This window comes from Hypanus sabinus, chromosome 9, assembly GCF_030144855.1.
Source record: "Hypanus sabinus isolate sHypSab1 chromosome 9, sHypSab1.hap1, whole genome shotgun sequence".
In the NCBI taxonomy this organism is placed as follows: domain Eukaryota; kingdom Metazoa; phylum Chordata; class Chondrichthyes; order Myliobatiformes; family Dasyatidae; genus Hypanus; species Hypanus sabinus.
This window is the reverse complement of record NC_082714.1, coordinates 109370869-109636947: the sequence shown is the minus strand read 5'-3', so window position 1 is coordinate 109636947 and position 266079 is coordinate 109370869. Positions and strand designations below refer to the sequence as shown.

The window sequence follows — 266079 nt, the reverse complement described above, 5'->3', positions numbered from 1 at the left end:
GCTGTCTTCACAGAATCATCAGCTTTTCTGTTGGATTTGTGGATTCTGTTTTGAGGTTGTAGTAATGATCCAATTCCAGCATAGTCACAAACCTGGAAAACTCATCTGCAATATATTGTAGATCACTGTCTCAAACTCATACGGAATATAATATTTGGTCAGCCTGAGCCTTCACCTTATGAATGGTGATGGACAGAGGCAAGTCCATTTTGCGGATGTTGGAAAAATAACTAATTGTCACCGTAGTTCTTGCCATCAGTCATTAAGTGAACTGCTGCAATCTATGTCCATGTCTAGCTACTGCTTCATGTTCTAGAACACATTTCCCTTGTTGCTTTGTCTACATAGGTTTGTATGTGTTACAATTTTGTGTCGTCTTTTACTTCTACTTTGCAATAATCCACGAGTTTTCCTGACAAAGTCATTTACTTCCAGACGTACTAGTCTAGCATTTCTCCCTCCATTGATTTGAGCACCGATACTCTTTCACCTCTGAAAACTAGGCTCCTGGATGTGTTGAGCCTATCTTGAACATAGAAGGGGCAAGACTGTGTCATGCTGATAGCCTTTCATAATTGCTATCTGCAGTTCTTGTAGTTGTTTATTAAGTGAAGTACCTTGCTGTGGGTCATTGTCACAAATTTAATCAACGGCTTTGCAATGGCAGACCCTGAAGCCTATTCACTTGACCTAACTGTGTGACTGCAATCTTTCTCTTCTCCAGGTCTAACTGCCTCTTTTGGTTTTTCAATGGCTCACACACCTCCTTCAAAAGTACTCACTTAAAAAGTTGACAGATTAAAGAACCACCGATTCCTAGAAACATTTGTTGGGTTGGGATTGGTATTTCCATTACTCCCATTACCTTTGTTGGATCCAGCTTAAGCTCCTCTGTGGTGACTGGAAAATACATGACAATAATGTCTTTCAATCTAAAACTTAGTTATGCATGTGCACTTTGATCACTTCTCTGCAGTTAACAATTAAGTCTCTGATCTTTCTGTCATAGTTGCCACTGTAATATAGTGGTTAGTGCAACACCATTGCAGCTTGGGGCATTCCAGAGTTCAGAGTTCAATTCCAGCACTGTTCTGTAAGAAGTCTCTGTACATCCTCCCTGTGGAATGCATGGGTTTTCCCTGGGTGCTCCGCTTTCCTCCCACAGTCCAAAGATGTAGACGGTAGGTTAATTGGTCATTGTAAATTGTCCCGTGTTGAGGTTAGGATTAACTGGAGTTGTGAAGTTGATGGGGCCTCATGGCACAAAGGGCTGACTCCACCCTATATTGCTAAATAAATAAACAGACCATTTCTCCCACTGCATTGGTCAGTTCTTCTTCAAAGGCAAGAACATAATGCCAACAAGTCCTCCAAGAATCTGATAAACTTTGTGAAAATTGTGTGTATTGTGTTGCTCTCCAGTTGCATATGCAGCTGTAAATATCTTCAAAAAAGTTGGTAGAAATTAGATCTCACCACATGGCCATTCATGGCATGCTGTCGACTGAAGATATATTCTTTGCTCAGATCTGACTAGGGATATTCAAGTGTCTTCATCCAATGAATATTCTTCGTCACCACTTCATTCACACTATCTGGATCCAAAGAGACTTCCTATTTGTTTGGCTTGTCCACAAAAAGTAACTTCTTTATTCAAAGGATAAGAATATCTACTGGCATGGATATCTCTGTTTCTGTCCTGCTTTCAAGCTTAAATTTTGGATTTTGTTTGACAGCTACTGGAACATATTTTGAAGAATTTCCTGATGATTGCTCACTTTTATTTAGCTCTCAATAGTATTTCCCCACTGACTTTCTGTTCCTTCAAACACAATTGCCAATTCATAAAGATGGTACTACTTGTTGAGTCCATCTGCAATACTGGAACTAAAGCAAGTTTGGTATTTCTGGATAGTTAGCTATACATCCACCTTGAGCTCTCTCTGCGGAATTATAGCTGTGTAGTAAAGAGTTACATACCAGTTGGCATCTTGATGTAGCAGATGAATCCAAATTTGCCTCTTTAAGCCATTACCATATGATCTCTTTGTCTTACAGTGATCATGTAAAGTTTCTTTAAAAGAAGCCAGTGCTCTAAGCAAATCATTTCTAAAGTCAACAGAACACATTCAAGCTGCTGACACCATGTAGCGCTATTTTGTCGCCAATAGTTCGTTCTTCCTTTTAATAAAGTACTCCTTGTCTAATTCTGTGGGTTCTTGGTGAGTCGTGTTATGGATTGACAGTGAGATACTTATAAGCATGTAATGTTATTGTCCTCTTTCTTGAAAACATACTCTGACTGAACTACTTGACACTTACAGTCATTGGCTCTATACCTCTTGTGGTTCAGTGAAGTAATAGAGTTTTTTGTGCTGTCTCAAAATGTCAGCCTAGCTCAGTGGTAAAGTATTCACCTATGATACAGACTGCCATGGTCTGGAACTTGCAATGAGAAATAACATGAAATAATGATTAATAATTGTACCCCCCATTACTGAAGACTTCAATTTAGGAAAACACTTCTCTTAGAAAATTTCCAGAATCCTTTCACAAATCATTTTCTGAAGGCTGCTCCCTTTGCAACAATGTACAATGTGTGGAAATTTGCTGCTCCATGTTGCAAAGTCTGAACATGTTTTAAAGCAAAGCTTGAAAACTTTGGGTTGTAATCTGTGGATGCTAACAGAGTATCTGTGGATTTCCAAGATGGCGGCGCAACGCAGCTTGCAGCAGCCACTCCGGAGCTGATTATTTGTTATTTGTGAAGTGGGGTGCCATGCACAATCATAATCAATTGAAAACGGATGTGGGAGCACGGAGGAACATCTGGAAATCTCCAGGAAGGCCTTCTTCATTGCTACTGCTGCTGTGAGGTCCGGGACTCTGCTGGGAAGAACAGGCCCCCAGTCCTCGGGGTCGCGTTGCCGATGGCCGTTGGCGGGGCCATCTTAATACGCTCGGCAGAGGATGATGCTCAGAGAAGCTGTGCCGGAGGGGATGGTTGTCGGCTCGGAGGTTCGATGGACTCGGAGTCCGCTGTGGTCAGGTCACTTTCGGTGTGTGCTGCGTCTGTGGGGCTGAGTCAGGCGGCGCCTTGGAAGTCCATAGTGGGGGTATTCCCTTCTGCCGCCGGCATGGGATGGCGAGTCTGTCGGGACCCTGGGGACTTGTGGAAACTGTGTGGTGATTTCTTTTGAACTTATAGTCCTTTAACATCTTTGGACTATTTTTTACTGTGCCCATGGTCTGTTTTTTTTATCAATTATGCTATTGTTTGCACTGTTGTAACTGTATGTTGTAACTGTGTGGTTTTGTGCAGGTCTTGTAGCTTTAGTTTTTGGTCTTGTTTTGTCTGGTGGATTTGGAGCTCCTTTCTGGAGTACGCGCTAAGACGGTAGCGCGATATTAATACACAGCAGCCTCTCCAGACTCTGGATTGGGGATTGCCAAACATTATGTGGATTTTCTGGTGTAGTCTGTTTTGTCATATGCTTTTGTGATATCATTCTGGAGGAACATTGTCTCATTTTTTAACTGCATTGCATTTGTGGTTTCTAAATGACAATAAACTGAATCTGAATCTGAGTAAGCAAGCTCCATTGGCTTTAACTAATGTCACAACTGATTGAAGATGAAATCTATAGCACTGGCGTGAAGTTGAACATCAGAAATGGATCTGGCGGTCCAAAAGCATGATAGAGGTGTTCTGGAAGCAAAAATGGAGGGATCAGCAATGAACATGGGAAGGGTTGGTCTGTGAGTGGTGATGCATAATATCCAACACACAGGATAGACCATTTGGGGTGGCAAGGTCAGTAGTAGGTCCAACATTAGGTCAGTAGTGAGCTCAAGGCAACATGCTCCATCTGAGAGGGAACTTATTGATGCTCACTGTACATTGGTGCATGTAAATTGCCCTGCACCCACAATTTGGCTCAGTCAAGCAATTCCGTAAATTGGCACATATACTACATTCAACAGCAATTGGGATGGTCAATGCTTATCATTACACTAAAGAAAACCAACAGCAATTTCTGGATTTTATAAATGCTTGGATAAGCAAGAAAATCCAAAAAAGTTTCTAGAGTTCCCCATTCTTCTACTATTTCGAAACCTCCAGCGTCATCATCTCTAGAAACTGATCAACAGTCAACAAAGGATCTAGGACAGGGGTTCCCCACCCTTTTTATGCCAAGGACTCCCACCATTAACCGAGGGGTCCATGGACCTCAGGTTGGGAGCTTCTGGTCTAGGTGTTGCTGTATTTTCTTTCAATTATTTAACAACGGCATCATGCTGTTTTGTAGAAATCCCATTACAAATCAAGATATTCAACTGAAACCTCTCTCATGTATGCCCATCAACCCTGCCGTCCTTTATTTATTTTGCCACTTATCTACATTGAGGGGTAATTTAGAATGGGCAATCATCATACCAGCAAATATCCGGGGTGTGGACGAAACTGGAACACCCATAGTTACGTGCAAGCTCCACACAGTGTGGACAGGAAGTCAGAAGCAACCTGGGCTTGCGGCTCTGTGAGATGGCAGCACTTACTGGCATGCCACTGCAGTTATAAAAACCTGATGTTTGTTCCCTGCAATGCAACTGAATTTTAATGACATTCTATGCCTTAATTATTATTAAGTGACTTCTCAGGTTCTTAAAAAAACATCTTACAGGTACTCGTCATTTCCCGAGATGGTAATTTCAAGAATTCTGTGCTTTCAAAAAACACGTCAAAATTTTTAATGCTTGTATTTCAGGTTCTGCCTTTGATATTTGTATTCATATTTGGAACAATTCATATTTGGATTCAAAATGACATGAAAGCAAACACAGTTTTAACAATAATAACATGGTTTCATGGTTCGACATTTGAGAATCTGTTCATCATTAGGCTGTACATATGATTGCCTCCAATTACCCCACATTTTCATGTAGATAGAACTGTTAAATGGTATTGGGCCCATTTTTTTACCAGTGGGAGAGGGTTGATATGTGTGCTCATATTTTTTCAGAACTGCAGTACAGAGATAAAATCCTAAATATTAGGATAGGTTGTTCAAATGAAGAACTGTAGCTGAATTGTAGAGTTCAGATAATTGGACTGCACAATTTGGTAGCTACTGCTGCTTGGACTGGAGGGTGGTTATTGATTGTAACAGAAATAGGACGGGGGGAAGTTGTTATACGAGTACGGTAAAAAGATAAAACATTGAAGTGTAACATGAGAATTTGTGTATGATGAGTATGAGTAATAATTTGGTGTGTATGATGCGGAAAGGAAGAAATTAGTGCCAGAAGTGGTGGATGGAACATCTCAGAAACTGCTGATCCTCTAGATTTTCATGCTCAACAGTCTCTCGAGTTTACAGAGAACGTTGTGAGAAACAGAAAACATCCAGTGAGCCGCAATTCTGTGGGCAAAAACATGTTGAGAGAAAGTTTCCAATAGTAGAGGAGTCTAGGACCACAGGGCACAGTCTCTGAAGACAAAGACCATAAGACATAGAAGCAGATTTAGGCCATTTGGCCCATTGTCAGAACAGAGATGGGCAGGAATTTCATTTGCCAGAGGGTGCTGAATGCATAGAATTCAATGCCACAGATGGCGGTGGAGGCTAAGCCATAGGGCATATTTAAAGTGGAGGTTGATAGGTTCTTGGTTAGTAAGGGGAGAATGGGATTGAGTGGGTTAATATATCAGCCATGGTGGAATGATGGAGCAGATTCAATGGGCCAAATGGTCCAATTCTGCTCCTAGTTGTTATGGTTTTATGGTTATCAAATGTCTTTGACAAATACAAATAAAGGGAATCCCAAGCCATTTTATACAGGTCCTCCTCCACTTATGAGTGTTTGACTAATGTATAGTCCATACATATGACAGAGTGTTTGGAAAATTGGTAGGATGGCTTTGCCAGCTGTTGCAGGGCTCTAGGCCCCTATTTTCTGCCATGTGGAACTTGATTCATTGCTACACACAAAAATTTAGCAGCTAGCTGAAGCTTTAAGCACCAGTGACTGGGGCTGAAATCGTGCCATTGTAAGGAGTTCATACGTTCTCCCTGTGGCTGTGTGTGTTTTCTGTGGATGCTTCAGTTTCTTCCCACACTCCAGAGACGTACAGGTTAGTAAGAGGTGGGCATGCTATGATGGTGCCAGAAGCATAGTGATATTTGCAGGCTGCCCCCAGCACATCCTCGTATCATATTGGTAATTGACACAACTGATGTATTTTACGGTATGTTTCAATGTACATATGACAAACAAAGTTAACCTTTAAATCTTTGAGTCATTTCCAACCTGTAAACTCTCTGGGTTATGAGAAAGTTTATTTATTTATTTATTGTAAATATTTTGTATTTGCACAGATTGTCTTTTGTATATTGGTTGTCTATCTTGGTTTGTGTGTAGTTTTCATTGATTCTATTGCTTTTCTTTGTACCTTCTGTGAATGCTTGCGAGAAAATAATATCTATAGCATATAATATAGCATATATTATATAATCTTATAGGCTGTCTATAGTATAGAAAATAGTATATGTTGACATATACGTACTTTGATAATTAATTTACTTTGAACTTTGAAATAGAATGGTGTTATTATCATAGATATGACCTGCATGAAAATGAAAATAGCCTGACTGGTAAGTTTGCAGAGAACGTACAAACTGGAATTGTGGACAGTTAGGAAGGTTGTCAAAGGATTCAACGGTATATAGATCAGTTGGTAATTTTGAGCATTGTAATGACAGATGGGGTTTTATTCAAACGAATGTGAGGTACTGTACTTTGGGAGATTAATGGCACACAGGAGATGTACACGGAGTATGTCCACAACTCCCTGAAGGTGTCAACACAAGTTGATAGAATGACAATGCATATGTCTTCATCGGCCAGACCATAGAAGTTAGGTGGTCATGTTGCACCAGTATACACAAGGTAGCCAAGGGAATAAAGATATTTGGTCTAAATAACAGATCAAGAGGTTCAGTTGTTATTCCAACCAAACAGCAGAATGGGTAAGAAATGTGATCTAAATGATTTTAACTGTGGAATGATTGTTAGTGCCAGACAGGGTGCTTTGAGTATCCCAGAAACTGCTGCTCTCCTGGGAATTTCACTCACAACAGCCTCTGGAGTTTACAGAGGATGGTGCAATAAACAAAAAAAAAGTTCCCGTAAGCAGCAGCTTTGTGGACGAAGCACTTTGGTAATGAGAGAGGTCAGAGGAGAATGGCCAGACTGGTTAAAGTTGACTGGGAAGGCGACAGTAACTGAAGTAACCATGTGCTAAAACAGTGGTGTGTAGAAGAACACCCTTGGACATACAACACGGACAAGAGTTACCTGATAAAATGGCCACTGAGCGCAAAACCTCGGTTAAGCCACATTGTGCTATTGCAGTTGTTACACTACAGAAAGAACGTGTGGAAATCGTGGAGAGAGTGCAGAAGAGGTTACTCCAGTCCTGATGACGGGTCTCTGCCTGAAACATTGACTGTTTATTCCTCTCTGTAGATGCTGTCTGATCTGCTGAGTTGCTCCATTATTTTGTGCGCATGTAACTCTGGACTTCCACCATCTGTAGATCACTGATATTTATGATGGGCAGAATCAACTGGTTTTGTGAAGGGGAAATTTGATAAACTTATTGAAAGTGCTTTAATATTATAACAAGAAGGATGGATAAAAGGGAACCAGTATATATAGTGAATCTGAAATTTCAGAAGGTTTTTTGTATGGATCCATATAATAGGCTACTATAAAAGAGTTCATGGCATTGGGAGGAATACATTGGTGTGGAAGAGGAGCCAAAGAAAAATATCCAAACAAGTTGAATAAATTATTTTTTAGTTGGCAAATGAATTGTGAGAGCCATCAATAGCCTCAACAATTTACAATCTATAGAATTGCTTACAAGAAGGGACCAAATATGTTGTATGCAATTGCTGATAATACAAAGATACATCAGAAAGCCATTTACTTTCTTTTTAATTTTATTTTAGCCATGCAGCATGGAATAGGCCCATCTAGCTGTGCTGCCCCAGCAATCCCAGACAACCCTGATTTAACCCTAACCTAATCATGGGACAATTTGCAATGGCCATTTAACTTAGTCGGTATGCCTTTGGACTGTAGGAGGAAAGTAGAGCCCCTGGGAAAACCCAAAAACATTTTGCAAGGAAGACGTAGAGGCTTCTTACAGAAGATGAGTGAATTGAATTCCCAAGTCCAACACTCCAAGCTGCAATAGTGTCACGCAAACCACCATGACATCCATTTATGGTGAAAGTGAAGAACCTTCAAAAATAGGATACATATCGACAGAGTAATTTGGCAAAAAAAATGTAGGTGGCGTATAATGTGGGGAATTGTAGCAATATCCACAGTTAGGAGAAACAGAAAACTTGAAGAGTGATTATATGAAGAGAGACTACAGAATGCAGTTTCACAGAGGTACCCTCATACGTGAAGCACAAAAGCATGTAAGTTCATCGAGTAATTGGTGAGGAAAATGGAATGGCAGCCTCTATTGCAAAAGCAATGGAGAGTAAAAATGGAAAAACTTGCTTCGAATTTAAAGGGTCTCGCGATTTAAGGAAGAAATTTGTGGCTCCTGATCAATTGAGTGGCTAGGTTGTGTTTCCTGTTTGTGGTGGAATCTACAGCAAGAAGGGAGGGGAGGATAAATATCTTCATAAAGCAGGACTGAGAACCTTTGAAACTTGAATACTTTGATGCTTGAATACTGAATGTATTTGAGACAACTGTGGTCAGATTTCTCGTCTATGAGAGCAAGTCAAAGGTTATGGGAAAAGAATGAGGAAAATGCAGTTGGGAACAAGACAGATCGATCAACTGATGAAGGATGTGAGTTCTTGTTTATCTTTTTGGTATGTTACCTTTCCAACATTTCCCACTTTCATTTCTGATTTCTAGTATCTCCAGGTTTAAAAAAAATTTAATCAGCATGATCTTATTGAATGGCAGAGGAGGCTTAAGATACCATATGGTTTATTTCTCCCCTATTTCATATGACTGTTTTATAAGCTGATTATAACTGTGAGGAGTCCGGCCAGGATGGTATTTCATGAGATGATTCTGATAAAGACGAATGTACAGTAAATGCAAAGCTTTTAGCAGCTTTAGACAACAGTTGAGGAAGTAGATTCATTTAGAAGGTATGATTATTTATTTCAGTATTCCAACACTTCATGTTATTGCTGAGTAACATAAACAAGGGCTTGGGGAAGTGGCTGCCTCACCAGTGTGCAATACAATAGTGTAGGTGAAGATCTGAGTATCAGAATCAGGTTTATTATCACCGGCATGTGATGTGAAATTTGTTAACTTAGCAGCAGCAGTTCAATGCAATACATAATCTAGCAGAGAGAGAGAAAAAATAAAATAAAACATAATAAATAAATGAGTAAATCAATTACGTATATTGAATCGATTATTAAAAATGTGCAAAAACAGAAATACTGTATATTAAAAAAGTGAGGTAGTGTCCAAAGCTTCAATGTCCATTTAGGAATCGGATGGCAGAGGGAAAGAAGCTGTTCCTGAATCACTGAGTGTGTGCCTTCAGGTTTCTGTACCTCCTAACTGATGGTAACAGTGAGAAAAGGGCATGCCCTGGGTGCTGGAGGTCCTTGATAATGGACGCTGCCTTTCTGAGACACCGCTCCCTGAAGGTGTCCTGGGTACTTTGTAGGCTAGTACCCAAGATGGAGCTGACTAAATTTACAATCCTCTGCAGCTTCTTTCGGTCCTGTGAGTGGCCCCTCCATACTGGACAGTGATGCAGCCTGTCAGAATGCTCTCCATGGTACAATTATAGAAGTTTTTCAGCGTATTTGTTGACATGACAAATCGCTTCAAACTCCTAATGAAGTATTAATTGTCAGTAGTAATGAGATTTTCATATATCACCACAATGCCCTCACAATTGTACCTCATTTATAGTGAGCTGCAGCTCCGCTGACAGATGTCCTGTTCTTTCTGCTTGTGTATTCTTTCCATTTATCTTCACTTAGCCAAAATTTCTAACACATTTTGTGGACGCCCTCTCACGTCTCCACCTCCCAATTAGGACAGGCCCATTCTCCTCTTCTACCTCCAGACATCCGAAGTTCCTGGCTCCTGACAGCTTCTAGCCCTAATTTGATTCTAATCTTCTCCTCCAACACTTGCTTCTCCATATTCCTAGCAATCCCTTCCTTCCTATTTCTACCTTCCATCTGCATGCCCCCTCTTTCCCTGAGGCAGTCACTCCATCCACTAATTATCTGCATCCCCTCATTACCCCCTTCCCTCCCCCTCCCCATCACACTACCCCATAACTCCATTCACAAGTTAACTACATAGGCTCCTCATCTCCTCAGCTAGCCCATTATGCAATCAATCACAGCCCTACCTTTGGTACCTTCCTCTCCCCAACACCAACCATCCCAATTCCATTTAGTAATTTACCTCATAATCTACCTCATCCCCTCAAGTAGCCCCTTCTGCGATCACCCCCCCAATAATCTTCAGTTCCTTTCTCTCCCCAACACGAACCACCCTCCCTCGCAGCTCGCAAGTTCCCCCACTCTGACAATCCAAATCCATCTCTGGTCCCTGTTCCATGCTCTGATGCCCCGTGGCTTCCAGTCCTTCACGCTGTTTCTAGTGGCTGTGCTCGACCCACTGGGGCCGCCATCGGTTGGTGTTCATTCCTGGGCTGTCTGCCCAGAATCCCTGTTGTTTGGAGACCAGTTTTATTTCCCTCAGTTCAGTTTTCTTCTCAGTCGAGAACCCACTAGTAAGTTCTGAAAATCCCTCTATCGATCAGTCCAGTCTTCACTTTGATTTGGTGGCACATGAGGTTTCAACGGACCAATCCCAACCCTAATCAATAATTATTCTGACACTGTTATCGTTATGCAGGTCGACTACATGCTTAATGGTGAAAGGCCCACGTTATATCCTGCTCTTCTCAGCCCAATTTGGTGAAGATAACAGTAATCTGCCCCTGATTCAGTAGGTATGCTGTGTTTATATAAATTCTATGCATGTTGCATTTTCAAAACTCTGCAGGCTTATGTCGAAGGATAAGGCAAAATGGACAAGAGGTCAAGACAAAAATACATGTTTATGCAGTAAATCAGAGACTTAAGAGATTCTGCAGATGCTGGAAATCCTGAACAACACACAAAAGCACCTTCTCCCTCACCAAGCCTCACCTATCACCTATCTGCTTGAACACCTTCCTCTCCCCTACTTTGTTATTTTGGCTTTTGCCCCTTTCCTTTCCTTCCTTTCCAGTCCTGGTGAAAGGTCTTGCTCAGAAATATTGACTGTTCATTTCTTTCCATAAAGGCTCTCAGACCTGCTGAGTTCCTCCAGCATTTTTTTGGAGTGTTCCTTTGGTATTACCCTGGATATAGTCAAACATCCTGTGGTAAACTACATATACCTGTCTGGACACGCCCCCCCCCCCCCTGCTGACTGCTCCTGTGGCTCCTCCCACAGACCCCTGTATAAAGGCGATTGGAGGCACTGCTCCTCCCTCAGTCTCCAGGATGTTGCATGGTCGTTTCTTGCAGCTAATAAAAGCCTATCGTTTGCCTCCCATCTCCTAGAGTTATTGATGGTGCTTCACATCCCAAGGCTATTCACAGGAGCATACTCAAACAAAATATATTGCTGTCATGGCAGATGCTTCAAAATCTTGAACAACTGAGTAAATTTTTTCTTACAAGAGGAGAGTAAGGGAATGTATCTAGAAAAGTTACTGGAAGCCTCTGTTTTTTTGTTTTTCTCAATATGTTCTGATGTAATTTCCAAGATAGATGACAATCTCCTTTCTTATGGATATATCTCTGGAGGTCACGTGTACATATATTGTGAAAAATATAAATAAATAATAGAGTTGGCATTTATTTTGAATGTGTCATTGCTAGGTGGTTTCATAACATCTGGCAAACTTATTTCTTTTCCCTTTGGCATGAACTACGGTACTCTTTTTCTACTTCAACATTGGCATGTGGCCAATGATTTTGCTGTCTATATCAATACTGTATTATTCAAACTCGTTGTGGGACACAAAACAGTGGAAAGACATGATCAAGCTTTGGTATGGTGAACTGACACTTTCAATAATATGATACTTTCCGTCGGCATCGACAATCAAAAGCAAATGATTACTAGAAGCAGATTTGCAAAATCAATATTAACATTAATCCATCGCCCTTTTGGTTACTCCAAAATTCCCTTTGGTTCTTGCAGACTGGATACAATGACTATTTATCATGCGAGGCTAATACAACATTCAGCTGCTTGTAACAAATAAGAGCAAATCTGCAGATGCTGGAAATCCAAGCAACACACACAAAATGCTGGAGGAACTCAGCAGGCCAGGCAGCATCTATGAAAATGAGTAAACAGTCGACGTTTCAGGCTGAGACCCTTCATCAGGACTGGGTCAGCATCTTGTATCAGGAAAGTTCATGTGTATAGAGGCTGTTCATGAAATTGTTCCTTAAATTTAATCTGATGATACCACATCTTAGGGCCTAATTTTAGGAAACGTTTGGAACCATTGGCTTTCTGGATAAATGTATCCATTATTGATCTTACATCTTGCCCATATCTCATTGCTTCATTGCTGTGAATTTGGTTTTGGCGTGTTTTGACTCATTAACAGCCCATGTAGATGAACCTCATGGCATTGTTTCATTTCTACCTCCTTCAATGATGTCAAGAGAGACTAGCCATTTGAATTATTTCTCTTTATCTACAACCGTGAAAAAGGAGCATGCAATGTGCTGTATCACTGACTATACTAACTTCAATATGTATTTGCACCCAGCATTTCTCTTAAATATGTCATAGAATGTTGTAGTTATACAGTATATTTTTACATAGCAAATGACTGATTCTGTGAAAGGTGCTGATTCTCAGTAATATCCCAGTCCTCTGAGATGTATAAAGTTACTTTGGAAATATGGTGCTATACTGTACGATAGTGTAAATTTAGAATCAGAATTAGGTTTAATATCAATGGCGTACGAATGTTGTGAGATTTGTTTGCAGCAGCAATACATAATAATAAAAATGACACATTATAATAAATATATAAAAATTAAATTAAATAAGTAGTGCAAACGAAGAGCTAAAAAAACCCACAATAGATAAATAATGTACATGGGTAATTTGTCCATTCAGAAATTTGATGGTGGAGGGGAAGAAGCTGTTCCTAAAATGATGAGTGTGTGAGTCTTCTGGGTCCTGTACATTCTTTTCGTTGGTAGCAAAGAGGAGAGGGCATGCCCTGGGTTACTGATAGATGTAGCATTTTTAAGGCATTGCCATCTGAAGATGTCGTCAGTGCTGGGGAGGCTACTTGCCATGATGAGGGTTGCTGAGTGTGCAGCTTTCTGCATCCTTTTTCTGATCCGTGGTCCCTCCATACCAGACAGTGATGCACTCAGTTAGGATTCTTTCCATGGTACATCTTCTAAAATTTGCAAGAGTCTTTGGTGAATACTTAGTCTCCTCAAACTCCTAATGAAATATACCCGCTATTGTGCCTTCCTTGTAATAGCATTAATAGTATAGATCTTCAGAGATGTTGACGCCTAGGAACTTAAAACTGCTCACCTTTTTCTCTACTGATCTCTTGACAAAGACTGGTGTGTGTTCTCTGACTTCCCCTTCTTGAAGCCCACAATCAATTCCTTGGGTTTGCTGACATTGAGTGCAAGGTTGTTATTGTGACACCACTCAACCAGCTGATCCATCTCCCTCCTGTATGCCTCCACGTTACCATCTGAAATCCTGCCAATAGTTGCGTCTTTGGCAAATTTATAGATGGTGTTTGAGCTGTGCCTTGTTACACAATCATAGGTGTAAGAGAGAAGAGAGCAGTGGGCTGAGACACATCCTCGAGTTGCACTAGTGTTGACTGTCAGAGAGAAGGAAATGTTACTTCTGATCTACATGGATTTAATCTCCTGTTGAGGAGGTCAAGGATCCAGTTGCAGAGGGAGGTACAGAGGCCCAGGATTTGAAGCTTGTTGATTAGTACTGAGGGTATGAGTGTTAAATGCTGAGCTGTAATCAATAAACAGAAGCCTGATGTAAGTATTGCTATTGCCCAGATGATACAATGCCAAGTGAAGGGCCAGTGAGATTGCATCTGCTGTATTCCTGTTGTGGCAATAGGCAAATTGCAGTGGATATGGCAAGTGCAGCTTTTCCTCCTATGTAGCCATTAATTGTATGTAATAATGGTTTATAAAGTATTAAGATTCTTCACTATTGTAGTATAGCAGGGGTGCATTACTTTTTGGATGCCATCCTTGATTACAAATCACGTCACTAATCCTGTCATTCCTAGTGCGATAGGACAGAGAATGGTTTAGGATACATGTGGAATGGCAAGAGGTTAAGCATAGAGCTCCCCATCCTAACGGTATGTGAATGCTTCTTCAGCGTTCAAAATGCACTGAGAGTTGTTGTTTATTTAAATGCATATTTTTGATTTGCATTGATCAGGATTAATCACATTAGTTTGCCTTCTCAGCACTTGCTGGGAGGAAGGGAGCATTCTGACTGAGTGTATCACAGTCTGATATAAAGCCTCCAATGCACAGGATCATGAGAGTGAGTTATAGACTCTGCCAGCTCCATCCTGGGCACAGCCTCCCTTCCTTCGAGGACATCTTCAAGAGACAGTGCTTCGAGAAGATTGCATCCATCACTAAGGACCCTCACCAGCTGGGACTTGCACTTTTCTTGCTACTGTTGTCAGGAGAGCGGTACAGGAGCCTGAAGGCCCGCACTCAGTGATTCAACTTCAGTGTCTTATGCCCTGACATCAGATTTCGGAATAGTCCATGATCAGTGCCTCATTACTTCATTTGATTTTGTACTGTATTCATTTTGTAATTTATAGTAATTTTATGTCTTTGCTCAGTGCTGCAGTTGCAAAACACCAGATCTCACATTATATCAGACTGATAATAAACATGATTGTGATAACTCACTCAGTTTTGGCTTATCTTATATGTTAAATCAAAAATCAACAGGATGAATTCATATTCACACACAAGCTCATAGAATATTCAAACTGATAACTGATGGGTTTCAGAATTTTCATCCTTGCCTTTCCCTGGCACTTATGATTAATTATATAGACTCAGTGCTGGAAATATTGTACACAATGGCAGCATATTGTATTATTACATCCAATAATGAGCATGTTTGGGGCTATGCACCGTCTTAAAATCGATTCTTAAGAAGGAACTTTCTGAATATAGAACAGCATTATAGTGGAGACTAAGGGTAGAGTCTGATTATTACATTTGGAACTTGTTCTATTTCAGGAGGGAAATCACCATATGTAATATGCACATGAGAATTGAGGAAAGGGCCAGGAATATGTCTTTGAAGGGTGCAAGAAATAAAAATGCTGCTGATTCCTCAGCTATGCCTAGATAGGCAGGAAATGAAACAGTGAACCCACCCCAGCCAGGTTATCATAGGAGAATAGTGTGATCAACTGTGTAAATGATTATAGATTCTTCAAGAAGGTTGAGGAAGAGTTTTCCACAGTCACAGTTACATATAATCTTATTTGAGACTTTGGAATGAGACATTTCCCCACTGTGGTATGGTATTTTAATCCCATTTGACGGTATCATACTTTGGGTAATGCTCTTTGGTATACACGTGAATTTAACTTAAATGTGAGGGTACGGTTCATGAGTAGATTTATCAAGATGCAGTGACTTGGGAGTAGGCCCTGACAAGGGATATTCATTATTTCAGTGCACAGTTGGTCTCAAAAATGTCAGTCAGACCAGAACTTTGGCCTTAGTCAGTGTCCTAAGTTGAGGTGGACTCAATTGTCACCTTTTAAAATAAATGAGTGACTATTTGGAGAAAAGATCAAGAAGGGTATATGAAAAGAGCAAAAAAAAAGTCTAAGTCAATTGGTCCTAGAAAGATCTGGCATGGGTCCAGTGGGCGAGATGAGTGTGTTCTATGCTGAACCACTTCACGATCCTCATGAACCACTAACACCAACATGGAGCATTTCTTCAGACCACTTTGTTTCAATTACTTCACAAACCTGAAGTAATTCCATGAATGGTTTAGTGTCATCAGGTCCATGTCTATGGAGTTTTCATTTTCTTAATTTATTTTTTAACTTATTAAATATAACTAAGATAAAATAGAAGCCAAAAGATTATCACCGGCATGTGACGTGAAATTTGCTAACTTAGCAGCAGCAGTTCAATGCAATATATAATCTAGCAGAGAAAAAATGAATTTAAAAAAATTGATAATAAACAAGTAAATCAATAATGCATATTTAAAAAAAAACATGCAAAAACAAAATTTCTGTATATTAAATAAAAGTGAGGTAGTGTCCAAGGGTTCATCGTCTATTTAGGAATTGGATTGCAGAGGGGAAGAAGCTGTTCCTGAATCACTGAGTGTGTGCCTTCAGGCTTCTGTACCTCCTACCTGATGGTAACAGTGAGAAAAGGGCATGCCCTGGGTTCTGCGGGTCCTTACTAATGGACGCTGCCTTTCTGAGACACCGCTCCCAGAAGATGTCCTGGGTACTTTGTAGGCTAGTACCCAAGATAGAACTGACTAGATTTACAATCTTCTTCAGCTTCTTTCGGTCCTGTGCAGTAGCCCCTCGATACCAGACAGTGATGCAGCCTGTCAGAATGCTCATCACAGTACAACTATAGAAGTTTTTGAGTGTACTTGTTGACATGATAAATCACTTCAAACTCTTAATAAAGTATACCCGCTGGCTTGCCTTCTTTATAACTACATTGATATGTTGGGACCAGGTTAGATCCTCAGAGATATTGGCACCCAGGAACTTGAAACTGCTCACTCTCTCCACTTCTGATCCCTCTGAGGATTAGTATGTGTTTCTTTGTCTTACCCTTCCCGAAGTCCACAATCAGCTCTTTCATCTTACTGACGTTGAGTGCCAGGTTGCTGTGGCACCACTCCACTTGTTGGCATATCTCACTCCTGTACATCCTCTCGTCACCACCTGAGATTCTACCAACAATGGTTGTAAAGTCAGCAAATTTATAGATGGCATTTGAGCTATGCCTGGCCACACAGTCATGTGTATACAGAGAGTAGAGCAGTGGGCTAAGCACACATCCCTGAGGTGTACCAGTGTTGATTCAACACATCCTAAATAAACCAATAGTGACATATTTTAATAGTACCTGTCTATCCATTTATTTATTTATTTATTTATTTTTAATAAACTATTTAATTTGAGTCAAAGAAGTTCTCAAAATTGACTTTATTGAGAGATGAAACAGTATTGTGTTTGTACATTCCACCTGAACCTTTTATAATAAATATGGTTTTAAATAAAAGATTTTGTTTTGTCCAAAACTAAAGGCTCCCATGTTGGTATGGATCACAGGGAAGAAATTGAAGTTAGAGGAAATAAATAGATTTTATGTTTTGTGTAAAGCTATTTACATAAATATTGCTTATGTGTATACACACACATGCACATAGGCATGTATGCACACGCAGCTTGGCATGAAGTAAAGGCATCTAGTTTCTGATTCTCTGAATTGTAAACAGAATAACTGTGGAACAGCTAATTCAGGGCACTGAACAATTTGGTGGCTTTAGATGAGAAAGAATTTTTAAAATAAAGATATAGAAGTAAAATAAAAATAGATGAAAGTGGTCAGCTGGACTGCCAGTACTGTATTATCGAAACTAAATTTGTTCCTGTGCTCTTAAGTGAACCTTGAGAAACAGCACATAATCCGCCCTTGCTGTCCTTTTCAATTCTAGCCGTGAATACCAGGCAAAGGACTGCCTATCATTTGTAATTTACCAAACCTGGCTCGGTGCCTCAGGAATGCACACAATGAGAATGTCACTTATCAATGTCTTCATTTGTTCCTCTCTACAAGGCCTTTTTTATACTTAGGACAAACTTAACAAAGCATTGTATTCCTAAAATAGCTTGCCTGCTTATCAATATGTGCATACGTACATCAATTATTCTTGCATGTAGATTCATGAAAACACACAGACCTAGACAGGGACATATGTTGACAACCCATCTGTAGAAAGTTATACGCATGCTTAAAGCACACAGAGGACAAATGTGTTGTAAACCGCCTAAATGCCTGTTTCCATAAGGGATCAAGCCAGCACTTACTGGATAACATTGGGACAATTTAAAACCACTGTAATTTGAGAATAACTCATGATTTTTTCCATTGCTATTTAGAGATATGTTTTAGAGTGGTAAAAACAGAAGCCAAACAATAAGGCCTAATGGCTTATCTGTCATATATGACATATGACATCCACAGGATGGCAGTGAATCATGTGGCTTTGTGATCTGAATAAGTCAAAAATATAAACAGCATTTGGAAAATGTTTGCAAGGTATAATGGGGAATAACAGAAGAGGCTAGACTGAAATTATGTTTATGAAAAATCAATTATTCAGAATGGACATCTATAATAGGAAGAAATGTACAATACAGTACAATTGCACTAATATGATGGGGCTGAGTAATCAGTTGCAAAAATACCAAGATTATCCTTGGTAATTATTGAGAAGAATAGGCTCATTATATTCAGGATTATAAGAGGTAAAAATAGCTTCTATTATCCTGCATAATCAGTGATAAAGAGCAGACTTAGTGGGAACGAGCAAGTTCAGATAAACTTCATGATCAGAAGTGAAGAAAGCTCAGATTATCCTGGAGGATCAGCGGTAATGGCCAATATTAAATTTATACAAATCAGTCAGTGGAAATCTTAAAATTGTCCTCAGCAATTACCAGTTAGAAAATCTGATTTTGATTATCCTGTGTAATCAGTGGGAAAAAAATGCAACAAGTAAATTGCAATGATTCTGAGAAACCCATATGGTAAATAGCAGGTTCAGATGATCCAGGATAATTAGTGGTAAGGAGTGGGTTTAATCAGGAGCAAAGATCAAGTTTCAGGTTATCCTGGGCATTGATGTTCAGATGAATCGGGGGGGGGGGGGGGGGAAGTCATTTAGGTTTATCCTGGATTATCAGTAGTAATGAAGATGTTTAGATGATCATGGCCTTTCAATACTAATGAACAGTTTAAACAGGAAGAGCTTTTTTTTCACCCACAGTTAAAAAACACTGTAGCCACTAAATAATGAATGGTAAAATCTAGTTGCAGATGATCTGTGGTATACAGCAGTAAAGATTCTGTTGATTGTGAATATTCATTGGTTCAGATTTTCCAGAGAAATCAGAGATAAAAGCCGATTATGATTATTTAGCATGATCATTAGTAGCAAATTGGGCTATCCTGGTTATTAAAATTGAAGTGTAGATCCAGATGCAGATTACCTGATAACCAGTGGTAGACGACTAATTCAGAACATCCTGGATAATCAGGGGAAATGAATGGATACAATAAATCTTGGCAAACAGCATTAAACAACAGGCTCACTTTATCCTGTAATCAGTGGCAATAATTATTGTGGGTAATTATCAGAGCAATGTACATTCAGATTATCCTGGCTATTCAGTAGTGTGTAGATTCAGTTGGGCAGTGGTGTGATCTTTTTGATTATCCATGGTAAAAACAGTGGTGAAGAATATTCAGGTTGCTTTGGTAACAAGCAGATTCAGATTATTGAGGGCAATCAGTTTCAAAGAGCAGGTTCCTATTATACTGTGCAATGAGCTGTAATTATATTAAAATATCCCTAATAAACAGATTTTAAACAGTTCAATTTTAGTGTATACTTGCAAATTTGTAGATAAAAAGGTTTGATATTAGTGGTACAGGTATATCAGGCCCCGCTATTACAGAGAGCAGTGGTGTGTGTTTCTGTTGCTGGTGGAGTCCGCAGAGCTTGTGGATGACCCAGTTTTGGTGTGCCAAGTCTGTTCTGAGTCTGTCCCATTTAGCACAATAGTAGCGCACAGAATGCGGTGGGCAATGTCATCAGCTCTGGGTTAGTTCAGGCAATTATTGGTGTAACATGGTTCATTTTATCATGTGTAATTTGCTGTTAAGGAGTAGGTTGCAATTATGGGTAATTAGTGGTGAACATCAGATAAAGATCATTTGGGATAATTGGTAGGAAAGAACATGATTGAATTATTCCTTGTAGTTGAACAGACTCAGAATATTCTGGATAGGCAATGGTATTCAACAGGTTCTGCTTATCCCGAATGTCAGTAATGAACACATTCAGGTTGCTATACTGTTGAGGAATAAGTTCATAACTTGTGCATCAGTGATAACAAGCCTGTTCAGATTATTCTGAATATTCATGAGTAAAGAATAATTTAAGTTTATCCAAACATATTCATCATAAACATTGGTCATAAATTCAGATTGTTCGATGTATCTGGTAAAAAGACAGGGTCCGATTACTCAGGGAAATCAGTGATTTAGAAGGTGGTGCTTACTCTGGGCATTCAGTGGTAAAGATAATCTCATCCTAAAGACGCAAAGTTGTAAAGTTTCAGATTATCTTGAGTAAGCAGGAATAAAAAGTTCATACTATCCTTAGTAAGTGGTGGTTAAATACAGGTTCATCTTATCCTGGGTAAATATTGTTAAAGAGCAGCAGATTTGAACAGTAGATTCAGACTATGCAGATTTAGAGAATCCTGGATAGCTAGCATCAATCTAGTTTGATTGTCAGTAATTTGCAGATTCAATTTATCATGGACGATGAAGAAATGAGCTGCTTCTGATTATCCTGGGTGATTCATGACAAAGAATCTGTTCTGATTACATTGGATAATCTGAAATGAAGGACGTATTTAGATTACGTGGTCATCTTTGGTAAAGAGCAGGTTTAAATTGCTCTGGGTAGTTATGGGGATCTGTAGCAGAAACAAAAGAAAATCTGCAGATGCTGGAAATCCAAAGCAACACACACAAAATGCTGGAGGAACTTAACAAGCCAGGCATCTATGGAAAAGAATAAACAGTAGATGACCCTTCATTAGGACTGGAAAGAAAGAGGTCAGAGTAAGAAGGTGGGGGAAAAGAAGTACAAGGTGGTAGGTGATAGGTGAAACTGGGAGAGGGGGAGGAGGTGAAGTAAAGAGCTGGGATGTTGATTGGGGAAAGAGATAAGGTGCTGGGGAAGTGGGATCTGATAGGAAAGGATAGAAAATATGGAAGGACGGCAAGGAGGAGGAGCACCAGAGAGCAGCGATGGATAGGTAAGGGAATAAGGTGAGAGAGGAAGACAGGAATAGGGAATGGTGAAGGAGAGGAGGGGGCAATTATCAAAAGTTTGAGAAATCAATGTTCATGCCATTAGGTTGGAGGCTCTCCAGATGCAATATAAGGTGTTGCTCCCCCAACTTGAATGTGGCCCATTGCGGCAGCAGAGGAAGCCATGGGCTGGTATGTTGGAATGGGAATGGGAAGTAGAATTGAAATGGTGGCTACTGGGAGATTGCGCTTTGTCTGGTGGATGGAGTGTAGGTGCTTGTCGAAGCAGGCTCCCAATCTACGCTGGGTCTCACCAAATACGAGAAGCACCAGGTACAGTTTATGACTCCAACAGACTCACAGGTGAAGTGTTGCCTCACCCGGAAGGACAGTTTGGGGCCCTGAGTAGTAGTGAGGGAGGAGGTGTAGGGGCAGGTATAGCTTGCAAGGATAAGTGCCAGGAGGAGATCAATGGGGAGGGACGAACGAACAAGGGAGTTGTGTAGGGAGCAATCCCTGTGGAAAACAGAAAGTGTGAGGGAGGGAAAGATGTGTTTGGTAGTGGGATTTTGTCGGAGATGGTGGAAGTTATGGAGAATTATGTGCTGGACGCGGAGTCTGGTGGGGTGGTAAGTGAGGAGGAGAGGAACCCTATCCCAGATGTGGGAATGGGAGGATGGGGTGAGGGGAGACGTGTGTGAAATGCGGGTGAGGGCAGTGTTGATGGTGGAGGAAAGGAACTCTCTTTCTTTTCAGAAGGAGGGCACCTCAGTAGTTGTGGAATGAAAAGCCTCATCCTGAGAGCAGATGTGGTGGAGACAGAGAATCTGTGAGAGGGGGATGGCATTTTTACAAGTGACAAGGTGGGAAGAGGTATAGTTCAGGTAGCTGTGAGAATCAGTGAGTTTATAAAAGATATCAGAAGATAGACTGTCTCCAGAGATGGAGACAGAGAAATTGAGAAAGGGGAGAGAGGTGACAGAAATGGGCCAAGTAAATTTGAGGGCAGGGTGGAAGTTAGTGGCAAAGTTGATAAAGTCGACATATTTAGCATGGGTGCAGGAAGCAGCATCAATGCAGTATTTGACATAGTGTAAGACATTACCAGTTATAAAGAACATATTCAGTTTATGCTGGGTAACACGGGACAACAAAAATTTTGCTTCCTGAATACTTTTGGATTGATCTTATGGATTTTGGGAAAATTCATCACCATGAATTTTCCCTATCATGAACCATTTTCTGAAATTGCCTATATTTGTCATTTCAATTCATAATTCAAGTCAGAATAACTGATGCCAAGATTAAGGAAGGCATTTTTGTTGGTCCACAAATCAAGCACATCATCAAAGACAAGCAATTTGAAGAGCTTCTAGTGGGACCGGAGAAAATCGCATGGAAGGCAATCAAGGATGTTGTTGAAAATTTTCTTGGCAACTACAGAGCACCAAACTATGTGCAGCTGGTTGATAACATGCTTCAAGCATACAAAACCATGAAGTGCAACATGTCACTAACGATTCATTTTCTGTATGCCCATTTAGAATTCTTCCTTGCCAATCTTGGCACTGTTAGTGATGAGCATAGTGAAAGGTTTCACCAGGATATTGTGGTCATGGAGAAATGGTATCAGGGCAACTGGGATTCATCAATACTGGCTGATAATTGTTAACATTTAAGCTAAAAGCCTCAGATAATGAGTACAAATGAAAGTCACAGAAAATTTTTTTTGCTTAGCTGAACTATTGCAAAGCATAAGCACCATTATGCAATTAAATGTATTATATTCAATAGAAGTTCATTTCTTGTTTCTCCAAATTCCTATGTGATACATGTATTCTGAAATTATAATTGTGTTCAACTTCAAGTGGCCTATCATAAACAAAAAAAATTGAGGAAGTAATACTTTTGAAAAAAAATTGTTGTCCAATGTAATCAGCAGATCAGGTTTCTATTATCCTTGGTTATCGATAGCAAAGAGCAGATACCAATTATCTTCGATTTACTTCTGTACAGATATTTCAAGTAAATAGTTAAGTGCTGTTTTAGTTTATCAGAGCAAGTTCAGATAATCCCAGGTGATCTATAGTAAAAAGACTACCCTGTGTAATTAATGGAAAGGAACTTAGTTTTGAGTATTGTTTAAAAATGTCAAGTTACAGTAGTTCTGTGTAATTTTTATCCGCTTTCTCAAAGACACCAATTATGCAACACTGAGCCTGTGTGCTGTAGCTCATTTGGAGGGGTTTGGTAACTAGAAGTCTTGTTCCATTCTTTTACAGTAAATCACAAATGTGAGCTTTATAGCCATGTTTCCAGTTGCTTAAAATTACAGAGCTTGTGCAACAAAAATAGTCTCTTTAGCTCGGTTGGCCTCTGCCACTGTTTGTACTTCATAAGTCTCCTCCCACTTCACTTCATTGATCCAAGTTAACATTACCATCAGTTTCTTTTTCTCTTGTGCCTATCGAACCTGTATATCTCTATACAGTTTGCTGTAACCATTTCTTGTCAAATTGAATTTTAAATAAATTTCTCCTCAATTTCCTCCTGTACTTATGACTGTCTTAATTTTATGACTCACAGTTTTAACTTCTTTTCTCCAGTTGTAAACCATGTCAACCATTGTCAGAGCTATTTTGATCATCCCTTAGCCTGCTCTTTCCTAGAAACAGAGATACAGTCTGTTTACTTCTGTTACCATTCTTTCGGTGTAACTTCTTTGGAGTTCCAATAGCTCCTTTATTATTTGGAGAGCCGGAAATCTGTACAATTCTAAAAATTGGAGTAAAAGTGATCTGCAAATAGTTGTTTCTGATTTCATCTGATGAAATCTCTTATTTCCAATGATGACATTTATCAGTCGGTCTAACCGAAAGCTTTACGGTCATCAGTTTAACTAATTTTCAGCAAAGCTAGTCTATCATTCCTACTGTTTCCATCCAGTATGTGACTTCAGACCCCTTAATGTGGTTCACTCTACACTGTCACTTCAGTTTACGGCAATAAGGGCCGGGTAATGATTGCTGGTAATGAAGTCCATCTCCCATAAACAAATAAATACCTAAATAAAAGCTTACTTTTAATTTTTCCCTTTTTCTTTCCATTGCTCAGCTATTGACGGAGACGTATCTGATGGTCAAGAAGGTGGCTGAGGCAACACAATCTGGAGCCAGAGATGCACTGCCTGCCCTCACCCTGCACTACAAGGACGATAACGAATCTTACCTTCCTCCTGTTTCTCGTCCCGTATAACTGACAAATGACAATTCTTGATAACTTGAGTTAAAACAATAGTCTGCTTGATCATTAGGACGCCATACTAAAATTCTCAAACGATAAACTTATATGCCGCTCAAAAGGTTCATGTGATTGAAATGAGCTGTGTAATACTGCCATTCAGTGCCCTGGCCTCTTCCTCTGTAGAAGCCAACAATTTTATCCCATTACCCCTCTGCTTAAGATCGGTTAGCACTGCACGGACTGAGGTTCAGCTGCATCTTTCTCAATCCCTAAAATTTATGCCTCATAGTTTTCTACAGATCGAACATATATTGCAATTGAAATTCTACTGTAACCTGGCATGAAAAAAAATCTCTCCTTGAATGGAATTAGAGTTTGTGGTTGAGTTTACTCCTGAACATGTCCAGTGATATCAGAGCATGCATTTTTTTATCTGTCTATTTTGATTCACCATCTTGGAGCAATAAATCAATCATTGAGAAATGTCTTCTCCCTACTATAAATTGCAGAATATTGTCTTCAAAAGTGATCAAGTAATCTGACACACGTTTTTAAAATCTGAATTTTCCAACACAGAAAAGTCTATCTGAAATCCTTTGACCTCACATTTGCTCATAATAGAAAAAGAATAGCTATACATACAGTCAGCCTTAAAAATGAAAGTGGTGGGAAAATATATTCTTGTTTTAAGGTTAGGTTTTCCTCAAAGCCACCCCAGTTCAGTAAGTAAGTTGACTTGTCACGGGGGTACTCATGACTGGCAGTGATGCTGGTTCCTCTGTCTTTCAGGAGCTAATGACAGCCACATGCTCTAACGACCATGTTCCTGTATTTTTTAAGGATGACGTTTGAGCTGTCGTCAAAGTACAGCACGGAAATGGCGTTGAGCTGTGTGGGAGCGCAGCATGGCTTCGGAACATTCTCCGGGTTTATTAAATGGACCTGAATGTAAAATTAAGATTTTTTTTAGAATTCACTTCAAAGATACATATAATACAACCAATCACAGTCATATATGTACATGAAACTCATTTGGAGGAAGTATGTTTCGAGATGAGTTAATAGTCTTCCACCTAGAAAAAACGCTCCCTAAATCACACAGGGTTTTTGACCTTCTGAAGCAACTGGCTCACTGAGAAGCAGTTATCTCTCAGCCTCTGAACTCTAATAACTTTCCTGAGAAGGAATCTGGATACTGAGCATTGGAGGCCCATTCATTTCTGTATGTACTGCAACCAATTCCGTTTTATCTTGTATTTATGTGCACAAGCTTTGGATTAGACCTCAATGGAATTGAACAAATTCCTCCCAGGGTTAGTTTCCAACTATTGTGCCGATTTATTAGTTTAGATCAATCAAATCAGCATAAGCTTAACACAGTAATTTTCCTTTCAAACTCAATACTACACTGCAGTAACATATTGCTACACTAGCCTCATGAGAAAAAGTGAGGGGCTGTTTGACAGCTGTACAAAATAAGCCAGCTTCCAGCTCAGTTGTCAGAATCAATCCCAACTCAGCAGTTGAAGGACTCGGCTGAGATGCCATTTCTTGTCTTCTCCGTCAATGCACTTAGATGTGGCTCAGAACACACTATCAGTCTGCTTCCCAATGGGTTTCTGCCACCCAGGAAGACCCAGGACACACCCACTTTCCTGGTGCGTGGGTCCTCATTAAGAAACCACTGGGAGCTGGATGGGAAGGTCCTTATCAGGTGGTAAAAGTGCATGGATATACACTAGTCACTGCGAGTGAGCTAGGGTGATACTCGATAAGGACAAGTGCTGTGGTTAATGTGCTGAGAACCTCTTGCCAGTGTGCCTACACTGCTGGGCTACAGTGAGTAAATCACTGACCAGCCAGAAGACATTAAGCAAATCAACTTATTGACAACTAATGTTAGAAGTTCATTCTAACATTTGTTATTGTTATATTTCTTGCCAATTTTACCTATTTACTATGAATACTAAGACTCATACTAATATGCCTTATCATAATTTACATCTGTTTTGCTTGTTTAAAGACAATCATTAACAGATTATTTTGAGCTTGCATAAGTGCACCTGCTGATCTGCCTAAACATGACATAATCTTATGAATGAGGAATATATACCCTTTGATATTTCATAACTTGTAATTTTTTGATGGTTTTACACACAACATACGAGGGGTGATTGATAAGTTCATGGCCTAAGGTAGAAGGAGTCAATTTTAGAGAACCTATCACATTTATTTTTCAACATAATCCCCTCCTACATTTACACACTTAGTGAGCGGACCGAAAGGTCTCCAGCACTGTGAAGCAGCACCCGTACTAGCTGCACTGCTGTGCCACCTGGTGATATGCTGGACTAGTCAACCTTCCCCACCTGGTGGGTATTTCTGCCTACAGTTTCATTCCACCTTCAACCACACACTTATACTCATCCTACATTCCTACCAACCCCCTCCCCTACCAAATTCCACCATACACCTACACTCCAGGGCAATTTATTTACTACTGATGAATTCTGGTGTTTTAATCCAAGGTTCTTTTAGAAGTCAAGAAAAGGCACAAAACTTGTTGCTTCAAGATCATTTTAAGAGTTGGTAGGAATGTAGGACGAGTATGAGTGTGTGGTTGATGGTCAATATGGACTTGGTGGGCCAAGGAGTCAGCTTTCATGCAGTATCATCAGCTACCCAGTAACAAACTGGCTGCCGTGACCAACTTTGTCCTTGCGGATTTAGATGCCCATCTAAGCTAGTTCCGCCTTTGGGCCTTATCCTTCTAAAGTTTCCCTAGCCATGTATCTACCCAAGTGTGTTAAACATTAATATACCTGCATCAACCGCTTCCTCTGGCAGCTCATTCCATATACCCTCTGGATGAAAAAGTTGCCCCTCAGGTTCCTATTAAATTTCTTAAACCTAAACGCTCCAGCTCTTGATTCCCCACTGATGAGGATAGAAGTCTGTACACATCCACCCTGTTGATGCCCCACATGATTTTGTACACTTGTCTAAGGTCACCCCTCATCCTCCGAGGCTTCAATGAATAAAGCTCTGGTCTATTCATTTCTTCTTTATAATTCAGTCACTCAAGACCCAGCAACTTCCCTGTAGTTCTTTTCTGTATCTTTTCCAGCTTCATGGCGTCTTTCTTAGAGTGGGATGACAGTAACTGACTGTAACTTTTGAAATGCGGTTTTACTATGTCTTATACAACTGCAACTTAACAACATTCCAATTTCTATGGTCAATGTCCTGTCTGATGAAGGCCTGCATGCCAAGAAGTCTTTTCCACAACACTGTTTACTAGCTTCCTACTGCATTCTTAGATATACCTGCTCAGGCCCTGGAGACATTTATGTTTTAAGATGTCCAGCAACTCCTCAATTGTAATATGGACTATCCTGAGAAATCCCCACCATTTCTCTCAAGTTCCAAAATCTTCATGTCTTTCATCTTAGTAAAAACAAAGGACACATAGTCATTGAGGCTCTCACTCAGCTCCTGTGGCATCACACATCGATACACACTTTGAAGGGCCCTAGTCTCTCCCTACTCATTTTTCCCTTAAATACGTAAAACCTCTTTGGATTGTCCATTATATTCTCTTTTACTGCTATCTTTGCCCCTTTACCCCCCCTTCTGATTTTCTTGTTTCCAGCATCTCTTATATTCCTGCAGAATTCCTTTGATCCCAGCTGCCTGTACCTGACCCATGCCTCCTTTGTCCCTGACCAGTCTCAATATCTCTTTCCATCCAGAGATCTTTACTCCTGCTAGCCTTGACCTTCACTCTAGCAGCAATAGGCAGACATTGAAGTCTCATTATCTTACTTTTAAAAACATCCCACGTGCTGGACATTCCGGTGAATGCAAACAACCTATTTCAATCAACTTTTGCAGGTTCTTCTCTAATACTGTGAAAAAGTTGCTCAGTTGTGCCAGTGCTATTATACTTGCAACCTTCTGTGATCTTCCTTCATATCTGTGTTTCTTTTAATATCCATTGACCATTAGGGGCCTATAGACAAGATCAACAGAATCATCATCCCCTTCTTATTTCTCCACTCACCCACAAAGTCTCACTGGACAATCCATCAGAAATTTCGACCCAGAGTACTGCTATGATGTTCGCATTAATCAGAAACGCAACTCGTCCTCCTGTCTTTACTCCACCTCTTTGCTGTCTCTAGTATCTGTACCCTGGCTGGAACATTTATCTGTCAGTCCTGAACCTCTAGAGTAGACTGGCCTCCGAACATATAATTCACAAAAATCTAGCATGAAGCTACACAAGGTGATTGGGAATGCTAGCAAAGTGTGGAATTGAATACAAAAGTAGGGAGGTTGTGATTCAAGTTTGTAGGGCTTTATTGAGATCTTATGCACAGCGTTGGTCTCCTCATGTAAGGAAGGAGATATTGATAAGCTGTTAGCAGTCCAAGGAAAGTTAATACCTGGAATTGCTGAAAAACTCAGGAAAGAGGAACAATTTCTGTTTTAGGCTCGAGACCCTGATCAGAAATAAGAAAGATAAAAATAAGTTTGTTTACACAACAGAGAAGGTTTGAGAGAAGTGAGCAAAAGGGAATTTCATGGATAGGATAAAACTGGATGACTTACGGTGGCAGTTAAGGTCAGATTGGTAATTTGTTGCTGGTATTATACAGTCTGTGTTATGTATTGTCTCTCCTTCCCAGTACTGATAAAGAATCCTAAACCTTGAGAAATTAATTTCTCTTTCCACAGTTGCCTGACCCACTGATCTTTTTTACAGCATTTTTCATTTTTATTTCAGATCTTCAGCACCTGCAGTTTGTTTTTGTTTTCTAATACCCAAAATGGATTGGTTGTCAAATGAGGAAAGGTTGGACGGATAGGCTGCACCCTGCTAGGGTGACTACGGTGAGCATGCTTCCTCTTGTGGGAGAACATAAAACTCTTAGGTCACTGGTTTAAAACAAGGTGTCACAGATGCACCATCAATATCTCTTGGAGATGTGAGGCGAGATATAGGCTTTTATTGGCTGGAAGAAAGAACAAGCAGCAAGTGACCACTACACTGCAACCTGGAGACTGAGGCCGGAACAGTACCTCCAATCACCTTTATACCGGGGCCTGTGGGAGGAGCCACAGGAGCAGTCAGCAGGGGGGGCGTGTCCAGACAGGTATATGTAGTTCACCACACCCTCCACCCATTTAAGATTGAGATGATGTGTGATTATTTTTCTCTTAGAGAGGCATGTGACTTTTGAACTCTTCTTAAATGATAATGAAAGAGAGCCTATCAATGTTTTTAAATCAAGTTAATTATTAGCAAAGAAGTAAAAGACTATTGCTGGCAGATTGGAGTGCAGAACTGAAGTTATAAGCAGATCAACAATGATCTTACTAGGTAGCTGAGCAGGGTTAAGGGGCTGAATGAAGTATGCCTGCTTCTTACTCGTATGTATAAATCCTGATGGACAGCATAATTGAGTGTTTAGAGAGGAAAAATTAATCAATGTAGGATGGATTAGTTAAAGAAAGGTCATGTCAGACTAGATTAAACTTTCTGAGCAGGTAATAGTGGATTGATGGTGCTATTACATTTAATGTTGCCCTCTCGGATTTCGGCAAGACTTTTGGCAAACTGATTAGCAAAATAAAATGAAAAAAATGGGATACAGTGTAAAATGGCAAGTTGAATTAAAATTCTTTCAGTAGGAGATTGCGAAAGGTAAATGGGAGTTTTAGTGACTGGAAAATTGTACACAGTTGGCTTCTGCAGGATACGGTTACAAAAGTTAGTCAACGATGCCAAAACTGGCAGTATGATATATTGTGGGGAAGGAAGTTATGGGCTGTTAGAAGACATTATTTGACTAATTAAGTAGTTGATAACATTGGAGTAATTCATCTGCAAATCTTCAGCGCGACGTTAGTGTAGTGGTTAGCATGAAGCTATTACAGCTCAGGGAGTTCTGGAGTTCAGAGTTCAATTCTGTAAAGAGTCACTTTACTTCCCATCCGTGGAATGTGTGTGTTTTCCCCAGATGCTGTGGTTTCCTCCATGGCCCCATGACACACCGGGCAGGCTACTCGATCCATTGTAAATTGCCCTTTGATTAGGTTAGGGGTAATCAGGTTTGTGGGGCTGCTGGGGCTGCATGGCTGGAAGGGCCAACTCTGCACTGTATTGCTAAATAAATAATAACAAATAAATAAACAAACTGTCATGAAGACAAGGGAATAATGATAATTGGTTTCTTCTGTGAAGACCAAAGAAAAGAGGAATATGAGGAGAATTAGGCCATTCGGCCCATCGAGTTTGCTTCAGCATTTCATCACGGCTGAACCGTTTTCCCTCTCAACTCCACTTTCCTGCCTTTTTCCCATAATCTTTGATGCCCTGAATAATCAAGAACCTTTCAACCTCCACTTTAAATATACTCAATGACTTGGCCTCCACAGCCACCTGTGCCAATGAATTCACAGATTCACCACCCTTTGGCTAAAGAAATTCCTCCTCATCTCTATTCTAAATAGTTGTCCCTCTATTTTGAGGCTGTGCCCTCTTGTCCTAGACTGTCCCACTATAGGAAACATCCTCTCTACATCCATACCTTGCAACATTTGGTCGTTTCAATGAGATTCCCCCTCATGTTTCTAAACTCCAGCAAGTACAGGCACAGAGTCATCAAACTCTCCTTATACATTAGCTCATTCATTCCCGGAGTCATTCTTGTAAACCTCCTCTGAGCTCTCTCCACTGTCAGCACATCATTTCATAGATAAGGCATTCAAAGCTGCATACAATACTCCAACTGAGGCCTCTCTAGTGCCTTATAAAGCCTCAACATTACATCTTTGCTTTTATATTCTAGTCCTCTTGAAATGAATGCTGACATTGCATTTGCCTTCCTCACCACCAATTCAACGTACAAGTTAACCTTTAGGGAATCCTGAATGAGGACTCCTAAATCCCTCTTCACCTCAGAGTTCTGAATTTTCTCCCCATTTAAAAATAGGCTATGCATTTGTTTCTTCCACCAAAGTGCATGACCATTCACTTCCCGACACTGCATTCCATCTGCCGCTTCTTTGCACATCCTCCCAATCTGTCTAGGTTCTTCTGCAGCCTTCCTGTTTCCTCAATACCACCTGCCCCTCCACTTCTCTTCATATTGTCTGCAAACTTGGCCATCAGCTTTGTCATCCAAATCACTGACAGACAGTATAACATAAAAAGAAGCGGTCATAACACCAAAGCCTGCAGAGCGCAGCAGCCAACTGGAAAAATCTCCCTTTATTCTCCTTCTTTGCCTTCTGCCAATCAGCTAATCCTATCATTGCTGATATCTTTCCCGTAGTACCATGAGTTCTTAACTTGCCAAGCAGCTTCGTGGCCTTCTGCATATCCAAACACACAGCATCCATAGATTTTCCTTTGTCTGTCCTTTTTGTTATTCCCTCAAAGAATTCCCAAAATTTCCCCTTAAGGAAACCATGCTGACTTTGGCTGTTTGTCATGTGCCTCTCAGTACCCTGAGACCTCATGCTTAATAACCGGCTCCATCACCTTCCCAGCTGCTGAGGTCAGGCCAACTGCCTACGCTTTCCTTTCTTCTGCTTCTCTCCCCTCTTGAAGACTGGAGTGACATTTACAATTCCCCAGTCCTCCCGAACCACGGTGCACACATCCACAGATCCCTAATGTTAACAGAGATCTTGATAGGAGGGAATTTCAGATACCTTCCTTTATAAGCCCTGGCATAAAATATAGGAGAAAGGAGGTCATGGTGGAACTATACAATGGGCAATTGTGAATATTCTGATGACCATACTATAAATGTAGCGGCACTACAGTGTGTAGAGAGGAGATTTAACAAGGATATATTTGGGTCTGGATGGGGTGCAGTGCTGTCGGAGCTCATCGGAGCACTGCTCTGGCACCTCTGTAAAAAAAAAGCCAAAATAAACAAGCGGGGAATTTAACAACGGTCGCATATTAAACAGAGGGTATTTTACGGAAGCAGGGGTTGGGGAGAGGGGGTGGTGGTTGGTGGGGAAAATGCCACTAATAACATTAGGATATTTGATAGTTTTTGGTGAAATCCTGGAACTGTGACTTCTGTGAAATTCCTCCTTGCTCGATCCGTTATCCCAGCGTACACTGCTGTAGCCTCCCGCCATTTCACAGAGTCTCTCTTCAGCACTTGCTGTCTGAGAATTGGTTGCTGAGAAAATAAAAATCTTAGATCTTTTGAAAAATGGCATGTTGCTTGCCGAAGTGGGCCGTAAGGTCGGTAAGAATGAATTGAGCATTTGCACAATAAAGCAGAAAGAAGCTGAAATTCGTGGAAATGTCAGTGCTACCCCTACAATGGCAAAAATGGTCTCTCTGGTTCGTGATAAAGTGCTTGCAAAGACTGAGGAAGCATTAAGCGTGTGGCTAGAGGACACATCACAGAAGCGTATCCCTGTTGATGGCAAAATTATGCGTGAAAGAGCACTTAGCCTCTATGAGCCTACTGTGAGGGGGCTGAGGAGAGAGAGAGGAAGGAGTTTAAGGCTAGTAAGGGATGGCTGGCTGGCTATGTAGAGTGCTACAGCCTCAAGAACTTAATGACCACGGAAGAATCGGCATGGCAGATATACCAAGTATCCTGTTATGGAGCCGATTGAAGTACACACTTGAAGTCTCTCAGAAAAAAAATTGTTGATCACAAACTACCAAAAGCTCACACTGCTGCTCCAAGTGTTGAACATATAACTAGTGAAGATGCTCTTGGCAAATTATCTGACACCATGGATGCTTCGCACCTAAAGGCAGCTTGTACAATTTTTCGATCTGCATATTATTTAGCTCAGAATGACAGACCATACTCTGATCACTTTGGCTTATTGGAACTTATTGAAGATTGGTTGCGGATTTTTAAGTTGGTCAATTCTTCTTCGATTTGTGCCAATCACTCTTTAATTCAATTTAAAATTGTACAACATTACTATTTGATAAAGGAGAGACTGTCTAAAATGTTTCCTAATGTTGATAGTGTGACAGATGTAAAACCGAGACAGACACATTGACACATATGTTTTGGTCGTGTTCTATATTGAAACATTTTTGGAAGTCTATTTTCTCTACAATTTCTAAAGCTTTAAAAATTAATTTACAACCTAATAAATTGACAGTTTTATTTGGTATAATCCCTCAGTGTATTCATGGTATTTCTCCATCAGATCAACATGTAATTGCATTTGTTACATTATTGACCAGAAGGGCTGTTTTGTTGAAATGGAAAGATGCTCCTGCTCCTACTTTGATACAATGGTTTTCTCAGGTGATATTATGTCTTGGTTTGGAGAAAATCAGAAGTCAAACTTTTGATCCTCGATTCGATTTTCAGAAAAGGTGGGGTTCATTCACCCGCAAATATCATTTGATTTGAGTTCATTAATATGGTTTCCTTCCGATTTTTCTGTAAGTGGATTTGAGTTGGCAGACTGATGTTTTTTTTTGGAAGCTTGTGTGATGTATAGCTCTGGGGTTGTGGTCCCAATGGGTTTCTTTTTCGCTTTTTTTTAGTTAGTAGGGGTTCTTTTTTTCCTTCTTTTCCCTTTAAAAAAATACTCTTAACACTACTTTTTTATTACTATTGATATATTGCTTAGCTTTGTTAATCAGTTATTTGCTAATTTAATTCCTTATTGCACATAATAACATATTGACTTAGTGTATCTTTTTTGTCAATCTTCAATAATAATTAATAAAAAGATTTTAAAATGAAATGGAAGTTCAAAAAATGGTTTTGACATTGGAATTGGACTGAATTCCCGCACTAGTGCTACAGAGGTCATTAATCACGTAGCCATTAATATGAAAAAGAAAATTTGCTGGCATATCAAGCAGATAAGTGGCAAATTTTCTGTTTTCATTGATGAATCAACAAGACTGAGCATTGAGACCACCCTAATAGTTTATTTGAAATGTGAAAGTGATAAGGCAGGTGATCCCCATTTTATGTTTTTAGATCTAATGGAACTGCCTGGTCAGAAAGCTGCAGCTATTGAATTGTCTCAATAACCATGGGTTTGATGACTCTTACTAGAAAGAGAACCTTGCAGCATTTGGGCGAGCGTAATGCTTGGTGTCAAATCTGGTGTTGCTACAATTCTCAAGGAACATTACCCTGATGTGATAATTTGGCACTGTCTTCATCACAGATTAGAACTTGCAGTAGGCGATTCGGTGACAGAAGTTCATGGAATAAATTATTTTCAATCAGTTATGGAGAAATTGTACTCTGTTTACAGTAGATTACTTCGAAATCAAAAGGAACTGTCTAAATGTGCCTCTCGACTAGAACAACAAATTTGCAGAATAGGCCATGTTCTGGGCACCAGGTGGGTAGCTAGCTCATTTCGAACAGTTTCAGCAGTGTGGCAAAATTACGAAGCACTGTGTTTTCATTTTGAAAAAGCAATGAAGAGTGAAACAAGATCTGGGAGTGACTGAGACACTACGAAGGTCTGTTGAAAAGCCTCTCTTCAGAACAGTTTCTATTGGACTGAGCTCTAATGTATGACACACTGCATGAACTTGATTTACTGTCAGAGTGTTTACAGAAACACACTACTACGATTGTTTACGCAGACAAACTGATCCAACAGAGCACAAGATCACCACATGGACTGAAAGAGCAACCTGGTACAAAAACTCTAGAAGCTCAAGAGGCAGTTGAAAAAGGGAAGTTTGGAGAAATTACCTTAACAAGCAACAACAAAATTGTCTCCATTAATTATCTACAGTTTCTTACTAGTCTTATAAACAATTTACAGCACCATATGTTCACAACAACATCCTTGAAAGGTTCTCAAACTTCTAAACCTCAATGTATGTATAAATCCCTGCTGAATAAAATATGTGTCCTTGATAAAGATAATTGGCCTGCTGAAATACCGCCTCATTATGGAGAAGCTGCAATATCATCTCTCTGTAAGAGGTTTAAGCTTTCTTCCTCCTCTGGAATAAATGTCTTCAGAGATTATGTGGAGGATAGTAGACGCCTCATCCCCCAAGCCCATTACTGAGCTGTTCACAAGTTATTCCTATTAGTACTGTTGAGTGTGAGAGAGGATTCAGTCACATGAACTTGATAATAACAACAACATGCTCAAGAATTCTCATAAATCATGTATCATCATTTATGTTTGTTAAACCACATGGACTTCCTCTAGTTCAGTGGAATCCTGAGCCATATGTCACAACATGGATGCGGTACCACAGCTCAGCAGATGACACCAGGACAAGAGTTGCTTTAGACCCCCGAACATGTATTACGCCTGACCCTTTGTGGAAATTATTGTGAAACTTCTCATTGGTGGCATTTGGAAAACAGATAATTACCTTTAAATTGGTAAAATACATGATTACTGTCTTTTTCTTTACTTGCTTGATAATTATATTTTATGATAATTAGTGAGTGCAACCATGTAATACTTTGTCATATTATTAAATTAAGTATTATATGTTTTTTTTGTACCAGTTATACACTGAAATGTAGTGATAGGCTATAATCTTGTTAATGTCTTAACTATCACTATATTTCTGTGGAGCTCTGGAATTCATATACTTCTTTCATCTTGGTTTAGTGCTTGACATGAGAAGCCCTATTCATTTATATATGTCACACCCAGTTTGTGTACCTGCTCATTACATGAATGGGGCAAGGAAGTTGCCCAGTACATGAAATGAGCAGGTACACAAATTGGGTGTGACATATATTGTATATAGAGAGGATATAGGAAATGGCAAGCATTTTGTCAGCTCTGGCACCTAAAAAATTAACACTGCGCCCCTGGGTCTGGAGCATTATAGTTATGAAGATAGACACACTCAGCTAGTGTTGTTTCTTTTTAATAAAGAAATTAAAACAGAAAGTAAAATGATGTGAATAAAATTATGAAAAGCTAGACAGGGATGACGTTGGGAGCAGAGCTGGAGATTATAGGATGTGTGGTTAATTTTTTTTACCTTGTAAATATAAGGAGTGCGGAATCACTTGTTGAAAGGGTGAAGGAGGCAGAATCCCTCCTTACATTGAACAGATGAGCTGTGACTACTTTGGGCCGGGCGTTCTGAGTGATTTAAAGAGCTCACTTTTGATCTGGAACTGTCATGAAGAGCTAAGTAGCCTCCAACATACAGTAACATTATTTACTAGTTTTGTGATGTTACTGAATGTAGAGATTCTGCAGATGCCGGAAATCCAGAGCTACACAAAATGCTGGAGGAACTCAGCAGGTCAGGCAGTTTATGATCCCACATTGCACCCATATCCAGGACTGTAATGCTCTGTGCAGAAGTCTCACAATCAGATTAACATCCCTTTACATTTACCACGGTGCTCTGTAGATTTCAGCATCTTTAAAGGATAATGGACTTGTCTGAAATATTTCACTATTGTCATAACAGCCTAAAGGAATGAGTCCACAATTACCCTGAGCATGGTTGAGGACCCTTAAGCACACAATGTGTTGAGCTGGGTTAGGTTAAATGAGGATGTTAGCTGGAATATTAAACTTCATAATAGCATTGCTAACTTTAAATTAGCATTGTAAGCTGCTTGGCATTATGATCTGCATTCTTCTGACAGTTTCCAGGTTTGCTCGTATAAATCCTCAGCAATTTGGTGCCTGGTGTAACTTGTATTGTAAATGTGGGTACATGTTCATCTGACGTGATTCTGGTTTCGTTACTCCTTATAGCCCACCAAAACATTCTATGGCCAATGTTTTATGCTGGGAGCATGAAAGTTGAATTACTGTGATGGCTATTTGTGGGATATCTCCCCCTTTCCCCTTGCATCCTACAGTGCTTACCAGAGTTTGAACAATAGCATGATTTGTGGCATTCATGTATGAGTTCAGTGGGAATGAGCATTCTCCTTCACAATAGTACGCAGCATATCCCTCGGGAGCGATGATCCAGTCCTTAAGAGAGGAATAGTACATGCATTAAAGAAAAAACTTCCAGGTACGGCTGTTTGAAAAACTTCTGTCCTTTTCAGGGTAACCAACAAACAGCGTTAATGAGAAAAGGTAAAGGAAAAACTTGTTTAGCGTTCACTCAAGGGTTGGGATTAACAAGGCCAGATCAGAGTTCAGGTATGGATCTTGCAATTATGCAACTTTTATACTAACTTTCAGTGGTAAATAATACTGCGGTCTGCAAACAATATACAGATCAAAGTGAATAGAGCTATTACTGGGGAATAAACCACTTCCCATTCCACTGAATCTGCTTTGAGCAACTTTGGATCAGATGCAGAACAAGACTTTCTCAAATTAGTCCTCAGTTTAATGTCAGAGTATGCAGCTGCCCATCAGGACTACATCTGAGTGTTGTTATGAGCAGGAATAGCATTTACATATCGAACCTTCCAACTACTAACACAGTTAATGTGCTAGCACCAGATTTAAGGTGACTGCTCCAGCTGGGCATTGGATTCAGGAATTGGAGACAAGTTCCAGAATTCTAATTCAGTTTATGTCCTATTCTAAGATTAACTTGAAAGTGTACACAACAAAATATATGTCATGCAGCTAAGTTCAAAACTACAGCTGTCTGACATATTCAGGAATAGTATACCTTTACAATTAGTATTCCGCAGCGAAAGATGCATTAATTCCCTGAAGTACAGCTTACAGAATTGTTTTATTAAGAACTCTTATCTCTTCAACCTCCAAATTCGAAGATAAAATAAGTCAATTATTTCCATACAAGATGAAGCTATCAGTGCTAAAATGATTTTGGAGTAGAAAGAAAAATCAGAATCCTTTAATCTCAGGAATTACCTGCCATCCTAGATCACGAAAGCTGACGTAGAGCTCATGTTTCATGCAGGCCTGTTGCTGCTCACTGCTACTGTTTTCTGGTAATAATAAAAAATGGAAGACATTAATCAAGGGATGTAATTATGAAGTCTGTCTGGATTATTTCCCTGATGTTCATGTGTTAGGTAATTGCCAGAACGGGCTTGGTATCTGTCAAGTCTGAAAGGTTAATTCCTTTCTTAATGAGATGATAAGGTAAGAGAGCGATGTATACCGCAAATATTTTATCTATAATAACTAATTAGAATTGCATTTATCTGTAAGTCTGTATATTCTTGAATCTCCCAAATTGGGCTATCTAAATTAACTATACATTAAATTAAGCTATATTTATAGTTAACTATATTAACTATATTGAATTAACATTTTTTAAATAATATCTTTGATAAAAATACATAATTACTGAGGGTTATCTTGTTGCCTTTGCAATGATATTTGTACATTTAGTGGTCTGCATCAAAACCATCTCTTAGAGATGGGGTTGGCTTCACTTAAACACCACATCAAATGTAAAATCTATTTGAGTAATTTTGGGAAAGCCTCAAATCATAACTACTATTTCTGTGACAAAAACTGAAATGGGCTATATTGAAGAGGGCTATAGAAAATCAGAACTTTGGTTTCATCTTGAGATGACAAAACCTGAATAAGCTACATGATATCAGAGTCAGCAGTCTCGCCACCACCTGGAAATATTACATTGACCCCTCTTGGTCTAATGTCACTCCTTTCACCTAGTAATTTAGATCTTCCTTGAAGTATCTGTGCAGTTACATTTTTACTGGCTATGTTATGGCCATTATGTAAATGGTGACTTAGTGGTACATTCATTTGAGACTGTTAGTGTTTCTTACGTTGTTTGTAGCCTTCCAATATACAAGAAGAAATGATGTAAATTCAAAATAATGGTGTCAATCTTTCAGGATTTTAAACATGCTTGAGCCCAAAGTTATGGTATTTATTTCATATTCAGCTCTATCATGAATCCTCTTCAACTATTTTTTTTTACCTGACTTTCTTTTAGGTCAATGTCTGCTTTTTTTCTGTGCATTTCTGTGAAATAATCTTTAACATTTGTTTCACGGAGAGGCACTGGGTAAGTGTGTTGTTTTTGGAAAAAAAAAGCCCTGGCTATATTGACTTCTGGTAGAAGCTGCACTACTGTGTGAATAATTTGTACTTTGCAATGATATTATGGTAACTCTGTGGATAATCAAAGAATGCCTTGCCTTCTGGCTGTTTCTGTTTGTTGATAGATTAGCCAAGGTATCAGCCATAGGAATATAACAATACATGGCAGGGAATATCTTGAAGGTAAATCCGGATGAGAGAACCCATGCCATACTAAGACAATGTGGACTTGTATCAGCTTACGATCAAGTGGAGAGTCATGTTGCTGCAGGTGCAGAAAACGTTGGAGGTCACGTCTTGTGTGGAGATTAGGATTTCAGCAAACCTGGTTTTCTATAATTTGTAATTGCAGCATTTGTTGCCTCTGGGCCTGTATTCACTAGAATTCAGAAGAATGAGGGCTGGCCTGATTGAAACCTATTGACTGGTGAAAGGCAACATACACAGAATGCTGGTGGGACACAGCAGCCAGGCAACATCTATAGGAAGAAGTACAGTCGATGTTTCGGGCCGAGACCCTTCGTCAGGACTAACTGAAAGAAGAGATGGTAAGAGATTTGAAAGTGGGGGGAGGGCAGATCGGAAATGATAGGAGAAGACCGGAGGGGGAGGGGTGAAGCTAAGAGCTGGAAAGGTGATTGGCAAAAGGGATAGACAGCTGCAAAAGGAAGAGGATCATGGGACGGGAGGCCTAGGGAGAAAGAAAGGGGGAGGGGAGCACCAGAGGGAGATGGAGAGCAGGCAAGGAGTGAGAGGGGCAGAGAGAGAACAAAGAGAGAGAGAGAAAAGAGAAAAAAAAGGAATAAGCAAACAAATAAATAAACAAACAAACAAATAAATAAATAAGGGATGGGGAGAAGGGGAAGGGGACATTAATGGAAGTTAGAGAAATCAATGTTCATGCATCAGGTTGGAGGCTACCCAGCCGGTATATAAGGTGTTGTTCCTCCAACCTGAGTGTGGCTTCATCTTGACAGTAGAGGAGGCCATGGATAGACATCAGAATGGGAATGGGATGTGGAATTAAAATGTGTGGCCACTGGGAGATCCTGCTTTCTCTGGCAGACCGAGTGTAGGAGTTCAGTGAAACGGTCTCCCAGTTTGCGTCGGGTCTCACCAATACATAGAAGGCCGCATCGGGAGCACCGGACGCAGTATACCACACCAGCTGACTCACAGGTGAAGTGTTGCCTCACCTGGAAGGACTGTCTGGGGCCCTGAATGGTGGTGAGGGAGGAAGTGTAAGGGCAGGTGTAGCATTTGTTCCGCTTACAAGGATAAGTGCCAGGAGGGAGATCGGTGGGAAGGGATGGGGGGGATGAGTGGACAAGAGAGTCGTGTAGGGAGTGATCCCTGCGGAAAGTAGAAAGGGGGGGGAGGGAAAATGTGCTTGGTAGTGGGATCCCATTGGAGGTGGCGGAAGTTACGGAGAATTATATGTTGGACCCGGAGGCTGGTGGGATGGTAGGTGAGGACAAGGGGAACCCTATCCCGAGTGGGGTGGTGGGAGGATGGGGTGAGGGCAGATGTGCATGAAATAGGAGAGATGCATTTGAGAGCAGATTTGATGGTGGAGGAAGGGAAGCCCTTTTCTTTAAAAAAGGAAGACATCTCCTTCGTCCTGGTGAAAGGCCTTGATGTGGAGAGGATGTTTCCTATGGTGGAAGAGTCTAAAACCAGAGGTCACAGCCTCAGAATAGAGAGGTGTCCTTTTAGAATGGAGGTAAGGAGGAATTTCTTTTGCCAGAGAGTGGTGAATCTGTGAAATTTGTTGCCATAGGCAGCTGAGGAGGTCAATTTTTCATGTATATTTAAGGCAAAGGTTGATAGATTTGGCATGATGGGATACAGGAGGAGGGTGTGGGAGGGGGAAGGCAGGAGATTAGGGCTGAGAGGGAAAATGGATCAGCCATGATGAAATGTCAGAGTAGCCTTGATGGGCCAAATGGCCTAATTCTGCTCCTATATTTTCTTGTGGTCTTGAGGTAATTGACCAATGCATAAACTAAATCCCAAACAAATAAACATCAAAGGGAAACAAGGTATAGATTCCAGTCATTTGCGAAGATCATGATCAGATCTCTCTGTCAACACCTGAAAGTCCAGTCTGAAACAACTTGTCTTTCCATGTGCGGTCTCCAAAGCATTGATAGCTCTTATGCTAACTTGGAATGATTTGGATAAGTTTTTCAAATTTTCAATTTTTGTCTCTTTAGAATATCTTGCCTGAATTTTCATGGCATTTGTCTTATTAATGAAGATGCCAAAAGGAATTTTTTTTCACAGCACAAGTTTCATATCAACTTGTTGGCAAGGCACTCAGCTTTCTAGAACTTTGATACTGGAGTTCACAGATTATTTTTGTCTTCAGGTATATGATTGTCGTGTGCCCTAGTGGGCAAGGCATCAGACTAGTAACCTGAAGGTCACTGGTTCGAGCCTCAGCTGAGGCAGCGTGTTTGTGTCCTTGAGCAAGGCACTTAACAACACATTGCTCAGCGATGTCACCGGCAGCCAAGCTGCATGGGTCCTAGTGCCCTTCCCTTGGACAACATCGGTGGCGTGGAGAGGGGAAGGCCTGCAGCTTGGGCAACTGCTGGTCTCCCATACAACCCTGCGCCCTGGAAACTCCAGGCGCAGATCCATGGTCTCTCGAGACCAACGCATGCCACACACATATGATTTGTGAATGGCATTACTATAATACTTTTTCAACAAACTGAATTAGATGTATGAACATAGTATTTATATACCTGTTAAGCTAGTTGCTCTTAGAGATTCTTGACTCTTGGAAGACTTAGAGCGACTCTGGTTCTTCTGCTTGCCTCCTGCTGATCGTGCGCTTCGGATGTGAATTTCAGTGGCTTTGAAGAAGACCACCATAAAAGGTTGTTTATTCTGAGGCCCAAATCTTCCAATGAGACCTGCTGCCTTGGGATTGACACTCTGTCCTTTAAGAAAGATTACACAAAAATGAATTTATTCTGTTGCGATACCACATATTCCTATTTCTGGTGTTTTCATGCTGTTTCCCCATTAGGGCACCACAGCAGACGATTTGCCAAGTCTAACAAGAATACAAATCAGATGAAAGTAGGTCCTCCCTCATCTAAGACCCAATAGGAATTATGAACTGAAACTCTTTTTGAAACATAGCAAATGGAGGTGGATTAGAATGGTACCAGGAAAGAAACAAATAGGCTCTGAAGATGAGAGAACTTCAAGGGGAGATTTGACAGAGGTGCTCGCAATCATGATGGGTTTGGATGGAGTAATAAGAAAGAAGTGTTTAGATGGCTGTACAGGCAAAAAGAATCAATAAAAATACAACTGAATAGAGGACATTCAATGAAGATCCTTGAAGTATAATTGCAAATGATTTGAGGAAAAACAAAGAATCCAGGAAGAGAGTGGAGAAAGGGACTAACTAGATTACTCTTCAGCAAAGCTGGTACAGACTCAGAGGCTAACTAGATTCCTTCTGTGTCGTACTATGACTGAATTAATTTTTTTGTAGGGCAGATTAGAATGTATCTCTTTAATAGTCTTTTTTAAGAATGACACCTTGAAGGCCTAGGAATTTGTCTGCATGTAAAAACATAACCTACTGACCCAGTGCAAGTATATGCTAGAGTTACTGCTACACAAGTGGAGATTGGGGATCAGATGCCGGTCATTCGGTTTTCCTTTTTCAGTTAAACCTTGTCTCCAAATGAAAAGCCAGCTGTGGTGTTGTTTGAATCTTACCGGTTGTTGTTTGCACGAAGAGTTGAAGGCCCAGGTTGTTTTTTGGATTCACCACCCAGTGATTACTGGTGACTGTTATATCGAATACCAGCCACCCTTCCTCTGCAGCCCAAATAGTTCTAGAATCCAGCGGAAACAGGGCAGACTCACTGAAAGAAAATAAGGAAAGGTTAGCCAAATTCCTAATAATCTCCGGTAAAAAGGGTTATCTCTAATGGTTCTTAATTCCAGATTTCTCCTGATATATGCATATTATTTATAAACATTAGGCAATAAAGTTGCTTATTTCTAACCTGCAATTTCAGACATCAAACAACTGATTAAAATCACAAATGATTGTGCAAATTTATAGCTGGTTGAATGCCACCTATTGTATCGCTATCAGGCGTGACACACAAAGCTGATGTGATAACATGAGTATATGGAAATAACCGAGGATCCCAGTCATGTTAACAACAGTCTATCCCTGGCTGCTGCAGCTCACTGCTTTCAGTGCAGTGTATATATTACATTGCACCCAGCTCTACTGAAACCTTTGGAGTAGTACAGGTATAATATATAAAATCTAAAATGGAAAGAAAACATAACTCATTAGTATAATAAGTACATCACTCATGAATTTGTTTAGGCAGTAATGCAATCAAAGACCAAGTTCGGACAAGCAGGCAGACCCCATGGTGAGACTGCGCCACATGTGAGCCAGCATGGCAGTGTGTATTTTCCAGAAGTTTTTGAAAATGTTTCATGATGTATTGCAAATATATAACTAATAAAGCAAAGCAGATATCCCTCTTGACAAGAATGACTGTAGTTATTCTTGTTACATTCTATAAACAAGATGGGGGGAATGTTCTAGCGGTTGACATGAAGTTGTGCAAATGTGCTTTCTCTGGGAGATTTCACAACACATTTGAAAGTCAAGGATTGATGTGATATGAGAGATTGAAGCTGAAGACACTGAATCTGACTCAGAATCACTGAAAGACACTGAATCAGACAAACCACAGATTATTAGGACTGTTGAGACAAAACCTTGGGGAAATAGACGAGGTCCATCAAAACACAAAACAGCTGTCCTTGATCAGATACATAGAGTATAAGATCCCATTGCTGTCACTCCAGCAGTTTCCTGGCTTTAGCTCTGATCTATCTAGTCCACATTTCTGCCTGACCATTGGTGAAACAATGCAACTGGAAATATGGCCTTTTGGGTCAGAGCTACATGAGTTCCAGAGACAAAAGCACCAATAGAATGGTGACATTTACACAGTTTTTGACTTGATTGGCTACATAAATATGGTCTGGAATGCTTAGTTGCTTTGGTCTTGAGTTTTTGTCAGCCAGAGACCGAAATGCAATAGATTTAGGGTAAAGAAACAATGGCCAATTATTGTTTCCTTTGAATAGTTTCTTTTAAAATGACAAAATATTTTTCATAAGCAGTCCAGCAATTATTGCCATATTGAATATGTTATGTTTGAATATTGAATGTGTTATGGTCCGGTCCGGAGCACGCATTCCGGGTCTTGACCCTGCGGACCCTGGACTCCGGATCTTGTAGATGTCCCTGCTTTTACCCTTAAACCCAAATAGGATCATCTTGGCTTAAGAAAACATCTGATGCCTATCGGCTGGCAGGTGTATATAAGGGGCTCTGGGACTGAGTCTAGTTGGGGGTTGTCCTGTTCTGACCTTGGTTTGCAGTACCTGCTGTTAATCATTGAGTTCTTGTAGTCACCGTGGACTGAGCTCTCCTCTGATCCTTTGCCTCTGTTGGGTAAGCAGGCTGGACTGCTGTTGCCTGGTGGGGGGACTCTGACCCTTTCCTACCCCTCTCCTGATGGGTTGTGCCCTGCAACCTGCCCAGGTGCTCTGTGTCTTGCCCAGGCCCCTGTGTTCCTGCCTGGGAGGCTGGGCCCTGCCCAGGAGCTATGTGGCCTGCCCTGAGGACTCTGACCCTTTCCTACCCCTTACTTCTGATGGGTTGTGCCCTGTGACCTGCCCAGGCTCCTGTTTTCCTGCCTGGGAGGCTGGGCCCTGCCCAGGAGTTATGTGGCCTGCCCAGGGGGCTATCCTCCCAGCATTCTTTGTCCCAAAGACCCATCCTTTAGCCTAGCCAGGGTCCTGCCTTTGTCATGAACTCTCTGAACCCTAGGATCACCTTTGCATGCCATGGTCTCCCCATCTTGTTCTATCCTTTAGTTGTTCCTGTCCTTAGTACTTCAGTGCCTGTGTCCTGCATTTGGGTCCAGCCTCCATGTCCCCATGTGACAGAATGATTGTAATGCTTGTTAATTCACTCATGAAGTGTTAGTCATTTACAGGATTTTGAACCAGTGACAATAAAGTTCTTCTGGGTCAGGATGCTATGCAGCTTAGATACTGAGTTGCTAGATGTAGAGTTTCTATGTGCATGTTCATTATTTATGAAGTGAGTGAAGACATTGTTGTAGAAATCTAGACAGCTCAATCATGCATTTGGCAGATGTGTATTAGTGGTTGCAGAGGGAGGGGTTGTTCAAAGTGGTGCACTAGGTATCAATAAAGTGGTATATTTGTTCCAGATAGTGCTAATTTCATTTTATTTGTACCATTAGATGATGGTAAGCTTGGCAGTAGAACTTTCTTGTAGGAGATGATAACTGACTGTCACTTGTGTAGCATGAGTGATTCTTGCTTTCCACTTAAAATAAATTTCTTCAGGTACTGTTTACAGTAGTGGACTTCATTGATCAGTCACAAATTAGCACAGACTCCTTCTTGTTATGTACTCAGATGATCTGTGTACTAAAGCCTCCATGGAAAAGAGTAAAGAGTCAACATTTCAGGCTTTGTCAGCTCAAAATGCCTACTGTTTGGTACATGCTGCCTGGCCTGCTGAGTTCTTCCAGCATTTTGTGTGTTGCTTTGGATTTCCAGCCTCTGCAGATTTTCCTGTGCTAAACAAAATGGGATTGTAGAGCCCAGTTTCAATGATTCATGAGTCCAGAGCCTGATCATCTGACACTCAGTAAGTAGGTGATAATGTAAACACAGTTGATTCTGATTAATTAGATCATCAGTTAACTGGTTCAGCTGCTTTTTTTGGGACAACTTAGAGAACATGCTCTAATTGAGAAAATAACCAGGATTTCCTTCATTATTTGGGACACCATGTCCCTTAATTGGGACAGGAGACTGTTTCTAACCAGTGTTGATCGTGTGTATTTGTGTGGCTGTGCTTAAGAGTGAAGTTTTTAATTAGAATTGAATTAGAATTTCTAATTGGTGTCAGTTGCTTGTTTTTGTGTTTTGAAAAAAACAGTGATTTTTGTCACATAGTTGGCAAGAAAAAAAGCAGTAAGACAATTCAGAACTGTTTAACTCTGCACTTTCATGCATTCAGGCTTGGGGATGTGAGAAATGGCTGGGAGTGAAAATGAAATGATTTCATTGCAAGTGAGGAACTACAAAGAAATTGAAGGTATTGACAATCACTTTGAATGTCACAATGAAAATGAAGATTTGGAGGATGCAATAATGAAAAGCATTGTATGAAGATTGTCCATAATCTCAGACACTAGACATCTGCACTGGTATTGTTTGATTAGTCTATCAAAAGAACACAGCAATGTACACTGGATGAATTCCTCTGTCAATAGCTATTAGGAACAGATACCAAGTTTTATACTACAGTAGTATTGATAGTGTTCTAATTTGTTCTGTATTTCATTTAATACATAATTTACTACCAAGTTAAAATTAATGAGTTTTTATCTGATTTAAGCTATTTCCAAGAAACTTCAGCTAATTTATTTATTGAAGTACAGCATGGGATAGGACCCAACGGCCATTCAAGCAGTGCCCCCCATCGACTCCTGATTTTAACCCTTGCCTAATCATGGGACAATTAACCTACTAACTGGTATGTCTTTGGACTGTGGAAGAAAACTGGAGCTCCCGGAGAAAACCCATGCACTCCATGGGAGTACATGCAGACCCCTTACAGATGCTGGAATTGAACTCTGGATTCTGATGCCCCTGACTGTAATTGGGGTAGCTGCTTAATTAGGACAAAATGCACCTGTTGTGCTGCAATTAACTCTCTTTGCAACCTCTTTGTTATATAATTGCAAATATATATATATTGATCCTTCTCATCAGCAAAGGATGGTCAAATCTCCCACAGGAAAAATCAGATACCACTGGCAATTTGCTGTCAGTGTGTATAAAAATTACCTGTGCAATTAAATTTGTTTCTGAACCTGGCTCAGGTCACACATCTAGTCCACTCTAGTCTCTTGAGTACCTGCGATGCGCATTTCTGCTCCTAGCCTTCATAAGTAGTTGAATTCATGGATGAAGGTCATCCATGGGTAAACTAACTGTTTCATTTTAGTTACCATGAGTTGATTTTGTCCTTAAGTCAGAAAATACACAAAAAAAACTCTCGATATGGTAACCATGTAACAGTATTTCAAAGAATGGCATCAAAAGCAAGCAAGATGATGAGAAAGAGCTGTTACTAAAAGTGGGAGAGAGAGAGAGGAAACTGGTTCTGTTATTTGTAGCATTATCATTGTATGGCGGAAGATGGGACTGTTGTAAGTGTGAAACTTGTGGTGTAATTCAGGAGTTATGACATTTCAAGATGCAGTTAGTGAACTTGACCACATGAGCTGCCATCAGACTTTATTTGGAAGGGCCTTCTGGACTGGAGTGCTGGCACTGATTTCTGTTTTTCTATTTCATGTTAGCTTTTGTAATGATATCTTGAGTCTTTAGCTTGTGTAGAAACTGGAAGTCATTTTGCTTTATGCATCAAAGTCTCCAGTGCCAGTTCAGAAAATGATAAAATATTCTTTGTCATGTCATTCTATCATTACTTGTGTCTCACTCAGCTTCAAATGCAGGATGTCTGCCAGCATCTATTGCAACTAAATGCTGGCTACAGCTGCTGCTACTGTCTTAAGAAATGCGGACCTCCGCTGCAGCAACAGGCCAGGGATTGATGCCGTTAGCTGAATGCAGAATAGTTACATTAATGAATCGGGCACTGGTGTTGAACAAGTATGAATTAATGCTGCATCGCTGTTTTAGGACACTATCCATTTTAACATAAAGACCTCAGTAAATTATAAATCAATCGTTCCTGGTCAATATTCTGATATCTAAATTGCAGATGTATGCCAGTATCTTTTACTCTATTACTTACCATGCAGTGACCAGGGCTCTGGCACTGAGTCCGGTGCTGTGGCTCAGAAGAGCAGAGAGATGGAGAGGACTGCAGTGGTGATAGGAGATTGCTTAGTCAGAGGAACAGAGACAAGATTAGGGTCTCAATAGAGACACCCGGATGGTATATTGCCTCTCAGGTGCAAGGGTTTGGGTTGTCTCAAGCCGGCTCCATTGTGCTCTAAACGGGGAGGGTGAGGTGCCCAAAGTCGTGGTACAAATTGGCACCAATGACATGGGTAGGAGGTGACGAGATCCTGAAAAGAGATTATAGGGGACTCGGTGGACAGCTGAAAAGCAAGACCACCAGGAGAATAGTCTCTGGATTGCCGCCTGTGCAATGTGCCAGTCACTCCACTGACATCTGACATTGCAAATGACAGCCCACTCATCAAGAAGGGAGAGAGGCAGAAGAAAGGAAACTATAGGCCAGTTAGTCTGACCTTAGTGGTTGGGAAGATGCTGGAGTTGATTATTAAGGATGAGGTCCCAGGGTACTTCGAAGCACATGATAAAATAGGCTGTAGTTAGCATGGTTTCTTGCCTGACAGATCTGTTGGAATTCTTTGAAGAATTAACAAGTAGGATAGACAAAGGAGAATCAGTGGATTGTGTATTTGGATTTTCAGAAGGCCTTTGACAAGGTGCTTCACATGAGGCTGCTTAACAAGCCCATGGTATTACAGGAAAGATTCTAGCATGGATAAAGCAGTGGCTGATTGGCAGGAGGCAAAGAGCAGGAATAAAGGGAGACTTTTCTGGCTGGTTGCTGGTGACTAGTGGTTTTCCACAGGGGTGTGTGTTGGGACCAATTATTTACATTATATATCAATGATTTGATTGATGGAATTGATGACTTTGTTGCAAAGTTTACAGACAGTGAAAATAGGTGAAGGGGTAGGTAGTTTTGAGGAACTAGAGAGGTTACAGAAGGACTTGGATAACAGACATCTTAGGAGGGCGATGGCGCCTAATGGCGACTCCTTTGCTTGTATCTTCAGAAACAGCTTTATTTCTATCTTTAATATCTTTTTTTCCCTTTCAGGATCCTTTTGAAGACCCTGACCTGGAGTTACACACTGACTACAGTTCTTTGCGGGAATGGGACCTGCTGTCACGGTCTCACGACCGGCTGTTATTCGATATAACAAGGATGTGGCCTAGAAGACCAGTGCACCTTCAAGGTTCTGGGATTTTGTGGCTCCGGAGATGGGTGGATATGAGGTTGGTGTCTCCTCAGGAAATTGTTGTGTTATGGGAGTACATGGAAGATTGAAAGCAGTGAGCTGGCTGCTGGCTGTGTGCACAGAGACCTGAGTTCTTTGGGCATAGAACTCAGGAAAAGCGATGCAACAGACTTTTAACATCATAAATCAGTGAGTTGCTTGTTATGTCTCCCCTCTCGTTGTGAAACATGGACATCTCTTCTTCCCTTATTAGGGAGAGAGAGAGCCTATGGTATGTTGAATTAGTGAATAAATAATCTTTAGGGTACTGCAAGTCTGTCTTTATCGATGCTTTGCTGCACGCTAGAGTGCTTGGTGGGGGGGGGTGCTGATGCTATTTTTGCTGGTGGGGAGGGGGGGTTGTTGCTTTGCTGTTGCTCATAGATGGGAGGGGGAGCTGGGGGGCTTTGGGTTTCTAACATTTAACTGTCATTCATTCTTTGCGGGAATGGTTTTTGTGGATGGTTATGAAGAAAAAGAATTTCAGGATGTATATTGTATACATTTCTCTGACATTAAATACACCTTTGAGACAGATTAGGAGAATGGGCACAGAAATGGCAGATGGAATACGATGTAAGGAGATGTTAGATCATGCATTCTGGTAGAAGAAATGAAAGCGTTGACTATTTTCTAAATGGAGAGAAAATGCAAAAAAAAAGGTGTAAAGGGACTTGGGAGTCCTTGTGCAGGATTCCCTAAAGGTTAATTTGCAGGTTGAGTCTGTGGCGAGGAAGGCAAATGCAAAGTTAGCATTCATTTCAAGAGTATAAAAACAAGGATGTAACTTTGAGACTTTGTAAAGCACTGATAAGGCCTCTCTTGGAGTATTGTGAGCAGTTTTGGGCCCCTTATCTTAGAAAGGATGTGCTGAAACTGGAGAGGGTTCAAAGGAGGTTCATGAAAATGATTCCAGGATTGAATGGCTTGTCATATGAAGATTGTTTGAATGCTCTGGGGCTGTATTCACTGGAATTCAGAATTGAATTGAACCCATCAAATGGTCATAGGTCTCGATAGAGTGGATGTGGAGAGAATGCTTCTTTTGGTGGGAGAGTCTAACACCAGAGGACACAACCTCAATAGAGGGGTGTCCTTTTAAAATAGTGATGAGGGGGAATTTCTTTAGCAGAGGGTGGTGATTCTGTGGAATTCATTGCCACAGGCAGCTGTGGAGGCCAAGTCTTTGGGTATATTTAAGGCAGAGATTGATAGATTCTTAATTGGTCAGGGCAGAAGGCAGGAAACTGGGGCTGAGAGGAAAATTGGATCAGCCGTGTTAAAATCATGGAGAGGACTTGATGGGCCAAAAGGACTAATTCTGTTCCTATGTGTTATTGTCTTATGGACATGTTTCTGTTTTAGATCAAGTATCTCAGATGTACCTAGTGGATGCCATGTTGATTAGATCTTGAAACCATTCTTTATTACTGTAGATCAATTTCAAAACTTAGGAAAAAGTTTTTATACTCTTTGAAGATAAACTACAAATGTAGCCATGCAGTGGTTTCCTAGTAGAATTTGTTCATTTAAAGTTAATGAAAAGCATTCTCAAAGTGCCAGCACAGTGCATTTATCCCAATTTTAATAATAATTATGTATCTTTAAAGCATAAACTTATGGAAATGCTTTTTGAGTAAAACAAAGTGTTGTTCATTTTCGTGGCTATAGGAAAGCTTTCTGCCAAATCTTCAGTATTTAACGTCAGTTTGAAACGTAATTGAGGTGAAGCATTATTAAAACAATATGGCAAATAACATAACAGAATTTGCCATAATCACTGTCATATGTATCTGTTTTTATTGAAAGAATTAAATCAACTCCAACATAATTCAAACCTTGACTATACAGTTTGAAAGCTGCCTAATTTATATTACAAGCAATAAAATCAAGGAGGATGAAGAGTTACTTGTTCCGTCAACACTCATCTTATCCCAATCCAGATGTTTACATCCCTCCATGAAGACTGCCAACCATGGCTTTGAGATTCCCTGGCACCTGAGCCAACAGTCTCTCCAGGAGTTAGTGCACAGTTTCCTTTGGGGCTTGAGTCTCAATCTCTCATTCCATCTCATTTCAGTACAATTCAGAGGGGCAGTCTTTCTGACCAAGAGCTGAAATAAAGCAGTCTGCCGCTGGTGCCGAGGAGACGTACGGGAGTTTGATAGAACGGCTGGTAGAGTGCTCTTGCCACAACAACCTTGCACTCAATGGCAGCAAGACTAAGGAATTGATTGTGGACTTCAGGAAGGGGAAGTCAGGAGAGCATACCCCACTCTTGTGATCTCAGTGGGGGAGAGTGGGCAGCTTCAAGTTCCTGGGCGTCAACATTTCAGAGGATCCAGCCCAGGTTTAAGATATTTGAGCAATCATGGAGAAAGCAAGCAGCTATATTTCCTTAGGAGTGTGAGGATCTTTGGTATGCTACCAAAAATCCTGGAATAAAGGGAAGTAGGTGGGAATTGGGGGGTGAAGGGCAGGTTGTGAGGGTGGGAGAGAACAGAAGGTGAGAGGGAAAACAGAGGAGTGATTACCAGAAGTTAGAGAAATTAGTTTTCATGGGGACTACCAAGACAGAATGAGGTGTTGGTCCTCCAACCTGCATCTGGCCTCACTGTAGCAGTAGGGGAGGCTGTGAACAGGCATATCGGTGTGGGAAATAGGTGGTCACTGGGAGATCCTGGCTGTTGCACTGGATGCAGCGAAGGTGCTTGATGAAGTGGTCCCCTAATCTGCACCAGGTCTCAGATGTGTAGAGGAGGCTGCCATAATGACACCGATGGACTTGCAGGGGAAGTGCTGCCTCACCTGGGATGATATTGATTTGGAGGAACCCTTAAAAATAGAATCAGCGTTAGCCCATAAGACATTGTAAAGATAGTGTGAGGCCATTCAATTTGAGAGGCACGAATAAGGAACAGCAACAGTGCTCATAACGATGGATGGCTTAACGTGAAAGCATTAAAAACACACAGCCATCTCAAAATCTCTAACTTTGAATTAGCCATGGAAACTGACAAAAATTAAGCAAAATAACAAAAGGCAGTTAATCTGATCAACCATTCTAGTTGGCCACTCCACCCCTCTATCTATTACCCAGTCACTGTATTGCACAGTGGACACTTCACATCACTTTTTATAATGTTTACATTGTAACTAGACAGGGGCATTTATTCATTTATGCACATTCCATATCCGTACTTTAACCTCTAAGTTTATTTTAAAAATTTTTTTTGTTGCATGTCATGCCTCATACATGTAGATATGCATGGTGAATAAAGTTAGATATTAAAAGAAGAAAATACAGCACTAAAGATTCCCAAATATCCAGGATCTGTTCCAGCGCTTACAGGGAAAAAGGTGATGGTACTGAAGGATAATATTCCTGAATTATAATGTTCCAAAGCTCTACTGATATGAAACCACTCATTCAGATTGAGGAAATGTTCTTGTCACTTTATAGTTTAAGAAACACGAGAGGGAAACAAGAAATTATAGACAACTTGCCTAAAGATCTGTGAGTCTGCAATTAAGGATAAAAGCTGTGAAATTGTAAAATATATTTCCATATTCTTAAGAGTTACACATTTGAATTTCAGTAATTTAGGCTTAACTCACAAGAATGTAATTCATTCCTTGCAAATTACAGCTTTCACAATTCAATAACCTGCTTTCAAGCTGTTTGAGACGAACTTTGTGAACTTCTTGCCTCTGTCACCTCCATAGTGGACACATTGGGTATACTACTCAAATACATGCCCGACATCCCCAAGGACCACGAGGAAGGGAAGAGGCCAGAGTCCCTATCTCCAGAGGTAGAAACCATACTGCATCATGTTCTGAAACTCAGCCTCTAAGGAATAATGCAGCTAATCATAGAAATCTACAGCACTTTATAGGCCCTTTGGCCCACAATTTTGTGCCAAACATGCAACTTACTCTAGAAACTGCCTGGAGTTACCCTACTGATTAGCCCTCTATTTTTCTAATGGTTAAAAATCTCTGCATCCCCGTTAACCAATTTCCATGAGCCACTGCAGTAACAGGTCCTTGGACAAGTTTGCTACAGAGATCAATGTCACGGTCGCCTGGAACTTGCGTGTGTCTGGCTCTGTCCCAGACAGCCGCGTGGCTGATTTACAGTATGTATTGCAAACTTGGTTCCCCTTTTCCTGAGGCACAGAAGGAACCAATTTGTGAGGATTGCATATTCAGGGAATCAAAGACTGCACTTGTAGCAGTTAAAGATCCCTTTGAAATCCAATTTTTAGGTCCATTATCCTCTCCTATCAGTTGCTGCTCGTTCTTCTGCTATCACCTTTTTCACCCATGACCTCTCAGCTTCTCATTTCGTCCCCCTCCCCCACCAACCTACCTTCCCTCCCCTCACCTGGCTTCATCTATCAGTTTCCAGCTTATATTCTTCCTCCTCCCCTACTTTATTGTAACTTCTTCCCTCCCTTTCCAGTCCTGATGAAGGAACTTGGCCTGAAGCAATGACTGTTTATTCCCTTCCATAGATGCTGCCTGACCTGCTGAGTTCCATCAGCAGTTTTGCTCGTGTTACTCTCTATTTTTAAGTACTTTTTTTATTTCTTAAGGTTTAAAAATGCTGTTTGTTTTTAATTTTTATATGCACTTCACCTGTTCTAATTGCCTCCTAGATGTCAAGTCAAATCACTTTTTATTGTCATTTTGACCATAACTGCTGGTACAGTACATAGTAAAAATGAGACAATGTTTTTTAAGACTATGGTGTTACATGACACAGTACAAAAACTAGACTGAACTACATTTTAAAAAAAACATAAAAATCTACACTAGACTACAGACCTACCCAGGACTGCATAAAGTGCACAAAACAGTGCAGGCATTACAATAAATAATAAACAAGACAATAGGGCAAGGTGTCAGTCCAGGCATCGGGTATTGAGGAGTCTGATAGCTTGAGGGAACAAACTGTTACAGAGTCTGGTCGTGAGAGCCCGAATGCTTTGGTGCCTTTTACCAGACAGCAGGAGGGAGAAGAGTTTGTGTGAGGGGTGCGTGGGGTCCTTAAATGCTGTTTGCTTTGCGGATGCAGCATGTAGTGTAAATGTTTGTAATGGTGGGAAGATCATCTCAGCTGACCTCACTATCCGCTGCAGTGTCTTGCGATCCGAGATGGTGCAATTTCCGAACCAGGCAGTGATGCAGCTGCTCAGGATGCTCTCAATACAACCCCTGTAGAATGTGATGAGGATGGGGGGTGGGAGATGGACTTTTGTCAGCCTTCGCGGAGAGTAGAGATGCTGCTGGGCTTTTTCCTGCTATGGAGCTGGTGTTGCTGTTTAAGAAGATATAAAGATCCTTAAGAGCAGTGTGGCCGACTCTGCCTATTGTGTTCAATTCTGGTCACCTCATTATAGGAAGGATGTGGAAGCTATGGAGAGGGTGCAGAGGAGATTTACCAGGATGCTGCCTAGTTTGGAGAACAAGTCCTATGAAGCAAGGTGAGCAGAGCTGGGACTTTTCTCTTTGGAGAGTAGAAAAATGAGGGGACTTGATAGAGGTCTACAAGACTGAGAGGCATAGATAGGGTGGATAGTCAGTACCTATTTCCCAGGGCACCAATAGCAAACACCAGAGGGCATAGGTACAAAATTAAGGGAGGGAAGTTTAGGGGAGACATCAGGGGTAAGTTTTTGCCTGGAATGACTTGCCAGGGATGGTGGTGGAGGCTAAAACATCAGGGGTATTTAAGAGCCTCTCGGACAGGCACATGGATGTATGAAAAATGGAGGGTTATGGGGTAGTGTGGGTTTATTACTTTTTAAAAGGATTATATGGGTCAGCACAACATGGAGGGCTGAAGGGCCTGTACTGTGCTGTAATGTTCTATGCAATGCTTGTGGCAGCTAGACCTCCCAGTCCTACACAAAAATTAAATAAATGGAGGAAATACTGCACTAAGGAACAAAAACAGCCTCTGTTCTTCCCATTTGGCACCAAAATGAATTTTACGTTGAAGTTTAGTATGACAACGGAATCCTCAGCCCCATTTCTGTTGTGGCAATCCTTTGCAGTGATGCAGGTTAAAGGCTGCTGCAGATAATATTTTTTCCAGCATCTGCAGATTTCCTTGTGTTTGCAGATAATGTTCCAGCCTTCATTCTATCATCCTATCGTGGTTGGGGAGATGGTGGAAGCAGGTTAGATTGGCTTGATTAAAGCCTCCAAATTTTGTACTGGGTGGCATTGTTTGTATTTTCAGACATTGTTGCATAAAATGAAATGCTAGTATTATTAAGTGATGAAGTTCAGACTGGTGATAAAAACTCTTTCATTGAAATCCAACTAAACCACTTAACTGCACCAGTAAATGCTGAACTTGCCAATAATCCTGCAAACAGAAACTGAATTAAGGTGACCTGAGTTTTCACTATCCCATCCATAGCTTGCTCTTCTCCCAAAGGAGATGAAGGTAATATTGAAGGTCGACTGTCCTATGTTTACAGCAGTATAGTTACAATGGAATCCATACAGCCTAATCACTCAGGCTGGATGAAACAAGCAGTGACAGAATGTTAGCTGGAAAATGTGACTGAATAACAGCAAGCCGTGGGTTCAGCCTCTAACAATGGGCCTCTGCCTCCACCTCTTATCAGTTGCATAGTGCAGAGAAAGGTGATGCATATGTTTCATAATGTTGTAAATATTGGCTACTTGGAAAGATTATGGAGAGAAGGCAGGAGAATGGGGTTGAGCGGGAGAATAAATCAGCCATGATCAAGTGGTAGAGCAGACATGATGGGCCAAATAGTCTAATTCTGCTCCAATGTCTTATGAAACTCTGCTCAAAAAATATCCAGCTTTTCCTGCTGTTAAATGCTTTTAAAAAATCTCCCACACTTCTAGGCACAATGCACTATCAAACAAAGTTCAGGAACACCGTCTCAAATTGGAATTGAGCTGTCCTTTATTCCAAGATACAGTATACTTGTTTCAGCAAAGTAGAACGTAGGAGCTGGACTGTTACATCACAGCCTTAAAAATGCCTCACCAGGAGTATTGTGTGTGGATCTCATGGGCACACAGTGAGAAGAATGTGCAAGGGAGCTGAGGAGATTCTCCAGGGTTAACAGTAAAATGGAAAGACAGTGGTCTGGGTTTGCTTTCCTTGGAGATAGAATAGATAGGGGTGGATAGCATAGATAGTAAAAATAATTTTCTCATAACGCAGAGGTTTAATAGACAATAGGTGCAGGAGTAGGCCATTATGGCCTTCTAGCCAGCACCTCCTGTAGCAGATACATTGGGTTATTGTAGATACATTTGGGAGGGACAGTGTCCTGCTTCTGTGCTGTATGTTTCTATCCTCTATGATGCATGGTGAAACATTTTACATTCTCTCTAGATCAGCGAGTGAGATGCTGTTGTAGTGAGTCTGCATGAGCACATGGTCAAAGAGCCATTCCATCCATTTTGGGAATTGAATGTCCCACTTCGATAGCATCTTTCTACACATCTGTGATCTCGGCAAGTAACTTTTAAAAGGGTCACCGCAGTGCAGCTAGAACACTTTCAGCTCTGAAAGATTTGGCAAGGAATGAATGTGTGCTACAGTGGTGGAAGTAGGTGGCAGAACCCTCTGAGGAAGTACAGGCTTCTAAGGAATGGTGCACATTGGTGTTGGCCTTTTGTATCTGTGACATTCCTGCATGTTCTGTTATGTGTGTGTGTGTGCTGGTGCTGGGGGGTTAGTCATTGCAATCAGAGTTTGGGCAAGTCTACTTGAGCTTCATTTGGCAGGAAGAGGAGTGGAGAGTTGAAGTGAAGGCAGAAGCTTGGGAGGTGATGGACGATGGAATTTGGTAGGAGAGGGAGGTGGAGCATGGATTAAAGGGAGGGTGTGTTGAGGACAGATGGGAGCCAGAAGAGGTGGATGTGTGGGGGAAGCACCAATGGCAGGAGCATGTGCTCCATGTGATGGGCAGGTGGAGAAGGGGAAAGAAACTGTGATGAGGGCTAGGTTAAGGGTAGGAGGAATGGGGTTAATCAGGAGGAGAGAGAAAAGGAATGGGGGGAACAGATTACTGGAAGTTGGAGGTCAGTATTCATGCCATTGAGTTGTAGACTACCCTGGTGGAATATGAGGCGCTGTTCGTCTAGTCTGTATTTGGGAGTGGAGCAGGCTGGGTGGGAATGAGGAGGGGAATTAAAATGGTGGCGATCGGGAGCTCCAGATGGTCCCAACAGGCAGGGCATTGATATCTGGAGGAGCGGTCACTTAGCTTGCTCACTGATGCGCTGGAGGCCACATTGGCAGCACCAAGTGCAACAAAGGGGCCTCCCTTGCACTATGACAACCGGAACTGAGCATCGTGCTAGCGCTGTTCTCCAGGCAACAGAAACGCAGCTCGTGGTGATGCTTAGCTCTGAGCTTTTTGTTCAGTATTCAGTCAGAAGCGAAACGTGCGGTGAGCTTGCCTTGCCTTGCTGATGACCTTTCTCCTTCACTCACCTTTCCATGTGATCCTCCAGCACCTGGTAGATGGTGATCAGGAAGGTTTCATTTTCAAATTGCTCTCTGGTGTAGTCTTTGTAGATTCGGAACTCTGCTGCAGTCACTGCCTCCCCTTCCGGGATTTTCGCCAGATCAAACTTGAACTCTCTGTGATGTCGTCGCTGGTGAAAAACTTCCATGTCGTACTCCACTAGAAACAGGAAGCATAGGAGGATGTTCAGCGGACAGGTTTATACCAGCTGTAAATCTTCATTACAGAGAATCAAGTACATTTAAAAAGGATTTGCATCCATTCAATTTTCACATGGTGTGACCAAGTTTTGTACTGAATTTTTTAACTATTGCGAACTTGAATTTGTGATTTATGATCTGAGCTTAAGAAATTTTTATTTTTTGTTCTACCTCAAATGAGAAATTCATTCAGGTTCCCACCTATATTCAGAGACTTTTTTCTAAAATACTACAGGTGCTACATAAGAGTAAATTAGGGCAATTAGGTTGCTGACGAACATTGACAAGATCCAAACAGAAAATTTATTCTTTTTGGCCAAGATCCAAACTGGAGTTAATGGTGAGATAGCACAGTGATTATTTCTGGACCAATAACTTGGAAAATATGATATCAGGTACCATCAGGCTCCAGATAAAGGGATTCAAAGTGTTATGAATCTTGGAATTCAGTTGACACTTAAGTGTAGTCAGTCACACCGGGGAGCAAGAGGTGAATGGGTATGAGTCAGTTCATAAGAACTGTTAGATTAGGGTGTAGAATTATTACTTTTTCTTGTATTTTCCTTGTAGTTTAACTTTCCTATGCCTGTCTATAATTTTATATAATTTCCCACAACTGTATGTGGGAAATTGTTCAGTGAATTTTCAGTAACTGTAGTACATATAGCTGATTTCCTAGAAGTTTCTCGGCAGTCTGTGCCATGCTACTGCAATAGGTTTCCTCTTATCACTGAAATGTGCTTTTATCTCTGGAGTGAGCTAGCTTTTCGTACAAGGTGACCACAACTTCTTTGTTCCTTTTCTGGAAGTGAGAGGCTTGATGTATGCACTGTGGTAAGGTTTCAAAAGACAAATGGGTAGCTTCACTCCCTCCACCCAGATTCCCTCATATGGAAAGATTGCTTGTGCGGTTTATACACGATGGATTATAAAACATTACGAGAAGAAATTCACCTCTTTAAAATGCAAGCATACAGGAGACTAAAAGTGTTTCAGTTCGGGAAACCAGAATTTGTCACTATGAATTAAAATTTAACTGAATACTTTGTTTCATCTGAAGATCACTGAGAATACCTCAGTAGTCTTACTGCATGACTTGTATCCCCAGAGGTTCTTCAGCCCAGTCTCATGTATGCCGCCTGCCGTGTGAAATGAAACTGAGCAGATGTGCTTGAAGACAGAGAAGTAACCTGGAATGAGACCAGTAGTGAGAGTGATTTTGGAGTGAACTTGGAGCCAGCTGGCATCTGTGTTTAAATCTGTTCATTATTAACTTAGATTGATTTTAAGGTTTGCAGATATAAATAAGATTCAGAATGAAAGACCTTTTCAATCAAGTACAATATTGGCCATATCTTCACGGAAAGAAAGTACTCTTTCTATAATAAATGTGTTGCAGGAGCCTTATGGAAGGGAGAGAACAACAGCAATCTCTGAAAGTCAGGAGACTAATGTCAAACAGGCAACATGTGGAATAATGCCTACTCTGAAGGCTCTTGAAGTCATGTTAGGACAAGGGAATATGTATGCCAAGCTATCTATAGGGAGATTTGACTGGATAGGATGGACTGCAGTGGACTGATGAACAGGAGGTAGAATATGTTGTATAAGACATTACTGAGGCCCAAATATGGAGTATTGTGTCCAGTTCTGGGCATCTACCTACAGGAAAGCTATTATGAAGCTTGAAAAAGCGCAGAGAAAGTTTACATGGACGTTCCCAGAACTTGTGGATCTGAATTACAAGGATAGGTTGGGACTTTATTCCCTTGGGTGCAGGAGAATGAGGGGAGATCTTATAGGAGTGTATAAAATTATGAGGGGTATAGACAGGCCTATTTCTGTGCTGTAATACTCCTTAACTGTATATTGCTTTTCTCTTTTCACTGAAATGTGTTTATCAAACACTTCTGTACGGTATTTGTTTCTACAGAACTAGTAATATAGAACTGCTCACAATGTTGTGAAAAAAATAAAATACTGTTTCAAAGATGGTTTAATTTTTATCATCATCTTCGTACTAATTTTGCTCATGTTGGCTGATGTGATCAGTGTTGTCATCGGAATTTATTAGGTTGACTGAAATTATTATGCTTGTTCAATTGTACTCTCCAGTCAACAGATCTTAATATTGTGTCAAAAGCTTTTACTGTATTTCATCACCTTAAATAGATCACATCATTAATATGAATGGTGAAAAATGAAAAATTAAAAATTATCTGGATGCTAAGTCAAATTCCACTAGACAGTAAACTTGGCTGCATTGAAATTCTTATGTGATCGACAACATTGGAAAGTTTATAATTATGAATCATTCCTTTTCTCATTGTTGTGGATCATGTTAATGTAATTGCACTTTCCTTTATGGCAAAAAACCCTGCCAGCACATTACAAATTGATAAACGTGCTTGTATTTTATCTTTAGGACTGCTCTGCAGCCAATAAAGTGTGTTTGAAGAATATTCACTATTTTGTAATTGAGCATAAGAGGAATTATGGTATCGGAAACGTGACAGCCAGTTTTCACACAGTAAGATCCCACTAACAGCAATTAAAGGCATGACCAGAAATCTGTTCATTGATGCGGGTTAGCCAGTAGAATGGAAAAATGCTTGTTTTTCAAATTGTACCATGGGAATTTTCACCACCTTTGCTGTGAAAGCCACATTTCACACTGGAAATCCTTCCTGAGAACTGGGAAGATGAGAAAGCCGACATTCTTTAGGCTGTCAAGATGGAGAGATGTGGAGGGTAGAAAGGGAATATCAGTGAAAAGATGGAGATCAAGGTAGTTCTGCTGATAGACTGAAAATAAACACACTTTATGGAATAGGAGTTACATGTAGGCTAGACCAGCCAAGGATGGCAGATTTTTCTCTGCTGATCGATAATAGTGAACCAGATTAGGTTTCATGGCATTCCAGCAGTTTTGAGGTCACTAGTACTCATGCTGGCATTTTATTGCTGATTTATTGAAGTACTTTATATGGTGTTGTGGCCATATGGGTTTCCAACTTATGAATGAATAGTCCTTGCAAACTGAGCTAGTCAAGCTGTGTCTGTAATTTATTTAATATTTCAATAATATTGCAATATATTTGAAGCATTCTTTGCTTGTTTACATAATTCAATGTGTTGTATGTAAGAAGTACAGGTGTTCCCCACTTTACGAATATTCGCTTTACGCTACTTCGCTTTTACAAGAGACCTACATTAGTAACCTGTTTTTGCACTACAAAGAGAATTTTCACTTTTACAAAAAATTTTCCCATATAAATTAATGGTTCTTTGCTTTACGCCATTTCTGCTGAAGAAAGGTTTCATAGGAACGTTCTTCCTTTGTAAAGGGGGGGGCACCTGTATGTGAATGGCATACGCCATCACCCCACCACATTGTATGTGAGCACCACACAAAGAAAATTTAAGAATGAGTGCCCCTGGGCTCCTGTGTTTTTCTTATGTTTTGTTACTCTAGAAACTAATCAAAACAGTGGCAACAAGGTGGTTTTGAACCAAACCTGACACAACTATATACGTGTTGAAGTGCAAACACTGGAATAAAAAAAAGTGCAGCACATTTTTTTTGGAAGGGAGAGAGAGAAGTGTTTTAGTTTATTTAAAAAAGTCAAAAAATGGACAAAATTCACAGGCTCATAAACAGTGAGTAGATGATGATGACAATAACAATAAACTTCAACAAAACAAATGGCTGGCTACATCAGAATGATAAACGAGTTTGATTGCACAACAGATAACCATATGAAATGAAACAGCAAATGAACTAGCCAATGAAAAGCAAGTGCCAGTGTTACTGAGTACATTGGGTGGAAAAGCATACTTAGAACTTTAACTGCTCTGACCAAACCAGCTACAATGAGTTCTGCTGATACCATGAAGGTGATGCAGGAACATTTAGAATCGAGCCATTGTTGATTGCAGAGTGCTTTAGGTTTCATAAACAGAATCAAAAGGAAGGTGAGTCCATTTCAACTTATGTGGCTGAATTGAAGAGATTGTCTGAGCATTGTCAGTTTAGTGATGGGTTTAATAATTACTGAGAGATTGTTCTGTTTGTAGAATTTTCCAAAAAAACATTCAAAAATGGCTTCTAAATGAAACACAACTTACATTTAAAAGAGTAATTGAAATAGCTGTATCAAAGGAAACAGAAGAGAGAGACATACTTGAGCTGCAGGTTAGGAATGAAAGTGAGTGTGACCAACATTTGAGCAGAAACCTGTCTGGCTGAACAAATTGTGTTACTGCTGTGGGATAAGCGCACACACCAGACCAATGCAGGTTTAAGTGTGAAACTTGCAGAAAATGCAATAAAAGTTGACACATACAAAGGGTATGTTGGGCAGACAAAAATAAATGGACTGCACAGGGAAGAGACAAAGGTAGGAAGTCGAGCTGTAGTTTTAAAAAGGGCACTACTCTGTATACTGTTGACAGAAAATCTGATAATGATGACAGTGATGCAGGATTGGGTACTTTTGAGATTTACAATGTCAAATCTAATAATAGATAAATGCTGTGGCTTACACAAGATGAGAATGGCAAATTAATTAAAATGCATTTAGACACTGGCTTGGCTATCTCAGTCATTCCACAAAATGAGTTTGAATGGCATTTCAAAGATATTGAACTGAAGCCTGCAGATATCCAACTAAGAACTTAAACAGTACTGAAGATAAGATAACTCCTGTGGGAGTGACATTTGGAATAGTGACATAAAACATCCAACAAGCCACATTGGCACATTGGGCTTGTATGTGGAGAAAACAGGAGGGCCAGCATTATGGAGCCATGATTGGCTGAGACAACTACAACTTGATTGGAGATCCATTCACCATTTGCATGCCACATACCCTGCAATGGAGTGAACTGAAAGTGAATTAAGAAAGATACTGGATGATGCCACAGCAGTGTTCAAGGATGGCATTGGAAAACTTAAACATATGAAATGTAAAATAGTGAGTGTTGTGGTGAACTACCTATACCTGTCTGGACATGCCCCCCCCCACCCCCCCAACTGACTGCTCCTGTGGCTCTTCCCACAGACCCCGGTATAAAGGTGATTGGAGGCACTGCCCCAACCTCAGTCTCCAGGATGTTGTGTGGTGGTCACTTGCTGCTTGTTCTTTCTTCCAACCAATAAAAGCCTATATCTTGCCTCAAGCTCCAAGAGTTATTGATGGTGTATCAAGTGTTAAATGAAAATGCTACACCCAAATTTTCCAAGTCTGTCTAGTTCCTTATACCATCTGTGATAAAGTAGTCAGGGAGCTAGATGGCATGGAGGCTGAAGGAATTCTTTCCAATGTGGAAAGAGTGGAGACCGTGGGCAAGTCCCAGTAGCCAAGTAGAATGGGTCTGTTCGGATCTGTGCTGATTTTAAGGTCACAATCAACCTAGTACTGGAAGTAGATCAATACCTTCTATCCAGAATAGACAATATCTTTGCAAATCTTTTTGGAGGAAAACACTTCAGTAAAGTGGATTTAGCTGAGGCCTACTTACAGATGAAGATGGAAAAAGAGCCAAAAGTCTCTCACTTACAAAAGAATTTATTGCTAAAGTAGGCTTACTTTTGGAGTAGCATCCGCACCTGCACTCTGGCAGCAAGGTTTGGACCAGGTGCTGCAAGGCTGCCCAGGCACTCAGTGTTACCGAGGTGACGTTGTTAACCATGAAGATGGCAAGGGATATCTCTTAAATCTCAAGATAGTGTTAAAAGGTTAGAAGATTATGGACTCAGAACATGATAATAAAACAAGCATCACATACTGTGGTCACACCATTAATGCACAAGTATTACATAAGTGTGCTGAGAAAGTTCAAGCAGAGCTTGAAGCTAAAGGGCGTGTCAGAATTGTGGTCCTTTTTAGGATTTGTCAATTACTGTAATATGCTCCTGCCTAACCTGGCTGCTGTGCTCCACTCCTTGAATTCATCACTACAGATTGGGAAGAAATAGCAATGGACAAAATAAAGTGAGGTTGCTTTCTATAAGGCAAAGGAAATGGTGGTGTCAGACACTGTACTCACACCTTAGGAAGATGAACCCATAAGAAGCATCCTGTCCACGTGGGGTGTCTGGCCAAGTTCTAAAGACCTGTGCCGATTGACTGAGTGGATTGGACATTGAGATATTTAACAGCTTGCTGTAGCTGTCTGTGGTCCCCACCACCTGCTTCAAGCAGGCTTCAATTATTATCAGCATTATTATGTGCCACGTTATATGATGTAGGCGATCATAGTCTTTGACCATGAGTGTTCTTGGCCAAGTGGTTTGACATTGCTTTCTTCTGGGCAGTGTCTTTGCAAGATGAGTAACCCCAGCCATTATCTACACTCTTCAGAAATTGCCTGCCTGGCATCAATGGTCACATAACCAGGACTTGTGACATCCACCAGCTACTCATACGACCAACCTACCTGCTCCCATGGGTTTATGCGACCCTGACTGGGGGGCTAAGCAGGTGCTACACCTTGCCCAAGGGTGACCTGCAGGCTAGCAGAGGGAAGGAGTGCCTTATACCTCCTTTGGTTGAGATGTATCTCTACCCCACCACTCATAGTTTTAAATCATTCCACAGCCTTAGAAGAACATGGTAACCTGCCTCAATGACTATTGTCCAGTAGCACTTACATCCACTACGATGAAGTGTTTTGAGAGGTTGGTGATAAAATGCATCAACTCCTGCCTGAGGAGTGACTTGGATCCATTTCAGTTTGCCTACATGTCCACAGCAGATGCCATCTCATTGGTTCTTCACTCAACACTGGAACATCTGGACCGCAAAGTTACCAACATCAGGATGCTCTTTACGTATCTGTTACAGCTCAGCATTCAATGCTACCATTCCCTTAAAACTATTCAATAAGCTTCAAGACCTTGGCCTCAATAGCACCTTGTGTAATTAGATCCTCAATTTCCTTACTTGCAGACCCCAGCCAGTTTGGATTGGCAAGAACAACTCCTCCACAATCTCCATCAGCACGGGGGCACCACAGGGCTGTGTGCTTAGCCTCCAGCTCTGCTCACTTTACACTTACGGTATGACTGTGAGGCTAAGCACAATGCCAATGTCATATTCAAGTTTGCTGACAACATCATTGCCATTGGCTGAATCAAAGGTGGTGGTGAATCAGCATTTAGGAGGGAATTGAAAGTCTGGCTGAGTGGTGCCACAACAAGAACCATTTTGCTTGATAGCAGCAAAACCAAGGAGCTGATTATTGACTTCAGGAAGAGGAAACCAGAGCTCACATCAGAAGATCAGAGGTGGAGAGGGTCAGCATCTTTAAATTCCTTGCTGTTATCATTTCGGAGGATCTGTCCTGGATCCAGCATCTAAGTGCAATTACAAGGAAAGCATGGCAGTGCCTCTATTACTTTAGGAGTTTGTGAAAATTTGGCATGACATCTGACTAACTTTTATATTGACTGGTTGCATGACAGTCTGCTATGGAAACACCAATGCCCTTGGATGGAAAAAGAAGTGGATATGGTGCATTCCATCACGGGTACAGCCATCCCCACCACTGAGCATATCTCCACAGTGCAGGAAAACAGAATCCAATATTAGGCACCCACCACCCAGGTCGTGCTCTCTTCTCACTGCTGCCACCAGGAGTCTCAGGACTTACATCTCCAGGTTCAGAAACAGTTATCACAAAGTACACTGCAGATGCTGTGGTCAAATCAACATGTACAAACAAGACGGAGGAACTCAGCAGGTCAGGCAGTATCCGTGGACATGAGCAGTCAACGTTTCAGGTCGAGACCCTTCGTCAGGACTGAAGAGGGAGGGGGCAGGGGCCCTATAAAGAAGGTGGGGGGAGGGGGGGAAGGTCCCAGGTGAAAAACCAACCAGAGGGAAGATCTAGGGGTGGGGGAGGGGAAGCAGGGAGGGGATAGGCAGGAGAGGTGAAGAAGGAACATAAGGGGAAGCACTATGGGTAGTAGAAGAAGACAGAATCATGAGAGAGGTGATAGGCAACTAGAAGAGGAGGCAGAGTGAAAGTGGGATGGGGGGAGGGAGAGGGAGGGAATTACCAGAAGTTGGAGAATTTGATGTTCATACCAAGGGGCTGGAGACTACCCAGACGATATATGAGGTGTTGCTCCTCCAACCTGAGTTTGGCCTCATCATGGCAGTAGAGGAGACCATGTACGGACATATCTGAATGGGAATGTGAAGCAGAGTTGAAGTGGGTGGCAACCGGGAGATCCTGTCTGCTGTGGTGGATGGAGCGGAGCTGCTCGACGAAGCGGTCCCCCAATCTGCGTCGGGTCTCGCCGATGTAGAGGACGCCACACCGGGAGCACCAGATGCAATAGATGACCCCAACAGACTCACAAGTGAAGTGTTGCCTTACCTGGAAGGACTGTTTGGGGCCCTGAATGGTGGTAAGAGAGGAGGTGTAGGGACAGCTGTAGCACTTACTCTTGCAGGGATAAGTACCAGGTGGGAGATCTGTGGGGAGGGACGTGTGGACCGGGCAGTTGCAGAGGGAACGATCCCTGCAAAAAGTGGAGAGGGGTAGAGAGGGAAAGATGTGCTTAGTGGTGGGGTCCTGTTGAAAGTGACGGAAGTTGCGGAGGATAATATGCTGGATTCAGAGGCTGGTTGGGTGATAGGTGAGGACAAGGGGAACACGGTCCCTGTTGTTTACACTCTGTTGTAGTCTCCAGCCCCTTAGTATGAACATCGAATTCTCCAACTCCCAGTAATTCCCTCCCTTTTCCTTCCCCCATCCCACTTTCACTCTGCCTCCTCTTCCAGCTGCCTATCACTTCTCTCATGATTCTGTCTTCTTCCACTACACATAGTTCTTTCTCCTTACATTCCTTCTTCACCTCTCCTGCCTATCCCCTCCCTGCTTCGCCTTCCCAACCCCTTGATCTTTCCTCTGATTGGTTTTTCATTTGGAACCTTCCACCCTCCTCCTACCTTCTTTATAGGGCCCCTGCCCCCTCCTTCTTCAGTCCTGATGAAGGGTCTCGGCCCAAAACGTTGACTACTCATTTCCATGGATGCCGCCCGATCAGAAACAGTTATCCTCAAACATCAGGCTCTTGAAACAGAGGGGATAACGTCACTCAACTTCACTCACCCCAGCACTGAACCATTCCCACAACCCATGGACTCACTTTCAAGGTCTCTTCATCCCATTATGTTTTTGCTTATTTATTTATTATTAATATTTCTTTCTTTTTGTATTTGTACAGTTTATTGTCTTTTGCACACTGGTTGAACACTCAAGTTAGTGTAGCCCTTCATTGATTCTGTTATGGTTATTATTGTATTATGGATTTATTAAGTATGCCTGTAAAAATGAATCTCAGGGTTGATGACATGTATGTACTTTGATAATCAATTTACTTTGAACTTTGGACATTATGATCTACACATCCAGAAGGAAGGTATCTAGAGTTGTGAGAAGTACTTCCTGCGGTCCCAGAGTCAGCCTCTGAGGAGGCCCCAGAACCTGAGATTGTTTCACAGCCACAAGTCTCACCTGCCAAGCAGAGTGACCCCCCACCCCGACAGAAAACTCCCACTCCCACAAGAGTAAGAAATTCTCCACAATCTTTAGGCTTGAATGAGACAATATGTATACAATACATTGACTATTGATATATATATAGATAACTAGAGAGCAATATGTGACATACCTGAGTTGAGATGTATTCTATATTGAGTTGGAGTTTATAGCTAAGCAGGGAAGAGCGTAGTGTATAGAATATTTCAGTAATATTCAGAAAAGTGCCGGGGTTAGGACTGAGCTTAAGTTACCACTCAATGCACTTTAGTAAACTATTTAAGAACTTTTTAAAAGCTATTTATTAATGCTTTTTGGGAGGGTGATTTTAGATGCATATCATATTTATACTGAGTTAAATACTGTATGTAATTAGTTTTGCTACAATAAGTGTATGGGACACTGGAAAAATGTTGAATTTCCCCTTGGGGATGAATAAAGTCTCTATCTATCTATCTATTTGAGTAATATTGTAAATATATTGTTTGATGAAGAATCCTTTATTTGTTTACGTAATATGTAATTTGTATGTGAATGGCAAAGACATCGTACCACCACATCATATGTGAATGCCTCACAAAGAAAACCCAAGTACATGAGCAGCCCTGGGCTCCCATGTCTTCCTTTCGATTAGTTTCTGGAGTTACAGAATTTAACAGTGTCCACTGCAGTTAGATCATAAAACAGTCCAGCAGAGCAACAGGTCTCTTACTCACAGTGCTGTGTCAAACAAATTAAATTTGTAGTCAAATGCTCAGCTCAGCTAATGCTTTCTGCCTACACAAAGTCCATATCCTTTTAAATGCCCCTATGTAAGAGACTTTTGAACACCTTCTATCATATCTGCCACCACTATTGAAGCATTTTCAAGACAGCCAGACAGACAGACCCGATCCCGAGGGAAATTGGGTTTCTTTACAGCCGCGCCAACCAAGAATAGTGTAGAAATATAGCAATATAAAACCATAAATAATTAAATAATAACAAGGTAATTATTCTAAGTGGAAATAAGTCCAGGACCAGCCTATTGGCTCAGGGTGTCTGACACTCCGAGGGAGGAGTTGTAAAGTTTGATGGCCAAGGCAGGAATGACTTCCTATGACGCTCAGTGTTGCATCTCGGTGGAACGAGTCTCTGGCTGAATGTACTCCTGTGCCTAACCAGTACATTATGGAATGGATGGGAGTCATTGTCCAAGATGGCATGCAACTTGGACAGCATCCTCTTTTCAGACACCACCATCAGAGAGTCCAGTTCCACCCCCACAACATCACTGGCCTTACAAATGAGTTTGTTAATTCTGTTGGTGTCTGCTATCCTCAGCCTGCTGCCCCAGCACACAACAGCAAACATGATAGCACTGGCCACCACAGCCTCATAGGACACCCACCATCTTGCAAAAAACAAGCTTGTCCTGCACATGGCCTTTGAATTTACCCCCTCTCAACTTAAATGTAGCCCCTCTGGTGTTAGACATCATGTCTAACTGCTGTATTTGCAAGCACAAAATTTACTGCTAGGGAGATACTGGCAATCTGTTGAACTCCTGACTGCATTTGGTAGGCTGTGGCCCTGTACATTCCATGCCACCTGCATGTGAATCAACTTTCCCTTGTGCTACTGATGAAGTCATTGTTTTGTTTTTTCTTGTGGAAAATTGACAGAAAAATGAGTGGTTTCTTAGCCCAAAAATTGCCATACTGAGATTCCTTGTCCACCATTTGGAAGAATCCAGAAGTTAGAAAAGAAATTAAGAAAAAATATAGAAGTTGTTCTGGGGGAAATTTCTCAGTTCAGAATTAAAGGGATTAGCTTTATTTGTCACATGTACATCACAACATACAGCGAAATGCAGCGTTTTCATCAAATCAGATCAGTGAGGGTTGTACTGGGCAGCCCACAAGTGTTGCCATAGCATAGCAACATAGCCAACATAGCATGCCCACAAGTTACTGTACATCTTTTGGAACGTGGAAGCAAACACAAGTGGTCACAGGGGATGGACAAGCTTCTGAGAGGCAGTGGCAAGAATTGGTCCCCAGCTGGTGATTACTGGTGTGGTAAAGTGATTCACTAACCACAACTCAGTTGTTTCCAAAATATCTCTGACACACTGCCTGGAACTCTGAGCAAACAGTTGTATGGGAGTACACAACATTGACAAACTTCACCACCTTCTATTGCACCCAGTATACCAAGTCAAACCCCATCATAGCCATGAGAATGATTTCGGTCTCAGTCAGCAAGAGGTCTTTGCCACTCGATATTCTAGTTGTGCCGAAGGACTTTGGCAGACCTGCATCACAGTATAGCATCTAATACAAAAACCAGGTGAGGATGGCTCTGGCTGTAGGTGGGCAGTGGAAAGTAGTAGTCTCTGCTGTTGGTAAGCAACTCTGCCAGTTTGTCCATGCTTCATACGGAAGGAGTTAGCAAGCATTGCTTTGGTCTGGCCACCTGAATGGAAACAAATTTACTCATCTTTATAACTGCCAGTTAAGTGAGAGCCAGGAAGGGGAAAGGGGTTAAACAGCGCAGAGTGCCCAGTGGTCAGCCCCCTCAACAACAGGTAAACCACTTTGGATAATATTGAGTGGAGGGGAATGACCTAGCAGAGGAGCGTCACAGCAGTCAGGTCTCTGGCACTGAGTCTGGCTCTGTGACTGAGAAGGGAAGTGGGGAGAAGAGGTGAGCTACAGTGATAGGGGCTCCATTGGTTGAGTGAACAGAAGGGAGACTCTGTGGACAAGAAGGAAATTTCCCGAAGGTATGTTGCCTCCCGGGTGCCAAAGTCCAGGACACCTTGGATTGAATCCTTAGCATTCTTTAATGGGAGGGTGAGCAGCCAGAGGTTGTGGTCCATGATCCATGTAGGTACTAGTGACATACTGTAGGTAGGAAGAGAGACCAAGTTCTGCAAGTCAATGCAGGGAGTTAATTAGTAAGTTAAAGGGCAGGACCTCCAGGGTTGTGAGCTCAGGACTGCTACTTGTGCCACGTGCCAGTGAGGCCAGAAATAGGAAGATCATGCAGTTTAACATGTGGCTAAGGAGTTGGAGTAGGAGGGAGGGCATCTGATTCTTGGACACTGGGCTCTCTTCCAAGAAAGATGGGACTGGAGTGTCAGAACAGATAGTGGAGTGGTTGTGGAGACATATATCGTTACGACCTCAAACCAAATCAGGAATCAAAAGGTTGAGCATGGTGTGACTGATGTCCTGAACTGCGTATGTTTCAATGCAAGAAGTATCATAGGAAAAGCAGATGAGCTCAGGGCCTGGACTGAGCTCATTCAACACATGGAATTATGATATTGTAGCCATTAGTGAGACTTGGTTGCAGGAGGGGCAGGTCTGGAAACTCAGTATTCTGCTGTTCCATTGTTTTAGACACAACAGAGCAGAAGGGATTAAAGGGAGAAGGGTGGTGTTACTAGTCAAGGAAAACGTCACGGGAGTGCTCAGTCAGGATTGGAGAACTCATCTAGTGAGGCTTCATGGGAGTAACTGAGGAATGAGAAATGTATAACCATGTTAATGGGACTAATTTATAGACAACACAATAGTTCACAGGATTCAGAGCAACAAATTTGTAGAGGAATCACAGACATAAGGTTACTATAGTATGTGATTTTAACTTTCCCATATTGGCCGGGACTGCCATACTGTAAAAAGACTATATGGGATAGAACTTCTCAAATATGTTCACGAAAGTTTCCTTAATCAGTACCTAGAAGTCTCAATGAGAGAGTGTGCGATACTGGATCTGCTATTAATACCATAATGTATAGGAGCAGAATTAGGTAATTTGGCCTGTTGAGTTCGCTCTGCCATTTCATCATGGCTAATCCATTTTCCTTCACTGCCCCAATCTCCTGCCTTCTCCCCATAACCCTTAATGGTCTAACTAATCAAGAACCTCTCACTCTCTGCCTTAAATATACCCAAGGACTTGGCCTGCAGAGCTGCCAGTGGCAATAAATTCCACAGATTCATCACATTCTGGCTAAAGAAATTGCTCCTCATCTCCATTGTAAAGGACGCCTCTCTGTTCTGGGGCTGTGTCCTTTAGTCTTAGACTCTCCCACCATAGGAAACATTCTCTTCACATTCATTCTATCAAGGCCTTTCACCATTCAGTAGATTTCAATTAGTCACCCCTCATTCTTCTGAATTCCAGTGAATACAGGCCCAGAGGCATCAAACACTCCTCATATGACAAGCCTTTCAATCCCCGAAACACTTTTGTGAACCTCCTTAAAACCTTGTCCAGTGTCAGCACATCCTTTCTTAGATAAGGGGCCCAAAACTGCTCACAATACTCCAAGTGAGGCCTCACCTGTGTTTTATAGAGCCTTTATATTCTAGTCCTCTTGAAATGAATACTAACATTGCATTTGGCTTCCTCACCAATGATTCAAACTGCAAATTAACCTTTAGGGAATCTTGCACAAAGGCTCCTGAGTCCCTTTGCACCTCAATTGCAAATTCTCTCTCCATTTACAAAATAGTCTAGGCTTTTAGTTTTTCTACCAAGGTACATGACCATACATTTCCCAACATTGTATTCCATCTGCCACTTCTTCGCCCATTCTCCTAATCCGTTTAAGCCTTTCTGTAGCCTCTATACTTCCTCAAAACTACACGCTGCTCCACCTATCTTTGAATCACCTGCAAACTTGACCACGAAGCCATCCATTCCATCATCCAAGTCACTGATATATAATGTAAAAAGAATCAGTCCAAACTCAGACCCCTGTGGAACATCATCAGTCACTGGCAGCCAAATAGAAAAGGCTCCCTTTATTCCAACTCTTTCCCTCCAAGCAGATAGCTGATGTTCTATCCATACTAATATCTTTTCTGCAATATCCTGGGTTTTTAACTTGTTAAACAGCTTTATGTGCGGCACCTCGTCAAACACCTGAAAATCCAAGAACACAACATCAACTGATTCTTCGTTATCTATCCTGCTTGTTATTTCCTCAAAGAATTCCAATATATTTGTCAGGCAAGATTTTTTCTTTAAGGAAACAATGCTGACTACGGCCTATTTTATCAGGTGCCTCCAAGTACCCTGAAACCTCATCATTAACAATTGACTCCAACATCCTCCCAACCACTGAGGTCAGACTAACAGGCCTATAATTTCCTTCTACCACTCTTCCTTCTTGAAGAGTGGAGTGACATTTGCAATTTTCCAGTCCTCCAGAACCATGTGAGAATCTATTGATTCTTAAAAGCTCACTGCTAATACCTCCACAATCTCTTTAGCCACCTCTTTCAGAACCCTGGGGTGTACACCATCTGGTCCAGGTAATTTATCTACCTTCAGATCTTTCAGTTTCCCAATAATCTTCTCCCTAGTAATGGCAATTTTACACACACCTGCCCCCTCAAATGCCTGACATACTGCTAGTGTCTTCCACAGTGAAGACTGATGCAAAATACATATTCAATTCATCCACCATTTCCTTGTCCCCCATTACTGCTTCACCAGCATCATTTTCTAGCAGTCCAACATCTACTCTTGCCCTTCTTTTACACTTTATGTATCTGAAGAAACTTTTGGTAACCTCTTTAATCTTATTGGCTAGCTTCCTTTTGCATTCCATCTTTTTCTTCTTTATGGCTTTTTTTGTTACTTTCTGTTGGTTTTTAAAAGCTTCCCAATTCTCTAATTTTCCACTAATTTGTGCTCTATTACATGCCCTCTCTTTGGCTTTTATGTTGGCTTTGACTTCTCCTGTCAGTCATCCTGCCTTTGTTCTCTTTGGGATGTATATTTCCTGTGCCTTTGGAATTGCTCCAAGAAGTTCCAACCAAGTTCCAACTGTCATTTCTGCTAGTGTTCTTTTCTAATCAATTTTGGCCAGCTCCTGTTTCATGCCTCTGTAATCCCCTTTACTCCACTGTAACACTGACACTTCTGACTTTAGCTCCTCCTTCTCAATTTCCAACATATTATGATCACTGGCCCCTAAGGGTTTCTTTACATTAAGCTCCCTAAACAATTCCAGTTCATTGTAAATACCCAATCCAGAATAGCTGATCCTCTAGTGGGCTCAACCATGGGCTGCATCTAAAAAAAACATCTCGTAGGCATTCTAGAAATTCCTCTCTCGGCATCCAGCACCAACCTAATTTTCCCAGTCTATCTGCAAGTTGAAATCCCGCGTGACTGTTGTAACATTGTCCCTTTGGCATTAGGGAATGAGGCAGGCAGGTGACAGAAGTTTATGTTGGGAAAAACTTTGCTTCTAGTGATCACAATGCCCTTCGTTTCAAAGTAAAATGGAAAAAGATAGGTCAGGTCTGTGGGTTGAGATTCTAAATTGGAGAAAGGCCAATTTTGATGGTATCAGAAAGGATCTGCCAAGTGTGGATTGGGACAGGCTGTTTTTTGGCAAAGCTATACTTGGTAAGTGGGAGGCCTTCAAAAGTAAAATTTTGGGAGTACAAAGCTTGTATGTGCCTGTACATTGTTTTTCAAGAAATATTGAGGCCCTGGTTAAGAAAAAAAAAGGAGGTACATGCAGGTACAGGCAGGTAGGAAAAAAAAGAGGTACTTACAGGGCAACAAATGGGGCAGCATTGTAGTGGAATGGTTAGCACAATGGTTTACAGTACAGGTGGCTTGGGTTCAATTCCCACCTCTGCCTGTAAGGAGTTTATACATTCCCTCGTGACTGAGTGGATTTCCTCCAGTTCCCTTCCACAGTCCAACAGTCAGTTGGTAGGTGAATTGGGATTGGGCATTGTAAGTTGTCCTATGATTACTCTAGGATTAAAATTAGGGGATTGCTGGGCAGTGCAAGGGCCTATTCCACGCTGTATTTCAAAAAAGAAACAATTACGGTCTATCAGAAATGCAAGGGAACATTTAAAGAAAGAAATCAGGAGGGCTAAAAGGAGGCATGAGGTTGCCCTAGCAGACAAGATGAAGGAGAACCCTAAGGGATTCTACAGATATGTTAAGAGCACAAGGATTACAAGAGATGGAACTGATCCTCTGGAAGATCAACACTATGAATGGAGCCAAAACAGACTGGGGAGATCTTAAATGCATTTCTTGAACCTGTATTTACTTGGGAGGCGGACATAGAGTCTGTAGAAGTGAGGCAAAGCCGAGGTGAGGTCATGAACCCTACACAGATTACAGAGGAGGAGCTATTTGCTGTCATAAGGCAAATTAGAGCGAATAAGTCCCCAGAGCCTGAACAAGGACCCTGTGAGAGGCAAGTGCAAAAATTTCAGGGGCCCTAGCAGAGATATTTAAATCATCCTTAGTGACAGGTCAGGTACTGGAGGATTGGAGAATAGTTAATTTTGTTCTGCTGTTTAAGAAAGGCTCTAAAAATAAACCAGGAAATTATAGGCAGGTGAGCCTGATGTCACTAGTGGGAAAGTTATTGGAAGGTGTTCTAAGGAATCAGATATATGTGTATTTGGATAGATGTGGACTAGTCAGAGATAGCCAGCATGGCTTTGTGCGTGGAAGGTCATGTCTAACCAAAGTTATAGAATTTTTCAAAAAAGTTACCAGGAAAGTTGATGAAGGCAAGACAGTGGTTGCTGTCTACATGGACTTTAGCAACGCACTTAATAAAGTCCCGCATGGAAAGTTGGTCACGAAGGTTCAGTCGCTCGGCTTGGATTAGACATTGACTTTGTGGGAGAAGCCAGAGAGTGATAGTAGATGGTTGCCTCTCTGACTGGAGGCCTGTGACTAGTGGAGTGTGACAGGAATCAGGCTGGGTCCATTGTTGATTGTCAGCAATGCTAATAATCTGGATGATAATATGGTTAACTGGATTTGCAAATTTGCAGATGACACCAAGATTGGGGGTGTAGTGGACAGTGAGGAAAACTATCATGGGATCTGGACCAACTGGAAAAATGTGCTGAAATGAGGCAGATGGAATTTAATGAAGGCAAATACAAAATGTTGCACTTTGGTAGGACCAAAGCAGACCAGGGTAGGTCTTACACTGAGAACGGTAGGACACTGAGGAGTGTGGGCCAACAAGGGGATCTGGGAATATAGAGCCATAATTCATTGAAAGTGGCAGCGCAGGTAGATAAGATCATAAAGAAAGCTTTTGGCACATTGGTCTTCATAAATCAATGCACTGAGTACAGGAGATGGGATGTTATGTTGAAGTTGTATAAGACATTGGGGAGGCCTAATTTGGAGTATTGTGTACAGTGTTGCTCACATACCTACAGGAAAGATGTAAATAAAGTTGACAGAGTACAGAGAAAATTTAGAAGGATGTTGCTAGAACTGGAGGACTTGAATAGAAAAATAGGAAAAGTTGAATAAGTTAGGACTTTATTGTTGAAGATTGAGGAGAGATTTGATAGAGGTGGACACAATGATGAGGGTTTGGATAGGGTAAATGCAAGCAGGCTTCTTCCACTGAGGTTGGGTGGAACTACAACTAGAGGTCATGGGTTAAGGGTGAAAGTCAAGTCAAGTTTATTGTCATTTTGACCATAAACTGCTGGAGCAGTGTGCAGTAAAAATGAAACAACGTTCCTCCAGGACCCTGGTGCTACATGAAACAATACAAATCTACACTAAACTATGTGAGACAGCACAAGGCTACACTAGACTACGTAAAACAACATAAAAACTGCACTAGACTACAGACCTGCACAGGACTACATAAAGTGCACAAAACAGAGCAGGGCAGTACAATAATGAATAAACAAGAGAATAGGCACAGTAAAGGACAAATTACAATATAATAATAAATGATGTAGAAAGCAGACTATGATCATCAGAGACACCAATATTCTATTTTTCTTAATTCTGTTGCAGGGCATGGGAATGTATCATTTACTGTTGAAATAACGTTACTATTCTTACAGAAAGCCCACGTTGAAGAGCTGTGCTCTTTTTTCCCATAGGAATTTTTTTCCTGTCTCTTCCTGTTCATCTAAAATGGTTCGTTTCCTCTTCACCTCTCCAACTCCTTTCTGTAACTTACAACTAACTTATTTTCTCTCCTGGCATGAACGTTAATTACTCTAACTTCTGGTAATTTCTCCTTCCTCTCCTTTCTCCTTTTTTCCTTTCCTACCACCTTACTCTTTCTCTTCACTTCACCCTCATCACTTCCTTCTGGTTCCCCTCCTCCTTCCCTCCCCCTGCATTATCAAAGTTCTGTCCTATCAGATTCCTTCTTCTTCAACCCTTTACCTCTTCCACCTATCACCTCCTAGCTTATGACTTCATCTGCTTTTACCCACCCACCCACTTTCCCCCTCACCTGTCTTCACTTATTACCTTGTACTCCTTCTCATTACCTTCTTATTCTCACCTTTTCCCCTTTCCTTCCAGCCCCGATGAAGGTTCTCAGCCCAAAATGTTGACTATTTACTCCTCTCTATAAGTGCTGCCTGACTTGCTGAGTTTCACTTTTGCTTTTCCTTGCTTCCCTTTCTGACTTTTTCTTAGAACACCAGAAAATTGCATGATGGCAAGATTTGAAGATATATGGATGATAGCAGGGCAGGGCCATGATACGGGGGTCAAAATTCCTCTGTATCTGTGGGTGGGGGTCAGAAGTCAGTTGCACCCCTTGGGGAGAAACATCACAAAGTGACAAATAAGAGTGAAATGAAAGGAAATCCGATCTGGCTGGAATCACTTATGCCAGCAAATCTTCTCTATTATTCATATTGGTTGTAACATCTGTATCTTAACTCTAACTAACCCTTTTGCTCCATTCCTTTCCATATCATTGTCTAAGAAAATCTGCTGATCAAAGTTATTAAACTTTCAGCTGAACTCAGCATCAACAACTTTAATGGAGGCTGAGTTCCAGATTTCCACTATATTTGATCCAGCTCTGATAATATTCCACTCTGCGGTTCAGCAGGTGTTCCGGAAGCAGGCAGCAGAGGTAATACTGCCACATTGCCATGAAGTCTTGGTAACACAAAGTGCTGGAAATTCTCTGAAAAAGGGTCATAAAATATCTCAAGATGCTAGTGCACAAACCCTCAACAGTGTACACCCAAATCAGCAAATCAAATAGGTTGGAGGATTGGATTTGCTGACGATAAGTGGTGTGAGGATATGTGTTAAGAATAACATGGATAATATGAGTAGGTTACTTGGTCTGCACAACATTGTGGGCCAAAGGGCCTGTAATGTGCTGTAAATTTCTATGTTCCATGTGACTATTTTTGGACAATTTGAATGAAATTTTTGGGCCCTTACAAGCCACAATAGAAAAAGGAACAGATTTCTCTTATCATGTCTTCGTTAAAATTAGCCAGTGTCGGGGTTACAAGGCAGGCAGTGTACACCCAGTGACCACTTCTTAAAGTACAAACAAGAGAAGATCTGCAGATGCTGGAAATCTGAGCAACGTACACAAAATGCTGGAGGAACTCAGCAGGCCAGGCAGCATCTATGGACAAAGTATAGTCGATCTTTCGGGCCGAGACCATTCGACAGGGAACTGGGTACCTCCTGTACCTAACAAAATGGACACTGAGTGTATGTTTGTGGTCTTCTGGTGCTGTAGCCCATTCACTTCAAGATTTGATGTGCGCACATCATTGTATCGTGTGGTTATTTGAGTTACTGTCAGCTTGAACCAGTCTGACCATTTTCCTCTGACCTCTCTTATTAACAAGGCGTTTTCACCTACAGAACTGCTGCTGACCGGATTTTTTTTGTGTTTTTTGCACAAAAACCCTAGAAACCCTAGAAAGCGTTGTGCCTGAAAATCCTAGGAAATCAGCAACTTCAAGTTATGCAAACAACCCTGTCTGGCAGCAGCAATCATTCCATGGTCAAACTCACTTAGATCATATTTCTTCCTCATTCTGATGTCCGATCTTGACCATGTCTGCATCTTTTCGTACATTGAGTTGTTACCATGTGATTGGCTGCTTAGAGATTTGAATTAACAATCAGATGTATAAATGTATCTAACAAAGAGGCAAATGAGTGTAGTCTTGTGCTTATACAGTACCAAACTTTCTAAAGTGTTTTTATCAGAAGTGACAAAAATTGACGCTGAGTCAAAGATGGAAATTTTGTGAACAGCCGCTAAGGTTCTGTCACAGATTTTAAGGAGGATTTTTATAGATGTAGGGCAATGTTGAGAGAGTAGAGATTTAGAACATTGATCTAGGGGTCAGGTGGGTAAAATCACAGGCTGGCAATGGTGGGAGGGACAATATGACGAAACATAAGTTATCCACAAAGGAAATGCAGAGCCAGGTGATGCGTGTTTTCAGGATTTTGTATCTTCTGCCTGATGGGAGAGGGGAGAGGAGAGACTGTCTCGTCATTGGGTGCAGTCTTTGATTATTCTGGATGGTTTACTGAGTTTGCGAGAAGTGTGGGCAGAGTCTATCGAGAGGAGGCTGTTCTCCATGATGTGCTGGGCTGTGTCCATTACTCTCTGTGTTTCTTGTGTTCACGTGCAGAGCGGTTACCATACCAAGCTGTTATGATGCTTTCTGTGGTGTATCAATAAAAAATTGGTAAGGATTGACAGGGACATGGTAAATTTCTTCCGCCTCCTGAAGAATTAGGGGTATTGTGAGTTTTCTTGGCCGACGCATTGATGTGGTTGTGTGGTGAACTACGTGTGCCTGTCTGGACACGCCCCCTTCTGACTGCTCCTGTGGCTCCTCCCACAGGCCCCTGTATAAAGGCGATCGAGGTCTGATCCTCTGCCTCATTCTCCAGGATGTAATATGATGGTCACTCACTGCTGGTTCCTTCTTCAGTCAATAAAAGCAGATATCTTGCCTTTACATCTCAGAGTGAGTTATTGATGGTGCATCAGGTTGTATCTGGATAGATTATTGCTGACATTTACTCTTAGGAACCTAAAGCTCACAACCCCTTAAATTTCAACACTTCTAATATCAGCAGGAGCCTGTGCACTGACCCCCTTCCTGACGTTGATGGCCAGCTCTTCTGTTTTGCAGACATTGAGAGAAAGATTATTTTATGACATCAGATTACTAGGTTCTCTATCTTCTTCCTCTGCTCTAACTCTTCATTATTTGAGATATGGTCACTGTGGTGGTATCACTTGTAAGCCTGTAGATGGAATTAGAGCAAAATCTGGCCACATAGTCATGAGTCTATAGAAAATAGTGTAGGGGCTGAGGACACAACCTTGTGAAACACCAATGTTGAGAATAAATGTGGGGAGGTATCGCTGCCTATCCTTATGAATGCGGTCTGTTGGTCACAAAGTCCAGGATCCAGTTGCAGAAGGAGGCATTGACTCCCATGGTCTGGAGTTGGTGTTAAATTTGCTTGGATTTATAATAGACAATAGACAGTAGGTGCTGGAGTAGGCCATTCGGCCCTTCTAGCCAGCACCGCCATTCACTGTGATCATGGCTGACCATACACAATCAGTACCCTGTTCCTGCCCTCTCCTCAAATCCCTTGACCCCGCTATCTATAAGAGCTCTATCTAACTCTCTCTTGAATGCATCCAGAGACTTGGCCTCCAAGTTTTAAAGACAGAGCTGCCAGTCAATAAACAATAGTTTGATGTTAGTGTCTTTGCCACCCAGATGTTTCAGAGATGAGTGAAGAGCCAGGGAGGCAGCAGTAAGCAAATTGCAATGGGTTCAGGCTGTCTGGAGGGCTGATCAGCCTCTCAAAGCACTTCATGATGGTGGATTGTGCAGCCACTGGATAGTAGTCATTAAAGCACAATATCTTGTTTTTTTTTTCAGGTACTATGATGGTAGTAGTCTTCTTAAAGCAGTTGGGGAACACAGATTGAAGCAGGGAAAGGTTAAAAATGTCTACAGATACCCCCACTAGCTGATCTGCACAGGATCTAAGGACACGCCTAAGGACACCATCCGGGCCAGACAGTTTCTGCAGGTTGGCTCTTTGGAAGATTGATCTTATATCTGCAATGGTGACTCTGCTTCAGATGGATTGGTCTACCTCAGCAACATTCTCATGCAGTAATTCCACACCTCTGATTCCTTTAATAATCAAAAATAAAGAATTTTGTTTAGAATATTCTTTGTGGCAAAGTTTCAACAACTTTCTCCATTGGACAATTCAAAGAGTTACAGTCACTGAGCGAAAATCTTTTATGGTCTGTGATAGAGATGTTATTGGAAAAATATTCTGAGGGATAGGAGTAATCAGAAATTATAAAGGCAGGGTCTAATTAAAGATAGTCACCATAGCTTCAATAGGAGGAGATCCTTTCTGTTCAATTTGATTGAATTTTTTGAAAAGATAACAAAATGTACTCCTGAGACTAGTGTTGTAGTTGTCTTCTGTATGGACTTCAGCAGGAACATTGACAGGATCCCACATGGAAAACTAATTCATATGTTAGAGCCCAAGGGATCCAGGGTGCACTGGCAAACTAGATCAAAAATTGTCTTGGTAACAGGGGGCAGAGGGCGGTAGTGGATAGTTGCTCTTGTGATTGGAAGCCTAAGACTTATATGGTATCACGGAGATTGGAGGAACATCTCTTACTGATTTTGGTTGTAGGAGGAAGGATAAACAAGTCAGCAGGTGACTCAAAAATTGATAGTTTCATTAGGAGTGTGGAGGGTAGTCTTCAGCTGCAGAATGATATTATTCAGTTGGCAAGATGGGCAGTACAATGACAGATGGAATTTAGTCTTGATATAGTGTGGATTTTGGGAGTACTAACAATAATAGGACATGTAAAGTAAATAGTAGCAGCCTCAAGAGCATTGAGCAACAAGTGAATCTTGGTGCACAAGTCTTGGTAGCATCGATAGATAAATTGGTGAAGAAACCATTTTGGATACTTGTCTTCATTAGCCAGATGCATATACGTGTCGTGAGGTTATGGCATAATTTTTAAAACACTGGTTAGGCCACAGCTGGAAGACTCTGCATTTCTGGTGGCCAAGCTATAGGAGGGACGTTACTACACGGAAGAGTGAAGAGGAGGTTCATCAGGATGTTTCCTGGGATGGAGTGCTTCAGTTTTACAGAGAGACTAGAGACAGCACAGTACAGGCCCGTTGATGTTGCAATGACTTTAAACCTTTTCCAAGACCTATCTAATCTAAGGAGTTTGTACATTTCATTGTGATTGTGTGCGTTTCCTCCAAGTGCTCCAGTTTCCTCTCACACTGCAATGATGTACAGTTTGGCTTTGTGAGTTGTAGGCATGCTGTGCTGCCACAGGAGCAAGTTGCCCAGCACAATCCTCGCAGATTTGATTTGACACAAAATGACACTTTTCACTGTATGTTTTGATGTTTCGATGTACATGTGACAAATAAAGCTTATGTTACTGTTAATCCCTCCCACGTTGCCCTCTGTAAACGGGGCTTGTTTCATTTGCAGCAGAGGAGGCTGCAGGAAAACCCTGTGATGATTACAAAATGATGGAGGTTGATTGTAAGCAACTTCCCTCTTAGCAGAGGTGTCTAAAACTCAAAATTGTGGATTTAGGGGTAAGGTATAAGAGATTTAATAGGGGTCTAAGGAAGAATTTTTTTTATATTAGAGGGCATTTGGAATCTGGATGAGTTAAATGAAAGCTTGGTGGAAGAAGTATTGTCGCTATATTTAATAAGTTTTTAGCTGAGTATTTGAATGGCCAAATGAGAAGGCTATGCATCAAGTGCCAGTAGATGGGATTAATAGCGATGGGCCTGTGTGTACATTATGGGCTGAAGGACATGTTTTCATGCAGTATGACTCTATGACTCCATAACATAGAAAGCTTGCCAGCTGGGATTAGTCCATGTAAAGTTGGACAGGAGAAACTTGTTTAATTAATTTTCCATCAATCTAAGTTCAGGACTATTTCGATGAAGATTCAGATGAATTTATTTATCAGACATACATCAAAATATACTATGAAATATGCTATTTGCATTAACAACCAGAAACAACCTAAAGATGTGTTTGGAGAGGACTTCCTGGGAGGAATTGCAGACTTGCAGACCCAGGGCTGCAGTCATCCAGCCTTGACCTCTGGACTTCCGATCAATCTTCAGTGTCAACCCCTGGACTCACCGATATGGGACCCTTTCATTTTTCCTATGTTCCAAACCTCGTTAATCTTCAGTCCAGCTTTAGACAAAATTTTAACATGTGAGATGAGTGTGATTATTTGACATCAAGGTAATATTTGTCCGTGTGTGGTGCCAAAGTACCCTGGAAAAAGATAATTAAAATCTTCACTGGCTGGGGTCAGGCCTAGAACAAAGAAGATGCTTGTGGTACCATTTCATTTCAGCCTCAAAAGAGTGTTGTGGAGTATTTCAGGGCAGAACCTTTGTCTCAAACAGCTTCAGTGCTTTCACCAGTGATCTCCCACTCCTGAGAGTTTATTCAGTGATTCTCAGTTCAACAGATGACCATTGCTTTGGTCATTCATGGTCAAGAGACTCAAGAGACCAATTTTCAGTTTCCCCTTTCCTTACATTGCAAGTTAATCATTGTATTAGCTTATTCTTGCCACATGTACTGAGGTATGGTGAAAAACTTGTCTTTCATACTGTCATACGCACTAATTCATTACAACAGTGCATTGAGGTATTACAAGGTAAAACACTTGAATAAAGTGTAACAGTTACAGAGAAAGTGCAGTGCAGGCAGACAATAAGATCAAATGAGGTAGATTGGGAGCCCATCTTATCATATCAGACAACCATTCAATAGTTGGTATGCGCTTTCAGGATTTTGTATCTTCTGACTGATAGGAGAAGGAGAGAAGAGGATATCTGGGGAGGTGGGATCTTTGATTATGCTGGCTGCTTTACTGAGGCAGTGAGAATTGTAGACGGAGTCCATGGAGGGGAGGTTGGTTTTCTGTGATGTGCTGACTGTGACCACAACCCTCTGCAGTTTCTTGCAGCCATGGGCAGAGCAGTATCCAGGCCCATCTGGATCTGGATAAGGTACTTTCCATAGCTCATTGATAACAGTTGGTGAGGGCCACATTCCAAATTTCTTTAGCATCTTAAAGAAGAAAGACACCAGTGAGTTTTCTTGGCTGTAGTGACAACGTGGCTGGAGCAGGGAAAGCTAATGGTGATGCTCACCCCTACAAACTTGAAGCTCACAACCCTCTTGAGCTTAGCACCGTTAATGTATACAGGAGCTTGTGCACCAGCTCCCTTCCTGAAGTCAAAGACAACAGCACTTTTGTTTTGATGACACTGAGGGAAGGATTGTTGTTATGACACCATGTGACTAAGCTCTTTTCCTCCTTCCTGTACTCCACCTCATTGCTATTTGAGATCTGGTCTACTGTGGTGGTGCCATCTGCAAACTTGTAGCTGGGGTTAGAGCAGAATCTGGCCATGCTGTCGTGAGTGTACAGGGAGTAAAACGGGACCTGAAGACACAGCCTTGTGCGACACTAGTGTTGAGAATAATCATGGTGGAGGTGTTGCTGCCTATCCTTACTGATTGCAGTCTCTTGGCCAAGAAGCCAAGGATCCAGTTACAAAGGGAGATGCTGATTCCCAGGTCCAGAAGTTTGGAGATGAATTTGCTTTGAATTATGGTACTGAAGAGAAAACTGCAGTTGATTAAGAACAGTCTAATGTAGGAGCTTTTACTGTCCAAACACTCCAGAAATGAGTGTGGAGTTAGGGAGATGGTGCATTGTAAATGTGGTAGAGGCTAGCCAGCTTAGCTGCATGTCTACTGAGGAATACAGTGCCATTCAGTGCAGTCCTTTCGCGTATGAGAAGGAAGCTTCAGCTGGATCTATCACTGCTCTTCAGATGGTGGTCCCAACCTGGGCGAGGAAATGCTTTCATCATCCATCTTTGGATTCCTGGTAAGTACTGATCACTGCTGATTTCAACTGTGTTTGTTGGATCTGTCCTTTTGCTGTTGGCTCCTCCAGGGGTATTCAGGAGAGGGCTTTGCAAGGTATGCACAGTGCTTCATTGTGCTGTGAAATGTTAAGGAGCATAAGAGAGACCAGTTTCAAACTTCAGATTCAGGCTTATTTATCATATGTACATCAGAATGTACAGTGAAATGCTTTGTGAACCAGTACACCCAAGGATGTGCAAGGGCAACCTGCAAGTGTCAGCACATATTCCGAAGCAGATCGTGCCTCGTGCCAGGCTCTCGGTGGAGAGCGAAGCCTGTGCCTCCTAGCAAGGATGCATTGAGTACTGCACGACAACATTGCACTACCAACCGTGACTGATATAGCATTTGATGCCCAGTGTTGCATCAAACTGAAGTTTCATGTTCCATTCTGGTGCAGATGGACATTACCCAAAGATGCTCTGAAAGGTTCAAGTTTATTGTTTAAGGCAAAACTGCTCTAATATCTCTGGATACTTGTCCTCAAAGGATATTTGAGGATATTATGCTCCAGCAGGAAATGGGGCTGCAGCTTAAGAGAATTGCCTGCAAGTCAATAGAGTATAAATTTATTCTTCTGTCACAGGATGTATTATGATCCTACCACTTGGGCAGCTTTTTTATGGTCAGCAACTTGCCCAAACTGGAGGTGAGATGGTGAGTCCAAAGCCAGGACACCCAGGCCCCGAATGGCTATGATTATCTTCCAGGGCAGTTTGCAGCCTCCTTTGCCATGTGACAACCATTTACTAACCATGCAAAAACCACTGCGGGGACGCAGATCAGGGGAAGGGATGCAATTGGAAAATCACCAAGAGTTTTCACAAAGGTAATTAGTTAATATGCTTTTTACATTGATCAGATGTATAGGTATGTTTGTGGGTTTGAAACATAAGAGATACTGGAAACCTGAGCAACACAGAAAATGCTGGAGAAACTCAGCAAGTTAGGCAGCATCGAAGGAGAGCGAATGAACAGTGAATATTTTGGGATGCTTCATTAATCCTGTTATTTCCTTCCATAGATGCTGCCTGACCTTGAGTTCCTCTAGCGTTCTGCAATTACAGGATTAAATTGTCTTGATTTTATAGTAATCAATTGTAGTCAGGCAAAGATTAGTAGCGGGTGTTCTTGGAACTTTGGTGCAGTAAAGAAACTTTTGCCTTTTGTTCACTAGTATTAAGGGTGACCTTGGCTGGGCTATTATTTAACGTTACTTCATACTGCTCTCGAGGAAATGGCAAGCAGTGACTTCTGGAACTGCTACAGTAAATGTACTGATGGTGATCCCATAGAATTGATAGATTAGTATTTTCAGTTTCTGTATCTTATTTCAATGAGAGATATATTTTGAAGTCAGTGGGGATTATTTGTGACGTGGGGATACTGTGTTCCTTGTGTATGGTGCCGTTTGGCAGAGCTTTGTCAGTTTGGGAGGTTTCCCTGCGAGAAGTTTGGTGAGTTGCAGCTATGCATTTTATAATTGATACACAGTGCAGCCATACTGTGCTGGTCATGGAGAAGACGTCCAGAGAGTTGAACGGGACACCAGTCAGCTGCTGTCTGAAATCATGTTGTCGGAACTGCAATGATCCAAGCATGCACCAGCAATTCTACCCTGCTTTTCCCCTGATAATGAGCTGTGCGAGTCAGACCTCTCTATCCGACTTCTGTAGGCAAATACTGTGGCACTTACAGTTAATGGTGACTCCCAGTGTCTGTCTGCACAGTGCACTTTCTCTGTAGCTATAATACTTCATTCTGCATTCCATTATTGTTTTCTCTTCTGCTGCCTGAATGGCCAGTTTACACCTTGGAACATGTGACAATAATAAACCAATTTTTGTTACCCTATTTATGCTTAATCCTATTGCGAAGCAATACCTTGGAGATCATCAGCCTGCTTCCACTCGTGCCTTCTTTCCCTTGCCGTTCATTAATCCCCCAAGCGAATTTCACATTACTGTCTACAGCGTCTATATCACTACCCAGCACTGCACTCGTTCCTTCCTTGCTTAGAGAATCACAGAGCCGCAGAGCATGTGAACAGGACCTTCAGCTCAACTTGTCTATGCTGACAAAGGTGCTTAGCTCATCTACTTTTGGCTCATGTCCCTCCAATCCATGCAAGCTGTCCAAATATACAATATTTTAAAAGCCAAAACTGTGCCCAGCCCTACCATTTCCTGTGGCAGCTTGTTGCATAAACCCACCACTCTGTGTGAAAATCTTGCAATGCAGGTCCTGTTTAAATCTTTCTGCTCTCACCATAAATCTATTTCCTTTAGCTTTAAACACCCTGGCTCTAGGGAAAAAAAGACTATGATCGTCCACCTCATCAATGCCACTCACGATTTGACAAATTTTAGAAGTTCACACAGAAGCCTCCTCTGCTCCAGAGAAAACTGTGCTAGCCTATCCAGTCAGCCCTCCAGGCCCAGCAACATCCTTGAAAAATCTTTTCTGCATGCTCTGTAGCTTAGGCACAGCGTGGCAGCAGTACTGCATACAATGCAGTAAGCGCAGTCGTAGCACGATCTTGTACAGCTGTAGCATGATATCTGTACTTGCTCTCAGTTCCCCGACCAATGAAAGCAAATGCGCCATATGCCTTCTTTGCTCCCTTGTGTCACTTTGTTGCCCCATCTTCTTTCCCTCGTTTGCTTTCTCGATTGCAAACAGGAATATGCCATATCAGAAGCTCTGTGAGCCACAATCCGGTGCAGATCAGGTGAGTATCCTGTGGTATCCCCCTCTTGACTTCCCAATCAAGATTTTTGCCATGCAGGTTGGAATTACAACTGGTTTATTGTCACTGCACGTGCTGTGAGATCTATAGTTTTGTGGCAGCAGTGCAGAACAAGGAATAAACATTGCAATAAGTTACATAAATAAATAAATAAACAAACAAACAAGTAATTTAAATAATGCAAAGGAGGAGTAGCAAGGCTGTGTTGATGGCTTCATGGACCATTCAGAATTCTGATGGTGGAGGGAAAGAAGCTGTTCCTAAAATATTGGGTGTGGGTCTTGAGGTTTCTTTACCTACTCCCTGATGACAGTAACATGATCAATTCCTTGGTCTTGCTGATGTTGAGTGCAAGGTCATTGTTGCAGCACCATTCAATCAGGCAATCTATTTCGCTCCTGTACGCCTCCTCACTTCCACCTGACAGGGGTGGAATGGTAAACCTGGATGAGAGCAACCTGCCGATTGGCCCCCTCTTCATTCATTCCTTCCCCAGTGGCCTCAGTGTCTGCTGTGTGTACCAGGGACTGAATACACTGTGGTCAAGCTGTTCCTTTAGCTGTGACCAGAAAGACAAGGGCAGCAGGTGCTTGGGACCACCACCTACCAGTCCCATGCCTCATCCCACACCATCTTCCACCTTCTCCTCTTTGTCATTTTTCTTTCCAGTCCTGAAGAAGGGTCTCAGCCTGAAATGTCGACTGTTTATTCTTTTCCATAGATGCTGCCTGACCTGCTGAGTTTCTCTAGAATTTTGTGGGTGTTGCTTTGGATTTCCTGCATCTGCAGATTCCCTCATGTTGGTGACACACCATCCATACCTGGAAGTATATTGCTGTTTCTCCATTCTTGCTGGGTCTAAATCTAGTAATTGCTTTTCTGGGAATATTTGAGTACTGCAGTGGTTCAAGATAACCTACCATCACCTTCTCAATAATAAATAGCAATGGCCAATATCAATAAGTGTTATAGACATTGGCATAGATAAGGTTTATGGTAACAGTCATTTCCCCAAGGTAGGTGAGTCCTAAACTAGGGCACGTATATTTAGGGTGAGAGGGGAAAGACTTAAAAGGGACTGTTGGGCAGTAGATGTAGTGTATATAGATTTCAGCAAGGCATTTGATAAGTTACCCCATGCAAGGCTTATTGAGAAAGTAAGGAGGCATGGGATCCAAGGGGGCATTGCTTTGTGGATCCAGAACTGGCTTGCCCACAGAAGACAAAGAGTGGTTGTTTACGGGTCATATTTTGCATGGAGGTCGTCACTAGTTGTGTGCCTCAGGGATCTGTTCTGGGATCCCTACTCTTCATGATTTTTATAGATGACCTGGATGAGGAAGTGGAGGGATGTTTAGTAAATTTGCTGATGACACAAGGTTGGAGGTGTTGTGGACAGTGTGAAGGGCTGTTAGAGGTTACAGCGGGACATTGATAGGATGTAAAACTGGGCTGAGAAGTGCCAGATGAAGTTCAACCCAGATAAGTGTGAGGTGGTTCATTTTGGTAGGTCAAATATGATGGCAGAATGGTAAGACTCTTGGCAGTGTGGAGAATCAGAGGGATCTTGGGGTCCGAGTCCATAGGACATTCAAAGCTGCTGTGTAGGTTGACTCTGTGGTTAAGAAGGCATATGGTGCATTGGCCTTCATCAATCGTGGAATTGAGTTTAGGAGCCGAGAGGTAACGTTGCAGCTATATAGGACCCTGGTCAGACCCCACTTGGAGTACTGTGCTCAATTCTGGTCGCCTCATTACAGGAAGGACGTGGAAACCTTAGAAAGGGTGCAGAGGAGATTTACAAGGATGTTGCCTGGATTGGAATATGAGAATAGGTTGAGTGAACCTGGCTTTTTTTTACTTGGAGTGATGGAGAATGAGAGGTGACCTGCTAGAGATGTATAAGATGATAAGAGGCATTGATTGTGTGGATAATCAGAGGCTTTTTCCCAGGGCTGAAATCATGAGAGGGCATCGTTTTAAGGTGCTTGGAAGTAGGTACAGAGGAGATGTCAAGGGTAAGTTTTTTATGCAGAGAGTAGTGAGTGTGTGGAATCAACTGCTGGACTAAGTGTGTAAATGTAGGACCATGTTGAAAAATAAATGTGCTAGGTTTTCTAAAATTGACTCCTTCTACCTTAGGCCACAAACATATCAATCACCCCTCATAGACTGGCTCCAAAAATTGAATGAGAATCTGCTTTCCACTGAAATGACAACTACCTTGCCACTAACTGAAATCAATTTTCAACCATCCTGACATGTTATGTGTAGCATCGTTCCAGAAAATGGTTAATTTTCTAACTGAGCAATAATCTGTCTGTACTCACAAATAATCAATCTAGTGTATGACAGTCTGTCTCCCTGTTCCAAAGTTGGCAGTTTCTTTACACAAAGTAAGCCTATCTCTACTATATGGCAGTGCCACAATGCTCAGTCACCTGAGCTACAACTGCTCTCTTCCCTCTGAGTGACAGTGCCCAAAGTGACATCACTCACCCCTCTGAATATCCATTTCTCTCTGCAAAATGATGCTCAGTTTTTCTGTTGAGTGACTTTGCCTCTCAATTTTGTACTAATTGAAAGTTGGTTTTACTCATGTGTGATCATCACTCCACTGAATAACAAATTCTCTTTGCTAGTTAACAACCCCTCTCCAATGGCAGGCTCTTCCATTATGTGACAGCTCTCAACTGAATCACAATCTCTGAATCTTCCCCTACTCCAACGATCTGTGCATTAACTATTCCCTTCATTACACTTCCTAAAAAAAGCATTATAAACATGAAATTGTTTATGAACTTAAAAAGAAGATTCAGAATCAGTCAATCAAACTGACCCACTGGAACTGAACTTTGATAAACACAAAGCTACTTTGCCAAGAAATGTATTCAAAATTAGATTGGGATGAAAACGTCTCGGTAATAGGACAGAATTGGGAGTGATTTGGTCTATTGGAATGTGATTCTCTGATCTCTTAAGCTTTAATCTGTCCCCAGAAAAGCATTTGCTATCTCTGTTTACAACCTCATAAAACTGAATGTTGTGATAATCCAGCATCTTTTACAGAAAACACACACATTTTCTTCTTATGAAATAGTGCAGTAGAAAGGATTCTTGTTATTTTTCCAGAAGATTGCCAAGTTATCCAAAGTCAGGAGTAAGCAACCCTGTCTTCCCGCTTTGTGCTGTGCATGCTGCAGTGGACTTTGTGCTGACCGGGGACATTTTTCCAGTCTTCAGTCTCCCTGACCGACCCCCCCAACTGAATTGCACAATCATTAAACATTTACATCTGTTTGGCTCTCCATTGGCATATCCAGCACAAACAGATGTGATGGAGGATAATTAAACATTTTATGTGGGGAAAACAACAAAAAAAAATTAAAAACTCAGAAAAATGCGAAAGGTTAAACATCGTAAACACAGAACAAACTCAGAGTGTAAGCTGAGCAGATTACATTCAGCTAGCCTTCTCCAGGGAAGATATCAACTTCAATTGATCAACTGACATTTCATATCCCTTTTCTTGGAATCTCCTTCAGCATCACTGTGTGTCAGCTTGACCAACTGAAAGCCAGGGGACATCTTAAGTTAAACATGAAATATGAAGGAAGGACTCCTCCTTGACACATTATAGTCATGTAATGTAGCCAAAGAAAACCTATTCATTCTATGTATTTTAATCGAGCCTTAATGTTGACATTGGAAAAAAAAAATAAAGAGTCAAGACTGTAACAGCTTTTGGTCCAGATGGTAAAACAGACTCACTTAGCATCCTTAAAACAAAGACCAGGGCTCTGATTCCCATCTACAGACTGTTCTCCAGGACATGGATCAGAATCAGTGAGTGGTAAGGTACTGAGTGGAGCAGAGGGATCTGGGAGGACAGACCCATAATTCCTTGAAAGTGGCATCACAGGTAGATAGAGTCGTAAGGCCTTCATAAATCAAAGTATTGAGTACAGGAGTTGGAATGTTATGTTGAAGTTGTATAAGATGTTAGTGATGTCCAATTTGGAGAACAGAAGGTCAGTCTACTTACAAGTAGCTGACCTACTTACAAGAAGGAGCTCAATAAGGTTAAAAGAGTGCAGAGAAAGCTTACAAGGATGATACCAGGACTTGAGGATCTGAGTCATAGGAAAAGGTTGAGTAGGTTAGGACTTTGTTCCCTAGAATATAGAAAAATGAGGGGAGATTGGATAAAAGTATACCAGATTATGAGGGGTATAGATAAGGTAAATGCAGGTGGGCTTTTTCTACTGAGGTTTCCCATGTGCTCTTTATGGACCCAGTTTATATCCTTGTGATACCCAGCTGCTTTGCTTCAGATCTCAAAGCCACTTAAAACATAAAGTCTCCCTTCAAGTCTAATGTATTTTCCTTGCGCCCAGCTGCAATATTATTAAGAGAGTGCGTTCTGAAGCAGCTCTGATCTCTGCACAGGGAACATAATGATCAGAGGAAGTGGGCCCTTGTCTTCCGCCATTCACTTCTTGCTTAGTTATGTGGGTAGTATTTACCTGACCTCGACATCTGTCACTGTCTCTGAGAAAAATCAAGTTGCCTTGCAACCTCTCCCCCTCACTTAAACTTTGTGCTGATTGGGGACATTTTTCCAGTCCTCAGTTTCCAGGGAAAATACTCAATCTACCCCAACTATGCCTCTCATCATTTCATATATTTTTATTAGGTTGTACCTTAGCCCCAGATGGAGAAAATAATCCAAATTTGTTCATTGTGTCCATACAGCTAATACTCTCTAATCCAGGCAATATCCTGGTGAATCCCTTCTGCACCCTCTCCAAAGCTTCCACATCCTTCCTGTAATGCGGCTACCAGAATTGCAAGCGATATGCCATATACGGCTTAAATAAACTTTTATACAAATCCAACTTTATATATGACTTGCCAACTTTTCAAATTCCCAGAGTCATTGTTACTTTCACAGACCAATGGACTTGCATCCCAAGATCCCTCTGTATATCAATACTACTAATGCCTCTGCCATTTGCGATTTGCTTTCCTCTTACATTTTACCTCTCAAAGTGCAATACTTCAGACCTGTCTGATTAAACTTCATCCGTCATCACTCTATGATATTTTGAATTGATCTATTTCCTCCTTTATCCCATAACAGCTTTCCTCACTATCTACAACTCCAGTATTTTTTGTCATTTGTGGAGTAACTTTATCCCCATAAACATTAGAGGACCCAGCAGTGATTATTAGTTGGGACACTGAATATGTCCAAACTTTATAAAAACTTTGTCAGACCTTACTGGAGTATTGTGTACAGCTCTGATCATCAGGATGTTGTAGTACTGAAGGGAGCACAGAGGAGATTCACCAGGATGTTGCTGAGGAGGATAATTTCAGTTAGGAGAATTGATTGGAAAGAGAAAGTCAGTCTCCCTCAAGAAAATGATGTTAAGAGGGGACATAACTGAGAAATGTAAAATTATGTTGGTAGAAATAGAGTAAATTGTGGGATGGAATTAGAAGACATACAATGCCTTATCAAAGTACTCAGCCCCCAACCCTTTATTCACATAAATGAATATTCCAACCAGGGACTTTGACCAATTTCAAAGTTCAAAGTCAATTTCATATCCAAGTACATCACCATTTACAAACTTGAGATTCATTTTCTTGTGGACTTACTCAATAACAGAATTGATGAAAGACCGTCTAACCAGGGCATTCAACCAGAGTGCAGAAGACAACAAATTATACAAATACAAAAAGAAGAAATAATACCAATAAGTATGGCTGTCACAACCATGGATTTGGCAATGCGGTAGATATGACAATTGCACTTGTGAATTTGCACGTGTCAGGTAATTATTATTTAATCATGATAGTATTTAACTCCATTCTTGTTGTCGTAGTGCTGGTCGAGACTTGGACAGAGCACAGCAACGCTTCGCTGCTGTTTTGCATTCGGCCTTCCCTGACATATTGGACTTTCAAATCAACTGACTCTGAAGAGTAGCGGTATTTGTTTAACGTTAAGACGTTCTTTTCAGCTGCAGTGTAGGCTTCGTTTTCCTTTGAGAGTTTTAGCTAACGGCCCTGTTTGGCCTAGCATTTATTGTTTTATTTTCCCTTTTTCATATTGAAGTCTGTGAACTATCGACCTGCTTCAGTGCCTCTCACTCTGCACTTGGGCCATATCCGAACCATGGTGACAATGACAATATATATCGAGAACATGAGATGAAAACTCCTTGAAACTGGGAATATTTCAGTGAATGGGGCAAGTGAAGTTACCTCCTTTGGTTCAAGAGCCTTATGGTTGAGGAGTAACAACTGTTCCTGAACCTGGTGGTGTGAGTCCTGAGACTTCTGCACCTCCTTCCTGATGGCAGCAGTGAGAAGAGAGCACGTGGTGGGGGTCCACGATGAAGGATGCTGCTTTCCAGTAGATGTGCTCAATGGTTGAGAGGCCTTTACCTGTGATGGGATGGGTTGTAACTAATATTTTTGTGGGATTTTCCTTTCAAGGGCATTAGTGTTTCCATACCAGGCTGTGACGCAGGCAGTCAATATACTCTCCAACACACGCCTACAGAAGTTTGTCAAAGTTTTAGATATCATGCTGAATCACTGCAAACTCCTAAGGAAGTAGAGGTGCTGCCATACTTTCTTTGTAAGTACACTTACATGCTGAGCCCGGGACAAGTCCTCTGAAATAATAACACTCAGGAATTTAAAGTTGCTAATTCTCTCCACTCAGATGAGGACCAGCTCATGGACCTCTGGTTTTCTTTTCCTAAAGGAAATTAGAGACAAGAGGCCCATTCCTCCTTGCAAAATTGCTCAAGTTGTGCCAGGTTAGTTGGGGAATGGCAATGGACAGCAACATTGAGATCTTGCCAAGATTGGGTTAAGGTCAGAACTCTGATTGGAGCATTCAAGGACATCAATTTTCTTCATTTGAAGCCACTCCATTTGAGCTTTGGGTGAATGATGAACTTCCTCCACAATTTAAGCTTTTCAGCAGAGGCTACTAAATTTTTATCCAGCATCTCTCTGTATTATAGCAGTATTCATCTTCTAATTGATCCTGACCAGATTTCCTGTCCCTGCTGCTGAAAACCATCCCCACAGCATGATGCCACCTCCACCATACTTTACAGTAGGGGTGGCGCGACCTGCCTGATGTGCAGAATTAGATTTATGCCACACATTCTGCTTAGTGTTGAGGCCAAAAAATTCCATTTTAGTCTCATCCAACAACAAGACCTTCATCCACATCTTAACTGTGTCTTCTAAGACACACTTTGCAAAGTCTCTAAGGGTAAGGATATGCTTTTTGTTTAGCCAGGGTTTCTTCCTTGCCACTTTTCCATAAATACCCTTTTTGTGCAAGGTCTTAGAGATTGTGGAGCCATGAACCTCATCTCCAGTTGCAGCCACTGTCTTCTGCAGCTCACTCAGTGGCTGTTGACATCACAGTAGCCTCTCTTACAAGTTTCATTCTTCCCCAGCGACTACGTTTAGAGAAGTGGCCTGACCGAGGCAGTGCGGCTGTGGTTTCATAGTTATTTCTACTTTTTTTTTGCGATGGACTGCACTGAGCTCTGAGGTATGTTCTATGCCTTTGAGGTTGTCTTGTACCCTTCCCCAGATCTGTGCTTCTCTTTTATCATTTCCCTGACTTTGCTTGAATGCTCTTTTGTCTTTGTTTTGGCTTGGTCTGTTGAAAATTCACCACAGTGTTGGACCTTACAGAGAGAGGGATATTTATTCAGGTGATCCTTCAATTTTCTACATCAATAAATTGGATGAGTTGGTAAGGTTATATACAGTATTGCACCTAAGGAAAGTTAGTGTAGTAATTACAAAGGGGATGAATACTTTTTCAGCCTCACAATTTTTGAATTTTAGTAAATTGTTGACAGGTTTTGAATTTTTTCTTTTGATTTGACATGATGCACAATGTTTTGTAGATTAGTTTAGAAATCCTACTCCAATGTATTTTAAATTTAGAAAATAGGACAGTAAAATGTATAATAGTTATGGGGTTTAATACTTCTTCAAGGCACTGTACACTCAGTGGCCACTTTATTAGGCTCCTGCTGGCCTGAGGGAATTGATAGCTTTGTGGCCAAGTCTGTGATGATGTGAAGATAGGCGGAGGGGCAGCTAGTGTTGAGGAAGCTGGGATTCTGCAGAAAGACTTAGTTACATTAACAGAGTCTGGCAAAGAAGCATCAGCTGGAATATAATGCAGGAAGTTTATGGTCATGCACTTTGGCAGAAGGAATAAAGGTGTAGACTATATTCTAAATGGGGAGATAATTCAAAATCAGAGGCGCAAAAGGTCCTTGTGCACGATTTCCTAAAGGTTACCTTGCAGGTGATAAGGAAGGCAAATGAATGTTGGCATTCATTTTGCAAAGACTAGAATATAAATACAATAACGTAATGCTGAGGCTTTGTAGGGCACTGGTCAGATTGCACTTGGAGTATTGTGAGCAGATTTGGATTCCTTATCTACGTTTGTAAGAAAAGATGTGTTGGCATTGGAGAGGGTCCAGAGGAGGTTCACAAGAATGATTCTGGGAATGAAAGGGTTAACGTATGAAGTGTACTAGATGGCTCTGGGCCTGTATTTGCTGGAGTTTAGAAGAATGAGGGGGGAATCTCATTGAAACTTATCAAATATTGTAAGGACTAGACAGAGTGGATGTGGAGAGGAATTTTCCTATACTGAGTGAGTCTAGGATCAGTGGACACGGCCTCAGAATAGAGGAATTCCCATTTAGAACAGAGATGAGGAAGAAGTTCTTTAGCCAGAGGGTGGTGAATCTGTGGAATTCATTGCCACAGAGAGGTGTGGAGGCCAAGTCATCTGTGTATTTAAAGTGGAGTTTGATAGGTTCTTGATTAGTCAGGATATCATAGGCTACAGGAAGAAAGCAAGAGAATGGGGTTGAGAGGCAAAATAAATCAGCTGTTATGGAATAGCAGAGAAGATTCGATGGGCTGAATGACTTCATTCTGCCTTTGTAGTCTGTCCACTTCAAGGTTCGATGTGCTGCAGTTCAGAGACGCTCTTCTGCATGCCACTGTTGTAACGTGTGGTTATTTGAGTTACTGTCACCCTCCTGTCAGTTTGAACCAGTCTGGTCATTCTCCTCTTAACTCTCTCATTAAGAAGGCATTTTCGCCCACAGAACTGCTGCACACTGGATTTTTTTTTGTTTTTCACATCATTCTCTATAAACTGTTGTGTGTGAAAATCCCAGGGAATCAGAGGTTTCTCAAACCATCCCATCTGGCAACAAGAATTATTCCATGGTCAAGGCCACCTCAGTCACATTTCTTCCTCAAACTGATGTTTGGTCTGAACAACAACTGAACCTCTTGACCATGTCGGCATGCTTTTATGTATTGAGATGCTGTGCACGATTGGCTGATTAGATATTTGCATTAAAGAGCAGCTGTACAGGTGTAGCTAATATAGTGCCCACTGCGTGTAGATTTAAGAGGAAGAGATTCAAAAGGGATAAAGTGTTAATCACCTGGAAAACTGCTTAAGTTGTTGAAAATGGGCTGCTGATGTGTTCAGGTGAACAATTGCCAAGGGGTGGACCAAGTGTTATAAACTTGGATTAATATGGAAGATTGCCCACTGGTCAGCATGAACTGGAGCTGCGCTGAATGGCCTGCCCTACACTGTCTGATTCAATAAATCCGATTCTAAGTCAATTTTTAAAAATTTCTCCTCATCTTTCTCACTACTTGAACCAATTAGATGACCTTCCACTTTCCTAAATTCCATTTGTCACTTTTACCCACGAACAAATAGCCTGATTATAATCTTTCTGTGGCAGATTACAAGTGGTGGGCACTTGTATTTGAGAGTTGGAAGTGCGGGAAGAGGGTGAGGAGGGTTTTTATTTGGACCAGTGCCATGTGGGTCTGTACCCACCGAGGCTCGTGTTTCCCTTCACTCACCATGGGTCACCCCATCGAGCATAGGGAAAGCTCATTAGTGGGACTCGCCTGATCGACGGAGTCCTGCAGATGGGACCCTTGGCTCACTGCTACCAGTTACCGTGCTGAGAGAGTCTATTCCAGTCTCTACCGCCACACAGCATCACCCAGGTCTGGGTAGTGGTGTCCTGAGTGTTTGGGTAGGTGTAGGGAACTGAATATGGCTTGTGAGTTAAAGTTCCTTTCAGTTTCATCATGTCGACTTGTAAGTCATTCAACCCCGCTTTGGGTCAGTTCCCACCTTGCCTTTATAGTTTTGTACTCTCAAGACCCACTTGACACAGTGACACCACTGAACTTACACTTGAGGTTCACTATTGAGCGGTTCATGTTGTTGATAAATTATAAGTGAATGACTTCAACTGTTTCCATGCCATAAAGAAAAGAACGCCAGCCATAAATACTTATTGAATCCGATGACTGTAACCTTTAAGGAAAGGTTAATTGTTTCTGGACCTCTGGAGAAGGCACTACCTGCTTCAAGGCCGCCGCAAGCAAGAAACACTGCCTCAGCATTGACAACTGTTCAAACAAATTCAAGTGGACCACACAGCTTATTACATCATGTATTTTTAATGTGTACTTCAATAAAAGCCTCTCACAAATGGAGCTGGGTAGAACATTTTCAAATCCCTACTTCACTATTTCGTCTTGCTGAGAAAGAATGTGGGGCCCAGATGATTTTAATATTCTGGAGCATTGTAGGTCGAGCCTGTGAGTTACCATGACAGCAAGTGTTGTGGGTGACTCAGGACTCAGCTGCTGCTGATGTTAAATGGTGTGCCCAGTCACTCGGGAGTATACTGCTGGGTTATGTTCATGCAGGGGCACTGCAGCGGTTAGAGAGGGAGAGGAGGTGGGGGGGGGGAGTGGGAAATCATGATTAATGTTTTACTGGGAGGCTGGAAGAATCAGATCCATTTGGCAACTTAAATTGTCATTTTCATCAGCAAAACAGCTTGATCTGATTTGCAAAATCAAATAGGCCTCGGCCTTCCCAAACCACAGTGCTCTCGGGTTTGGTTTCCAGATCTTACACTGAAGTTTCCCACTGCACCTGTTCCAATAAAGTGGATCCCCAGGAGAGTCTGACCTGAGGGCACTGCTCCATGATTATTCATCAACATTTCTCAATTCATATGGCAATCATCATCTGAGGTAGGAAAGAGGAATTTCAGTCAAAGCACAGTCACCATTTCTCAGTGTATCTGTGTAAAATTCTGGGAGACACAAACTTAACAGTGAGCTGACACTAATTTCTCCAATCTCTCCCCCAATCCCCTTGCAAGGGTAACACCGACTAAAAGAGAATGCTTTCAGTGTGGGATTAAATGTTTACATTGCTATAGTCTTAAAATAACTCTGAGAAAAATGCAAAGCAATTTGCGCTATATAATTTTAAATGGAGCAAAATGCCACAAGCTGCACCATGTGAGCGTTATCAAGTCGAATGCCACACGGTGTTTTAAGATCCCTAAACAAGTAAACATTATTGTGTTGAGACTGTTCAACTCATTATAAGATGTAGAAACTTTAAAGAAGGTGCAGAGGAGATTTACCAGGACGCTGCCTGGATTGGAGAACACTTATGAAGGAAGGCGGAGAAAGCCAGGGCTTTTCTCTTTGGAGCAAGTGAAAAGGAAAGCTTAGGGGAGATGTCAGAGGTTGGATTTTCACACAGGTGCCTGGAACGTACTGCTGGTGTTAGTGGTAGAAGCCCATACAACAGAGCAATGTAAGATAAATGGAGGGCTCTGTGCTGTGTAGGATGGGAGAGTTAGATTGATTATGGAGTAGTTTAAAAGGTCGGCACTAGATCATGGGCCAAAGGACACGTACTGTGCTGTACTGTTCTATGTTCTACCAAAGGAATGTGGAATTGGATGGGGTTTTCAGAAATGGAATTACAAAGCTCAGGACCTTGTCAGCTGAACGCTTCATTATGTTAGTGGATGATAAAATGTTGGGGTGCTCAAACGGCCAGAATTAGAAAAGTTCTAGTTTCTTAGAGGGCTGCAAGGCTGGGGAAGAGTACAGGGAGTAGGAGGAGTGGATAGAATTGAAAATAGGGATGAGTATTTCAAAACCCATCAGTTTCCTACATGTTTGATGAAGTCATCTCATGGCCATGTCACTCATTATGGGCAAATTGTCAGCCTCCTCATCCAAGAGCAGAACCAATGTCTTCAATCAATGGACATAGCAAATCTGAAGATTAAGAGCATTTAGATTTCAGCAAAGCAGAAAAATAGAACTGATTTTGAGAAGTAAAACAGTGTATGGGATAAATTTGTAGAGGGAGTAAGAGCTTCTCAAAACATAAAAAGTAAAAGGTTAGTGACCAAAGTTTAAAGATGAGCTTTATTGGTCATATGTGCAACAAAACATACAGTGAAATGCATCATTTGCTTCAAATGAGGTCAGTAAGGATTGTGCTGGGCAAGTGTCACTGTGATTCCTGTGCTCACATCTTACTAACCCTAATCCGGATGTCTGGAATCAGGGCAGAAGCCGAAGCTCCCGGATGAAACCCACATGGTCATGGGGAGAATGTACAAGCTCTTTCCAGACAGCAGCGGGATTTGAACCCACATCTTATAGTAAGCGTTGTAAAGCATTGCATTAGTCACTACACCGCCCACTAGTTAGTGATGATATATATGGTACAAGTTATGTGTGGTTTCCCTACAGTAGGAAACAAAGGGCATTCATAATGAGGAACTGTGCAGTTAAGCAAGTGCTTTGGTTCTGTCTTCTTAGACATGCTACAGAACCATAATCTATTGAAACTGAGGACCTAAAAGGAGTTTAAAGTAGTGAGAAGACAGCACTGGAGAAATGAATGGCACTGAATCCTGATACGTCCCCAAAGCATGATGATTTGTATCTTGGAATACTAATGGAGGTAGCTGTGGAAAAAAGGATGCAGTTGTCATCATTCCAGAATTCTATAGATTATGAAATTGTTCCTTCAGATTGAAGGGTGGCAACTGTACTTCCACTATTGAAACAAGAGTAAGAGAGAAAACAAGAAACAAGGCACTTGGAATCATGTTTAACAAAGCTTTGAGGATGTAACCAGTATAATAGGTGAAGGGGAACCAGTACACTTAGTTGTCAAAGTGCTTGATAAAGTCCCACATCAAAGGTTAATGTGTGGAATTATTGGTTTAATATTGTCACATGTACCAAGATACAGTGCAGAGCTTGTCTTACATACTGTTCATGCAAATCAAATCATTATGTAGGTGTTGAGGTAGAGTAAAGTAAAAGAATAACATTGCATGGTAAAGTGTAACATCTACAAAGCCCAGTGCAATTAAACAAAGTGAAAGGTCATTGTTAGGTCAAAAGTCCATCTCATCATACTGGTGGAAAATTCAATACTTTTATAACAGTGGCATAGAAGTCATACTTGAACATGGTGGTACATGTTTCCAGGCTTCTGCCCAAATGGAGAGGAGAGAAAAGAGAAGTCTGGGGTGGGTGGGGTCTTCAGTTCGCAGCAAGAAGTACATGCAGAGTCCATAGAGGGGACACTAGTTTCCGTGATGTGCTGACGACTCCATGGTTTCTTGTGCTCATGGGCAGAGCAGTTGCCACACCAAGCTGATATTCATCCAGACAAGATGCTTTCTGTGATGCATCATGGGTGGAAAAGGAGGGGATTTCAGAAGCAAACTCAGCTCAAAGGTGGCAGGAAGGGAGAAAAGGAAGAAGCTGGAGGTGGAGGTTAATTCATTTGGCTTCATTGTGGAAGAGAGAGGACAGATGGAGATGTTTAAATGAATTACCTCAGTATTAGTGCTCTTGCACATGCTGGGGGGACAAAGCAGAAGTTCTTTATTCTGGTTGCTATCTTTACCTTCTAGGGCTAATGCTAGAATTTATGTGTTTTTGGCAATGGGAGCAGGGCATGATAATGCTTACTGTGGTGCAACTGTATCTAATATAAGTGGTATTTCTACATATATGAGGTGACAATGCTGCCATTGTCGACATCCCCATCCACTCTGAACACTTCCTAGCCAGGCAGTGAACTGGCAGCAGCCTTCTGGAAGGCTTCTCCTTGGTTGCGGAGTTTGGTCAAGGGAGCCACATTCTCTTCCTATGGGGCAAAGCCCATTACTTTCTCAGAAAACTTCACACACAACAGATAACCCAAGAAAATGATCTCATCTCCAATCAGCAAAACATTGTTCATTGCATAATGATACACATAGAAAGTAGTCATTTGGACCACTTCCCTTACATTCTTCAGAATATCTACGTATTAGTCCATTGTTTCTCAAACTTCTGCAAAGTTTACACAAAGTACACTGCAGATGCTGTGGTCAAATAACGTACAAACAAGCTGGGTGAAGTCAGCAGATCAGGCAACATCCGTTGAAAGGAGCAGTCAACGTTTCAGGCCGAGACCCTTCATCAGGACTGCAAAGTTTTCTCTTTCAAGTATTTAACCGAATGCTTTTAAAAAGTTGTTTGCCTTCACCAGTCGTTCATGCAATGTATTCCAAGTTATAACAAATAAATTCACACTGAACAAAACTCTTAGTTCCCCACTGCTTTCATTTGTTGATTACCTTAAAAATTCTTATTTTTTTGTGAAGGTGTCTTTGTGAATGTTTCCTTGTAGAACTGTTGCACATTAGCAGCAGCAACTGGAGAAATAATGAATTGCCTTTAATTCCTAAATTCTGCACTTTAAAATTTCATAATCTTTTTAATAAAGTTTCAGAATTTCTACATCTCACTGGGTTTCAATAAACTGTGGCATCAGAAACTTTGGAATGCTCAGAGTGTGAACGCTTTCCCCAGGATGCATTCGCTCCAAACTGAAAATTGCAAGAGCAATGAAAATGGAATCCAAAAACACCAGCCGTCTGAGAACTTCCAAGTGGCCAAATGACCTGTTTTCAAAGTTTTCTGAATCTTCTTGATATGCTTGAAGGTTTTTCCTCTTTGCAGAAACAGAGTTGTCTTCTGTTCAACATGGATCCTGAACCACTACTTTTGATGATACTTTTGGTATTGGTAAATCAATAGCTCAAAGTACAATTTATGCTGTTGGGTCCAACATAAGTTAATGTAACTGGTAAGAGCTTTGGAGGATGTTAAGAGAATTATTTTGATGCTAATACATATTTTCATCTGGAATGCACTGCCAAAAAGAAGACTGGAAGTAGATTCAGTTCAAACTGTCACAAATAAATGCTTAATTTTTGCAGGATTATGGTGAAAGAGCAAGGTTGTTTAATGCTGGGAAAAATCAGCCACAGCTGATACTGCAACCATTCAAGCTCTTCTTCTTCCCATGAGGAGAAAGAAGGCAAAGCAACAGATACTCAAGAAAAACAATGGCAGTATAAAAATCCCAGGTTAGGTAAAACATATTTACAGAAGACAAAAAACGAAGGCGGGTTAGCATTACCTAATTTCAGATTTTACTATTGGGCAGTTAATATTAGATATTTGTTATGTTGGTTGAAAGATGGGGGTGGATCTTTTGGCCCTTGTTGGGTGAGTTTAGAAACTAAATCGGTATCAGCTTATGCTTTGGGTTCTATTTTAGGGACTTCTCTCCCTTTTGCTCTTTCTAAATTGCCGAAACGAATTGACAACCCGATAGTTAAACATACATTGCGTATATGGTTTCAATTTCGGAGATTTTTTGGGTTGACTCAATTCGTTTTAAATAGTCCTATTGTATCTAATTGTTTTTTTCACCCTTCCATTATAGATCAAGCTTATTCAGCTTGGAAAACTAAGGGATTACTAAGATTTTCTGATTTATTTTTAGATAATTGTTTCATGTCTTTTGAACAATTATCCAACAAATATAACTTGCCGAGATTTCATTTTTTTAGATATTTACAGATTAGACATTTTTTAAGTTCTGTACTCTCTACGTTTCCAAATTTTGTGCCTTCAGATACTTTGGAGAGTTTATTTGAATTAGACCCTTTTCAAAAAGGGCTTATTTCAAAACTTTATAATATAATTATGAAGATACGTTCAGAGCCTCTTTATAAGACTAAACAGGAGTGGGAAAGAGAGCTTAGTTTTAGTATTTCTAGTGAGAATTGGGATAGAATTCTTCAATTAGTTAATACATCATCGTTATGTGCCAAACATTCACTAATACAATTTAAGGTCGTACATAGGGCCCATATGTCCAAGGATAAATTAGCTCATTTTTACTCTCATATAAGTCCTATTTGTGATAGATGTCATTCTGAAATTGCGTCTTTAACTCACATGTTTTGGTCGTGTTCATTTTTGGAGAAATATTGGAAAGATATTTTTGATATTATTTCTGCGGTTTTGAATATTGATTTACAACCTCATCCTATTACCGCAATTGTTGGTTTACCAATGTTAGATTCACTGCATTTATCTTCTTCAGCCCGTCGAATGATTGCATTTCTAACTCTGATGGCTAGAAGATCTATATTGTTGAATTGGAAAGAAATTGATCCTCCCACTGTATTTAATTGGTTCTCTCAAACTATGTTATGTTTAAATTTAGAAAAAATTAGAAGTGGTACTTTTGAGACTTCTATTAAATTTGAAAAGTTATGGAGACCATTTATTCAACATTTTCATATGATGTAATATGACCCTGTGCCAAGTTCATTTGATTTCCCAGTTTTCAGCTTATGTATTTTGAGAGGACCAGAAGTGACAGCATTGATGAATACTTATTTTTGTGAGATATTATAAACAGCCCGTTTTTTTTCCCTTCTTTTTTGTTTTTTTTCTTTTATATTACTTATTAGTTATAGTTATTAGATTAGATTAGCTAGTTCTGCATTATATAAATTTTTTTTTGTTTTTTTTTCTTTCTTTTTTCTTTTTTTTATATTATACATTATGAAATATTTAGATTTACTATGTCCATACATATATCTTATGGCTTATGTCTTGGTAAACTCATTTATATTGTAACTATTATGTATGTTTTTTTCATATGTAATGGAATGTCTATGTTGGTAATTTCTTTATCAATATATCATCTGTATTCTGTCCATATTACTAATATTAATAAAAAGATTTAGAAAGAAAGAAAAACAAGCATTTCAGAATAGACATTCAGAATTATTTTTTTCTGTTGTTTTGCCACAGTATCAAAGGTTCTCACTATAATGATAGTGAGTGGTAATGAGTAATCTACAAAATGTCAGCACTTCAATTTATGTCTAGAATCCACCCTTAGGGCTGCTACATCTGAGAGTCTCTTTGTGTCTACAAGAATGCATGGAATGAGATGAGACCATTTTATTTGCTTGCCATGCTTGTTCAGTTTTGTCGGGTAATATTCTAGGCAGGTGCCAATTGCATTGTACTCCACTGCACTTTCACAGTTTGTGCAAATTTATACTAATTTGTTGAACCTTATTATACCACCTTGCTCCTCCCAAGCATGATAAATCAAAAGTAATGAAGGCCGCTGTACACAGCTCCATCAAATTTTGCTTCCAGCCTTAGGAGGTTTTTACATTTCAACACTTAAAATGTTGGAGATGAAATAAAGCCTAGGCAATTCTAAGGTAAGGACATGTTCGGCCCTACTTTGTGGACTGAAGGAACAGTATTGTGCTGTAGGTTTTCTATGTTTCTATGAAGAAATTTCCAAATGATATAAAGAATAACCATGCAATTGATAGAAAGGAGGAAAGCTTTATATCATTAATCTCCTTAATTGCATGGAAAAGTGATTAATTAAATTTAATTCTGAGAAATCTGAGGTAATACATTCGCGCAAAAGAGGCTGGGAATCCAGTTCAGGTCCAATAGATAGAAGCATGTGGAGGAAGGAAGAGCTGTATATGATCAAAGATTCTTAAATGTGGTATGGTGGCGTACCAGTTGGTGGAATCACTCTATAATGCCAGCAATAAGGGTTCAACTCCTGCCACTGTCTATAAGGAGTTTGTACATTATCCCTGTGACTGCGTGGAGTTTCTCTGGATTCCCCACTTACCTCCCACATTCCAAAGACGTATGGTTAGAGTCAGGGTTTGTGAGTTGTGGGCATGCTACGGCGGTGGCGGAAGTGTGGGCACAATCCCTGGATTGTGTTGGTCAACGGCACAAAAAAAATGCATTGCTTTGTATGTTTTGATGTTTCGATGTACATGTGACAATAAAGCAAATCCTTTAAACCTTTAAAGGTAATGGGACAGATCAATAAGGTGGTTAAGTTGAGTATGGGTATTTCTCTTTATTAACAGAAACATAAATACAAGATCAGTCAGTTTGAGCTAGAACTATATACAGTACAACACTAGTTAGGTAACATGAGTAAAGCGGTAGTCTCTCTGCTAGCAGTACATTACAGGAGGAATATGACTGGACTGAAGAAAGTGCAGAGTGTGAATTGAATTGACTTTATTACTTACATCCTTGATATACATGAGGAGTAAAAATCGTTATGTTATGTCTCTGTCTAAATCTGCAATGTGAAACTTATTGAAATTTATTTGTAATAGATAGTATGTACAACAGGACGGTCAATATAGCATAGAAATACAATTGTATCAGCATGAATTAATCAGTTTGATGGCCTGGTGGAAGAAGCTGTTCCGGAGTCTGTTGGTCCTGGCTTTTATGCTGCTAGTACCGTTTCCCGGATGGTAGCAGCTGGAACGGTTTGTGGTTGGGGTGACCCGGGTCCTCAGTGATCCTTCAGGCCCTTTTTACACACCTGTCTTTGTAAATGTCCTGAATAGAGGGAAGTTCACAACTACAGATGAGGGAAGAACGTTTCCCATACCAGGCAGTGATGCAGCCAGTCAGGATGCTCTCAATTGTGCCCCTGTAGAAAGTTCTTAGGATTTGGGGGGCCATACCAAACTTCTTGAACTGTCTGAGGTGAAAGAGGTGCTGTTGAGCTTTTTCACCACACAGCTGGTGTGCACAGACCATGTGAGATCCTCAGTGATGTTTATGCCAAGGAACTTAAAGCTGTTCACCCTCTCAACCCCAGATCCATTGATGTCAATAGGGGCTAGCCTGTCTCCATTCCTCCTGCCCCATAATGCATTCCCTCCAAAATGAACATTGCAAGGCAATTTTATGATAAAATGGACGGCCTCACAATCCACCTCATTATGAGCTTGTGCTTTATCATTTACCTGCACTGCACTTTTCAGTGGCCTTTATACTTTATTCTGCATTGTTGTTGTTTTACTTCATTCAACCTCAATGAATATTGAAAGGTCATGGAGAGGTTGTTTCCAATATCGGGGGCCTCAGAATACAAGAATGTCCCTTTAGGTAAGAGATGAAGAGAAATCTTTTAAGCCTAAGGTTGGTGAATCTGTGGACTTCAGTGCCACTGACGGCTGTGGTGGCCAAGTCATTGGGTATAATTAAAGAGGAGGTTGGTAGGTTCTTAATTAGTAAGTTGTCAAAGGTTGAAGAGAGAAAGCAGGAAATGGGTTTCAGAGGGATAATAAATCAGCCATGATCAAATGGCAGAGCAGAATCAATGGGCCGAATGGCTCTTATGCTTATGGTCTTATGATCTGATCTTTATGAACAATATTCAAGACAAGCTTTTCATTGTATCTTGCTACATGTGAAAGCAGTAAACCAATACCAATACTAAAACTAATCCATTTATGTGAAATACTTGCCTAATTTTCCAATTATTTGCTAAACCTACATGGGAAATATGTTTTCAGTATTTGTGCCTGAGCATGAATGTGTATGCATGGCAATATATCCATGCAGGAGTCAGTAGCACTGAATATTGCCCTAAAAGATTCCGTGCTCATGAATCTAGTCTTCCAATAATTAGCATCCATTGACATATGTCCTGGCAGGAATGAATTCATGGAACTTTACTCCAAACGATATGTTGGAACTGTAGCCCAGAGATTTTACTGTCTATGGAACTGTATCTCAAAAGGCTGAGTGTCCAGGGACTTTGGTCCTGAAATTTCACTGCCTGTGATATGTTAGTATCATAGAACTGGATGTTGCAGCTCCCTTTAGTTTTCCATCTCCCTCATTTTATTCCATGTCTACTATTCCCTCCTATCAGATTCCTTCTTCTTCTTCTTCTTCTTCTTCAGCTCTTAGCCTCTTCCAACTATCACCTCTCAGTCTCTCACATCATTCCCTCTCATTCCACTTTTTTACCCACCCTTCTTCCCCTTCACCTGGTCTATCTATCATCTGCCTGCTTGTACTCCTCCCCCACCCCCTACCTTATTATCTTGGGTTCTGCCCCCTTCCATTTCCAGTCCTGATAAAGGGTCATGACCTGCCCGTTTTCTCACAGATACTCCCTAACTTGCTGTGCTCCTCCAGCACTTTGTGTGTGTTGCTCATGCACAGCACACGACACCCTTGGAAACCTCCTGGGCAAAGTTTAGCATCCTCTGAACTGTGCCTGAGAAAGGAGTAAACTACTCCAGAATGGATCTGCAAGTAGAAGCCTGTATCAGCAAAACAATATCATGACCCACACCAATGGCCATGAATTTATACTGTTTAGCAATTGACACAATTGACACAAAAGAGCAAAACAAGTTTAACCCAGTAAGATAGTGCCACAAAGGGCAAGAGCTCCCAGTGACGACCCATTTCAATTCTACTCCCTTTTCCATTCTGAAATGTCTGTCTACTGTCACGATGAGGCTAAACTCAGGTTGGAGGAGCAATACCTCATATTCTGTCTGGGTAGCCTCCATCCTGATGGGATGAACATCACTTTCTTCAATTTTCAATAAGCTTTCCCTTTCCCTCCTTCTCTTTTTATCCTTTCCCCATTCCGGTTACCCTCCAATGTCTTCTCTTCACTTTCCTCTAGGTGCCCTCATCCTACCCTTTCTTCCATGGTCCACTGACCTCTCCTATCGGATTTATTCTTCTTTAGTCCTTTACTGCATCCACATATGAGAAGATCATCAGGGTCTCTCTTCCCGCCATTACAGACATTTATACCACACGCTGCACCTGCAAAGCTAACAGTATTGTGAAGGACCCCACGCACCCCTCATACAAACTCTTCTCGCTCCTGCCATCTGGCAAAAGGTACTGAAGCACTCAGTCTCTCACGACCAGACTGTGTACCACTTTCTTCCCCCAAGCCATCAGACTCCTAATACCCAGAGTCTAGACTGACATCTACATCATTTATTATTGTATTGAAATTTGTCCTCTACTGTGCCTATTGTCTTGTTAATGAATAATTAATTAATTAATTATTGTACTGCCCTGCACTTTTTTGTGCACTTTATGTAGTCCTGTGCAGGTCTGTAGTCTAGTGTAGTTTTTATGTTGTTTTATGTAGTCTAGTGTAGCCTTGTGCTGTCTCACATAGTTTAGTGTAGATTTGTATTGTTTCATGTAGCACCAGGGTCTTGGAGGAACGTTGTTTCATTTTTACTGTGTACTGTACCAGCAGTTTATGGTCGAAATGACACTAAAAAGTGACTTGACTTGACTTGATATTCCCTCCCAGCTTCTTACTTTACTTCCTCTCCCCCACCTGCCTACCTTCACCTCACCTGGTTTCACCTGTCACCCACCAGCATATAACTCTTCACATCCCCCAACTTCTCCTTTCTGTCCCTTTCCTTTGAAGTGTTAATGAAAGGTCTTGGCCTAAAATGTCTTCTGTTTCTTCCCCTCCACAGAAGCTGCCTGACTTGCTGAGATTTTAATCTTTATCTTTATATAGATGTGCTGAATGGCCTTCCAGCCAAATGCGCCAGTCTCATCTGAACAATGAACCTACCAGCCTGTACATCTTTGGAAAGTGGGAGGAAACTTAGCACCAAGAGGAAATCCACTTGGCCACCGAGAGAACATACAAATTCCTTACAGGCTGCGGCGGGAATTGAACGCAAGTCGCTGGCACTGTAATAGTGCTGTGCTACTGCGTGAGTTGCTCCAGTGTTTTGTGTGTTTTGCTCGAGGAATAGTGTCCAGTGGTTGTACCCCAGTAACATTCAAGGCCTGATAGAAAGTATGAATGGAAATGTACCCCAGAGAGAACTGGACAGGATACATGACCCAAATGACAGCTAGTGGTACCTGGAGAACAGTACCACAGCAGTGGCAGGTAACCAGGCAACTGCGTCCCTGGGAGTCAATCCGTGCGCAACAGAGGCAGCCTGCTAGCATAGTGGCTAGGACAATGCTTTACAGAACCAGCGACCCAGGTTCATTTCCTGCGGCAGTCTGTAAGGAGTTTATACATCCTCCCACAGTCCAAAGATGTACCGATTGATCATGGTAAATTGTCCCATAATTCGGCAAGGGTTAAATGGGGGTTTCTGGGCTGCACGACTCAAAGGGCTGGAAAGGGTTACTCCACGTTAAACCTCAGTAAGTAAATAAATAGACAAAAAGCACACCAAAGAGAGTCAATGCCTGGGAAACCATACCTCATGAGAAATGGTACTGAACCATAAAGAATACCAGTACCTGGGCTACTGTGCACTGGGAAACTGAACGGCAGGAAGAGTTGCATTATAGAATCTGGGATTAGTATTTAAAAACACAACGTAGATTTCACAGGTAAAATAATCAGTAGATTATCAACAGTAACTCAGGGATATGTATGTGGTACATTTGGAATATTTACACTATTTAATTTTCCAATTGCTGTTTTACTGTGTAAGTGCCTTAGGAACTGAGCTTGAATACCTCCCAAGGATGACTCCTCTCTGGCTGAAGTTAAAGATAAGAGGCACTTTCTGTTTTACTTTGCAGGCTCTTTTTGGCTCTGATACCACCCTGCACCTGCTCTGTTCCTGTGCTGCAATCCTCCTCTATGGCAAAGAGTCAAATGGGATTGAATTTAAGGAAACAGAAGAAGGTTGGCCTTGGCCACACATTTCAAGAACAGCAGGTACAGAGTTTAACTCTCGACATGACATCTGCAGAATTAATGCCAAAATTCCTCAATTGTTGTTTGTGTTACGGGCTTGTTCTCCATCTCAACTGGCTTGACATTTTGCCTCTAGTATTGGCTTATCACTGTACATCTCATTCTATTACTGACAATCCCAGAAGCTTTCTGAATATTCACAAACCTGTCTAGATTACTCACCTTGAGTAAAGAGTTTATGTGTAAGTACATTGGCCTGGGCACACTGATTTTGAAATAGCATTTCAAATGTTACAATAATCGGTGCTAATTTTTGGTGTAAAAGATCTGACTTTGACTTCTTTATCAGTAATGGTGAAGATGTACAGGACTTCGTCATTTTATTTAGTTATCGGTCTCCTTTTCCATTGGCCATTCTGGCTCCCCTCTTACCCCTTCTCTTCTCTTCATCTACCCATTACCTCCATCCCTTTCTCCCATTGTCCACTCTCCTCTCTTATCAGATTCCTTCTTCTTCAGCCTATTACCTTATTCCAGTCAAAAAATTGAATGTTGCTTCAACAAAAAACTGCATGATTAACGGTTGCTTTTCCTGTTGAGCGCTTTCACTTCGTCCACCACAGCAGGTGAGCTTTCCCAGTGGTCGCCCATTTCAAATCTACTTCCCATTCCCATTCTGAGTGTAGGTCCTTGGCCTCAACTGACATGACAAAGCCACTCTGAGATTGGAGGAGCAACACCTTATTTTCTGTTTGCAGAACCTCCTACCTTATGGCATGAACATTGATTTGTATAACTTCTATTAATTTCTGCTCCCTTCCCTTTCTCATTTCTTCCATCCCTCATTCTGGCTCCACTCTTACACCTTCTCTTCTCACCTACCCATCACTTCCTTTCTGGTGCACCTTCTCATTCCCTTTTTCCCATGGTCCACTCCCCTCCCCTGTCATATTCCTCTACTTCAGTCCTTTATCTTTTCTCTCTATCACTTTCCAGGTTCTCACTTCATCCCCTCTTCCCCACTCACTGTCCTTTCCTCTGACCTGGTTTCATCTATCATCAGCCAGCATATACTCCTTCCCAAACTCCCACCTTCATTTTCTGGTTTCTTCTCCCCTTCTTTGCAGTCCTGATGAAAGGTCTGTTTATCCCTTTCCATAGATGCTGCCTGACCAGCTGAGTTCCTCCAGCATTTTATGTATGTTGCTCTGGATTTCCAGCATTTGCAGAATCTCTTGTGTCTATAATAATTGGAACATTCCTCCTCATCATGGTAAGAGGGGAACCAGTAGATACAGTTAGATTAACTGAAGATAATTAATAATCATGGAGTAAGAGATAATATGTTGGCACGGGCTAACAGTAAACAGAAAGTCAGGATAAAATGGTCATGCTTAAATTGGTAATCAGGAAGTATTGGAGGATCAGCACTAACTATTTAGAAATAATATTAATGTCTCAGATGGAGGGTGAACTGTAGCTGCTGATGGAAAAATCAGATGGGTTAGGAAGTTATGAGGCACCTGCAAAGAATTATAAATGAATTAGATGAGTTGGCAAGAAGTTGGCATATGATATATAATGTGGGGAGATATAAGGTTATCCAGAATAACACAGACAAAATACTAAAAGAATTCAGCAAGTCAGACAGCTTCTATTGAGAGGAATAAGCAGTCAACATTTTGGGCCGAGAACCTTCATCAGGACTCAGTCCTGATGAAATGGTCTAATGAAGTGTCCTGGCCTGAAATGTTGACTGTTTATTCCTATACCTAGATGCTGCCTGACCTGCTAAATTCCTCCAGCATTTTTGTGTGCTACTCTGGATTTCCTGCATCTGCAGAATCTCTTGTGGTAATGGAATATTTGCATTTATTGCAAGAAGCTTAAAAGTAGATGTGTTTGATGCAATTCTATAGGGTACTGCATAGTCTGACAGTGGGTCACTGCTTTTACTTTTGGTCTCCTCTGCATTGGAGACAGTGCAAACCATATTCACTGGGATGAAAGGGCTGATACACAGAGAAAGGCTGAGTAGCTTGGTCCTTTCTTCATTGGAGCTTAGGAGGATGAGAGCTGGTTTTTGTGAAACCTCCCAGTTTCTGAGGAGGACTGGCAGGATGGGCACTTGAGGGGATGTTCCCCTAATGGGGCTATGTAGAACCAGCTGGCATATTTTCAAAATAAGGGGTGAGCCAAATAGTGGAGATTAAGAAGGGTTTCTCCTCACACGGGAGTCATGAATGCTCCAGAATTCTTTATCACCGAATGACAATTCTTTGGAATTCTCTATGCCCTAATTAGCATGCAAATGATAAAATAGGCGCAAAGTATATTGTCAGATTATCAGACCTCTGAACTACAAGGAAATTAGAAGGGGACATGGGAGGGCAAAGGAAAGTTTTGTTGAGTACAAGTTTAGTTTCTTTGTTTTGTAGCTGCCTGTTAGGAGACACATCTCAAAGTTGTATTATGTATCGATACTTTGATATAAATGCACTTTGAACTTCTGAACCTTTGAGATAAGCCATGATCTTGTTGAATGGAAAAGCGTAGAACAGTGCAGTACAGAAACGGGCCCTTTGACTCGTGATACCAATGCTGTGTTGCCAGTTTGAAATAATCCCATCTGCCTACATATGATCTACATCCCACCAGCCCCTGCCTGTTCTGCCTGTCTAAATCCCTCTTAAATGCTCTGTCATATCTGCCTCCAGCACCTCCCCTGGTAGAACTTTCCACCTCTCCTCTACTTCCCTCAAGTGAAGCCAAGTGAATTTTGAATCCAATCTGCAGTGTCACCATTGATCCCAAGTGTCTTAATCTTTGGGTCAAGCTACTATGAAGGATCCTGCTTTACTGAAGTCCACTGCTTACCCTTATAGCTCATCTTAGTTGCCTCTTTAGAAAACCCAATCAGGTCTGTAAGACTTGACCTCTCCTGCACAAAGCTATATTAAGTATACTTAGTAGGTCCATGCTTGTCTAGATGTGATTAGATACTGTCCCTAAAAATCTTCTGCAGTAATTTTCCTGCCACTGACGTAAGGAACACTGGCCTGTAATTTACTGGATTACCTCTAACATCCTTCTTAAATGAAGGAACACATTGCGTATTCTCCAGTCTTTTGGGACCTGTTCAATTACGGAAAAATATACAGAAATTTCTGTCATTCTCCTCTTTTTCCTCTGCAGTGTCCTGGGATGGAGCCCGTTGGCCTTGGAGACTTATTCACCTAAATGTTCTCCGAAACGCCTAATGCCTGCTCCTTCTTGATATCAAACATGTGCTAAAGACGGGGTTCCCAACTTTTTTTATGCCACAGACCCCCACGATTAACTGAAGGGTCCCATGGACCTCAGGTTGGGAATTTGTGCAAAGCTATCAGCATAGCCCTGCCTGATCTCTGTATTCTTTATGTCCATCTCCTTGATGAATACCAAGGCATTTATTGTCTTCTTCACTTTCGCTGGCTCCAGGCACAAACTCCCTCTTTTCTCCTTCATTCTCTCAAGTTAACCCCTTGTATCTAATATATGTATAAAATGCTTCGGGATTCTCTTTAATTCGACTCAACAGGGACGCTACGTGACCCTTTTTTGCCCTCAGGATTCCCTGTTTAAGTTCTTGCCTGTTTCCTTTATACCTCTCAAGATCCTGCCTGATTTCAGCTTCCTTTTTCTTATTCTAATTATGTTTTCTTATAAAAATATGTATAATTGATGTCTCACTTATGTTTTTCTTGTAAACGTTGTGTATCAAATGCCGTGCGCTCATGATGTTGTTGCAAGAACATTTTTCATTGCACCTGTTCCTGCATGGACATGCGGCTATGACAATAAATACAAATTTCACTTAGACCAAATTTGCAACACTCTTGTCCTCCAAGGTTCATGAGCCTTGCTGTCCATGTCTTTTTTACTCATAGTAACTTGTTGGTCCTAAATTCATACCAGCCTGCCTTGACACATCTCCCACATATCCCACATATCAGATGTGGACTTATCCAAAAGCAGCTACTCCGGATGTACACTTTCCAGCTCCCAAGGCCCAACAGGATGGTTGACCCACTCCTACCCCCTTTCTCATAGTCTTAAGCCGTTCAGTTTCTAAGCCATTATCAATCTGCTGGAGGAACTCAAGGGAGCTGAGCACCTTCTGTGGGAGGAAAGCAATTGTTGACACTTTGGGTTTAAACACTGCAGGAGTCCTGATGCTTGTTGGCCTCTTTTTGAGTCAACCACATTGCTGTAATGTAAGATACACAGGATAAGAACAGAAGATTTCCTTCCCAGAAGGACGTTAGTAAATCAGTTGAGATTTTCTAATAGTTCCATGGTCACTGTTTGAAACCACTTTATTTTCCTTCTAGTTTTTCTCAATTACTTGTATTTAAGTCTCCCAGCTCTCATGGTCTGATTCAAACAACGTTTCCATGTTAATAATCCAGCCCTCTTAATAGGTTCAGATTCTGAATCATGGAACCACGGAGTCATACAGCACAGAAAAAGACCCTCAGCCCAACTCATACATGCCAACCTGAATTTTTCTTGTTAATCCTCATTAAACTTACAAATGTATTCATCGTGCACTTCCAGCGCTGAATTCTTGTGGGTCCTCTGAAGTTTTTAGATGGCTTTCGGTTTTCCATTCTTAAAATGATATATTGGCTGTTGCTTCTTGTTACACTGCTGTGATAGGGAGCAATAAATCTGATCTCTCTTTTACTTCCTAAAATCCCTAGATCCAACTCCAACCTATTCTCCTCATTCACTAGCAGCTGAGGCCAGCTAATCCATTAACAGTCCAGGGACTACAATCTTCCCAGTGGTTTAACATGTTGTCCATTCATGTGATAAATGCTAGGTCCACTAAACCTAATGAAGTGAAGTCTTTCTTCTCCTGCCAGTACCAACTCACCTCTGTTTGGTCCTGTTCCCTTGACAACACACTCCTACACAACACTTTCCACATCTGTCTGTACACCTGGCCTGGAGACTTCCCGAAGACAGGTGGCTTCAAAAGGCAGCTCTGTCCAAATCTGACAGAAAATTGCGTTTAAAGCATTCTTTTAATATGCTCTCATTACAAAGCATATTTTGTGTTTCCTTTAAATGGAGACTTTTAGCCCACCTGGATTGTTACTCCATACCTCACCATCAGCTAAAGTTGCCAAATCCGGCTGAATCCATTCCTGGGGGTTTTATCCCAGGAATATCTTGTCTCCAGTCGCCTTCAGTTGGTTCCCGGGAAAACGTGCTGCCTCACACTCCCCATCCCATTCCCCGCTGCTGCTTTCTGCAAGTTGAAAAAGTCAATAGAATTTGCATCATCTAGTATTTGTTTTCTTCTGCTTTCAGTATTTTTTGAGGTTGTATGTCACAACAGCCACATATTTTAACTACCACTTTGATTTTTTGAATGCAGCTGTGTCTTGTCAATTAATGGATTAAAGGAGACAGCCGGAGGAAGCTGCAGAGACAGCTACAATTACAATGCTTAGAAGGCATTTATATAGGTACGCAGCTAGAACAGGTCCAGAGGGATATGGACCAAATGTGGATATGCGGGATCAGCTCAGGTAGACACTTGGTTGGCATGGACGAGTTGGGTCAAAGTGTTTGTGTCCATATTGTATAACCTAGTGAACCTTTGGCAATCCTAAGGTGGGGTTTTGACCCAAAAACATTGTCAGTAGCATTCCCCCCCCCCCCCCACAGATGCTGATTGACCTGCTGAGTACCTCCAGCTGATTGTTCTTTTTCAAAGGAGGCTGATTCAGAGATTCACATTACACAATGTGATACATGCTATGAACAGTCAGTGCTTTCAAAGTGTAACACAGTTTGTACTGTGGAGAGCATTCTGACAGACTGCATCACTGTCTGGTATGGGGGGGGGTGCGGTGTTGTGGCTTTTGCACAGGACTGAAAGAAGCTGCATAAAGTTCAGCTCCATCTTGGGTATTAGCCCCCACGGTATCCAAGAGGCAGTGCCTCAAAACTGCGACATCATTATTAAGGAAGCCCCCACCCCTAGGGCATGCCCTCTTCTCACTGTTACCATCAGGTAGGAGGTACAGAAGCTCGAGGCACACACTCAGCGATTCAGGAACAGCTCCTTTCCCTCTGCCATTCGATTCCTAAATGGACATTGAATCCTTGGACACTACCTCACTTTTTTCCCATTTTTGCACTATTTATAATCTAACTATTTAATGTGCATATAGATACTTTAATTGATTTTCTTTTTTTCTATATTATCATGTATTGCATTGTACTGCTGCTGTGAAGTTAACAAATTTCACGACCTATGTCGGTGATATTAAACAGGATTCCGTTTCAGTGAACCCTATCCGGAAGGTACATGAGCCCTTGTTGCCCACAGGCCCCAGAAATCTGCCACAGTACCTCAGTACTGTGTGCTCCTTCTACAAGGATACGAGCATGGGTGTAACCCTGGAAAAGGGGCAGGCAGTCAGCTTGGGCAGAACCCTCGACTGCCCACCAGTTGCACCTGTGAATGGCCACCTTCGCCTGGCCCAAGTCTGAAAATAGCAGATTGTCCGTGCTCCTGATAGTTAAACCTCAATTGATAAAAGACTCCAGGATATTCCTGGAAGGCTAGTGACCCTACCCACATGGCCACCATTTTTAAATATTCAGTAGCTGTGACAGCAAAATCTGCCCTTATTTATTTTTCAGATTGGAGGGGGGTAGGGGGAGGTCCTGCTTATAACCTCAGTAGTGCATAGTTCCTGTGTTAGGCGAGCTATGAATGAATAGGCTTTTCATAAACAGTTGTTTTAGAAAATGAAACTTCTATTTTGAAAGCTGAGAGGGAAGAGATTGGGTTTTCTTTGTACAGTTCTTCAGTCATTCAGGTTCAGATTTATTTGTGAGTCCTTGAACACGGCCCAGTCCATCGACTGGAAGCAATCCTGTAGCCACTTCGATGCCTCCTGCGACCACCTCTTTGTTGTTCCAATCTCTGGAACTTTGGCCTTTAGTCTCTGCCTGTACGCAGGTAAGAGAAGGGCAGCTGAGGCATTAGATTTCCCAAAATGTCGCCTGGGCATGGAATGGGAGGCATTGCTTATCTCAGTATAACAGTGGTCTAGTGTGTTGGGACCGCTGTTGCTGCAGGTTATATGCTGATGGTAATCAGGCAGGGATTTCTTCAAAGGAGCCTGGTTGAAATCTTCGACTATGATTTGAGATGTGACACAGTGGACTGTTTCTCGTTTGGTGACAGCATCGTGCATTATCTCAAGTGCTTGATTATTGTCCTCCACTTGTGGTATGTAAACTGTGGTCAGGATCACGGAGAGAACTCTCTTAGTAAATAGAATGGTTGACATTTGATCGCTAGGTGTTCAAGGTCGGGGGAACAAGAGTACAACAAAACTGCCACATCAGAACACCACAGGAACTTTGTCATGAAACAGACATCTCCACCTTTTACCTTTCCCGAATCAGCAATTTGGTCCATCCTGTGTAATAAGAAGCCTTCGGGTCTGATCACCATATCTGGCAGAATCTGAGTAAGTCACATCTTGGAAAAACACAGAACACAGCAATTCCTTATTTCCCTCTGTTACTGCACCCTTGCCCTTCGGTCCTCAATATTGCTCTCTAGCGACTGTACATTTGCTAACAGAGGGGGGCCTCATCCCTTTGTGTTTCAGCCTGGCTTAGGATCTCCCTGAGAGTTAAGTCCACCAAGTCCTTCGGGAGATTGTGAAACCTAGAGTTCATTAAAACTGGTTCAAAAGTACATTGCTTAAAGAGAAATTACGCATTGCAGATAGCAGTAAGGGTAATTCAAAAGAAGCATATTTAGAAGTTTGGTATGTAGCCTGCAGAATGTCGCCACAGTTCACTGGTACCATCTTGGCTGGTCCCATTGATTTTCTGATCGATGGAGACCACTTCAGAATGTTGCTAACGGGTTTTAACAATCATATTGCATTTTAATAGCAGAAATAGTTAGACACACTCTTGTTGGAGTGATAGTTGCCTGACATTTTTTAGCCTGAGGTTTACTTGTGCCTTAATTAGCCAATGCCTGAATGTTAACTTAGCCTTGTTCATACTGGCATAGACTACAGCATTTGCTGAGGAGCTGGGGATGCCAATGAGCTTCATGCAATCATCAGTGAAGACCCCCATTTCTGACACCACAATAGAAGAAAGGTCACCGAATGAAGCATCTGAAGATCAATATCAAAATCACTGCCCTGAGGAAATCTTTGATTAGGATGTTGGATCTTCAAAACCACAAATACTTACTTTAGTTTGAAGTTTGGTTCTAACCACTCAAGTTTTTCTCAACACACAGGAACTCAAGTGACTGCAGGGAGTTGTGGACATGGCCTGATGTGTCACATGCCATCCTTTTCGCCATTGACAGCATCCATATTACGTGCTGCCTCAAAAAGGTGGTGTTCAGCACCAAGGATCCCCACCATCTGGGTCATGCACTCTTCTCGCTGGTTCCATCAGGGTCAGGAACAGCTACTTTCCTACGGACATCGGCTCTTGAACTGACCAGCTCAACTCTAACCCTACCTCAGCAATGGAACACTACAGGACACCTCCTGCACTACAACCCACTTGTCCTTGACTGTGTCTATCCGTGCACTGTCTGATATAACTTTATTCTATGTGCTCTCTATACCCATGTACATGCCTGTGGTGTTGCTGCAATGCACCTGAACCTCACCATTCTTGCGTGTGTGACCAGAAACTCGCCATGACTTGATTGGGCGCCCGTCTATTACAGTCTTACCAGGACTTCTTGTCCCCACTCCCAGTCAAATGCTGCATTGGTGCCAAGAATCTGGCCCTTTAGTTCATGTTTATGATGAGGTATGGAGCTGAGTGGTCATGGTGAAATGCCAGCAGGGCTTCAATGTGGATCTTATCTGTGAGAACATATAAGGTGATGGTACTGACAATGAACTTCCCATCATTTTGCTGATGATCGAGATCAGAGTTGCTCCCTCTCCCATCACCTTTCTCTGGGTCCCCTCCTTCTCCCATTGTCAACTCTCCTCTCCTATCAGATTCCTCCTTCTTCAGCCTGTTACAAGACCATGGAGAAAGGAAGGAAGAGAATGCTATTTTAAAATGTAGTATATCAGAAACTTATTTAAGGTAACAAGTGCCTGGGCAATGGGGCAACTGCACTTAATGAAGGTTAGGGTACTGGGAGTGGGTTTTGGAAAAGCTTGCTTCTGGTCAAGATGGTGCCGAGCTACCACGTCCATTAAGGTCATGGCTCAGAATTAGTATATTTTTGGTTTGTAGGGTTGGTTTTGGGGACAGTGCAGGGAGTTAGGAGTCGGGTTATGGCTTAGGGACAGAAATGAGGGGGTGTGAGAAGTTAGTCTGGAGTGCTCTGTGGTCAAAAGCCAGTGATCTCCGTGGACTGATGTTGGGTTGGCAAGTGCTGTGGACGAGACCAGCAATCCCCATGGTCAATGGTCCCCACAACAAGGGCTGATGTCCTCCAGATCAGTGAGTCCCCTAGGCTGGAGGGGGGGGCTCCAGGATCAGAGGATTCTGTGGGCAGCAGGAGGCATGAGGGCTGATAACACACCCCCAGGACCAGTACATCTCAGGGTCAGATGTCCATGCAAATCTGGAGTTTGAGACCAAGAGTTTGGGTGCCATCATCTGCTAGTCCTGAGGTTGAAATCGAAGATCAGAATACAAAGGTTGAAGACCAAAGTCAGTGAGTCTAGAGGTTGAGGCCCTTTGTTTGAAGCCCTGGTTATGGATCCAGAAGATGGAGCCCCTATGTTGGTGATTCTACAAATCTGTGAGTCTACTGGAGGCTGGAGGCCTGGAGGTGGCATGTCCTGGGGTTGGAGGCCAGTATGTGTGTGTGAGTGGGAGGGTGGGAGAAGGCTTGTTTTGCTGTTGTTGTTTTGTTGTTGTTTCTTTGTGTTCTGCTGAACAGGATAGGTGTGCTATGTTGGCACTGGAGTGTGTGGCAACACTTGTGTTCTGTCTCCAGCACATCCTTAGGCACACAAATGACACAAGCCACTAACAAGAGAAAATCTGCAGATGCTGGAAATCCAAGCAACACAAACAAAATGGTGGATGAACTCAGCAGGTCAGGCAGCGTCTATGGAAAAGAGTATAGTTGATATTTTGGGCTGAGATCCTTTAGCAGGATTGGAGAATAAAAAGCTGAGGAGTAGACTTAACAGGTGGAGGGAGGGAAGTGAGAAACACAAGGCGATTGGTGAAGCCTGAAGGGGGAGGGATAAAGTAAAGAGCTGGAAAGTTGATTGGTGAAAGGGACAGAAAGCCATGGAAGAAAGAAAAGGGGGGAAGACCACCAGAGGGAGACGGTGATGGGCAAGGAGATAAGGTGAGAGAGGGAAAAGGGGATGGGAAATGGTGAAGGGGGTGGGGGACATTACTGGAAGTTTGAGAAATCGAAGTTCATGCCATCAGGTTGGAGCCTCCCCAAATGGAATATAAAGTTTTGTTTTTCCAATCTGAGTGTGGCCTTATCATGACAGTGGAGGAGGCCAAAGATGGACATATTGGAATGGGAATGAGAAGTGGAATTAAAATGGGTGGCCACTGGGAGATCCTGCTTGCTCCAGTGGACATAGCGTAGGTGCGTGGCTAAGTGGTTAAGGCGTTTGTCTAGTGATCTGAAGGTCGCTAGTTCGAGCCTTGGCTGAGGCAGTGTGTTGTGTCCTTGAACAAGGCACTTAACAACACATTGCTCTGCAATGACACTGGTGCCAAACTGCTTGGGTCCTAGTGCCCTTTCCTTGGACAACATCAGTGATGTGGAGAGGGGAGACTTGCAGCTTGGGCAACTGCCAGTCTTACATACAACCCTGCCCAGGCTTGCGCCCTGGAAACTTTCCAAGGCACAACTCCATGGTCTAACGGAGGATTACTACTGCAGCTCGGCGACTCAAGTCACTGTATGTTTCAATATACACATGATAAATAAATAAATCTAAATGGAATCTGGAGACGTTCCCTTCCTTTTCTATCCACATTACTCCTTTTTAAATTCCTGTGTTTTTTTACCTTAGTTAAATCTCGTGATAGGATTTTCCATATCCCAACACCCTCTAAGTAAAGAAATTTCTTGTGAATACCCAATTGACTTTTTTTTAATGACTGTTTTATATATATATTTAGCAATAGTAGCAATTTTCTGCACTGAAGGAAGTTATTTGCCCAATTATGCCCTGACCAAAGAAACGGCAGATTTTCAGACTAATCAGTTTTCAGTTATCAGATCAAATGCTCATTTAGTTATTTTTTAAAAATACATCCTGTATTTCTGTCTCCATCATGCTTTCAGGCAGTGGGTTTGAGATCCCCATCACTTCTAGGGTGAACTTACTTTGTCTGTCAGCTCCTCTCAAATTCTTCTACTTATGACATTATATCCAGGTCCGGATATTGATTTTTATACCAAAGGAAATAATTCCTTCCTATACCTCCTTTTGAGGCCCCTCATAATTTTATTTGTCTTGATTAAATCTCCTGTCAACTTCCTTTATTTTAAAGAAAGAAAGCTCAGTCTAAGCAATACTTCCTTGAAGGTAAACTCCCTTTCTCGTAAATCTCATCTGTATCCTCTCCAGTGTCAAGCTGGCTTCAGTGCTGAAGCTTCGTCTAGCTGGTATCATACATACAATTCTAGCATGACCACCACCAGCCCCTCACCCCACCTTTCTTTTATTTCTCTCAAAATTTTACACTTTTGTACCATCCTGTGTACTCCATGGCACTGAGGAACATCGAGAATTGGGAGTCACATCCTTTATCTTAATCATAAAGAAATTTGAGCAAGCTGGGGATTTTCCCTTTGGAGTGAGGGAGGATGACTATATAGAGATGTACAAGTTAACAGGAGGCATAAATTGATTGGATAACCAAAGACTTCTTTCCAGGGCAGAATTGACTCTAATACCAGAGGGCATAACTTTAAAGTGATTGCAGGAAAGTCTTGGGGTCATGTCAAAGACAATTATTTTACACATGTAGATATTTTAGAGGCATTTAAAAAACTCTTGAGTAGGCATATGGGTGATAGAAAAATGGAGAGCTATGTAGGAGGGAATAGATGGATTGATTTTTGAGCAGGTTAAAAATTCAACACAACATTGTGGGCCGAAGGACCTGAAATGTACTGCACAGTTCTATGTTCTCTATTTAGACTTTGCTGGCTTGTCAGTACTCTGGCAGTAAGTGATGGTCTCTGAAAAAGCATGAATAAGTTATGAATATCAGAAAAAGCTCCTTTCATTGCTGTAAGCTAGAAATTTGCACTATGTCAAAGTTAAAGAGTAAACTCTGACTCATTAATCCTTCTCATCACTGGGGCTTGCACAGTTCCAGTTGCAAGACTTCGCTAGTATTTTGGTTGAGTTTGATCAAGCTGGGATACATCATGGATCAACGGTTTTTCTCAGAGACTGTTGGTTCAAAAGTAAAACTCCCGATCTTCCAATTTACCTGACCTCGTTGTGAGAGCACGGCCACCATGTAGTCTGCAGTGGCTCAAAAGGATATCCCCTACCACCTTTTTAGGACAGTGAGGCATGGGAAATAAATATGTTGCCAGTAACAGATGCTGAAGTTTAACTTCCAATGCATTTTGATTTTTCTTATTAATCTTTATCATTTACCTGGCTGTCCATTTATCAAAGGCATGAACTCTGTGCGCGAGCATGTTACAGAAATCAGATTGTGAAATACCTTTGTGCTGGAGAAGTACTTTTCACTGTTTCTCTGAGGCTTTTGGGAATAAGTGGGAGCCAGACCCTCTCAAAGCCCCCCCTTGGAGCAACAGGCTCCCTATTTTCAGCCAATAAGTATGAAAAAATGGCTGTATTGTTTGGGATGGTGATTGCTAAGAAGTTAATCCTGCAAATGTGGAAAATGGACTCTGTGCCTACGTACGATGTGTGGCTGAGAGAACTGGCAAATACTTTACATTTGGAGAGACTGAGACTATGTAATGAGGACAGAGGGGACATCTTTGAAAGGATATGGGGCCCTGTATTGGACTTTCTTACAGGGTGAGGACTGAGGATTTTTGGTGCGGTGCACCTCTGCTGTGTATGTTTACTTTTTGCCTTTATATTATTCTCCCTTTTGCTGCTCAATATTTAATTTGATTTTGTTAAGGTCATGGTTTTTGTGGATGTGCTGTATTTTTTTTGTCTGTAGAAAAAAGAATAAAAAAATTAAAAAAAATATATCTTTGTGAATCCTGAATGTACCTCTTGCACGATAAATGGACTCCTGACCTCATAATCTACCTCATTATGATCTTGCACTTTAATGCTTACCTGCTCTGTACTTCCTCTCTAGTTATTACACTTTATTCTATGATGTTATTGTTTTACCCCTTGTTCTAGGTCAATGATCTGATTTGTACGAGAAGTATGCAGAGCAAGATTTCCACTCTTTCTTGGTACATGTGACAATAATAAACCAATTCCAAATCCAGTTTCAATGGAACCCTTTAAGATCCCAGTTTAACATTTCTACCCGAAAATGCATCTCCAGCTGACCAACACTTGGTGTTTCGTCAAGAATCAGAGTCAGAACAGGGTTATTATCACGGGCATGTGTCGTGAAATTTCTTGTTTTAAGGCAGCAGTACAGTGCAAGATAAATAAATAATAACTGAGAAGAGTGAGAAAGGAGTAGTGAGCTAATGTCCATGAGATCATGGACTGTTCAGGAATCTGATGGTGGAAAAGTTGAGTATGTGTCTTCAGGATTCTGTACCTCCTCTGCAATGGCAGTAATGAGAAGAGGACATGTCCCGGATGTTGAGTGTCTGCTGACTTCTTGAGGCGCTCACCTTTATAGGGGTCCTTGATAGTGGGGAGGCTTGCGCCCCTGCTGGAGCTGGCTGACTCCACATCCTTTTACCTAGACCATACTGTGAATGTCATAAGAATACATGGCTTGTCCCTCTGCTATGAAATTCTCGTTTCAAACAACTGCATCTACTTCGAAAGCTAGCATTTGGAACAAATCATAAGCACAAGAGGTTCTACAGGTTGTGGAAATACAGAGCACCACACCCAAAATGCTGGAGGAACTCAGCAGATCAGGCAGCATCTATGGAAATCAATAAACTGTTGATGTTTTAGCCAAGACCCTTCATCAGGGACTAGAGGCCACACTATGAAAGTGGGGGTGGGGGATGTGCTGGGAGAAGAAGCGGAATAAGCTAGAAGGTGATAGGTGAAGCCAGGTGAATGGGGCAGTGCGATGAAGTAAGAAGTTAGGAGGTGATAGGTGGAACAGGAAAAGGGCTGGAGATGAAGGAATCTGATCAGAGAGGAGAGTAAAAGAAAGGGAAGCAAGAAGGGCACCAGGGGGATGTGATAGTCAGGTGAGGAGAAGAGGTAAGGGGGAGTAGGGTGGGGAATTGAAAAAGAGGGGAACTGGAAGGGGGGGAATGTTTCCAGAAGTTGGAGAAATTGATGTTCATGCCATCAGGTTGGAGGCTACTAATACAGAGTATGAAGAGTTGCTCCTCCAACCCTGAGATTGGCCTCATCGTGGCAATACAGGAGGCTGTGGACCAACATGCTGGAATGGGAATGGGGATTGGAATTAAGATGGTTGGAAACTGGGAAATCCTGTGGATAGAACAAAGGTGCTCGACAAAATGGTCCCCCTTTCTATGTCGGGTCTCACCAATGTAGAGGAAGCTACATTGGGAGCACTAGATACAGTAACTAGGAGGGAGATTAGTTCCTCACAGCTTCTGCCATTTTCAATGGAACCCTAGCACCAAACACATCTTTACTGTTATGTTTTGTAACTCCAGAACATAAAAATACTAATTGAAAGGAAAACAAGGGAGCTGGAGATAACTCATGTACATTCATTTTTACTTTAAGCGAAGGACTTGTGTATGACGTGGAGGTGTATTGACTCTGCAATTTACATACTTTTACATATAACCCACAATACATTACATAAACCACAAAGAATGCTTCATCAAACAATATACATATTTACAAAATTACTGAAATATTAAATACTCCTTCTGAGATTGGGTTTGAGGAGATCTAAGTGTGAATGGAGAGCATGACCCAGGAACAGCATAGCTGGTGGATTGATGGTTGTGGAGTGTGCTGCATTGCGATATGCAAGGAGGAAATTGGTGAGCTTCTGATTCAGTGTCAATGTAGTGTATTCTACTTTAGAGTCTAGACAAACCTTTCTGCCAAGCCATTTGTTAGCTGGGTGGCACGGTGCAATAACAGAAACGGTTCCACAACAACCTGTGCTCCATTGTCCCTGACTAAGTGCTTTGGGACACCAGTCTTTGAGAAGCAGCTTCTCAATGCATCAACAGTGTGTGAGGCTGTAGTGGAGGTGATGGGAAACACTTCTGGCCACATTTTATAGCTACATCCATTACTACCAAGAAATTTTTGCCCATGAGTGATCTGGCAAAATCCACATGAATCCTCTGCCAGGGCAAGGCAGGTCATTCCCAGGGATGGAGAGGTGCTGCTCTTGGCATCTTCTGGTTGTTTTGGCATCCCATAAGCTGCTCAACCTGCTGATCTATCCCAGGCCACCAGTCAACGCTTCAAGCCAGTGCTTTCATTTTAACCATACCCAGATGGCCAATATGTAGCTCCTCCAGTACTTGAGCTTTCAGCTTGTTTGATACAGCAACTCTCGATGCCCACATAAGGAAACCTCTGTAAGTTCAGCTCTGTGCTGGTAAATATAGGGAAATGGGCATTTCTGTTGCACATTCCAGCCATTTTGAGCTGCCACATAGACCTCAGACAGTGAGGGGTCTTTTCTGGTTTCCACTTGGATCATCTCTGCTGTAATAGCGAGACTTTCAATTTGTATTAGGGAGAATACGTCAAGAAGAGTGTCCTCTTTTGTAAGTTTTTTAGGTGTTTCCTTTTCCAAGGGTAAACAGAACAATCTATCAGCATTTCCATGATTAGTCATCCTCTTCAATTCAATCTTGTATTTGTGTCCTCCGAGAAACTGAGCCCACCTCTGCATTCATGCTGCTGCTGTGAGTGGATCACTAGTGGCTGATGATCAATAACGAGGGTAAACTCTCTCTCATACAAGTACTGGGTGAAACGTTTTACACCCCAAACCAGACTCAAGGCCTCTCTGTCAATCTGTACGTAATTACTCTCTGCAGCAGTAACAGAATGTGATGCACAGTCTATGGCACATTCACTTCTATCACTCATAAGATGTGACATGACTGCACCTATACCATAAGGCAAAGTGTCCCAGGCAAGCTCCACTGGATGGTATGGATCTTATATAAGAGCACAGAGTCTGATGTCACTATTTCCTTTACCTTTTTGAAAACCATCTAAAAATGTCCATTGCCAGAGCCCAGTAGCTAGGTTTGGCAGGAACCTGTTGTAGTAATGGACAAATCATAAAAAGGACCACAACTGTGACACGGCTTTGGGCTTGGGTTGACTAAGTGTGTGACTAAGTGATTGACTACACCACTGCTTGAATTTTCTCAGCACACTTATGTGCTCCTTGTGTGTTAATGATTTGCCCACAGTAAGTGATGCTTAGTTTAAAGGATTCACACTTTTTGCATCATGCTCTGAGCCCATAATCTTCTAATATTTTTAACACCACCTTGAGGTTTTGGAGATGTCCCTTGTCATCCTCACTGGTAACAATGATGTCATCAACAATGATGTCACTGAGTGCCAGGGACGCCTTGCAGCACCTGGTCCATAGCTTTCTGACAGAGTGCAGGTGTAGATGCTACCCCAAAAATAAGCCTTTTAGAGTGATAAAGCCCTTTGTGAATGTTTATAGTGAGAAACACTTTGGACTCTTCTTCCTTCTCCATCTATAAGTAGGCCTCAGCTAAGTCCACTTAGCAAAAGTGTTTCCTCCAGAAAGGTTTGCAAAGATATCCTCTATCCTGGGCAGAGGGTATTGATCTACTTTCAGTCCTGGGTTGATGGTGACCTTAAAGTCACTACAGATCCTGACAGACCCATCCTTCTTGGCTACTGGGACCACTGACATTGCCCATGGACTCCACTCAACCTTGGAAAGAACTCCATGCAATCTAGCTCACTGGCTACTTTATCACAGGAATCGGACGTGCTTTGTAAAACTTGGATGTGGCATTTTCATTTACCTTTGATTTGTTTGAGTTTTCCGATGTTATTCCTGAACACTGCTGTGGCATTATCCAGTAGCTTTTTTAATTTGCTTTCAGTTGACTTTATTGCAAGGGATGTGTCATGAAAATGGTGGATGGATCTCCAATCAGCCAATCACTCCCCCACAATGCCAGCCTTCCTGTTATTACTACATTCAAGCCCAATGTGGTTTGTTGTATTTCACTGTTACGAACGTCACTTCCACAGGAGTCATCTTTTCTCCAGTATAAGTTTTTAGTTGGATATCCGCAGGCTTCAGTTAGTACCTTTGAAATGCTGATCAAACTCATTTTGTGGAATGACTGAAACAGACGAACCAGTGTCTAATTGCATTTTAATTAGTTTGCTGTTCACTTCTTTTGTAAGCCATGATTCCTTTCGATCGTTAGTTTTCACATTATAAATCTCAAGGCTATCGGTCCTGTGTCACTCTTATCATTATTAGATTTTTCAACAACAGCATGCAGTTTAGTGCTCCTTTTGAAACTGCAGCCTGACTTTTTATCTTTTTCTCTTCCCAGTGCAGTCCATTTATTTTTATCTGCCTGACACACTCTTTGTATGTGTCCTACTTTGTTGCATTTCCTGCACGTTTTGCCCTTCAACCTGCATTGGTCTGGTGCATGGGAGCCCCTGCCACAACAGTAATAGAATTTGTTTGGCCAGGTCGGTTTATTTTTTGACTTTGCAGTTTTGTTCGCATTCGTTTTCATTTCCAGCTGCAAATCAAATGCATCTCGGTCTGCTGTTTCTACTGATACAGCTATTTCAACTGCTTATTTAAAAGTAAATTGTGCTTCAGTTAGGAGCCATTTTTGAAAGCTTTCTTGTAAGATCCCATTAGCTAAATGATCTCTCAATGCATTAAGCCTTTCAGCAAACTGAGAATATTCAGACAATCTCTTCAATTCAGCCAGATACACTGAAGTGGACTTATGATTAAAATTCTTTTGATTCCGCTTATGAAACCTGAATCATTCTGCAATCGACAATTGTTTCATTTCTAAATGTTCCTGTATTATTTTCACGATATCAGGAAAGCTGATTTTGGCTGGTTTGGTTGGAGCAGTCAAGCTTCTAAACAAACTGTAGGCTTTCCCACCCAATACACTCAGCAAAACCGGTGCTTGTTTCTCATTGGCTATTCCATTTGAATTGAAGTACTGCTGAATACGCTCAGTATACGTACAGTATAAAACCATAAGATAGAGGAGCAGAATTAGGCTATTTGGCCCATCGTGTCCATTCTGCTATTTCATCATGGTTGATCCAATTTTTTGTCTCAGCCCCAATCTCCTGCTTCTCCCTGTATCCCCTTTTACCCTGATCAAGCAAGAATCCATCAATCTCTGACTTAAATATACGCAAAGACTTGGCTTCCACAACAGCCTGTGGTAAAAAAATTCCATAGATTTACTACTCTCTGGCTCAATAAATTCCTCCTCCTCTCCATTCTAAAAGGACACCCCTCTATTTTGAGGCTTTGTCCTCCGGTCTTAGACTCTCCCATCATAGCAACCATCCTCCACATCCACTCTATCAAGGCCTTTCACCATTTGATAGGTTTCAATGAAGTCACTCCTCATTCTTCTAAATTGTAATGAGTACAGGCCCAGAGCCATCAGATACTCTTCACATGACAAGCCATTCAATCCTGGAATAATTTCCGTGAACCTCCTTTCTTTGTGCAGGATTTTCTACAGGTTAACTTGCAAGTTGAGTTGGTGGTAAGGGAGGCAAATACAATGTTAGCATTCATTTCATGAGGACTAGAATACAAAAGTAAGGATGTAATGCTAAGGCTTTAATAGGCATTGGTCAGACTGCACTGGGAGTATTGTAAGCAGGTTTGGCCCTCTTATTTATGAAATGATCTTCCAAGCAGTCTTGAATCTAATTAATATTGTAGATTCTGTGACCTGCTCACTTTTGGATCTCCCATATCTCTTGACAAGCCCAGCCCTACAATTCAAACTCAGGTTTATCTTGTGCATTGTACTGCCAATCCCTCAAACATCATTCACAACCATCTAATCGACAAGTGCACTTTAGCAGCTGCTGTCCAGTTCCACCATGACTCCCAATACTCCTACCTTTTTCCGACATATCCGATATCTGACTGTGTCCTCACAGTAAGAGAAGTTTTACAGTGTTGTCCCTCCTAAGCTTGTGTTACTTGTGCTACTCTTTCTGGCTCCTCATCTTTCTCTCCACCCACCCTTACAAGTTGGGATGGACGATGCTCATCCATATCTGCAACTGTACTAATATCTGAATTTTAACCAAAGAACATCCTTAGTGCGTGGGAGTTCTCCTGAGGAGTCTGCAGTGGAAACTTCAAGTTTCCAAACTAGGACCTGATCAACCCTGGCTGGGTCGCCTGGACGAGGGTGTCTGATGTTGAAAGGCCCAAAAAGCCCGATGACCCCAGGTTACATCACTGATGATGTGTTCCAGTGCACCCTAGGGTGTATCTCAGCATCTAAAATAACAAAATAAAATATTGAACTGATTCTGATTCTGATGCCGTACCAGCCGGTGAACTAAAGGACCATTTAGAGGATTTGTCCAGCATCCACTTCTTCATGTGAAAACAGAGAATTCAGCCTTTCCATTGGACAGAGAACTAAGAAATGTGACAAACTAATTGGACGCCATTATCAGAAACCAGTTTGTTTGGGAGATCCTGCATTGCATAAAGTGAACCCTGCGCCTGTAAAGGCACTCAATCCAAATGGCTATTTTGAGTAGCTGTCTCGGCCAGCAAAAAGGAGTGGTCCGATTATATCTAAAAGAAGTCAAAATGAGCTGGAGCTCTCTATTTTGAGCTAGATCACTAAGCATCCGTGACCTGTAAACCTGACTTACTGAGCTCCTCGTTAATCCAATTTCAAGTTCAAGTTTTCAGTTTATTGTCATTCAATCGTACACATGTATACCACCAAACAAAACAACGTTCCTTCATAATGGTAGGAGGGCAGAGATTATTGGATGGATGGGAGGGCTCATTGACAATGCTTAGGGCCCTGTATACACAGCGTTCCTGGTAAATATCTCTGATAGGTGGAGGAGAGACCCTGATGATCCTCTCAACAGTCTTACAGTTCTTTGATGGGACTTACTTTCAGACGCCTTGCAAATCCCGCACTAGAGGGTGATGCAGCTGGTCAGGACACGCTCGATGGTGTTCCTGTAAAAATTGGTTAAAATGGTCGGGGGAGGGGGCAGGAGCCTTACTTGCTTCAATCCCATCAGGAAGTGGAGATGTGCTTTCTTGATTGAAGAGATAGTGTTGAGGGATGAGGTGAGGTGTGCACTCCACTTAGTGCTCATAACTCTCTCCATGCAGGAGCCATGTATGTGCAAAGAGGAGTGCTAACACATACCCATACACAGCTCTGTACATCCAGATGAATACTTGAAATCACTGAGTCTTGTCTTCGTATACACAATGCCTATGTATGTTTAGCATGAACTTCCTACAGTATAAATGGAAATGGCCCCCTTCGGAACAGTGGTGGGCCCTGTTACACAGACACTTTTGCCTGAATAGACTAATTCTGCTATCGTCCCTAGCTCTGATTCACTCCATCTCGATACCATGAATACATACCGGTGCCTCAGGAACCAAAGTAACATGTGACCCTGACAATCTCATCAGCTGAGAACATAAAATCATCTCTAACAAACTCGGTTGGAATTTTCCCTTGAACAAGGGCTGTCATGGCATTTTGCCAGGACGCTGCTTTGAAATGCACTATATTAATGATTCATTTGACTCCCCACATTCACACTTAGGTGTACGTAGGTACTGCAGAGCTTAATAAAGTATCAAGAAGCTGACCAAAGCTTGCAAGGTGGGTGCTGGTTGATCATCAGCTGTTCTGTCTGGCTGGATAACCTTGCATTTCCCACATAATGACACCCCACTCGGCTGATGGAGTTGGCCAGACTCTGCGCAGCACACCCGGTGCATCTGTGCAGCTCTTCCTTTACTCAGGGCTTGACGTTCTGGAAAGCAATTCTTTCCACTCACGCAGAAGTACCATTCCACTACTTCCTACGCATCAAAAACTTGCTGCTCTACTGCCTGTAGGTATTCCTGAGTCAGACCGGTTAGAGAAATAACGTGTCTGAAGCCTCAAACCAGCTATCTTTTACTGAAGACGCATTCACTCAACCGACAAATGTGGTTGACTTATCAATGATACACAGTGGCCACAGTATTGGGTACCTCCTGTACCTAATATAATGGCCATTCAGTGTATGTTCATGGTCTTCTGCTGCCGTAGCCCATCCACGTTAAGGTTTGACATGTTGTATGATCAAAGATGTTCCTATTCACACCACTTCTAATGGTGGTTATTTGACTTATTGCCTCCTTCCTGAAAGTTTGAACCCAGTCTAGCCATTCTCCTCTGAATGCACTCATTAACATTTTTACCCACAGAACTGTCACTAAATGTTTTTCATTTTTTACATCATTCTCTGTAAACTTCAGAGACTGTTGTGTGTGAAAATCCCAGGAAGTTTCAAGATACTCAAATCACCCCATCTAGCACTAGCAATTATTCCATGGTCAAAGTCATTTAGATCCCATTTCTTCCCCGTTCTGATATTTGGTCAGAATAACAAATGAACCCCTTGACCACGTTGCATGCTTTTATGAATCTTATCGCTGCCACGTGATTGGCTGATTAGATATTTGCATTAATGAACAGATGTACAGCTGCACCTAATTAAGTGGCCACTGAGCATATTTATCAACATAATAATTGATATTAATCATTTTTATTATCTATTCCTCTGGCTTTGTTTATTTACTCAACTGGTTTAAATTTAGATCTGAGATATTATCTTCAGAAGACAACTAATCAGTACTGGGCTGTCACTGGTCCAGTAAACATCAGAGGTTGGAAGAAAGGAAGGAGTTGAGGCATAATGTAAGCTGGAGGCATTGAATGTCATAAGCTCCTCAAGTTTCAATTCCATAGAGGTCACATATGATATCTAACCTTTCCAGTTCCTCATAACTGCCTCTTACACAAAAGAATACCAATTGCGTATGAAAGACAATTTTGATTATTGTTCAGTCTGCCTTCCTGCCTCTCCCTCTTTCTCTCTCCCCATTTATCCATCTATATGTCTATTTATCTAACTTTTTATCTATCCATCTGCTTCTATACTATCCCTCTACCCACTTACCCATCCCATCTACCTATAGATGCATTGTTCTAAAACATGGGGTCTTGAGGTCATCAGCAACAAAGCTGCTGTATTATTCTGGCATATTCCCTTAGAGGCCATTGTTCAGATAATTCCAAGGTTAGATGGGTTGTTTCTGATACATGAACATTTCTGCAGTCTATAGACTCTTATCTTCAGTCTTATAACTTTTATATTCTGTGTTTTTTTTGGCTGATCTCTTCATTTTTTTGTGCAGGGAGGATGTTTTGGGAGTCAATGTGCCTGATCCATTGTGTTTGTATTTTTGTGCTGGAAGAGGGTTTTGGGGGTCAACGTGCCTGATACGTTTCATTTTTTTAATGGGAAGAAAGATTTGGGAGTTGCTGTGCCTAATCCATTTTGTTCTTTTTTTTGTGTGGGAGGTGGGATTTGGCAGTCACTGTGTCTGATTGGTTTGCTCGGTTTTTGTGTGGGAGGTGGGATTTGGGAGTCACTGTGCCTCTTCCGTTTTTGTTGTTTTTTTAGTGGGGTCATGGTATTTGGGGGATTGTTGTGCCTGTTCTGTTTTGTTCAGTTTTTGTGTAGGAGGAGGGATTTGGGAGTCACTGTGCCTCTTCTGTTTTTGTTGTTTTTTTAGTGGGGGACATGGGATTTGGGGGATTGTTGTGCCTGTTCTGTTTTGTTCAGTTTTTGTGTAGGAGGAGGGATTTGGGAGTCACTGTGCCTCTTCTGTTTTTGTTGTTTTTTAGTGGGGGACATGGGATTTGGGGGAGTGATGGTCGTGCTGCCTCTGTTTTCTTTCTTGGTTTCATGGCTACCTGGAGAATTGAAGAATTTCAGATAATAAATGAACTTTGATAATAAATGAACCTTTGAACCTTTGAAATTTATCGTTCCTGCAATCCCCTCCCATTATAAGGTCAAGAAAGATAGCTGTAAGGTCTCCCTTTTTCCCTCATATTTGCCTGATAGTCACTCCCTATGATAAGGCATCAGAAAGATCTTATGGAACTACACCAAGGTCAGAGGAGTTGACGGTACAGATAGAGCATTGGCTGATTGGCAGTAGGCACAGGGTGGGAATAAAGAGAGACTTTTCTGATTGGCTGCCAATGACTATTGGTGTTCTGCAGGGGTCAGTACTGGGACCGTTTCTTTTTATGTTATATGTCAATGATTTGGATGATGGAATAGATGGCTTTGTGACCAAGTTTGAGGATGATATGAAGATAGGTGGAGGGGCAGGTAGTGTTGAGGAAGCAGGGAGGCTGCAGAAGGACTGAGACAGATTGGGAGAATAGGTAAAGAAGTGGCAGATGGAATACAGTGTTGGGAAGTGTACAGTTATGCATTTAGTAGAAGGAGTGATGGTGGAGAGTATTTTCTAAATGGAGAAAAAATTTAAAAATCAGAGGTGCAAAGGGATTTGGGAGTCCTCTTGCAGGATTCCCTAAAGGTTAACTTGCAGGTTGAATCGGTGCTGAGGAAGACGAAAGCAATGTTAGCATATTTTTCGAAAGGACTAGAATATATAAGCAAGGATGGAATGTTGAAAGTTTAGAAGGCACTGGTGAAGCTTCACGGGGTATTGTGAGCAGTTTTATGCCCTTATCAAAGAAATGATGTGCTGACATTGGAGAGGGTTCAAAAGAGGTTCATGAAAATAACTTCGGAATTGCAAGGCTTATCATGTGAGGACTGTTTGATGGATCTGGGCCTCTCCTCACTGGATTTTAGAAGAATAGGATGGGTAGAGGGGAGGTCTTATTGAAAACTATCAGAGTGGATATGGAGAAGATGTTTCCTATAGTGGGGGAGTCTAGGATCAGAGGGCACAGCCTCAGAATAGTGGGTTGTCCATTTAGAATGGAGATGATGAGGAATTCCTTTAGCCAGAGGATGGTGAATCTGTGAAATCTGGTATCATAGGTGGCCATGGAGGCCAGGTCATTGAACGTATTTAAAGCGGAGATTGATAGATCCTTGAAGAAAAGTAAACAGCGCTCCCTGATGTCACTCTGGCACTGCAAATTGGCTCTGAGGTCTTCAGTTTTATTTTCCAGGGACTGCATTTGACAGCAGGATAGTTGGGAGTGGTGTCTAGGGCCTCTGCATTTCAACTGTACCCGTAGACTGTCGCGCCTTCCCTGCCTCCACCCTCTTAAAGGGGACTGCACTCGTGGCCTAAGTCTGCAGCCTAAGTTCCATCGATTTTAAATATCGATAGATATTGTTAAACGTCTTAAAATGTTGCTGCTTACTATGAATTTCATCTGTAGTAGTCCTAAACGGGAATATTTGATGATTCCCATCAACACTGCGTGCAAAGATTTGCCACTTATTGGAGCCATCAATGAGATATATAGTACCTCGTTGATCATTAAGGACCCTCACCATTTGGAGCATGCCCTCTTCTCATCACTATCATTGGGGAGGAGGTACATGAGTCTGAAGACCCACACTCAATGTATTAGGAACAGTGTCTTCCCCTCTGTCATCAGATTTCTGACCAATCGATGAACACTACTTCATGATTCCTTTTTTTAGGGCAATTTTGATGTCTTGCTGCCACAAAACAACAAGTTTCACGACATTCGTCAGCGATAATAAACCCGATTCCAATTCTGATTCATTGGTGACACAATTTCTGGAATTCTGCATGCAGTGTTCGTCTCCTTATGGAAGGATGTTGATGTTTTGGAGGTACAGTAGTTGAGAGAAGATTGATGGACTGGTATATGAATAAGCATGTTGTATCATGAGAAAAGAACACCAATTCGAAACAGGGATGCGCAGAGAATGTTTTCTCTTCAATAAGTTCCTAAAAAAGTTCAAAAGTAAATTTATTATCAAAGTATATGTATACGTCACCGTATCCAACCCTGAGATTCAGTTTTTTGCAGGCATACACAATAAATTCATAATAGCATAACAACTGATATAGAATCACTGAAAGACCACACCAACTTGAGTGTTCAACCAGTGTGCATATGGCTATCCCCGGCTATTTCAGATGCAGCAATGCAGTCCGATAGCTTCACATTCTTTGCACTTCACAGCAGCTCAGTCTTTTAAATGCAGAGGAGGTGGAGTATGTTAACTTATCGTGGTGCACAGGCATTTCTGTCTCGGTCCTGCTCACTCAACCTGGGACAACTAGTAGTCAAGTGTCATTCTCTTGCCTGCCGATGGAGTTTTCCACCATCATTCTGGTAGTGGTATACATTCCACGTCCGGCCGACGTCAGACAGGCTGGAGGAGCTGAGCACCGTGATCAGCAGTCACAGAACAGCTCACCCTGTTGCCTTCCCTATCATTGTGGGGGTTTTAAACCAGGCCAACTTGAAGAAGTCCCTGGAACCTGCGGAACCAGAGGAGACAACACACTTGACCACTGTTACACCACCATCAAGAATGCTTACTGTGCCACCCCACACCCACACTTTGGAAAGTCTGAATCCCCAGCTGTACTTCTACCCCCAACATATAGGCAGAGATGAAAAAGTGTGCCCTTGGTGGTAAGGACTAAGAAAGTATGATCAAGGGAGAGAGAGGAGCACTTGCAAGACTGCCTTGATTCAGTGAACTGGACAATATTCAGGGATTCGTCCTCAAAACTGAAAGAATACATCACAGTTGTTACCAACGTCATCAAGACCTGGATGTGCCTTCAAGAACATACCGGACACACCCAAACCAGAAGTTGTGCAAGAACCAAGAAATGCGTAGACTGCTGAGGGTTATATTTGTTGCATTCAGGACTGTTGGTCCATAACTACACAACAAATCCAGCTATGATTTCAGAAGGCTATTTTAAGAGTGAAAAAACTAGTCTAATTGAATTTAGAGATGGGCCAGGTGCATGTTAGCCCTGGCAGGGTTTGTGGGCCATTCTTTCCTACAAAGAGAAACTTTTACGTCCATTTTGAAAGGGAGAATAAAAACTACACCTGTGTGAATCTCTGCAGAATCTGATAAAAAAAAGTCAGCTAGCACCTTCTAGCTATCCTCCTTCCCCTCCCCCCACCTTTTTATTCTGGCGTCTTCCCCTCTCTTTCCAGTCCTGAAGAAGTGTCTCAGCCCGAAACATTGAACGTTTATTTATTTCCACAGATGCTGCCTGACCTGCTGAGTTCCTCCAGCATTTGTGTGCGTTGCTCTGGATCCCACTGTAATTTGCCTATCGCTGCAATAGGTCCTCAGCGGATGCCATTTCACTGGCTCTCTACTTGGCCTTGTATTACCTGGACAACAGTAATACCTACATCGAGATGCTGTTTATTGATTACAGTTCAGCATTCAAGTCGATTGTACCCTCAGATCTAACCAATGAAATCCAAAAACACCCTGGCCCTCTGTACCAACTTCTTCACCAGGAGACCATTGTCTGTGTGGATTGGAAAAATCTCCTTCCCACTGACAATTAACACTGCACGCCTCAAGGATGTGTGCTCAGTCCACTATTCAACTCTCTCTACATCCGTGACTATGTGGTTAGGCATAGCTCAGACACCATCTATAAACTTTCCGACAACACAGCTATTGTTGGCAGAAATTTAGATGTGATGAGGAGGCATACAGGAGTGAGATAGATCATCTGGTTGAGTGGTGTCACAATAACAATCATTGCACTCAGTGTCAGTAAGACCAAGGAATCGATTGTGAACTTCAGGAAGAGGAAGTCAATGGAAGTCTCAGTTTCAGGTTCCTGGGCGTCAGCATCCCTATAGATCTATCCTGGGCTCAACATATTGATGCGATTTCAAAAAGGCACGACAGCAGCTATATTTTATTAGGAGTTTGAAGAGATTTGGTATGCCATCAAAGACTAGCAAATTTCTGAAGATGTACCATGGAAATTATGGAGAAAACGACAGTATCTATTGTTAAGGACCACCAACACCCAGAACATGCCCTCTTCTCATTGCTACCATCAGTGATGGGGTACAGGAGTCTGAAGACACACACTCAACATTTTAGGAACAGCTTTGTCGCCTCCACCATCAAGATGTCAGAACGGGCAATTTATCCATGAACACTATCTCACTAGTTTTTCAATCTTTTTGCACAACTTAATTATTTATACTTATACTTTTTATTGTAATTTATAGTATTTTTATTGTGTATTGAAATGTTCTACTGCCACAAGACAACAAGTTTCATGACTTGCCCGTGACATCAAAGCTGGTTCTGATGGATGCTGCCTTCTTGAAGCAGCACCTCTGGAAGATGTGCTTGATGGTGGGTAGGGTTCAAAGTTCAAAGTAAACTTTATTATCAGAGGTCATCTATGTCACCACACGCAATCCTAAGATTCTTTTTCTGTGGGTGTACTCAGCAAATCGATGGAACGGTAACTGTAAACAATGGACAGCAGACTGTGCAAATTCAGATATAAATAAATAGCTATAAATAATGAGCATTAAATAACAAGATAAACGGGTCCTTAAACAAGTTTAGTTATTCCTTTTTGTTCATGTGCTTGATGGCTGAGGGGTGGTGACTGCTCTTGAAGCTGGTGGTGCGAGTCCTGAGGCACTTGAGCTTCCTATCTGATGGCAGCAGTGAGAGAAGGACATGGCCTGGGTGGTGAGGATCTTTGGTGGTGGATGCTGCTTTTCTACAGCAGTGCTTCATGTAGATGTGCTCAGTGGTTGGGAAGGTTTTACCCATGATGTACTGCGCCAAATCCACTACCATCTGCGGGATTTTCTGCTCAAAGGCATTGGTGTTCCCATACCAGGCTGTATTGCAGCCCAGTCAGCTTTCCACCACACATTTATAGAAGTTTGCCAAGATTTTTGATGACATGCCAAATTTCTGCAGGCTCCTGAGGATGTAGAGGTGCTGTCATGCTTTCTTTGTAACTATAATTATATGATGGGTCCAGGACAGTTCCTCTGAGATAGTGACACCTAGCAATTTAAAGTTACTGACACTCTCCGTCTCTGATCCTCTGATGATTACTGGCTCGTGGGCCTCTGGTTTCCCTCTCCTGGAGTCTACGCTCAGATCTTTGGTCTCATTGACATTGAGTGAGAAGTTGTTATTACACCACTCTGCCAAATTTTCAATCTCACTCCTGCATGCTGATTCATCACCACCTTTGATACGGCCCTCAACAGTGATGTCATCAGCAAACCTGCATATGGTTATGCCCATGATGGAGCTGGCTGAATCGAAACCCTCTGCAGCTCTTTCAGCCCTGCACATTGGAGCCTCTATGCCAGGCAATGATGAATCCAGGCAGAATGCTTCCCATTGTACGTTTGTAGAAATTAACTGGCATCTTTGGTGGAATGGCATACCAAATCTCCCCAACCTCCTAATGAAGTGTAGCCAATAGTGTGGTGATTGCATCAATATGTTGGTTGGGGATAGATGCTCTGTGATGTTGACACTCAGGAAATTGAAGCATAACTTCCTCCTATTCCTCTGACTATTACATTCTAAATATTTGCTGTACCTGCAAGTCAGGTATAATGCCAAGTTCTATTGCATCTCAGTTCTCTGCATCTCTCACATCTATTAAATACACTTCTCTTATTTTTTTCTACAAAATGCGTAATTTCACATTTTCTTACATTATACTGCATTTGCCAAGTCCTTGACCACTCACTGGGCCAACACTCTTCATCATTCCTGATGAAGAACAACCTGAGATGACATTCTGGGTTCTTGGATTAATATATAAGCTATATATAGAAATTAAGTAGATAAAAGTTAGGAGCGGTATCATAGTGCGGCAGCTAGTGAAACACTATTATAGTGCCAGTGACCCATTGCTGTTGTAGGGAGTTTGTATGTCCTCCCTGTGAGTGCGTGAGTTTCCTCCGAGTGCTCCGGTTTTCTCCCACATTTCAAAGACCGATGGATTAGTGGGTTAAATTGGATGGCATGGGCTCGTAGGGCCAGAAAGGCCTGTTACTGTGCTGTATCTCTAAAATAAAATTCAAAAAGGCCTGCAGGAGTCCAGTGTGGGTGAGAAGAAACAGAAGGGGTTCCTGGAGCTTTACCATTCTACCTTGCCCACTAAGTATTGCTGGAGAGTAAGGACGTTAGCATGCTCTAGCTGACATCGGTGATAATTCTGGGTAAATTAATGCCATTCACACCCAAGAGTCTGTTTGTCTTGCCTCCAATGCCCCCAGGAGACTTATGACATGAATAACTAAAGCTGTTCAATCTTGTCCTTTGGCTGGGTGCCCAGCCCTGCTGCCTCTGGCCATTATTGAGATACAATTGTTAATAATTCTGTCTTTGCTGAACTACAAGTCTATTGATTAGATATTCACTCAAGTAATTAGATGAAAATAAAGACAGCACACACAGAGGATCTTCTCATGTTTCTGGGTACTGCTGAATGACACAGACCGGACAGTGGGATTAAAAGATAGCTTCTACCTACTTTAGTTGCTTGCGACAGTTTATACTTGTTTTATGTCAACGGTCATGCAAATCAGCATGAGCAAAAAAAACATCTGTCAAAGCCAGATGTAACATTTACTCAGATGGGTAAATCACATCAAGGAAATTCCAGGCTATTGGCCTTATTTATAATAATATGATATCATATGGTGTGACATAGATACTACACAGATTTTTAACACACTGTAAATTCTTCTTTAACTGTTAAATGGGATTATATTCATGTTAAAACATCTGTACCTCAGTGTCTTTTATGAGATGGAGCCACAGGGAATATGCTCAATGTTTTAGGAACAGCTTCTTGCCCTCCACCATCAGATTTGAACCCATGAACACCAGCTCACTATTTTTGCCCTCTTTTTCTCTACTTATTTCATAATAAGTAGAGTATCTTTTATGTACTTCTCTGTACTGCTGCCACCGAACAAATTTCATGACATTCTGTATTGTCAGTGATTCTGTTTCTGTTTCTGACTACGTCCATCCCATCTCCAGAGCAGGATGGCACTTGGACGCCAGATCGAACCAGCGTTGCCTCATAATAGGGCATGTTTCGTATCCTTCCAAAGCATGGTATGGAGGGGCTGGCCCTCTTGTTTCCAGAACAAGCACATTTCTGTGACTGTATGAATAAAGCAGTACAGCTGGCTGCTTGCTGGGCTCAGCACAACTCGTGCGAGTGTTTCTGGATGTCCATATTGACCCTTTGGCCAGGTTCCAGTGAAAGGCTGCAGCGAGCTGGAACGTGGGGCTGCCTGATCCAAACTCTTAAAACAACACAGGTGCCAGCAGCCTGTGCCTCACTCCATCCCTTGGCCCAGGGCACCTTTCACCCAAACACTGGGGGACTGCAGCCCAGGCACAGCTGTTGCTGGGTATGAGGGGATCCAGATGGACCGGACTGCAAATGAATAGACCTGACAATTTTATCAAGTTCCAACCGAGGTTGTTTTATAGCTTGCATCAGCACTGCCATGTTTGTACTTTAACGTCCTCAAGGGAATTAAAGCTGTCATTCTTACCAGAATGGGCTCTTTCTCACTTAATCCCGTTTGGATTTGGTGCCCTTTTCATTTTGTGTACCAGTTGTATTAAAACATTCTTAGAACAGCTAAGGAAATAAAGTCATTGAAAATAAATTATGGGAAGGCACAGCCCAGAGGGTGGGCTAATTGTCCCATCAAATCTGCACTTACTCTTTAGAAGAGCAGTCTAGTTAGTTCCACCCTTTTAATCTTTCCCCATCCTCCAGATTTCTCCTTCCTCAATTACTTATGCAAAAAAGGATTTTTTTCATATTGTTTAGTTTGTAATTATTAAACGGGAATTAATCCAGTTTCTTTCTGTGAAACTTCTATTGAAATTGTAACCACCTTTGTCACTGGACAAGCCACTTGAAATTCTGATCATCTGGGAGCTAGAAATCTTCTACCTAATATTTTACACAGTGACGCCACAGGTTCTTTTGCCAGTTGATTTCTAGTTACTGACCCTTCATACATTGCAAATTCCTCAAAACAAACATCTGTAGTCTAAGATGAACAGCTTCAGCTTCTCAAGTCCAATCATGCATGGCAATTCCTTATTTCATTGTGTTACAGCTAAAGCTCCAAACTGTATTTAACAAAGAAAGTGCTGCGGAGAATTTTTAAACAATATCTGTCACTGAACTGTGTAAAGACATAATAGGGTAGAAAAAGTAAATGCCTGATCAAAGAGGTAGCTTTTCAGGAGATTCAGGAGTGTTGGAGGGGCAGTGGGGGGGGGGGGGGGAGGTGCTGTGAGGCAAAGGCAAGGCAGTTTAATGTGAGGTTGCTTTGGTAGCTGAAGGAATGGTAGAGGAGTTAAATTAGGAGATCATTTAAGAGGACAGTATTGATAGGGTCTGAATCCAAGTCCAAAATCTGGGTTCATTGAAGGCTGGAGGTCAAAGACTACAGACAGACTTGGGGTTAGAGGACTGTGTATGTGCATGGGTGGGAAGGAGGAATAAGGCTTGTTTTGCTGTTGTTGTTTTGTCAAGTGTTGTGTTGTGCTGAGTAATGTTGGCACTTGAATATGGGCTCTCCCTAGCATAGCATTGGGTATGTTGGTCGTTAATGCAAACAACACATTTTACTGTACGTTCAATGGACACATAACAAATAAACTCGAATCTTAGACAAATATTAGGATAAAGTAGAATACAGCGATGAGAATTTAAGTCAAATGCTGCTTGTCTGGAAGCTGTTGTAGGTTGGGGTGATAGAGAACATTAAGTACGGGTAGCTGACTGAGGGTAAAAGAAGCATATTCATTGGAATATTACAGTATCAAAATGGAGCATCTTAGCAGCAGAGGAAATGAGACGGGGTGAAGTTGGGGTATACGATTGTAGTAGAAGTGACCGTCTTTGTAACGGCATGGGTAAGTTACCTAATGAACATCTTCAGATCCATTATGACACCAAGGCTGTGCAACCCAGTCGTTGAGTTTTACTTGGTTCCAAAGAAGGGACCAATAGATGCTGCAAACCTTGAGCAACACACACAGAGCACTGGAAGAACTCACCAGTCCTGATGAAGGGTCTCAGCCCAAAATGTTGACTATTTATTTCCCTCTATAGATACTGCCAGACCTGCTGGGTTCTTCCAGCATTTTGATGGATTTCAAAGAGGGAATGGGACAGGTATCCTTAAACACTCTTGGAAATAGATTTTCACATCCCAACAAGTCACCATCACATGCTTAGGTAAATACTAATAAATGCTGACCATGTGAAAAAACATTTTAGAATTCTAAATGATACAGTATATTCTTCATACATTCCTTTTTGCCTAAAGTCGTGCTAACGTACAGGTCAGATAGGCTGTAGTCCAGGATGGCCAGCCTTTACAGATTGCCACGATATCTATCAAAACTAAATAAAATGTTCCAGAGACAGCTCAGGAGTTTAAAACCTTTTGCCAGTGTACAAAAGATTATTCACCTTGATATTGCAGACTGAAACACCCCAGCCTGACAGATTTTATCCATATAATCACATCCATTCTATCCTTTCCCCCAGATTGAAGTAAGAGTTGGAGGCAGATCACAGACAAACATACTTTATTGATCCCGAGGGAAATTGGGTTTTGTTACAGTCGCACTAACCAAGAATAGTGTAGAAATATAGCAATACAAAACCATAAATAATTAAATAATAATAAGTAAATTATTCCAAGCGGAAATAAGTCCAGGACCAGCCTATTGGCTCAGGGTGTCACACTCTGAGGGAGGAGCTGTAAAGTTTGATGGCCACAGGCAGGAATGACTTCCTATGACGCTCAGTGTTGCATCTCGGTGGAATGAGTCTCCGGCTGAATGTACTCCTGTGCCTAACCAGTACGTTATGGAGTGGATGGGAGACATTGTCCAAGATGGCATGCAATTTGGACAGCATCCTCTTTTCAGACACCACCGTCAGAGAATTATTAAGAAAACTAATAGTTGAGAGAGTGGTGTAAACCTGAGGGAGAAGATGGCACTAACTACCAACAAAGCCTACAGTCATAGTATGAAGCTGATACTTGATTCAGATTGAAGTGTATATCAAAAGACCCTCCTAACTCAGCCTAGTTTGCTTAGCCTTTGACTGGGGATCAATCTCCAATGTGATTTAATTGCATTTGATGCAAAATGATATCTGATGAAACTCAAATGGAATTGGCTACGTGATCCTGTCCTACTGTATATTGATTTAATTGATCTCTTGTAAAAATTCATTTTTGTGTTGGGGCTCCAAGGTATATGTAACCTTGGTGTCACAGTTCGCATTTTGATCTCTAGTTGGAACATAGAACATAAAGATTACATTGCAGCCTCAATGTTGTGCCAACCTTTTAACTTATTCCAAGATCAATCTAACTCTTCCCTCCCACATAGCCCTCAACTTGTCTATCATCCATGTAAGAGTTTCTGAAATGTCCATAATATATCCGCCTCTACCACCACCTCAGGCATCACATTTCATGCACCCATCGCTCTTTGTGTAAAAAAGGTACATCTGCCAACCCCCTAAACATTTCTCCAATCACCTTAAAATTGTGCCCCCCTCTTGTATTAGCAATTTCCATCCTGGGAAAAAATCTCTGGCCGTCTACTCAATCTATACCTCTTATGACATATGACATATAGACCATATGACATCGGAGACCATGTAACATTTTGTACAGCAAAACACATCTCATCCTGCTCCACTCCAAAGAGAAAAGTTCTAGCTCGCTCATCCCATCCTCATAAGACATGATCTCTAATCCAGGTGGCATTTTGCTAATCTCCTACACACCCATCCGAAACACGCACGCCACTCCCACAATGAGGTGACCAGAGCTGAACAAAGCATTTCAAGTGTGGTTTAACCAGAGTTTTATAGAGTTATAATACTTCCTCGAGGCTCTTGAACTCAATTCCCTGACTAAAGAAGGCAATACTCTATATGCCTCTTAACAACCCTCGCAACTTGCGTGGCAACTTTGACGTATCTATGGACGTGGACCCCAAGATCTCTCAGTTTCTCTACACTGCTAAGAATCCTGCCATTCACCCTTAACTTTGCATTCAAATTCAACTTTCCAAAGTGAATCATGTTACATTTTTCCAGGTTGAATTCTATCTGCCACTTCTCAGCCCAGCTCTGCATTTTGTCAATGTCTTGTAACCTATAGCAACCTTCCACACTATCCACAGAACAGTTGAAAGATTAATTATTTAACTTGTTGCTTTGGTCCTTTATTGTGAATGACAGGACCAGGAGATGATTGGGGAGTGGGGGGAGGGGTGGTTGCTTCTGAAAGCTTGATCAGGTCAGAAAACCTAACCTGTGTTCAAGTTCAGTTTCCTACACCTGGAATCAAGATGATTGATACTAAATTAATCTCAGCTGTGCTATTAACTTTTCACACACTGTGAAACTACTTTCTGAGAATCTTCTGGTCTCTCTTATATTTACCTAAGAGATATGACAGATGCTGGAAATACACTGCAGAGCAGTGAGCACAAAGTGCTGGAGGAATTCAGCAGGTCAGGCAGCATCTGTGGAGAGGAATACACGGTTGAAGTTTCAGGCTGCTATAACAGTCTCTACACATCCTCCCTCACCACCATTCAGGGCTCCAAAACAGTCCTTCCAGGTGAAACAACACACTTTCTATGAGTCTGTTGGGGTTTTCTACTCTAGCCGGTGCTCGCAGTACCGTCTCCTCTGCACAGGTGAGACCCAATGTAGTTTGGGGAACTGCTTCGTCGAGCACCTTCGCTCCATCCACCACAGAAGGCAGGCTTTCTGGTGGCCATCCATTTTAATTCCACCTCCCACTCCCATTCGGCAATGTCAGTTCATGGCTTCCTCTACTGTAATGATGAGACCTCTCCCAAGTTGAAGTGTAGCACTTCAAATTCTGTCTAGGTAGTCACCAACCTGGTGGCATGAACATCGATTTCTTTAACTTTTGGTAACCCCCTCCTTCTTCCCTTTCCCCCATAGTACACTGCCCTCTCCTTTCAGATTCCATTTTCATCAGCCCTTTACCTCTTCCACCGATCGTCTCTTATAGTTACCGTTTTCTCATTACAAGCGAGTGTTAAAATAGAGTACAGGATGCGGTACTAGGGATATCACATAGAAGGTTTTCACCAAATTACATGATGCCAAATGCACATGGTGCAAGACAAAATAACCTATTTATTCATGCACCCAAATGGGAACTGGTGGTTTAAAAAGACCCAAGATGGAGGTTTCAGATAATATGCCTTATTGTAAAGTATTTGAGAGCAATGGAGGGAATCTGCTATAATGTTTTTCTTTCCCCATTGATGTCACACTGCTGCATCCACGAGGATCCATTGTTAATCCCAATTTAACCTGGCGATTTGTAAGAATTGCTGGATGAAGTTTTTTTTTAACTGAAACATAAGTATATTGAAATGGAAGACATTCATTCAATAGCTTAACTGTGGTGCTGAAAGAGATCACATTTATCGATTTTTTGTTGCATTTATATATGCTGAGTTTGTAAAAGGTACGACATAGATTCAGTCCATCTCCTTCTGACTTCTACTATAATTAAAATGGTCCAGATGCATCACAAGGTATGAGGGATTCAACATATAATAGAAAGATGCTTGCAGATCCATGCTTGTAAATTCTTTATCTGTTGCCACTTAGCTAAATGAGCCCTGCCCACTGACTATTGATCAGGGTTTTTGAGCCACGTACTGATCTAGTAATGATTCTATTGAATCCACTTCCAAATAGTCAGAGAAAAACTGCATGACTTTGAGGAGACATAATATTTAGCTTTAAAGCTTGGTGGCATGGCACCTTTAGCTAAACCACACTGGGATAAACTGGTTAGATTCAGTTATAGCAATCAGGCCAGGTTAGTATGGTAGGATTATAAGTTTTGTGAATGTTAGGCCGGCTGGTTTGGTAAATTAAGTTCTTGGTTTTATCACATTGGGTCAGGCTGCTTTGATGAGGTGATTTTATTGGTTATTTCAGAGTGGAATAGGATGGTTATGTCACAATAGGACAACCTTACCTGGTGGGTTGCAATATTTGGATGTAGCCTTCTCTAGAGAAAAATGAGAGGATCAGCCAGGAGAGTGCCTTTAACAATATAGAAGTTTTTTTTATGGGGTTCATATAGAAAAAAAAAACCAGTTGTGATGAACCCAAAGCAGGCATTGATTCTAAGATAGTCATCAAGGACTAATAATGAATTCAGTGGAAACATATTAACATAGGGAACTGATTAAAATGTGAACCTCAATTTGGTAGATGCGAGTTTAAATGTAACATTTAACACAAGCTTGGATTGGTACATGGATGAGAGAGGTGTGGAGGGTGGCGATCCAGATGCAGGTAGATGGGATAAGCAGAAGACCGGGCCAGCACCACCTAGTTGGGCCAAAGAGCCTGTTTTTGTGCGGTAATGCTCTATGACTCTGAGTGACTCTGGACATTATTAGGGTGTGCTGCACTGCTGCTTTCTGAACTAGATGTGTAACCAGAAGCCCATTTGCCCTTTTCTGTGAATGTAAACCATCCATTAGAACTGCTCCGAAGAAAAGGCAGCGCTCGCTGTAGTTCCTGGCCAGAGTTTATTGCTTATTTGATTTTCATCAAAATCACATTGTTGCTTGTGACAACTTGCTGTGAGACCTCAATCTTTAGTCATACCTCAAGGCTACAGGTGCTAGGTTAGTCCTGAGTAATACAGATAGGACTTATAGACCTGGGCCACTTCCTTTGACAGACCAGGATCATTCTATGAAGCCATGGATATGGTTTATTACTCAAGAATGCAAACAAAGCCCCTGAATTACTGATGTTGGCCACTCCCTGAGACCAGAATTAGATCATTTTCTAACTCTTACTGTTTATTCCCTGAGCCAGTGGCATAAATCAAGCCCTGAATAAAAGAGAACAATCACTCCACAAACTGCAAACATTCATCAGAGTTTGTTACCTGGTCCTAGTTGCCATGGAGATGATGGCGGTGTCCCTCCTACTTGAATTGATGTGATCTTTCTCACAAAGGCACTCACAAAATGCTGTTGGGTAGGGATTTCCAGAATTTAGGCCTGACAATGAAGGGATGATTTAATATTTACATAATGATGTCTGACAGGGAGTAATCAGCAAATAATGGTCTGCTGCCTTTGTCCTTCTTGGCAGTCAATGTAGTAGGTCAGGGGGCTAAATGGTGTTGAGGTTGACAGGGCTGACAGCTTCAATCTTAGCAACATCACCACATCGACAACACAGCCAAGAAACGTCTTGAGGAGCCTGAAGAAATTCGGCATGTTCCTGTAGACCCTTACCAATTCTTATCAATGCATCACAGAAAACATCTTATCCAGAGGCATCATGGCTTGATATGGGAGCAGCCCTGCAGGTGGTTGCAAGAAACTGCAGTGAGTTGTGGACACAGCACAACCCATCATAGTAACCAGCCTCCTCTCTGTTTACTCTTTTTGCTGCTGTGTGGTAAAGCAGTCAGCAAAATCAAAGACCTGATCCACCCCAGAAATCCTCCTGCCTCCTTCCAGCACACAGAAGATACAAAAGCCTGAAATCATGTCCCTCCAGGTTCAAAGCTGCTATTTATTTCTTAATATAAGCTCTTATTATTAAGTGGTTCCCTTGTATGACAAGATAGAGTCTTGACCTCATAATCTACTTCTTCATGAGCTTACAGCTTATTGTTTACCCATACTGTACTTTCTCTGTGGCTTTATTCTGCATTGTTATTGCTTACCTTGTTCTACCTCAATGCACCGTGTAGTGATCTGATCTGTGTGCAGGACGAGCTTTTCACTCTATTTCAACACAAGTGACAATAATAAGCCTATTGCAATTCCAGCTGCTGTATGATTGAGTATAGTGCGATCTGTAAATGATACGTATCCACTGAATATGGTGTGGAGAATCAATGCACATGACTGCTTTGTCCTGGGTCTTCAAAGTTCAAGTTCAAAGTAAGTTTACTATCAAAGCACATATATTTAATCATATACTGCCCTGAGATTCATTTTCTTACAGACATTCACAGCAGAACAAAGAAATACAATGGATTCAATGAAAAACTGCGCACAAAGACCAACGTGCAAAAGAACTCAGACTGTGCAAATACAAAGCAGAAAAATAATAATAATAATAATAATAATTAAATCAGTAAATAAATAATACTGAGAACATGAGCTGTTGAGTCCTTGAAAGTGGATGTGGAAACAGTTCAGTGTTTAGTGGGTCAAGTTCTCCACACTAGTTCAGATGGTTGAAGAGTAATAACTGTTCCTGAACCTGGTGGCTCCTGTTCTTCCTTCAGATGAGAAGAGAGCATTCCCTGGGTGATGGGAGTCATTGATGATGGATGCTGCTTTCCTGTGGCAGCACTCCCGGTAGATGTGTTCAGTGGTGGGGAGGGCTTTTCCTGTATCCATCACTTTTTGTAGGGTTTTCTGAATTGGGGCATTGGTACTTTCATACCAGGCTGTGATGCAAACAACCAGTCAGGATGCTCTCCACTGTGCGTCTATAAAAGTTTGCCAAAGTTTTCGATGGCATACTGAATTTGCGCAAACTTCTAAAGGCAGATTTATACTTGTGCGTATGGGCTACACCATAGCCCTGATTTTCACATCTGCGTCGTTCTACACCGTAGTGAGCATGTGTTGGTGTGCGCCAAAATGCTAGTTGTTGGGGGGGTTTCTATGCCACTGCGTTGAGTTTCTTCGTGACAGACACAGACGCACTTCAAACATTTTCACATGTCGGCAGGTAGATTTGACGATTTGGTTAATCTATTTCACATCAGTGTACAGACATGGCGGGGAAGAAGCAACTGGAAATGCGTAGGAGGAAATGCGATGCTACCAAGTGGACCAATCACAGTTGTTGCGGTCTGCATTGCCGCGACGTGTATTACTTTTTTAGGGAGGTGCATGTCACCCTACGGTGTAGGGTATGGCGTAGGTACGGCATAGGGTAGATGTATAAGTATAAATCAGCCTTTAGAAGGTAGAGATGCTGCTGTGCCTTCTTAGAAATGGTGCTTTTGTGTTGTCAGGTTTCTTGAGAGTTGTTGGTGTTGCATTCATCTAAACAAATGAAGAATATTCCACTACAATTGGCATGTTTGCCTTGTTGCTATTAATGAGGCCTTGGGGAGTCTGGAGATGAAACACTTGTTGAAGTTTACTATGTGTCTCTTGTAGATACTTTTGAGACCAGTTGAGTCTCTGATCCCGTTAATGATGGGGGACTGGAGGTAATGCCATTGACTACTACGGGCAGCTGGTTAAATTCTTTATTGTTGGATGTGAGCATTGCCTGGTGCTTCTGTGGTACAGACAGAACACAGGAGAGTACAGTGCAGGAACAGGCCCATTCGCCCACAACGTTGTGCCCAGGTAATCAAATACCCAACTGAATTATTCCCTTCTGCCTACACAATGCCCATACCTTTCCATTTCCAGCACATTCATGTGCGTATCTAAGGGACTGTATTGTATTTGCCTCCACCATCACACCCGGCAGCATGATACAGGCACTCACCACGCTCTGTGAAAAATTTCCCCTGTACATCTTCTTACCCCTCTTACCTTGAACGCATGCCCTCTGGTAGTGGACATTTTAACCCTGGGAAAGAGATACTAGCTGTCTACCCTACCTATGCATTGTATAATCTTGTAAACTTCTATCAGACCTCCCCTTAGCTTTTGCTGCTCCAGAGAAAACAATGAAAGTTTGTCCGACCTCTTCTCATAGCACATGCCCTCTAATCCAGGCGGCGTCCTGGTGAACTCGCTCCAATGTCTCCACGTTCTTCCTATAATGGGACAACCAAAACTGAATGCAATAGTCCAGATGTGGACTGACTAGAGTTTTTAAAAGCTGCAATATCATTTTCTGAAGCTTGAATTCAATGTAAGCATGCCATGTGCCCCCTTAACTACTCTATCAACTCATGGAGACACTTTAGCTTGAGGATGAGATAAAGAAGGTTTATGCCATGTGTTGATTGGCTCACCATCTATTGCAGATCTAGTACGATATCCTCATTGAAGGATGGAAGTGTAGAAAGTGAGTGATTTTAAGTTCCAGGGTGTTATGAGGATCTAACCTGGTCCCAACATATTAATGCAGCCATAAAGAAGGCAAGACAGCAGCTATATTTCATTAAGCATTTAAGGAGATTTGGTTTGTCGCCTAAAACACTCAAGCTTCTACAGATGTACTGTGGAGAACATTTTGACAGGCTGCATCACTGTCTGGTATGAGTGGGTGGGTGTGGGGGGGGGGGGGGTTGCTGCTCATGAACAGGATTGAAAGAAGCTGCAGAAAGTTGTAAAATTAGTCAGCTCCCTCTTGGTTACTAGCCTCTGTAGGATCCAAGATGTCTTCAAGGAATGGTGCCTCAGAAAGGCAGCATCCATTATTAAGGACCTCCAGTACTCAGAACATGCCCTCTTCTTATTGTCTCTCCGGGAGGGAGGTACAGGAGCCCAAAGGCACACACTCAGCGATTCAGGAACAGCTTCCTTCCCTCTGCCATCTGATTCTTAAATAGACATTGAATCCATGAACACTACCTCACTTTTTAAAATAATTATTTCTGTTTTTGCACTATTTTTAATTTAACAATTTAATACTTACTCTGCTTTACTTCCCCCCCCCCCTATATTATCATGTATTGCATTGCCCTGCTGCTGCTAAGTTAACAAATTTCACAACACATGCTGATGAAACCTGATTCTGATCAATATCCTACAAGACATGACCATCACTATCAGTGGCGGAGCTACTGTTCTGTCTTAGTGATGGGAATTGAAAACATCAACCCAGGGCACCTTCTACCCTCTTTCTATTTTCATAGAGCATAGAACAGTACAGCATAGTACCGACCCTTTGGCCATGATGTTAGGCAACCCGTATAAACCAACTCCATGATCAATTTAAACCCTCCCTTTTACACAGCCCATAACTTCCATTTTTTTTCTTCCATCCATGAGCCTACCTTGGAGTTTCTTAAATGTTCCCAATGTATCTGCCTCTACCGCCACACCATTACATCACCGACGTTCCAATGCATTCTAAGAACTTACCACTCTTGGTGTGGAAAAAAAACGACCTCTGACACCTTTCCTAAACTTTCTTCAACTCACCATAAAAGGATTTCCTCTGCTATTAGCCATTGCCATGCTGGGAAACAGGTGCTGTTTGTCACTCTATCGATACCTCTTAGAATCATGTTCACCTCTACCCAATCGCCTCTCACACTCCTTTGCTCCAAATCTCAAAGTGTTTTTCAGTATGGAGGAGCACAAATTCATCATTGGAGGGACAATTCTGGGTGGTATCAAGAAGTTTCCTTGCTCATATTTGACCAGAGGGCATGCATTCAAGGTGAGAGGGGCAAGAGGAGCATATGGGGCAAATATTTTACGCAGGGTATGGTGAGCGCCTGGAATGTGCTGCCAGCAGTTGGGGTGGAGGCAAGTCTAATAGAGACACTCAAGAGCTTCTTAGATAGGTACACAAATGTGAAGGAAATGGAAAGTTATGCCCTTCATGTAGGAGTTAGAGGCTCTTGTGTGAGTGCGTGGGTGGTGGTGGGGATGGGGAAGGGGCTTGTTTCACTGCTGTTGTCATGTCTACTTCTGTTGTGGCTGCTTGTGTTGTTTTGTGGAGCGTGGCGGGCATGCTATGTTGGCAAGAGAATGTGTGGTGCCACTTCCGGGCTGCCCCCAGCATATCCTTGGGTGTTAACGGACAAGATGTACTTCACTGTATGTTTTGATGTACATGTGATCAATAAATATGAATCTGATTTGTTGGGCTCTGGAGCCAATGCTGAGGATTCCCAGACTATACTCTTCTACTGAATAACAGTGACCGTAACCTGTCAATGGTGCCCAGGGATTCGGATACATTGTACCCAGGCTGCTGCCACGGTTTAGAAACCAGTTCCCAAATATACATGTTGAGGACCTTGCATGTTTGAATTGGCTAAAAGCAAATTCTGTGATTTTTATATTTGATGCCAAGGTTGAGATCATGTGGCCTATTTAATTTTATCCTTTTTGTTTTTAACGGATTGATGATGATATAACTGAGCGGCATCTGGCCTTTTCAGAGGACAGTCAAACATCTTGATGCAGGTCTGGATTTACGCCTAGGTCAAGGTAGCAGAGCACTGCGGGATGATGTTTCTCTACCATTTGTGTTACTCCGCTTCAACCCTCACTCTGAGCCCCATTTACCTAAGGATTCAGTTTCCAGAAAAGTTATGACAGCTGAGTTGAAGGGTCTTCTGGCAAGTTTTATCCAGACTTGATCCAGCATAGCCGACCTTTGCCCTGTTTGGCTCCAGATCACATTAGGTCAAAAGTTATCAGAACAAGCATGGGCAAGGAATACTCTTTGATTGCCACCCAATATTTTCCCCCAGATGCTGATCCCCTGTTTCTCCACATGCTCTGCAAGCACTGCTGTTGTCATTCAAAGGTGTTTAAACATGAGTTTGTCAATAACTTCCAGAAGTAGGGCAGTGCATAAGCTCCCACTTACACCAATGGTTTTGAGGTTGAGGTGGTTGAGAACTTCAAGTTTCTAACAGTGAACACCACCAGCCTTTGCTGGCCCAAGCACATTAATGTCACATTCAAGAGAGCTCACCTGCACCTCCTCTCCTCTGGAGGCTATAAAACTTTGACGTCCCCGTTGACCTTTACCATTTTTTATCGATGCACTATAGAAAGCATTCTATCTGGATGCAATACCCCTCTCTGTGGCAACTGCTCTTGCACGGGATTGCAAGAAACTGCAGAGAGTTGTGTACACAGCTCAGCACATCACGGAAACCAGCCTCCCCTCCATGGACACTGTCTGTACTTCTCGCTGTCTCAGTGAAGTTGCTAAAGCCGGAAAGCCCATCACACAAAATGCTGGAGGAGCTCAGCAGGCCAGGCAGCATCTATGGAAAAAAGTACAGTGGACGATTCGGGCCGATACCCTTTGGCAGCACTAAACCTGCTCAAGAACAGCTTCTACCCTGCTGTTAGCAGACTTCTGAACAGACCGCTTGTATGATCAGATAGAACCTTAACCTCACAATCTACCTGGTTACGATCTTGCACTTTATTGTCTCCCTGCACTGTACTTTCTCTGTAGATGTTTCACATTATTCTTGTTTTACGTTGCTCTCCCTCAATGTAATGATCTGACTTGAATGAACAGAATGCAAGATGCAGCTTTTCACAGCAGCTTAGTACATGGTGCATATGACAATAATAAACCAGTATGTGCACATTTTCAATTGTCTGCAGTCAGTCACCTGCCAATCTTTATTTACCTTGAAAAATGAGTGAGATTGTACACTGGAAGTTCAAAACCTAGAGAGGTAAGATATTGGGGCTGAAGGTAAGTAGCTCACATCACTGTACTGTGGAATGATGCGGAATACAAGACTCAGAACGGAGCACACAGACAGCAAACTGGGGCAAGACTGCCCACCATCAACTGTGTAAGAAAATTACATCTACTGCATTGTGAATGCTGATGAACATGTTTGTCGCATAACATTAAGAATCAGAGTGCACCCCTTCTCGGTATTCTAGGAAACTGAACATCCGATACACGCTATTGAGTCTGTGTTTGAAACAACTTAGTCTCAGCCAGAGAATGATTTAGAGGTGTAACAACTGTTTGTTTTTGCATGGTGCTTAGACAACACAAAGCACCAGATAACCACCCCATAGCACGTCCGATGTAGTTTGAATGAAGGGTAAGACCCTGGGTTAGCATTTAAGTACAGTCAAGTGACCTGTTGATGCTGTTCAACAATAATTTAAATGGGAAGAAATCTGGAGAGGTTTCATTTGGCGATAGAACTTGTCCAAGGAGAGTAGAGCAAGGAGAGGAGAAAGCAGGAGAGTAAAAGAGTATTCTAGCCAGTTTGTAAAGGTTAGCAGAAGTAGTAACACCTGCCTACTGTGACTGAGGTGAATGCATTGACTGGGGATTGCACATAGCAGCTCCACAAAATGGAGCAATGGGGAGACAGCTGCAGAGTGCTCACTTCACCAGTGCACTTTCCCTGCCTCTCAGCAAATTATTTTATCGGGGACCTGAGATTTTAACTCTTAAACTATAGCACCAGCTGTAAAACCTCACCAACAGAAATTAAACAACTGCACTTTTACCATTGTCATTACCCTGAATTCCTCTCTGTTTAGTTTAAAGGCTGCAAATGGATGAAACTATTACAGGTCAGAAAGAAACCATTCAACTCATCATGCCTGTGCGTGGCAATTACATAGAATAAATATCATGCTGGTCTCACTCCTCTGTCCATTGCCTGTAGTCCAATGTTTATTTTCTTTTCTCATGTCGCAATCCAGATCACTTTTTCATTGAAGCGGCAGTTGCCTGCGTTCACTGAGCCAAGCGTTCACCTCATCTCAGCTGTGATTTCACTGTTGGTCATCCTAAGGATGCAACATGTAATTCCTTGTAGCAGCTTCCTTCGTAGGCTGGCCTGTTTCCGCAGCCCCCTTCTCGCCTACTGCCATTGTTCTGGTTTCCAGAGAACATTGCGTTTTATGGGGGAGAAAAGGATTGTAGCTTTTCAAAGGAAAAGTTGTCACTGGTGAGGTAATTTCAGGGAGATAGAATAGGAAAGCTGGGGGCAGGGGTAGAAGCTGATAATCCTGGAATGGCCTGACGGTGAAGCCCACTGACTGGCTTGGGAGCTACCAGCTGGATTGACCTTAAGTGATGTCCACAGTTAATCTTCTTTAACAGTCAAAAGAGAAAGGGAGTGCAAAAAGATAACCAGACATAAATAAACTAAACAATGTTTTGCTGGACAGCTTTCTGCCAATCATTTGATTGTAACTGCTACGAGATTCTCATGCAAACTGCAAAGCTTTATCGTGAATATTGTTAATCGCCTAAAGCAAGGTGTGCCATATGGGGAGGTTCGTGCATAAAAATCCAGAACTGAAGCATTAGATCAACTTCCCAGCTGAAGTGAAAGAAGTTTCAACTTACCCAGATTGACAAAGCTCATAACCAAGTCAGCATCACTGAGGAAGGAGCTGTCTTGCAGGCTGGCCAGTGGGGGTCCCTGGGTGGTGAAGATGGCCCGGTAAGGGTATGAGAAACCCCTCGCATCCTCCGTTAGCATGGAATTGTAGAGATCCAGCATGAACATGGGGGCAGAGTTGTGCTTGCCGTGCAAGTGGGGTCGGGGGCGATGAGGCAGACCCAGGATTGAGAGGATTTCTCTTTGCATCTCCCGCCTCTCCTGACTCTTTAGGCGCCCATGGATAAAGCTGGAATGGATGACGTTGTCTGTGGTCAGGTTGCCCAGAACCAAATGCAGCACAAAGCAGTTCCACAGAAGCCCCACTGCAGCTCTTTTAATTAACAGCAGGAAGTTCATCCTTAATCAGGTTGGACAGCTACGTTAATCCCCTACACAAACATGGTCACGTCTCTCTCTGTCTCTCTGTCTGTCTGTCTGTCTCTCCCTCTCTCTCTCCCCTCCAGCTCTTTACAGCTCAGGCGAGGCTGCCTAGGCAAAGCTATCCGAGTGAGGTTGTAGTTCAAGACCCATGCTGTGTGAACTGGCTCCCACAGTTCAGCGAGAGAAGCTCGTGAGTTACTTCACCTACAGGAGCTACAGCCCTTCTGCATGTAAATCAGTGCAGTTGTCTAGTGCAGACGGAGCCAGCAGGAGGCTGCTTGTGTGGGAGGAGCACCCTCTAGTCTAAGTTCAAAAGTAGCAACAGAAAATTATCTGAATGTCTTAAGGGCGTCTGTAATTAAGCAAGAGGGATGGGCTTTTGAATTTAACCACTTTTTGGTGAAGAGGTGAAGGCTGACGCAGGATCAGGATGTCTCCATGCCTTTTCTTTTTACTGAATGAAATTATTTCAATCTTCCAGTTGTTTGGGGGAAGATTTAATTCTCTTTATTTTATCTGCAGTTTTACTCTTATTTGATAAAGTTTCCTTTCTGAGAATGTGTTTAAGGAGGAGAACAGTGGTTGGAGTAGTAGGTGGATCTTGAACGGGTGTTTGGGGGTTGTTGTTGGTGGGGCAGAGAACACGGAGAGACAGAGAGAGATAGCTTTCAGAAGCATACCAAACTTTTCCTGTACAGCAAATAAAAAGGCTGTTACTATTATTTATCACAAACTAACATGTCAAGCATTTAGTTCACAGCAAGATTATGCAAAAGATGAATGAGTGATAATCTGTTTAAAGAGGGAATATAAACCAAAAATGTTCTTCCTTTTTAAAAAATTTTAGTTGCAGGTATGCCACTATTATGATTATGATCAGAGATTAAGGGAGCTAGGGCTTTACTCTTTGGAGAGAAGGAGGATGAGAGGAGACATGATAGAGGTGTACAAGATATTAAGAGGAATAGACAGAGTGGACAGCCAGCGCCTCTTCCCCAGGGCACCACTGCTCAGTAAAAGAGGACATGGCTTTAAGGTAAGGGGAGGGAAGTTCAAGGGGGATATTAGAGGAAGGTTTTTCACTGAGAGTGGTTGGTGCGTGGAATTCACTACCTGAGTCAGTGGTGGAGGCAGATACACTAGTGAAGTTTAAGAGACTACTAGATAGGTATATGGAGGAATTTAAGGTGGGGGTTATATGTGAGGCAGGGTTTGAGGGTCGGCACAACATTGTGGGCTGAAGGGCCTGTAATGAGCTGTACTATTCTATGTTCGATGTATCTTTAAATTTCTTCATTTTCATTTTGAAGCTATTAACCACATCCAGAGAGAGGCTTTATTCCTCTTTGTGCTATTTTGGCAGTGGACACCCAAGTGGTTCAAGTAGCCCTTCGATGGGGTGTAGAACTGTATCCAACCTGTTTTTGCCCACACGTGGGACATGTCATGTGGTTATTACTGGGAAGGAGCAAGATGTTGGAGCCTTGACTGCATCATCCCTTCAATGAGTGAGTTGTGGCACGAAGTCCAGCCGTGACATGTCCAAGCACATCAGGATCAGGCAGGTGAGAACAGGTCAGGAGATGAGGTACTGTGGCTCAGTACCACCATTAACCAGTAATCCATGTAGTGAGAGGGATCTTAGTATCATGGTTGAGAAATTATGACTCCATTAATGAACAGTGAATCACCTCAACCTGCTGGGGAAGATGGCGGTACTCATCTGTACAAACACGGCTGTGACATTGCCAGGTGTTTTGAGTTGGATTCACTACCTTTGCCTTTTGTAGAACTGAATTAATGTTCTGGGTCCAGGTTTGATTCTAGACTGTACTAAGACTGCATTCTAGGCCAGGAGATGTGTGAGGGACAGAAATAGGTAGAGATTGTGTGCTTAGGGTGCATTGTGGTTCTAGTTATGGTTGGAGCTTGGGGAAGTCTGGAGAATACAGATCAGTTTTCACAGAGGGGTCAGCACCTTTATGTTCCTAGGTGTCAGCATCTCAGTGGTTCAAACCTGGGCTGAACCCAATGATGCATTCATGAAGAAGGCAGACCAGCGGCTGTACTTCATTAGAAGTTTGAGGAGATTTGGTATGTCAGCAATGACTAGCAAATTTTTACAGATGGAGAGTGGAGACATTCTAATGTGTTTCATCACTGCCTGGTATGCACAGGATCAAAAGTGGCTACAGAGGGTTGTACATTCAGCCACCTCCATCATGGACACAATTCTCCTCACCATTGAGGTCATCTTTAAAAGGCGATGCCTCAAGAAGGCAGCATCCATCAATAAGGACCCTCACCATTCAGGACATGCCACCTTCTCATTACCACCATGAGGGAGGAGGTACAGAAATCCAAAGGTGCACACTCAACATTTTCCCCTCTACCGTCAGATTTCTGAATGGTCCATTAACCCATGGACACTACCTCACTATTCCTCTTTTGCACTATTTATTTAATTTACCTTTTTTATTGTAACTCGTAGGAATTTATTGTGTCCTGAACTCTACTGTTGCCACAAAGTAACAACTTTCTTGACATATATCAGTGGTAATAAACCTAATTCTGATTGTGATTAAAGTTAGTGTTAAGGATTAGGTAAAGTTACTTGCCCTTAAACATAAAACATAGAATATAGAATATAGCACAGTATACGCCCCATTCTAAGATCAACCTAATCCTTCCCTCCACCTTCTTCATCATCTATGTATGTAAATGTTCCTAATGTATTTGCCTCTGCCCCACCACACCTGGCAGTGTTCCACAGAATGTTCCAAGGGTGCTCTGGTCTAACCAGGATTTCATGGAACTGCAACATTAGCTCACGGCTCTTGAAATCAACCATCCATCTAATAAAGGCCATCACACCATACAGCTTCTAAACAACACTACCAACTTGCGTGGCAACTTTGAGGGATCAATGGACGTGGACTCAAGATCCCTCTGTTCCTCCATTTTGCTAAAAATCCTACCATTATCCCTATATTGTGCATTCAAAATCGACCTTCCAAAGTGAGTTACATCACAGCTTCCTGGGTTGAACTCCATCTGCAACTTCTTGGGCCAGCTCTATCATGATCTAGGTAGTCAGGCTTATGGTCTGGGTAGGGTCTAGGGTACAGACGTTGATGTTCAGCTTGGTTAGAGCTTTGTTTATAAATAGGCCTGATAACATTAGGATCACAGTTTGGAGTAATTCAGGAATAGGGGTGATGGTATTGTCCAATGTAGGGATGGTGGCATTGTCCATATTCTCCCCCACACATGGCACACTATTGTCCTTTTGATTCTCTTTTACGATTAATACATTAAGGAGTAATTTACAGTAGCCATAACTTGCTAACCAACCTTTATAATGTGGGAGGAGGCCCGAGCTACATATATTTGATACGCTGCTAGTTTCTCAAATACCCTGAATGAAACCCAGGGGAAGTAATTGTCCATAGACTTGGGACAAAATTCAGATACCTAATTTCAGAGGAAGGCACAATAAATGAAAACCATTTAATCGCTGATGAACAAAAAGCTTGCATTCACATCATTGCTATACATTAACTACATTTAACTAAGAATATGGTCAGTGGCCACTTTATTAGGTACACCTGTATACTTGCTCGTTTATGCAAATATCTAATCAGTTAATCATGTGGCAGCAAGTCAAAACATAAAAAACATCCAGGCGTGGTCAAGAGGCTCAGCTGTTGTTGAGACAAGACATCAGAATGGGGGAAAATATGCACTAAGTGACTTTGACCGTGGAATGATTGTTGGTGCCAGATGGGGTGGTTTGAGTATCTCAGAAACTGCTGATTTCCTGGGATTTGCAAGCACAACATTCTCTCGCGTTTACAGAGAATGGTGTCTAAAACAAAAAGCATCTAGTGAACAGCAGTTCTGTGGGTGAAAATGCCTTGTTAATGAGAGAGGTCAGAAGAGAACAGCCAGACTGGATCAAGTTAACAGAAAGGCAACAGTAACACAAATAGCCACATATTATAACAGTGATGTGCAGAAGAGCATCACTGGATGCATAACATGTTGAACCTTGAAGTGGATAAGCTACAGCAGCATTTGACCATGAACGTACCTCCTGTACCCAATAAAGTGGACACTAAGTATATATTTTCCTGTATCAGAATCAGGTTTAATATCACCGGCATATATCGTGAAATTTGTTATCTTATTGGGAGCAGTACATTGCAATGCGTGATAAATATTGAAAATAAACAAATTAATTACAGTAGGTGGGCAGTGCAAAAACAAAAATCATAATAAAAAAGTGAGTAGTGTTCATGGATTCAATACCAATTTAGGAGTCATTTGGCAGAGGGAAAGAAGCTGTTCCTGAATCACCGAGAGTCTGCCTTCAGGCTTCTGTAACTCCTGTACCTACTGAATAGTAGCTATTGTATTGTTGAAATTTCATAAAGAACAAGATCCTCCAAACAGCAATAAGGAAATGTCAAAGAATATGTTTAAATGATATGAGCTGAAAACAAATATTGGCCATGGCATGAAGAAGAATTCCCTACTCTTTGAATTATTGTCATAGGATCTCATACTTCTGCACCGGAGTGCAGCTGAACCTCATCCTGAAGCTGCCACCTCTGACTTTCAAGCAATCCCACAGGACTGCATTAAAGTTTTAGCCTGGAATATGGAGAGCGACTCGAATGCAGGAAGATCTCTGTGTTAATTCAGGCAATCCAAGTTCCTTGCAAGCATGAGTTGGTATGCATGTGGCAATGTACCTGGCACAGGTGAAGAGCAGCTGGCACTGTTGGCAAAATGGATCAAGAGGCAATTTACCCTAGGGCAGGGTACTCCATCTCTTGTCCTGAACCTGACAAAATATAAATGCCTTGTAAGTTGGAATTGGAATTGGTTTATTGTCACATGCACAGAGATACAGAGGAAAGCTTGTCTTGCAGACTTCATACAGATCAATTCATCAGCAATGCCAGGTAAACACTAACAATGGAGACTGAAGTGTATAGTCACAGAGAAAGTGCAGAGAGGGCAAACAGTAAGGTGCAAGGACGTAATGAGGTAGACCGTCTACAGAATAGTTCAAAAAATGCTTGCTTGTATTTTATATAATCACCTCGATACACTCAGTGGCTGCTTTATTATGTACCTCCTGTAACAAGCAGGTGTACTGGTGTACTTAATAAAGTGGCCACTGAGAGAGTGCGTGTGTGTGTGTAAGTTCACTGATTTTTCCAGTAACTGTAGCATAGCCACTTCCGTATTGTTCTAGAAGCTTCTTAATTTACTGCAGTAGGTGTCACGCCTAATTGATACAACCATGAAGAAAACTTGGCAGCAGCTATACTTCATTAGGAGTTTGAGAAGGTTTGGCATATCACCAAAGACTCCAGCAAATTTCTGTAGATTTATGGTTGGGAGTATCCTGATTGGCTGCGTCACTGCCTGGTATGGAGGCTCCAATGCAGAGGATGAAGAGAGGTTGGTGAGGGTTGTAAACTCAGCCAGCTCCATCACGGGCACAAGCCTCCCCACCATCGAGGACATCTTCAAGAGGCAGAGCCTCAAGGAGGTGGCTTCCATCATTAAGGACCCTCATCATACCCTCTACTCACTCCTACCATCAGGGAGGAGGTATAGGAGTCTGAACACCCACACCCAATGTTTTAGGGACAGCTTCTTCCCCTCTGCCATCAGATTTCTGAAATGTCCATGAACCCATGAGCACTACCTATTCCTCCTTTGCACAATTTATTTATTTTATTGTTTATCATAGTCTTACATAGTACTGCTGCCACAGAGACAACAAATTTCATGATATGTGTCAATAAACTTGTCTCTGAATCTGATTCTGAAAAGCAGACAAAAGTCACAAGAACTAGGCAAAAAAACATAAAAGCCTTTCCTCAGGCTGCTCTTTGTAGTATTCCCAAGCACCAGGAGCCTTGAAATCCAAAGTGCCGGGTCTGCCCTGAGGTCCACCATGAAAAAAGTTAGTGAAGGAACTCTTGCCTTCTCTACCTGAAATCACCCCAGCATGATTTGATTTGAGTGTCCAGCAGCCTCAGGGACTCATTAGCTATAAGACGTTCCTGGATTGGAATCTCCAGCATGCCTCGAAGGAGAACAGCACAGCTCTTCAGAGACGTCAAGGCTGAGGTCCAACAGAACAATCTGTGACCTAAAGAACAGCTGGTGGGTGGAGAGGGAGCAGGCAGTCAGCAAGTAGTCAATAGCCATGACACGTGTGGATTCCTCAGCACTGTCAAGGCTTCCACGGTCCAAACCTCCAAGGACACATACCCTGATGACAGCCAAGAACAGAGGAGTGCTTTTGAGTATATAGAGCCAGTGCTGTTACAATCAGATCAAAAAATGTTTCAGCTGAAGTTCTGTTAGGGATGCTGGTACCCTCCATTCCACACAACTCTTTTTGTACGGTCTTGCCATTGCCCCAAGAGGCCAAAGGACTATATGTCAACTGGAGGACAATGCCCTGGAGCAGATGGATGCTTGCGGAAATTCTAGAAGTCACAAAGAAGAACTGTGATATATTCCCAGCCTTGTAATCTTCTTGTGGAAGAGGAGGGAAATGGTAAAGGAAGCTTAGATGATTGGGATCAACAAAGGAGACAAATCTGATTACGGTAACTTCACAGGGTCTCTGGATAAAGCTATTGGCTGCCTCCTCTCAGTGGTGTTTCCTGATCAACAGTCTGAGACAGCACATCAACAATTAGGCAGGATTACTACTGTGATACTACTGTAAGGAAAACACATCAAATGCATCATCTACTAATCATATTTTTATTTGTCTCGTGAAAAAATTTTGAGTTTATCAACCAGGTGTTTGTGGAGAAAATGTTCTCTATTTTACTTCTAGTACATGATGAATTATGGGTACAAGCCACAATTTCAAGTAATATGTCCAACACAGACTCAAAAAGAATTCCATTGCCCTAGCTCTTTTCTCAGTCTGTTCCATCACAGTATTATACCTCACATCCAACAGAATTCCAGCTATAATGGACAATCAATAAGACTTGCTGGAATTTAGAAAAATAATCATGGATTTATTGAAACCTATTGTATATTGAAAGGCCTGGAGAGAACGGGTGTGGAGAAGATGTTTCCTATAGTGGGAGAGTCTAGGACCAGAGGGCACAGCCTCAGAATAGAAGGACAACCCTTTAGCCAGAAGGGGACGAATCTGTGGAATTCATTGCCATAGACACCTGTGGAGGCCAACTCATTGAGTATATTTAAAGCGGATGTTTATAGGTACTTAATTTGTAATGGTGTCAAAGGTTATAGGGAGAAGGCAGGAGAATGAGGTTGAAAGAGAAAATGAAGTAGCCATCTTGAATAGCAGAGCAAATTCGACAGGCTGAATTGCCGAATCCACCTCCTGTGACGTATGGAATTGCCAAATTCTCCTCCTGTGTTTTACGGAATTACCTAATCCTCCTCCTGTTTCTTACGGAATTGCCGAATCCTCCTCCTGTTTCTTACGGAATTACCTAATCCTCCTCCTGTTTCTTATGGAATTGCCTAATCCTCCTCCTGTTTCTTATGGAATTGCCTAATCCTCCTCCTGTGTCTTACGGAATTACCCAATCCTCCTCCTGTTTCTTACGGAATTGCCGAATCCTCCTCCTCTGTCTTACGGAATTACCCAATCCTCCTCCTGTTTCTTACGGAATTACCCAATCCTCCTCCTGTTTCTTACGGAATTGCCGAATCCTCCTCCTGTTTCTTATGGAATTGCCGAATCCTCCTCCTGTTTCTTATGGAATTGCCTAATCCTCCTCCTGTTTCTTACGGAATTGCCGAATCCTCCTCCTGTTTCTTACGGAATTTTCTAATCCTCCTCCTGTTTCTTATGGAATTACCTAATCCTCCTCCTGTTTCTTACGGAATTGCCGAATCCTCCTCCTGTTTCTTATGGAATTACCTAATCCTCCTCCTGTTTCTTACGGAATTTTCTAATCCTCCTCCTGTTTCTTATGGAATTACCTAATCCTCCTCCTGTTTCTTACGGAATTGCCGAATCCTCCTCCTGTGTTTTACGGAATTTTCTAATCCTCCTCCTGTTTCTTATGGAATTGCCTAATCCTCCTCCTGTTTCTTATGGAATTGCCTAATCCTCCTCCTGTTTCTTACGGAATTGCCGAATCCTCCTCCTGTTTCTTACGGAATTGCCGAATCCTCCTCCTGTTTCTTACGGAATTGCCGAATCCTCCTCCTGTTTCTTACGGAATTTTCTAATCCTCCTCCTGTTTCTTATGGAATTACCTAATCCTCCTCCTGTTTCTTACGGAATTGCCGAATCCTCCTCCTGTTTCTTACGGAATTTTCTAATCCTCCTCCTGTTTCTTACGGAATTGCCGAATCCTCCACCTGTTTCTTACGGTCATAAGAACAAGCAGTCCTTCACATCCTCTTTTCCAGAACTAAGGTTTCTGACCTCGATGCACAGTCATTGTATCTCCTTGGACGGTTAATTAGCATGAATCATTCTTGCCACAAAATTCTCAGGTCTTGACCACCTCCAACAAGAAAGTGCCGGCAGCATCTTAAAAGAGAATTGGAGTTAGCATTTCAGAATGAAGACCTTTATCAGAATGTTCTGATGAAGAAGCTCTGACCTGAACCTTTAACTCTATTTTGAATTGTGTAGCGATGTCAGTATTTTTCAATCATACTTCGCCATCAGTTTAGTGGTTTTTATGATTTTCACCTCAAACAAACCCGTAATCGTCTAACTACGATTCAATATTATGGTAATTTCCAAATCCCCACCTTCAACCTGCTGTGTCACCATTAACCAGAATCCCAACTGGCGATTCTCAGTTCAGAGAGGGGTGGGTGCGTGGAACACAGTCCTGGGATGGTGGTGGGGTAGGTATTTAAAAAACTCTTAGATAGGCACATATATAAATGAAAAGTGGAAAATTATGTGAGAGGAAAGCATTAAATTGATGGTGGAGTACTGTAGGTTCAAAGTCGGTACATCGAGGATTGAAGAGCCTGTATGAGGCTGTATATGTTCTCTGTTCTATCTGCACAGAGACTACAAGAGAAGGTCAGAGGCTAGGTAACTGAAACACCTGACACATTCAAAATTATGAGGGGTGTAGATAGGGTAAATACATGCATCCTTTTTCCACTGAGGTTTGCTGAGACTAGAACTAGAGGTCATAGGCTTATGATGAAAGGTGAAATGTTTAAAGGATATTTGAAGAGAAACTACTTCACTCAGAGGGTGGTGTGAGTGTGGAACAAGCTGAGAGTGGAAGTTGTGGCTGGGGGTTGAATTGTAACATTTAAGAGAAGTTAGGATAGATCGATAGATGGGAGGATTTTGAGGGTAGTCTGGGTGCAGGTAGATGGGACTAGGCAGAAGATTAGGTCAGCATAGACTTGACCGGCCAAAGAGCTTTTTTCTGTGCTGTAATGCTCTATGTCTCTATAAAAGCAGAAGCCAGGAAAGTGATGGAACAATCTTCAAGGAGCTGAATATTTGCAGTTCAACAACATTCAAGAAACACAACATCCTGCAGGTGAAAGCAGCAATGAATGCAATCCTGTCCTCCATCCAAGTATGTACCCACTCCATCGCTGCCTCGTCACGGCTACAGCTACGGAACTGAACTGCAGTTATCCGTCGAGACCTCTCAGACAGCGCTCTCCACAATCCTGGAAATTGAATGGGTTTGTTAATTGTCATTGGGTCTAAATCCCACACTTCCCTCCTCAGCGAAGATGCGGGAGTATTTGCATCCGAAGGACTTTGGCTGATCAAAGTTGCAGCTCGAGAAGGTGCAGAAAAGATTCACAGAAGTGTTTCCTGGACTGGAGGGTTTGAGTTATAAGGAGCTTTTGGCTTGACTGGGACTGTTTTCTGGAATGAAGGAGGCTAAAGTGTGATCTTTTGCAGGTTTATAAAATCTTAAGCTGCAGAGGTAGGTAGATAGTCACAGTCTTTATTCCAGTGTAGAGGAATCTAAAACTACAAGGCATAGATTTGAGAGGGGAAGGATTTCAATGGGACCTGAGATGAACCTTCCCACAGAAAGATGGCCGAAGCAGGTAGAGTTTCAATTAGAAAAGTTAGTTGGCTGGCAACATGGATGGGAAATGTTTAGAGTGACATGGGCCGAATGGATTAGCATAAATAGACATCTTGGACGAACTGGGCTAAAGGGCTTTATTCTGTGCTGTATAACTATGAATCTATGAAGTGACTCATCACCACCATCTCAAGGGTAATTGGAGATGCACACTGAATATTGTTCTCTTACAGTGCTACACATATCATAAAAATTGAATAAGAATTAAGTTAGAAAGTTTAAGATTTTCAACTAGGCATTCTCCTCCTAAAGTCAACTCAAAGCACTGGAGAACAAGTTGGTGTACAGATCCTCCAAATGCACTGGCTGCATCAGTAAACCAACATCAGCTGGTCTCCCACGTTGATATTCATAACACCAAGGCTCTGATCACAGTCAGTAGTCCCTCTCTTTCCAACCCCTCCCTTGAACCCTAGTTCCCACATTCCCCGAACACTTATTGGGGCCTTATGTTTCCTGCCATGTTATGGTAACATTTTGCTTTCAATTCCTCTTATCAAAGTCTGTGACCTCATGCCCTCCACTAACTCCATTCAGATATTTAGGCAGATTCGGATGCAACATTCCTCCAGCTAATTAAAAAGAGCTCTATTATTTCACCAGCTTTACTGATTGTGTTCTGATATGCTAAGATGACTGGCTCCATTCAGAATAAACTGCAGAGCTATCTTTGGACTTGTTCTTGGTATCAAATGGAACCAAAAGTTCCTAATTATTTTGCCCTTTTACTTTTATCCAACAGGACTTCTTTTAACCAGATTATTAACTGATCTACTGTCTTCTTTAGAAGGAAAGCAGCAAATTATCCCAGTGTTGCATCCAATATTTTTCCTCAACCAATGTTTTTATATGAAATCATCAGGTCCTCATCTGAACAGGGTGGCGATGTTCAAGTTGACCATCATGTCAACTTCCAAAGGTCTTAACTTAATTCTTAGGTGGTGAGAGGTGCTTTAGATATACTAGTCATTCTTTCTTAGGCTTTCCGGCAGTGTTTCCATTATTCTCTGTGAATTGTGATAGCTATGTTCAATTGGAGTCTTTAAACACCACATGAGCATCTCATCTAGGTAGTAATAGTTAGCTGTGTTTGGCTGGTGGTTTCTTCAGCCTATCTTCTTCTCACCATGACCATGTTCAGAAATCTAGCTCAAACGTTCTGATTCTTCCTGAGGCAGTTAGTGGATGTGAGATGAGGTAGCGTAGTGGTTAGTGTAATGCTGTTTCAACACCAGTGACCCAAGTTCAGTTCTGCCGCTGTCTGTAAGGAGTGTGTATGCTCTTCCCGTGACCATGTGGGATTCCTTTGGTTTCCTCCCGCATTATAAAGACATACGGTTTAGTAGGTTAGTAGGTCGTGAGCTCAGTGGGCTGGAAGGGCCTGTTACTGAGCTGTATCTTTAAATCAAATATGAAGCTCTTCGTTCCCTTGGGTAGTTGTTGCTTAACTGCTGGACACCAGAGCTTTGCAGGCAATTGGGCCTTGGTTTTGTCCCTTCCAATCCCCTCTCAAGACTGTGCCCTTGTGGTTGTTTGTGGGAGGAGATTGTTGAGAACAATGGAATCTTGTTTGCTCTGCTCTCTATGGTAGGATGGACAAGATTATTTTTAACAGCCCAACCAAAAGGACATCCTAAATTTGGTTTGATGCACGTTGGAGTAAAAGCAATGCTTGTTAGTTCGGGTGATAGGATGATTTATAGAAAGCCCGGCTGTGTATTTAAAATACCATATTGAATGCCAAATAAACCAGAATTGAGTGAAATCACAAGGCGATAGCCTTGCTGTCAGTAAGCAATGATTATTCCTCTAGATCTCAGAGTGGGGAGGAGGATGATTGGAAGAACCATGCATGTATATTTCAGTATGTCATCTTACCCTGTGCTGGGCAATCAATACTGCTTTGCTTCCTACTTAACCTGCAGTGACACACCTCCTGCTTTTGTTTCTCAAAGCTAATTTCTCAGTCATTTGGTTGGGATACACGGCTTGCAGCACATGTGACTAGCAAAGGATCATGGATCAAGGATCAACTTTATTCGCCATATATGTTTACGTTTATTCGGAATTTGTCGTGTTGTCTTGGCGTGACATGCAACAAAAAGAAACAACATCCAACAATTATAAAAAATAAAGAATTATATAGAAAAAGTTAGAGGCTAAAGTACGGATATGGAATAAAATGAGCATAAATACATAAATAACAGCAAGTACTTACAGTGTAAGCTGCACTATAAAAATCAGTTTAAAGTGCAGAGCAGTGATTGAGGTAAGAGATAGATGGGGTGTGAAGGGGTCTAACTAGAATGGTGATCAGATTAACTGTCTACGGGAAGGAACTTTTAAGATGGTGTGAAAATTTTGCTTTAGTAGCCCCATAGTGCTTTCCCAGAAGGGAGCTTTTGAAAACGCTGGGTGAGTGGCATCTGCAATGATTAATCCTGCCGGCTTCTTTGTCCCAGACACACACAAATCCTGCAGTGATGGTAGACTGCAGCCAATGACCTTTCTGTTGATTTGAAAGTTTGCTGTAGTGAGGTGACCAGAACTGAACACAGTACTCCAAGTGGGGTCTGACCAAGGTCTTAAATAGCTGTAACATTACCCCACAGCTTTTAAACTAAATCCTACGGTTGATGAAGGCCAACACATCATACACCTTCTTAACAACATTGTCAACCTGTGCAGCAGCTTTGAATGTCCTATGGACATAGACCCCAAGATCTCTCAGATCCTCCACACTACCAAGAGTCTTACCATTTGATGCACCATCAATAACTCTCCGAGACGTGAGGCGAGATATCGGCTTTTATTGGCTTGAAGAAGGAACAAGCAGCAATTGACCACCACACTACATCCTGGAGACTGAGACCGGAGCTCAGGCTCCAATCACCTTTATACAGGGGTCTGTGGGAGGAGCCACAGGAGCAGTCAGCAGGGGGGGTGTCCAGACAGGTATATGTAGTTCACCACATTCACCCCCCCCCCCTTTGTTTTAAAAGACAGTCCCCATGGGGCGAAGTTTCTTACAAGTATATTTACAGGTTAAGTCTATCAGGTGGTCGAATCTGTCACTGCGATCTACGTAGCACCGGCTGTGATTGCACAGGTGCCGGTGGTGGTGATTGCACAGGTGCCGGTGGTGATTGCACCGGAGACGGTGGTTGTGCTGGTTCCAGCCTGGCTGGAGGTGTCAGCCCACTAGGCGTCAGTGATCCCTCATGCATTTGCGAGGCGCCTGGTATATGCGCGTGCGAGACGCCTGCTATAGGAGTGTCGTGAGGAGTCTGTGTAGGGCTCGGTGTGCCCGGTGTCACCTTGGGTACAGGGTTCATAGTTACCGTGGAGTGTTTGGGGTAGTGGTCTGCTGCTCCTGCGGGCGCCAGGTCGCGGACGGAGACCGTGTCCTCCCACCCATCAGGTAAGACCACGTAGGCATACTGGGGGTTCGCATGTAGAAGGTGAACCCTCCCGACCAGCGGGGAGTATTTATTGCTCCTCACATGTTTCCGGAGCAGCACTGGCCCTGGGGACGTCAGCCAAACTGGTAGGGTGGTCCCAGTGGCAGACTTCCTGGGAAAAGAGAATAGGCGTTCGTGAGGGGTGGCATTGGTGGACGTACATAACAGGGAGCGGATAGAGTGGAGTGCCTCGGGGAGGACCTCCTGCCATCGAGAGACCGGCAACCCTTTTGACTTAAGGGCTAAAAGTGTGGCCTTCCACACTGTGGCATTCTCCCTTTCCACCTGTCCATTTCCCCAGGGATTATAGCTCGTGGTCCGACTAGTAGCAATGCCCCTAGCCAGCAGGTACTGGCGCAGCTCATCACTCATAAAGGAGGACCCTCTATCACTGTGGATATAGCAGGGATATCCGAATAGAGTGGAGAGCTGGCGCAGGGCTTTTATGACGGATGTGGCAGTGGTATAGGGGCGGGGATGGCAAAGGGGAACCGCGAGTACTCGTCGATAATGTTGAGAAAGTAGACATTGGGGTCGGTGGAGGGAAGGGGGCCCTTAAAGTCAACAGTCAGTCTCTCAAAGGGGCGGGTGGCCTTGACAAGTTGTGCCTTTTCAGGACGGTAGAAGTGCGGTTTGCACTCAGCGCAGACTTGGCAGTCCCTGGTCATCGTCCTGATGTCCTCAAGGGAGTACGGCAGGTTCCGGGCTTTCACGAAATGGTAAAATCGGGTGACCCCCAGGTGGAAAAGATCTGCATGGAGGGTGTATAGCCGGTCGAGCTGTGCACTGGCACATGCCCCCCAGGATAGGGCATCAGGGGGCTCATTGAGCCTTCCAGGCCGGTACAGGATACCATAGTTGTAGGTGGAGAGTTCTATTCTCCACCACAAAATTTTATCATTTTTGATTTTGCCCGGCTGTTGGTTGCTGAACATGAACACAACTGAGCGCAGGTCGGTCAGCAAGGTGAACCTTTTGCCGGCGAGATAGTGCCTCCAGTGCCTAATAGCTTCCACTATGGCCTGGGCTTCTTTCTCCACCATGGAGTGCTGAATTTCAGGGCCTTGAAGGGTACGAGAAAAGAATGCTACTGGCCTGCCTGCCTGATTGAGGGTAGCAGCCAGCGCGAAATCGGAGGCGTCACTCTCTACTTGAAAGGGAATGGTCTCGTCCACCGCATGCATCGTTGCTTTGGCAATGTCCCCTTTAATGTGGCTGAAGGCCGCGCAGGCCTTGGCAGAGAGGGGAAATGTGGTAGACTTGACCAGGGGGTGGGCCTTGTCTGCGTAATGGGGGGGCCCATTGGGTGTAATAGGAAAAGAAGCCCAGGCACCATCTGAGGGCTTTGAGGGTGGTGGGAAGAGGGAGTTCTAACAGGGGGTGCATACGGTCGGTATCAGGGCCAATGACCCCGTTCTCCACGACATACCCAAGGATAGCGAGTCGGGTGGTTCCGAACACACACTTGTCCCTGTTATAAGTGAGGTTCAGGGCTTTGGCCACTTGGAAAAATCATTGGAGGTTGGCGTTGTGATCCGACCAGTCGTGACCACAGATGGTGATATTATCCAGATAGGGAAATGTGGCCTTCAGCTGGCACTGGTCCACCATCCGGTCCATTTCCCTCTGGAAGACAGAGACACCATTTGTTTCACCAAAGGGGACGCGCAGGAAGTGATAGAGCCTGCCGCCCGCCTCGAAGGCGGTGTAGGGGCGGTCCTCTGGGCGGATGGGGAGCTGGTGATAAGCGGATTTCAGGTCTATTGTCGAGTACATCTTGTACTGAGCTATCTGGTTGACCATATCCGTGATGCGGGGTAGTGGGTACGCGCCAAGCTGCGTGAACCTATTGATGGTCTGGCTATAGTCCATGACCATCCTATTTTTCTGCCCTGTCCGAACAACGACCACCTGGGCCCTCCAAGGACTTGTGCTTGGCTCAATGATCCCCTCCCTGAGCAGCCGCTGTACCTCTGACTGAATGAAGGCCCTGTCCCCCGCGCTGTACCTCCTGCTTTTAGTTGCCACAGGTTTACAGTCGGGGGTCGGGTTGGCGAACAGCGGTGGGGGAGGGATCTTGAGGGTGGAGAGGCTGCAAGTGGTGTCAGTAGCACGGCTGTTGGCATGATGCTGGGTGGGATGTGCGGGTCGGTGTGTGTGTGTGTGGTCAGTAGCGGGGTATATAACGAAGCCCCACAAAACTGAGGATTTCTGACAGTGATTGGTGGGAGGGGCCCGTCATATGCCATAGTCACACTTTCGAGGTGGCTCTGGAAGTCCAACCCCAATAACACAGGCGCTCACAGTTGAGGCATGACCAGTAGCGCAAAGTTCTGATATTCTGTGCCCTGCACTATCAATGTCGCTACACAGCCCCCCCGGATGTCTGTGGAATGTGACCCAGAAGCCATGGTGACCCTCTGGCTTACTGGCCATGTCACGAGTCCGCAGTGTTGCACCGTGTCCGGGTCAATAAAACTCTCAGTGCTGCCCGTGTCAAACAGGCAGCTAGTCCTGTGCCCCTCCACCAGGATGTCCATCATTGACCTTGCAAGCTGGTGTGGGGCGCTTTGGTCAGGGGTTATGGAGGCCAGAGTTGAACCACCGTCTTGGTGCCCGGTAAGCACCCGTGGGTCGGGAGTGGGGTGAGGTGGCGCCGGCAAAGATGGCCGCCCCCATGTCTTGCATGAGGCAGGCAGGCAAGATGGCGGCCCCCATGCCTCGCACGCGGCGGGCAGGCAAGATGGCGGCCCCCGTGCCTCACATGCAGCGCTGCTCAACCCCACTCGTGGTTCAGACTTACAGACCTTGGCGAAATGGCCCTTCTTCCCGCAGCTGGAGCAGGTCACTTCTCGGGCTGGGCAGTGTTTTCGGGGGTGCTTTTCGAGTCCACAGAAGTAACACTGCGTGGATTTGCGACTGGCAGGAGCCGTGGTTGGTTTCGGGGAGTTCGTGGACTCGCGACTGGCAGTGGCGGTGGTGAATTCCGGCGGGGGATCGCGCGGCTGGACACCGTCAGTGTTGTGCAGAGCAGCCTCCAGTGTGTCGGCTATCTCGATCGCTGAGCGTAAGGGAAGATTGGCATTTTCCAACAGCCACTGGTGCACGTACACTGACCTGATCCCCATAACGAAGGCGTCTCGTACTAGCAGCTCCGCATGTTGTTCCACCGTCAGTCCTCTGCAGTCGCAATTTCGCACGAGTGTCTGTAGGGCTCGGAGAAACTCAGCGCTTGACTCGTCGGGTCGCTGTCACCGCATTGCTAAGCGATGTCTTGCGTAGACGGTGTTCACTGGCCGCAGGTACTGTCTTTTGAGGGCGTCCAGTGCCCCTTGGTAGGTCAGCAGGTCTCTGATAAGGGAGAATACTTTCGGACTTAGTCTGCATAGGAGGATTTTGTACATTGTGACAGGCTCAGTCACTGGAATCGCTTCCAAGTATGATTGGAAGCATGCAAGCCAGAGTTCAAACGCAAGAGCTGCTTCTGGGGCTTGGGGGTCCAAATCTAATTTTTCCAGATATAAAATACTTTCCATGTTTTAAAACTTCCAGCCAATAAAATTGATACACCATCAATAACTCTGAGATGTGAGGTGAGATATCGGCTTTTATTGGCTGGAAGAAGGAACAAGCAATGGGTGACCACCATACTACATCCTGGAGACTGAGAGGCCGGGCTCAGACCTCAATCGCCTTTATACCGGGGTCTGTGGGAGGAGCCACAGGAGCAGTCAGCGGGGGGGCGTGTCCAGACAGGTATATGTAGTTCACCACTCCATTAATATTATATTCTGTCTTCAAACTTGACCTACCGAAATGAACTACTTCACAATTATCTGGGTTGAAGTCCATCTGCCACTTTTCAGCCCAGTTCTGCATCTTGTCAATGTCCCACTGTAACCTCTGACAGCCCTCCAGACTATCCACAACACCCCTAACTTTTGTATCATCAGCAAACTTACTAACCCATCCTTCTACTTCCTCATCCAGGTCATTTATAAAAATCACAAAGAGGAGGGGTCGCAGAGCAGATCCCTGTGGAACACCACTGGTCACCATCCTTTGCGCAGAATACAAACCATCTACAACCACCATTTGGATTCTGTGGTCAGGCCACTTCTGGATCCACAAAGCAAGGTCTCCATAGATCCCATACCTCAGTACTTTCTGAACGAGCCTCGCATGGGGAACCTTATCAAATGCCTATGATGAAAGCTGGACATATGTAGTAGCTCTCTTACAGGATGTTAGAGGTTTATACTAAAAACAGAACAGTTCTGGATTCAGAACCATCCACAGAACTGAGTACAGAGAGGGTGGATTACTGAACACCATTGGATACAGAATGACTGTCAGTGAAATGGCTCGGTCAGCAACTGGCATGCTCCACTCTTTTGCTTTTTAGAAACCCTGTGGCTGTAGGGAAGACATCAGAGAGAAGAGGGACAGAACGGGGAAGATGACTCAGTTAAATAATTGAATGTTTCTCAGAGTGTCGGTACTTTGAAGGGAGCAGGGCATGCACACTCCTTTGAAGCAGAATCTTGCTGATCCTTCAAATGGAACTAAGTTTAAATACACAGGTGTGTGTGTAATTTGTTTCATGTGCTGTGTGCTATAATAATTGGTCTTGCCTGTTTTAAAACATTTGATTGTCCAGAAAGCCACAATTTGAAAGAGGGTTGCCCACGGTTTGTTTCACTGGCCTTCAGTATAATAACATTTTGGAACTGGAATTAGCATTGGCCTGTTATTGCCACTGTCACATATGCTGAGATAGAGTGAAAAGCTTGTCTTGCTTACTGTTCATGCAGGTCAGATCATTACACAGTGTATTGAGGTAGAATTGGTATTGTAATTGGTTTACTCGTTACGACTCACATCGATCTGCCGCAGCTTCCGAGGTTTAGACGCTCTAACCCCCCCGCCCCACTCCCCGAGTATGGCTAGCTGGTGTGGCCCCTTTAAGGACAGTCCTGCTAATTGGCGATCATGTTTGAGGTGCCAAGAACTGAGCACTTAAGGAGCACCTGAACTGAGCTTCAGTGCTAAGCCTACTTGTGATTTTGTCTAGCGGTTGTTTTGTGCTCTGATTCTCGATCCGGTTTGAAACTGTGTCTTGATCCTAGGAGCCTCGGATACTGCAGCATTTGGGTCAAGCCATTCTCGTCAAGGACATCTGTGATTGGGTCAGTATGGACCTGATGGGGTATCAGGGTCTTTCGACACTGTGACCAGCCACAGCAGAGATATTTCCTGACAGCCAGAGGTTCACGACCTCCAGGTAGCCATGGGTCAACTTTCTCAAGGAGGAGGGCAGAGTCGTTTGGGAGAACCAGTCGGTCCAGTTCCAGAGCCAATACATCTTCCAACCCTGGAGAGATTTGACGGTGACCCGGGTTCTTGCCGTGACTTCCTCATCCAGTGCTTGTTCGTGTTTGAGATCCAGCCATCCCAGATCCCTTTGGAGCGTGGAAATGTGGCCTTCATTGTCTCTCTTCTGACTGGAAGAGCCCTGGCCTGGGCCACCACACATTGGAATGCAGGTCGAAGATTTGCTTAGACTCGGCGGAATTCATGGCTGCCACAAGAGAGGTGTTTCATCTCCCCACTGGAGCCAGTCAAGCCTCGAGATGCCTGATGAAGGATTGATAGGGGTGGGGCGAGGAGGTCAGCTGCTGACTACACCATCAAATTTCGGACCTTGGCTTAGGACAGTGGTTGCAAAGGGAAGGCCTTGGCCACACTATCCTGCCATGGACTCTGGGATGAACTGAAGGATACCCTTACCTTAGGAGAGCCAGCAGAGAACATTGAGGTTCTTATTGACCAGTCCACCTGTTTTGATAATCGTCTGGCAGAGCGTAAGTGGGACTACATTTTGAGGTCGAGGAGGGATAGCCCGGGCCTGGGCTTAATACATCGTTGTTCCTCTCCCCAGCTTTGGACCATGACTGTCTCCTGCTCAAGATCCAGTAGAACCCACGCAGATTGGTCGCACAAGACTCTGCTGATGAGAGGTCCTGGCACCAGAGTCAAGGTTGCTGCTTTTACTGTGGGGAAGCACGTCACCTGTGGGCCGAATGTCCGAAGCGGCAGCCACCTGGGGGACTGCTAAAACTGTCCAATGTTGGGAGGACTGTGATGGAAACAACCACGACGTTCAAGCCCACGGATTCTGGTTTTGTGCTGAAAGTGGAGTTTACCCGGGGTGAGAACCTGAGGCACCTGAAGCCTTTTTTGGACTCTGGGGCAGTGGATAATCTTCTGCTTAGAGGAACCGCCCTATCGACATACCGCTGTGAGAGTTGAGCCAGTCCTTGCACACTACGTCTTGGACAGCCGCCCACGAGGTTCCGGGCAGATCTGGCAACAGACTGTGGTGTTGCAGATGAGGATAAGGGATCATGTGGCAGACATTAGTTTCTATATTATTGACTCTCCACTCACATCCTGATCAGGTACCCTCAGCTGTCTCAGCATAACCCATGCGTGGACAGGAGGGAGGGGACAATCACTGCTTGGTCCAGCCATTTAAGAGAGTTTGTTTTCAGATTGGTGTTCTGACCTCCAGACTCCCCCGAGACTAGCAGCCAATGAGGGGACAGACCTCTGCTCGGGGTAACCTGGAGCTTTCAGGAGGAAGGAAGCCTTCAAGCTGGCTTCAGCCAACAGGCCCGCGTGAGTCCAGATCAAATTACGCGTTGAGTGCGTTGAGCTAGAATAAGATAAAAGCAACAATGCAGAATGAAGTGAAAATATGCAGGTGAACAATAAAGAGCAAGATCATAATGAGGTAGATTATGAGGCCAAGAGTCCATCTTATTGTACAGCAGATCTGTTCAAGAGTCTGACAGCAGTGAGGGAGAATCTGTCCTGGAGCCTGGTGGTACAAGCTTTCAGGCTTTTGTACCTTCTGCTCATGGAAGGAGGATGGATGTCCATTGTAGGAGGTGGTCTTTGATTACACTGGCTGCTTTACTGAAAAAGATAGACTGTCCACAGAGAGGATGCTGGCCCCCTTAGTGTACTGAGCTGCATTCACAGTTCTTTGCAGTTTCTTCTGGTCATGCACAGAGGCAACGTCGCTCAGATGCAGAGATGCAAGAGATTCTGCAGATGCTGGAGATCTTTCCTGATGCTGATCAGCACATGCAACTTGCAGGAGGAGCTCAGCAAGTCGGGCAGCATCCACAGAGGGAAATAAACAGCTGATGTTTCGGACTGAGATCCTTCATCAGAACCGCCTCGGCCTGAAACATCGAATGTTCTCTGTCCCCCATGGATGCTGCCCGACCTGCTGAGATTCTCCTGCATTTTTCATGTGATGCTCGGTTGCATTCGCTTTCCTGCACGACGATGCTGTTGTTGCCCGCATGTCTGGGACAAGCAGCAATAGCAGTTGCACAGAAAGTAGAGTCATATCTTCACTGTCGTTGGAATGCTTTGAGCTCCAGACTCTCTGGAGAAGCCTTGCGTGGACACATATGCAGTCTGCTTCTTCTTAATTTCTGCTTGCACCTTCCTGTACCAGCAGGCTGCAGTTATTGTTTCAGTATTATTGCACTTGTGTATTTGCAGTCTATTATGTTGTGTGGCTGCACTTTGCTGCTGTGTTCTTTGGTTTATGCTCATTTCCAGCTTTCTTCCATTTCCTTTATGAATCCGTAAATTAGATTCCAGTCTGTTAATTGACACCAAATAGACATATTCTTCACAAGGATCTTCCCAAATTGTTGTAGGCCTATAACCTAGCCAGAATACCTTACCCAAATATTGGTTATTTTAAATATAATCCACCAAACCTGTTGATAACAATCCTATCAGTAACTCAGTGCTGAGTAACTATGTTATGTCTATAAACTATGTGCTCACCTCATGTAAATTCCAGTGTAAGGGACATTCCTGGATTTCTGTTTTGTATGTACAAACTATCATGATCAGAATCCAAGCTCGAACACATTCCCAGCCACCAAATGGAAATAAGAGGCTACAGAGGGTTTCAAACTCAGCCAGCTCCATCACGGGCACGAGCCTCCAAACCAACAAGGACATCTTCGAGAGGTGGTGACTCCAGAAGGCAGTTTCCATCATTAAAGACCGTCACCATCTGGGACATGTCCTCTACTCATTATCACCATTAGGGAGAGTGTACAGGAGCCTGAAGACCCACACTCAATCTTTTAGGAACAGTTTCTTCCCCGCTGTGGTCTGAATGATTTCTGAATGGACCGTGAGCCAATCCACACTACTTCACTAATCCTTTTTTGCACTGTTTATTTTTATATAGTAACTTTTACGTCTTGCATTGTACCACTGCTAGAACATAACGCATTTCATTACAGTTTACCTGTACTTGACTATTTTGGTAGCTTTTACACTTCATGAGGGGGACCAATATCCTTGCAGGCAAGTTTGTTAGAGCTGTTGGGGAGGCTTTAAACAAATTTGGCAGGGGGATGGGAACAGGAGTGAATGGGCTGAGAATAGGGCAGTTGGTGTACAAGCTGATGCAGTAAGTTGTGAGACTATGGGGAAGGATGGGTAGATGACAAGGCAAAGTGTTGAACATGGAGGCTGAGTCAAAAAGGGTGATGAATACAGGACTGAAGGTGTTATATTTGAACATACACAGTCAAAGTCAAAGGTAGATGATCTTGTAGTGCAGTTAGAAATTGGCAGGTATGAGGTTGTGTGTATCACTGAGTCGCGGCTGAAAGGTAGCCTAGTGATTAGCACACACGCTTTCCAGTACCTGGGGCACAGGTTCAATTCCTGCTGCTCTCTGTAAGGAGCTTGTATGTTCTCCCTGTGACTGCATGGGTTCCGGTTTCCTCCCACAGTCCAAAGACGTACTGACTGGTAGGTTAATTGGCCATTGTAAATTGTCCTGTGATTAGGGTGGGGTCAAACTGGAGGTTGCTGGGCAGCACAGCTCGAAGGGCCAGAAGGGCCTAATCTGCTCTGTGTCTCAAAAAGTAAAAAAAAATAATATGACAGGATTTGCCCTGCAGTTTGAGAGGGAGAAGATAAAGTCAGATGTATCGGTATTACAGTGGGGTAAAAGAAACTAACCAGCAGGATAGGAATGAAATGAAATGAGGTGGCAGATAAATGCTTGGCTGAAGAATTGGAATGGGAGGCAGGGATTCAGATTTCTGGATCATTGGGACCTCTTCTGGGGCAGGTGGGACCTGTACAAAAGGGATAGGTTGTACTTGAATCTGAGGGGGATCAATATTCTTGTGGGCAGGTTTGCTAAAGCTGTTGGGAGTGGTTTAAACTAATATGGCAGGGGGATGGGAACCAGTATGATAGGGCTGAGGACGAGCCAGCAGGTACAAGTAGATGCTGGGTGTAACGTAATATGAAAGTAAGGAAGGATAGACCAATGACTGGGTGCAACTGCAGACAGAGCAAAGAGTTAAGTTGTACCACAGAGACAAATTCATAAGAGCAAAGAAGTGCATTAGAAGTGAAGGTGCTGTATTTAAATGAACGTAGCATTCGAAATAAGTTGGACTCGTGGCGCAATTAGAGATTGGTCAGTATGATGTTGTGGGCATCACTGAGTCGTGACTGAAAGAAGGCCATAGTTGGGAGCTTCACATCAAAGGATATACTTTATATCAAAAGGATGGGCAGGAAGGCATAGGCCGTGGTGTGGCTCTGTTGGCAAGAGATGAAATTACATCTTTGGAAGGAGGTGACGTAGGGTCAGAGAAAGTTGAATCTTTGTGGGTGGAGCTAAGAAACTGCAAGAGTAAAAAAATCATATGGGAATCATACATAGGCTTCAAAATAGCTGCCAAGATGTGGCGTTGAGATCACAGAGGGAGCTGGAAAAGGCACATAATAAGGGTAATGATACAATTGTAATGAGGGATTTCAATATGCAAGGGAATTGGGAAAATCAGGTTGGTGTCAGATCGCAAGAGAGGGAATTTGTTGAATGCCTACGAAGTGGCCTTTTAGAGTAGCTTGTGTTTGAGCTTACACAGGGAAAGGCTACCTTAGATTGAGTGTTGTGTAATGACCCAGATCTTATTAGTCAGCTTAACGTAAAGGAACCCTTAGGAGGCAATGATCGTAATAAGATTGAATTCATACTGCCATTTGAGAGGGGGAAGCATAAGTCACATGTATCAGTATTGCAATGGAATAAAGGAAATTATAGAGGCATGTGAGAGGAGATTGCTCAGGTGGATACTGGCAGGAATGACGGAGGACCAGAGGTGGCTGAAGTTTCTCGTTATAGTTCACAAGGCACAGGATGGATAAGTCCCACAAAAGAAGTTGTTCTCAAATGGCAGGTGTAGGTAACTGTGGCTGACAAGGGAAGTGAAGGACTGCATAAAAGCCAAAGAAAGGGCAGATAAGGTAGCAAAAATGAGTGGGAAGTTGGATGATTGGGAATCTTTTAAAATCCAACAAAAGGCAACTAAAAAACTATAAGAAGTGGAAAAAAATGAAATATGAGGGCAAACTAGCCTATAATATAAAGCAGGATACCAGAAGTTTTTTTCAGTTATATGAAGAGTAAAAGGGAGGTGAGGGTTGATATTGGAAAATGATGCTGGTGAGGTAGTAATGGGGGCAAAGAAGTGGCAGATGAACCTAAAAAGTACTTTGCATCAGTCTAAACTGTGGAAGACACTAGCAGTGTGCCAGAGGTCCATGAGTGACAGGGAGCTGGAATGAGTGTCATTGCTATTACTAAGGAAAAAGTCCTAGGAAAACTGAAAAGTCTTCAAGTAGATAAAACGCCTGGACTAGATGGACTACATCCCAGAGTCATGAAAGAATTGAATTGACTTTATTTCTTTCTTTTCTTTTCTTTCTTTCTTTCTTTTTCAATCTTTTTATTGAGTTTCATATATACATATAAAAAAAACATAACATAATAATAAGTAAATTATGAATACAATAGACTTGAAGTCACATTAATAATAAGATAACAATATCCTATTAAACATCAACAAAAGAAAATACCTTAATCAATCAAGTCCATATGATTATATATGAAAAAAAACAAAAATAACCCGTTAAAAGAAGAAAAAATTTGAAAATATGTGAAAAAAAAATATATTGAGAAAAAAAAACACTAAACTAAACTAACATGGGCAATAATAATAGTTTACAAGTATATGATAGTGTCAAAAAACTCCAGAACTCCATACCTGAACATGAATAAGCAGAAAGAAGGTCTGGAAAAGGCCAAATTAATTCATATGAAAATGTCGAATGAACGGTCTCCAAGTTTCTTCAAATTTAATTGATGAGTCAAAAATAGTGCTTCTAATTTTTTCCAGGCTCAGATAAGAAATAGTTTGAGAAAACCACTGAAACGTGGTAGGAGGATTTACTTCTTTCCAGTTTTGTAATATAGACCTTCTGGCCATTAATGTTACAAAAGCAATCATTCGTCTGATTGAAGGGGAAAACTGATTACCATCTTCATTTGGTATGCCAAAAATTGCAGTAATAAAATGTAAATCTATATTCCAAATTGAGGAAATGGTAACGAATATGTCCTTCCAATAGTTATGTAAAGTGGGACATGACCAAAACATATGGGTTAATGAAGCCATTTCTGAATGACATCTGTCACATTGAGGGTTAATATGAGAATAGAATCGAGCAAGTTTATCTTTAGACATATGAGCTCTATGTACAATTTTAAATTGTATTAAAGCATGTTTAGCACATATAGAAGAGGAATTGACCATTTGTAAAATTTTTTTCCATTTATCTGTTGATATATTATATCGAAGTTCTTTTTCCCATTCTTGTTTAATTCTAACTGATATTTCTAGTTATATCTTCATAATCATATTATAAATAAAAGCTACTAATCCCTTCTGACAAGGGTTTAAGGTAAAAATCAAATCTGCAAAATCCACTAGAGTTGAATTAGGAAAAGATGGTAAAACTTTATGTAAGAAATTTCTAATTCGTAAATATCTGAAAAAATTAGATTTAGGTAATTTAAATTTGTTGGAAAGTTGGTCAAAGGACATCAAAGTATCTTCAAAGAAAAGATCACGAAAACATTTTATACCTTTCCTTTTCCATATGTTAAAAGCTTGATCTGTCCAGGAAGGTTTGAAAAAGAAATTAAGTAAGATAGGGCTATCAAGAACAAAGTTTTTCAAAGTAAAAAACTTACGAAATTGAAACCAAATTCGTAATGTATGTTTGATAACAGGATTAGATATTTGTTTATTAAATTTAACTAAATCAGCAGGAAGACAAGAACCAAGAACAGAGAATAGAGAATATCCCTTTACCTCATTACATTCCAAATTTACCCACTGTGGGCACAATGGTGAATCCAAATCTAGTTTCCAATACATTAAGTTACGAATATTATTTGCCCAATAATAAAATCTAAAGTTAGGTAAAGCTAAACCACCATCTTTTTTAGATTTTTGTAATTGCCTTTTACTTAACCTAGGGTTTTTATTTTGCCACACAAATGAGGAAATTTTTGAATCAATGTTATCAAAAAAAGATTTAGGAATAAAAATTGGTAAGGCTTGAAATAAGTATAAAAATTTCGGTAAAATCATCATTTTAATAGCATTAATCCGACCAATTAATGATAAAAATAAAGGAGACCATCTTGTAGTAAGTTGTTGAATTTGATGAAGCATAGGTAAAAAATTCAGTCTAAATAAAAGAGCGGAAATTACAGGCCAGTTAGCCTAACCTCAGTGGCTGGGAAAGTGTTGGAGTCCATTATTAAGGCTGAGGCTTCAGAGTACTTGGAGACTAATAGGTCAAAGTCAGCATGGTTTCTGTGAAGAGAAATCTTGTCTGACAAATCTGTTAGAGTTCTTCAAGGAAGTAACAAGCAGGGTGGACAAAGGAGAGGCAATGGATATCATTTACTTGGATTTTCATAAGGCATTTGATAAGGTGTCACACATGATGCTTCCTAACAAGATAAAATCTTATGGCATTACAGGAATGATACTGGCACGGATAGATGAATGGCTGACAGGCAGGAGGCAGCGAGTGGGAATAAAGGGGACCTTTTCTGGTTGTTTGCCAGTGACTAGTGGTGTTCGTCAGGAGTCAGTATTGGGACCACTACTTTTCACATTGTCAGTTATTTAGATAATGGAATTGATGGCTTTGTGGCAAAGTCTGCAGAAGATACGAACATAGATGGAGGGGTAGATAGTGCTGAGGAAGAAATGCGATTGCAGTAGGATTTAGACAAGTTGGAAGAATGGGCAAAACAAGCAGCAGATGGAATAGGGTGTTAGGGAATGTATGATAATGCAGTTTGGTAAACCTGACGTTAGTGCAGACAATTATCTAAATGGGGAGAAAATTCAAACGTCAGAGGTGCAAAGGGACTTAGGAGTCCTTGTGCAAGACTCCCAGAAGGTTAATTTACAGGTTGAGTCCATGGTAAAGAAGGCAAATGCAATGTTGGCATTTATTTCAAGGGGAATAGAATATAAAAACAAGGAGATATTGCTGAATCTTTGTAAGATACTAGTCAGGTTCCACTTGGAGTATTGTCAACAGTTTTCAGTGTCTTATCTCAGTAAGGATAAATTGTCATTGGAGAGAGTCTAGAGGAGGTTTACGAAGATGATTCCAGAAATGAAGGGGTTAACATATGATGAGTGCTTGGCAGCCTTGGGCCTGTACTCACTGGAATGCGTGGGGATCTCAGTGAAACCTACTGAATGCTGAAAAGACAAGGTAAGGTGGATATAGAAAGGATGTTTCCTATAGCAGGGTAGTCTAGGACCAGAGGGCACAGCCTCAGAATCGAGGGGTGTCCATTTAGAACAGAGATGAGGAGGAATTTCTTTAGCCAGAGGGTGGTGAATCTGTGGAATTCATTGCCGCAGACGGCTGTGGAAGCCAAGTCTTTGGGTACATTTAAAGCTGAAGTTGATAGGTTGTTTATTAGTCAGGGGATGTAAGGATACGGGGAGAAGGCAGGCGATTAGGGATGAGAGAGATAATACATCAGCCATGATGGTATAGCAGAGCAGACTTGATGGGCTGAATGGCCTAATTCTGCTGTCCTATAGTCTTATGGTCATTATTCTGCATTGTTATCGGTTTATCTTATTCTGTCTGAATGCACTGTGTAATGATCTGATCTGTATAAATAGTATTCAAGACAAGCCTTTCACTGGATATTGATACATGTGATAGTAATAAGGCAGTGCCAGTGCCAGTACCAATGCCATCTGACTGCACTCAGAGAGCATGCTTCCCTGCCTTTTATAAATCACCTGAACTTGTCAGTCATCTCCCAGACAGAATGTTGATCCTGGAAAATGTGCTATTCAGCGTATAAACCACCAATGCCCCTTAATTAGATTCTGGTCTGTTACTCATCGGCAGTTACTGGTTATTGTTTAGAATATAAACAATATAATTTACTCTGTTCTATGGTTCCTGTCTGTAACACACTCCCTCTTAATCTCTTTAAGTGGTTGGAGATTGGGAAATGTTGATGTTGATGTTCAAAGGGACCAGGCTGATCATGTCTACTAACATGCATTTGGGAAGGTACGTTAGCTTTTATTGCAGGGGGATTTGAAAGCAAGAGTAGGAATGTTTAATCAGAGTTGCATGGAGTCTTAGTAAGACAGTGCTTGAAGCTTTCTTTGTATTTGTGAGGTTTCTAATATTTACATGAGAGGCATTGCAGAAAGATTCACCAGAGGGATGTAGGGTCTGCCTTGGGATGAAATATTCAGTAGTCAGGCTTCTATTCTCTAAAGTTTGGAAGAATGAGATGGGATCTCATCAAAACATACATCATTCTTTGAGGGCTTCACAGTGTAGATCAGGGAGAAGAGAACCGTGGGGATGTTTTTCCTAGGCCAAGGAGCTGAGAGCCAGGGGTCACCCTCTCAGGATAAGGGGCAGGATAGATAGGGCTCAGAGAATGGTGAATGTCTGGAACTTTCTGCTTAGGACACCCATGGATGCTCAGCCATTTATCTCATTCAGAGCCAAGGTCAATAGGTTCCTATATATTATAGGAATCAAAGGTTATGGGATAGGGCAGGAAATGGTGTTTGAGGATCAATTGTACTACATTGAATAGTGTGGTTGAGTTAATGCTGTGATTAGTTCCTAGGTTCTGATGTTGTTATTGTATATTTAAGCTACAGATACAGATTAGTTTATACAGCAGGGTGCAATCAGATTTTGTGCTCATATGAGCCTCACCGAGTAAACAATGTACACAGTAATAGTAAAGACAGGAATAAATACTGCAAAGCATCAACATGCAAACGGAAGCCATGCAATGAGAAATGCTGAAGTAACAATAAGGGAAGATTTAGAATCAGGGATCCCAGAATGTGGCTGTTCCACTGGGAAGAGAACGGGAGTAAGGTGATTGGTTCAGAAGTCCAACGGCAGTGGGGTAGAAGCTGTTCTTGAGTCTGATAGTTCAGGCTTTCCAGTGCCAGAATAGGGAATGGTTGGGATGGTGGGGATCTTGTCCCTTCAGGACGCTGTGTGCCATGGAGAAGGGGAGGGTGAGCCAGTAATGGACTGGGCAGTATTTACCACTCTCTGCAGGCTCTGTTGGTTCAGAACAGATGCTGCACCAGGCTGAAGCCTATCTCCATTGGCCATGTTCCCTTATCACTACTATAATTGAGCAGGAGGTACAGGAACATTGTGTCTCACACCACCAGGCTCAGGAGCAGTTAATATCCTACAGCCATTGGGCTCCTAAACCAGTGTGGATATTTTCCCTCACTTCAACACTAAACTGACTCCACAACCTGCAGACTCACTTTCAAGGACTCTACAACCCATGTTCTCAGTGTCATTCATTTACATTTCTTTAGTATTTGCACAGGTTGGCTTCTGCTACACATTGGTTGCTTGTCAATCTTTGTTATGATGTGGAGATGATGTCTCCAAGTGTGGGGGAGTCTAGGACCAGAGTGCACACCCTCAGAATAGAAGGACACCCCTTTTGAACAGAGATGAGGAGGAATTTCTTCAGACAGATGGTGATGAATCTGTGCAATTCATTGCCACAGATGGCTATGGAGACCAAGTCACTAGCAATACTTAAAGCAAGAGGTTGGGGGATTCTTGGGCGGTAAGGGTGTCAAGTATTATGGGGAGAAGGCAGCAGAAACAAAAGAAAATCTGCAGATGCTGGAAATACAAGTAACACACACAAAATGTTGGAGGAACTCAGCAAGCCAGGCAACGTTGGAAAAAAGTACAGATAACGTTTTGGGCTGAGGCCCTTCAGCTGGACTGGAGGAAAAAAGATGAGGAGTAGAATTAAAAGGTGGGAGGAGGGGAGAGAGAAACACAAGGTGATTGGTGAAACTGGGAGGGGGTGGAATGAAGTAAAGAGCTGGGAGGTTAATTGGTGAGAGAGATACAGAGCTGGAGAAGGGGAGTTCGATAAGAGAAAGAGAAGGGCATTCCTTTAAGGGAGGTGATGGGCAGGTAAGGAGATAAGGTGAGAGAGGGAAATAGGAATGGGGAATGGTGAAGGGGGGGGGGGCAATACTGGAAGTCTGAGAAATCGATGTTCATGCCATCAAGTTGGAGGCTACCCAGATGGAATATGAGGTGTTGGTCCTCTAACCTGAGTGTGGCCTCATCGCAAAGGTGGAGGAGGTCATGGATTGACATATCGGAATGGGAAGGGGAATTAAAATGGGTGCTTCTTATGGTGGACAGAGTGTAGGTGCTCAGTGAAACAGTCTCCCAATCTACGTTGGGTCTCACCGATATACGGGAGGCCACACCAGGAGCACTAGATACTGTAGATAACCCCAACAGACTCACAGGTGAAGTGACGCCTCACCTGGGAGGACTGTTTAGGGCCCTGGATGGTAGTGAGGGAGGAGGTGAATGGGAAGGTGTAGCACTTGTTCCGCTTGCAAGGATGAGTGCCAGGAGGGAGATCAATGGGGAGGGATGAATGGACAAGGGAGTCGCGTAGGGAGTGATCCCTGCGGAAAGCAGAAAGTGAGGGGGAGGGAAAGATGTGCTCAGTGATGGGAGAAGGCAGCGGATTGGGTTTGAGAGGTATAATAAATCAGCCATGGCTAAAAGGTCTTATGAGAGCCTCAGCTCTTGGCCCTAGAGCTTGGCACTGAGCTTATTAGGTATTACAAGGGTGAAGAGTGAGCTGTAATCAATGAATTACACCCTAACCATTGTATTCTAGATCAAAGTGATCTAGAGCTAAATGTAGTGCAAACGAGGTGGTGTCTTTGCAGATTAATTTTTTAAATTGCAGGGGGCCTGTGTGATTCAGGAGGCAGTTGATGATACAGCCATTATCAGTCTCTTGAAACACTCCATCATTGTCATCATAAGAGCTACTGGTCATTAGTCACTGAGACAGGACACATTACTATCCCACTGACTTCAATTTCAATTTGTAGGTCATTTCTTGGGATCTGTTATTCTGGATTCCAGCTTGATATTCAGTTATGTATATATAAAATCAGTGAAACCTCCTGATTAGATACCAATTTGTAATCATCTTTGGGATATTTGTAATTCCTTGTACAAATAATCTGAAACGCTCAATAAATTCTTGCTTGGCTGTCTGTTATTTTATATATCAACCACCAGAACCCTGTTAAGTTTTGAGAAGTTCCATAAGATATAGGAACAGAATCTGGCCCATCGAGTCTGCTCTACCATTTCATCATGGCTGATCCAATTGTCCTCTCAGCTCTAATCTCCTGCCTTCTCCCCGTATCCCATCATGTCCAGACCGATCAACCTCTGCCTTAAATGTACATAAAGACTTGGGCCTCCACAGCTGCCTGTGGCAAAGAATCCCACAGATTCACCCCTCTCTGACTAAAGAAATTCCTCCTCAATTCCATTCTAAAAGGATACCCCTCTATTTTGAGGCTGTGACCTCTGGCCTTAGACTCTCCCACCATAGGAGACTGCCTGTCCACATCCACATCCACTCTATCAATGCCTTTCAGCATTCAACAGATTTCAATGAGGTCACCCCTCATTCTTCTGAATTCCAGTGAATACAGGCCCAGAGCCATCAAACATTCTTCATATGACGCCATTCAATCCTGGAATCATTTTCATGAATCTCCTTTGAACCCTCTCCTGGTTCAGCACATCCTTTCTAAGATAAGGGGCCTAAACCTGCTCACAATACTCCAAGTGAGGCCTCACTAGTACTTTATAAAATCTCAACATTACATCCTTGCTTTTATATTCCAGTCCTCTTGAAATGAATACTAACATTGCATTTCCCCTCCTCACCACAGATTCAACCTGCAAATTAACCTTTAAGAAGTCCTGCACAAGGACTTCCACATCACTGGCAGCCTCTATTCCTACTCTTTGCCCCCTGCCAATCAGCTGCTGCTTTATCCGTGCTAGAATCTTTCCGGTATTAGCATAGGTTTGTTAAGTAGCCTCATGTGTGACACCTTGTTAAAAGACTTCTGAAAATCCAAGAACACAACATCCACTGGTTCTCCTTTGTCTATCTTGCTTGTTATTTCTTCAAAGAATTACAACAGATTTGTCAGGCAAGATTTTCCCTTGAGGAAACCAAGGTTATGACTTAGCAACACACACAAAATACTGGAGGAACTCAGCAGGCTAGGCAACATCTCTGGAAAAGAGTACAGTTGGTGTTTCGGGATGAGACCCTTCATCAGGACTATGGTCTATTTTATCATGTGCCTCCAAGTACCCTGAGATTTCATCCTTAGCAATCGACTCCAAAATCCTCCCAACCACTGAGCTCAGACTACAGTTTCCTTTCTTCTGCCTCTCTCCCTTCTTGAAGAGTAGAGTGACATTTGCAATTTTCCAGTCTTCCAGAGCCATTTCAGAATTTAGTGATTCTTGAAAGATCATTACTAATGCCTCCACAATCTCTTCAGCCACCTCTTTCAGAACTCTGGGGTGTACACCATCTGGTCCAGGTGACTTGTCTACCTTCAGACCTTTTAGTTTTCCACAAACCTTCTTCACACACTTCACGCCCCCTGACACCTGGAGCTTCACCATACTGCTAGTGCCTTTCATATTGAAGACTGATGCAAAATACTTACTCAGTTTGTCCGTCATTTCATTGTCCCTCATTACTACCTGGCTCAATGACTACCATCACATTGCACTCAGATCCATCATCATGAAGTATTTCAAGAGGCTCGTCATGAGGCACATTAAGACCCTGCTGCCCCCTCACTGAACCCCCTGCAGTTCACATACTGTCCCAACCATTCAACAGATGACGCCATTGCCGTCACCCTCCACCTGGTCCTAACCCACCTGGACAAAGAGACACATACATTTGAATGCTGTTCATGGACTTCAGTTCAGCATTCAACACAATCATCCCTCAGAAACTGATTGGAAAGCTGAGCCCACTGGGCCTGAACACCTCCCTCTGCAACTGGATCCTGGACTTCCTGACTGGGAGACCCCAGTCAGTCTGGATCGGGAGCAGCATCTCCAACACCATCACACTGAGCACGGGGCCCCCCAGGGCTGTGTGCTCAGTCCACTGCTGTTCTCTCTGCTGACCCACGACTGTGCTGCAACACACAGCTTGAACCACATCATCAAGTTTGCTGATGACACGACTGTGGTGGGTCTCATCAGCAAGAATGATGAGTCAGCTTACAGAGAGGAGGTGCAGCGGCTAACGGACTGGTGCAGAGCCAACAACCTGTCTCTGAATGTGAACAAAACAAAAGAGATGGTTGTTGACTTCAGGAGGGGACGGAGCAAACACTCTCTGCTGAACATCGACAGCTCCTCAGTACAGATCGTTAACAGCACCAAGTTTCTTGGTGTTCACCTGGCGGAGAATCTCACCTGGTCCCTCACCAGCTCTATAGCAAAGAAAGCCCAGCAGCGTCTCTACTTTCTGCGAAGGCAGAGGACAGTCCATCTCCCACCCCCCATCCACATACCATCCAGGAATCTCGTTCTTGTCCACAAACCTCCTGTCTGTTCTGGCAACTAAAGAATATCATATCACCATAGCATGCCTCCTTCCTCCTTCCCTTCTGAGTCACAGTGGCAGACTCAGTGCTGGAGACCTGACCAATGTGACTCTCCTCTGTTAGGTCAACCTCCCTGACCTCCCGACAGTATCTCCCCCTGATGTTGAGGGGGAATGATCTCAGAGGTACTCTGCACTGACACCTTAACTCCTTCCCCCCCCTTCCTGACTGTCACCCAGTTTCCTGTGTTCTGCACCTTGGTAGTAACTACCTCTCTATATGTCCTATCTATCATCTCTTTAGCCTCTCAAATGATCCAAAGTTCATCCAGTTCCAGCTCCAACTCATTAACACAGATTATTAGAAGCTGCATCTGGTTGTAATCATCAGGGACATTGGAGATACCCCTGCCTTCCCACATCCTGCAAGAGGAGCAATTTATTATCCTGACGTGCAAAAAAGCTGGGTGAACTCAGCAGGTTGGGCAGCATCCGTTGAAAGAAGCAGTCAATGTTTCGGGTCGAGACCCTTCGTCAGGACTGAAGAAGGAGGGGGCAGGGGCCCTATAAAGAAGGTGGAGGGAGGGTGGAAAACAAATCAGAGGAAAGATCAAGGGGTGGGGGAGGGGAAGCAGGGAGGGGATAGGCAGGAGAGGTGAAGAAGGAATCTAAGGGGAAAGCACTATGGGTAGTAGAAGAAGGCAGAGTCATGAGAGGTGATAGGCAACTAGAAGAGGAGGCAGAGTGAAGGTTGGATGGGGGAGGGAGAGGGAGGGAATTACCAGAAGTTGGAGAATTTGATGTTCATTCAAGGGGCTGGAGACTACCCAGACGGTAGATGAGATGTTGTTCCTCCAACCTGACTTTGGCCTCATCATGGCAGTAGAGGAGGCCATGTATGGACATATCTAAATGGGAATGTGAAGCAGAGTTGAAGTGAGTGGCAACTGAGAGATCCTGTCTGTTGTGGCGGATGGAGCAGAGGTGCTCGATGAAGTGGTCCCCCAATCTGCATCGGGTCTGACCGATGTAGAGGAGGCCGCACCGGGAGCACCGGATGCAATAGATTACCCCAACAGACTCACAAGTGAAGTGTTGCCACACCTGGAAGGACTGTTTGGGGCCCTAAAAGGTGGTAAGAGATTAAGTGTAAGGACAGGTGTAGCACTTACGCTTGCAGGGATAAGTGCCCGGTGGGAGATCTGTGGGGAGGGATGTGTGAACCAGGCAGTCGCAGAGGGAATGATCCCTGCGAAAAGCAGGGAGGGGTAGAGAGGGAAAAATGTGCTTAGTGGTGGGTCCTGTTGAAGGTGGCGGAAGTTGCGGAGGATAATATGCTGGATCCGGAGGCTGGTGGGGTGGTAGGTGAGGACAAGGGGGACACGTTCCCTGTTGTGGTGACAGGAGGATGGGGTGAGGGCCAAAGTGCGGGAAATGAAGGAGATGCGGGTGAGGGCATCATTGATGATGGCAGAAGGGAAACCATGGCTCATAAGGAAAGAGGACATTTGGAATGTCCTGGAATGGAAAGCCTCATCCTTGGAGCAGATGCGGCGGAGACGGAGGAACTGGGAATAGGGAATAGAATTTTTGCATTTGGCAGGGTGGGAAGAGGTATAGTCAAGGTAGTTATGGGAGTCAGCGGGTTTATAGAAGATGCCAGTGGACAGTCTATCTCCAGAGATGGAGACTGAGAGATTGAGAAAGGGGAGAGAAGTGTCCGAGATGGACCAAGTGAATTTGAGGACTGGGTGGAAGTTAGAGGCAAAGTCGATGAAATTGACGAGCTCAGCATGGGTGCAGGAAGCAGCACCAATGTAGTCGTCAATGTATCGAAGGAAAAGTTGGGGAGCAGTACCAGTATAGATTTGGAGCATAGACTGTTCCACATAACCCACGAAGAGGCAGGCCCATGCGAGTGCCCATAGCTACACCCTCGGTCTGAAGAAAGTGGGAAGAGTCAAAAGAGAAGTTATTAAGTGTGAGTACCAGTTCCGCCCACCGGAGGAGTGTGGTAGTGTTGGGGAACTGGTTCTTTCAATGGATGCTGCCAGACCTGCTGAGTTCATCCAGCTTTTTTGTACGTCGTGATTTGACCACAGCATCTGCAGAGTACTTTGTGTTTACAATTTATTATCCTGTCTGGCATCTCTACTGTCCTAGCTGAGTAGATATAAAGAAGAGAAGGAAAAATAGTTTTCTTTCCTTTGTTTTCACTGAGTGAAGCCTGGAAGAGCTGAAGCCTCAAGATCACCACTCTGACTCTGCCCACTCAGATGATGGCCACCCTGCTTGACCCTGCCTTCCTTTAATTTGTTCTTACTAATCAATCCCAGATGCCAATTGGTTGTTTTGAAAACACACAGTTTCTTAAATCAAATCAGAAAATGTTGACATTGAGTTAATATTTCTGATTAATGATTATTCTTCATTAACAGGCAAGATTTTAGTATGCTTTAAGGTGCCCAGGGTGGGGTGGAGGGGGAGAGGGAAAGGGAGAGGGAGCAGGGCAGAGGAGGAGGAGGAGAAGAAGGAGAGGGAGAGGGGAGGAGGAGAAGAAGGAGAGGGGAGGGGAGGAGGAGAGGGGAGAGAGGAGGGGGAGGAGGAGAGGGAGAGGGTGCAAAGGAGAAGGGAGGGGTGTGAGGAGAGGTGGGGGAGGGGGAGAGAGAGAGAGAGAGAGAGAGAGAGAGAGAGAGAGAGAGAGAGAGAGAGAGCAATGAAAGCTCTTTCACTGCAGATGACCTGTCCAGAGGAGATGAAAATAGGAGATAAATGAGAATAGATTGAGGGAAAGCTGATGTTTCAGGCATGTGGTAGAAAACGCTGTGGATGTTGGGACTCTGCAGTAAAACGGAAATGCTGGAAATACCCAGAGATGAGGAAGCACTTATGCCTCAGACATGGGCATCTATTACTCTATTATTGCAATGTATGTAGATCTATTTCCTAATTCTCTGTCATTGCATATCTAAAGTACCTACACCCATCAATTAGATTACAGTCTGTACCTCATTTCAACTATGTATATATTCATAAACCATTATATTCTTGTTGTTAACTCATTCTTGGGGATCTATCATTTCACATATAAACTACACCGCTACCTCATATAGATGACAAACTGTTTCTGACTGTTATTTTATATAAGAATCATAAAAAACACAATGATTAGATTCCAACTTCCAGCTTGCCCCTGGGCCTCTGTCTCTTATAAGTGAATGGTGAGTATCCCTCTGTAACACATTCCTGAGTGTTAGCTTTCATGTAATTTGTTGGAACAATTTGTTTAATCGCCAAGCTGTAAGACCATTCCCAAATCTTACACACCACTTAAAGACACAAGTCAGAAGTGTGATGGAATACTTGTCATTTTTTCTGCCTCTGCAGCTGCAACAACATTGGAAAAGGCTGTTGTCCATCACCTTAAACATTCCCTCCCTCCACCATTAGCGCACTGGGACTAAACTGTGTAGCAACTGCAAAAGTACTGCAGTTGTTCATCAGAACTTCTCCAAGCCTCTGAGACTGTCACCGAAAAGACATGGAAACCGGGAAAAAGGGCATTTGGAGTATCTGGTCACCTATTTACAGGAAAGATGTCAATAAGTTTGAAAGAGTACGGAAAAAATTTATAAGGATGTTGCCGGGTCTTGAGAACTTCAGTTAAAGGGAAAGGTTAAATAGGTTAGGATTTAATTACCTGGAGCTCAAGAAAATAATGGGAATTTTGATAGAGCTTACAAAATTATGAGGTATAAGTAGGAATAATGCAAGGAGGCGATTTTCACTGAGAGTGGGTGAAATTAGAACTGAAAGTCACACATTAAGGGTGAAAGGTGAAATATTTAAGAGGAACCTAAGGGGGAACTTCTTCATTCAGTGTGGGACAAGCTGCCATTGGAAGTGGTAGATGTGGGTTCGATTATAGCATTTAAGAGGAGTTTGAATAGGGATTTGGACAGGAAGGCTATGGAGGGCTATGGTCAATGGGATTAGGCAGAATAATAATTTGTACGGACTGGATGGGCTGAAGTGCTTTATGACTCTATTCCACCCCTGTAAGTTTCTCCAGCATATCACTTCTTAAATTAGGAAATATATTGCCATTACCTCTTTGTCTAAATCCCAGGATTCACCGTGTAACAGGAACATTGTCATAACAAGGCTTACAGAGGCATAAGTGATTAAATATGGCTTTGTCAGTAAAGTCCACATCCTGAAATTAAGTGAAAAATAATGACTCCTGTCTTCATCTCACCCCTGGGTCTGAGTAATTGTATATGTAAACTATCAGTTAAATTCCGGTAAGCATCTCAGTCCTAAGCATAAGTGATAAGTATAAACTACCAGTAGCTGTAATGCTCAGCGAGTTATCTAATATCCATTGTTACATACGAACAAAAACCCTCTGTTACATCCAATTTCATTCCAGAGTGTTTGCTTTTCCATACGTCAACCAGCTGAATATGATCAGATTAAACCCTTTTGCTCACACCCTGGTTTCTGCTGTTCTTTCAAATACCAGCTGAACAACCTCTCCCACACCCCAATCAGATTCCTGGTCATGTCATTCCTGAGTAAGCCTATGTAAACCACAAGAATCTCCTTGAGTAGATTGGAGCCGGGAACTTATCATATGTGATATGGTTATATGGTATGTACATTGCTTTTTTTTTAGGCATCCATTAGTCTCATGAGACCATGGATTTGCGCCTTTGAAGATTTCCAGGGCGCAGGCCTGGGCAGGGTTGTATGGGAGACCGGCAGTTGCCCAAGCTGCAAGCCTTCCCCTCTCCACACCACCGATGTTGTCCAAGGGAAGTGCACTAGGACTCAAGCAGCTTAGCACTGGTGACGTCGCAGAGCAATGTGTTGTGAAGTGCCTTGCTCAAGGACACAAACACGCCGCCTCAGCTGAGGCTCGAACCAGTGACCTTCAGATCACTAGACCGATGCCTTATCCACTAGGCCACGCACCAACACTGCACATTTAGTGCAATGTAAAAGGATGACAGTGACTTCTTCCTCATTGACACTGAGCGATACACATCCGTTTCTGACACCAGGATTACCTCTAATGGGCACTTCAGCCACCAAAATGATCTCTGCAAAACTCCAATTTCAATGGAGCCATAAACAAATCAATGTTGAAATTGCCTCCCAGACCAACAGTCTCAGCATGGTGGAGAGCATTCTGATTTGTTTCAACACGGCCTGGAATGGAGTTTCCGATGTTCAGGATCAAAGGAGGCTGCAGAAGGCTGTAGACTTGGCCAGCTTCATCGCAGGCAGAACCCTCCCCACCAATGAGGACATCTTGAAGAATTGGTGCCTCAAGAAGGCACTTCTGCTGAGCCAGCAATTTCACAAGCTAATGGAAGGTAAGATAGTGATAATGAAACCATCCAGGAGCAGGAAGTGGTGTTTCCCTGCCGAAGGGTTTTGGCCCGATATGTTGACTGTACTTTTTTCTATAGACCCTGCCTGGCCTGCTGAGTTCCTCTAGCATTTTGGGTGTGTTGCTCGGATTTCCAGCATCTGCAGACTTTCTCTTGTTGGTGTTTCCTATGATACATTTCAACCTGCTGGCTTCAGCCAGTTGCATCCCTGTCTGGTGCAGAGGCTCCATTACACAGGATTGCCAGCTCCAACATGGGCACAACCCTCCCCACCATCGACGCATCTTCAAAAGTCAATGCCTGAAGAAAGTGACATCCACTATAGGGGCCCACATCATCTGGGACAAGCCCTCTTCAAATTACTACCACCTGGGAGATGGTACAGGAATTTGAAGACCCTCACTAAACATACTAGGAACAGCTTCTTCTCCACTGCCATCAAACTTCTTAACCCATGAACATGACCTCACTATTCCTCTATAAGCCCAATTTATTTATTAGTTTATTTTTGCAACTTATAGCATTTTTTATGCCTTGCACTGTACTGGAGCTGAAAATCAAGATGACATATGTACGTCAGTGATAATATACCTGCTTTGGGATTCTAATTTTTACTCAGTCAGCTATGTCACTTACACACTCATCACCAGTTTCCTGGGGCTAGCAGTCTATAGTGAACTGTTAAAGAGTCCTGATGAAAAGTCTGGGCCTGAAGCATTGACTGTCCATTTCCCTCCATAGATGCTGCCTGACTTGCTGAGTTCCTCCAGCATTTTGAGTGTGCTGCTCTAGATTTCCAGCACCTGCAGAACCTCTTGCATCACTATATTGGACTCTGTTATAAGATCAGATGAGCAGATGGATGAAGGAAAATGTGGAAAAACATTCCCAGCTTCACTGTGGTGGAGAAGCAAACGTAGCAGCGTTGAGGTTGAGAGGGTCGAGAGCTACATGTTCCTGAGAGTGAACATGCCCGTACTAATTCAACCACTTTGATGTCATGGCCAAGAAAACTCACCGATGAGTACCTCTACTTCCTTAGGAGGCTAAAGAAATTTGGCGTCTTACCAATTTTTGTCAACACATCATAAAAAATATTCTGTCTGGTTGCAGCTTAGTATAACGATTACTCTGCAAGTGACCACAAGAAAGTACAGAGAGCTCAGCGCATGATGAAAACCAGCCACCCCTCTAGGGACTCCGTCTACACTTGCTGCCTCAGTAAAACAGCCAAAGACCCCACTCACCTGAGACATTCTCTCTTTTCCCTTCTTCCATTGGGCAGAAGATACAAAAGCCTGAAATCACATACCACTGGGCTTCATGACAGCTTCTGATGCTGTTATCAGACTCTTGAACAGACCTTTTATACTATAAGATAGACTTGACCTCATTATCTACCTCGTTATGATCTTGCATCTTACTGTTTACCTGCACTGAACTCTCTATATAGCTTTCACACTTTATTCTGCCCTGCTATGATCTGATCCGTTTGAACAGTATGCAAGACGAGCTTTTCACTGTATCTCAGTACACATGACCATAATAAACCAATACTAATACCACGTAAGAAGGTATTAAGAAATACTGGACCATGAACTGGAAGCACACAGAAACTATGCAGAAATGGCAAAAGGCAAAAAAACACATTACAGATTTCCCACCTGTCTCCTGTACCAGCTGTGGAAAAGTCTGGTTCCTTCAACCCTCACAAGAAAATCAAAGTGGAAATCCAGACTATATTAAGAGATGAAGTTTCTTTAAGAGACAAGTATGCAAAGAAGAGCCTGTCTAAAACCAGGTAAACTACTAGGTCAAATACATGCTGCATAAATTGGAAGAGTATGTTAAGAGTTGGGAAAAGTTTGAACAAACGGCACATCTTCCGATCCAATAATATCACAAGTAGAAAGTGGTGTTTCCTGTGATCCATTATTGCAGAGTTATTTTAACCTGAGCCAACAAATTTCTACAGATATTTGCCTCAGACCATTCTGACTGGTTGCTTCACCACCTGGTTAGGAGGCTCCAATGCACGTGTTAGGAAGGGGCTGCTGACAGTTGTAGACTTAGTCAGCTGCATCTCAGGCACAACCCTCCTACCATCAAGGACCTCTTCCGAAGGTGGTACACATCACTAAGGACCCTCACTATCTGGGACATGCTTGTCTCTCATTAAGACCATCATAGAGGAGGTTGAAGAACGACATTCAATGTTTTAGGAACAGCTTCTTGCCCACCATCATCAGATTTATGAACAGTTCCTGAACCCACGAACACTACTTCACTATTCCTCTTTTGTACGGTTTATTCATTTTATTTTTTATTTGTAAATTATAGTATTGTTTTAAGTCTGCTGCAACAAAAAAATCATGACATATGTTAGTGATAATAAACCTAATTCTGATTCATTGTCAAAAGCCTAAGGGCATAATTAGAGCCTTCATTTTAGAATTAAAATACTTATTTCTCCAGTTTACGTTGGGCCTGTTTCTAGCGTGTGCACTGCAAATCAGTTCTTTTATGGTCGATAACAATCATATTCAAGCTAAGCTCTTAAGTATGCTGGAACTTGTGTATAAGGTTGTTATAGCCATCTGATTAGCTCAGGTAAACACAAAGAGCTTTGGTTTGATATGCGCAGCTTGGTGTGACAAAGTCAATGAGTTTGGTAAAAATGGTCTCTTCTTCATGAGGTTTGGGTTGTATGCCCACAAGAAGTGGTTTTGAAAAGGAACCTTGCTATCATCATTGTCAGGGCAATCGTCAATCATTCAGAATTTATTCCAAGTTCAGAAGATCAGCCATCGTTGTCACAATTTACGTTTGAACAGACAGTTGTGCCCAAGAGAGCATCACCAGTTGCCTGTCCTGGACCAAGCAGGTTGCTGTCACAGCCAAGAGAGCTCACCAGTGCCTCTATTTCTTCAGGAGGCTAAAGAAATTTGGCATCTCCGTCCACCCTCAACAATCTTTACTAATGCACCACAGAAAGCATCCTTTTTGGATGCAGAACCGCTCTGCAGGTGACCTTAAGAAATTGCAGAGAGGTACTTACACATTTCAGACTATGAAAGCCAACTTGCCCTCTATGGATGCTGTTTACACTTTTTGCTGCCTCAGTAAAGCAGCCAACATAATTAAAGACCCCACTGACCCTAGACGTTCTCTTTTCTCCTGAGCAGAAGATAGAAAAGCCTGAAAGCATGTTACACCAGGCTTCTTACCACTGTTATAAAACTACAGATTCCCTAATACGATAAGATGGAACCTTGACCTTAGAATCTACCTCGTTATGATCCTGTCTACCTGCACTCACCATCCTCTGTAATTGTAACACTTTATATTGCATTGTTTTTTGTTAAATTTTTTTTTGCTCAGCATAATAAAACTTTCAATTTCCAGATACATTTACATTTCTTCCCCTCACAGATACCAGCTATCAGAACACTTCCATCAAAGTATAGACATCACCACAACATCCTAAACAAAAACCCTCATTAGTATAGCAGACAGGTTTACATCTATATACTGCAGAAAAGGTTGCCATGTTTTATGAAAACTATTTGTTTTTGAGTGTACCATAACATGTCAAAAAGATCAAAGGAATGTATTTCATGGTTAATTTATAACCATATAACAATTACAATAGACAATAAACAATAGACAATAGGTGCAGAAGTAGACCATTTGGCCTTTTGAGCCTGCACCACCATTCTGAGATCATGGCTGACCACCTACTATCAATACCCAGTTCCTGCCTTGTCCCCATATTCCTTGATTCCCCTATCTATAAGATACCTATCTAGCTCCTTCTTTAAAGTATCCAGAGAATTGGCCTCCACTGCCTTCCGAGCCAGTGCATTCCAGACCCCCACAACTCTCTGGGAGAAGAAGTTTTTCCTTAACTCTGTCCTAAATGACCTACCCCTTATTCTCAAACCATTCTCAAACCATGCCCTCTGGTACTGGACTGTCCCAGCATCTGGAACATATTTCCTGCCTCTATCTTGTCCAATCCCTTAATAATCTTATATGTTGCAATCAGATCCCCTCTCAATCTCCTTAATTCCAGCGTATACAAGCCCAGTCTCTCTAACCTCTCTGCGTAAGACAGTCCGGACATCCCAGGAATTAACCTTGTGAATCTACACTGCACTTCCTCTACAGCCAGGATGTCCTTCCTTAACCCTGGAGATCAAAACTGTACACATTACTCCAGGTGTGGTCTCACCAGGGCCCTGTACAAACGCAAGAGGATTTCCTTGCTCTTGTACTCAATTCCCTTTGTAATAAAGGCCAACATTCCATTAGCCTTCTTCACTGCCTGCTGCACTTGCTCATTCACCTTCAGTGACCGATGAACAAGGACTCCTAGATCTCTTTGTATTTCTCCCTTACCTAACTCTACACCGTTCAGATAATAATCTGCCTTCCTGTTCTTACTCCCAAAGTGGATAACCTCACACTTATTCACATTAAGCGTCATCTGCCAAGTATCTGCCCATTCACTCAGCCTATCCAAGTTACCCTGAATTCTCCTAACATCCTCATCACATGTCACACTGCCACCCAGCTTAGTATCATCAGCAAACTTGCTGATGTTATTCTCAATGCCTTCATCTAAATCGTAAACAGCTGTGGTCCCAATACCGAGCCCTGTGGCACCCCACTAGTCACCACCTGCCATTCCGAGAAACATCCATTCACCGTTACCCTTTGCTTTCTATCTGCCAACCAGTTTTCTATCCATGTCAATATCTTCCCCCCAATGCCATGAGCTCTGATTTTACCCACCAATCTCCTATGTGGGACCTTATCAAATGCCTTCTGAAAATCGAGGTACACTACATCCACTGGATCTCCCTTGTCTAACTTCCTGGTTACATCCTTGAAAAACTCCAATAGATTAGTCAAGCATGATTTGCCCTTGGTAAATCCATGCTGGCTCGGCCCAATCCTATCACTGCTATCTAGTTATGCCACTATTTCATCTTTAGTAATGGACTCTAGCATCTTCCCCACTACTGATGTTAGGCTGACAGGACGATAGTTCTCTGTTTTCTCCCTCCCTCCTTTCTTAAAAAGTGGGATAACATTAACCATTTTCCAATCCTCAGGAACTGATCCTGAATCTAAGGAACATTGGAAAATGATTACCAATGCATCCACAATCTCCAGAGCCACCTCCTTTAGTACCCTAGGATACAGACCATCTGGGCCTGGGGATTTGTCAGCCTTCAGTCCCATCAGTCTTCTCATCACCGTTTCCTTCCTAATGTCAATCTGTTTCATTTCCTTTGTTACTCTATGTCCTTGGCCCATCCATACATCTGGGAGATTGCTTGTGTCTTCCCTAGTGAAGACAGATCTAAAGTACTTATTAAATTCTTCTGCCATTTCTCTGTTTCCCATAACAATTTCACCCAATTCATTCTTCAAGGGCCCAACATTGTTCTTAACTATATTCTTTCTCTTCACATACCTAAAAAAGCTTTTGCTATCCTCCTTTATATTCCTGGCTAGCTTGCATTCATACCTCATTTTTTCTCCCCATGTTGACTTTTTAGTTAAGTTCTGTTGTTCCTTAAAAATTTCCCAATCATCTGTCTTCCCACTCACCTTAGCTCTGTCATACTTCATTTTTTTTAATGCTGTGCAATCTCTGACTTCCTTTGTCAACCACTGTGGCCCCTTTCTCCCCTTTGAATCCTTCCTTCTCTGGGGGATGAACTGATATTGCACCTTGTGCATTATTCCCAAGAATACCTGCCATTGCTGTTCCACTGTCTTTTCTGCTAGGATATCCGTCCAGTTAACTTGGGCCAGCTCCTCCCTCATGGATCCATAGTTTCCCCTGTTCAACTGCAACACTGACACCTCCGAACTGCCCTTATCCTTCTCAAATTGCAGATAAAAACTTATCATATTATGGTCACTACCTCCTAATGGCTCCATTACTTCAAGATCGCTTATCATATCCTGTTCATTACACAACACTAAATCCAGAATAGCCTTGTCCCTGGTCGGCTCTCGTACAAGCTGTTCCAAGAATGCATCCCTTAGGCACTCTACAAACTCCCTATCCTGGGGTCCAGCACCAACCTGATTCTCCCAGTTCACCTGCATGTTGAAATCCCCCAAACTACTGCGACATTACCTTTGTCACATGCCAATGTTAGCTCCCTATTCAACTTGCACCCAATATCCATGCTACTGTTTGGTGGCCTGTAGACAACACCCATTAGGGTCTTTTTGCCCTTACTGTTCCTCAGTTCTATCCACACAGACTCTACTTCTCCTGATCCTATGTCCCCCCTTGCAAAGGACTGAATCTCATTCCTCACCAACAGGGCCACCCCACCCCCTCTGCCCACATTTCAGTCCCTACGATAGCATGTATACTCTTGTACATTCATTTCCCAGGTCTGATCTCCCTGCAGCCATGTCTCCGTCATCCCAACAACATCATAGTTACCCATTGGCACCTGAGCTTCAAGCTCATCCGCCTTATTTCTGACACTTCATGCATTCAGATATAGAATTTTTAGCCCATTTCTCCTCTCTCTGTTTAAATTGCAGCCTTTTGTGCTTAACCCAGCTCTCCGAACTCCCATCAGGCTATACGCTGCTTGAATTTTGTTGTCCTTCCTAAATTTACTTATCCTTTCTGCACATTTAACTCCATGTTAATTACAGCATGGAAACAAGCCATCTCGGCCCTTCTAGTCTGTGCTGAATGCTTACTTTCACCTAGTCCCATCGACCTGCACTCAGCCCATAACCCTCCAATCCTTTCCTGTCCATATACCTATCCAATTTTACTTTAAATGACAATACCGAACCTGCCTCTACCACTTCTACTGGAAGCTCATTCCACACAGCTACCACGCTCTGAGTAAAGAAGTTCCCTCTTGTGCTACCCCTAGATTTTTTCCCCCCTAACTCTCAACTCATGTCCTCTTGTTTGAATCTCCCCTACTCTCAATGGAAAAAGCCTATCCATGTCAATTCTATCTATCCCCCCTCATAATTTTAAATACCTCTATCAAGTCCCCCCTCAACCTTCTACACTCCAAAGAATGAAGACCTAACTTGTTCAACCTTTCTCTGTAACTTAGGTGCTGAAACTCAGGTAACATCCTAATAAATCTTCTCTGTACTCTCCCTATTTTCTTAACATCTTTCCTGTAATTCGGTGACCAGAACCGAACACAATATTCCAAATTATGCCACCCAAAAAGTCCAGGAGCCTTATCGGATATCCAACAAAGTAAAATGTTCTTCCTCGCACAAAAAGTCAGGATGTTAAGAAGTTTTTTTCTGATGTGCATTAGTAATACGACTGCTGGGTAAGCCTAAGGGAAAAGACATTGGATCCCACTGAAGCTCCATCTTCAGAATCTTTTCCATTTCACCCAGAATATCACTCCAGTATGCCTGAAGTTTGGGACAAGTCCAAAAACAGCGGGTGAAAGTTCCAGTATTTATTTTACATTTCAAACACCCGTCTTACATTTTGAGAGACGATCTGGAGTCAGATGGACTCCATGCAGAATTTTGAGTTGCAATGCTATTACACACTGAAATTTTCTTTGCATTATCACTGATGTCTTCCCATGTTTCAGCTGTAATTTCTACTCCCAGCTCTTCCTCCCAGACCCTTCCCAGCTGCTCAGCCTCTCCACAAGAACATTCCCTCAGGATGCTGTAAAAAGTACTGATGGAGACTTCACCCTTAGAACGAAACATGCTCTTTTCCATGTCAGAACTATAGAAATCAGTTAACAATGGTATTTTTTCTGTATATAATCTCTTATCTGAAAGAAATGAAAAAGATCCATGTTGGGTATGTTAAATTTCTGTACTATTTGACTAAAAGACATCATCATTCCTTCATCAAACAAATCTCCTAGATGGAAAATACCTTTAGAAATCCAAAGTTTAAATCTAGAATCCATTATGCCAGGCTGAAAATCTGGACTGCCGGTTATTGGAGTGAAGGGTGATATTTTCGCTGCGTTGCCCTCAATTTGTCACACCGCCCTCCAAGCCCTGACTGTAGTAATTGTTATTGGATTGCAACAATATTCCTTACCTAGTTTCATCTTATTGAGGAAAAGCAAATTAATAAGAGGGCATTTTGCTTGTGAAGCTTCAATGTCTAGCCAAATTGAGGAGGGGTCCCTGCAAACCCAGTCAATCACATAAGATAAAAAGGAACTTAATTGATATTTTTTGATGTTCGGAAAATCCAGATCCCATAGACTACTGGGAAGCTGTAACTTAGACATCTTAATATAGGGGTTTTTTTTTTGTTCCAGTTGAAAGAAACAAACCAGCCATTAATTTTTTTAAGTATTTGTTGGGTAAAAATGACCGGAATAATTCGTATTGGGTAGAGCAGACGAGGAAGAATGTTCATTTTGAGCAAGGATATTCGGCCAAGACAAGAAATGGGAAGAGTGCTCCAGCGCTCAAGATCCTGTTTGATTTTGTCAAATAACTGTTTAAAGTTAGCTTTGAACAATTGATCAAATGTAAGTGTGATAAATATATCTAAGTAAACAAAACCTGTCTGTGACCATTTAAAGGGAAAACACCCTGAGTGTCAGGTACCTGCTGCAGATCCCCCAGAGGCATAGTCTCTGATTTAGTAAAGTTGATTTTATAACCTGAAAAGGTGCTAAATGAATTGATGCATTGTATAAGGTGGTGCACTGATATGGCAGGGTTTGATAACAAAATTAGAACATCATCCGCATACAATGTAATTTTATGTGACTTTAGTATATTGCTTTGTTATTGTTTTAGCGTATTCCCTCAGTGCATCCCACTGAATTGAACCGTATGAACAATGTGCAAGTGAAATTTGTCACTGTATAAAATTGTCATACATTGTTATTGTGAATTTTCTAACTTGCCACTGCAACAGAGTAGGGTATACAGTAATGGTTTGCAACTGTAGAGAAACCATGGGTGCCCTTCACACCCATTGGGAGTGCATTTCCCGACTGGGAATTGGAAATGCATTTTAAAAAGGACTTATGTCACAAGAGGCAAACAGAAGTTGCTTAAATGCTACCAGAAGGTGAATGAGCAAATTATCGTAATAAACTGGATGCAGGCTGCACAGTCACATTGTTGCTTTTCATGCCATGTGACGCATTGGGCAGCATTTTTTGCTGCTTCCTTAGTATCCGTCTGTTTTTATGAGGCCGAGTTGCTAGCCTGACGCTCAACCCAGCACGGATAGGAAGCGTGCTGACTGGATTCAAACACGGGACCATTTGTCTCAAAGTCCAGTGTAACTGCCACTACACCACCAGCTGGCCACACACTCATGGGAAGATAATTATTTCAGCAGGATACTGTCAGCTGAAGGAATATAATTGCTTGCACTGACTCCCATGGGATAGCAAAGATATTGGGATGAGTGCCCTACAGTATTTCTTACAATTATTGGACTGTAAAATCCAAACCCAATGATGGCCAGAGCTGCTGAGAACTGGGAACATACCATCTGATAGCAATAAACTACTCCAATATCTCACACCAACTCTATGGGGTGGCGTGGTGGTGTAGTGGTTAACGTAACGCTATTACAGTGCCAGTGGCCCAGGTTCAATTCTGCCGCTGTCTGTAAGGAGTTTGTATGTTCTCTCTGTGACTGCATGAGTTTTCTCCGGATACTTTGGTTTCCTCCAAAATTCCAAAGTCGTAGTCTAATGGGGTCACATGGGTGTAAATGGGAGAGGGGTCTGTTACCCTGCTGTATCTCTAAATGAAGTAAATATGTTTCCAAGAAGCTGAGCTGATAGTGTTGGACTGCATGTCTAAAAGGACATTACTGAGCAGAAGTTAACTAAAGCTTCTCAAACTTGGAAGCAAATATCCCGCCAGCTTTCAGTGCACTCAAATAAGACTCAAATTTACTTATCACATGTACATCAAAACATGTTGTGAATTGTGTCATTTGCACTAACAACCAACACACCCAAGAATGCGCTAAGGGGTTGTGGACGTCCGCAGGTGTCACCACAAGTTCCGGCATCAGCAACACCCACAATATTCAACACACCAACAACAAACCAGAACAAGACAACAACTGCAAAAAAAAAAGCCTTTTTCTCACCTACCCACCCTTCACATGTACAGGCCTCCAACCCCTTCAGTATTCAACCTCAGGACATGCTGCCTCCAGGCCTCCAGTCCTTGACCCTGGACTCTCAAACTCGCAGACAATGGGCCTTCAATCTCCAGTCTCTGGCCCAGGCTCACAGACTCATCCTTTGGGCCTCTACCTCGGGACGTGCTGACTTTTGGCCAGCTCACATCCTCCTCGAATGGCATTTAGAGGCTTGGGCATCACACTTGCCAGTGGCATTGTAGAGCTTGATCTTAAGTAACTGAATGCGGGAAGAGGAAAATGCAGCTCTCCTGACATTGAGAGTTGGGCAAATATTGGAATCAAATATTGAGGCAGTGGTAGCAGGGCACATAAAATATACTATTGGATTAAGCAGTATCAGCATGAATTTATGAATGGGAAATCCTGTTTGATTTATTTGTTGGCTTTTTTTGAGATGGTAGTCAAAATATGTAAGAAAGTATGGTGTATGTGAACTTTTGGAACGATGCCACACCAGAGGTTGTTATACAGAATTAAAGAACATAGGATTGGGAATAATGCTGGACTGGTTATTGGACAGAAAACAGAAATAAACAATAAATGGGTCACTTTGCGGTTGGTTCTGTGATTAGTACCAATCCCAGCTCTTTGCAATCGATATCCATGATTTGGATGGATATAATATCCAGGTTTACTGACAGTACAAAGCAAGTGCAGCTCCAATTATCGAGCAGAATCCAGACAGATTTCTGAGGGATATTGAACAGTGAAACAGATTTTCATATGGAAGTGTGAAATTTTGGTAGAAAAATTAGGGAAGTTGTGTATTTTTTGAACATTGAATAATTGAATCATGTTTATATTCAAAAGGAACTCATCAAAACCTATCGAATATTGAAAGGTCTAGATAGAGTGGGCTTGGAAAGGATGTTTCCTATAATGGGGAAGTCTAGGAATAGAGGGCGCAGCCTTAGAATAGAAGGACATCCCTAAGTTTAGAACAAAGATGAGGAGGAATTTCCTTAGCCAGAGGGTGGTGAATCTGTGAAATTCATTGCCAAAAGCAGTTGTGGAGGCCAAATCATTGGGCATATTTAAAGCAGAGGTTAATAGGTCCTTGATTAGTGAGGGTGTCAAAGGTTACAGGGAGAAGGCAGGAGAATGGGGTCGAGATGGGTAATAAATTAGCCATGACGGAATGTTGGAGCAGACTCGATGGATGAATGGTCTAATTCTGCTTCTGGCTTCTGGACCACAGATCACTGAAAATTAACATGTAGATGCTGCAAGCAGTTAGGGTAAAACATGCAATTTAAAAAGACCCGAGTTCAAGTGTAAAGACATCTTACTGTAATTATATAGATGCTTGGAGAGACCACATCTAGAATATTGAATGCAGGTTTGATTTTCCTACTTATAACTGTAATAGAAGGAATGTAAATTGATTCCTGGACTAGCGGGCTGACCTGTGAGGAGGGATCAAGCAAACTGGTCCTTTACTTTCTGGAATTCTGAAGAATGATAGGTGATCTCGTTGAAACATACAAAATTCTTAAGGGGCTTGATAGGCTAAGTGCCAGGATGATGTTTCCCCGAGCTGGGCTCTCCAGAATGAGAATGAGGGATCATTCTCTCATAATCAAGTTGGTCTCAAAGCAGTGATTTGGAAGAAATCTTCTCCTCCAAATGGTGGCAAGATGAAAAGTGGCCCTTTGAATGGTCATGCCTCTGTTCCACAGTGAACCTTTGGAATTCTTTTTCCAAGAAGGGCTCACTTGCTGAGAATATTCAAAAGAGAGGACACAAAGGGAATTAATGTATATGAGGTTAATACAGGGAAGTGGCCATAAGGTAAAAGATCAGCCATTATCATCTAGGTCCAAGGTTCTAGTTTATTTGCCATGTACACAATGAAAAATATAGTGAAATGCGTCACTTGCATTGACAATCAACATACTCAAGGTGTGCTGGGGCAGACCACAAGGTTAACCACACATTCGGACGCCAACATAGCATGCCCACAATACTTGTCAGAACAACGGAGAACACAACAAACAATAAAGCAACACCAGCAAAGCAAGCCCCACTCTTCCCTTCCAGCCAGGCACATAGATAGTCCTTTAACCCCAGGACAGGCCCCTGGCTTCCAGCCTCTACTGCACATGGGCTTGGGTCGGTAAGCACCGGGCTTTGACCTTCGCTCTTCGAGAAAGGTAGAGCAGGTATGGTGAGCCAAATTTCCTACTGCTTCTGTTTCTTATACTCTCTTTACAGGCAATAATGTATCATGCGGGATGATAATTATGCCTCGCACTCTGATTTAGAAACGACCCTACAAGGCCAAAGCATTAGGCATCCAAGTTTGAAACTTATACCACCTGAATTAAATTAAGTCACAGCCTGTAACTTGTTCCTGTTATTCTATGTATAAACCAAGTGAACTGATGGTAGCTAACCTGGGCATATGTTGTGACTCACTACCTTTCCTATAAGATAGCTCCTTAAACCTATTCCTCTGTCAAAGCTGTGACCCACTGTTCTTTGAGGAATAAAAAGAGAAAATATTGGAAACAGGCAGGCAACATTGGTTTAAGAAGAAACAGAGCCATCATTTCAGCTCAGAAGTGCATCAAGAGTATCACTTATGTGGCCCCTTTTCAGATTCTGTCTGAAAACCAGCCCTTAAGGAGTGCCTTAGGGAATTTCATAATTTTAAAGCTGTCATAATATGCTGTCATGGCAACAACTTTTCTTTCACTTCATCAGAAGAGTTGGTGGATGACTTCAGAAGAGGGTGTGCACATGCTCCTGTCTACATGAACAGTGTTGATGTTCATTCCTTCAAGTTCCTTGGGGTGAAAATCTCCAAGTAGGTACCTCAGCTAAGAAAGCTCACCGCTGCCTCTACTGCATCTGCTGGCTAAAGAAATCTGGGTTGACCTGTCGACCCTTACTAATTACTATTGGTGCACCCTAGAAAGCAGCTTACCTTGGCTTTGTTTGAACTGCTCCGCACATGACACAAGCAACTGCAGAGAATTGTGGGCACGACTCAGCACATGGTGGAAACCAGCCTCCCTCTATGGAATTCTCACTACCTCAGTAAAGCAGCCAATGCAGTCAAAAAACCATTCCCACCCCTGACATTCTCTCTTCTCCCATCTTCCATCGAGCTTGCAAGCGTATTCCAGCAGGCACAAGAACAGCTTCTAACTGGCTGTTACCAGAGTCTTGAATGGATCTCTTGTCCTCTCGACCTCACAATCTCCCTCTTTATGTTCTCGAACTTTATTGCTTTCCTGTATTGCATTTTCTCTGAAGTTGTTACATTTTATCCTTCATGGTTATTGTTTTTACTTTGTTCTACCTCAGTGCAATGTATAAAGATTTGATCTATATGAGCAGCATGCAAGAGAATATCTTCACTGTCTCTCTGTACACATGATAATTATGAACTATTACCAACACTGATACTGAAGTATGCTGTGTAAGCCTGCTAATTAGCTTCCAGCCTCTTATCCTTTCGTGGGTAGCTGTTATTCTATGTGTCATACATCTCATCTTCTCAGTATGTTTTTGGCCAGTGATAGCTGGCAACAGGTAGATTCCTGCTAGGAGACGGTTTCTTTGCCAGGTTCACCAGCATTTGGGTGAAGACGACAGCAGAAGCAGAGAAAGGTGCCCTGGGCCAGGGAGTGGAGTGGGGCGCAGGCTGCCGCCTGTGTAGATTCAAGGGTTTGTATCAGGCAGCCCTACATTCCAACTCACTGGAACCCGGTCAAAGGGTCAATATGGACATCCCAGAGATACTTGCCGAAACTGCGCTGAGCCCAGCTGCTTAAAAGGAGAACCAGCAGTAATTTAAAGTGCTCACACTTCCCCATCAAAAACCCCGTTTCCCTGGACTCTTGTTTCTGAGGAGAATCCACCTTCCTCCGGCCCTGACAAATTCACCTCCCATGCCTCCTTCCCATCTGCTTATTTATTTATTATTTCTTCTGTCTCTTTCTTTTTGTACTTACACAGTTTGTTGTTTATTTTGCACATTTATTGAGTTCTGCCCAGCTGAGTGTGGTCTGTCATTGATTCTAATGAGTTAATTGTACTTACTGGGATTGCCCACAGGAAAATGATTCTCAGAGATATATACGGTGACACACTTTGATAATAAATTCATTTTGAATTTTCAATATTGAACTTAGGAACATATCTACTATACACACCTAACACAAATACACACACACACAAACGCACACAGACCACGCACATGCGCACCCAGCATACATACATACATACACACACATATAGATGCAGTGATGGGCTCATGTGCAATAGCAATTGCAAACTGCTCAGTGGGATCACATTCAAAGGAGAAAGAGGTAAGAAACAGAAGCATAATGAAATTTATAATCACTGCCGTACACACAGTGGCCTCTTTACCAGGATGCTGCCTGGTTTAGAGAGTGCGCATTATGATCAGAGATTAAGGGAGCTAGGGCTTTACTCTTTGGAGAGAAGGATGAGAAGAGACATGATAGAGGTGTACAAGATATTAAGAGGAATAGACAGCCAGCGCCTCTTCCCCAGGGCACCACTGCTCAGTAAAAGAGGACATGGCTTTAAGGTAAGGGGAGGGAAGTTCAAGGGGGATTTTAGAGGAAGCTTTCTTACTCAGAGAGTGGTTGGTGCGTGGAATACACTGCCTGAGTCAGTGGTTGAGGCAGATACAATAGTGAAATTTAAGAGACTACTAGACAGGTAAATGGAGGAATTTAAGGTGGGGGGTTATATGGGAGGCAGGGTTTAAGGGTCGGCACAACATTGTGGGCCGAAGGGCCTGTACTGTGCTGTACTAATCTATGTTCTATCTTTTACTAATGTACCTAATAAAGTAACCACTGAGTGTATGTCTGCGGTCTTCTGCTGCTGGAGCCAATCCGCTTCAAGATTTGACATCGTGTGTGCTCTTCTGCAAGGTAACACATGGTTATTTGAGTTACTGTTGCCCCCGTCAGCTTGAATCATTCTGGCCATTCTCCTCTGATCTCTGTCATTAACAACCCGTTTGGTTGACAGAGCTTCTGGTCACTGAATGGTTTTTGTTTAGTGACCATTCCCTGTAAACTCTGGAGACTGGTGTGCGTCATAATCCCTGGAGATCAGCAGTTTCCGAGATACTCAAACCACCAAGTAAATGCAATGACTTTATGCTGCTCAAGCTGTTGAGTTCCTCCAGCAGTTTGCTTTTTTGTTGCTGTCACTTATAACTCACTCACCTATGCCTTTTAAAGAGACTAGCAATAAGTTTCAGTTTGTGTGCAATGATTGTGAGTTGAATTAGTATGTTTGGGATACAGATTTATAGAGTCATAGAAAAGTACAGCGCAGAAACAGGCCCTTCAGCCCATCTAGTCCATGCCTAACCATTTAAGCTGCTTAGTCCCATCGACCTGCACTGGGACCAGATCCCTCTTTACCCCTTCCATTCACGTACCTGTGCAATCTTCTCTTAAACATTGAAATCAAGCCGGCATGCACCGCTTGTCCTGACAGCTCATTCCACACTCTCACCATGCTCTGAGTGAAGAAATTTCCTCTTATGTTGTTCTTAAATTTTTCATCTTTCACCCTTTACCCATGACTTCTGGTTGTAGTCCCAGCAAACCTCAGTGGAAAATGGCTGCTTGTATATGCCTTATCTATACCCCTCGTAATTTTGTATGCCTCTATGAAATCTCCCATTAATCTTCAACGGAACAAAGTCCCAACCTAGTCAATCTTTCCTTATAACTCCCGACCTCCAGTCCTGGTAACATCCTTGTAAATTTCTCTGTACTCTTTCATCCTTATTTACATCTTTCTTGCAGTTAAGTGACCAAAGTTACACACAATACTCCAAATTAGGCCTCATCAGCGTCTTAAAGAACTTCAACATAACCTTCGATTTATAAAGGTCAATGTGTCAAAAGCTTTTTACCACCCTATCTACTTGTGCTGTCACTTCCTATGAATTATAGACCTGTATTCCTAGATCCCTTTGACTCTTCAGTGCCCTACCTACTGTTCACTGTGTAAGACCTGCTTGATTGATCCTACTATAGTGCAAAATCTCGCACTTGTCTGCATTAAATTCCAACTGCCGTCTTTCAGCTCATTTTTCCAGCTGGTCAGGTCCAGATACCGCTGCAAGCTCTGATAATTTTTCTCGCTGGCCACTACACCCTCAACCTAGGTGTCATCTGTAAATTTGCTGATCCAGTTAACCACTTCTGTATCGTGGATACAGATGACAGAAAAATTACGGACCCAGCACCGGTCCCTGCAGCACTCCAGTAGTCACAGGCCTCCAGTCAGAGAAGGAACCATGCTCCACCATTCTCTGACTCCTTCCACAAGACCAATGTCTAATCTAATTTGCTACCTTACCTTGAATGCTGAGTGACTGAAACTTCTTGACCAACCTCACATGCAGGACCTTGTCAAATGCCTTGCTAAAGTCCATGTAGAAAACATCCAGTGTCTGCCCTTCATCAATGCTCCTGGTAACTTCCTCAAAAAGCTCCATAAAATTGGATAGGCAAGACCTACCATGCAAAGGCCATGCTGACTATCCCTTATCAGTTCATGTCGTTTCAAATACTCATATATCCAGTCCCTTGAAATATCTTCTAATAACTTTCCCACTATTGATGTCAGGCTCAGTGACCTGGTTTATTTTTAAAGCCTTTCTGAAACAACGGAACAACCTTAACTATTCTCCAATTCTCCAGTGGCTCCCCTGTCACTCAGGATGATTTAAGTATCTCTGCTTGGACACTTGCAATTTCTGCACTTGCCTCCCACAGGGTCTGGCCCCTAATTTGCCTAAAGACAGCAATCACCTCCTCTTCTATAGTCCATTTAGGGTTCGTGACCTTGCCTCTGGTTTGTCTCACTTCTATAGACTCTGTCCATCTCCTGAGTAAATACAGATGCAACAAAAAAATCCATTTACGATCTCCCCCATCTCTTTTGGCTCATTCATAGATTACTATTCTGGTCTTCTAGAGGACCAATTTTGTCCCTTGCCGTCCTTTTGCTCTTAACCTATCTATAGAATCCCTTAGGGTTCTCCTTCACCTTGTCTGCTAGAGCAACCTCATTTGTTCCTACCTGTTCTCTTTACCTTTTATTCCAACAGTCACATACAAGCTTTGTACTCTCAAAATTTCACTCTTGAAGGCCTCCCGCTTTCCAAGTACACCTTTGTCAGAAAACAGCCTGTCCCAATCCTTTCTGATCCCATAAAAACTGGCCTTTCTTCAATTTAGAATCTCAACCCATGGACCAAACTTATCTTTTTCTTTACTTGCTTTGAAACCAGTGGCATTATGATCACTGGATGCAAAGTGTTTCCCTACACAAACTTCAGTCATCTACCCTCTCTCATCCCTAATAGCAAATAAATTATCACACACTCTCTCGTTGGGACTTCTATGTACTGATTAACTTTCCTTGACACATTTAATAAACTCTATCCTATCTAGTACTTTTACAGTATGGAAGTCCCAGTCAATATGTGGAAAGTTAAAATCACCTACAATAACTGCCTAATGTTTTTTTTCAACAGTCTATGATCTCTCTACAAATTTGATCCTCTAGGCCCTATGGACTATTGGGTGGTCTATAATTTAACCCCACTAATATGGTCATACCTTTCTTATTCAGTTCTACCCATGAAGCCTCTATAGACAAGTTCTGCAGTCAGTCTTCACTGAGCACCGCTGTGACATCTTCCCTGACTAGTAACTCCTCCACCTTTAATCTCTCCTGCTCTGTTGTGTCTAAAGCAACCAACCCTGGAAGACTGAGCTGTCAGTCCTGCCTCTCCTTCAACTAATTCTCACTAGTGGCTACAATATCATAATTCTGTGTGTTGATCCATGCCCTGAGCTCATCTGCCTTTCTTGCATTGAAATATACACAGCTCAGGTGATTAGTTTCACCATGCTCAACCTTTTGATTCCTAACTGTGAGGTCTTAACAACATCTGTCTCCACAATCTCTCCACTACCTATTCTGGCACTCTGCTTCCCATCCTCCTGTAACTCTAGTTCAAACCCACCATGCAGCATCCTTACTAGACATTAGCCCCCTCTCCAGTTCAGGAGCAAACCGTTTCTTCTGTACAGGCACAATGATTCAAAAATCTGACACGCTCCCTCCTAACTCCTTAGCCATGTGCTGAACTGTATGATCTTCCTATTTCTGGCCTCACTAGCACATGACATCTGTGGTAGTGGGTTGGGACCCTGAGAATAGAAAGAAAAGGTAGTGACAATAAAGAGGAGAGGCGCAGGGGTAACCATGGACCAATAAGTGATGTAGGACAGGAGAGGGGTGAAGGATGCCAGCAGGGAGAATGGGAGAGCTGGAGTGGAGCCAGGTGGATGACAGGAGGAATAAGACAAAGAAAAGTGAGATGGATGGAGCCAGGTGGAGGGAGGGAAGTGAGAAGGTTGGAGGCAGCTTCTGGAGGCAGAAAAACAGGAACATAAAGGGCTACCAGTGCCAGAAACTGTTAAGTAGGGCAGTTGAACCATTAGGGGAGGAACAAAGGGCAGATGGGAGCAGAATGGTGCTTAGGGATCTGGTGGGTGAGATGTTTAGTTAGTAGATATACAGAACCAGGAGGTGGAAGGTCAAAATGATAGGTACTGGGGACTACAGCAGAGGATGGAGGGGGATGGGAACTAAAATGTGGGTGGTTTATAAACCGAAATCAGAAAGTTCAGTGCTCATACCATGGGCTTGTATATCACCTTGGCAGGCTGTGAGGCATAATGGGTGAAACGTCACCCTAGCAGTGGAAAAACAAAGGTTGGACAGGTTGGTGTGGGAGTGGAAAGGACAGCTGAGATAGCCTGAGACTGGCAGCTCCAGGTGACCATTGCTGAAAGAAATGCAAGTTCTCCGCAAACCTATTGCCCCGTCTCTGTTGGGTCTCCTCTGAGCAGGAGGGCCACACTGGGGCATCGGAAGCAGCAGGCGAGGTTGGACAAGGTGTGTGTGAATCTTCACCTCACCTAGAAGTGCTGCTTAGGTCCCTGGTTGGTGGTGAGGGACAAAGTGTGAGAACTAGTGTTGCACGTTCTACGGAGGAAGGCGCCAGGGGTCGGAGAGGAGTGGGTGAGGAGTGGGTGAGGAGGGGTGAGACGACCGAAGGCCTCAAAGAGGGAGTGTTTCCTTAGTGCTTGGGCGATCATGTAGTGATATTCCCCACTCCTACATCAGCTCTATGAGTATTACTGCTCCTCTGTTAATTCTGCACGTTGTGATCCTCAATGCTGCTCAGTATGAGAAGTCCTGATGAGGGTCTCAGCCCAAAACACCAGCTGTTTATTCTCCTCCATAGATGTTGCCTGACCTGCTGAGTTCTTCCAACATTTTGCTTGTGTTGCTCTGAATTTCCAGCGCCTGTGTTTATGAAGAGCTCTGGTTTACTTTTCAATGTCCCCTTGTTTTCAAAGCTCAAAGTTCAAAGTAAATTTATTATCAAAATATGTATATATTACTATACACTACCTTGAAATTCATTTTCTTGCAGGCATTAACAGGGTGAAATAAACAAAAGCAAAAGAGTTTTATGAAACACTATACATAAGCAAAGACTGACAACCACCGATGTGCAAAGGACAACAGACTGCAAATAAAAATAATTCAGAGAGCACGAGTTGTAAAGAGTCCTTGAAAGTGACACTGTAGGCCGCAGAATCAGTTCAGAGTTGTGGTCAGCGAAGTTATACACGCTGGTTAAGAAGACTGATAGTTGATGGTTGTTTTCCAAACCTGGTTGCACCGATGTTAAATGTAATTGCCCCTTATTTCTCTGTGGGTGACTGGGCTGATGGATTGCTGTAAAGAGCTAAGGAATCTGCTGTTATTATGAGTAATTTTAGCTTTTCGCTGCTCAACTAATGTTTCCAGAGTTGAAGGCAGTGTGCTGACCACCCACAGTTCTGCTTCTCCATAATCTGGAGTTTAGCACATATGGTATAACTAAACACAGTCAAACAAAAAAATTGCCCTTCCATTGGGTGAAATCTATCTGTTTCCTAAAAGGCCTTCCTTCTGATGTGAGATTAACTTTTAGTGTAGCTCAGTTATTAGACAAACGATTTGAGAGTCAATTCAGAATGCAGTTTTTTCGACAAAGGGAGTGGAAATCTGGAGTCATCCCACTTCGCCAGCCTCAATGGGCGAAGGTGGTGTAGAGATACTGTTTGCCACAGAATAATAGTGAGCTAATTAAACAATGGAATAGGCTTGAAGAGCTGAATACCTTCCTCCTTTTAGATTTATAGAGTGCCTAGTACAGAAACAGGCCCATCAGCCCATCTTGTCTATACCAACCCAATCTTCTGTCTAGTTCCATCTATCTACCTGCACTGGACCATGGCCCTCCAAACCCCTCTGAACCATGTACCCATCCAAACTTAAATGTTACAGACTTGATCCTGCCATGGCCATCCAGTTATAACTTCAGTAATTCCCTCCTGGAATGTCCTCATCCCCTTTTCTACATCTCCCTTTAAGATGATCCCTATAAGGTCCCCGTTTTATTGTATCTGCCTATAGTGTAACTATTTATTTAGAGATCAGCATGGAACAGACCCTACTGACCCACTACCAAGCAACCCATCGATTTAACTCTTGGCTTATCATGGAACAATTTACAATGACCAATTAACCCACTGACTGGTACATCTTTGGACTGTGGGAGGAAACTGGAGCACCCGGAGGACACCGATTAAGAACCTACAACCTTACTTACAGAGACGTCTGAACTGAACTCTGAACCAACTGTAATAGTGTCACACTTACCACTAAGCTACCGTGCTGCCCAATATCCAAGTTTGCTTAATGGTTCTGCAATGAAGCACTTTGTTAGGGGAGATCGTTACTTTCTCCCAGCAGTAGGTCTCTGGATTCATTTTGTGGTGTAATACAAAGAGCCTAATTGAATTCTTTGAGGATGTGACAAAGTACACTGATGGAGGTAGAGCAGTGAATGTGGTGCATGTGGATTTTTGTAAAATGGTTGATATGGCTACCCATGGTGGGCTCATTCAGAAAGGTCGGAGGCATGGGATCCTGGGTAATTTAGCTGTGTTGAATCAGAAATGGCGTGCCCATTGAAGCCAGAGCATGGTTGTAGATGGAGTGTATTCTGCCTGGAGGTCAGTGAAAAGTGGTGTTCTGCAGAGATCTGTTCTGGGATCCCTGCTCTTGGTGATTTTTATACCTTGCCTTGGATGAAGAAGTGAAAGAGCAGGGTGGTAAGTTTGCAGATGACCCAAAGGTTGGTGGAGTTGTGGATAATGTGGTGGATTGTTCTAGGTTGAGCGGGACATCGATAGAGTGGAAATCTGGGCTGAGAGGTGGCAGATGCAGTTCAATCCAAAAAAGTGTGAAGTGATCCACTCTTGAAGGTTAACTTTGAAGGCAGATACAGGGTTAATGATAGGATTCTGAGCCCTGTGGAGGAACAGAGAGACCTTGGGGCCCACGTTCATCGATCCCTCAAAGTTGCTGCATAAGTTGATAGGGTAGTTAAGAAAGTGTATGGTGTTGTGGCCTTCAAAGTTCAAAGCACATTTATTTATCAAAGTATGTATACCATATACAGTACAGCTTTGAGATTGGTCTCCTTGCAGACAGATATAAAACAAACAGAATAGAACTCACTCAGAAAACCCCACTCAGAAAAGACCACCAACTACTTAATGGGTGAAAAAAAGAACAAATCATATAAACAATAAAAAGAACCACATGACACAGAGAACATTAATTGCAGAGTCTACAGCCACAGAGCCAGTTCAGTGCAGTGGCCAGTACTGGAGCCCGGTGGCTGCAGATAACGGAGGTTTTTGATGTGAGGAGGCGAGGCTGACTGAGCCACATTTTGGAATTCCAGTTACAGGAGATGGCGTATGAGCACTTGGATCAGTATACACATTTGTATGCGGCAGTGTGACTTCAGTAGGTGTACAGGCCACTGCATTACAACGTATCTCTGAGGCAGGCACCCTGGTTTTTGATCTGTAGGGCAATTCACTTTAATGAATGAATGGCCTTGCTTTAAATGGTACAGGACTACTGTGTAGCAGTTTGGTACAGGCTAGATAGACCGAGGGACCTGTTTCTGTGCTGTAGTGCTCTATGGATTATTGAAACAGAGGAGGCTATAAAAATGAGACACAAGAAAGTGCAGATGCTGGAATCTAGAGCAACAACAATGTGCTAGATGACTCAGTGTGTTACGCAGCATCTGTAGGAGTAAAGAAGTTTTTAAAGAATTATTTATCACATGTACATTAAAACTTACTGGTGTCAAAACAAAAGAGTGAGGATTGGGAGGGGCAGCCCTTAGCTGTCACCGTGCTTCCGGCACCAACATCGCACGCTGACAACTCACTAACTCTAACCTGTACGTGGGAGGAAAGCAGAGCACCCGGAGGAAACCAACATGGTCAGGTGGAGAGCAGGCAAACTCCTTACAGACAGCAGTGGGAATCGAACCCTGATTTACAGCTGGCGTTGTAAAGCAACTGCACTAACCGGTGCACTATTGTGTCGCTTTGTCGATGCTTCGGGTTGAAACTCCCATCAGGACTGAGTGTGGAGATAGGAGTGGCCTGCACGAAAAGGAGTGGCAAGAGAGGATGCTGGGTGTGAGATGGCAGACAGCCAGTGCCAGGCAGGGGAAATGAGTGGAAGGTAGAGTTGGAAGACTGTAGCCGGTGAATAAAAATTAAAGGCGGACAAAGAGAGAGGGGGGAGAATAAACATATGGAGCAAGGTAGAGGAGGGGAGTGTGAACTTTCCTCCAACTAAGGTTAGATGACCCACTGAACTCCTCCAGCGCAAGTTAAAGTTTAGAATGGGGGGGGGGGGAATCTCATTGAAACATAGTTGATATTGAAAGCCTCGAAAGGATGGACATGGAGAGGATGTTTCCAGTAGTGGGGGAGTCTAGGACCAGAAGGCTCAACCTCAGAGTAGAAGGACGTCCCTTCAGAATGGAGATGATGAAGAATTTATTTAGTCAGAGGGAAGCAAATCTGTGGAATTCATCGGGTACATTTAAAGAAGAGGTTGTTAGGTTCTTAATTAGTAAGGGTGTTAAAAGTAACGCGGAGAAGGCAGGAGAATAGGGTTGAGAGGGATAATAAATCAGCCACAGCAGCAAGGGTGGCATGTTTGCATTTCCAAAGCAAATTAGACAACCAGATACAAACAAGAGAAAATCTGCAGATGCTGGAAATCCAAGCAACACGCACAAAATGCTGGAGGAACTCAGCAGGTCGGGCAGCATCCGTGGAAAAGAATACAGTCAATATTTTGGGCTGAAACCCTTTGGCAGGACTGGAGGAAAGAAGCTGAGGAGTAGATTTAAAAGGTGGGGGAGGGGAGAGAGAAACTCAAGGTGATTGATGAAGCCTAAAGTGGGAGGGATGAAGTAAAGAGCTGGGAATTTGATTGGTGAAAGGGACAGAAGGTCGTGGAAGAAAGAAAAGGGGGGAGGAGCACCAGACGGAGGCAATGGGTGGGCAAGGAGATAAGGTGAGAGAAGGAAATGAGGGAACACTGAATTCACAATGGCCATATGATTGACTGATGGCTTAAAACTACCATGCCATGCCAGTGGCTTTTGGGACAGCCTGGTGAAAGAAACCATTGAAATAAAACTAGAGAAAAAGAACTTTAACAAAGGTGAAGGTCTCGTTCTAAGTAAGAACTGGAATTCAATTGTAAACAAGCTGGGACAGCAGAAACCTGATTGGTTGAGGACTACCCAGTTAGGAAGGATGGATGCGGGGATATATTTACCATTGGACTAGACGTGCCTAGAAATAATTCTTAATGAAGATGGTGGAGTTTGTCATCGAAACATTGGTTAAAATCGATACCTGTCCCTGGCAGGAAGTCTAAGAAGAATTTACTTGTTAGATCAGGACATTTCTGTTAAGATAGAAAGCTAACATAAAAAAAAATCATCAACCTGAAATCTTAATTCTGTTTTATCTTTCCATACATTCTGCCTGGCCTGCTCTGTATTTCTAGCCTTTTCAGTTTCTACTTCAAATTTCCATTGTTCTGTTTTTGTACCAGGTCTAATTAATGGAGCAGCCTTAAGGGGCTGGCTAGGCTCCTATAAGTAATATCTTTATTAAGTACTTCCAGCCCTGAGAGTGTCCCAGAGAAACTCTTCAGCTTAATACTGATGGAGTTTAAGTGGATGAGATTGCCACATTCCCATTTTGTAAAGAGCTCCTTTTGGAGCCCCTTCAGCCCATCTGAAACAGGGTGGTGATACTGCTGGAGGCATCAGAGACTGCAAATGCTGGAATCTGGATGCTCGAAGGCCAAAATCAAAGCCCAAAAGTCAATCAGGGGTCCGGATCAAACCCCCAATGTCAATTGGAGGCCCATATTAAAGCCTGAAGTCTGATCAAAGGTCCAGATCAAAGCCCAAAGGGAGATCAGAAGTCCAAAAGTCGAGGCTCGATGTCTGGAGCCCCAAGTCTACGAATTCCTGTGAGTCCATTGTGGAGATCGGTGTTCAGTGTCTATGAATCTGCAAGGCCACTGGAGGCGGAAGAAGATGACACGTCCTGGGGTTAGAGGACTGTGTATGTATGAGGGTGGGAGGGAGGAAAGGGCTGACCACAGCACATCCTCGAGTGTGTCAGTGGTTAATGCAAATGGCGCATTTCACTGTATGAATCTCAAATCTCAACTCAGCAGGACAGGCAGCATCCGTGGAGGGCGAAAGGAATTGTCAGCGCTTTGTGCGGAGATTCTGTTTCAGGATGGCCCGGGGTGTGGGACATGACACTTTGACAATTCCTTCCCCCTACAGGCACTGCTCACCGACTGAGGTCCTCCAGCAGATTGTTTTTTTTTCTCTGCTTACAGCGTTACCGATGGAACCCTGACCTACAGCAGGGTTGTCAGGAAATGCTGGGTCCCACGCTACCATTCCACATCACATATCGTCCACGTTCGTAGAGCCATTAGAATGCACTGTTTCCTCCCTGAGTTAGTGTGCGCGTGGTGGCGGTGGGGGGTTTGCGGCAGGCAGATAGTTCCATGCAAAACAATACGCCACACTGTTAAAACTAAAGAGAAGCAATCTATCGTGAGTAAAATGTTATGGGATTTTATTAGAGCTCTCTCTCTCTTGTTTAGTGCACTCACTGCATATCCTTCCCCGTAGCATAGTCCCAGTGGGCCTTTCCAGGTCTCTGAATCCATGGCCTGCTGTATTAGTTTGCCATACACGCGCCAGACAACACTACACTGACGTTTCCCGCTGCACCTGTTCCAACAGAGTGGGTCCCAGGAGAAATCATTCCGCGGGCACAATTCCATGATTACTCATCAACATTTTTGGATCCATACGGCAATCACCAAGCTTGGAAACAGCAGTGAAACAAACATAAGGAATTTGTTCCTGAACTCCAGCCCAGTGTCATTATTTTCTCCGCTGAGGCTGTATCTGATCAGCTGAATGAAAACAAGAACAGGTCACAATTTTTTTTTAGATAAAATTTTTTTACTTCATCTGAAATCTATCATGAAACTTTAAGATGTTTAACAGTTATTGATTTTTAGGTTGGAGATGTCCAGGCAGTGTATCAAAGACAATGATTGTGAGATATGGTGACAATTTGCGGGCAGGAATGGAAAAGTCTACGGGAAGTTGTGGTTTCAGCCCTGTCCACCACAGGCAAAGCCCGGAACATTTACATGGAGTGCCATCACAAGAAACCAGCTTCTATCATTAAGGACTCCCAGCATTCAGACCATGATCTCTTCTCACTACTACCATCTGTCAGGGTGTACAGGAGCCTGAAGTCCAACTCTATTAGATTCAGGAACAGTTATTACCCTACAAACATCAGGATCCTGAACCAGTGTCGATCACAACTCTGACCACAACCTACAGCCTCACTTTCAAGGACTCTACAACTCATATTCTCAGTATCATTAATTTACTTGCACCATTTGTTTTCTTTTGCGCGGTGATTGTTTGCCAGTCTTTGTTCATGTACACTTTTCATAAGTTCTGTTGTATTTCATTATTTTCCTGCAAATGCCTGCAAGAAAATGAATCTCAGTGTAGCACAGTGAATTCCAGTTAGTTGGCCATCGGTTAATTGGGGCAGCCACTTATTTGGGACGACTCTTAAAGAACAAAAACTAACAGAGAACAGAGCCACAATACCTTTCATTTATTTGGGACACTATGCCACTTAATTGGGGCAGGGGACTTTGCCGATCAGTTTCCAACTAGCATCAGATGTGTGCACTTATGTGTCCGTTTCAAGATTCAAGTACATTTATATCAAGGAACGTATAAATTATACAATTTGAGATTTCCTTTATTGCAGATAGCCAAAGAGTAAGAATTCTGAAAGCACCCAATTAAAGAAAAAAGTAAATAAAAGACTAACACTCAATGCACAACAGAATAAAAATACAAATCATGCGAACAACAACATCACAAACCAAAATGGAGTCGTCAGATCTGAACCCCGGAGCTGCCTGGAGTAAGCTCAAAGCCTCGCTTATCAGCTCATCACATTAGCGGGCACGGAGCACAGCAGCGGGAGCAGTCTTCATCGACTCAGCGCTGTGAGGAGAGTAGTGAGCATCACAGAGAATGAGTGGAATCAGCTCTCGCCTCCGATCTGGGCTGGCGTTTAAATTGTCTGAACAGCGACACTGGGACTGGCTGCAGCAAAAGGCTTCGAGCCTACACCACGCCGCCCAGTGACATGCTCCAAGCCTAGATTTTGTCGCCCAGCCCAAAGCCACTCTCAAGCTCTTCAAATCAGCTCAGCACCCGGAGCGATCTTACCTTGCCCCCGGGCCAGTAGTACAGGTATTGGGCACCTCATCTCACCTCATCCCCTGAACTCACCTCACTATTGTTTGCCCCTTCACTGTCTGCGGCCATAATTTAACATGGTTACCTCAGAAAAGGTATTTTTACTGATTTTTTAGACAGATTTCTTCGCTTTTTAACTACCAGAAAGCTGTTGCACACACTGAGTAGTGCCATCTTAACTGGAAATGCTTAGAGCAAACAGTTTTTAAATAGCATCAGTTGCATGCACTTGTGTTCAAAAAGGAATGATTCTTATCACTGATAGTTGGCAAGAAATAAACAATAAGACAACTCAGAACTGTTTTGCTCAGTGTGGTTTCAAGCATTGAGGCTTGGAAATGCCAGAAATAGTCGGGAGTGAAAATGTAACTACTTCAACAAATAAGGCGCTATGAAGAATTTGAAAGTATCTACAATTATCTTGAATGTTACAATGAAAATAAAGATTTGGAGAATGCAATAGTCGATACCACGGTATGAAGGCAGTCCATTATCTGTACTAGGCGACTGCACTGATTTTGTTCATTTACAGTCAAAAGAACACGACAGCATATAGCCACACTTGATGAATCCTTGGTCAGTAACAATTAGGAATTAATTCACAGTTTTATTGTTCTGTAGTAGTACTGGTACTGTTCTAATTTGTTCTGTATTTCATTTAAGTACACAATTTATTTCTAGGTTAAGCTGCAGTTTGTCTTTTTTTTATATCCATTTTTAACTATTTCCATGAAACATCAGCCAATTAGGACAGCCACATTATTGGGCCAAAATGTACTGGCTCTGACATGTCCCAGTTAACTGGAATCTACAGTATATGGTACGTATATGCACTTTGATTCTGAGGTGCCTTGGTAGGTTCAACACACTGTCTGGTGTAACAATAAGCCATGAAACACATGGAGCGAAAGCTTCAATCCTTGGTCAGTACTTAGTTCACAAGACAGTTGCAGCTGGTGAAGGTTATTCACCCAGTCATTCGGTCATGTAAATTTATAAAATAGAAGGTGGCCATTCAGCCCATCTTGCCCATCCAAGCTCCCCAATTCTGCTCTTTAGGCAAACTACTTCTAATTCTAATGGAAGCGTAGTGGTCAGCTGAATGCTATTATAGCTCAGGCGTCAGAGTTCAGAGTTCAATTCCAGCATCCTGGACCATAAGACATAGGAGCAGAATTAGGCCATTCAGCCCATCGATTCTGCTCTGCCATTCCATCATGGCTGATCCCAGATCCCATTCAACCCCATGCACCTGCCCTCTCACCATATCCTTTGATGCCCTGACCAATCAGGAATCTATCAACTTCCACTTTAAATATACTGACGGACTTGGCCTCCACTGCAGTTTACGGCAGAGCATCCACAGATTCACCACTGTTTGGCTAAAAAAATTACTCCTTACTTCTGTTCTAAAAGGTCAATTCTCAATTTTGAGGCCGTGTCCTCTAGTTCTGGATAGCCCCACAAGAGGGAACATCCTCTCCACATCCTCCCTATCTTGTCCTTTCAACATGCAGTAGGTTTCAATGAGATCCCCATGCATCCTTCTAAATTCCAGCCCAAAGCTGACAAACACTCAGAATCAGACTCAGGTTTATTATCACCAGCATTTGTCATGAAACTTGTTAACTTAGCAGCAGCAGCTCAATGCAATACATAATATAGAAGAAAAAAATAACATAATAATAATAAATAAATAAATAAGTAAATCAATTACAATATATGTATATTGAATAGATTAAAAATTGTGCAAAGAAACAGAAATAATATATATTAAAAAAATGAGGTAGTGTTCATGGGTTCAATGTCCATTTAGGAATCAAATGGCAGAGGGGAAGAAGCTGTTCCTGAATCGCTGAGTGAGTTGCCTTTATTTCTTGAGGAGACTGAAGTCCTTTGGAGTGTGCAGGCCTTTCCTTCACATGTTCTACCAGTCTCTTGTCGACAGTACAGTCTCCTAAGCGGTGTTGTGCTGGGGCAATGGCATCAACACGGGTGATGCCAACAGGCTCAATAAACTGATTGGAAAGACTGGCTCTGTTACAGGAGTCAAACTGGACACACTGGAGGCTGTGGTAGAACAAAGGACCCTACAGAAAATCCTGGAAATTCTGGACAGTGTTTCTCACCCTCTGCATGCCACCTTGGTTGAACAGAGGAGCACTTTTAGTAATAGATTAAGACAACTGCGCTGTTCCAAAGAGCGCTATATGAGGTCATTCTTACCCTCGGCCATTAGGCTCCATAATGAGTCAAACTATAGCCAGGGAAGTGATGATCCTTCCTGTTAAACTGCTTGAAGTAACTTATTTCTTATTCTTTCTTATTTCTCTTCTAATTTTGTATATCTGTGCACTCGTAATGCAACTGTGACATTGTAATTTCCTCTGGGATCAATAAAGTATCTATCCATCTATATTCTAGTCCACTGGAAATTAATACCAAAATTGCATTTGCTTTTCTCACCACCAACTCAACCTGCAAGTTAACCTTTATGGAAACCAGCATTATTTTTGACAAATACGGAAAATAATACAGAAAACTGGAATTCTGACCTGTAGACCTAGTGGACTGTAATTTATGTCAAACTATAGCTAAGTGCAATAGGTAGTGGTAGGCACAACACCTTAAGGAATTGAAATTTAGTTGTGTCTGGATAGAGCCTGAACTCCAAGCAGGTAAGTTACAAAGAGAATTTGCACAAAACAGGATGATATTGTGTGTGAATAGGGATGAACTTTCTTGAACTACCTTAGACCATAAGACATAGCAGCAGAATTAGACCATTCCATCATGGCTGATCCCAGATCCCACTCAACTCCATATATCTGCCTTCTTGCCATATCCTTTGTTGCCCTGACCGGTCGGGAAACGATCAAATTCCACCTTAAAAATATCCACAGACTTGGCCTCTACCGCAGTCAGTGGCAGAGCATTCCACAGAATCACTACTCTCTGCCTAAAATATTCCTCCTTACCTCTGTTCTAAAAGGTCATCCCTCAATTTTGAGGCTGAGCCTTCTAGTTCTGGATACCCCTATCAAAGGAAACATCCTCTCCACATCCACCCTTTCAATGTTCGGTAGGTTTCAATGAGATCCCCCTGCATTCTTCTAACTTCTGTTGAGTACAGGCCAAAGCTGCCAAACACTCCTCATATATTAACCCCTTCATTCCTGGAATCATCCTCATGAACCTCCTCTGGACTCTCTCCAATGACAACACAACCTTTCTGAGATATTGGGCCCAAAACTGTTGACAATACTCCAAGTGCGGCCCGACTAGTGTCTTATAAGGGCTTATATTCCCCTTAAAATAAATGCCAACGTTGCATTTGCATTCTTTACCACAGACTCAACCTGTAAATGAATCCTCTGCGAGTCTTGCATGATGACTCCCAGGTCCCTCTGCACCTCTGATGTTTGAATTTTCTCCCCATTTAGATAATAGTCCACACTATTGTTCTTTTTACCAAAATGCATTATCGTACATTTCCCAACACTGTATTCCATCTGCCACTTTTTTTGCCCATTCTTCCAACCTGTCTAAGTCCTGCTGCAATCGCATGGCTTCCTCAGCACACCTACCCCTCCATCTATCTTCGTGTCATCTGCAAACTTTGTCACAAAGCCATCTGTTCCATTATCTAAATCACTGCCAAACAATATGCCAAGTAGCGGTCCTAACACTGACCCTTGAGGAACACCATTAGTCACAGGCAGCCATCCAGAAAAAGCCCCTTTTATTCCCACTTGCTGCCTCCTGCCAGTCTATTCATGTCAATATTTGTTATATTGTAAGGATCTGCTCAGGCAGATAGTGAAAATGTGTTTCCATTAGTTAAGGAGTCTAGGAACTGGGAAGTCTAGAAATTGGAGCTAAGATTTTCAAGTGTGAAGTGCATAAATATTTCTACAAACAAAAGGTGATAGTGATTTCCAAGTACAGCGATAAATGGTGTGTCAAGGCTGGGAGCTGAAGATATTAGTTGACCATGGATATTTCGCAATATGTGGAAAAGCCACAACTCATTGACATTGATATAAATAGCAGTCATTCCTACTTTCCCATAGTAATGTTAGTTGCTCTATCTTTTTCTTTCCATCTTTCACTTTACAAGCCTGCCAATTCTCACAATCCCAATTCCTGAGTTACTTCATCAACAAGTTCCAATGTTTCCACTTCCTTCTAATTCCATCTCATCACGCCGTCTCAAATTGATCAATGCCCAAACCCCATTATATCTCATCTCCGTCTAGAGGTCTGCCACAACCTTCTCTGTGTAAACCCATCATGGCCTGCCAAAACCTGGACATCGATGACCACAAGTGAAAATCACTCAGGGTGTAGTCAAAAGAAAGCACACATGCAGATGGAGGCTCTTATTTCCCCAGTTTGGCTAAACAAATTTCTTGTATAAGAAGAAGCAGAGATCTTCCAGCATTGTAAATAAAACAGTGAATTTTTTCACTCTATTGTGCATTGCCATAGGGTCCAATTGAAGCGAATCACTTACTGATGGCCATAGTGTGTGAAAGAGAGGGGTAGAAAAAAATGAACTTGGCATTGAGAGGACCAGAGGGTAGAGAAAATTAAAAACACAGATTTTCCATTCATAATACTCTTAAAAATACTTTAATTGGGCTACTGTTGTCAAGTAATCAAAAACAGAATCTGGCTTAAAGGTCAAATGTTTAAATCGTTAAATGAGTACACATTGACAATGATTACAGGGATCTAGGTTAGGATGAGGTCATTTTGAAGAAGGGACATGCTGAGATGCATCCTCCTCATGGGGTCCATTTCATTAGAACATGCTCATGCTCTTTAACGGATATGATACCCACCATTGAAGGAGTGGAGATGTATTGGACATGAGGCTCCACATGTTTTCCTACCAAGGGCCAAAATTCATAAGCAATTACTTTATATCCTGGCTACATATTTGTGCAGTGTAGGGGGTATGGTATTCAGTGGTTTCTAACTCTCTGGGTTAATGAGAGTTGACTGTGGCAGCTTGTGAATCTGATCTGAACTGAGAAACAAATTTGGAAATAAGCTGGCATTCCTGAAAGTGACCATGATCATTTCTTGTGTTCATGACCATGAAGGCATTAGATTGTAATTAAGGCCCAGCTGGCTTACTTGAACCTACTGAGGCCAGATATTGTGAAACATATTAACATGTTAACATATGCATGTCACATACCTCAGCTTGTCTATTAAAGTTTATCATGACATCATGCTAATTCAAACAATGGTCAATCAAAATGTTGCTAAATCTCCTGGGATTAAGAACAGACCTACAGGGAATACAGCTGTGTTTAAAAAATGAAACTAAAAGTTGACCATCATCTTAATTCAAACCACTTGCAGTGATTTAAGCAGCCCTGAGTAAAGCAAAAGAGTGCAGTCAGCATCCATTATTCCATCTTCTTAAGAACAAAATCCTTCATTCTTACTCTATATGTGACTTCTGTCCCACATCAAGATTGTCAGTTGACCTGTCAAAATGACTTGTATAAATAAAACTATATGTAATAACCAGAAAGGTTTTTTCATGTCAGCTCAGGGTGCTGATAAATATCAGTTGCCTGCATTGCAATGTCCGCTGGAATTTTTTAAAAGTCCGGCGGTGATTAAGTGTAGTACTTAAACTGACTTCATTATAGCCAAGTACAGGGATTAGGATGTCAGGCTTCTAAAGGGCCAGCTGAATGCAAATGAGCAGCAGTGGCAACACCAATCATCTCCCAGATCTTGGGAAAATATGATTCTCTCTCCTGATCACTGTCTAATAAAGGAAAATTAAATGTACGTGGATGAGGGCAGACTCAGATCAGTACAAGAGATTGTGCAGATGCTGGAAATCTAGATTAATACTTGCAAAACACTGGAGGAACTCAGCAGGTCAGGCAGCATCTACAGAAGGGAATAAGCAGTCAACGTTTCAAACCGAGAATCTTTAACAAGACCCATTCCCTGTGCACACACTGAGAACCATGACTGAACATGGCACTGGAAAGTAGCTGGTGCCTTGGAGCAAGAGTACAGCACTTGATCAGCACTGTAGTGTAGCAGTCAGCATAAACCTATTACAGTGCTAGCGACCCGGGCTCAATTCTGCTGCAGTTTGTAAGGAGTTTGTGCATTCCCTCTACGGTGGTGTGTGTTTCCTCTGGGTGTTCCAGGTTCCTCACATATTCCAAAGATTTATGGGTTAGTAAGTTCATTGGTCACATGAGTGTAATTGGGCATCGTGGGTTGGAAAGTGACTGTTATGGTGCTCTAACTCTAAATAAGTGGATAGATAGAATAGATGAATGCATGAATTAATTAATATATACATGAATGAGTGCCTGGAGTGAAACTAAGCTTTCTGTAAAAGTGGGCACAGTGAAGAGGTGTCTGGTGGTGCGATTGAGTATCCCTTGCACCTGTGCAGGCATTTTGCGAAATCCATGCAATCGGTTTGATGCGATGAGTTCACTATGCGGTAAGGTCTAATTGTACTCGTCCTTGACTTGAGGTCTCAGCAAGACGTTCGGTATCATGAGTATCAGTGTAAAGGTAGGCTGCATCAGCCTGTGTATCAGTAACAGAGGGGAGGCAGTGGCAATTGCTTCATGAAGTGCAGACAAACTGTTCTCTCTCAGGATGCCACGATTTACGCTCCCCCCATTGTTAATAACCACCCCCTAACCCTTGCTGTTGCCTGCCAGTTGGCCAGCCCTTAGAGCAGCCTTCTGGGCTTTACAACCACTCACCGCCGTTCGCCTAATGCACGATCAGTCCACCCCACTGAAGGCAGCACTCATCCATCCACTGCTGAATTCTGCTTCTTGCATCTTGACAAAACAAGTGAAGGGAAAGTAAAGCACAGTGGGGCTACTAGTCAACGGCGAATGGGTGCTGCATCAGTGGTGTATTTCAAGGGCAGCTTTCCTGCAATCCTTTGAAGTTTGGTTGATTGCCAAACTTGGCAAAATGTTTACAGACGTCTCGGCTCCAATCGAGAAGCCATCATCAGTGTGCAGTTGAGGGTGCCGGCTTATATACTCCTCCGAGGTCTGAATGGATACTGATTAGATGTCATGATCTGGTTGGCTGGTTGAAAAAACACTGTGAACAGTTTAGCAGTAGAAGATTCTGATTGGCTAGCTTTGACGGAGGTCCATTGGAAGTGCTTGCTTCGTTGTCCAGGTCCCGCAATTACTGGCAATTCATCGATTGTTGACGTCATTGTTTCTCTTTTCTCCATAGGGGTTCATATACCAGATCTATGTCGATGTGTTTGTTGATGGATTCTCCTGGAGAGAAACACGCTTTGAGAAATTCTCGTTCTTTTCTTTTTCTTGCTTAAGTCAAGTTTCTGGTTGTTGAAGTAGTGTCCTTCTCTGCCTTCACGAGCTGATACTAGCAAGGGTTTGGTCATGCCTTCTGCTCAATAGCTCATGTAGGATGGTCGATAATTTCCTTCCTGTTTGACCAATGTAATATTTGTTGTAGTTGCTACACTGGATTTTGTTGCTCTTTGTGTTTTGATAGATTCCTCTAAAAAAGTTGCTGTCAGTTTGTGAGCGACTGTGATGTTGTGTTGCTGAACCAGTTTTGCTGTTATTTCCAGTATGGTACAGGCCCTTCATCAAAAGATTTTGAAAGTGGAACTTGAGTGTTGGGGTTATCTACTGTATTTGGTGTTCCTGATGAAGCTTCCTCTACATTGGTGAGACTTAATGTAGATTGGGTGAAGGTTTGTTGAGGACCTTTTGCTTCACCCACAAAAAACAGGATTTCCCAATGACCAACTATTTTAATTCCCATTCCAATATGTTGGTCCATAGCCTCCTCTACTACCACGATGAGACCAACACCTTGTATTCGTCTGGTTAGCCTCCAACCTGATGGCATGAACCTCGAGTTCTTCAAATTCCAGTAATTTCCCCCTTCCCCTTCCCTCTTCTTCAAATCCCTATACTGCTCCCCCCTTAGCTCTTCTATCCTCACCTGCCTATCACCTCCCCCTGGTGCCCCTCCTCTTTCCCTTTATCCATGGTCCCCTCTCCTCTCCTATCAGTTTCCTTCTTCTCCAGCCCTTTACCTTTTCCACCTTTCACCTCCCAGCTTCTTATTTTATCCCCTTCCCCCATCCTCTTGGCTTCATCTATTCCCTTCTAGCTTGTACATCTTCCCTTCTCCCACTTTATTATTCTGGCTTTTTTCCTTTTTCTTTCCAGTCCTGATGAAGAGCCTTGACCTGAAATGTTGATAGTTTATACATTTCCATAGATGCTGCCTGACCTGCCGAGTTCAGCCAGCACTTTGTCTGTGTTATTAATGCAGGATTATTGTGAGTGAGTGGCTGATGGTCAGCATAGGTTCAGTGGGATGTTGGGTCTGTTTCAGTGCTGTATATTTCTCTGATTCTGTCACAGATAAGGTGTGTTGGCACTGGAGAAGATACAGAGGAAATTCACTAGGATGTTGGCAAGGACAGTGAGTATTAGTTATGAGTGAAGATTTGTTCAACTGTGTTATTTTATCCTGAATCAGGAAACCCTGAGAGTATAATCAATCAAGTTAGAGTCCGTAAATAGGGAGGAACCAATTCCTCTGGCTGAGAGATAAAAAAGTTAGAGAACATAAGTTTAGGAAAATTAGTGGAAATATTAGGATAATGTTGTGGAAAAAAATATCCATCCAGAAAGCAGGAAAACTCTGAAACCCAAAGATCTGAAACTCACTAAGAGGTTGCAGGCAGAAGGATGCAAGAAGTATCCAATGTATTGTGACAGGTTGTGAGCCAAGAGGTGGATTAATCCAAATAATTATATTTTGTGCTGGGGTAAATGGCCTTCTCCATAAGTCTCTGTTGCAACAGGAGTAACCTCTTAGTATCTGAGATCTGATGGAGGAACTCGACAGATGGAACAGTATCTGTGGGAGCAAAGGAACTGTCAACATTTCAAGTCAAGGCCCCTGTTCTTTTATTCTAAGGGTATCAAAAGGTAAGTTGTACAGGAGCCAGGGAAAGGACATGATTCTGATTTGAACAAATCAACTGCTGAGATGATGAACTAGGAGGACAAGCCCCCACAATATTGATGAAAAGTTATCCCAAGTAGACAGGTTTGCTCAGCAATACAACATAATCCACAGGCAGAAATGGATGGCCCAGCAAGATGAGCATCAGGACAACGGTGACCCCAAGGTGTTGATGGTGGCACTCTCAAATTATAGTAGTGTCATTTAATGTCAAGGTCAATCAGATTGTCTCTTGTTGAAGATGACCATTGTCTGGCACTTTTGTAGTACAAATATTACTTGCCACTCATCAGCCCTTGCCTGGATGTTATGAAGATCTTGCCTGCAGGCGTGAGCTGTGATATCTGCGAAGGTGTTGCAAATAGAATCGAATATTATGTCACTATCGCTGAACATCCTTATTTCAGACCTCATGAAGAAAGCAAGGTCATTGAAAAAGCAGATGGAGATAGCTAGGCTGGAATGTTGCCCTGAGCAACTTCTGCAAAGTGATAATTGATATCAGATAACCCCAAAATCTTTCATTGTGTGAGGTGCCGAGTGTTTACTGTTTCTCAACCAATAACCAGATTTTACCTGGATGCCTTGATGTAATACTCAGACAGATGCTGGCTTGAGGTCAAGGCAGTAACTCTCCCTTAAGTTTGGGATGCAGCTCCTTAGTTCATGTTTGGACCAAGATTGTGTGGGGATCTGCAGCTCAGACATCTTGACACCTTCAAACTGGGCATCAGTGAGTAGGCTATTGAAGAGTGAATGGCAGTTGATATCACTGCTGATGATGATCGAGAGGAGACAAATTGGAATAGTCCTGTGTTTTGTGGACAAAGTGTATCTAGGCATTTCCCAAATTATCAGATGGATGCCAGTCTTCAAGGTGCATTGGAAGAGTTAGTTCTGGTGGACAGGTCTTTAACAGTGTATCTGTGGTGTTGTCTGTTTTCTCAGACTCTGCTGTATTTGGTGTTCTTATCCATTTTTGAATATTGCATAAAGTGGGTCAAATTGACTGGAGATTGGCTCTCGTTACAGAACTCTCATGATTACAACAGAAAATAGAACAGGCATGTCAAAAGGGCAATGTTAGATAGTCATGGGAGATTTCCACATGCAGGTCAATTGGGAAAATCAGGTTGGAAATGGTTCTCAAAGGAGTGAGTTTGTTGAACACCTATGAGATGGCTTTTTAGAGCAGTTTCTCTTTGAGCCTACTAGTGGATCAGCTATACTTGATTGGGTGTTACCTAATGAAATGGAGGTGATTAAGGAGCTTAAGGTAAAAGATGTAGCAGTATTTCAGTGGAGTAAAGGAAATTACAGTGGTATGAGAGAGGAATTGGCCAAAGTAAATTGGAAGGAGGTGCTGGCAAGGATGACAACAAAGCAGCAATGGTGAAAAAGTGAGGAAGGTGCAGGAGAGATGTATTCCAAAAACAGAGAAATAATCAAATAGCAGAATAGTATAACTGTGGCTGACAAAGGGAGTCAAAGCTAATGTAAAAGCAAAAGAGAGGGCATACAGCAAAGCAAAAATGAGTGGTAAGACAGAGGATTGGGAACCTTTTAAAACCCTACAGAGAGCAACTAAAAGAATCATTAGGTGGAAAAAGATAAAATATGAAAGCAAGCTAGCAAATAATATCACAATAGATAATAAAAGCTTTTTCAAGTATGTAAAAAATAAAAGAGAGATGAGAGTGGATATAGGGCCGCTAGAAAATGAGGTTGGAGAAATAATAACAGGGACAAGGAGATGGCAGATGAACGAAATGAGTATTTTGCATCAGCCTTCACTGTGGAAGATGCCAGCAGTATGCCAGATGTTGAAGGGTATTAAGGAAGAGAATTGGGTGCAGTTACAATTAAAAGAGAAGAGGTACTCAGAAAGCTGAAAGACCTAAAGGAACATAAGTCACCTAGGCCAGATGAACTGCACTATAGGCTTATAAAAGAGGTAGCGGCAGAGACTCTGGAGGCATTAGTAATGATCTTTCAAAAATCATTGGACTATGGCATGGGGCCAGAGGTCTGGAAAATTGCAAATGTCACTCCACTCTTTAAGAAAGGAGGAAGGCAGCAGAACGGAAATTATAGACTAGTTAGCCTGACTTCAGTGGTTGGGAGGATGTTGGAGTCAATTGTTAAGGATGAGGTAATAGAATATTTGGTGGCATGGGACAAGATAGGACAAAGTCAGCATGGTCTCCATATGGGAAAATCTTGCCTGACGAACCTATTGGAATTCTTTGAGGAGATTACATTTAAGTTAGATAAAGGGGATGCAGTGAATGTTGTATATTTGGACTTTCAGAAGGCCTTTGACAAAGTGCTACACATGAGGCTACTTACCAAATTAAGAGCCCATGGTGTTACAGGAAAGTTACTGGCATGGTTAGAGCATTGGCTGATTAGTAGGAGACAGCAAGTGTGAATAAAAAAGATTATTTTCTGGTTGGTTGCCAGTGACTAGTGGTGTTCCATAGGGGTTGGTGTTGGGACCACTTCTTCTTATGCTGTATATCAGTGATTTAGATGATGGAATAGATGGGTTTGTGGCCAAGTTTGCAGATGATACGAAGATTGGTGGAGGGGCAGATAGTGTTGAGGTATGCTGCAGAAGGACATAGACAGTTTAGGAGAATGGGCAGTAGAATGGCAAATGAAATACAATGTTGGAAAATGCATGGTGATGCACTTTAAAGGTTCAAAGGTACATTTAATGTCAGAGAAATGTATACAATATACATCCTGATATTCTTTTTCTTCACAACCATCCACAAAAACAGAGGAGTTTCCCAAAGAATGAATAACAGTTAAATGTTAGAACCCCAAAGTCCCCCCCAGTTCCCCCCTCCCATGCATGAACAGCAGCAAAGTGATAATCTCCTCTCTCCCACCAGCAAAGAAAACATTGGCACCCACCGAGCACTCAAGCATGCAACGAAGCATCGATAAAGACACAGACTTGCAGTACCCCAAAGACTACTAGTTCACCCAGTAATTTGATGTATCACAGGCTCTCTCTCTCTAATAAGGTAACAAGAGGTGTTCCTGCTTCATAGCAAGAGGGCAGACATAGCAAACAACTCGCTGATTTACAATATTAAATTCCATTGTGTTGCTTTTTCTGAGCTCTGTGCCCAAAGAACTCGGGTCTCTGGGCACACAGCCGGCAGCCAGCTCACTGCTTTTGATCTTCCACGTACTCCCATGATTTCCTGCGGAGGCACCGACCTCGAGTCCACCCGTCTCCAGTGCCACAAAATTCCAGAACCTTGAAGGCGCGCTAGTCTTCTAGGCTGCATCCTTGGTAAATTGAATATTGGCCAGTTGTGAGATCCCGAAAGCGGGTCCCATTTCTGCAAAGAACTGCAGTCAGCGTGTAACTCCAGGTCAGGGTTTTCAGAAGAACCTGGAAAGGGAAAAATAGAGATATTAAAGATAGAAATAAAGCAGTTTTTGAAGATGCGAGCAAAGGAGTTGTCGTTAGGCACTATTGTCCTCCTAAGCTCTACCTTCAACACTTTGGTAGTAGAAATAAATGTGAAGACTATTTTCTAAATGGGGAGAAAATCCAAAAATCTGAGATGCAAAGGGACTTGGGAGTCCTTGTGTACAACATCCTAAAGGTTAACTTGCAGGTAGAGCTGGTGATGAATGCTAAATACAATGTTAGCATTCATTTCAAGAGGTCTAGAATACAAGAGCAGGGACATGATGCTGAGGCTGGTGAGGCCTTACCTTGAATATTATAAACAGTTTTGGGCTCCCCATCTCAAATAATGTGCTGGCATTGGATAGGGTCCAGAAGAGGTTCACAAGGATGATTCCAGGAATGAAAGGATTATCATACAAGGAACATTTGATGGCTCTGGGTCTGTACTCACAGGAATTTAGAAGGATGAGCGGGATCTCATTGAAACCTTTCGAATGTTGAAAGGTCTAAACAGAGTAGATGTGGAAAGGATGTTTCTCATGGTGGGGGAGTCTAGGACAAGAGGCCACAACCTCAGGATAGAGGGGCGTCTATTGAAAACAGAGATGTAGTGAAATCTCCTTAGCCGGGGGGGGGGGGGGGGTGGTGAAGTTGTGGAATTTGTTACCACAGGCAGCTGTGAAGGCTAGGTTGCTGGGTGTTTTTTAAGGCAGATGGTGATAGGTTCTCAACTGGACACGGCATCAAAGGTTATTGGGGTGAAGACAGGGGAGTGGGGCTGTGGAGGAGAAAAAGAGAGCAGCCATGATTAAATGGTGGAGCAGACCATGCATTTTCCAACAATGTCTTATGGTCTAACATGCCCTTCAACACATGACAACATTCCAACCTTTTAACCTACTCCATAATTAATCTAACCTTACCCTCCTACACAACTCATAAGCCTCCATTTTTCTTTCATCCATGTGCCTATCTAAGAGTTTCTTAAATGTCCCTAATATATTAGGCTCTACCACTATCCCTGGCAGAGTATTGCATGTATTACCATTCTCTGTATGAAAAACCTACCTCTGACATCTCGTGAACTTTCTTCCATTCACTTTAAAAGGATGTCTACCAGTATTGTCCGCTGCCACTATTTCCCAGGGTGCCAAAGGACAATACCAGAAGATACCTTTCTGTCAATGCCTCCCATATGTTCCATACACCACACCCCTATCAAGCTGCTTCTCATCCTCCTTCACTCCAAAGAGAAAACCCTGGTTTGTTTAACCTTTCCTCATAAGGCATATATGCTGGTGATCTCTGGATAGTCTATTGGGTATTTCTAATTGAAATCAACTGCAAACGCTTTGTCTTTGCTTAAGTGTTGCGATTGAGCCCGCATTCACCACGTGCACTGGTTCTACTCTTGCACCACCCACTGAGTGAAGAAGCTTTCCCACCTGGCTCCTCTTAAATATATCACCTTTCACTCTTAACCTATGACCTCTAGTTCTAATCTCACCCAACTTCAATGGAAAAAGCCTGCTTGCATTTACCTTATCTATACCCCACATAATTCTGTATACCTCTATTCTCTTATGCTCCAGGGGATAAAGTCCTAATCTATCCAACCTTTCCTATAATTCATGTCCTCAAGACTTGGCAAACGCCTTGTATTTTTTTTGGTATTCTTCCAATATTTTTGATATATTTCTCATAAATAGGTGATTAGAACTGCACACAATACTCCAAATTTGGCCTTACCCAAGTCTTACACAACATGAACATAACATCCCAACTCCTGTACTCAAATACGTATCTGATTTATGAAAACCAATGTGCTAAAGCTTTTCATTATGATCCTACTTACTCTGACACAACTATTAAAGAATTATGGATCTATATTCCCGGATCCCTTTGTTCTACTGTACTCCTCAGTTCCTTATTATTCATTGTGCAAATCCTACCCTCATATGTCCTCCCAAAGTGCAAAACCTTACACTTGTCTGCATTAAATTCCACCTGCCACTTTCCACCCCATTTTTCTAGTTGGTCCAGATTCTGCTGCAAGCTTGGTTAGCCTTTCTCATTGCCCACTATACCCCAATCTTGGAGTCATCTGCAAATTTGCTGATCAGCTTACCAAATTACTATCCACGTCATTAATACAGACCACAAATGACAATGGACCCAGCACTGATCCCTGTGGCTACCACCAATCATAGGCCTCGAGTCAGTGAGGCAACCATCAACTACCATTAGTAAACACAAAGTACACTGCAGATGCTGTGGTCAAATCAATACGTACAAAAGCTGGAGGAACTCAGCAGGTCGGGCAGCATCCGTTGAAATGAGCAGTCAACGTTTTGGGCTAAGACCTTCGTCAGGACATTAACTATCATTTTCTGGCTTCTCCTGTGAAGCCACTGTTGAAACTAATTTACTACTTCATCTTGAATGCCAAGTGATTGAACCTTCTGGACTAGCCTCCCATGTGGGACCTCTCAAAGGTTTTGCTAAAATCCATGTAGACAATTCTTCACCAATGTTCTTGTAATGTTTCACTGTGTTCTGCCTCATTTCACCATGGAATGATTTGATCCAAACAAACAGCGTGCAAGACAAGCTTTTCCCTGTATCTCAGTATATGCGACAATACCAAGGTTGTGAATGGTTGGAGTCAAAGCACCAATCTTCTCCAGTATACCACTACTAACTGCTAATATGAGAATAATCCATTATTCTTAATTTTTGCCTTCTAGCTGATAACCAGATCTCAAGCCAAGTAAGTATATTAAACTCAATTCTATTTCTAACCTTGCTAATCAACATGTAGTGCTGGGCTTTATTGAACACCTTTCAAAATTCAAAATAGACCTAATCTATTGTTCTCCCTTTATTTATTCAATTAGTCATTGATTGGTCAAACATGATTTTCCTTTCATAAATAATTTTAGCACTTTTGTAGAACGTAAAACATAGAACACTGCAGCACAATACAGGCCATTCGGCCCATGATAATGTGCTGATCTTATAACCTATTCTAAGATCAATCTAACCTTTCCCTCCTACAATATATAGCTCTCCATTTTTCTATCATCCATGTGCCTATCTAAGGATTTATTAAATATCCTTAATGCATCTTCCTCTACCACCACCTCTGGCAGGGCGTTCCAATGCACTCATCACTCTCTGTGTAAAAAAAACTTACCTCTGACATCCCCCCACCATACCTTCCTTCAATCACCTTAAAATTATGCCATTTCCACCCTGGGGAAAAGTCTTTGGTTGTCCACTTGATCTGTGCCTCTCATCATCTTGTACACCTCTGTCAATTCACCTTTCAGCCTCTTTTACTCCAAAGAGAAAATCTTATTATTTACTCTCATTATTTGTATCAAGATGTTCTGATATTACGTCCTTCATTATAGGTAATTGGCCTTCTCCTTGCCAGACTGCAAGTGTTTAGAAAAGCCAGCCCTCATGTTCAGCCTACAGCATACTATGTAGTTATAGCACCAGGCTGATTGAGACTGGTTAAGAAAGACATGGCAGCTCAAAACTGGCCTTCCTTGAGGCCCAGGGTAGTACAGCAAAAGCAGAAAGGCTGCATTTCATGCAGACTGCAAGGCAATGTAGTAGTTAATGCATTGCTTTACAGTACCTGGGTCCAATTCCTGTCACTGCCTGTAAGGAGTTTGCACGTTCTCCCCATTGTTATGTTCTTTAACAAAGGCAAACTTTGCATGGGTTCTCAAATGCCAGAGCATATTTTATTTACAGATTTACAGAATGGCTTCAGCTTGACCACATTTTATTCAGGACCATCAGCCAACCAAGAGCGCATGTCTGTGTCCTTTTCTCTGATGTCACTTCCGGTTCCGGGTGAACAACCTGCATTGCACACTGGGAATGGAAGTTTGTTATCATGCACACACATAACAGCACATCTTCCCTCTTTAAAGAAAATGAACACAATTCTATGCCCTCATAAACCTGCAAGACACAATAGTGTGTTCCAGCAAAGACAACAACTCCTCCTGTTGGTTTGTGCTGTTCTGACCTTCGGATCTGTGTGGTCTCCTCGTCTTTCTTTTTATTTTTCCTCTTCAACTTCAGAGAGGATCGGGGAGATATCTTTGATTTCCATGTGTTTAACTGGAAGCCGGTGAGAGACAGATTTTGAACCAAAGCTGCAAGGTGTGGCAGCAAGACTGGCGACTTCTTCATCATGACCACTCTGTTCGACACTGGCATCCTCACTGTTGTGCTGGTGTAGCCGGTACAGACGCCTATGGAAGGTGGAGTTCTGGTGCTTCTCTAGCATAATCTCTCTGAAGCTCTCATGGACGTTGTTACGGGTTTCTCAAGTTACATCGGGTAGGCATCCGAGCCCCTCAGAGACATCTGTGTTCTCTTAACTGAGTGTTGCCTGGTCACCTTTGGTCTGTGAAAACACTTTCCACCTGGTTGAGCCTTTCACATGCAGCCAGACCTACTACTGGCTGTATTTGCTTTTCAACAATCAGTAGCTGTGCTTTAGGTTCTGTTCCTCGTGCTTGAAGGTCACTATACAGTACAGCTCCCTTTTACTGGAACGTCCTCTCCAGTATAGCCCGTCACTTTTAACTTCACTGGGTAAATCTTGCTCTGAGAGATTTGTAATCATCCGCAGATAATAGCTTTATCTGGGCTCTGGTGTCCAGCTTGAGTGGAATTACTGCAACACACACAAAATGCTGGAGGGAAAAAGCTGAGCAGTAGATTTGAAAGGTAGGGGAGGGGAGAGAGAGACACCAGGTGATAGGTGAAACGTGGAGAGGGAGGGATGAAGTGAAGAGCTGGGAAGTTGAATGGTGAAAGAGACAGAAGGCCATGGAAGGAAAAAAAGGGGAAGGAGCACCAGAGGGAGATGACGGGTGGGCAAGGAGATAAGGTGAAAGAGGGAAAAGGGGATGGGAAATGGAGAAGAAGGGTAGGGGTCAGTTGGGGACATTACTGGAAGCTTGAGAAATTGATGGTCCTGCCATCAGGTTGGAGGCCACCCAAATGGTATATAAAGCGTTGTTCCTTCAACTTAAGTGTGGCCTCATCCTGACAGCGGAGGAGAACACGGATGGGCATATCGGAATGGTAGTGGGAAATGGAATTAAAATGGGTGGCCACTGAGAGATTTCACTTGTTCTGGGGGACTGAGGATAGATGCTCAGCGAAGCAGTCTCCCAATCTACATCGGGTCTCGCTGATATACAGGAGGCCACACTGGTAACATCGACCACAGTAAATGACCCCAACAAACTCACAGGTGAAGTGTCGCCTCACCTGGAAGGACAGTTTAGCGGCCTGGATGATGTAGGTGTAGGTGTAAAGGAACAAGTGCTACAATGCACCCCAACTCTCTCCCCTTCACCATTTCCCATTCCGCTTTCCCTTGTCACCTGGTGATTCCCTCTCCCCTTCCCCACATTTAAAATCTACTCCTCAGCTTTTTTCTCTAGTCCTGCTGAAGCGTTTCAGTCCAAAACATCGACTGTACTTTTTTTCCATATATGCTGCCTGGCCTGCTGAGTTCCTCCAGCATTTTGTGTGGGGTGCTTGGATTTCCAGCATCTGCAGATCTTCTCTTATTTGTGAATGGAATGACTGTCTCATTTAGCCACTGGAACAATTCATTCTGTCTTACCAGCACTAGCAGTCTGTAATGAATCTATAACGACTTCCTCCATTTTCTCAGGAAACGTGTGCATCTTCCTTTTGGTGGCTTTGCAGCACTTTGCAAAATGATTCCTCTTCCCACAATTATTGCAGGACTTTCCATAAGCAGGACACATCTTTAGAATATGCCTACCTCCACATTTGCTGCATTTACTGTCTGACCCTACCTCGTTGCTATGCGGTTGCTTTGAGAAACACCTCGTGCTCTGTATTCACAGCATGCACTGTTGTTTCTGCTCTGTGCAGCTCCTTAGCTTGTGCTTGTGTGGTCTCCACTACCGTACATGTATCCACAGTCTCTTCTAGTGTCAAATCCTTTTTCCAGAACAAGTTTTCTCTGAGCCCATTATCTGGGATTCCACAAACTATTTTGTCTCTGACTAGTGAGACTCTCAATTTTCCAGACTCACAGAATTTACTCAGTGTGTGAACCTCAGCTAAGTATTGGTCAAAGCTGACACTTTGTTTCTGGTCACAGGAGAAACACTTATATCTCTCAAACGTGAAGTTTTTACCTGGGACAAAATACTTGTCAAATTTCGTCGTCAGGGTGTCCAATGTCAAGTCTGTCACATCAATTTGAACACTGTTATAGATATTCAAAGCATCTTTGCCAATTATGTGTAGAAAGATAGCTGCTTTCAATTTTTCCTCCACGCCTCTGGCTCCACTCACTGCTAAATATATACTGAATCGCTTATCTGTTAGATTGTTGGTAAACTGCACAGTTGCTGGAGGAATTAGGTTATCCTTAACAGAATTTTTTGGGCTTCTCTCACCTGAATCTCTTGGTGAACTTTGAGGTAGTGTGCACTATTGCCAACAGCTTCTCTCTGTCGGAACCTAGCGTCTCTTTCTTAGTTGCTCGCGGTATTCAGTTACGCTTCATATCTGGACTTCATGCCAACTTCTGACACTATGTTATATTTGTTCTTTAATAGCGACACACTTTGCATAGGTTCTCAAATGCTAGTGCACATTTTATTTACAGATTTACAGAATGGCTTCAGCTCCACCTCATTTTACTCGAGACTTTCAGCCTGCCAAGAGCACCTGCTCACTGATGTCACTGCTGGTTCCGGGTGAACCACCTGCATTGCACACTGGGAATTGAAGTTCTTTATTATGTATGCTCATAATAACAAACCCATGACGGTGCGGGCTTCCTCCGGGTGCTCCGGTTTCCTCTCCACCGTTCCAAAGACATCTGGTTAGTGAGTTGTGGCCAAGTTATCTTGGCACGGGAAGCATGGCAACTATTGCAGTCTGCCCAGCACAATGCTCGCTGATTGATCTGATGCAAAAAAAACCACATTTCAATGTATGTTTCGATGGACATGTGACAAATAAAGCTAATCTTTAATCTTTGAGTGGACGAGCTGGGCAGGGCAGCATCTGGCATATCTCAAAGTGGGGAAGCCATACGACTAAATAACTGCGACGAGCCAAACCAGCAAGCCCCAAACATATCCCATTGCCAACTCCCTGCGGTTTCTGTTTGCCACAGGAGGCCATACAGCCCATCGGGTCTGTGCCAGCTCCCAGTAGAGGTCTCAATCCGCTTCCTAATTTCTCTGCAACTTAATTTGTCTTGCATGAAGTTTCACACACGGTCACACCACCCATCTGCCCTGCACTCAGACAGTGAATAAGCTGAAGGAAGGAAGGATTGGCTGGTTTACTAGTATTGTTAGATGTACTGAGATACTGCCTACGTACTGTTCATACAGATCAGGTCCTTACATGGTGTAGTGAGGCAAAACAAAGTAAAGCAATAACAATGCAGAATAAAATGAAACAGCTACAGAGAAAGAGCAGTGAAGATAAACAATAAGGTGCAAGGTCAGAACCAGGATCAGGTTTATGATTACTGATACATGTCGTAAGATTCCATGTTACTCTGCAGCAGTGTTGTGCATGGCATTTAAAATTACTATAACTTACAATAAAAAATAATTGATGCCAAAGAGGAATGATGAGCTAGTGTTCTTGGGTTCACAGATGGTTCAGAAATCTAATCACAACTAAGAGAAAATCTGCAGATGCTGGAAATCCGAGCAACGCACACAAAATGCTGGAGGAACTCAGCAGGCTACGGAAAAGAGTACAGTCAACGTTTCAGGCTGAGACCCTTCAGCAGGACTGGAGAAAAAAAAGATGATATTGCCTCCCTCTGGTGCTCCTCCCCCCTTTTCTTTCTTCCATGGCTTTCTGTCCTTTTCTATCAGACTCCTCCTTCTCCAGCCCTGTATCTCTTTCATTAAGCAACTCCCCAGCTCCTTACGTCAATAGGTATATTTAGTGTCAGAGAAATGTATACAATATAGATCCTGAAATACTATTTCTTCACAAACATCCATGAAAACAGAGGAGTGCCCCAAAGAATGAATGGCAGTTAAACGTTAGAACCCAAAGCCCCCCCTGCCACGCATAAGCAGCAGCAAGGCGACAACCCCCCAGCAAAAAAGCATCGGCACCCCCCACTGAGCACTCAATCATGTAGCGAAGCATCAGTAAAACACAGACTTGCAGTACCCCAAAGACTACTCGTTCGCCTGATAATTCAACATATCACAGGCTCTCTCTCTCTCTAATGGAAAAAGAGATGTCCCCATTTCACCCCTTTTCACTCCCTCCCAGTTTCACCTATCACCTTATGTTTCTCCCTCCCCTCCCCCACCTTTTAACTCTACTCTTCATCTTGTTTTTCTCCAGTCTCAGCCCGAACTGTTGACTGCACTCTTTTCCATAGATGCTGCTTGGCCTGCTGAGTTCCTCCAGCACTTTGTGTGTGTAGGAAAATCTGATGGCAAAAGGGAAAAAAGCTGTTCCTAAAATGTTGAGTGTGAGTCTTCAGGTTCCTGTAGTACTGAGAAGAAGGCATGCCCTGGTAAGGGTCTGTCTTAACATACAAGGCATGGCCTTATTACAGCAGGGTAGAGACTGCTCTAGAGCCTAGTGTTAAGTATTTTCAGGCTTTTGTTTCTTTTACCAGTGGGAGAGAGGAGAGAGAATGTTGTACACCCTATTAGCAGAGTCCAGTAGGTGCACACTGGAAAATCTATATTATAATCAGAAATAAAAGACTTTTTCTGTTAAAAGAGTTTTGATGTTAAGCAAGTTTACTTAAGTACCAAACAATACTGGGTAGCAGAGGGAAGTTATTTGCTTTCGAAGCCTAAGTGAAATAGGATTATCTCCCAGATGGGAAATATAGATTAAGTGGAAGACACAACATATCAACAAGTGCGGCACTCCTTCTTGAATGTTTTATATGAATTTCTTACCAAGGATTGGGATTAAAACAACATTTCTGGTATTCAAAGTCCTGAAAGCAGCATCAGGTCTGGGACTTGTCTTAGGTTTTCAGTCTCCTTGTGGAGTCGAGATGTTAAGTCTTGTACTAACATGACAGCCCTGGGCAATGAAAAATGACGGCCTTTGTTTGGAAACAAGGAATTGTCTGCAACAGGCAGCAATTAGCGAGAATCCCTCGCAGAGGCGAGATTGCTCCACTGCTTTCCTGCATCCTGCCCACCTGTTCTCAATTAAATGTGACGCTCTTGGGAACTTTCGATGGAACGCTCCATCAAACCGGAAAGGCTGGAGGGGCGGGGGAGAGGGTGAAGAGATAGAAAATGGTAAACGGAGGGAGAGAAGAAAGAAGAAAAAGGAAAGAGGGGAGAAGAGTAGAAAAAGAAGACAGATGAAAAGGAAAAGGTAGATAGAGGAAAGGGAGGGATGAAGAAAAGAGAATGAAGGAAGGAAAGGAGGGATAAGGAAGGTATGAGAGGGAAGAAGGAGATAATAAGAGCACAAGATAGAGGATTTGTGAAAAAGCAATGATGGAGGCAGAGGATGAAACAGCAAGGAGAAGGAGACTCAGGGTGGGCGAGAGAAAGAATGCGGCAAAAGAGACAGCGGTGAAGCTTAGAGAGGTGGAAAAAGAAGAGGAAGTAGGGTGATAAGAAGTTGCCTCTCGCTACATTAGTGGAGAGGAAAGGTAGTGGGAGATTGACCGACAAAAGGAAGGAACAGAGGTGGGGCATGATTCCGAGTGGGAGAAAGACGAGGATATGGTGTGAGTGTGATAGAGAGAGGGGAAAAAATGTAAAGGGGAGAGAGAGAGAGAGAGAGAGAGAGAGAGAGAGAGAGAGAGAGAGAGAGAGAGAGAGAGAGAGAGAGAGAGAGAGAGAGAGAGAGAGAGAGAGAGAGAGAGAGAGAGAGAGAGAGATCCAGGAGGAGGTAGAATGAGAAAGCACGAGTCAAGGTGGTGAATGACAGAAACAGAGGATGTGAAGGAAAGGTTGGAAGGGATGACTACAAGACCAGTAGAAGAAAGGAAAGAAAAAAATGATGGATAGAAAATGAAGCAGGAAGGAGAGTAACAAGTTGCTTCAGAATTGTGCATAGAATTATAAGTAATTTCTACAGGCCAGGGAAAGGTATTCTGCTTTTATTTCATTAGATCATGACTGTTTAAAATTAAAAACAAACGAAGGATTTAGGGGATGTACTTGTGGATTTGTCTCAGTGTGGCTGACTGCTTCCTGTAGCTGTCCAGTGCCAGAGCCACCTCAGCCTATAATAATAAAACAGGGAAGGCATCTATTGAAGGTCAATGTGGGAGAGAGCTGACTTCTGAAGCTCATCGGCCCACAGCGGAAATGGGAGCTCTATCCTGGACAGGCGGTTTAATGATGAGATGCGTTTCAGGCCACCTCTATTATACAGTGCATCTTTGCATGATGTGCAGGGTTTGGAGTCATACTTTATGGTCTGTGTGATGGCATGGACACTGTTGCCAGGGCAGGGTAAGGTAGACTGCTGTTTGGAGAGTGCATTGACTGGGACCTGTAGGGCCTTGTTTCTCTAAGCCCATAATACTCCCGTTGTCAGAAGGAGATGGTGCTGAAAAATGGGGCAGTGTCGTTGTGAACATTGTTTTATTTATTGTTTGATTTAGAGATACAGCTCAGGACAGGCCCTTCCGGGCCAACAAGCCACCCAGCACCCAACTTATATTTAACCCTAGCCTAACCACAGGATAGTTCACAATGAGCAATTAACCAGTCTGCCTTCAGAAAACCAGGGCACCTGGAGGAAATCCATGAAGTCACGGGAAGAGCGTACAAACTTCTTACAGACGTCATCAGAACTGAATTCTAACTCCAACACCCCAAGCTGTGGTAACATTGCACTGACCTCTATGCTACCTCTTGTTTCTCACTTTCCTGACTGATTGATAACACAGACTTTATCTAGTCCTATCTATCTGCACATGGACCAGATCCCTCCAAAGCCCTCCCATTCATGTACCTATCTAAACTTCTCTAAAATGTTCCGATTGAACCTGCATCTACCACTTCCACTGCCAGCTCATTCCATACTTGCACCACCATCTGAATGAAGAAGCTCTATCCCATATTCCCCTTAAACATTTCACCTTTCACCCTACACTTATGACCTTTAATTCTACTCTCACCCAACCTGAGGGGAAAGAGCCTACTCGCATTTACTCTATATATGCAAGTTTGCAGATGACACAAAGGTTGGTGGTGTTGTAGATAGTGTAGAGGATTGTCGAAGATTACAGAGAGACATTGATAGGATGCAGAAGTGGGCTGAGAAGTGGCAGATGGAGTTCAACCTGGAGAAGTGTGAGGTGGTTCACTTTGGAAGGACAAACTCCAAGGAAGAGTACAATGTAAATGGCAGGATACTTGGTAGTGTGGAGGAGCAGAGGGATCTGGGGGTACATGTCCACAGATCCCTGAAGGTTGACTCACAGGTAGATAGGGTAGTTAAGAAAGTTTATGGGGTGTTAGCTTTCATAAGTCAAGGGATAGAGTTTAAGAGATGTGATGTAATGATGCAGCTCTATAAAACTCTAGTTAGGCCACACTTGGAGTACTGTGTCCAGCTCTGGTCGCCTCACTATAGGAAGGATGTGGAAGCATTGGAAAGGGTACAGAGGAGATTTACCAGGATGCTGCCTGGTTTAGAAAGTATGGATTATGATCAGAGATTAAGGGAGCTTGGGCTTTACTCTTTGGAGAGAAGGAGGATGAGAGGAGACATGATAGAGGTGTTCAAGATATTAAGAGGAATAGACAGAGTGGTCAGCCAGCGCCTCTTCCCCAGGGCACCACTGCTCAGTACAAGAGGACATGACTTTAAGGTAAGGGGAGGGAAGTTCAAAGGGGATATTAGAGGAAGGTTTTTCACTCAGAGAGTGGTTGGTGCGTGGAATGCACTGCCTGAGTCAGTGGTGGAGGCAGATACACAAGTGAAATTTAGGATACTACTAGACAGGTGTATGGAAGAATTTAAGATGGGGGGGGGGGGGTTATATGGGAGGCAGGGATTGAGGGTCGGCACAACATTGTGGGCCGAAGGGCCTGTAATGTGCTGTACTATTCTATGTTCTATATACTCCTTATAATTTTGTATACCTCTATAAGATCTCCCCTCATTCTCCTGCTCTCCAGGGAATAAAGTCCTAACCTATTCAACCTTTCCCTATAACTCAGGTCCTCAAGTTCCAGCTGAGACTGGGTAGCAGGGCCCAACATCTCTCCTCGTGAGCCACTCTTTGCGGCAGTTTGCGCATCTGTAAAGGCAACTGTGAAGGTCTCAATGATACGAAGCCATGAATGAGTTAAAAAAAAGAACAACTGAAACTTTGGGATGTTTCTCCCTCTGCTCCTCCAGCTAGTGCGTTATTGCCAAATTCCCAGAGAAATTTTATTCAATAAAAATGTGGACAAGAAGGACTCTTGGCTCGATGCTTCCTTGCAGAGGAAGTAATAAATGCTGCCACTTGTAGTTTACTGCCTCCCCGCTGTGTCTTCCAATTACAGTTACTGTAGTCCTCAATATGTTAAAACAGGAAAGACAGGCCTGAGCACTGAAAGTTGGCCTGCGTGGTTGCTTAGCAACAGCAGTGTGCTGCTTGATTTGCCATGAACAAAATTTCTCTGCATGGCACCAGCCACTTAAATGCTTAGATAATAGAACCAGATTGGAGGGTTTTACTTTGCAGAAACTGCTTTCGGCTGCATTAATGATTGCCCAGCACCAGGAGACAATGTATGTCTCCAGTATAATCTGTTTGCCATGGAATTAAAAGGTAACAAGATCAAAGCTGCACACAGAATGAATAACCTCAACTTCGAAAACCTGCTCATTCAACCTAGGTGGCCAGCTCTCCCGCGGGAATAGACACAGACTAATAAACATTGAAGTTGGGGAGCCACCTCCATGACAAAAGGCAGCATATTTACCTCTGCCAGAGGTGTAGCTACTTCATCTCGACCCCTCCCATTCGTGGGAGGTGTGGAGTGGATTCCAACACAATTTAATAAGGCATTCACCACCTCCCCATGGCGCGGCAGGGAGAACAACGTAATGCATGCAGGAATGCGTACATCACACATTATTAACTTATTGATTGATTTTCTGAGTCCCTTTGACTTTCTCGGAGAAACCTGTTGATGGCATTGTGTTCATGTTCTTGATGAGGAAGGTGCCACTTGTGAAATATTGTTTCTTCCACATTTCCCACAAATGATCTTATAACTCTTCAGTGTTCTCTTGCCTCTTTCTCCAGTTAGATAAAATGACATTCCATTTTATTTCTCATTTTCAAAAAACATCTCAGTTTTGCACCAGTGTTGGTCCGGCATCCCATTTTCCAATGGTTCGTTTTGCCAGGCAGTGTTAATAGATTAACTCTATCACATAAATTTTGTTCTTGATAAATATTCCTTTTGCCTCAACTTCCATTCTACTCTCAAGAGGTTGCTGAAACAAATTCACTCATGTTGCGAGTCTTCTGAGCATTCGAAACTCAGCAGGAGTATAACCTACCATACAACGTGGCCAACAGACACAAAATGCTGGAGGAACTCAGCAGGCCAGGCAGCATCTACGGAAAAGAGTACCAGCATCCCACCTTGCAAAAACTCATTTCAGGGAGGTAGCATCCCCACCCCTCCGCAGCCCCAAATCTCCCCCTCCCTGGTCGACCTACAAGGGTGTATGTAATACTTTGTTTAGTGATTTTGTCTAATCTGTAAACCAAGTTGGGTATATGCAGAAAATGTGACATTAAAATATGTACTTGTATTTTACTATATTATAATGGAGTAATTTTTTATATTCTATTACAACTTTAAGCAAGCCTACAGGGAGTTTGGGCTCATCACATAGGACATCAATAGAGTGGCTCCTTTGTAGCTGGCCAGCTAGTTTAAATAATATTAGCTATGCTAATGAAAGAATGACACCTGTTAAACTCACCTAACATGCCTTCTCCAATCATTTAACCCACTGTGGGCAATAGAAAAGTCACTGTTGCAAACAGTGTAGTGAGCAACACTGTCATTATTTTTGACCCCTATTAGGCAGGTGTATACTTTAGAGTAGTCTGGGTCTTCCTCTTCCTCTCCCTCTCAAAAAAATTGATTTCTGGGATATTGTATATAATTTGCGGGCATCAGGGAGCCGCTATCAACATGCAGGAGTCTCCCAGAACTTCTGGGAGAGGTGGGATGTCTGAAAGTACAGTCGACGTTTCAGGCCGAAACCCTTTGACAGGACCGAAATGTGGTGTAGTTATGTAGCTTGGTGAAAAATGAGCTAATCGATTGTACCCTTCCCCGACACTGAGCACGTTTACAAGGAGTGCTGCTACAAGAAAGCAGCAACCATTGTCAAGGACCTGCACCATTTAGCCCATGCTCTCTTCTCACTACTACTGCTGGGCAGGAAGTAAAGAAGCATTAGGCCCCATGCCTAATGGTTCAGGAACAGTTATTATCCTACAACCATTAGACTCTTGAACCAGCATGGATAACTTTACTCACCTCAACACTGAACAAACTCCACAACTTACTATCTCACTTTCAAGGACTCTACAAATCATATTTTCAGTATTATTAATTTATTCTTTGCGTGTTGTCTGTTTTTACACTCTGGTTGTTTATTAGTCTTTGTTGATGTATAGTTTTCATATAGCCTATTGTATTTCTTTATTTTCCAGTAAATACCTGCAAGAAAATGAATTTCAGGGTAGTATACGGTAACATATATGTACTTTAATAATAAATTTACTCTGAACTTTGACTCTTGAACGTGAATATTTCTTCACTGTTCCTTTGGCAATTTCCACTCTTCTCCCCACTGCATCATTTGCCGTGACTTGAACTAAGAAAGTATCACCTCTCTTCTAAGAAACAATGTTTAGTAAGGCCTCATTAGTCCTATCCAACTCTATAAAGGTGTCTCTCTTTGCTGCTTTCACTCTGCAGTATCGGCAGTTCTAAGGCCAATCAATATATGATCCTTTTGGAAACTGGCTTCATAAGCATGACTTCAGAATATTCTGTGTGAAACTCTTCTAAATCTGTCTTGTCATCACGCTTACTATGACAACTGTGTCCCCATTTAACATAGACTTGCTCTGCCAGTTGCTTACATCTTTGGTTATAGTGCAGTGTTGTGACTTTATCTGGGTATTTTTGTGATTCAGTAGATCCCCTAATTTTGATATACTCACCTTCGAACATTATCCTTTTCTTTGTAGCTCCATACCATCACCATTGCTGTAACTGGAACAGCATCTTCTGCTCTTGCAAAGGAAAATTATGCTTTCACATTCTATCTGTAGAGTTCTTATGTGGTACCTTTGACAACGCATCTGCAATAGCACTTGTTTTGTAAATCTATATTCAATCATGTAATTATATTGAAATAAGGAACAGCCCACTTTCATATTCCTGACGCTGCCATTGGGTCTAGTGCCCAGAATTCTGTGATGTAAAGGTCCTGCAGTTGAGGTCGAGGATAGAGGTCCAAGAGTCGAATCGGAAGTCTGGAATTCCAGGCCCTTTGGACGGATTCCTGAATCTATGAATCTGCGCAGGTCGGCTGGGGAAGTTGTAGCCCAATATGTGTGAGCTCGAGTCTGCTGGAGATGGCCTATCCTGGGATTGGAGGGCTGCGTGCATGCGTTGGGAAGGAGGAATAGGGCATTTGGTGTTTTGTCGCTTGTTCTGTTCTGTGTTGGCTTGCGGAACATTGTGGGCATAGCAAGCTGTGTGGTAACGCTTGCAGACGGGCCCCAACACACCCGGTGTGTTGGTTGTTAACATAAACAACCTATTTCACTGCATATTTTCATGTATCTGTGACAAATAAGTTTGAATCTTCAGCCTTGTAAAATTGTTGATACAGGTTTGCGGTCTGTGACTACAATGAATGGTCTGCTCCATTTGAATGTAAGAACTCTAATGAAACAAGAATAATTTCTAATGCCTATTACTCAATTTGAGTATGGTCTCTCTCACTCTACATCAATGATTGCTCATTTTTGACCACCATCTATCATGTGACTGACTCCAGCTCCAGAATTCCGAACATTGCATGCAGTGTAGTGAGCAAGACTCACTTTTCAGACTTGACTCTGCTAACATGAGTCATATCCTTCTTGCTGTTCTTGCCTCTATTCAGTTTAAAGGCATCATTAAGATCTTGCAAAAATCTAGCCATGTACTTATCTTGCTTAGGAACACCCTAAATTTGGATCAAATTGCATGCTGGGTTAGGCTGGCTGCGTGTGTCTGTACTCTGCCAGGAATCTGTACCATCGATTGCTGTATGTTGTCACTCAGGGTCTTGGAATATATACGTTTTGTTTTTGAGTGAATATGCTTCTTTGCTCAATATTTTGAATTATGTTGATTGGATTTGATTTTGATTTGAATCAGAATTGGGTTTATTACCACTGACATGTATCATCAAATGTTGCTCTGTGACAGCAGCACGAGATAGAAAAATTACTGAAAGTTACAGAAATCTTAAAGAAGTGCAAAAGAGGAATAATGAGGATGTGTTCACGGGTTCATGGACTCATCAGAAATCTGATGGTAGAGGAGGAGAAGCTATTCCTAAAAAATTGAATATCGGTCTTCACAACCCATCATATGATGCTCAATGGAAAAACATTAAAGAGAGAATACTTTCCATCCTCATACGGGCAATTTTGGCTGATAACAACTTACAAAGTTACATAAATACTATTGATAACCCATGGGTGAAATGGACTCTTAAAATATGGAAAACTATTATAAAAGAATATAAACTAGAGGGAGAAATTGCAATTCTTAAGTGGTGTGCCTATGACTCGGATTTTACGCCGAATAAACTGGATGCTAGATTTAAGGACTGGACAGCTGAAGGAATAACAGGTCTTTGTAATATAATGAAAGAAGGAACACTGTTCAGTTTTGAAATGCTTAAAGAGAAACACTTACTAGAAAACAAGACTTTTATCAGTATTTATAGATGCGACAATATGTTAATAAGAGGGTTAAAATGTAGCCAAGGTAAGTACATGTCTGATAGAGCTATTTAGAAAAGCATATAATTCAGATAACGGTAGTAGAATAATTTCAAACACGTATAAAGGTTTGTCAAATCTTAAAACACATTCGACTTCATACATCAGAACAACATGTGAGAAGGAAAGAGGGAAAAAGACTCTTACTAGGAAATGGTTATCATAGGAGAGCCCAACCTTAAATGCATGGATGGAAGTTACCATGGACATTTACAAAATGGAGAAGATAACAGCATTTGTTAATCATAAGTTGGAACAATTTGATTCATACTGGGAAAAATGGTTTAACAACATAACACCTCATAGGCCTGATTTTATCCTCACAAATCAATGAATATGTTGTAAAAAAAATCACTCCCTACTTGTCCATAGTTTTCTCCTTTCGCTTGTTCTTTCTTTCCTCTCTTTTCTATAAGTGTATACTTCAGATAAATATTATGTGGAGATTTGTGGCAAATATGACTATATGATATATATGTATAGTATCTGAAATACATCTTATGGAAATGTTTGATGATGAACTTCAATAAAAAATAAATTACCAAAAAAAAAGAATATAGGTCTTCAAGCTCTTGAACCTCCTCCCTCATGGTAGGAACAAGAAGAGGGCATGTTGTGTGGCATCCATCTTTAAAGACCTTCACACTCTCACCACCCTTTGAGTGAAGAGATTACATAGAAACATAGAAAATAGGTGCAGGAGTAGGCCATTTAGCCCTTCGAGCCTGCACCGCCATTCAGTATGATCATGGCTGATCATCCAACTCAGAACCTTGTACCTGCTTTCTCTCCATACCCCCTGATCCCTTTAGCCACAAGGGCCATAATCTAACTTCCTCTTAAATATAGCCAATGAACCGGCCTCAACTGTTTCCTGTGGCAGAGAATTCCACAGATTCACCACTCTCTGTGTGAAGAAGTTTTTCCTCACCTCGGTCCGAAAAGGCTTCCCTTTTATCCTTAAACTGTGACCCCTCGTTCTGGACTTCCCCAACATCGGAAACAATCTTCCTGCAACTAGCCCAGGCATGGGCAAACTACGGCCCGGGGGCCATATGCGGCCCGTTAAGCTTTTTAATCCGGCCCGCAGAACTTGATGAAATTACATTAATAAACCTTTTTAACATTTTTTCCCCACAATTCTGGCCTTTTCCCAATAGATGACGCACTCTATATACATTGACCTTTGTATTACTCTACATTTGTGCTTTACTCTTTGTTCGGCTCGACCTATTTATGTGAACAGGCGTTCAGCGTCATGAACATCAACAAAGCCAGCCACAGATCCAAGTTAACTGACCAACACCTCAGATCCATCCTGAGAATCGCCACAACAAAACTAAATCCAGACTTTGATGCGCTAGCTAAAAAGGGAGACCAACAACACTGTTCCCACTGAAATTAAAAATAAGTTTCTTCGTTGTGTTATGTAAGAAATGCATTTAAAAATATTTTTTTCAATAAGCCTTACATGTTACATGTCATTTCTGTTAAGTGATGGACATGAGTAGTGCGCAGGTGCACATACGTTCTCAAAATAAAAAATGCACTCCAGATCAAATAACGCGCTCCACATACTGGCGCGCTTTCACTGTTCTGTCCTTGTGGCTGGTCGTTGTTGAGTTTTGGCACAGGGGACAATTGAATAAGAAGGAGCAGGACAAGTAGACCTGCATCTCCTACCGTTTTTGAAATAAAGATAGTCAGGAGGAGAGTGATGATGATAATATCTTGAAGGATAACAGAATTTTCAGTGCTTTAAAATAATTGTTACTATTAAAAAAAGCTGTATTTTATTCATTTAATTTTCAGTGTTTTAAAAGTCAATAGCTAAATACCATGGGACTTCAAAGACAGATATTTTGTTGTAATGCATTTGTTCATTTTCAATTGAAATTAAAGCACATGTTTTCTACATATCCCATGATATTTTATTTTCTCTTATGAGGTGTATTACTAAAACACTCCGTCCATCTGCTCCTGGTCCGGCCCCCCTGTCAAATTTTAGAACCCTTTGTGGCCCACAAGTCAAAAAGTTTGCCCACCCCTGATCTAGCCTGTCCAATCCCTTTAGAATTTTATACTTTTCGATAAGATCCCCCCTCAATCTTCTAAATTCCAGTGAGTATAAGCCTAGTCGATCCAGTCTTTCTTCATGTGAAAGTCCTGCCATCCCAGGAATCAATCTGCTGAACTTTCTCTGTACTCCCTCTATGGCAAGAATGTCTTTCCTCAGATTAGGGGACCAAAACTGTTTCCCCTTCAGTTCCCCTTAGACATTTCACCCATCACCCTTAACCCTTGACCTCTAGTTCTATTCTCACCCAACCTCAAGTGGAAGAAGCCTGCTTGCATTTACCCTATCACTACCCCTCATATTTTTGTATATCTCTATTAAATCTTCCCTCCTCCCACACTCCAAGGATTAAAGCCCTAACCTACTCAACCTTTCCTATAACACACAGGTGCTCAAGTTCCTGCAACATCCTTGTAAATTGACTCCGTACTCTTTAAAATTTATTGCTATCTTTCTTGTAGGTAGATCACCAGCACTGCCTGCAATAATCCAAATTAGGCCTCACTAATGTCTCTACAAATTCAGCATAATATCCCAACTCTTATACTCAATACTTTGACTTATGAAGGCCAATTTGTCAATAGCTCTCTAAATGACCCTTCTATATTTTACCTCTTACTCCATAAACCTATGCCCTCTAGTTCTAGACTCCCTGATTTGGGTTAAAGAGTCAAATTATTATTTTTAATTAATGCACCTTGTGATTTTGTAAAACCTCTATAAGGTCAATCTTCAGCCTTCTATGCTCTGGTGAGAATAAACTCACCCAATCTCTCCTCATAACTATAAAAATAACTTGGTTGAATTCATTTGTGCTCATTTATTTGGTAGAGCTGTTTCCTGACTATTGTGGCTCAATAAGCATCTGATAACACCAAAATCCTCAGTGCTTTTCCAAGATACGTTTTCAGGTTTCCTCTATTCTCTGGTGGTACTTGGCTGCATGTTAATGTAATGGCCATTTAATCATGTCCTTCTCCTGAGCTTGTTCTGCTTTCTGTCTTTGCTGCTGCTGCTGGTGTCAATGCTGTACAAACACAATGTTTCCCATGGCAGCATCATGGCTGTGCATGGCCTCCACACCTTGTTTGAAAACAGAAAGAGGCACCATGGCATCATAGTGGTTACTGCAACACTATTACAGCTCGGAGCATTTCAGAATTCGGAGTTCAGTTCCGACATCCCCTGTAAAGAGTTTGTATGTCCTTCCTGTGAATTCTGGGTTTCCTCCGGGCATTCCAGATTCCCACCACAGTCCAAAGACATAACGGTTAGTAGGTTAACTGTAAATTGTCTTGTGATTAGGTTAGGGTTAAATAGGTGGGTTGCTGGGCAGTGCAGTTCACAGAGTCAGAAGGCTCTATAGTCTCAATAAGTAAATAAAAAATAAAAGCTGCCACAATGAGACCAAATGTAGGTTAGAGGAGCATCAACTCATATTTCTTCTTGATAGTCTTCAAGGGATTGCATGAACACCAATTTCTCTAACCTACTAATTACTCCCATGTGTTTTCTCCCTCTTCTGCACCCTAGTTTCCCTCATTCTCGCCCCTTCTCTTCCCTTCTCTCACTCTCATGACCTTCCTATCACTTCCCTCTAGTTCTCCACTTCTTTCCCTTTTTTCCATGGACTGAAGTCCTCTCTATCAATTCCTTCTTCTTGATCCCATTAGTTTTCCCACCTATCACCTCCCAGCTTCGCACATCATTCTCTTTCATCCCAGCTGCATTCACCCAGCCACCTTCTTCCTCATCTGCTCTCAGATATCATCTGCCAGCTTGTGCACCTCCTGCTCCCAACTTTTTATTCTGGCTTCTGTCCTCTTGCTGTCCAGAACTGATGAAGGGTCTCAGCCTGAAACATCAACTGTTTATTTCCCTCCATAGATGCTGCCTGACCTGGTGAATGCCGCCAGCATTTTGTGTATATCGCTCAGGATTTTCAGAATCCTCGGTGAAACCCTGTTCTCTGTTGTTGTCCTGTCTTCATTGCTGTGTAGTCTCTTCACTCTGGGGTCTTTCACTGAAACCTCACCCTCCATGGAGAGATTTCACTGCTGATCCTCTACCTTGACTTTGGATTCCTTGGGGAGGATATGCATTCACTTCCGAACAGTTAAATTTAGATGACTTATAGTGGTCTCTCATTATGTTTGTAGCAGCAATTATTGGAGGTCCCATCTTCAGATACAGATTCTAACTCCACACAACACATCAACGACAGCAAAGTCACCCTTCCTAATAGGCTGATCCCCGTTCATACACGATTTGACACAATGAATGATGTGACATTGAAGGAAGTCCCCTCTTCACCTGAGGAACAGGCACTTTGTCTGGCCATAGCTAAGGCGAGGAGGACCCTAGCAGGGTAAACCCATGTAGAGCTGTGGGGCCACATAACATACCTAGCTAGATGCTGAGGGATCGTGTGGCCCTGTTAACAGAGGACTTAATGGACGTCTTCAATACCTCTTTTACCAAGAGGGAAACTGATGCTACATCCACACTACACAGGATTAATCCGTAACCAAAGCTTTTTCTCTTTGTTTTTACCCTCCGTCCACACTAAAATGGCGTTTTCATCCCCCAAAACTGGAGCTTTTCAGAAACTTTTCATTGCACTTCAATGGCTCTGCCGTGCAGAGAGTGAAGAGCACCAAGTTCCTTGGTTTGCACAAAATGGTGATCTACCCGGACCCATAACCCTTCCTCATTAGTCAAAAAGGCGTAACAATGTTTACACTTTCTGAAAAGATTGAGGTGTGCAAGGCTCCCCACCTCAATCTTCTACAGGAACACCATCGAGAGTGGCCTGTCTGGCTACATCTGTGTTGTGGTACAGAAGCTGCAAGGTATTGGACAGGACCCTACAGCAGGCAGTAAGAATGGTCAGGATGATGACCAGCATCTCCCTCCCCCTATTTGTGACATTTACTGAGAGTGTTTCATACAAAGAGTCTGAAGTATTGTTGAGGACCAAGACCACCCATTCAACAATCTTGTCCATCAGGAAGGAGTTACAGGAGCACCGGGACTGACTAACAGCTTCTTCCCCCAGGCTTTGAGTAATGAATACCCTGCCACCTCTGAGGTCTCATCACTAGGACAGCGAACTGTTCACTGTTTACCTACGCTGTGTTTGGTTGTATATATGTACAGTCAAATGAACTTGAACTTGAAGTACTCATAGAGCACAGAAACTACCTCTTGGTCCCTCTAGTCCATGTTGACCTGGACTATACCTCTCTATACCAAGTACCTAACCAAACTTAAATGCTACAATTGTACCCATATCTACCACTTTCATTGGCAGCTCATTTCACACTCACGCCATGCTCTTAGTGAAGAAGTTTTACTTTTCATCGTAAACCTATGACATCTAGTTCTACTCTTACTCAACTTGAGGGGCAAAAGACTGCATGAATTCAGCCTATTTATACCCCTCAGAATTTTCTATGCCACTATAAGATCTCCCCTCATTCTCCTATGCCCTGGGAATAAAATCCTAACCTCTCCTAATAACTCTGGTCCTCAAGTCCTGGTAACATCCCTACAAATTTTCTTTGCATTCTTTTAAGCTTATTGAGTCATTTCCTGTAGGCAGGTGACCAGCCTGCACACAATACTCTAAGTTCGGCCTCAGTGATGTCTAGACAGCTTTGCATTCTGGTATGGTACTCTAGATCTTGTGGCCACTTCAAAACCATCAGCAGCTGCCATATCTGTACTCAGTTTTGGACTAGATTTTTTTGTATTCTACAGTGCTCCTTTCACAAATGTCACAGTCTTGCATTCAAACTTACATGTGAGGGTCTATGTATTGTTTAATCACTTGCTCAACTTTTAAAGCACCAACAAACTCGTCAACAGTGCTCATTGGAAGGAGATACCAACGTGCGGAGCAGAGGTAGGATCTGAAAGGATCTTTACCTGACTTCTGATTCCTAATTCCAGCTGTGTAGCTCTCCATGATTGCTGAATGTTTCAGGTGGAATTGACCTTTAACTTTTAAGCTACTTTACTAAACAAACCATTCTTGCTTTTCATGTCATGAGAAGATTTGTTAATATACTGTGTGTTCAGGGTCCTGTTCCAATCGACAGAATGACTTTGTGGTGGTCCTTTGCAAGGACATTTTCACTGTCAGAATCAATTTTTGCTCTTTGCTCTTGTGGATATTCTATGTGGGAACTGAAAGACTCCTGCATCCAATTGTATCCAGAGGCTTTCACTGTAACCAAAGTTAATCTGACCATCCCCTTTTTCTGATGGAGTTCCCTGTGCAGTACCTGTTTAGTTCAACTCATGTACAAGTTACACTGATTTCTCTTTAAAGTCAGCATTAAGTTTATTGTCAAGTGCACAAATACATCTTTGCAGAGGTGCAATGAAAATCTGGTCGGATGGTGCCAGAACAACAAACTTTCACTCAGCATTAGCAAAACCAAAGAGCTGATATAACCATATAACCATATAACAATCACAGCACGGAAACAGGCCATCTTGGCCCTCCTAGTCCGTGCCGAACCCTTAATCTCACCTAGTCCCACCTACCCGCACTCAGCCCATAACCCTCCACTCCTTTCCTGTCCATATTCCTATCCAATTTTACCTTAAATGACACAACTGAACTGGCCTCTACTACTTCTACAGGAAGCTCATTCCACACAGCTATCACTCTTTGAGTAAAGAAATACCCCCTCGTGTTTCCCTTAAACTTCTGCCCCCTAACTCTCAAATCATGTCCTCTAGTTTGAATCTCCCCTACTCTCAATGGAAACAGCCTGTTCACGTCAACTCTATCTATCCCTCTCAAAATTTTAAATACCTTGATCAAATCCCCCCTCAACCTTCTATGCTCCAATGAATAGAGACCTAACTTGTTCAACCTTTCTCTGTAACTTAATTGCTGAAACCCAGGTAACATCCTAGTAAATCGTCTCTGCACTCTCTCTAATTTATTGATATCTTTCCTATAATTCGGTGACCAGAACTGCACACAATATTCCAAATTTGGCCTTACCAATGCCTTGTACAACTTTAGCATTACATCTCAACTTCTGTACTCAATGCTTTGATTTATAAAGGCCAGCATTCCAAAAGCCCTCTTCACCACCCTATCTACATGAGACTCCACTTTCAGGGAACTATGCACAGTTATTCCTAGATCTCTCTGTTCCTCTGCATTCCTCAATGCCCTACCATTTACTCTGTATGTTCTATTTGGATTATTCCTGCCAAAATGTAGAACCTCACACTTCTCAGCATTAAACACCATCTGCCAACGTTCAGCCCATTCTTCTAACCGGCATAAATCTCCCTGCAAGCTTTGAAAATCCACCTCATTATCCACAACACCTCCTACCTTAGTATCATCGGCATACTTACTAATCCAATTTACCACCCCATCATCCAGATCATTTATGTATATTACAAACAACATTGGGCCCAAAACAGATCCCTGAGGCACCCCGCTAGTCACCGGCCTCCATCCCGATAAACAATTATCCACCACTACTCTCTGGCATCTCCCATCTAGCCACTGTTGAATCCATTTTATTACTCCAGCATTAATACCTAACGACTGAACCTTCTTAACCAACCTTCCATGTGGAACTTTCTCAAAGGCTTTGCTGAAGTCCATATAGACTACATCCACTGCCTTACCCTCGTCAACATTCCTCGTAACTTCTTCAAAAAATTCAATAAGGTTTGTCAAACATGACCTTCCACGCACAAATCCATGCTGGCTATTTCTAATCAAATCCCGTCTATCCAGATAATTATAAATACTATCTCTAAGAATACTTTCCATTAATTTACCCACCACTGATGTCAAACTGACAGGTCTATAATTGCTAGGCTTCCTTCTCGAACCCTTTTTAAACAATGGAACCACATGAGCAATACGCCAATCCTCCGGCACAATCCCCGTTTCTAATGACATATTAAAGATCTCCGTCAGAGCTCCTGCTATTTCTACACAAACTTCCCTCAAGGTCCTGGGGAATATCCTGTCAGGACCCAGAGATTTATCCACTTTTAAATTTCTTAAAAGCGCCAGTACCTCCACCTCTTTAATTGTCATAGGTTCCATAACTTCCTTACTTGTTTCCCACACCTTAGACAATTCAATATCCTTCTCCTTAGTGAATACCGATCAACTACAGGAGAAAGAATGATCAGGATGATCAACTACAGGAGAAAGAAGGCAGAGGTTCAAGTGCCAGACCTCATTAGAGGATCAGAGAGGGAGAGAATTTTAAAGTCCTAACCATTATTGTAGACAGGTGGAACAGAAAAGTGTGCTGTTGTTTCCAGTAGGGGGGAAAATAGTATGGGACCTCCCCCAGGCCACCTCACCGCCACCACCAGATGGCCTTAAAAGTGCGCTGCCCACATGTGCCTGGGCCAGTATCTAGTCTATAATGGAAGGTGAGTGGCAACATTGCTGGTCCTGTTGGTTGATTTATTTCAGGAAATGTGTCTACCCATGTGAGGTACCCTTATGCAGCTCGTTTTTTATATTGCCGGACAGTGTCAGTCTTTGTGTGAGTCTCTGCTTTAGTCTATTATTTAACTCATTTTGCTCAACTTGAGCTTGTAGTATTTGTATGGCTAGTCTTAAATCTCCGTGTGAACCTGAGGCACTGATGCACTTTATTACTGTGGTGAAGTAACTTTGCCTAACACCCTTTATTGCACTTTATTCAGTCCGATGGTAAGTCAGAAGCTGCATTTTATTTTCCTCTCTAAGTACAATATTTTTAACAGAACTTCTGTTTGTTAATGAAATTTGTTATAACTTTAAATGATGTTGTTGGACTGCCTGTCTTAGAGCAGTCCCGAACCTGCCTGTACGATTGGCTGAGTAGTTACATTATTGTATACATTACTAGTTATGCACTGTAGCTACAGTGTGTCTACTTTTGCAGTAGCTTGCATAGATTTGGCATGTCACCTAAAGCATTGACAAAGTTCTAAAGGTGCACAGTGGAGAGTATCATGGCCTGGTATGGAAACACCTATGACCAGGAACAGAGCTGAGGTACGGGGAGGTGCATTAGGCTGTTGCCAGACCTGAGTTAATCTCCACTGACAGATCTGTGTTATCTAGCTGCATCTCTTGGGTTTCTGTGCTGGCTGAGATATTCACAACTGCAGGTCTGGCTGGGTGTGCACTGGAGCTCGTGTAGTAATACTGGTGAGTTTGCACTAGCTACTTCAAGCCAGTCCAAACAACATTACAACCAAAGAAGTACTTTCTATTTTGTTTAGAGATATAGTGCGACTCCAAATTGCAGCTCCCAACAACCTGTCTTTTTTAACCCTAGCCTAATCACAGATCAATTTAAATGACCGATTAGATTATGAACTGGTACGTCTTTGGACTGTGGGTGGAAACCACAGCATCGCAAGGAAACCTGCACGTTCGCAGGGGCGGACATGATAACTCCTTACAGAGTGTGTTGGGATTGGACTTTGAACTCTGCCCCATGCTGTAATAGTGTCATGCTGGCCACTACACTACAGTGGCACCACCATCGATAAAGGCTGTCCCAAAATGAAGTGGAAGTGAACGAAATGGGATGGGCGTGGTGGGTCGGCTACTAGAGCAACCGCCTTGCGTGTTAAGTGGCCAAGTTCAGTTTGAACCATCAGACTGCTTATGTGGAGTCTGCATGCTTTCTCTGTTACTGCATGTGCTTCCATTGGGTGGTCAGGTCCCCTACCCCATTGCAAAGATGTGCAGGTACTTTAACTGGCCACCACAAATCACCCCGTAATGTACAAAGTGGCAGAGGAATCCAATGAGAAATTTAGTGGCACATGAAAGCAGCAACTTGTAGAACTCAAGTGAAATTGGGGTAATTGGGCTAGCTTGGCTTAGGTAGGCCAAATAGCCTAATTCTGTGCTATGATAAGCAAATGAATGTATCAAATTGTAATAACTGCAGTCCCTACAGTTTTAATTCCTTGGACTGAAGCTCAAAGGATTGCAACAATTCTTCATCTAATTTTTAAGTTGTCTTTATTCCTGCTCCAATTGTTTCCAATACACTTTCCTTTTGGAGTTCATCCCGAGTTTTGTGCAGCCACTCAAATATCCTTTTTGAGCCTGTTCGGACTTTATCACTAACAAACTCATTGGTCCATGTTCCAAAATAGTAGAACCTGCTTTTGTGTTCAGAAAATAGTATTGCGCTCTCTATTTCAGGCAACTTGACTTTTGATCTTCATATCTTCTCTTCTGGATAGATGTCAAAGATTTTGTCTGCTCATGTTATGTGAAGTGCCTTTGGATGTTATACTACCTAAACATTGCTCTTTAAGTAAATTTATTAAAGTATGTCTACGTCGCTGTATATAAACTTGAGATTCATTTTCTTGTAGGCATTTGCGGGAAGATAAATGAATTCAGCTGCTTGCATGTGGAAATATTTTTCCATAGATTGGTTTTAATTTCAGCCCTCTTCAAGCACATGCTATGTGGAGACAGAGTTTTATAGTATGTCCGTCTGTGTAAAAGCATCAGTCCATCAAAGATGGCAAGAAGTTATCCCAAGGGTTTACTGTTCAAGCCTGGCCAGGGCCAAAGGTGCTTGGATAGCAAACGCCAACTAGTGTTTCTGGTGTTCCTTAGCATTCTACTGTGGCAACACCAATATAATCAGTTAGACCTGAACAAAGGGAGTGTTACAAGGAGATTGAAGTTGCTACAACCTGAGCGAGATGCTGCAAATAAATGTCACTGGAGCTGAACCTCCCTCACTTCTTGCCTCTTTGATAATGGGACTGATTTTCATAGGACACATATCAATGGGATGCAATAACTAGTGCTGGCCTCAGTAAACTGATACTGGGCAATAGAGACCACTGCCTACACATGGTCACTATGGGGGATAAAAAGATCACAATGACCCATAGAAAGCTTCTATTGGTGTTGCTGCTTGTAATTTACCATGTTCCTCTACAGTGTTACATTAATGGGAAAGTTATTAAACCTTGTCTACAAGAATGTGGGAGCTGGAGCATTACATGAACTGACAATTATTTCATTTGGCTGTCTTTCTGTGTGATAATTGTTTTAATTCTCAAGTATAAAGTAGGATTGGCATGCTTGCAAATAGATTAATTGAAATAATTCAGGAGTGACTTTAGAAGTGGGTGTGTTTGCAGACAGCCACTCACAGTTTCCCACCTTGGCCGGCACATTCCATTCGGTTCATAGCCCAACTATTTATGAAAATCTTCTCAAATCTTTTTCTATCCAATAAGATTATCATCTACCATCAGAAATATAATGTAGTTCCACTGTTAGGTAGTAAAATATCCCAAGACTCTTAACAGAATTAGACGCTGAACCACATATTAGGGTAGCTGCTCTTCAAGAAGAGCAAATAGACAGGTGGAGAGATTTAGGGAAGGGATTTCAGATCTTAAGAGTTTGCTGGAACAGTCAAGTGATACAATCAGAGGAGTACAGATTCCTAAGCAAGCTTTGGTCTGGAGGAGATCATGGGGCAGGGAGGATAGGAGCTGGTAGGATTTGAAAACAAAAATATTTGAAGATGAAAGTATTACTCAAAAGCACATGTATAAGAAGGCCAAAGATGTATACAGTTCTCTAGTTTTCTGCTGTTGTAATTATACGTGTGAAGTGCTGTTTGTACTGTGTTTGCACCTTGGGCCCAGAGGAACACCATTTTGTTTGGCTGTATTCATATATAGTTGCATGACAACTAAACTTGAACTTAAAGTCCCATTCATTTGTTTTAGGAACAATTTCTTCCCCGCCACCATCAGATATCCGAACTGTCCATGTAAACAACCCAAGAATGCTACATCACTATTTCTGCTCCCTTTTTGCACTACTTATTTAATTTAATTTTGTATACAACGGGCTCTGGTTAATTGGGACATGTCAGGACTAGTATATTTTGGGCCAATTAAGCAGCTGCCCAATTAGCCATAGTTTCATGGAAATGGTTAAAAAGATATTTAAAAAAAGAAAGACAAACTAAGTAACAAATTGTGTATTAAAATGAAATGCAGTACAAATTAGAACACTATCAATACTACTACAGTGCTATAAAACTGTGTATCAGTTCCTAATAGTTGTCGATAGAGGAATTCAGCATATGCTGCTGCATTATTTTAATTGTAAAATTTTTTTAAAAACGCAGACACATGTAGATAATGGACTGCTTTCATACAATGCTATCCTTGATTGTATCCAAGTCTTCAGTTTCATTGTAACATTCAGGATGATTGTTGATACCTTCAGAGACTTCATAGTTCCTAACTTGTTGAGTTAATGAAATTGTTTAATTTTCACTTCTGGCTGTTTCTGGCATCTCCAAGCCCAAATGCTTGAAACCACAGTGAGTAAAACAGCACTGAATTGTCTGACTGATTATTTCTCACCATCAGTGACAGTGAAAACGCAACTGAAGCAATTTAAAAATAGTTTGCTCTAGGATTGGTGTGGTGTCTAACGGCCACAAAAGTGCACATTGCTGATGCCAGTTAGAAGCTGTTCGACAACAATCTATTGCCCTCAGTTAAGCAGCATAATGTCCCAGGTTAACAAAGAAAATTCCAGCATTTTCTTGGTTAGTTTTTCTTCTTTAAGAGTTGGCCCAAGTAAGTGGCTACCCCAACTGATTGTCCAGTTAGCTGGAATCTTATTGTAATTTGTAGATTTTTTTTATGCACTGCTGCCTCAAAACAACACATTTTATGACATGTCCATGATATTAAACATGATTCTGATTCACTAAGTTAATCTGGCTTTTCTAGGGTTCAGATCTTAGTGGATTGGTTTTGGGGAAATTGACTCATTGTGCAGGAAAGCCCCATTTGTTCTCTTAAATGCCTGCACATAAATTTTTTTAAAAACTGCAGATGCTGGATGTCTGTAATGAATGACCAAGACCCTGGAATTACTTAGCAGATCAGATAGAATCTGTGGAAAGAGACCCAGTTCAAATTTTAGCATGAAAGTTCTAACACTGCCCCAGGACAAAGGGTCACTTAGGACATGAGGAGCTAAGTTGCAGATGAGGTAAAGTTTGTGGAAAATGATGGAAGATCAGTCAAGCAGTGAGTCAAAATAGCTTTTTGTTTAGAATCTAGAGATTTAAGAAAAAGGCTCTAGGCATTTTAGTCACAAGCAATGGGTGACACTCCTGCACACCTGTTAGTGATCTGAACTTTCAGTGTGTGGTACAGCAGTTTAAACTACCAGGCTAGCAAACTAAGGAACTGGACTAAAGATCTAAAGATATATACTGTTTTTTTTTCAACAGAAAGGAGAATACAGGAACAAATTGCCAGGTGTAGTGATATAAGACAGACAGATATCAAATTTTGCGAGACATTTAGACACAGGAGCAGGCAGAGGATGGAGGGATGCAAATAATGGCTGAATTAGATTGGCAACACATTCAGCACTGACATGATGGGCCAAAGGGCCTGTTTCTGTGATGTACTGTTCCATGTTTTGGAGTACTGGAAAGCTGCAAATAGAGTGCCACTGTTTGTGAAAGGAGGCCGACAGAGCAGGAATCTACAGGCCTGTAAGCTCAGCTAAGTGAGGAAAATGCTGGAACCCATTATTAAGGAGGTAATAGCAGGACTTTTAGAAAATAGTAAGGCAGTCAAATGAGGCTGATGTGTTTAGTTTCCTTTGAGTGCTCTGGTCTCCCACATCTAAAGATGAGCTGGTCAGTAAGGGAAGTGACTCCCCAAAATGGCCTTCAATGGGTAAGTGAATGATGAACTATGGATGGAGCTGATAAAATTGTGTGGAGAATAAATATCAGGATTATTAAGAGTAGTGTAAATGGATGGTGCAAGGTAATTGGGTAATACCTGGACTAGCAGTAAATCCAATAGAATGCTTCAATTCTGTCCACTCTATATTGACACTATAGACTGAGGGTAAGTTTACTACAGCTACATTTGCTGAAGATTGCTGAACAGGTTGGTGAGCAAGATGTAAGGGCACAATATCCTCCCCCCTACCTAGCTTATAGATGGATTAACTTGGCTTATAGATTGGTTAAGTGAGTTGGCAAGATTTTGGCAGATGGAGTATAATGTGGGA

At 42.4% G+C, this 266079-nt stretch overlaps 1 protein-coding gene across 2 annotated transcripts; it reads right to left on the bottom strand.

Moving 5' to 3' along the window:
- Positions 1 to 23368: 23368 nt before the first annotated feature.
- Positions 23369 to 156476, bottom strand: bmp7b (bone morphogenetic protein 7b). Of its 2 annotated transcripts, XM_059978728.1 has the most exons (7): positions 155852 to 156476; positions 58191 to 58383; positions 43248 to 43396; positions 42254 to 42451; positions 38331 to 38407; positions 37356 to 37466; positions 23369 to 25442 (listed from the first exon to the last, which is right to left on the bottom strand). In XM_059978728.1, the coding sequence occupies exons 1-7, from the start codon at positions 156243 to 156245 to the stop codon at positions 25293 to 25295; spliced, it is 1272 nt and encodes a 423-aa protein (XP_059834711.1). In that variant the 5' UTR covers positions 156246 to 156476; the 3' UTR covers positions 23369 to 25292. The 2 variants fall into 2 exon arrangements, with proteins under 2 accessions (XP_059834711.1, XP_059834712.1); XM_059978729.1 differs by lacking the exon at positions 37356 to 37466.
- Between the last annotated feature and the right edge of the window lie 109603 nt (positions 156477 to 266079).

What these genes read in the sequence shown, in the direction of transcription:
- bmp7b (XM_059978728.1), bottom strand. Translation starts at nt 156,245, where the DNA reads ATGAACTTCCTGCTGTTAATTAAAAGAGCTGCAGTGGGGCTTCTGTGG. An exon ending in CTGGAGGATCACATGGAAAG is followed by an intron (nt 43,397 to 58,190) that starts GTGAGTGAAGGA and finishes ATTTTCTTTCAG; the next exon opens with TGAGTCTGCCCTGTTTCCGC. An exon ending in AAGAGCAACTAGCTTAACAG is followed by an intron (nt 38,408 to 42,253) that starts GTATATAAATAC and finishes TATTATTACCAG; the next exon opens with AAAACAGTAGCAGTGAGCAG.